The sequence below is a fragment of the Heptranchias perlo genome, chromosome 4 (genome assembly GCF_035084215.1).
Source record: "Heptranchias perlo isolate sHepPer1 chromosome 4, sHepPer1.hap1, whole genome shotgun sequence".
NCBI classification, from domain to species: Eukaryota; Metazoa; Chordata; class Chondrichthyes; order Hexanchiformes; family Hexanchidae; genus Heptranchias; species Heptranchias perlo.
The window spans coordinates 98,397,221-98,685,578 of record NC_090328.1 but is presented as its reverse complement, the minus strand read 5'-3'; the positions used below and the strand labels follow the sequence as shown (position 1 = coordinate 98,685,578).

The 288,358-nt window shown below is 43.8% G+C and overlaps 2 protein-coding genes and 1 long non-coding RNA gene across 5 annotated transcripts; 2 read left to right on the top strand and 1 right to left on the bottom strand.

Annotated features, from left to right (window-relative positions):
* The first annotated feature begins 18,864 nt into the window (after window positions 1-18,864).
* Window positions 18,865-38,591, top strand: dusp4 (dual specificity phosphatase 4). The gene is made up of 4 exons (XM_067983377.1): window positions 18,865-19,350; window positions 26,820-26,956; window positions 29,602-29,821; window positions 34,802-38,591. Exons 1-4 carry the CDS (start codon window positions 18,990-18,992, stop codon window positions 35,185-35,187), a joined length of 1,104 nt encoding a protein of 367 aa, XP_067839478.1. The 5' UTR covers window positions 18,865-18,989; the 3' UTR covers window positions 35,188-38,591.
* A 31,075-nt stretch (window positions 38,592-69,666) lies between these two features.
* On the bottom strand, window positions 69,667-214,017 carry tnksa (tankyrase, TRF1-interacting ankyrin-related ADP-ribose polymerase a). Of its 3 annotated transcripts, none has more exons than XM_067983374.1 (28): window positions 213,690-214,017; window positions 177,654-177,878; window positions 164,280-164,375; window positions 152,411-152,447; window positions 143,751-143,826; window positions 140,887-140,934; window positions 129,532-129,626; window positions 122,999-123,065; window positions 122,272-122,458; window positions 121,039-121,160; window positions 111,560-111,651; window positions 110,971-111,049; window positions 109,228-109,399; window positions 108,079-108,158; window positions 105,376-105,521; window positions 103,303-103,468; window positions 102,526-102,745; window positions 98,881-98,990; window positions 93,112-93,300; window positions 92,704-92,941; window positions 88,810-88,892; window positions 88,588-88,708; window positions 87,336-87,433; window positions 85,635-85,709; window positions 80,026-80,131; window positions 79,155-79,341; window positions 76,996-77,152; window positions 69,667-74,552 (listed from the first exon to the last, which is right to left on the bottom strand). In XM_067983374.1, exons 1-28 carry the CDS (start codon window positions 214,015-214,017, stop codon window positions 74,466-74,468), a joined length of 3,687 nt encoding a protein of 1,228 aa, XP_067839475.1. In that variant the 3' UTR covers window positions 69,667-74,465. The 3 variants fall into 3 exon arrangements, with proteins under 3 accessions (XP_067839475.1, XP_067839477.1, XP_067839476.1); XM_067983376.1 differs by having other exon boundaries at window positions 122,326-122,458; XM_067983375.1 differs by lacking the exon at window positions 140,887-140,934.
* A 17,409-nt stretch (window positions 214,018-231,426) lies between these two features.
* Window positions 231,427-272,491, top strand: LOC137320564 (uncharacterized). Its single transcript, XR_010962585.1, has 3 exons — window positions 231,427-231,590; window positions 237,807-237,931; window positions 272,046-272,491. It is a non-coding gene; the product is annotated as an uncharacterized lncRNA (long non-coding RNA).
* The last annotated feature ends 15,867 nt before the right edge of the window (window positions 272,492-288,358 follow it).

The following is a 288,358-nucleotide window of genomic DNA, read 5'->3' as shown; positions in this document are numbered from 1 at the left end:
CCACCAGCGCAGATACTCACACCTTGGTGGGTCCTAGTAGTCAGTTAGTTGGGTTGGCACCTGGAGAGTCACCACACACAAGTGAGCAGTAGCAGACACTGGTGGTAGGGCCAGCTGTGGAGAGTTCACGTCAGTGGGCGCACTCCTCTCCAGGCTCTGCTCAGCTGGATGCAGATGCTGAACTCCGGAGGCCATCGTTTAAAAGGAGAATGATCGAGGGACAGCAGCACATTTGCGAGGTACTGGAACAGGTGTCATGCACACTCCAGAATAGCGCAGAGGATGGAGGAGTCCAACTCCTGCATTAGTAGAATGGTGGCACAGGGTCATGAGGAAATCTCTGAGATAGTGTTGCAGGGATGTGAGCAACTGTTTGAGATAGTGTCGCACGTAATTGCTGAAATGTCTGAGATAGTGTCGCAGGTAAGTGTGAGAATGTCTGTGATGGAGGGAAGAATAGCCTCCGTTGAGCTTCAAGCACGGCTCACAAATGAGTCCATTTAGGCCCTGACAACAGCCATGCGGACTCAGGGTGAACAACATTCTGCTGCCTTAAACAGGCTGACATACTTTAAAAGTGGCCTTCCAAGGCATCACACATGTCCCCCAAACTGTTGTCCAGCAGGGTGGTAGGAGTGATTTGGGCTTGGCCCAGTGGAGGGATGATGGCGATAGGGGACATGGAAGTGGGGACGCCACTCAAAGCGCTCCCACGTCTCACCCATTGCCCCCCTCTCAACCAGTACCCACAATGCAGCCTCCTCTCCAGGTGGCCGAGTCTGCCCCTGCACAGGTGCAGGTGGAGCAGTCTTTGGAGGGGAGCTCATGGGCTCCAAAACCCAGAGGGCGTAGGCCTAAAGCATCTCAACAGTCCGGGCATGAACATGAGCAACCTGCCACTACCTCTGCTGCAGCTACAGGGGATGCACCACGTAGAAGCGGTCAGAAGAGAAAGGCTAAGGATTTGTGATCACGAAGGGTCTGCACAGGGGGTCTGACAGACTGTCATGTTTCTCATTTATATTTGGTTTTTGTTAAAGTCACGTTAAATGTTATCATTCTCATCACTCCTGCCACGTCTTGCCCATTCTTGACTGGCTTTTGTGATAGAGCCCTTTCATGAGCTTCACCATGAACGGCAACACTTGATGCCACCCAGTGGGTCACTTTACAGTGGGTGTATGTGTAATTGCAGGACTGTTTTGTGCGGGGGGGGGGGCGGTGCTGGTGTGGGCACTGCTCTTTCCAGGTGGTGTGAAGACTGGACTCTTCTCACTTTCTGATCTTATGAGAACCGTTCACATATGAGTGACTCCCTGGCCTCACGAGCAGCCAGGCGAGCCTCTGCTCTGTCCATGGGTTCGTCCTCCTCCTCTTCCTGCTCCTACTCCTGCTCCTCCTCTGTGGATGGTGGATGAGGAGATGGGGCCTCCCCAACCAGTACCCCTCTCTGTTGTGCAGGACACAACACACTACTATAATGCGACCCACTCTCGCTGGTGCGTATTGAAGCGCTCCCCCAGAACGATCGAGGCACCGAAATCGCATCTTCAGCAGCCCTATTGCATGTTCAATTATAGACCTGGTGGCAACGTGGCTGTCGTTGTATCGAGGCTGTTGCCTGCTGATGGGGTTCCTCAGAGGTGTCATGAACCACGTGCGCAGGGGGGTATCCTTGTCCCCGAGGAGCCAGCCCTTAAGGGTGTTCAGTGCGTGGAAGAGGCCCGGGATGTTGGATTCGTTCAGAATGAACGAATTGTGGCAGCTGCCATGGAATCTGGCGTACATGTGAAGGAATCTTTTGCGGTGGTCACAAACAAGCTGAGTGTTGATGGAATGATAACCCTTTCTGTTGATGAACAATCCTAGCTCATGTGGAGTTGCTCGGATTGCTATATACGTGGGAAGCCAGCCATAGAGTGGAATCCCACTACCCTCTCCATCTGGCTGAGGTCGTCCATTGACATATTGCGAGGCTCTGCGAAACAAGCCATCGGTGACCTGCCTTATGCACTTGTGTGCAGATGACTGAGATACCCCGGCGATGTCATTAGTGGCACCCTGGAATGATCCGGAGGCGAAGAAGTTGAGGGCAGTGGTGACTTTAACTGCAACGGGTAATGAGATGCCGCTCGGCCCAGCCGGGAGCAGCTCGGCATGAAGGATGCTGCAGATGTCTGCGACCACCTGGCAACTCACTCTCAACCTCTGTATGTACTGCTCCTCAGAGAGGAGCTTCGGCCTGTAGACTCTCTGACGAGGGTAGTGCCTCCTGCGATGTCGCACCCTCTGTTGTTGCCCTCTCTGCTCTTGTGCAGGTCCCTGTGTCGCAGCACTGTGTTGTGGAGCTCTAAGTGGCGGAAGTGCACGCCGTGCCTGGCGAGGATGGTGATGTTCCTCGTCCTCAGATACAGTGGTGAATGCAGCCATCGCGTCCCCCATCCTGATGGTGTCAGTTTGAGGGGATATGAAAAGTTGGCAAATATGTGTAAACAAGACAATTCTGAATGTAAATCAAGAATTTTCAGTCTAAACACACAGGTCTTCCAGCCAAAAGTTTGTTTAAGAGAACTGAGTGCCCTGCTGCAATAACTGACCTTTTATCCCCATCTGTCAAACAGACATTTAAATGTCCAAATGGCTGCCGGCTGAAACACAACTCCTTCACCATGGCGTGTTTCACACAGCACGGGAAACACGCTGAGGCAGCTTTGAAATCGCTTGCCAGCATAATTAATTACATTCATGTACATTTCAAGTAATTTAAGTACTTGAATTGACAGGACTTCTGAGTTCGGGAACAGCGCACGCACCCAGATGACTGTGGGTCGTGCCCGTTCTTCAGCTGTTGGAGCTGGCATTTCTGCCCACTCCAAAAAAACACAATTTTTTTTCTCCCCATTCCCACACCCACCCCCAATGCACCCGGACTTTCATTTTAAAATTGAGGCCATTGTGTTTGCTCATGTCCAAGATCTTGCATTATAACTGTCACATGAAGAGGCTACAGAGGACAGGGAGAGGACTACTGAGAGTGGGGTCCAATTTATTCAACCCAAACTTACCCAAGAGTAGAGGCAGATTCAGAAGGAACTTAAAAGGAATTTTTCCTTTGTCCTGTGCAGTGCACAGGGTCCTGCTCCCAAAAACAGTGGGCGAAGCCAGCCTCTGGCAAACTTTGCAAAGGATTCTTAGTGATGTTTAATTAAGAAGTTTATTGACAAACAAGATAGTGTAGTCAGTTATAACACCATCCCTTCACTTCTGGCATCTCTGCTCAAGTTACACCAAACTGCTGGACAGAAAGTTTCTGTACATGGTGGTTCCTTGATCAAACTAATTTGTTTCCTCTTGTGGAAATTGGATATAGACAGATGGGTGGAAGGATAAGACAGGCACTTTGGAAGAGAATGTCAACTTCATATGATATCTTAAAAAAGCACTCTTCAATTTAATGAGGTATATTAAATATAACAGCCCTCAATTTAATATAGTTTAATGTGTTATATTAAATATAACCTCAAATTAACGTGGTGCATTAAATATAGCACACCTCAATGTAATAGTTTAATGTGGTATATTAAATATAACTCCCCTCAATTTAATGTTATATTAAATATAGCACACCTCAATTTAATGTGGTATATGAAAGTGCAGTAGATACTGTGTAACAGTAATAAAGCCTCTGTATTAAATCTATACCCAGCACTGCATATAGATTCTGAATCATAAGCTCTTTTTACAGTCCTGTTTTTAAAAGTAATGTTATAAATAAGCATTCAGGATGTTGCTGTTGTTGGTATATGAAGTTGAGTTTATTAATAAACAAGAGTGATTCCCAGTATGTGTCCTTAATATAGTTTCCTTCAGCTGCAGCCTGTTCTTATATACAAGAAAATAAAAATAGCATTCCTTGGAGAGGCGTGTAACCAGGGATGGGACTCATCAAGTATCTGGAGACATGCACAGGAGGGCTGGTCCAGGAATCTCTTTAAAATAGCAGTGGGTGTTGACACTCCTTGCAGGACACCAGTAACTCAAATTCACAGAACTCCACTTGCCTAAACAAGTCTAACCCATGTCATAAGAATGTGTTTCTGTGCCTTTATTTTTCTCTCGCCACAGATTTAAAAAAAAGCAAACATCATTTAAGAAAGAAAAAGCAAGCGGTCAACCCACTCTAGCTTGGTCCTTGGCCTGACTGGAACTTTGGGCCTGTGGAGTATTATGTTCTGGAAGTAAGAAAAGAAATGGACCTAAAATAGTAATGTTTCAGATGGAGGAAATGAGCAGAGGCACAATCATCTGCAAATACACAGGACATTAAAGGTGGCAGCACAAGTAGATAAGGCCATCAGGAAATGGCAAACCTTGGGACAGATCTCTTACACTTGGGCATATATAATCGTCCAATTGTAAACGTAAGGCCCCATGTCCCCAACAGAGAACTACTCTCACAGGGAGCATGGGTTAGAGACAGCATTGTGGCCTTGATTCTCTGATGCACCCTCACCTGGTTGTGGCTCGCCGCTGCGAACATGGGAGGGAGGCAGCAGCCCTTTAATTGTCAGGTTGGATCAATTGGTAGCCCTCTTGCCTGAATCCAGAGGGTTGTTGGTTCAAGTCCCACTCCAGAGACATGAGCACATAATCTAGGCCAACACTCCAGTGCTGCACTGTCAGAGGGGCCGCCTTGCAGTTGAGATGTTAAATTAGGGCCCCGTCAGCCTTTTCCACCAGCAATGCATTATAACCTTTGACCTAATTCACCAGGCTTGATGCTGTTATTCAAAGTGCATGGTTCGAGTACAGAGGGGGTGAAATTGGTCTTGGGCAGCAGTGCAAAACGGGCGATATTGAATCAGCAGCCCGTTTTACACCCCGACTGATTTTCTACTCCACTGACCTGTGCTGCCGCCCAAATCGAATATCACCCCCCACAGTCTCTCCTCTGGAAGATGCACCGTGAAACCATGTTGAATGATGAAGTTGTATAATACACAAAGATTTGGCAAATATTCTCCGGGGCATACTTTGGTGTAATAGCAGATGTTAATACATCTAAAGTATTCACTCAGCAACGTCCTAAAGTGGTGAAAGGTGAACTTCCGCAGGGGATGTTCTCCCACTTGCCCCCTGTGACTTTGGTGGAAGGGCCTTGGAAAAATGGCGTAAATGCCGTTCTTCTGGGGTTTCTACAGCTCTTCTGCTGATGTTATCATCAACAAACAGGAGAACCTCTGTGGAAATTTACCCCAGAGTGGTCTCTTGGACTACTTTTGATCGCTTAAAGGGGTCGGAGAGGAATTTTCCTGTTTTTTCCCCTCTAATTGGCCTGGGTTTTTATCTGTTTTTTCACCTCTCCCAGCAGATGACATGGCTCCAGGTAGCATAGGCCGTGTCTGTATTGTGATGCATGAGATAGGCTGGATGGACCAGTAAGTCTTTTCCTGTCTGTCATTTATCGTATGTTCGTAATTCAACAGGGGAGGAATCAGCCATGTTTTCAGGGCACAGCTACCTTCACTTAGTAGTTAGTCGTAAAGTTCATCATCCTTCAGCCACACCTTGTGATGCCTCATTTCTGACCTGTTGATTTTAACATTTAGTACGTCAGGATACAGTGTAGCTAGGATGTTGTTAATGCCCACTCTGGGGAGTGAACTTCAGCGAAAAATCTTGAGATGGATCCTTGAGGCTTTTAGGAAAGTGTCAAGATGAATGAGTCCTAGAGAACCATTTGAAACATACCCAGGCAGGCAGCATAGGAAGGGGTAGTGGGTACGCAGTGCATTAGAGACTGACCTTTCACCTCTGAGACCTGGGTTTAGACCAATAAAATGAGAGTCTTCTCTTATCTCCTAGTTGTAGTGTTCCTCTGTGAAATGTACTTGACCAATCTCAATCCAGTTCCTCATCTCATAATCATGCATTTCTGAGGTTGAGAGAGTGGCACAACGTTTAATGGGGATCTTTATTCTGCATCTACCTGTACTGTTTCGAACCTAGGAGTGCTTGTTGCTAGCACTATGTGCCTAAACTGGAAAAAAAGAACTTGTATTTCTATCGTGCTTTTCACAACCTTAGGACATTCCAAAACGCTTTACAGCTAATTAAATATTTTTTTTGAAGTGCAGTCACTTTTGTAATGTAGGAAACACGGCAGCCAATTTGCACACAGCGAAGTCCCACAAACAGCAATGAGGTAATGACCAGGTAATCTGTTTTTAATGATGTTGGTTGAGGGTTAAATATTGACCAGGACACCAGAGAGGACTCCCCTGCTCTTCTTCAAAAAGTGCCATGGGATCTTTGACGTCCACCTGAGCGGTTTATTGTCTCAGCTGAAAGATGGCACCTTTAACACTGCATTGAGTGTCAGCCTAGATTACGTGCTCAAGTTTCTGGAGTGAGACTTAAACCCACAGCCCTCTGACTCAGAGGCGAGAGTGCTACCAACTGAGCCACAGCTGACACTTCCTCCATTACCAGGACTCAGTTTGATGAGCACAAAAATGGGAAAATGTAGTGCATGAGGGACTACCAAGGCATAGGCATGTTACACCGACTGAATAAACTGCGCATAATCTCAAGAGATACCCAAAAGAAATCAATAACATAAGAGTTGGCTGTGGCCACTGAAATTGCAGAAAGCATTTCTAACTCACTCAGTAAATCCCGGCAATAGTCATTCAGCAATAATCTGCTGAAGCTAAACTACCTGAGACATTGAGCTTTGGTTAGTCGGGTTGTGGTGTATGCCCTTGAGACTCTATTGGGAGTGTACTGCTGCCTCCCCATTGATTCATCGTGTCCTTCCTGTTTTCTCCAGCTACTGTTGTTGTCGGTTTATAAGTAACGGCTGATGCTTGAGGCATTCATGTAATCAGAGAAGAGGATGTATGTCTGTGAGGACATTACAGTGCTCTATTATTACTGAGACCTGTTTGAACCTGGTCTAAAAACCATCAATTATTACTTGAAATCGTCATATATAATTGCATGGGGCATCTTTTTTCACCATTCAGGCCTATGTTTCTGCCATTGACACCAAATCGAAAATATACCCTGATATCTGAAGAGGTTAAATAGCAGTATTGGACTTGGGGTGGGGAGATGAGAGAGTATAGCAGCAGCTCATAGTCAAAGGGCTATCACTACCTCACATGTCAAAAAATGAATAACCTAGTTCAGCGCTGAAGCAATTTATGCAGTGACACTGCTCCAAGAATACATCTAGATGTGTCCAACAAGATGCAATAAGATAAGGTTGGGTAGGGTGTTCTCTTCTTCCTATGGAACTCCCAAAAGGGATCCTCCCTCTGCCTTGGAGCTTTCAGAAAATCTTGCCTTTTTACGGTGGCTTTCACAGCCTTAGGACATAGGAACATAGGAACAGGAGTCGGCCATTCCGCCCCTCGAGCCTGTTCTATCATTCAATGAGATCATGGCTGATCTGTATCCTAACTCCATCCGCCTGCCTTGTCTCCGTGTCCTTTAATATCCTTGGCTAGCAAAATTCTACCAATCTCAGATTTAAAATTATTAATTGAGGTAACATCTACTGCTTTTTGTGGGAGAGAGTTCCACATTTCTGCCACCCTTTGTGTGAAGAAGTGATTCTTGACTTCTCTCCTGAATGGACTGATTCTGATTTTAAGGTTATGTCCCCTTGTCTTAGACTCCCCCACCAACAGAGAAAGTTTCTCTCTATCTACCCTATCAATTCCTTTCAAAATCCTAAAAACCTCAATCAAATCCACCATCCCAAAGTGCTTCATAGCCAATGGATTACTTATCAAGTGCCATCATTGTTGTAGGAAATCGCAACAGCTAATTTGTGCACAGCAAGTTTCCACAACAGCAAATCAAGTGAATCTGTTTTTGGTCAAAGGAGATCTTTGAATTGTACCAGAACAGTCAGACAGGGTGTCAGCTTAGCATCTCATTCAAAAGGCAGCGGGGTGGGGTGGAATTTTAACCCCATCCCTGCCAAGCAGGAATGAGTTATACGAGCACTAAAAATTGGAAGAGCTAACTTACAGTTCCATTTCCGCTTACTTCTTGCCTGCCACCAGGCTCCCTCAGGCCTACCCGTTCTGGCGCATGGATCGTTTCATGTGCCCAGTTCGTGCCGGCCTGCCAACACGAACCAATTTCTGTTGGATCTTATCTATGAATATTTTTGACCCCATGCTATTCTTCTATGCAGTGATACTAAGACACAGACCAATTAAAATATATGCAGAATATTAACCCATAATTTACAATATTGTTTATTATTAATCTATTTCATGTCCTGTTACACTTATCTCTGCATAGCTCCATAAGATTTTGGAAAAAATTTAAACCAAAACTGCAATTATTTCTTTTGCATTACATATTTCAGTAATACCTATAAGTTTCTTCACTCATTTTAAATTACAGTGTAAACTAGTGAACATGTGTAAGATATGAATATGTAGCCGAGCTTTCAAAACCATCTTAACCTATAAGGAGAACCGAGTTACATTTACATTTACTCTGTAAAGCAGCATAAAACCTCTACTGTCGACACTTGATGCCTCTTGAAGCAAGTAATCTTTCTTTTATTTTCATTCTTGGGATATGGGTGTCACTGGAAAGGCTGGTGTTTATTGAACATTCCCATTTGTTCTTGAGAAAATGATGGTGGGCTGCCTTCTTGAACCATTGCAGTCGATGTGGTGATCTGCTTTACTCCTCACTCTTTCCAGGAGTTTGGGAATGTATATATTGCATCCAATAACAAGATCTATCAAATGGATGACAAGGAGAACTCCTGTGAACGGTAATTTGTTTCACAGGCTGCCAAGTTTCATTTGTATGTTCGCTGTCAGACAGCAAAAGAGTCCATGGCAGTACTTGAAGACGAGCAGGGAGTTCTTGGCCAATGTTCCTTCCTCAATTAACAGCACCAAAAAATGTTAACTGTTTGTGGGACCTTACTGTGTGCTGTGTTTGCCTAGATAATTGTGACTGCGCTTTAAAAGCAGTTCATGTTATAAAGCACTTTGGGATGTTCCAAGGATGTGATAAGTTCTTTCTTCACTGCATGGGAATGGTTTCTTCCTGGTATACATCCTCATACAATCTAGCCTTCCACTATTATTTGAGATAGGGTGCTACCCTTTGCCAACATAGCTGATGGCACTAATGCAAAATCCATGTACACCAAAAGAATGATGGTCATTTCCAAGATGGAAATGTCATCAAATACTCCCTCGCCATATTAATGCAATATTCAATGTCTTGGCTGCTTTGTTGGTGCCTTACAGATTGAATAATTATGAGCATGTTGCACACTGCACAACATTACCATAGCAAGAAGCATTCCAACGCTGGTGAGGCCAAGCTTTAAGAACACTTGGTGAAGCACATAAACAAGTGAAGATGAACAAATGCAGGCAGAACTGGAGGAGCCATAACCTCCTGGCCAGCGGGCCAATGTGGGGGTGCCTTCGACTACCGAGCCCCATGGATCCTCACAAGGCCTTGCCTACAAACACAGTTGAGTGCTCATACAGTCATTTGAGTGTGCCAAGCAGCCTGTGAACTTTAAGAGCTTCAATTGAGGAGTCTACAAATTGCACTTGTGCAGTACTGCCTGACAAGACAGAGCTTGGCTATTCCAAGGCTCCGTGGAGCAGAGATACTCTTGACTGAGGTCCTAAGCTCATTTCATCATGAATGCTTTGACTAGGGCTTTGGAAATTGCAGGTTCCAATTTACAACATCCTGCATTATCTGGATGCTGGGGAATCAAATTGAGACAGCTTCACTGCTGCCCAGGGGTCTGATCCCACACAAATCTCTGGCCAGTCTGAAGGATCAACCTGCAACCCAGAGAATGGAACAAGAGCAGACACCAGAGGTAACATCCAGCCGTCCTGCTCAAGTGACTATAGACATGTCAGATAACATGGAGATCCATTAACACCCATGGTGCCGGTAGCTGCAGGGCCATCTGCTGACCCAGCATGAGGAGGTACTGGTCCGCTTCCAGTCTTCGAGGAAGAGAATGCGATATAACATCCATCCACCTCACGTCCTCTTTCCGCTGGGTACCATTTCAACCAAATTTTATCCACCCTAACACTGGGTGGTGCAAGAGTGTTTCCCCCAGCACTTCTTCTTAGTGAGTGTCCAATGTATATCTTCTATTTCCTAACTATGTGCTCCTTCTAAGTCGGAAGAGGAAGTGAAATGAATAGCAGCTGGATATCAGTGTCTGCCTCTAAGGATGGAGCTGACCCAGTACCTTCTTTTTGCTGAGACAGTAGATGTTATTATTGGATGGCTGCCTGAGCTTGCATGTTATCTGACACACTTCATAGTTATTTGAGTGGGGCTGTTACCTGCCAATTCCCAATACTCTGTTGCTGCTGGTCGCTCCCTCACGATAGCCACAGGGCATTAAGTCAGAGGGGTCAGTAATAAATCCCCCTATCTTTGCTTAGGCACCTTGTTACCGAGATGATGTCTGCTCAGACTATCACCAAATAGTTACAGGCATAATCCTTGTAGGATGGTAGACACATTGGGAAGTCAATTTAATATCGTTAAACATCAATCTGAAGATGTGAAAGATGCTTCATAAATGCAAGTTCTTTCTTTCTGTCCAAAATAACAACAACAACTTACATTTATATAGCGCCTTTAACATAGTAAAATGTCCCAAAGTGCTTCACAGGAGTAATATCAGACTAAATTTGACGCGGAGATATTATGACAGGTGACTAAAAGCTTGGTCAAAGAGGTAGGTTATAAGGAGTGACTTAAAGAAGGAGAAGGGGTTAGAAAGGCAGGGAGGATTAGGGTGGGAATTCCAGAGCTTAGGCAGCTGAAGGTACTTCCACCAATGGTGGAGTGATTAAAATCAACAATGTGCAAGAGGCCAGAATTGGAGGAGCGCAGAGATCTCGGAGGGTTGTCGATCTATCCGTAAAAAAATGCTTCATCTTTTTCCTATCTCACTGATTATAGAATTATTGTTGCTGAGATGATTAATTTTACAATTTATTGTCTATTTATCACACAATGCGATTTAGAACTTGAAACAAATTCAAAAGTCTTGATATTTCACATCTAATCCTTCCTAAGATGTAGAGTAACTAGAGTACTGACTTGTTTAGTAATTGTAAACAATTTTACAACACCAAGTTATAGTCCAGCAATTTTATTTGAAATTCACAAGCTTTCGGAGGCTTCCTCCTTCCTCAGGTGAATGTTCACAAGCTTTCGGAGGCTTCCTCCTTCCTCAGGTGAACCCCAGTCCATCACCGGCATCTCCACGTCTTGTTTAGTAATGGGAAAGGCAAAATTCTTATTCACTCTATCTGAAAAAGAGAAACTAATATGCTGAAACCCAGTGAGGGGAGATTTCCTCCATAATGAGTTCATAAACCCATTCTGTATAAGGTCCTTTTACATTGCTGTCCATGGGCTGTTTATGCCTCTGGTCTCCAAAGCGCAGCCCCAATGTAAACCTGTCAGTCCATTTATTTACCATATCTTTCCGGTGAAAGTGCGGCAGGTTCACACCGGGGATGCTGTCGGCTCTTTGAGACCTTGGGTAACCTTTGGTACAAATGGGGAATGGCCGGGCAAACGGGTTTTCACCACACTTGGTGCACAGAGGAAATCCTCGCCGTGATCTCTTCGCCCAGATGTCGGAGGGGGAACGGGGGAAGGTGCTGGTTATGGTCCTGTCCTTAATTACCAAGCATCACAAAGGTGTTTTTGACAAATATAACAACCGGAAAGGCTTCAATTAAATGGAAACCTGATTAGTGAGAACAGTAATTGTCACCAGGTGTCAACTGGTGTCAAAGTGCCAGATGTGAAGTGAACTTTCAGCAGTGGAAACATCAGACGGTTAGTATCGTTTGTGCGTGATGTGATGTCTGACACCCTCTTGCATGTTTGTACTGCCAATGAATAAAGCTTTCTTGTGTCCCGTGATCTCCTGCTGGGTCCTGGTGAGCAGCAGGAGCAACGCTTACCCCCCTGCAGTTAGATGGGTCCCCCGATGTGAGCAATGCTGACGGACTCCTTCTACTTTCGCCATGGTTATCCTGAGTCGAGTGCTATAATTCCCATCCGCTTGCAGACCTACTCCTGGCAGTTTAGGGAAGCTGTCTCAGTTATGCTGGGCATTCTCGGCAAAAACAGCTCCTCTCTGAAAGCAACAGTAGTGAAAAAAAGAAATAAATGTAAACAACAAAGCAGTCAGTTTTACACCCTGTGGATTATTGCAGACAAAGGGAGAGAGGAACAAAAAAGCAACACAGATTTCAGAATTTTGTTTGAATTCAGCCATGGGGTATTACTGGGGATAATGATATAGGATAGGGGGTATAACTAGAAATAATCAAATAGGACAGGGGGTATAACTGGGGATAATCATATAGGACAGGGGGTATCACTGGGGTTAATGATATAGGATGGGGGTGTAACTGGGGATAATGATATAGGACATGGGGTATTACTGGGGATAATGGTATGAGACTGGGGGTATAACTGGGAATAATGATATTGGACATGGGGTATTACTGGGGATAGTGATATGAGACTGGGGGTATAACTGGGAATAATGATATTGGACATGGGGTATTACTGGGGATAGTGATATGAGACTGGGGGTATAACTGGGAATAATGATATTGGACATGGGGTATTACTGGGGATAGTGATATGAGACTGGGGGTATAACTGGGAATAATGATATTGGACATGGGGTATTACTGGGGATAGTGATATGAGACTGGGGGTATAACTGGGAATAATGATATTGGACATGGGGTATTACTGGGGATAATGATATAGGACATGGGGTATTACTGGGGATAGTGATATGAGACTGGGGGTATTACTGGGGATAATGATATAGGACATGGGGTATTACTGGGGATAATGATATAGGACATGGGGTATTACTGGGGATAATGATATAGGACATGGGGTATTACTGGGGATAATGATATAGGACATGGGGTATTACTGGGGATAATGATATAGGACATGGGGTATTACTGGGGATAATGATATAGGACATGGGGTATTACTGGGGATAATGATATAGGACATGGGGTATTACTGGGGATAATGATATAGGACATGGGGTATTACTGGGGATAATGATATAGGACATGGGGTATTACTGGGGATAATGATATAGGACATGGGGTATTACTGGGGATAATGATATAGGACATGGGGTATTACTGGGGATAATGATATAGGACATGGGGTATTACTGGGGATAATGATATAGGACATGGGGTATTACTGGGGATAATGATATAGGACATGGGGTATTACTGGGGATAATGATATAGGTAATGGGTTATAACTATCTCTTCCATTAGCATTTGTGAGTTTCAGTGACACAGTCATGATCCTGTTGTTTTACTGCTGCAAACTTCTCCCCTTTCTCAGTTAGGGACAGAACAATGTTCTTTTATTTCTTACACTGAGTGCATTAATTACATAGAAAACTGCTTTGGTACATGTATATGCCAAATTGAATGGGGTGTAAGATATCTGGCTGTTAGCATTGTTTGTCCTGTAGCTGTTGGTAGGACATAATGGGGTGTATCATTCTTTGTCTTGTTCCTTCTCGCCATTCTGGCCACCTTCATGGATTTCTGGGCAATAATAAAAAAATAGTAGCGCTTGCATTTATATAGCACCTTTCACATCCTCATGACATCCTGATGTAATTGCTTTTGAAGTGCAATCACTGTTGTTTGGTGGGGAAACCCAACTGATGCACAGCAAGGTCCCACAAACAGACATGAGATGAATGATCAGTTCATTTGTTTTTGGTGGTGTTGTTTGAGGGATAAATTTGAACAATCTTCGAATAGTGGGATCTTTGACATCCACCATTTACTTGTCCAGCACCTCCCCCTCCTGTGACCACTGTTACCGGGAAGGACCAGAGTAATGTTGTGGAAACACCATCATCTTCAAACTCCACTCCCCCCCACCCCCCACCAAGTCACATACCATCCTGACCTGGACATATATGCAGCACTCCCTCAGTACTGCACTGAAGTGTCAGCTTAGATTATATGCTTAAATATTTTGAGTAGTGCTCGAACTCATGATCTTCTGGCTCAAGGACTTTTGCTTCAATGAAGCCTGTGATGACTGGATACGGCGCACAGACTTTGAACTCGCACTGTGCAAACATTAGCATGCAAATCCTGGGCACAGTGGTGTGAAATTCCTTTGTTATTTTAACAGAGTGTTAGTCTGTTTAGGGGCAAATATTGAAATAGCCAATAAAAGGACTTTCACACAAATTCACGCTTGGACACACTAACACAAAGCCTCATCCTCATTTTCAAATGCACCCGATCTCCCTGTCCTAGTTGAGTAATCTTCTCCAGCCATATGTCCCAGGTTGTGGATTCAAGCCCCACTCCAGAGACTTGAGCTCAATCTAGTCCCACACTTCACTGCAGTACTGAGGGAGTGCTGCAATGTCAGAGGTGCCGTCTTTCGGAGGAGACGTTAAACCGAAGCCCCGTCTTCCCTCTCAGGTAGATGTAAAAGATCCCACTGCACTATTTGAAGAAGAGCACGGGAGGTGTCCTGGCCAATATTTATCCCTTAACCAGCATCACTAAAAACAGATTATCTGGTCATTATCACATTTCTGTTTGTGGGACCTTGCTGTGTGCAAATTGACTGCTGAGTTTCCTACATTACAATAGTGATTACACTTCAAAAATACTTCATTGGCTGTGAAGCACTTTGGGGCATCCTGAGGTGATGAAAGGCATGATATAAATGCAAATCTTTCTTTGCTTGGCTCTGATGTAGGTCGTGCCCTGAGGGGGATTTAGGCTTGGGTTACATTAGAGCTGCACTATCCCACACATATTGCAGCAGTGCTGCAGTCCCAGCGTGAATGCAGCCTCAATGTCCAGTATTCATGGCTTACCCCACACAATGTATTGCATCTATTTCGAATGCTTTGTGTGTTTCTTTTAAATCTTAGCTATATTACGCTGCTGTGGACACACACAAAGAGAAGTGGTTAAAAACCATCGAGTCCCACAGGAGTGACTCGCTGCTACCTGGTGCTGGGACTATTTCAGATAATGAAGCCCGAGGGTCGGAGCCAGGCTTTTGAAAGACCAACACTACACCAGAAGGGAAAATGTGTGAATGGAATTCTAGGACAGTTGGGGATGACTTTTTATCAGGATTTGCACAGATATAAGTGGAGGTGGGGGGGGGAAACGTGCAGTTCAGAACAGTTATTTATCCAGTCAGATCCCACAGGAACTGCTAACTGATCCCGCAGAATGTAACAGTACCGGGCTCTCCAGCCCCAGAAAGAAGCACACACCCTACAATAACCGCCAGCATTGATCGGTAGTAAACGATAAAAAAGACCACACCTTGGGAATAACTCATCTTTCTGGCTTCACCAGTTGCATCAGGCTGTGTCTGGGGTGTAAGGTTGCATGGGGTCTGTCCATAAATGAATTTATAACTGTGGCTGTGTACATCGTATAAGTGAATCTATCTCTATGCTTATGCATGAATATCTGTGTTTGTGTATCTCTGCTTCTGCCTATCTGCGAATATGTGAATTTGTATGTATGTGTGTGTATGTATCCCTATATGTTTGTGTATGTACCCTTATATGTGTGTGCATGTATCCCTCTATGTGTGTGTATGTATATGTCTGTATACCTGTGTTTCTGAGTTTTGTGTATCGGTGTGTTTTATATATATAATGTGTGTATGTCTGTGTCGATAACTGTATGTGTTCCTCTCTCTGTGTGTACCTGTGTTTATGTCTCTGTATATGTGTGAATAAAAAGCTGTGTATATCCCTGTGTATAAATCTGTCAGTATATATCTCTGTATGTACGTAGCTGTGTGCATATTTCATTCTGTATATCTGAGTATATATCTCTGAGTGTGTATCTCTATGTATATAGATGGCTCTGGATCGGTTTGGAGACCGGTCACCAGTGGTATACCACGGGGATCGGTGTTGGGACCATTGCTCTTTACTATTTTTATTAATGATCTAGATGTAGGTGTTGGGGGTATGATCTGCAAATTTTCAGATGATACCAGGATCTGTGCGAATGTCAGGACTGTAGACGATGCTCAACTGCTTCAGGCGAATCTTGATGAGTTGGGGGACTGGGCTCGTGACTGGCAAATGATGTTTAATTTGGAGAAGTGCAGTGTTATGCATGTGGGCAGGACAAATGCTCAACATACATACACCCACCAGGGAAAAGCATTAAAGTAGGTGGAGGTAGAAAGCGATCTGGACGTTCTAGTGCATGGGTCTCTAAAGGTTCATGAGCAAAGCCGTGAATTGATAGCTAGAGTGAATAGGGTGTTGGGGTGCATTTATAGGACAATTGACTATAAGACAAGGTATACTATTTTGTCCTTGTACAAGGCCTTGGTCAGGCCTCAGTTAGAATACTGAGTCCAGTTTTGGTCTCCTCCCATGGTGGGTAATATTGAGGCTTTGGAAAAGGGTGCAGAGGAGGGCTAATTCCCAGCTTAAAGCATCTTAATTATCAAGATAGGCTGAAAGAGCTGGGACTCTACACTTTAGAGAAACGTAGACTTGGGGTGATCTGATCGAGGTTTATACGATGATGAAGGGAACAGATTGTGTTCCAGTTGACAGTTTGTTCCAATTAGATACGTTAGGGAGGACCGGGGTCACAAATTTAAATTGTACAGAGCCAGATCTAGATTAGATGTCAGGAGGTGGTTCTTTTCCCAGAGAATAGTGGACCTGTGGAATTGGCTGCTGGCTCATGTGGTGGATGCCGATTTGCTGAATTCTTTCATGCGAGAGCTGGACCTGTTTCTGGCTGGGGCGGAGATCACCTCTTACAAAAGGTGAGTAATGTAATGCATAAATTTCAGGGCCAGAGTGATCTCCTGGACTAGTTTCGATCGCCAAAGGAGTCGGAGAGGAATTTCCTATTTTTTCCCCCAAATTGGCCAGGGTTTTTGTCTGGTTTATTGCCTCTTCCAGGAGATCACATGGCGTGGGGTGGGGAGTATCTCTGAGTGTGTATACCTGTGTGCATATCTTTGAGTGTGTACTTTTCTGTGTGTACCTTTGAGTGTATATATATCTGAGTGTGTATCTTTGTGTGTTTATCTGTGTGTGTATATCTGTATGTATGTAACTCTGTGTATATATATATATCTGAATGTGTATCTGTGTGTGTTTATCTCTGATTGTGTACCTCTCTGTATCACTGTGTATATCGCTATGTGTGTACCTCTGTGTGTGTATATCTGAATGTGTATCTCTCAGTGTGTATTTCTGTGTGTCTATCTCTGAGTGTGTACCTCTCTGTATGTCTCTCTCTTTCTGTGTACCTCTGTGTGTGTACCTCTGTGTGTGAATATCTCTATGTGTATATTTCTGAGTGTATATCTGAGTGTGTATCTGTGTGTGTATATCTTTGTGCATGTACCTCTGTGTGTATATATCTAAGCGTATATCTGTGTGTGTATCTGAGTGTGTATCTCTGTGCGTATATCTGAGTGGGCACTTCAGTGTGTCTATATATCTGAGTGTGTATATATCTGATTACGTATCTCTGTCTGTATATCTCTGTGTGTTTATCTCTGAGTGTGTATCTCTGAGTGTGTATCTGTGTGTTTGTCTGTGTGTATATCACTATGCATGTACCTCTGTGTGTATCTATATATATGTGTATATCTGTGTGTGTGTACCTCAGTGTGGGTATATATCTGAGTCTATATCTCTTGAGTGTATATATCTGTATGTGTATCTCTGAGTATATATCTCTGAGTGTACACCTCCATGAGGACCCTATATCTTCTCCATCACCAAGACTGCCACCACCACTGTAACATCGCCCGTCTCCACCCCGCCTCAGCTCATCTGCTGCTGAAACTCTCATCCATGCATTTGTTACCTCCAAACTCCACTATTCCAATGCTTTCCTGGCCAGCCTCCCACCTTGCACACTCCGTAAACTTGAGCTCATCCAAAATTCTGCTGCCTGTATCTTAATTCGCACTAAGTCCCATTCCCCCATCACCCCTGTGCTCACTGACCTACATTGGCTCCCGGTCGGGCAACACCTCGATTTTAAAATTCTCATCTTTGTTTTCAAATCCCTCCATGGCCTCGGCCCTCCCTATCTCAGTAACCTCCTCCAGCCCTACAACCCTCCGAGATCACCGCGCTCCTCCAATTCTTGCTTCTTGCGCATCCCTGATTTTCTTCACTCTACCATTGGCGGCCGTGCCTTCAGCTGCCAAGACCCTAAGCTCTGGAATTCCCTCCCTAAATCTTTCTGCTTCTCTAGCTCTCTCTCCACCTTTATGGCGCTCCTGAAAACCTACCTCTTTGACCAAGCTTTTGGTCACCTGTCCTAATATCTCTTTATGTGGCTTGGTGTCAAATTTTGTTTGATAACACTCCTGTGAAATACCTTGGGACATTTTACTACGTTAAAGGTGTTATATAAATGTTGTTACATCTGTGTGTATATCTCTGAGTGTATATATCTGTGCATGTACCTCTGTGTATATATATATATGTGTGTGAGTATATCTGCGAGTGTATATCTGTGTACGTATATCTCTGCGTATATCTGTGTGTATCTCAGTGTGTATATCTCTGCGAGTGTATCTGAGTATGTATCTCTGTGTTTCTACATAGTTGTGTATAAGTGAATTAGAGTAACAGTTAACCCTGCCCCCAGTATGAAGCTACCCCGTGATGAACACGTCATTGTCCATACATGGCTATGGAGCTGTGCTCCATTCATAAGATGAGTGCATAAAAGGGGAAGGAGTGGCCAGCGCTATCCTGGGAATTCACAGCAGTGCTGGAGTCAGTGATACGGACACTGGTTGTGTTTTGTTTCTTTGCAAACCAAAGCCAGCAGCTAGATGCGGATCGTGGGGGTCTAGTGAGGATGGAGGTGTCGGATGTTGAGTGCAGCCAGGTGAAGCGGTTCGTGAGGGAGGACGGGCGCAAATGCCTGATCCTGGACTGTAGATCTTTCCTGGCTTACAGCGCCTGTCACATCAGCGGCTCACTCAACGTCCGCTGCAACACCATCGTCAAACGCAGAGCCAAAGGCTCCGTCAGTCTGCAGCACATCATCCCGGCCGAGGAGCCCCGCAGCCGGCTTCAAGCTGGCTTCTACTCCGTCCTCGTCTTGTACGACGAGAGGAGCCAACGATTCGACCTGGTCAGACAGGACAGCACCGTCAACACGGTGCTCAACGCATTGTTGGGAACCTCCTACCCAACTCAGATCTACTTCCTCATGGGTAAGGACACCAACCAGTTCCCCATTCATTCATCTGCAATTGGACAACTTCCACCATTCACCCCGCTTTGTCTTCTATTCATCCCCAGTTTGGTAGAATCCACTACTCGGCTGAGTTTGAATGGAGGAAATTGACCTGAAATTGCTCAATCTTTCGTTAAAGGACAGCACGGATCCAAAGTAATATTTTTTCGAGTTGTGATATTTGACATTAGAATTTTAGAAATTGACATTATAGTACTCGCGACATCCCATCTGGTATTAATGTGGGTTGGTACTCGATCTACATCTGCAATACCAGATGTAATATTAGCGCTTACTCTTGGTATTTATTCATAATAGCTACCCGTAATATTAGTAATTATTGTTAATAATGTGTTTATTGGTAATAGTACTTACAGGGAACTTTGGTGTCTACTGCTAACATCAGAATGTATTGGTAATAGTGATTACAGATAATAATAATTGGTAACATTAATCGATGGTAATAATATTCAATTGTAATAGTATTTATTGGTAACAATATTCAATGATAATAGTAATCAATGGTAATAGTATTCGATAATAGTATTTACTGGTAAAAGTAATCAATAATAATAGTATTCAATGGTAATGTTAGCATTTACTGGTGATATTGTTAGATTTGTGATATTCTATAAAGCTGTTACCTGTTCACATCTATAACTGCTGTATTTTCATTCAACCCTGCTCTTACTTTCCCTTCATATGTTCTCTGGTCACCGATTGTTCTAACTCCATAGTTCTGATTTTATTCTAAAGATTGTGTTAGGGACTCTATAGCGAACAAAGGACAAACAGCGATCCTATACATCTGTAAGGGTGATAATTAATTCCCTTTCCCATATAGTATTACACATAAACCGGAATTCTCTTTTACTCTGTTAGAAAATGAGAGACAAAACGGCAATGGGCAGACAGGGCTCGGCATGTGGTGACTGAGAGCGTTAGCATCCAAAATGTACTGTAGCCTGGACCCTCATTAGCACTTAGTGTCATACTTTTCTACGGAATACAGCTCGTGGAGGACAGAATGTTCACGGGGAGATGTCAGGTGCGGAGCTGAGGACTTTTGTGGGACTTTATATGGGGACGGATGCGTTGCATTGGGACTGCTGCAGTGTTTGGGGAGCTGAGCTGAATGGCAGATGCATAAACAGCGGTCTCACAGTTGAACATTTTAGTCTTTGGGGAGTCTCACATTCTCTTCATTCACAACTATAAGAAATACTCGTTCCCTTCCCCCATCGCCGCCCCATTGCAGTCTCTCTCCTCTGTCAGATGGGATTTTGATCACATCTCAACAACGGGCGGGAAAATGCATGAAACAAAACAGAATTATTATACAAAATAAAAAACACACACACAGGCTGTGAAATAAAACGATTGCTGCGATACATCAAGCCGTCAGGAGACGTGACAGCCTGGGAGGTGGAACTGCGCCGCATTGCATGTTTAAATCATCGCCCGTGCTATTTAATGAATGAAACGAACATACGGCGAAATTGTGTGTTTAATGCTTCAGAGATGCCCCCTCTATCCCTGATTGGTGCTACTGTTACATCTCCCCTTTGTGCACTAAAATTACAACTATTTGCAACCAAATGGTTGGTGGAAAAATGCAGTGACATTATGTTGTTAATTACCTACATGGTGAGAATGTATCTTCTGGTGAGCCCTGTATGTGGCTTTTATTGGACAGTGTAACAGTGGCCCTGTTTATATTAGGCTTGTTCCAAATTCCATTTGATTGCTGACTGTCCCAATGTTTACCATCTAGATCTGTAGCCTTGTTAATGAATCGACACAGAAGTGCGTATGTATGTGTGTGCATGTGTGTGTATGTATGTGAATATATGTGTAAGTATATATGCCCGTATCTATTTGTATATGTATGTGTGTGTGTGTAAATGTATGTATCTATATGTGTGTATATGTGTAGGTGTCTGTGTGCATATATTTATGTATGTGTATACATGTGTATGCATGTGTGTGTATTTGTGTATGTATATATGTGTTGGCACGTGTATGTCTATATATGTGTGTGTATATATGTGTATGCGTATATATGTGTATTGTGTATATATGTGCCTGTGTGTGCACATGTATGTGTATATATGTGTGTATATACAGGTGTATATGTATTATATGTGTATGTCTGTGTATATGTATGTGTATATATGTATTTCTGTATGTGTGTGCACACATGTGTATGTATATATATATATGTGTGTATGTATATGTGCACATGTATGTGTGTGTATGTTTGGATATATGTTGTACATGTGTATATATATATATATGTGTGTATGTATTGTAGGCATGTGTATGTATGTATCTGTGTGTATGTATGTTTATATACATGTGTGTATTTTCAATGTGCCTGTATGTGTGCGTGTGTGTGTATTTATGTGTGTGTGAAGTGACCTAGCAAGCCACTCCAGTTGTATCAAACTGCTAACACTTCAAGAGGACAGTCCACCACCACCTTCTCAGCAATAAATGCCAGTCTTGCCAGAAATGCCCACATCCTGAGAATGGAAAAGAAACCTCCCTATCTAACACCATTGTGGGAGCACCATCACCACAAGGACTGCAGCGGTTGCCTCACGAGCCATTAGGTGCAGAAAAGATGAAAATGATCAACATTTCCAATTAGCAAAAACTAAACTACAACTGCGCTCTTCCTAATACTGTATAGAGTGTCAGTATCACTTTATCAAACATTGGAGCAGGGACAAACATCACTCTCATATTGAGAAATGTAATTCTTCCACTCCTGGGGGGTGGGGTGGGGTGAAATTGGTCTTTGACGGTAGCACTAATTGGGCAATAGCAACTGGCAGCCCAGCTTACACTTTGCCATTGAATTGAATGTAACAGAGAATCAAGCGGCCAATTCGCTAGTGCCCATTTTGCGCTACCATCAAAGACTAGTTTCACTCCTCTGGTTTCTTAAATTTTTTTTACTTGGCCGTTCCATTGCTCAGCTACTTGGAGCCTTTCCTTTCTTTCACATGATTACTTATAGAGTGCCCTGTCCTTTCTCTCCCTTATCAAGTTTAATTTAAGCTGACCCACCCTCTCTTGTGTTCTCGATTGTCCCTTCCCTCACCCACCAGTCAGTTTCTCTCAAGCTGTATCATAGAATCATAGAAAATTTACAGCACAGAAGGAGGCCATTCGGCCCATCGTGTCCGTGCCGGCCAAAAATGAGCCACCTAGCCTAATCCCACTTTCCAGCACTTGGTCTGTAGCCTTGTAGGTTACAGCACTTCAGGTGAACATCCAGGTACTTTTTAAATGAGTTGAGGGTTTCTGCCTCTACCACCCTTTGTGAGTTCCAGATCCCCACCACCCTCTGAGTGAAAAAACTTTTCCTTAGCTCCCCTCTAATCCTTCGACCACTCACTTTAAATCTATGCGCCCTGGTTATTGACCTCTCTGCTAAGGTCCTCCCTATCCACTCTATCTAGGCCCTTCATAGATTTGTACACCTCAATTAAATTACTTTCAGCCTCCTCTGTTCCAAGGAGAACAACCCCAGCCTATCCAATCTTTCCTCATAGCTAAAATTCTCCAGTCCTGGCAACATCCTCGTAAATCTCCATCGTACCCTCTCTATTGCAATCACATCTTTCCTGTAATGTGGTGACCAGAACTGTATGCAGTACTCAAGCTGTGGCCTAACTAGTGTTTTATACAGTTCCAGCATAACCCCCCTAAACTTTTTTCTTTGCCTCAGCTAATAAAGGAAAGTATTCCATGTGCCTTCTTAAGCACCTTATCTACCTTGACAGCACCTCCCAAACCCGCGACCTCTACCACCTAGAAGGACAAGAGCAGCAGGCACACGGGAACAACACCACCTGCACGTTCCCCTCCAAGTCACACACCATCCTGACTTGGAAATATATTGCCGTTCCTTCATTGTCGCTGGGTCAAAATCCTGGAACTCCCTTCCTAACAGCACTGTGGGAGAACCGTCACCACACGGACTGCAGCGGTTCAAGAAGGCGGCTCACCACTACCTTCTCGAGGGCAATTAGGGATGGGCAATAAATGCTGGCCTCGCCAGCGACGCCCACATCCCGTGAACGAATAAAAAAAAACCTTATCTACGTGTCCTGCTACCTTAGGGATCTGTGGACATGCACTCCAAGGTCCCTTACTTCCTCTACACTTTTCAGTATCCTCCCATTTATTGTGTACTCCTTTGACTTGTTTGCCCTCCCCAAATGCATTACCTCACAGTATCAGTGTTCCTCTCCTTCACCTATCTTCTCTTGGTGTGTCGCAGTCTCTCCTTCCCGCATCTGTTTCTTTTTGGCCATTCCATCCTCGCACTCATTCATTCCCTCTTTCGCCCGGTCTCCGCCTCTGCCTAAGCTTATCCACTGCTGAAACCCTCATCCTTGCCTTTGTTACCTCCAGATTCGACTAGTCCAATGCTCTCCTGGCCGGCCTCCCACCTTTCACCCTCCATAAACTTGAGCTCATCCAAAAACTCTGCTGTCCATATCCTATCTCATACCAAGTCCTGTTCACCCATCATTCATGTGCTTGCTAACCTACATTGGTTCCCGGTCTGGCAATGCCTTGATTTTAAAATTCTCATCCTTGTTTTCAAATCTCTCCATGGTCTCGCCCCTCCCTATCCCTGAAACCTCCTCCAGCCCTAAAACACTTTGAGATCTTTGCGTTCCTCCAATTCTGGCCTCTTGCACATCCCCGATTTTAATCGCTCTACCATTGGCGGCTGTCCCTTCAGCTGCCTAGACCCTAAGCTCTGGAATTCCCTCCCTAAACCTCTCTACCTATCTCTCCTCCTTTAAGACGCTCCTTAAAATCTACCTCTTTGACCAAGCTTTTGGTCACCTGTCCTGATGTCTCCTTGTGTAGCTCAGTGTCAAATTTTGTTTGAATACCCTCCTGTGAAGCGCCTTGGAGCATTTTACTACGTTAAAGGCGCTATATAAATGCACATTGTTGTTGTTTCTCTCAAGCTGCCTCTTTTATTAGCCAGTCACTTCTTAGATTGCTCTGTCCTCTCTCTGTCTCACCCAGTTTTACTTAGGGTATCTTAGATTCTCTGGGGTAGAAATTCGTTATGGTCCGTTTTTCAGACGCATAACTGATGGCGCGCTTCCAGCAGCACCTGAACCGGGAGGCCTGAGGCTCATTCGAAATTGAGCCTTGGGCCTTAGTATAATAATAGGCGAGAGCTGCCGGCACCTCCGGAGGCAGCTGACCCAATTGCAGCATCCAATTTGGTTTGCCTGCCTCCCCAGCAATGGTCCACGTGGAAAGGAGAACGGGAGGGGGTGATTGCAAGTTGGCGTTGGCTCTCGGGAATGCTGTGGAGTCGGGATAGGAACTCCTGCTGAGGAAACCTGAGTGGACCAGGCCCGGTGCCTGCTCCACTCAGCACTGTCCAATTAGATGCCTCATTTACATATAGAGGGGGCCTAACGCCTGTTTCAGGCGGGCGTCACGGTTACCTGGGTAGCTGCCAATGACAATATGGTGGTGGCTGTATCTCTGGAGCAGATCAGGGGGCATGACATTGTGCCCGAAATTGTTCCTTTTTGGGCTCATTTTACGTCTTTAAACTAGGCACAACGAGGACCAATTTCTATCCCTCGGCCCCTGAGAGAGTTCTGATCACACTCTCTCCTACTTGCCATGCACCGCTAAGGCTCTCCTAACTTGCACTTACATCCTCCTATTGTAGCTTTCCCACTTTCTGTCTACATTAATTCAAAATAATTAGTCAGCCATAATTAGTAATTTCTCTTCCTGAGAAGTCCTCTTAATGTATTCAAGCAATTTCAAATTGATTGAATCAATTTTTGTAGTTTCTTACTATTCATTTCCTACTCTTCCTGTTACAGATTTCCACCCATATTGACTCTGGAACCTTTCCCTTTGAAGATATATTTGCCCTTTGACTAATCATCAGATCCTCCTGGACTAATAAAGCTACCCCTCCCCCATGCTGTCCTACCCATTCTACATTCTATGCTCTGTCTTGCCATTCTGTATCAATTTAAGTAAAACTCATAGACCTGTTCCCAAATTCCCAATATGCACTCCCAGCATGCAAAGCTCTGCATCAGGTGCACTATTGATGAACTGGTACCCTCATGCGTCAATGAATGTTTTATGTCCGTGTTTTCATTCCGTTCTTAATTTTGAAGCTTATACCACCTCAGTGACAGATATATTTTAGTGTTGATAAATGTAAGGTAACGCACATCGAAGCGGGAAACAGTACAGTTGAGTACAATGAAGGGCATTTATTACCAAAGATGGGATTATTAATCATTGACTGAATGTTTCAGGCAATGCAAAGCTGTTATCAATGATACTAATCAAATACTAGAGTGCACTGTGAGGCATTTGAATTTCAGTTGAAACAAGTTATTCTAATCTTCTATGGATCACCAATTAGGCCACATATAGAACAACGGGTGCAGTTTTGGGAACCCTAGCTGTCAAATGACATTGATGTATTGGATAGGGCTCTGGGCGGAATAACAATGATGATTCTGAGACTCCAAGTTATGAGGAGAGATTCACAGAACTCAACTTGTTTATGCTGGAGTGGAGAAGGCTGAGGGGAGACATGATCTAGATCTTAAAAATGCTGAGAGGCATCAGCTATGTTGATGTAACAAGTCTACTTGACTTGGTCTGTAAGCACAGAACTAAAGAACATTGCCTCAAGTGAGACCAAGGACGAGAAGAACATTATTCCCCATGGGGCAAATGGATATGTGAACCAACTCCCAACAGAAGCAACCAATGTGTCAAAAGGTTGCTGACTAAATATCTGTTGGGAGGTTAAAGAGGAAATAATCCAGGAAAATCAAATGTTTCTCAAGACACAATGAGGGTAAAATTGATCTTCTGCAATAGCGCAAAATGGACGATAACGAATCGACAGCTTGTTTTACATCGCAATTCAATAGAAAAAAATTGGGTGAGATGTACAACGATTCGCTATTGTTTGTTTTACGTTACTGTCAAAGACCAATTTCAACCTCCATGGCGCCTGTGTTGCTGGGACATATTGCCTTGATGTCAGCAGGCCAGGTGGAGATATGGAAATGGAGAGATGGTCTGACGTTTCAAATAAATATTAATAAGCACTTATGCAGAACTTACCCTGAAGCGATGAAGTGGGTGAGGTAGAACTCATGATCAGGTAGAATGTACAAGGCCTGAAGGAGCGAACTTCATGGGTCAAATAACTATTTCTCATTCCCTTGTACAAGCACTTTGGGGTGAAATTGGTCTTGGGTGGGAGGCAAAACAGGTGTTAGCAAATTGGCAGCCTGTTTTACACCACACATGATTTTCTTTCCCATTGAAATCAAAGGAATAGAAAATTGGCTGGGGTATAAATGGGCTGCTGACTAATAAAACTATGCTTCTTTACTGATACAGGAGGGTATGAGAGATTTTCTTCAGAATATCCTGAGTTCTGTGTAAAGACAAAAAGTCCATCTGGAATCTCATCACCATCTAACATTGAGTCACCTGGAACAAGCTCGAGTGTCTGCGGGACTCCACTCCATGACCAGGTAGCATCTTGTCTTTCAGATAGAACGAACGAACAAACATCAGTTTTTTAAATTGACAATTAACTATAATCTCTAACTATATCCTCTCTTGGGGTTCCTTCAAGGTATTTTGATCATTATGTCAGGGGCTCCTCAGCGGTACCAGTACTCGGATGGAGATTTGAAGGGGGAAGGGGGGGGGACCCCTAAATTAGCTGATGAATTTTCCCATCTACTGACTAGCTTGTCCTTGTTTGGAGGCTTGCGACTGGTTGCAAATTTGTTAATAGCAAAGAGCCTCCATCAAATATGTTCTTAGGTGACAAAAGGGTGAAGAATTGGTCTGGGATAAAAAGTTGGCTGTGCCAGCTCTTGGTGCACAAATTGCCGGCCAATGGCACAGTAAGTGTCCTAATTTGTTTTTTCTAATTAAGACAGCAACGATAAACCAATATATTGTAAAGAATGTACAGGCAGTCAGGTGGAAGCCAGAAGATGCTGAGCAGGGCCACGTCTAGGAGGATGGGCATGAGTTATCCGTTAAGGTGATGTAGTATAACAGGACAGGAACTAGGAGTCAATGTGGGCACGTGAGGATGTGGAGGAAGATGGATTTACTAGAGTCAACTGTTCTCTTCCAGTTTATTGCCTTTACTTTTAACAAATCCGTTTTGAAGCGTGGAGAGTCCTGACTGTGGTGTAAAAGCATAAAATGCGTACAGTCCTTGGATAATCCAGGCTCCCTTCTGAGAATGACAATACTCAGCTGTATCTGTCAGTGATTCAGTGAAGATCATGCAGCACTGGTGAGAAGATGATAAATGAATCATCTGAGTTGACCTGAAGCACATAATGAAAAGCAGAGCCAGGCTATGCCCTGGTGATCTCATTAATGATTAATATTAGTTAAAATATTTCTCTAATCACACTTGTTGTGAATTCAATTATGAAATTAGTTGCATTTTTATTTACTTTTCACTGTCAGAAGAACCAAAAATTCTGTGCAATTAAATGACTTTCACCAAACCTTCTGACAAAACTGTACGGTGTCAACTGGGACCCGAGCTCCATAATGTTTCAGAGCCTGATGCTGCCATAATCCCTGATGTGATAGAGTGCTGATGTCACAGAATAATGATGCCATAGAGTACTGATCTCACAGAGTACTGGTGTCATAGAATATTGATGTCATAGAGTACTGATGTCATAGTACTGAAGTCATGGAATACTGATGTCATAGAGTGCCGATTTCATAGAATAATGATGTTGTAGCCTACCAATGTCATAGAATAATAGTGTCATAGAGTACTGATGTCACAGAGTACTGGTGTCATAGAAAATCAATGTCATACTGATGTCATAGAATACTGACATCATAATACTGAAGTCCTGGAATACTGATGTCATAGAGTACCTATTTCATGTAGTACTGCTACACTTCTGCACTCATATGTCTGGCAGCGTAAAGGAGCAGGATGAGGGCAGCTATCACAACCTGAAAACCAGTCCCCTTGTCACCTCCTCCAATTTGCTGTTTGCCTGCAGTATGCAGAGTCCTCCAGAGACTAGGGAGTCCAAATCCACTCTGTGTGTACCCCACAGTGTCCTGATATAGCACATGACTGAGGTTGAATGGTTAGCATTGAAATGTTTCACCAGCCACCCTTATCCACCAACTGATCTCTCGCCAAATATAAAACTCTGAGCAAGGCACGTGTCTGACCAGAAGTGATCAATAATGCAAAAGTTCTCAATTTTAAGAAAAGGTGTTAGTTGAGTGTTCCAGTTTTGCTCTATACTATAGAGAATCTGGGTTCTTTGCTGCAATCTCCCTTCCCTCCCACTGCAAGATCTGATCTCATCAATCTTCTGGAGAAGCAAGTCGCCAAGCAGAGGAAGGGAAGGGATATCAGAGACACGTGTGAGGCAAAGCCATTCTCATTTACGTGGAAGTATGGGCAAAGAAGCTGAACAGGTTTTCTAAGTGTCTACTCGGTCCAGGAGGGAAGAGAACATAGGAACATAGGAACAGGAGTAGGCCATTTAGCCCCTTTAGCTTGTACCTCCACACAATTTACCCGCCTCTGTTCCATATCCCTTGATACCCCTATCCAACAAAAATCTATCAATCTCAGTCTTGAAAGTTTCAATTGACCCAGCGTTCACAGTCTTTTGGGGGAGAGAGTTCCAGATAAGGTTTATAAATGGCCAAAACAAGGGGGAATAATTCCAGTGCTGAAGTTCTGATGGTTGGACCTTACATTGTGTCAGAAGAGTATATGGTGATGAAGCATTACATAGAGAAAACATACTGCTCACCACCTCATTATCCATGCTTGTTTGAGACCCATGGATTATGAAGTCAGGATAAAGCAGATTTTTTCTTTGTTACATACAAAACCACTGCTGCCTATTCTCTGTTGCTCCATGGTGTTATGTTAACGCTATCTGTTGTGATATGATGTGGTAACATCTCAGGGCCAATTTCCTGAGTACCCATTTGTGGTGGGGGCCTTGTTTGTTAGCCGTGCATATCAGGAAATTGAGGCTCACCACTGACAGCATGTGCTCAGAAAGTCAGCCCTGTAGACAATGTGTTAGTCACCACCACTGACTGTCACTGTTGTGGCAACTACTGTTATACTGACTCATGTGTTTGATTATAGGGCGGCCCAGTGGAAATTCTCCCTTTTCTCTACCTTGGCAGTGCATATCACGCATCTAAAAAGGACACACTCGACGCCCTGGGGATTACAGCTCTCCTGAATGTCTCCTCCAACTGTCCTAACCATTTTGAAGATTACTATCAATATAAATGCATTCCAGTGGAGGACAACCAGAAAACAGACATCAGCTTCTGGTTCATGGAAGCAATAGAATACATCAGTAGGACATATATCTCAAACTTCATTTCCCTCACTTTTTATTGCCTGGTTTCTTAGTGTTTTTCCATCTGATTCCATTCAATTGTTAGTGATTTGGTGTTTGGGGATTATTTTTAGATCAGTCGTATGTTCCCCTACAACGTACAGAAAGTGTCATTCTTTAGCATTGCCGATGCGGACCTTTTGCACCCCAGCTGCATTCTGGAAAGTTGATGGAAAATCACACCGATCGCACCAACCTCCGCACCCAAATTCCCAACAGGTGCTCCCGGCACAAGAACCTCTGACCCACAAGCACTAATTTATAAAAAGAACCCCACTGTGGCTCAATTTTTTACGGAATTCCTAGGGGGCGATTTTCCTGTCACTACTGCCCCGTTTGCATTTAAAAACGGGGCTGTAGCGGGACCAAAATCATGAGGGAAACAGAAGTGCTAACTTACCTCCAACCTCGATCCAAGCGGCCAGAACTCATGCGGATTATCGCCAGTTCTTGCTCCCACCCGCCAAACATGGCCAGTACAAGTTGGGTGGTGGCCATTTTAGGCAGTCATTTTAAGTGTCCATTAAAGGGATCCTCAACTACAGTCAGGGAAAGCTGGATGCCAGTTTGACATTTTTTTTATGCCAGCCGCGTGTGGATTTTGAGACTTAAAAGCTTCCACTTTTAATATCCTTCCTGCTGTAGGTGTTGCAAATGTCCCAGATTGTATATCAATCCCACTAATAGGTCACAGTGCATTTATCCATTACTTTCGCTAGGTCTCAGTGTGTTCATTGATCACTCTGATATTACCAGACTGTTTATCAATCCCTCTCATAGATCCCGTGTGTTTATCAATCGCACTGAATGTCCCAGACTGTGCATCAATCCCTCTGATAAGTCCCAGTGTCTTTATCCATTACTCTGATAGGTCCCAGTGTGTTTATCAATCCCTCTGATAGGTCCCAATGTGTTTATCCATTACTCTAATAAGTCCTAGTGTGTTTTTCAAATCCTCTGCTAGGTCCTGCTGTGTATATCATTCCCTCTGACAATTCCCACTGTGTATATCAATCCCCCTGATAGGTCCCTGTGTGTTTATCAATCCCTCTGATAGGTCCCAGTGTGTTTATCAATCCCTCTGATAGGTCCCTGTGTGTTTATCAATCCCTCTGATAGGTCCCAGTGTGTTTATCAATCCCTCTGATAGGTCCCAGTGTGTTTATCAATCCCTCTGATAGGTCCCAGTGTGTTTATCAATCCCTCTGATAGGTCCCAGTGTGTTTATCAATCCCTCTGATAGGTCCCAGTGTGTCTATCAATCTGAGGTAATCCACAGAGTTGAAAGTACGGCATCATTCTGGAGTGATTTGAACTTAAACCCTAACAACTACTGACCAAGCACTTCACTGGCAATGTTGTACAGCAGCTCTTTCTTTTATCCATTTCCTCGGGATTTGTAAGTTGGTCTTTCACATCTGTACTGCATCTTTAGCTTTGTGATATCACACTTGAAAGCCATTCACTTACTTCCTGCTCCTTTTTTAGGAACAATATACTGAACAGTTTTTTTAAATATCGGCCAATCAAAATTTTTGTGTGTGAAATTATTTAACATGAATTTGATAAGCAGAAAAACTGACCATAGAAACAGGAGCAGGCCATTCAGCCCTCGGAGCCTGCTCCGCCATTCAATTAGATCATGGTTGATCTTTACCTCAACTCCATTTACCCACCTTTGCTCCATATCCCTTGGTACCCTTACCTAACAAAAATCAATCGATCTCCAACTGTCCCAGCATCCACAGCTTTTTGGGGGAGAGATTTCCAGATTTCTACTACCCTTTGTGTGAAGAAGTGCTTTCTGATTTCACTCCTAAATGGCCTTGCTCTAATCTTAAGATTGTGCCCCCTTGTTCCGGAATTCCCCCATCAGAGGAATAGTTTCTCCGTGTCTACCCTATCGAATCCTTCTAACATTTTAAACACTGCGATCAGATCACCTCTCAACCCTCTATATTCAACTGTGTGACCAATTACAACACACCTGTAATAATGTCAGTTTCACACTTCACCGATTTCTGCAGGAAGCCAATTCTCAATCCCTTTTGATCATCTGTAATTATTCCACGACCCGTAACCTTCTTTAATAGACTCACATGGGGAACTTTGTCAAACGCCTTCTGAAAATCCAAATAAATGACATCTACTGAATAGCCATCATACAACAGTTACCTTTCCAATGAACATATGAACAAAAAGTGGACAGAAAAAGACCAGCTGGCCCGAGTCTGTCCCATTCAGTTATTTTGCAACTAAGCAACATGCTGCTCACACTCCAGCAACCGATAATCTCTTTGGCAAGGTAAAAAAATAATAAAACTCTAGGTCAATTCAGGGACAAAAAGAATATTGGGACACACTCAGTGTGTCAGCAACTTATTCCAAAGGTCTGTGACCCTCTGTGAAAAGAAAAATCTCCATTACATCTAGCCTTACCTGTATGTTCACGTAACTGAAACACAGAGAATTCCGGTAGTTTTGTTATACATGGCTTAAAACTAATAAAATTAACTACTGCATGCAATACTCGTGGTCTATAGATAATCATTCCCTTAAACATTTTCCCCATTAAACTAACCAATCAGTAATTATCTGGTTGGTCCCTTATTCCCTTTTCGAAGATTGGAATCACGTGCACTGTCCACTTCATTAATCCTTGGATACGACTCCAGTAACCCCGGAGATCCCAAGATATCTACCAGAGCATCACTAATTTCCTTTCTCACTTCCCCGAGAGTCCTAGATGCAACCCATCTGGCCCAGGAAGCTCATCGACATTTAATCTTTCGAGTTTCTGCATGACACATGCCACTAAAGGGAAAGGTCTTGAGAGAGGGACTGAGAGTCCTTGCTGTAAACATTCTGAATGGAATATAAAGATGGGTGTCATTTCATCACCATCCATTGGACAGTGCGAAGCCCAGTGCAAAGGGAGGAATACAGATTAAATAATGTGAAGAAGCCAAGTTTATTAGGATCCTGTCTGCAGATCTGAGCAGCTGTGAAGGATAGGATAATAAGTGACTCCTGTATAAAACTGTGAATAATTGGGAGATATTTTACATTTCACTTACTTTAACAAAAGGGATCATTTCAGGTAAAATCAAATTATTGAAGAGACTGATTGCTTGAGGGTTGTGTGTGTGCGACAGGGGTGGGGAGAGTTTGTGCTGGGGTGGGGGTTACATCCTTGCTAGGAGTGGAAATGGGGGTGGGTTCATTTTAGGGCCGGGGGTGGGTTTGTGCTGGGAGTGCGGGTGGGTTGTGCTGGGGGGGGACTGGGCTTGTACTAGGGCCGGGGATGGGTTTACACTAGGGCAGGGGGTGGGTTTGTGCTGGGAGTGCGGGTGGGTTTGTGCTGGGAGTGCGGGTGGGTTGTGCTGGGGGGGGGACTGGGCTTGTACTAGGGCCGGGGATGGGTTTACACTAGGGCAGGGGGTGGGTTTGTGCTGGGAGTGCATGATTGGTTTATGCTTGATTGCTGGTGAGTTTGTGTTGGGAGTGTGGGAGGGTTTGTGTTGGGATTGCAAGTGAGTTAGTGATGGGAGCGTGGGAGGGTTTGTGCAGGGAGCGTGGGAGGGTTTGTGCAGGGAGCGTGGGAGGGTTTGTGCAGGGAGCGTGGGAGGGGTTGTGCTGGGAGCGTGGGAGGGGTTGTGCTGGGAGCGTGGGAGGGGTTGTGCTGGGAGCGTGGGAGGGGTTGTGCAGGGAGCGTGGGAGGGGTTGTGCAGGGAGCGTGGGAGGGTTTGTGCAGGGAGCGTGGGAGGGTTTGTGCAGGGAGCGTGGGAGGGTTTGTGCAGGGAGCGTGGGAGGGTTTGTGCAGGGAGCGTGGGAGGGTTTGTGCAGGGAGCGTGGGAGGGGTTGTGCAGGGAGCGTGGGAGGGGTTGTGCAGGGAGCGTGGGAGGGTTTGTGCAGGGAGCGTGGGAGGGTTTGTGCAGGGAGCGTGGGAGGGTTTGTGCAGGGAGCGTGGGAGGGTTAGTGCAGGGAGCGTGGGAGGGGTCGTGCTGGGAGCGTGGGTGGGTTCGTGGAGGGAGCGTGGGAGGGTTCGTGCTGGGAGCGTGGGTGGGTTCGTGCTGGGAGCGTGGGAGGGTTCGTGCTGGGAGCGTGGGAGGGTTCGTGCTGGGAGCGTGGGAGGGTTCGTGCTGGGAGCGTGGGAGGGTTCGTGCTGGGAGCGTGGGAGGGTTCGTGCTGGGAGCGTGGGAGGGTTCGTGCTGGGAGCGTGGGAGGGTTCGTGCTGGGAGCGTGGGAGGGTTCGTGCTGGGAGCGTGGGAGGGTTTGTGCTGGGAGCGTGGGAGGGTTCGTGCTGGGAGCGTGGGAGGGTTCGTGGAGGGAGCGTGGGAGGGTTTGCGCTGGGATTGTGGGAGGGTTTGCGCTGGGAGTGTGGGAGTGTGGGTGTGTGTGTGCTGGGATTGCAAGTGCCCCTTGTTTCTCCTTTCCATTGCTACATCCTGGTGCCCATCCCCCTGCCAAATTAGTTTAACCCCCCCCTCCCCCGCTACCCCACAGCACTAGTGAACCTCCGTGTGAGGACATTGGTCCCAGTTCCGTTGAGGTGCAACCCCTCCGACCTGTACAGGTCCCACCTCCCCCAGAACAGGTCCCAATGCCCCAGGAATCTAAAGCCCTCCCTCCTGCACCATCTCTCCAGCCATACATTCATCTGACCTTTCTCCTCCCCCAACCCGTACAGCTGGGCCATCCATGGTGCTGTGGACTTGACAGTTTGTGGTGTGATTGTGAGTGGGTTTGTGTTGGGCTAACTTTTATTTACCGTACTTCTGGGTAGTAAATCAGAATGTGAATTAATTAGGATCCAGGCTCGATTGGTGTGTACATTCCTTTTCTATTTAGATTGTATTCAGACTCTCTCTTGGTACACCAATGCCGGTTTTGAATCCGTTCTTCCTCGCACTCGTCTGCTGCTCTTTTTCTTTTCAGATTCTGTCAAAAATGTTGGTGGCCGAATACTGGTCCACTGCCAAGCTGGCATCTCACGATCCGCCACCATCTGCCTTGCTTATTTAATGATGACTAAACGCCTGCGACTGGAAGAGGCCTTCGAGTTTGTCAAGCAGAAACGGAGCATAATCTCTCCCAATTTTAGCTTCATGGGACAGCTGCTGCAGTTCGAAACTCAGATCCTGGCGTCTTCATGTTCTGTGAAAGCTGCCGGTCCTACAGGGACCCTCAGGGAGCAGAGCAAATCTTCATCGACCCCAACGTCTCAGTTTGTCTTCAGCTTCCCCGTGTCTGTCAGCGTTCATTCGACACCAAGTGGTCTGAGTTACTTACCCAACCCCATTACAACATCACCAACATACTAATGAATGACAGTCAACAAACTCCACAATACGGCTATAAATTATGTCCAATAGAGCATCCAGTCAAGTAGTTTGTTAAACAGTCTGAACCTCTCATTTTAAAGGAGCAGAAGTAGGTTGGCATTCAGTTTGGACAACAATTAACTTAGAAAAGAAACTGGCAAGTTTTACATCTCATTTCTCAAGTGTCAAGACTGGAAACTTTTTTTGCAATAAGTCACAATTCACTTTTGAATAAACATGAAGTTTTCTTTGACTTTCCAATCAAATGCATTTGCCTCAGTATTTATATTACAACTACCGATTAATGGAAGATTCCTTCTCCACGAGCAAGCTACCAGTGCGGGTCCCCATGTTAAATTTCCAGTGGGCACCAAGTTAATATCTCTTCGCCCATGTGTAAATCGTACTGGGATTTTCTTCTGGTGTTTACATCAGTACCAGAATCTAAAATGGACAAAATGAATACGAGGATTGAGTTTCATTTCGTAGATCTCAAAGTGTAAAAGGGAGACCTGCTGCACACCACTCTGTTCATTGGTGCCAGGCCAATCAATGAAGCATTATAACCTCCCTGCCACATGCTTGACTAGATGGACCACTGGATGGGACGTTTAGGGAATCCTCATCTCTCTTCTCTGCATCTTGACTTGGGATTTCTGCTGGTTTACCCAAAGGATGTTTGGGACCTGTTTTTCCTCTTTCTGAACTGAAAGGGGGATTGGAAACGAGCAAGGATAAGTGGGGAAAGAAAACATCGAAATATAAACTACAAACATTTCTGTACTTGATGATTTGTTCCTGGAAAAATGATCCCCAACAATATTGTGATTGGTGTAAAACCAGAAAACCATCTCTTCTAGCGATGAGACGTAACAGCCATATTCACACGAGGAAAACTCAAAGTCCCGCACAAATGTGCTTTCCTAGTTTTGTCAACTGTGTATGAACAGCTTGGATTTCCCACTTACATAGAAAGTAAATCCACATCTGCAAAGCCAGGTTATCCTTGTCGATGGAAGGAGACGGTGTGCTGTAGTCTGCAGGGCCAGACTGGCCATATGGGAGTTTGGGAGATTTCCCGCTTGAATGGTTCCCTAGTGCTGTAGTATCAAGAGTCCCAAAGAATCATGTGCCCTATAGGAGGAGCCAGGCCGCCTCCTGGTAATCTGATTGGATCCTACGTCCAAAACGCTGCAGTCAGAAAACCAGCAGCCAATCGCAACTCAGTTAAAAGGTGATAGCCAATTGCCCACAGCAGAGTGATTCCAGCTCACTTGTAGATCCGAAAGCAAAATACTGCGGGCACTGAAAATCTGAAATAAAGACAGAAAATACTGGAAACACTCAGCAGGCCAGGCAGCTCCTGTGGAGAGAGGAACAGAGTTAACGTTTCAGGTCGATGACCTTTCCCCTGATGACACCCAAATGGTTATGTGGTGTTACAGAGTTCAGCCACAAGTATGGAGAGGGGATCGGGGTCAGGGGTCAGCACAGTATCATGTCAGAGAAATACCTTTTAAAATGCAAAAACAATGTAGAGTTGAAAGCACAATTAAAAAAAAAATAAGGTGTGATTCAAGAGAATGATTGAACCTTATTGCACTGTGCGGCCGCACTGAGGACAGGCTGGACAGTGAATGAGTTTGACCTTCAATCTCCAACACTGTGGTGCGGCCATTACTGCCAGTTCTGTACAGGCCACAGATTTTTTTAAGCTGTAATTTGCTTTGAAATCAAACTCTCTACCAACAGCAATTTACTCTGGACCATTTTGGAAGCTGTTTCTGGTTGGCTGGGTTTGAAGATCAGAAATGAGCCTTCTGCTGACTAGTCTACTTTCATTAAACAATACCCAGCAGATTCTCTGATGCTCAGTGATTTTATTATCTTTTAACCTCTTTTCCAGAGCCATTTGTTATTGTGGTTCCTACCAGTACAGACCGACTGGTACAGGATCCTCTTAAAGGTACAGCTTTGACCGTGTATACATTTTTGACTTCAGTCTTATTTAAATCATCAGAAGGAGTGCTGCAGTTGGGAGGGGCTATTTTTTGACTGTGCAATTCTGGAGCCTTGATGACTGGGCAGGAATATCAAGGAATCGTGGGCACCCCACAATTTCACGGTATGTGTGGCTGGAGGGTGAGGCTTCCCAACTATAGCGCCCACTCAGAAAATCAGGCCGTTAGAGTCTCTGGGGTGCTCATTCAAACTCAGTATCTTTTCTACTTGTCGATATAAAGGTCCAGAATTTGCTGGGAAAAATAACGGCGAGTTCACGCACATTATTAGTGCATAAAGAAACCCAGCGATTTGTGGCGAGGAAGAGATACCCCATGAGTTGTGAATCACCACAGATTGCTGGACGATTTGCACCGCTCCACCTCCCGCCTCACAAAAACGGGATCTCGCCATGAGTGTTAAGAAATTGCTGGATTTGCACCGTAAATACGACTTAAACTCACCGCAGAAAGTTAGGGCTGCTATTTCAGGGCCTAAGGACCCTGTTAATGGGGTGATTTATGGTCCTGAAGTGCCCCTCAACCTTGGAGGCCCAGAAAGGGAACAATTTAAACTCTGGAGTCTCATTCCTGCAGGTAGTAAATTGTTCATAGAGATATTTTAAATTTTTAAACTTTTTTCTTACTTTTCCTTTGTCTCTTTTTTCTCTCTGTCTTAATCCAATCTTTCTTTCCCTCTCTTTGTTTTTCTTGCAGTATCTAATTTGGCTCTAATTCCCCCTACTTCCGTCTCCATCATTTGCTCTGTTTCTTTCTCTCTCCTTAAATTTCATTGGTTAAGGAGATAGATTTTTGGCTATTCACCAAGGTCCCAGCTGCCTCGTTGACCTTGCCGTTATCAATTTGCACTTCCAGCAATTTGTGGTGCAAAAATAATTGGATCTGAAGCATGAGGGAAAAAAATCCAACTCCAGCAAATTCTAGGCCAATATGAATCATTGTTCAATCAGACTTTTATGTGCCATTGATAAGATTGTTTAAAAACATGTGCGCCCTTGTTGAGCACCCAGAATTGGGGCCTCACCGGATTGGAAATCAGGATACAGAATCAACCCTCTCGTGCTATAGAACCTATCTCCGACCTGCACTCTCGCCAAGCAAGGCTCCACACTGGATCAGAGCACCAGAAAATTACCCCTAATGCAATATACACGAGCAAGCATTTTGATATTTGCACATGATTTGTCTTATGTATTTATGAATAAGGAGCAGTAAATGTTATTTGAGAAAATGCTTGAGAAAAATGTACAATAAGCGGTATATGAGTGTGTTGTGGTATTTTATACTTTATATATAAATCATTTCATTTGTCACTCTGAAGGTCAGAACCTCTTTCTGATTTATTTATTGGCCGAGCAGCTGTTTGTAAAATAAGAAATAAAATGAGACCTTTTCAACTTTCATTGGCTGTCATACGTTTGTTGACTCTTCTTTACTGCTTTTGTGAAAATATTGTCAACTTAAAATGGGTCAATGTCAGATGCTGCAGGTCTCCATGGCATTGCTCATTGGTATAAATGGAGCTTCTATTGTTTTCTGCAGCAGATATGTGACAAAGGTTCACCATCATTGTAATAAGGCAAATTTACTGATTCAATATGATTATGACTGACCTGAGATCAAAATATTTGACATCTAACTGGCACCGAAAGGTATGAACCACACAGATCTAATATTTTATTGATTTATTCTCGGGATGCGGACATCCCTAGTTGCTGTGAGAAGATGGTGGGGGCCACTTCAAAGGGCAACCAGATGTTGTGGGATTGGAGTCATGTAGGCCAAACCAGATAAAGATGGCAAGTTCGCTTCTATAAAGTGCATAAGTGAACCAGTTGGGTTTTTTTCAACAAGTCATGGTCATTTTTCTGGTGCCAGCCCACAGATTGGCAGATTTATTGAGGCCAGCTTCATAACTTGATGGGATTTGAACTCCCAAGCTTTGGGTTGCTAATCCAGTACTATGCCACTAGATGGCTGTACTCAAACCTATTTACCAACCACTCTACAAAACCTGCTTAAGATGCGAGTAACTTTGTTCTTCCCTCTTCAAAACCTCTCACTCTCAGTTATTTACATGGTACTTTTTTTGTTGCCCCATCTCCCATGGTGGATTTACAGGGGGTGAATTTCCATAGGGCAGGGTGGGGTGGGATTCTCCAGCTCGCTCACCGTGATTTCGTCGGATTTGCCACGGAGACCCTGGATAAACGGCCTAAACCGCCGAAGTCACAGCGGACGAGTGGGAGACCCCCTGCAGAAACGTCCCTCCACAGTATCCCCATGAGATGCAAGCACTTTGCTGCTTTTTCTTTTTGTTTATTCCTCTTTCCTCAAATCCTTTCCTCTACTTACAGTTCTGATTTATTTACCTGATTTGTAGTCTTTGCTGGAGTTGACATTAATCAGCACTGCACAGGTTGATTTCCCTCACTGTCCAGTTGTTGCGTGACGCCCTCCTTTTAAGAAACAACATACTAGAAATTTGATCACGCCTGAAAATAGGCGCGCAGTGAACGGGGGCGGGGGCCTGCGGTTGCTCACATGGTCCCAGGCAGCACGTGAAATTAGTGCTGGGAACTCATTATCATCAAGTCTCTGGAGTGGGACTTGAACCCACAACCTTCTCACTCAGAGGCGAGCGTGACTGAGCCAAGGCTGGTATCTTAAAAGTGAAAGGCCAGTATCCAGTCCACTGTACAACTCAGACTCACTTTCATTACATTTTGTTAAACAATGCTTGCTTCTAAGACATTTATTAACAGATTGAGGTTAGATGCACCACTGTATTTCCTATAAAAGGATCAGCCTTCCAGCAAACAATACTTTAGCACCCATTCTTGCAAAGCAAGGAACTATACATATAATCACTTAAGTCATTCAGAAACCATAACACGTGAACCTTTCCCTCATTTAACTTCCTGTCCCAGGTCAATTACCTGTGAGAGCAGCACCCTCAACACACAGCACATAGCATTCCCCCCCCAGTATGTCTGAAATAGCAGACTCTGTGCTGTCAGCTCATTGCTGTGTACAGTGTAGATCTCTTAATTCAGTCACTTCATTCAAATTATCTTATCATTCATTTATTTAGCTCTGAATATTGACTTTAGTGCAAAAAATGACTTTGAATTAACAGGAGTTAACTGTGTATAGGAAAATTCTCTGGACATAATTAGAATGCCAGTGAAATGTTATGGGTCCCACAGAGCGCAGTCAATTCAGCAGATTTAAAAGTTGAAGTGCAAAGAATTATGAATTGTCTTCTAATCATTTGGAGTGACCTCTGTCACTCTTGAGACAGTTGACAAGGATATGAGTCAGCCCGCGAGGGCTCTTATTCTTTGGGTATTGAACAGAAATTGTCCCAGATCCCAGACACCAGCCACGTTCATTAAGCATGAAGGAGACATCATATTATTGAAATAATTCAGACGAGGCCATGCTGCAAAAACCTGGGGACAAAAAGTAACAGGTATGGAAACCAGGCACAATGATCCAGGCAATATATGGCTCCAAAACAGTTTGCAGGTCCTGAACATTCCTGTGGGAGAAGAGAAGTTAAGTGAGCTCCAGTATCTTCCAGCTTTTATTCCACAAACAATAGTTTTTACATCACTTAGTATACCAGCAGAGATTGAAATGACACACAGTGACAGGGATCCACACAAGGTCCTCGGAACAAGCATTTTGCAATGAGCATTTTCTCTTCTAAATTGTAAACAATTTTACAACACCAAGTTATAGTCCAACAATTTTATTTTAAAATCCACAAGCTTTCGGAGGCTTCCTCCTTCGGATTTCAGTTCCACATTCACCTGAGGAAGGAGGAAGCCTCTGAAAGCTTGTGGATTTTAAAATAAAATTGTTGGACTATAACTTGGTGTTGTAAAATTGTTTACAATTGTCAACCCCAGTCCATCACCGGCATCTCCACATCATTTTCTCTTCAGTGACAATATACACAGTGTGTCCCAGGAGATATTCACTGATCCATATTACACTTGTCTGTGACTTGTCTCCAGAATGACTGAAAGAAACATTCAGTTTAACAAGGTAACCTGTGGGTGGTCGGCTTAATCACACCGACCCTGACCCTCTGTGGAATGTAATGATGTAAACACTCCCAGCTAACAACAGAACAAACAGAAGGGTCTTTCAGGAAGGAAGTGCCTTGCATTTTACCAAGAAGAGTGGACGTGAGTCACTAAGGCAAGTAGAGGTGAATAAAATGAGTGAGGCAGTGAGGTAAGGCTCTCTGCAGACGAGGGTTGCCAACCCTCCTGCATTGCCCTGGATTTCCCAGGAATTAAAGATTAATCTCCAGGTCACTGCTGCAAGCAACCCGGGAGAAAAATCATAGGGGGCATAAAAAATTGTATGTATTGTTCATTTTTGTTTATTGGCCATAAAAATATTGGAGAAGGAGAAAAAAGGCTGTTTAACTGGGTGGGGTGGTTGGAGGCGGGAGGTCATGTGATGAATCCTCCAGGAAAATGTCCAACCAGAGTTGGTAACCCCAGTTCTGACTCTCGATACTGTTTCATTTGATCATATCAATTACAAAGGACATGTTAGGGTGAGTCAATGTTAGGGTGAGTCAATGATAGGGTGAGTCAAAGATAGGGTGAGTCAATGATAGGGTGAGTCAATGTCAGGGTGAGTCAATGTCAGGGTGAGTCAATCAATGATAGGGTGAGTCAATGTCAGGGTGAGTCAATGTGAGGGTGAGTCAATGATAGGGTGAGTCAATGTCAGGGTGAGTCAATATCAGGGTGAGTCAATGTTAGGGTGAGTCAATGATAGGGTGAGTCAATGTCAGGGTGAGTCAATGTCAGGGTGAGTCAATGATAGGGTGAGTCAATATTAGGGTGAAGTCAATGTCAGGGTGAGTCAATGATAGGGTGAGTCAATGATAGGGTGAGTCAAAGATAGGGTGAGTCAATGTCAGGGTGAGTCAATGTAAGGGTGAGTCAATGATAGGGTGAGTCAATGTTAGGGTGAGTCAATGATAGGGTGAGTCAATGTCAGGGTGAGTCAATATCAGGGTGAGTCAATGTTAGGGTGAGTCAATGATAGGGTGAGTCAATGTCAGGGTGAGTCAATGTCAGGGTGAGTCAATGATAGGGTGAGTCAATATTAGGGTGAGTCAATGTCAGGGTGAGTCAATGATAGGGTGAGTCAATGTTAGGGTGAGTCAATGTCAGGGTGAGTCAATGTTAGGGTGAGTCAATGTTAGGGTGAGTCAATGTTAGGGTGAGTCAATGTAAGGGTGAGTCAATGTCAGGGTGAGTCAATGATAGGGTGAGTCAATGTCAGGGTGAGTCAATGATAGGGTGAGTCAATGTTAGGGTGAGTCAATGATAGGGTGAGTCAGTGATAGGGTGAGTCAATCTTAGGGTGAGACAATGTTAGGGTGAGTCAATGTGACGGTGCGTCAATGTCAGGGTGAGTCAATGTGAGGGTGAGTCAATGTAAGGGTGAGTCAATGTCAGGGTGAGTCAATGATAGGGTGAGTCAATGTTAGGGTGAGTCAATGATAGGGTGAGTCAATGTTAGGGTGAGTCAATGATAGGGTGAGTCAATGATAGGGAGAGTCAATGTTAGGGTGAGTCAATGTTAGGGTGAGTCAATGTCAGGGTGAGTCAATGTCATGGTGAGTCAATGATAGGGTGAGTCAATATTAGGGTGAGTCAATGTCAGGGTGAGTCAATGATAGGGTGAGTCAATGTTAGGGTGAGTCAATGTCAGGGTGAGTCAATGTGAGGGTGAGTCAATGTCAGGGTGAGTCAATGTTAGGGTGAGTCAATGTCAGGGTGAGTCAATGTCAGGGTGAGTCAATGATAGGGTGAGTCAATGTTAGGGTGAGTCGATGAAAGGGTGAGTCAATGTCAGGATGAGTCAATGTGAGGGTGAGTCAATGATAGGGTGAGTCAATGTCAGGGTGAGTCAATGATAGGGTGAGTCAATGATAGGGTGAGTCAATCTTAGGGTGAGACAATGTTAGGGTGAGTCAATGTGACGGTGAGTCAATGTCAGGGTGAGTCAATGTTAGGGTGAGTCAATGTCAGGGTGAGTCAATGTTAGGGTGAGTCAATGTCAGGGTGAGTCAATGTCAGGGTGAGTCAATGTCAGGGTGAGTCAATGTTAGGGTGAGTCAATGATAGGGTGAGTCAAAGATAGGGTGAGTCAATGTCAGGGTGAGTCAATGTTAGGGTGAGTCAATGTCAGGGTGAGTCAATGTCAGGGTGAGTCAATCAATGATAGGGTGAGTCAATGTCAGGGTGAGTCAATGTGAGGGTGAGTCAATGTCAGGGTGAGTCAATGTCAGGGTGAGTCAATGTCAGGGTGAGTCAATGTTAGGGTGAGTCAATGATAGGGTGAGTCAATGTCAGGATGAGTCAATGATAGGGTGAGTCAATGTTAGGGTGAGTCAATGTCAGGGTGAATCAATGTCAGGGTGAGTCAATGTTAGGGTGAGTCAATGATAGGGTGAGTCAATGTTAGGGTGAGTCAAAGATAGGGTGAGTCAATGTTAGGGTGAGTCAATGTCAGGGTGAGTCAATGTTAGGGTGAGTCAATGTCAGGGTGAGTCAATGTTAGGGTGAGTCAATGTGAGGGTGAGTCAATGTGAGGGTGAGTCAATGATAGGGTGAGTCAATGTCAGGGTGAGTCAATGTTAGGGTGAGTCAAAGATAGGGTGAGTCAATGTCAGGGTGAGTCAATGTCAGGGTGAGTCAATGTCAGGGTTAGTCAATGTTAGGGTGAGTCAATGTTCGGGTGAGTCAATGTTCGGGTGAGTCAATGATAGGGTGAGTCAATGATAGGGTGAGTCAATCTTCTGGTGAGTCAATCTTAGGGTGAGTCAATGTTAGGGTGAGTCAATGATAGGGTGAGTCAATGTCAGGTTGAGTCAATGTCAGGGTGAGTCAATGTCAGGGTGAGTCAATGTCAGGGTGAGTCAATGATAGGGTGAGTCAATGTTAGGGTGAGTCAATGTTCGGGAGAGTCAATGTCAGGGTGAGTCAATGTCAGGGTGAGTCAATGTCAGGGTGAGTCAATGTCAGGGTGAGTGAATGATAGGGTGAGTCAATGTTAGGGTGAGTCAATGTCAGGGTGAGTCAATGATAGGGTGAGTCAATGTCAGGGTGAGTCAATGTCAGGGTGAGTCAATGTCAGGGTGAGTCAATGTTAGGGTGAGTCAATGTTAGGGTGTGTCAATGTTAGGGTGTCAATGTTAGGGTGAGTCAATGTCAGGGTGAGTCAATGTTAGGGTGAGTCAATGTCAGGGTGAGTCAATTATACGGTGAGTCAATGTTAGGGTGAGTCAATGTTAGGGTGAGTCAATTATAGGGTGAGTCAATGTTAGGGTGAGTCAATGTTAGGGTGAGTCAATGATAGGGTGAGTCAATTATAGGGTGAGTCAATGTTAGGGTGAGTCAATGTTAGGGTGAGTCAATGATAGGGTGAGTCAATGTCAGGGTGAGTCAATGATAGGGTGAGTCAATGTCAGGGTGAGTCAATGTCAGGGTGAGTCAATGTCAGGGTGAGTCAGTGTTAGGTTGAGTCAATGTTAGGGTGAGTCAATGATAGGGTGAGTCAATGTCAGGGTGAGTCAATGATAGGGTGAGTCAATGTCAGGGTGAGTCAATGTCAGGGTGAGTCAATGTTAGGGTGAGTCAATGTTAGGGTGAGTCAATGTCAGGGTGAGTCAATGTTAGGGTGAGTCAATGTTAGGGTGAGTCAATGTCAGGGTGAGTCAATGTGAGGGTGAGTCAATGTCAGGGTGAGTCAATGTCAGGGTGAGTCAATGATAGGGTGAGTCAATGATAGGGTGAGTCAATGTCAGGGTGAGTCAATGATAGGGTGAGTCAATGTCAGGGTGAGTCAATGTTAGGGTGAGTCAATGATAGGGTGAGTCAATCTTAGGGTGAGTCAATGTTAGGATGAGTCAATGTCAGGGTGAGTCAATGTCAGGGTGAGTCAATGTGAGGGTGAGTCAATGTCAGGGTGAGTCAATGATAGGGTGAGTCAATCTTAGGGTGAGTCAATGTTAGGGTGAGTCAATGTCAGGGTGAGTCAATGTGAGGGTGAGTCAATGTCAGGGTGAGTCAATGTCAGGGTGAGTCAATGTCAGGGTGAGTCAGTGTCCGGGTGAGTCAGTGTTCGGGTAAGTCAATGTTAGGGTGAGTCAATGATAGGGTGAGTCAATGTCAGGGTGAGTCAATGTTAGGGTGAGTCAATGTCAGGGTGAGTCAATATGAGGGTGAGTCAATGTCAGGGTGAGTCAATGTCAGGGTGAGTCAATGTTAGGGTGAGTCAATGTTAGGGTGAGTCAATGTCAGGGTGAGTCAATTATAGGGTGAGTCAATGTTAGGGTGAGTCAATGTCAGGGCGAGTCAATGTCAGGGTGAGTCAATGTCAGGGTGAGTCAATGTCAGGGTGAGTCAGTGTTCGGGTAAGTCAATGTTAGGGTGAGTCAATGATAGGGTGAGTCAATGTCAGGGTGAGTCAATGTTAGGGTGAGTCAATGTTAGGGTGAGTCAATGTTAGGGTGAGTCAATGTCAGGGTGAGTCAATGTGAGGGTGAGTCAATGTCAGGGTGAGTCAATGTCAGGGTGAGTCAATGATAGGGTGAGTCAATGATAGGGTGAGTCAATGTCAGGGTGAGTCAATGATGGGGTGAGTCAATGTCAGAGTGAGTCAATGTTAGGGTGAGTCAATGATAGGGTGAGTCAATCTTAGGGTGAGTCAATGTTTGGATGAGTCAATGTCAGGATGAGTCAATGTCAGGGTGAGTCAATGTGAGGGTGAGTTAATGTCAGGGTGAGTCAATGATAGGGTGAGTCAATCTTAGGGTGAGTCAATGTTAGGGTGAGTCAATGTCAGGGTGAGTCAATGTCAGGGTGAGTCAATGTCAGGGTGAGTCAATGTGAGGGTGAGTCAATGTCAGGGTGAGTCAATGATAGGGTGAGTCAATCTTAGGGTGAGTCAATGTTAGGGTGAGTCAATGTCAGGCTGAGTCAATGTCAGGGTGAGTCAATGTCAGGGTGAGTCAATGTTAGGGAGGGTGAGTCAAGGTATGATTGGCTCAGATGGTTCTGTTGGAGTAACTTTTCAAGACTGCAAGGAGTACAGGTGAACAAGAATCATGTTAGATGGACACAGAGACTAATTACTTTTGTCTATTTTTAACATGGGTTTTTTTCAACGCCCTTTTGTTCCCTCCCTGTCGATCTTCTCGTCTCTCCCTTGTTTCATCAAGTTGTTCAACTCCTTGTTCGGGCACTGTTCCGTGGGCACTAAACATCTACAGTGCCCCACACAAACAGCCGTTATTGATGTGCATCCCTTGATAGTGAGTGTAAACAGGCTATTCGACTGTAAGAAGCATCATAATCAAAGCCAATCCTGTCCTCATCTGACATAATTCCCCCCCCCGCCAAGATGCACACACACAGACACACATACACACACGCTCATTCACACACTCCTTCAAACACATACACACACACGCATATTCACACACTCCTTCAAACACACATACACACACGCACATTCACACACTCCATCAAACACATATACACACACGCATATTCACACACTCCTTCAAACACACATACACAAACACATTCACTCACTCCTTCGAACACACATACACACACACATTCACTCACTCCTTCAAACACATATACACACACACGCATATTCACTCACTCCTTCAAACACACATACACGCTGCATAGTGATCAGGAGTAGGACACTTGGCCAATTGTTTTCTCCATAATATCTTCTGTACCACCCCTATCGTTGCCTCAGCTGAGATCAAATAAGGCAACACAGGTTATGGATCAACTACTCGCTGGATAAACTCATTGAGCCGTTGGAACAACTGAACACGGAGTTTTTAAGTCAGTCTAGACATTAGTGCCATTGATCATTGCCTCTATTGTCCATCCAGACTGGAGAAACCATCTCCTGACAGCAGCATCATCTCAGGCTGTATCCCAAGGGATGTACCAAATCACATTAAAAAGCTTGGAGATGGAATCGGCCAGTCAGCAGTAATCCACTGACCCCCGACCCCAGCGTTAACGCCTTGTAACTGGGCTAGAAAGATTATTGGCATTTTTCTCGGCAGTGTAAATTGGAAGAAATTCAATCTCTGATAGAAGGCACCTGCTGGTCGACTGGTGATTATATGTCTGTTTTTCACAGCTGTCAAGTAGGTATGGTGAGGTCAAACCCCTGGACATCTGGTGAAGGAATGTTCCTCTCAGCTCGCACCCTGCTCTCTGGCAGGATCTTGCCATAATAACGGGGGGAGGGGGCAAAACCAGGGGCACAACTGCAAGTCAGCGAGACCTGCAGCTGTGCCCCGACTGCCAGGTTCAGGGCCTGCAAGCAGCCAGAAGCCTTGAAGGCCGAAAGATCATACTGAGGGGAGCGGGGAAATAATCTTACCTGTTGCCAACGTGGACCTTCAGGGTGCTCCTGGTGCACGGTTCTGGTCTCCATACCACAAACAGGATATTGAAGCACTGGAGAAAATACAGAAAAGATTTACAGGAATGTTACCAGGATTGAGAGGATGCAAATGACAAGAAAGACAGAGCAGGCTGGGGCTCTTTGCTCTGGAAAAGAGAAGAATAAGAGGAGACCTGATGGAGGTCTTTAAAATTATGAAGGGGGTTCAATAGGGTGGATATGGAAAAAATGTTTCTACTTGTGGCTGAATCCAGAACAAAAGGGCATTAATATAGGACAGCCACTAACAGATCAAATAAAGAATTTAGGAAGAACTTCTTTACATATGAGCTGGAGTAGGAGTCAGTTCGAAGTCTTGGTTTCAACACAGTGAAGATGTAGGGAGAAGGACCACCATGTGGGAGTAAGGAGAGAGAAAAGCTCAGAGGAAAACTGACTATGAAAATAATAAGACACAGACAGACAAGAAAGGCTTTCATGGAAAGAGATTGGAGGCTAGAGATGAATGAGTGATTATCTATCAGATGACAGACTCTACAGTGTAGAGCATAGTCTGCATCAGCAGAACAATAAAAGGGATGTACCTGTGTCTATAAATGATCTAGGGAGGCTTGTATACTAATTCCTGAGATCAGATGGTTTGGCTTCAAAAAACCTTAATTTTACAGATTTTGAAGCTGTGGTTAAATTCCCCAGAAGTTGAACTATATTTGACAAACATATTTGGGCCAATGAACATTTTCACTAAAGAACGACTCTGATCATCAATCAGTTTTTTAGATCTCCTCAGAACCGAATCTAAAACCAGGCTGAATATTTGATGGGTCAGTGGAATGTGAAGCAGAAACATTGAAATTCTCCTCCTTCACTGTGCGAGATTCTGTATAATACCAGCAAGTCCAGTGAAGCATTGAAAAGGCCAAGGGTATCAAGTCTCTGTGTTCACACCACAGTTTCTGTTTTTCATAACTCTTGATCTATGCGCTGGTGTCCATTATGCCTTGTTATATTGTGAAATACAACAATACTGGGTTCAACTTGATTTTGACTGTCAAGACCTGCAGAGCAAACTTGTTTCAATCCTGTAAAATCTCTTGCCTGCATTCCTTACAACGAATTCAAAATTATATTCTGGTTAAAATCCCAGCTTTCCAAAAAGAAACAGAATTCTCCTGTTCCTGGTAAAGTTGCTTTGTGTTGCAGAATGTCCTCTTTTACTGATGATCTTACCTTTGGTTGCAAACTCACTGATTAATTGGACTGCATAATACACCATTTGCTTGGTTACCTTCCTGGGTGAAGGAGGTTACATGCAAGGAAGAGTCAACAAGGGAGAAAAAGAGCAATGTGACTGTGACAATGGTGCATTATCCCTCCTCGTCCCTGCTGTGTTCGGTGTGGTTTAACATGTAATCCTCCTCCAATGCCTCTTCTCCATCATCCAGCTTCATGGGACTATCCTTACATGGTTCCGTTCCGAGCACAGAGAGTGTACCTTCTCTAATGGTACCTTTTTACTCCTCCACACTGACACATCCGGGGTCCCACAGTGATCTAACCTTAGGTCCCCCTCCCCCTCGTCCTTATCTACATGCTGCCCCTTGGTGACATCATCCACAGGCTTGGGGTCAGCTTCTACATGTGCATTGTTGATATCCAGCTCTAACTCTCCATCATCTCTCATGACCCTTTGACTGTCTCCATACTGTCAGACTTCTTGCCTGATACCAAGTCTTCAATGAGTAACAACCTCCTCCAGCTCAACATCAGAAAACCGAAGCCATTGCTTTTAGCCCCTCTATAAGTTCTTCTCCCTTGCCTCTGACTCCAACCAATCCTGGGCAATCTCTCAAGCCGAACAAGACCATTCACAGTCTCTGCGTCCTGCTCGACCTTGAGCTGAGCTTTAAACGCCACATCCTACCAAACTCGAAGACTGCTTATTGCTTACTTCAACCTCCGCAACATTGCCCACCCTGCCTCTACCTCAGCTCCCTCAAGCCTCAACTACGCTAATGCTCCCTCCTCCTATCCTCCATCCTCCAAAAACTCCAGCTTGGTTGTACTCTGCCCCACACTAAGTCCTGCTCACCCGTCACCCCCACCCTCCGACAATCCATTAATTTCAAAATCCTTGTCCTTATCTAGAAATCCCTTTTTGGCCTTGCCCCACAACTTTCCCTGCAGTCTCCTCCAGCCCTTTGTCCCCTCCTGAATGCTCCATTCCTCTGATTCTGGCCTTTTGTGCCTTCCTAACTCTCTTTGCCTCACTTCTGCCACCTTGTTCCTACTCTTTAGAACTCTCTCAGGAAACCTCCCTGCAACTCCACCTCTGTCTCCACAATTAAAAACCTCCTCAAAACCCATTTCTTCAACCAAACTTTTGCTCGCCCATCCTCATCTCTCCCTTCCAACACAGCATCTATTTTCCTTACTCCTATTTGAGAAGTACATCGGGATGTTACTTTATGTTTATGGTCTATCCTTGGCCCCTCCTATTTCTCATCTACATACTGCCCCTCGGCACAAAACACGTCGTCAGGTTCCACGTGTACGCTGACGACACGCAGCTCTACCTCCCCACCACCGCCCTCGGCCCCTCCACTTTTTCTGAATTGTCACACTGCTTGTCCGACAACCAGTATTGGATGAGCAAACATTTCCTCCAACTAAATATTGGGAAGACCGAAGTCATTGTCTTCGGTCCCTGCCACAAACTCCGTTCCCTAGCCACCGACTCCATCCCTCTCCCTGGCCACTGTCTGAGGCTGAACCAGACCGTTCGTAACCGTGGCGTCCTATTTGACCCTGAGCTGAGCTTCCGACAACATATCCACTCCATCACCAAGACCACCTACTTCCACCTTTGTAACATTGCCTGTCACCACCCCTGCCTCAGCTCATCTGCTGCTGAAACCCTCATCCATGCCTTTGCTACCTCTAAACTTGACTATTCCAATGCTCTCCAGGCCAGCCGCCCATTTTCCACCCTCTATAAACTTAAGCTCATCCAAAACTCTGCTGCCCATATCCTAACTCCTGTTCACTCATCATCCCTGTGCTCGCTGACCTACATTGGCTCCCGGTCTGGGAATGCCTGGATTTTAAAGTTCTCATCCTTGTTTTCAAATCCCTTCATGGCCTCACCCCTCCTTATCTCTGTAACCTCCTCCAGCCCTACAACCCTCCGAGATCTCTGTGCTCCTCCAGTTCTTGCCTTTTGTGCGTCCCTGATTTTAATCACTCCACCATTGGCGGCCGTGCCTTCAGCTGCCTGGGCCCTAAGCTCTGGAATTCCCTCCATAAAGTACTCTGCCTCTCTACCTCTCTCTTCTCCTTTAAGATGCTCTTTAAAACCTACCTCTTTGACTAAGCTTTCGGTCACCTGTCCTAATAGCTCCTAAGGTGGCTCAGTGTCAAATTTTATTTGATAACACTCCTGTGAATCACCTTAGGATATTTTACTATGTTAAAGTGCAAGTTGTTGTTATCGTTGAATGACATGGGGTAGTTACAGGGTCTGAAAAGACAAATGAAATTGGGTCTTAGAGGGTAAAAAAATTGGGAGGTGACAGTCCATCCTTCACAGGACATATTGACCAGGAAATTCATTGGAGCTGGTCCCAGTCCACTGCAGGCTTCCGCCACACTTATGGCAAAGTTATGGCGGTGGATCAGGACCAGCTCTGAGGAATTTCCCGAACAATGTTGCAGACCTTCTTGTTCCTGTGTCTGTGCGTATTGGAGTGACTGGGTGCAGTGCAAAGAGGAAAATTGGAGCAGAGTCCCTTACTGGCATTCAATCCTTCTATCCCCCAACTATCGTTTTTTTTATTCGTTCATGGGATGTGGGCGTCGCTGGCATGGCCAGCATTTATTGCCCATCCCTAATTGCCCTTGAGAAGGTGGTGGTGAGCCGCCTTCTTGAGCCGCTGCAGTCCGTGTGGTGAAGGTTCTCCCACAGTGCTGCTAGGTAGGGAGTTCCAGGATTTTGACCCAGTGACGATGAAGGAACGGCGATATATTTCCAAGTCAGGATGGTGTGTGATTTGGAGGGGAACGTGCAGGTGGTGTTGTTTCCATGTGCCTGCTACCCTTGTCCTTCTAGGTAGTAGAGGTCGCAGGTTTAGGAGGTGCTGTCAAAGAAGCCTTGGAGAGTTGCTGCAGTGCATCATGTGGATGGTACACACTGCAGCCACAGTGCGCCAGTGGTGAAGGGAGTGAATGTTTAGGGTGGTGGATGGGGTGCCAATCAAGCGGGCTGCTTTGTCCTGGATGGTGTCGAGCTTCTTGAATGTTGTTGGAGCTGCACTCATCCAGGCAAGTGGAGAGTATTCCATCACACTCCTGACTTGTGCCTTGTAGATGGTGGAAAGGCTCTGAGGAGTCAGGACGTGAGTCACTCGCCACAGAATACCCAGCCTCTGACCTGTTGTAGCCACAGTATTTATGTGGCTGGTCCAGTTAAGTTTCTAGTCAATGGTGACCCCCAAAATGTTGATGGTGGAGGATTCGGCAATGGTAATGCCATTGAATGTCAAGGGGAGGTGGTTAGACTCTCTCTTGTTGGAGATGGTCATTGCCTGGCACTTGTCTGGCGTGAATGTTACTTGCCAATTATCAGCCCAAGCCTGGATGTTGTCCAGGTCTTGCTGCAAGTGGGCACAGACTGCTTCATTATCTGAGGGATTGTGAATGGAACTGAACACTGTGCAATCATCAGCAAACATCGCCATTTCTGACCTTATGATGGAGGGAAGGTCATTGATGAAGCAGCTGAAGATGGTGGGGCCTAGGACATAGATTTACCTCGATGCTCTGTGCATAAGTGATCCAATACACCCAGGTGCAAGAACAGGAAAATCTACCCCTTTCATGTTGAGAAGAAACAGCCAGAAGCAATTTCCAGTTTTCACAGTAGGGAACACTGGCCCTTGTTTTATTTGTGCACTTTGATAACCATTGGTGGGAGTATGGCACCACCTTCTCTTACTGGTCACAGACCTCTGCCAGTTGTTCTTTTCTTATGTCTCTAAAAAGGGTCTGTATTGGGAATGGGAGCTTATATTGGGAATGGGAGTTTATATTGGGAATGGGAGCTTATATTGGGAATGGGAGTTAAATTTTGGGAACTGGAGCTCATTTTGGGAACGGGAGCTTATATTGAGATCAGGAGCTCATACTGAGCTCAGAGGATTTCAATGAATGGAAAATTGTGCAGATTGTAAATAGTACATCCTTTCTGTCTTTCTAGTATTCCCCAGCTGCATTCTGGCTGTGCAAAGCTTTGCACTGGGAGTGCTAATTCATAGAATCTATCCCTATACTCTGTAATTCCTTCTTTTTCCAGAAATCTAATTGTCTCTTGAACCATTTATCTCGTTCAATAGCCTTCCCTTAGAATATTCCTCAACTCTAATTGCCCATTGGATGACCTTCCCCCTAATTCCCCCTGGAATTTAAACTCTTCACCACAGTGAACACTTTGCCTGGATCAGCTTTGTCAATTCCCTTCATTATACTAAAAATTTCAATCACTTCACCTCAAAGCCTTCTCTTTTCAAAAGCAAACAACTTCCTTAACCTATCATGAAACCTTCAAATCCTAGAATGCCGTCTGTACCCTCTTGAGGGCAATATCCTTCCTAGGATTAGGTGAGTGTGAGGCAGGAGGGCAGTATTTTACTAAATTAATTGTTCTAACCAGAGGAATATTAAATGTAAAAATGGTAATGAGGGTTTATGATTCAGAGTATTACCCCCTTTCAAATGAAAAGTGTGGTACCATTAAGGAATAAAATTGTCTTATTATGGTTCTATTAACACCTTGTTAATTAATTATCCTGAAAAAAATGGTATCTTCCTGATGGGAGGAGCAGAGTATAAAGAAACCGTGTGTTTTGTCCTGAAATTGGATTTGGAGTTATTGGAGTAAGGTTTGGAAAAATCGGCACAAAGATTCTTTGACTCTACAGATTGGTGGATTATCTCGTGTTTTTGATTTAAATAAATATATGAATAATATTGTCAGCATGGTTGCATTACTCAGAACTAAATCGACAGCAGCAAGTATTCAAATCAATTAATGCGTTGGCTTTCAGAGGTAGGTATTTGTTTTAATAACAAAAGTTATGGTGAGATCAGTCACACTCACTATAATAAAAATGAACAGAAATACGATAAAAGGTCAGAAGTTAGTGAGCTTTATCACATTGCAAAGTCCCTGTGACTGAGTATACTAAGGTTCTATTCTGCTACGAGTGAAATTCTGTTAAATTTCATCTTCACCACTTCCAGTCAGGTGAATGAAACAAGGCCCATTGGGGGTGAAGTTGATCTATGCCCATAGCACAAAATGAGCTCATAGCGAATCGGCAGACGATGTCGATTTTCTTTCCCATTGAAGTCAATGCAGTGGCTGAAGTATTGGAAGTCATCGGAAAAGAAAACTGGGCACAATGTAAAACCGGCCGCCGATTTGCTTTGAGCTCATTTCATGCTGCTGGCAAAGACCAGTTTCACCCCATTAAATGCATTCGATGGTCCCAAATTTCCTTACATTTCTTGGGGCAAAAGTGGTGTAGCTCTGGTGTAGGGTCAGAATTTGGGGCATAAGTCAGATACGCCAGAACTACACCCATTCTAAAATACACACTAAATTCTGGTAGAACCGGCTGCTGGCAGAAGATGTACCCTTCACCCAAAGTGATGCAATTGACAGGGTAATGAGGGCCAAGGCTCTGCCCCAGAAATTCCAACACTCACACCAGATTTGCACCTTGATTTAAGTTAAGCTTGTAGAAAAGAGGGTTAAGTGACCTGCCGCCTTGTCAAACCAGGAGGTGGTTGAGTTCACAGGCTTTGGCTGAAACGATTAAAAATATCTTTTCTCAACCGTGCAACTAAGAAAGGATTCTGCAGGCTGCCTTTCAGCAGTTTCATGCAGGGAAATCTTGTTCTTCCCACCCTTCTGTTGTGGAGCCCTGAACATAAAGGTTCACTATGGATATTCCCAGGTATGTCCTTATAATCGAAGCAGAACAAGAGCAGAGGGAAGAGGAAATGGGAGAGGCATGCAGGATAAGGCTACACCAAAGGAAGAGAAAACCAACTAGGAGGTCCTACCCCACCTCAGGGGGCAGTATGGCAATGTTGGGATTTAGGGCCCTACAGCTTCACTGATACAATGTATTGTTTCTCTCCCACAGTGTTATTCAATAGAAATCGCTGATTAGTCACAGGTGAAGCTACGGCGACACCGTTTTTAGCCACATGCACTAATTTTAGTAGAAAGTGCCTTACACACAATACAGGTAAATGGACTTCATGTGTATTTACTTAACAAACATCTACCACCATTCAGTAACCAAGGAAGTAACACACTCACAATGATCAAAAAACACTCACACTCTGCTTTTCGACTTACCATTTTACCAACAAACACCAAAGAAGGTTAAAGTTCACATGCATACGACATGTGAGTATGAGCATTGAGATCACATGCCCAATGACAGGGTCTATTACTCAATTTTAATTTACTAATCAGAAATGCAATTCACCACATCTGGATTCCTGGTTTGCCACATGTGGCTAGTGGCTAATGTATTGAACAACGCTGTATTAGAGCAAGATTCAGCTCAAACAGTTCACTGTGTAGGGACGGCTCAGGATTCTGCATGAACATGACAAAGAAAAGTGCTAGTAATTTGAAATTCAGCCTAAAGTATTTTCAAGATCCTCTTAATTATTGAAAGAAATACACTCTATGTTTATCACTACAATGTATCATTTTATTTAAGGAGAAGTTAGAATTTTTTTCCACACAGGGAGTTGGTTATTAGAACATGGGACGCTTTACCATTGAGGCAGAGCCTACAACATCATTCAAAAAGGGAATTGGAAAAGGATTTGAAAAGGAAGAATATAAAAGGGTATGGGAAAAGAACAGGGGAATGGGATTAGAGTAGACAGCTGCAGTTGAAGAGCTCGCACTGACAGTCAATAGGAGCGGAATAGCCTCCTTCTGTGCTGTCATTTCTTTGATTCTATCTCAGAGTAAAGGACGTTCAGAACTTCACCTTAATGATAAATTGCACCAATGGCAGAATCTAACAAAGATCAGAAAGATAAGTACAGATAAGGGAGGCTATTCAGCCCATCCTTCCGTAGAAAAATATTTAATATCAATAGAGGACTTTTATAAATATGTTAAGAGACTTGCCAGTATGATTGGTGGTGCTTTTAAACCTTTTAGCACAAAACAAATCCCATTTTGTAGCATTATATAAAATGAAAAGTTGTTTAATGTATATTTGCAATGTAATCTTGTAATGAGAATGCTTTGCCACCTTAAAAAACCCACCTCATCTAACAAATCAATAGTTATTAGTTATATTATCAATAATATATTAGAAGTCTTTCATCTAACACAAACTTCCTATTTGTCACATTTATTTTCTGTGTTACAATTTTGCCATATCAGGATGTCACACATTAGTGTAAGGCCTAGGTAGTATTTTTAACGGTGAAGAATATATCCTTACAATTATACTTGAACTTTCAGCACACCCCATGATAAGTGGTGCTTCTGTTAAAAAAAAAGGAAGAACTTGCATTTACACAGAGCCTTACACAGTCTCAGGACGTCCCAAAGCATTCACAGCCAATTAAGTACTTTTAAAGTGTGGTTACAGTTTTAATGTAGGGAAACATAGCAGCCAATTTGCAAGATCCCACAAATAGCAATGAGATAAGGGCCAGATAATCTATTTTAGGTGCTGGTTGTTGGATAACTATTGGCCCAGACACCAGAAGCACTTCCTTGCTCTTCTTTCAATAGTGCCATGACATTTTATACATTGACCTGAGAGAGCAGATGGGGTCTTGGTTTAACGTCTCATCCAAACCACAGCACACTCTGAGAGTATAGCACTCCTTCAGTACTATACTGGAGTGTCAGCTTGGATTATGTGCTCAAATCTCTGAAGTGAGACTTGAACCTACAACCTCTGACTCAGAGTGCGAGTGTGCTACCACTAAGCTGCAGCTTTACCCCCAATCTGCATCTCCCAGGTCCATTCCTCTATGCTAAGGCAGAGTAAGTTTTATGTTTAACTTCTGTGAGCGCCTGTTCACTTCAGGCAAGCTTATTTTTAATTTGTGTAAGTGTTATTTCTTACCAGTGCTGGCTAAGTTTTATTTAAATATAATTTAATTTAATTTTAAAATGTACTCATCTGCACAGGGATCAGACTGGCTCCTCTTCCTGTCTGCTTCCTCCCCCCCCCCCCCTCATGTCCTGTGGGGGTCCCCAGCTAGACCTCTAGCCGCAGGAACCTCCTCCCCATTGTCAATACTGGTTCTCCTACCCCTTTTCTGCCTCTGGCCACTTGTCCACTCCTGCTCAGGCATTGTGCCTATCACCCCTGCATTTCCCTCATTCCCCCAATGCCCTTCAGGTTTATGCTGCCCGGCCTCACTCATTCACCTGGTCACAGCCCACCCTGTCCTGATCCTGAGCCCGGTTCTGGTCCCAGTTGATGTCTTTTGTCTTCACCAGTTCCCCAGCAGTAAGAAGGGATAACTGGTGATTTGTTTTTAAATTGCTATAGCACTATATTAATAAGGCTATATTCTGTTTACAACACTATATTCTATCTATAGCAAAACCTTTACTCTCTCCCAACCTGGCCATTACCCCTGTATGGCCCCCATCAGCACTTCCTCAAATCCAAGTGGCACAGACTTGAGCACAACTGGTTTAGTCATCCATCACCAGATCTGACTGGATCATAGCAAATGCTATCAGACCGCATTATCTTCTAGCAAAAAAACTATCAACTAGTCCAGAAGCACAGTCTTTCGGTTCAGACGTTAAACCAAGGCCCCATCTGCTCTCTCGGGGACGTAAATGATCCCACGGCACTATTTTGAAGAAGAGCAGGGGAGTTCTCCCCGGTGTCCTGGCCAATATTTATCCCTCAACTAAAATCAGATTATCTGGTCATTATCACATTGCTGTTTGTGGGACCTTGCTGCACTCAAATTGGCTGTTGCGTTTCCTACATTACAACAGTGATTACACTTCAAAAGTACTTAAAAACACTTAATGTTGTAGAGGAAATTAGTTATTGTCTATTGTCAATATAAGTAATGCACAAATTTGGTGAGGTTTAATTTAACATATAAACTTCGGAATGTAGCATTACAACAGTTATTACACTTCAAAAGTACTTCATTGGCTATAAAGGCCTTATATAAATGCATGTCTTTTTCCCTTTGGAGATCAAAAATAACCCCTAGCATCTATTCTCCTCTACCAACCATCCCCTTAAACCTCTCCCCCTTTCCCCCTCCACCCTCACCTCCAACAAATGCAAGGAGCCAATGGGCTTCTTTATCACTAGGATTGAGACCATCCATTCAGCTGCCCCTGCTGCTTCTCCCCCTTCCCTGTGCCCACCAAGCCAAACCTCCCCCCAGGATCCCCCTGCCCTCGACCTAAAGCTGCATTTCTCTAGTATTTCTCCTATCTCCCCATATGCCTTCCGAGTTTATCTTGTCCATGAGACCAACATCCTGCTCCCTTCTCCCCATTCCTTCCAAACTGCTAACCATCCAAATTCCCTTCCTGTCCCCTCCCTGTTATAACTGCTGTCATCACCCTCTCCTAAAAAAACCTACCCTCAACCAGTTTGTCCTTGCAAAGTACCACCCCATCTCCAACTTCCTCTCCAAAATCTTTCAAAGTGTTGTTGCCTCCCAAATCTGTGTCCATTTTCCCTGCAACTCCTCATTTGAATCTCTCCAATTAGATTTCCGTCCCTGCCACAGCACTGAAATGGCTCTAATCAAAGCCACAAATTACATCCTCTGTGACTGTGAACATGATGCATTTTCCCTCATAGAATGCAGAAGAGACTCAAGGGGCTGAATGGCCTATTCGTGTTCCTATTAGATTTTTGTTAGGTAGGGGTATCAAGGGATATGGAGAAAAGGTGGGTGAATGGAGTTAAGGATCAGCCATGATCTAATGGAATGGTGCAACAGGCTCCAAGGGCTGAATGGCCTAATGCTATTCCTATGTACCTCATCTTCTCTGCAGTCTTTCTTACGGTTGACAATAAGATCCTTCTCCCATGCCTCTCCTCCATTGTGCTGCTCAGTGGGATGGGCCTCGCTTGGTTCCACTCTTACCTATCCGATCATTGCCAGAGCATCTCCAGCAATGGCTTCTCTTTGTGTCCTCACACCATTACCTCTGGAGTCCCTCGGGGATCTATCCTTGGCCTTGTCCTCTGCCTCATCGACATGTAGCCTCCTGGCATCGTCATGTGAAGACATGGGGTCAAGTTCCACATGTATGCTGACGACACCCAACTCTACCTCTCTACTTCAGAACATCCTTAGGTTTACTGCCAGTCTTCACCAAGGATCCTAAAAGCTGTAGAATATGTTTTGCTGCAAGTACCAGACGCTAAGATGAGAGTGAGATCTGTGTTAAACAATTCTCCGCTTCCTACTCATGATTCTCACAGATGCTGCACTGTCCCCCGATTCTGCTCTCTTGTTCTTCCACTTATACAGCATCTAATGACATCATCAGGATATCTTATAACGAATTACTGTTGAAATGCAGTCACTGTTGTTCTGCAGGTTATCGCAGCAGTTAATCTGTTCTTTTGGCAGTGTTGGTTGAGCAGGACACCGGGAAAACACTGTTCTTCCTCATATAACGCCACAGGATGGTTAACGCCACCAGGCAGATGGGCCATGGTTTACCGCCTCATCTGAAACACGGCAAATCCAATGTGTTGGGTGTGTGAAACAGGTACTGTGTTGGGTGTGTGAAACAGGTACTGTGTTGTGTGTGTGAAACAGGTACTGTGTTGGGTGTGTGAAACAGGTATTGTGTTGTGTGTGTGAAACAGGTATTGTGTTGTGTGTGTGAAACAGGTATTGTGTTGTGTGTGTGAAACAGGTACTGTGTTGTGTGTGTGAAACAGGTATTGTGTTGTGTGTGTGAAACAGGTATTGTGTTGTGTGTGTGAAACAGGTATTGTGTTGGGTGTGTGAAACAGGTACTGTGTTGTGTGTGTGAGACAGGCACTGCGTTGTGTGTGTGAACAGGCTCTGCATTGTGTGTGTGAAATAGGCACTCGTTGTGTGTGTGAAACAGGCATTGCATTGTGTGTGTGAAACAGGTACTGTGTTGTGTGTGTATAACAGGCAGTGCTGTGTTTGTGAAACAGGTCCTGTTTTGTGTGTGTGAAACAGGTACTGTGCTGTGTGTGTGAAACAGGTACTGTGTATAGTGTGCAATAGCTACTGTGTTGTGTGTTAGAAACAGGCACTGTGTTGTGTGTAGAACAGGTAATGTTCTGTTAGTAAAACAGGTACTGTGTGGTGTGTGTGAAACAGGTACTGTGTGGTGTGTGAGAAACAGGTACTGTGTTGTGTGTGAAACAGGTACTATGTTGTGTGTGTGAAACAGGTGCTGTGTTGTATGTGTGAAACAGGTGCTGTGTTGTGTGTGTGAAACAGGTACTATGTTGTGTGTGTGAAGCAGGTACTGTGTTGTATGTGTGAAACAGGTACTGTGTTGTGTGTGAAACAGGTACTATGTTGTGTGTGTGAAACAGGTGCTGTGTTGTATGTGTGAAACAGGTGCTGTGTTGTGTGTGTGAAACAGGTACTATGTTGTGTGTAAAACAGGTACTGTGTTGTGTGTGTGAAACAGGTACTGTGTTGTGTGTGTGAAACAGGTACTTTGTACAGTGTGCAAAAGGTAATGTATTTTGTGTGTGAAACAGACACTGTTGTGTGTGTAGAACAGGTAATGTTCTGTTAGTAAAACAGGTACTGTGTGGTGTGTGTGAAACAGGTACTGTGTTGTGTGTGTGAAACAGGTACTGTGTTGTGTGTGAAACAGGTACTATGTTGTGTGTGTGAAACAGGTACTGTGTTGTGTGTGAAACAGGTACTATGTTGTGTGTGTGAAACAGGTGCTGTGTTGTATGTGTGAAACAGGTACTGTGTTGGGTGTAAGAAACAGGTACTGTTTTGTGTGTAAAACAGGTACTGTGTTTTGTATGTGAAACAGATACTGTGTTGTGTGTGTAAAATAGGTAGTGCTGTGTTTGTGAAACAGGTCCTGTTTTATGTGTGCAATAGGTACTGTGTTGTGTGTGTGAAACAGGTACTGTGTACAGTTTGCAATAGGTAATGTATTTTGTGTGTGAAACAGACACATTATGTGTGTAAAACAGGTAATGTTCTGTTTGTGAAACAGGTACTGTGTTGTGTGTGTGAAACAGGTACTGTGTTGTATGTGTGAAACAGGTACTGTGTACAGTGTGCAACTATCTTCAGCTGCTTGATCAATAACCTTCCCTCCATCATAAGGTCAGAAATGGGGATGTTCGCTGATGATTGCAGTCTTCAGTTCCATTCGCAACCCCTCAGATAATGAAGCAGTCTGTGCCCACATACAGCAAGACCTGGACAACATCCAGACTTGGGCTGAAAAGTGGCAAGTAACATTTGTGCCAGATAAGTGCCAGGCAATGATCATCTCCAACAAGAGAGAATCTCACCACCTCCCCTTGACATTCAATGGCATTACCATCGCCGAATCCCCCACCATCAACATCCTGGGGGTCACCATTGACCAGAAACTTAACTGGACCAGCCACATAAATACTGTGGCTTCAAGAGCAGGTCAGAGGCTGGGTATTCTGTGGTGAGTGACTCACCTCCTGACTCCCCAAAGCCTTTCCACCATCTACAAGGCACAAGTCAGGAGTGTGAGGGAATACTCTCCACTTGCCTGGATGAGTGCAGCACCAACAACACCCAAGAAGCTCGACACAATCCAGGACAAAGCAGCCCACTTGATTGGCACCCCATCCACCACCCTAAACATTCACTCCCTTCACCACCAGCGCACTGTGGCTGCAGTGTGTACCATCCACAGGATGCACTGCAGCAACTCGCCAAGGCTTCTTCGACAGCACCTCCCAAACCCACGACCTCTACCACCTAGAAGGACAAGAGCAGCAGGCACACGGGAACAACACCACCTGCACGTTCCCCTCCAAGTAACTCACCAGTTTGACGTTGAAATATATCACCGTTCCTTCATCGTCGCTGGGTCTAAATCCTGGAACTCCCTTCCTAACAGCACTGTGGGAGAACCTTCACCACACGGACTGCAGTGGTTCAAGAAGGCGGCTCACCACCACCTTCTCAAGGGCAATTAGGGATGGGCAATAAATGCCGGCCTCACCAGCGACGCCCAAATCCCATGAACGAATAAAAAAATGTGTGAAACAGTCACTGTGTTATGTGTGTGGAACAGGCACTGTGTTGTGTGTAAAACAGGCAGTTTTGTATGTGTGCAAGTGGTACTGTTTTATGTGTCTGAAACAGGTACTGTGTTGTGTGTGTGAAACAGGTACTGTTTTGTATATGTGAAACAGGCCCTGTATTGTATGTATGAAACAGGTACTATGTTGTGTGTGTCAAACAGGTACTGTGTTGTGTGTGAGAAACAGGCACTGTGTTGTGTCTGAAACAGGTACTGTGTTGTGTGTGTGAAACAGGTACTGTGCTGTGTGTGTGAAACAGGTACTGTGTACAGTGTGCAATAGGTATTGTGTGTGAGAAATAGGTACTGTGTTGTGTGTGTGAAACAGGCAGCGTTGTGTGTGTGAAACAGGTACTATGCTGTGTGTGTGTGAAATCGGTACTGTGTTGTGTGTGAAACAGCTATTGTGGTGTGTGTGTGTGAAACAGGCACTGTGGTGGGTGTGAGAAACAGGTACTGTGTACAATGTGCAATAGATACTGTGCTGTGTGTGAGAAACAGGCAATGTTGTGTGTGAAACAGGTACTGTGTTGTGTGTATGAAACAGTACACTGTTGTGTGTAACAAGCTCTGTTGTGTGTGAGAGAACAGGCACTGTGCTGTGTGTATTAAACTTGTACTGTGTTGTCTGTGTAACAAGCACTGTGTTGTGTGTGAAACAGGCGTGTGGTGTGAGAAACAGGTACTGTGTTGTGTGAGAGAAACAGGTACTGTGTTGTGTGAGAGAAACAGGTACTGTGTTGTGTGAGAGAAACAGGTATTGTGTTGTGTGTGAGAAACAGGTACTGTGTTGTGTGAGGGAAACAGGTACTGTGTTGTGTGTGAGAAACAGGTACTGTGTTGTGTGAGGGAAACAGGTACTGTGTTGTGTGAGGGAAACAGGTACTGTGTTGTGTGTGAGAAACAGGTACTGTGTTGTGTGTGTGCAACAGGCAATGTGTTGTGTGTGTGAAACAGGTACATTATTGTGCATGAGAAACAGGTACTGCGTTGTCTGTGTGAAACTGGCACTGTATTGTATGTGCGAAACAGGCACCGTTTGTGTGTGCAACAGGTACTGTGTTGTATGTGTTTATCATGTTGCACCTTGTTCAGGAATGACTTGACTGGACTGCAATGGTCTATTGCTGTCCTGGAGCCTCCAGTACAAAATTTGAAACCATGAATGTTATCAATTGCAATCCTGCCCGTTCCCAACTTCTCCAGTTCAACAACTTACTATAATGATACAAGATGTGCTGGTCACCTCTCATATACTGTATTGTTACTGCACACTCACTACATATAACAATGTCTCTGCTACCAGCAGTGCAGCACTTACAGCAAGTAATGCAAATCCACCTTCTTTTCACATTGAACTGGATGAAATCAGAATGTGTTGGCAGTCAGTGACTAAATTAATTCAGTAATTCATGGCACATCTGATTCAGAGGCCAAATTACATTTTCCAATTTTTTTTGCATCATAAGAAATAAGAACGTAAGAAATAGGAACAGGAGTAGGCCATACAGCCCCTCGAGCCTGCTCCACCAATCAATAAAATCATGGCTGATCTTCAACCTCAATTCTACTTTCTTACTCAATCCCCATATCCCTTAAGAGTCCAAAAATCTATCAACCTCAGTCTTGAAGATACTCAACGACTGAGCATCCACAGCCCACTGGGGTGGAAAATGCCAAATAACCAATCCTCAATCCATGCTAATATATTACCCCCAATCCATGAGCCCTAATCTTGTGTAATAACTCCTTGTGTGGCTAAACATGTAGCCTGTAAATCGCACTGAAATAATGAAGCTGCATTTCTCTAACACCTCATCACGCCCTCAGGACATCCCAAGGCATTTTATAACCAATGAATTAATTTTTTCTTTACCCCCCAACTGCTGTTTACTATTGTTATGTATGTAAATGCTCAACGGTAAAATATCAACGGGATTAGACAAAGTCAACATGGATTTCTGAAAGTGAAATCATGTTTTACAAACCTACTGGAGTTTTTTGAGGATGTAACTGATCGAAGATAAGGGAGAACCAGTGGATGTGGTTCATTTGGATTTTCAGAAGGCCTTTGATAAAGTCCCACATAAGAGGTTGGTGTCCAAAATTAAAGCACATGGGATTGGCGGTAATATACTGGCATGGATTGAAAATTGGTTAACAGACAGGAACCAGAGAGTAGGAATAAATGGGTCTTTTTCAGGGTGGCAGGCAGTGACTAGTGGGGTACCGCAGGGATCAGTGCTTGGGCCCCAGCTATTCACAATATATATCAATGATTTGGATGAGGGGACCAAATGTAATATTTTCAAGTTTGCTGATGACACAAAACTAGGTGGGATCGTGAATTGCGAGGAGGATGCACAGAGGCTTCAAGGCGATTTAGACAAGTTGGGTGAGTGGGCAAATACATGGCAGATGCAGTATAATGTGTATAAATGTGAAGTTATCCACTTCGGAAGGAAAAACAGAAAGGCGGAGTATTTCTTAAATGGTGATAGATTGGGAAATGTTGATGTACAAAGGGACCTGGGTTCTGTGTACACAGTCACTGAAAGTAAACATGCAGGTGCAGCAAGCAGTTAGGAAGGCAAATGGTATATTGGCCTTCATTTCAAGAGGATTTGAGTACAGGAGCAAGGATGTCTTACTGCAGTTATACAGGGCCTTGGTGAGACCACACCTGGAGTATTGTGTACAGTTTTGGTCTCCTTACCTAAGAAAGGATATACTTGCCATAGAGAGAGTGCAACGAAGGTTCACCAGACTGATTCCTGGGATGGCAGGAAAGTCGTATGAGGAGAGATTGGGTCGACTTGGCCTGTATTCACTCGAGTCTAGAAGAATGAGAGGGGATCTCATTGAAACATAAAATTCTGATAGGGTTAGACAGACTGGATGCAGGGAGGATGTTTCCCCTGGCTGAGGGGTCCAGAACAAGGGGTCACAGTCTCAGGATATGGGGTTGGACATTTAGGATTGAGATGAGGAGAAGCTTCTTCACTCAGAGGGTGGTGAACCTGTAGAATTCTCTACCACAGAAGGCTGTGGAGGCCAAGTCACTGAATATATTAAGAAGGAGCAAGATAGATTTCTAGATACAAAAGGCATCAAGGGGTATGGGGAAGAGAGCAGGAATATGGTCTTGAGATAGAGGATCAACCATAATCATATTGAATGGCGGAACAGGCTCGAAGGGCCGAATGGCCTACTCCTGCTCCTATTTTTTTTTCTTCAACCAATTTGTAAGCAGCAAGGCCCCACAAACAGCAAACGAATGAATCACCAGTTAATCTGTTTTGGCGGTGTTAGTTGAGGGAGGAATGGTGGCCAGGACACTGGGGGAAATCCCTGGGATCATTTATGTCCACCTGAACAGATAGATGGGGCCTCGGTTTTACATTGCATCTGAAACATGGCACCTCTGACAGTGTAGCACTCTCTCAGTACTGCACTGAAGTGTGCTCCAATCCTGGAGTGGGGCTTGAACCCACGACCTGCTGATTTAGGGATGAATGGCAACAGCTGAGCCAAGCTGAGGATAAATTATAATGGGGAATAAGGAAATGGCAGAGACGTTAAACAAATTTTTAAAAATCTGTCTTCACAGTAGAGGACTCAAAAAACCTACCATAAATAGTGGGGAACCAAGGGTCTAACAAAAGTGAGGAACTTATGTAATTAATATTAGTAAAGAAAAAGTACTGGAGAAATTAATGGGACTAAAAGCTGACAAATCCCCTGGACCTGATGGCCTACATCCTAGGGTTCTAAAAGAGGTGGCTGCAGAGATAGTGGATGCACTGGTTTTGATCTTCCAAAATTCCTTAGATTCTAGAACAGTCGTGTGGGTTGGAAGATGGCAAATGTAACCCTGCTATTCAAGAAAGGAGGGAGAGAGAAAACAGGGAACTATAGGCCAGTTAGCCTGACATCAGTAGTTGGGAAAATGATGCAATCCATTATTAAGGATGTAGTCCTTAGAAAATTATAATATGATTCGGCAGAGTCAACATGGTTTTATGAAAGGGAAATCGTGATTGACAAATCTACTGGAGTTTTTTGAGGATGTAACTAGCAGGGCAGGTAAAGGGGAACCAGTTAATGTAGTATATTTGGATTTCCAAAAGGCATTCGATAAGTTGCCACATAAAAGGCTGTTACACAAAATAAGGGCTCATGCGGTTGGGGGTAATATATTAGCATGGATAGAGGATTGGATAACGGACAGAAAACAGAGAGTAGGAATAAACAGGTCATTTTCAGGTTGGCAGGCTGTAACTAGTGGGGTCCCGCAAGAATCAGTGCTGGGGCCTCAGCTATTTATAATCTATATTAATGGCTTAGATGAAGGGACCGAGTGTAATGTATCCAAGTTTGCTGACAATACAAAGCTAGCTGGGAAAGTAAGCTGTGAGGAGGACACAGAGTCTGCAAAGGGATATAGACAGGTTAAGTGAGTGGGCAAAAAGGTGGCAGATGAAGTATATTGTGGGGAAATGTGAGGTTATTCACTTTGGATAGGAAGTAGAGAAAAACAGAATATTTTTAAATGGTGAGAAACTATTAAATGTTTTGTTCAGAGACAGATTTAGGTGTCCTCGTACAAGAAACACAAAAAGTTAGCATGCAGGTACAACAAGCAATTAGGAAGGCATTGGTGGCCTTAATTGCAAGGGGGTTGGAGTATAAAAGAGTAAGGAAGTCTTGCTGCAATCGTACAGGGCTTTGGTGAGTCCACAACTGGAGTAGTGTACAGTTTTGGTCTCCTTACCTAAGGAAGAATATACTTGCCTTAGAGGTAGTGCAACAAAAATTTCACTAGATTGATTCCTGGGATGAGAGGGTTGTCTTATGAGAAGTGATTTCATTGAAACATAAGGTTCTGAGAGGGCTTTACAGGGTAGATGCTGAGAGGCTGTTTCCCCTGTTGGAGTCGAGAACTAGGGGGCATAGTCTCAGGATAAGGGTTCAGCCATTTAAGACTGAGATGAGGAGGAATTTCTTCACTCAGAAGGTTGTGAATCTTTTGGAATTCTCTACCCCAGGGGGCTGTGGATGCTCAGTCGTTGAGTATATTCAAGACTGAGATCGATAGATTTTTGGACTCTAAGGGAATCAAGGGATATGAGGATCGGGCGGGAAAGTGGTGTTGAGGTCGAAGATCAGCCGTGATCTTATCGAATGACGGAGCAGGCTCAACGGGCCGTATGGCCTACTCCTGCTCCTATTTCTTATGTTCTGACACTGACAAATGGTATTAAATACCGTCCATTTTGTTACACTAAAACGTTCTCAGACGTGTCTAATACATTTTCCAATAAATACAAATTCTGTGATTTAGACACTCATTGCTTAGAATGCCTAAGATATATTTTGGCTGCACTTACCACTGTATTGTGTGGACAGATTATGTGGGGCTGACCCAGATGATTTGTTGATGCAGCCCCAGTATATTTTAGGCATTCCAAGCATGCTTTTACAACAACCGTAGGTTTATCCAGCACTTCTCACATAACAAAATGCCCCAAGATACCTTACAGTGGGAAGTGGTTGACACCATGCAGTGAGAAACTTGGTCAGACTCCTGATAGCATGGTCTGAAGAGGTCAATTTTGAACTGACCTTTGAAAGAGTTGAGACAATACACAGAAGTTACAACATAGAAACAGGCCATTCGGCCAACCAGTCTGTGTCACTGTTCACCCTCCACGCGAGCAAATAGTTCTAATCACATTCATCTATCCTGTTACCCTATCCCTTCATCCCCTTTTCCTTCATCCACCTACCCAATTTAATCTTGAATGCTGACATAGTTTCTGCCTCAACCACTAACCCTAGAATTCCAGAGCCTCACGAATCTGTCAGAAGTCTCTCCTGCCTTTTGTTCTAAATCTCTTGCATTTAATTGTGTATCTATGGCCCCTCGCTCTTGACCCAACTACTGGAAACTGTCTGTTTCTATCTACCCGTCCCATCCTTTCATAATTTACACCCCAGAATCTGAGTTGTTCTAATGAAAAAAAGACCCAACATTTCAAGTGTCTTTATATTTGTATTGATGTGGTGGAATTTGGGGAAGAGAATGCCAGAGTACAGGGGCATGGTGGCTGAAAGCTAGGAATGAGGGGGATTGTGGGGGGGGGGGGGGGGGGGCAGACAGTAGACTGGAGTTGGAAGATTAGAGTGTGCAACCTGGTACGCAGGGCTAGAAAAGAGTGCAGAGGAGGTTGGAGAAGGCTTGAGTGATTGGAAGGCACGGACATGGATTTTAAAATTGACGTACTTTGGCTTGGAGTTGGTGGAGGTCATCGGGCACAGAAGTGATGGGTGTGCAGGACCTTTGTGGTCTGTGTTCTATCCTACGAGTTGTGGATTAGTTGTAGGTTGTGTAAGGTAGAGTTGAGGGTGCTGGCAATAAAAAACATTGATGAAATTGAGTTATTGAGGTGATGGGAGCCATAGATGAGTGTTCCACCAGCAGATGGAATGAGGTATGGTGGAAGCACGAGTGTCTAGAGATGGAAGTGTTGCTTCTGAGAGACTGAATGTGGAGTTACGGCTCAGCTCAGGGTTAATCAGACAATGAGACTGTGCACTTGAGTTCCTGAGGGAACAGCCAAGGAGTGATAGGTTCGATGCTTGAGGAGTAAGGTTTCTGGCGGAGTTGACCAGGATGGCTTTGATATTGCCAATTCTGAGTTGGTAAATGTTCTGGATTATCCAGAACTTAGTGTCAGACAGGCAGTCAGACAGTAGCGTGAAGTTGGAGGGGTAGAATTGGGCGTCATTGGCATATATGTGGAAGCTATCCTCGTTTATCCTCCCCCAACCAACACCACTGCAAACAAGACAAAAATGAACCAATCGTTTGTCTCCTGGCTATTCGTGGGATCTTACTGGCACAGAATGGCTGATGCATTTGCCCACAAAACAACACCAAGTAGTAATTGTATTACTGGAATGTTGCACTGGTAGTTTGCTCCCTGCTTTCAGCTGCTGGTGCTTTTTTGGAAGTCGCAAACACAATGTGAAAGGACGCACCATTGAAATTGGAGGTCGACATCGAGTAGTTAGCGTCCCAGATGTCGCAGTTGTACTGTGTGGCAACACTGATATTGAACTGTTCCTTCAAAATGAAGGTGTTCAAGATCCTTAGGCCCAGAAAACCTCAATTCTGGGGACAGCAAAGTAGCAGGAATAAAACATCAAAGTTTTCCTAATCTATGGGAACTTTGTGGCCTTAGAACCTTCTGTACTGCTAAAACAAAGTTCCTTGGTATAAGCAGTGGAATGAGAGTCATGCAAACCAAAACAAATTCTACCATCTGTTTACACTCTTTTAGTTGACTGTGGCGTCATCTAGGGCTGGACTGGTCTTTCTAAAGATATGCAAAATAATTCTTCAGATGGATTCTATTCCAAACCACGTATTTATGTAGCCAAGAATAACTCCACTTCAGAAAACTCAGCATCTGAAGTGTACAGAAATCATGTGCAGATGTTCTGTGGAAGGAAGGCGTAGTTTGCAAGTTTCAGAGGACAGAGTATATCAGTACTTGATCTCATCACAAACTGTTGGAAGCCTCAGAAAGCAACAAGTTTCATTAAGTTGGCATCACTGCAGTTTATTAAGTTACTTCAGTACCACACACATCACAACTCAGCACATCTTTACAAGTCAAACCTTCCACACAACTGTACACTCTGAAATCGAGGAATAATCAGAGACTTAAATGAAAGGGAAAAAAAAATCAAGATTCTAATTAAAATAAGAACAGCTATTTATACCAATCAGGTTTACAACTCTCCCATCCTTGTTGGTGTAAACATATTCACACTTCCAACATTATTTTCATTGATATTACTACCAATACATTTACAAACTAAAATACATATGTACAGTCTCCATTGTTTATACGTACAATTTCAAGCCACTGGAAAAGTAAATGGCATCTATATCTATATTAAATTACTCAACACCCATTTCAAGTGTTCTCCTGCAAAAACATTAGCACCCTGTATTGACAAAATGTGCATATTAAAAATACCATAATTACAAAGTAAAATACAAAACAGAAGGTCACTTGATTTATCAAGTACAATACGGAATACATTCCATAACATATACTGCAAATGGTAATCTAGGGCATAATGGTAAGAGAAAATACAGCTCAATGTGAAGGAGGGGGAAGCTTAAATAACTTAAACACAACTATTGCATTGGCTTCTTTAATGAAGAAGGCAGTTAGTATGGAAAATCTCAATTAAGGATTCAAACTGTTTTCTTTTGTTGAATTCTGCTGCATACCATGTTATTTAAGTGACAAATATATCAATTTACCAAAGGGAACTGATATATTAAGGCAAGCTGTCCTTAACTCAATGGTATATGTTTGGGGCGAATCCTGTCTAGATAGCATCCACAGTCTATGCATCGAACTGTCAGCCACACTTTACAGACTGCACAGAAACACAACATCTGTTTAAAGTGTACAAGTACTTCCTATGCCAACAATTTGGGAAGACTGGGTGTGTTTGATAGTAGGACATCATATTCAATAGTGTCAAGGAAAAACTACTGAAAAAGCCTAAATTGTCTGCTCTAAGGCGGATGTGGAAGAAATATTACCGTTTCCTTCAAAATTTTATTTAGCTCAAAACGGGTTGCTGCTGATGTCGCCCTGCTTCTCAACTGGTAGATAAGACGGTACTTCCAATAATGATCTGTGCAACTGTCTTGCATACTACACCATCTGCTGTCCATTCATTGCTAATTCCATAAAGGCAAGCAAAAATGTTGCTAGATTTGCAATCTCAATACCCCAAACCACTGTAAATAAAATCTGCTAAAACAACAATGGAGAAATTATGCTAAAACTTGATTATCTGTGCAAAATATAAAATTAATGGATATGTGAATGCAGCATCAACATGAATAGTTAAATACAACAGTAAAACAAATGTGCAAACAAGGTTATTGTATCAAAACTATACTGCAGTGGTATGTGCTATAAAGCAAACCGTAGGGGCAATTGTCATTCTCTGGGGATCTATGCAGGTTCCGTTTTAAAAATAAAGCTCACAACATACCTTCAGTCATGTTGCAAGCAAGCTTTTCAAAGTGATTACATTATGGCTTAGCAATGAGGTTTTGAAATACAATTAGTGTAGGTTCATTCCCCAAAAAGGCCATTGTCCATTAAGCAGGTTAAAGATAAATGTGGGGCCAAAAGTGAATGCTTACATAATCTGAAAAAATAAAATTGGAGACGACAGCTGGAAAAATTGAAGTACAGAATGAAAGTGTAGCATTTGATTGAAACTTTGCATTTACTTGCAAGCTGTAGGAAAAAATTTTCAAAGTACTTTTAATTTCTAGCTCCAATATGTGAAATGGGAGGTGCAGCTGGTTGCACTGTGTGTTGGGTGTAAAGTCCAGTTTAATGGAAGTTACATTAAAAAAGGTAATGGATTTGAGTAAACTCAGGTTAAGGAGGATACCTATGTGAAGTTTGCCATAAGTAAAAAAAAAATCAAGGCCTCTTCCAGGGTCGCATAGCTTCAACACCAGATTATGTTTGTAGATCAGCATATCTATTTTTGCAACACTTTTAGAGCAATGAAGTTGTAACCCAAAGTCACTTTTTCAGAAAAGAATAATTCCAGAATATCAACATAACCTTGAGGTGTGATGGTACTCTGACATTTGGATTCCTAATTCCTTAGGCCAATGCAGACCAACCATATCAGTTTAGTGTGAAAATTCTCCCAGTAAGAATGTGTTTCCAACTAACATTAGTGATGTGCTAACATGTTAGAACTGGTTAGTGAATGTTACTAGGGTGTTGATTTTCAGAAATAAACTAGCCAACTATTGGTTTTGCGCATCATCACTGTCTTCCAACAGTTCATGTGACTCAAAGATAGATTTGCTACAATTTTGCACTGAACATTAAATATGAAAGATTCTTGAATTTAAAATTTTTCAAATGTATTTCACATCAGGTCAAACCACTCTATCCCTCCCATGCTGGCCACCTACAGAAACTCGAACAGCTTTTACACAAGTAATTCCAATTTTAGAGAGCTGCAGATCACCGATAATATTACTGTTCCCAAGGTGTGGAGTATATGTCACCAGCACCCACAGCTAAACATAAAAGGAGGATGATGCCATTTACAAATACACAGAATTCTCAACATAGTGATTAAGACAGTTATTACTTATTCAAGGTTGTGAATATTAAGGCAACACACTGCAAAAGAAAATCCATTTCATCTGCAATATGCCATTCCAATGTCACATCAGATACAAGTAATTCAAACCGAATAACAGAACACACTAGTTGGAGTAGACGATGAGAGTTTGAACAGCAAAACACACTAGAGGGAGTAAAGGGAGAGAGTCTAAATAGCAAAACATGGTAGCAACTTTCAAACTACCCAAAACAGCAAAGGGCAAGGTTGCTTATACACTACAAACAGCTAACACAGATAGTTAGAGGTGTATGTGGACTCACATCAACACTGGCACATGTGGAATGGCACAGCCTTGGGTGGATATACAAAACTGAACGAGACCACCATTCTTCCCTCCCTCCCCAAAAAAACATCTAATTCATCCGATCATCTCCTTCTCAACAAAACGTTCACCAGGCTCTTGTTTCCCACAATATGCAGTGGGATATCAAATCTAGTTGTGTGCACAGATAAGCAGTCAGTCGGACACAACATCACAGGATCTGCTACATAATGCTCACTTGACACCGGAGATAATCTGCACACTCACAAAAAACACATATCGTATTAATTTTCAGAAAATTATATACCACACTCCCAATTACCTTTTAGTTTGGCTTTAGAATTGCTAAATAAATTTTAATTATGCCTTCTGGAAAATCGCGACATTATTCTGCAGTGATGACTTTATAATAGCCTCAGGTTTGAATGAATTTCAGCTCAGCTTTTAGACATTAGCATGGCTTCATTTTGAGATTAATAGTCTCAAAAATGATAGAATGCAGAATTACAAAGACACAATTTAATCTCACAGCTCCAAAGATATCCATATGTACTCTGGTTTCACACATCTGAATTATGCTCCCAAAGTTACAGTCTTGCTACACACAACCATCCAAAATTCTATTCATAAAGCTAACAGAATCTCAGGTTTGAGAAAGCTTTATAAAGTGAGGTGTGTTTTTTGTCATTTATAGATATCCAACAGTCCTCAATCGGGATGCACTAGAAAACTTCAGGCCAGCTTTTGTTCCACATCACCATTTCAAAGAGGATAATCAACCAGTATGCAATGCATCAGTTTGTATTTGTCTGTAGCTTATTCCATCAACAGTTTTCCATTTTGTCTTCGTTGCACATCAGCCAATGTTACTTTTAGCAGTGGCTGGCTCTTATCTAGTGAAGAATCTTACTTCTTTCCTAACACACATCAGCCATTAACTAGATTTTTTAAGCTACAGGCAAACATTAAGTTTTATTTCTCGTGTGAACTATACACAAATGTCAAAAATTAAACTTGTGTTATACAAAAGTGCAAAACTTCAGTGGATACTCAAAACTGCTATCAGAACAGACAGACCAATCTTCAAAGCTGGACAAACCAAGCTGTTACTTTAGTTGCCATACCCATGCAAATTACCTGCCCCATAACCCCAGCTTATTTTCAACATGTGATTTAGATGTTGATTAACATGCAAATAAAGTGTTATGTCCTGTTGTGAGCTATTGAGTTTTGCACCACTGATCTTGGGTGAAGCTACAGTACCACTGGTTTATATAATTTTTATTCATTGTCCCACATTAAGCAACTTAAGTCTCTTTACAAAACAGACCATCTCTTTGCCTTATGTGTGGCGCGTTATTTTCAAGCACTGCAGTTTTGATTAGATATACTGGCTAGCTAGTGCCTAGAAACAACTCAGTGCCTAAGCTGATTACAACGCAAACCACCTCATCCAGGACTTGAATTAACCATGGAGGTAACCACCACGATCAAGCTTAGAAGCCGTGCAGAGGTATCTTTTTTTTAAAAAAAACATTTCTACAATGCTCCCAACCAACAGAACTTCAAAAGCTCCAGCACATTTGAAAAATTAGGCAAGAGGGAGGGTTAACAAGTAAAAACAGCAAATCCATTGTAGCCCAAGGCTAATAAGCATTCTTTGAAAGGGAAGGACAATTTACAACGCACAGTTATGGGATCTGGTGGCAAAAGCAACATTTCTTTCTTGAGGGGAAGAAAAAAGAATTATAAACTGAAACACCAGTTTTATTTTTAAAGTCTTTCTCAAATAAATATTGTAACAGTCACATGGAAAGGCATTCATCGCACAGAGCCTTAGGTACAAGTTCACTTTGGTGCCAAGATTTGGCTTGGACTATGACTTCTGTTCATTCGTCGTTATCTGCTGTGACGGACTTTCTGGCTTCAAGATCTGGTACGTGATGAGGTATTCTGGATATGCCTGGGTAAATATGTGCAAGTGTTAAAATGACTTAAATGCATAGGACAATGAGACAGGATAGTACACAAACAGCAACTTGAAACCTGATATTTGATTAGTGGAATCTAGGGCTGCATTTCCCAAAGAATGGTTTCAAGTCTGCCAGACATACATAATGATAAATACGAGCCTGAAAAGATAAAGATTTTTTTCTGAGGCTACGTTACTATCGCCAAAAGTCCCATTATCCCTCTGCACCATCCCCCCCGCCCCCCACCCAACTAACTCCTGCAACAAAGAAAGTGGGTGGGTACGATCCTCCTAGGTGAAGGCTTGTGCCTCTCTGGAGCTGACCGATAGATGACACCATTTAGCACACAGCAAAGCCCCACACGCAGCAATAGGATCAATCAGCACTTAGTCTGATTTCTATTAGCTGAGGGAGGATTGCTGGCCAGGACACCAGGAGAACTCCCTGCTTTTCTTTCATTATTGACATGAGGTCTTTAACGGCCATCTAAACATTTAACATCTCATCCAAAGTACGGTACCTCTGACAATGCAGCACTTAAAATGTCAGCCTGCAATATGTACCCAAGTCCTGGAGTAAGCCCACAGCCTTCTGACTCAGAAGTGAGAGCGCTACCAATAGTGCCGAGCTGACATTTGTATTTGCTAATCAGACCCAAAGGTTATTAAACTGTGGTGCCATACACTTGTCTGGTGTTCCACAACAGGCAACTAATTTGAATATTTTTAAAATAATTGTTTATGAATATAAGAAATAGGAGCAGGAGTAGGCCATACGGCCCCTCGAGCCTGATCCGCCATTCAATAAGATAATGGCTGATCTTCAACCTCAACTCCACTTTCCCGCCCTATCCCTTGATTCCCTTAAGTGTCCAAAAATCTATCAATCTCTGTTTTGAATATACTCAATGATTCAGCATCCACAGCCCTCTGGGGTAGAGAATTCCAAAGATCCCTCTGAGTGAAGAAATTTTTCTTCCTCTCAGTCCTAAATGGCCAGTCCCTTATCCTGAGACTGTGACCCCTAGTTCTAAACTCTCCACCCAGTGGAAACAGCCTCTCAGCATCTACCCTGTCAAGCCCTCTAAGAATTTTATATGTTTCAATGAAATCACCTCTCATTCTTCTAAACTTCAGAGAGTATAGGCCCATTCTACTCAATCTTTCCTTATAGGACAACCCTCTAGTGATTGAATATTTGAAGACTTGACCAAGTTGGCTTCTGTACAACACCTAACTGCTAAACAGATAGCAGCCGTAAGTGATTTTTCTCTTCGATTCGAAGGCAGAGTATTCACATGTAAGGTGAGGCTGAAATAATTACACTTTGATCAATTTGTATCTCAATTGAACTGGTCAGAAACTATTTTGTAATGTTCAGTTATATATATTTTACAGAAATATTTTACAGCATCCTCAAAGACACTGAAATTGAAGTTTAATTTCAACTTCAGCGTCACTGTCAACGACATCATGTGATACTTAATGCAGCTTTAATTTCGGAATCAAGCAGTTAAGTTCTGTAAAGTATGAAGGTTTATCAGCGTAGCAAAATCTGGTTGGATCACAGTTAAAGCACAAAAATACTACACTGAAACTCATGCAATGGGCAGAGGTCACATTAAACTACCTCATGAGATGGGTTAAGGTCACATCAAACTACCTCACGAGATGGATTACCTTCATATTAAACCACCTGAAGAGATGGGCTAAAGTCACATTAAACTACCTCACAAGATAGGTTAAAGTCATATTAAACTACCTCACGAGATGGACAGAGGTCACATTAAACTACCTCACGAGATGGGCAGAGGTCACATTAAACTACCTCACGAGATGGGCAGAGGTCACATTAAACTCTCTCACGAGATGGGCAGAGGTCACATTAAACTACCTCACGAGATGGGCAGAGGTCACATTAAACTACCTCACGAGATGGACAGAGGTCACATGACAGAGGTCACATTAAACTACCTCACGAGATGGACAGAGGTCACATTAAACTACCTCACGAGATGGACAGAGGTCACATTAAACTGATCAGTAAAGTGGTTAATACACTCAGAGGGTGCTGAACCTGTGGAATTCTCTTCCACAGAAGGCTGTGGAGGCCAAGTCACTGAATATATTTAAGGAGGAGCTAGATAGATTTCTAGACACAAAAGGCATCAAGGGGCATGGGGAGAGAGCAGGAATATGGTATTGAGATAGAGGATCAGCCATGATCATATTGAATGGCGGAGCAGGCTCGAAGGGCCGAATGGCCTACTCCTGCTTCTATTTTCTATGTTTCTATGTTACAGGGTTTAATACAAGGCGCATTCAGCTTACATGATCTGTGCATTCAAGAATCTCAATTGTGCTGATTAGTAACTTCTAGTAACTCATTCATATCTAGAGTTGACGAGTATACAATCCCCAGATAGTTCGGTACCTGTTCTCCTCTGTAGATGACATATTCTGCGTAAGCAAGTCCATTGACACTAGGCCTCCCAATCACAGAATGATGCCCTGGCGGGGCGTGAGCCATCTTCATTGCACTGAACTGCAAGAATGATTTCCCAAGTGTAACTCTACAGAAGAGCATTTGTCTACAATCAAAATAAACATAGTGCCATGTGAACCAAATATATGAACTCAATTTTATAACATTATCTGTCAAACATGGGAAAATGTGAGGCAGAGCAAGTTTACTACAACACTTGAGCATCCGTGACAGATTCAGACATTATACTGCATTCACTATATTCATAATGCTTAAAAATATACATATCTAGATTTGAGGCAAACAGAAGGTTGGGTGCTTAAAAAAAACTCAAAACTATACTGGATAAGATGCCTCTTTAAAAACTGAAACATGGCAAAGGAGAAGGGCCATTAATATGGTTCATATGGTGGCCCTAAACCAAGAACTTGACAGGAGTACAAGCTTTACTTTTTTCCTTTCACTGAGACTAAGATGTCTTAATTCTACCATTTCACTGCACTAAGTAAAACATTACACGTACCCATGCCCCTTGACATACTGTGGTTTACAAGGTTATAAAGGTGCCAAGACGTAGGGAACGGTGTTTCTTAGCAACAGCCTCAGATTTTTGTTTCCAGTTTCTTACCTCAGCTCCTGAAGATGTCCACATTTTGTTGGAGTAAAGGCCCCAGTCACCTACTGGTACCTTGCCCAAGTGGCCATTATGTATGTGTGAGCTTCGACAGTGTGTAAGTAGACTATTCGATTTTGAGGACCATCGTGGTTAAGCTAGAACTGTCCTTAACATTTACACGGCAAATCTAGCAGGATTGCTGGGTAGCGATCAGGGAATGGGAAGCCTAGGTGATTTGTCTCCTCCCTATTCCAAGGGTGTTGAGGCCAAATGTAGTAGTCCTACTACTATCCAGCTGAGACCACCTCACTTATCACAGACTGAGGATTGAATGTGGCAGCATGCTGGGCTATATGGCTCAGGTACTTGCTAGATAAGCTCACTGAGCCATCAGGGGAGTAGAATGGCAGCTCAAACAAGAACTTAGAATATAGATGGGCATACAACTGTATTCTTCCTCACACCTACCTCAGAGGAAGAAAGATACAACATCAGAAACAGGCACTGTGCCTGTTTAGTTAAAGCTATATTTAGTATTTCACAGAGTGGGTTATAAGTTTTCTTGAACGTTGCTCTACCAATTGATAATTCCTGATTCATTTTGTCTGCTTGAGAGTGTGAGCAACTTATTATTGCTACCAAATGCAATCTGGGGACAACACAAGGACATAACACATGCTTAGAATGCTTTTTCCGATTCAGAATGAGTTTGCAGACATGATACTTAATTTTCCTGTGGATTAAGACCACAAACTCGTACCCCAGTGCATAATAATGGACCCTCACAAAGCATACAACTCCTGTTATTTTAACACAGCAGGAAAGAGTTCACTACTTAAAAGCATGACAGAATAGGTTTAACTTGAGATTCCCAATGTATCCCTGGAGTGTGAAGCTCTCAAGAGTTGAGAAAAGAAAGAAAGACTTGCATTTATATAGCACCTTTCATTACATCAGGATGCCCCAAAGCGCTTTACAGCCAATTAAAAGCAAAATACTGCGGATGCTGGAAATCTGAAATAAAAACAGAAAATGCTGGAAATACTTAGCAAGTGAGGCACCATCTGTGGAAAAAGAAAGAGTTAATGTTTCAGGTCAATGACCTTTCGTCAGAATAACAAAGGGTCTTCGACCTGAAACGTTAACTCTGTTTCTTTTTCCACAGATGCTGCCTGACTTGCTGAGTATTTCCGGCATTTTCTGTTTTTATTACAGCCAATTAAGTACCTTTGAAGTGTAGTTACTGTTGTAATTTGGGGAAACACGGCAGCCAATTTGCACACAGCAAGCTCCCACAAACAGCAATGAGATAATGGCCTGATAATCTGTTTATTGATGTTGGTTGAGGGATAAATATTGGCCAAGACATGAGGTATGAGTTAGAATCTTTTCTTTTCATAAATTGAATGGCGTACTGTATTATCAGTCACACTTATTCCATTTTGGATGTAAACAGCTGGAACATTTTCCACAGAGGAACCATCGCCCTTACCTGTGACATATGTAACATGACCTATCCTTATGGGTTGGGCATCCAGTACCTCCACCTATGCCATAGACATACTGATTACTTTTAGAGGAATTTTCTGCAAAGTAAATCCCTGCACCAAACATCCCACCAATGTATGCATGTCTTTCATCAAAGCCTTTGTAAATTATGGCATTGATGAATGGAGAACCTAGACAGAAAATACACAATTCACATTAGCTTAACATACACACAATTACAATACAATTATCCCACTCCCAAATATTCCCCTACCCATTATAAAAAATAAATCTACAAGAAAAATTAAAATAATGTTTGCCAACATAATTAGTTTGTAGTCCATTCAGCAGCTCCAGCAGTTAAATAATAGAATCTGCACTTGAAAGGCAAATTTGAGTCCTGAATTACCGGTCACTCAAACTTGATGAATTTAAGTGCTTTGTCAGGGTGCTAGATGAAGTGAAATGCATTAGGGACCTTTAGGGAGCAGGACACTTTTCACTGAATGTTTTGTAATAAAGTGAATGTTGAGGGGGAAAAAAGTTAGGTGACATTTTGACTTCATAACTGTTATTCAACCATCACAAACCAAGCAGCAGCCATCTAATTTATTTTTGGGTAGGGGAGGGGGTAAGAGAATTAGGATCCTGCCCTTTTACATTTTGCACAATATGGTCTCCGATTTGTATAAAATCATGCTCTGAAACGCAGCTCAATATGTTTGAAAGGAGAAAGTATAGTGACAGAGTAAGCAAGGGGCAAAAAAAAAACACAAGTGAGTGAGCAACAGATCAGCGAGGGCGCGTAGGACGGAGGCTTTGCTTTATAATGTGCATGCAAGTTATACTTTATTTTGAAGCCTCTGTTGACTCACCATGAAAGAGCATCCTTTCGTTATGATGATTATGATTTTCCTCTGCAACTTCCTTCTGCCGGTGAATGAACCGCTCCCGAAGTTTCTTGTTCACAACTTTCTGAATCTGAAAAGAATTTTAAACGCATTTTGGCCAAAACAAACCTGATGTTAATAAATTGGCTTAAAAACCATAGAAACTCGATCAGGCTCGAGAGACCCACGCTGCTTATTTTAAATATTCGTCAGATTTTGATTTTCTCTAAAAGTAAGCACAAATGAAAAGGGATTCCAACACCTAACTAAACCAGATGACCTTTCCCCATCCCTCAATGTACAAAGTACACCCTCATTCTGAGCTGCACCTTCAGTTCATCCCAGACGTAGCAGCATGTGGCCCGAAACACAGACAGGGTTCATTAGTATAAAGGAAGCTTCCTGCTCCAACATGGTATTTTTTTAAAAATTCACTCTCGGCATGTGGGTGTCTCCAGCAAGGCTGGCACTTGCCCTGAGGTGGCAGTGGGCTTTATTCTTGAACCAAAGCAGACTGATACAACTGAGTGGGGTGCTGGGCAACTTCAGAGAGCAGTTAAGAGACAACCGCGTTGACGTGGGACTAGAGCCACATATAGGCCGGACTGGGTAAGGACGGCAGGTATTCTTCCCTAAAGGACATTAGTTAACCAGTTGGGTTTTTTTACAACATTCTGACAGCTTCATGGTCACTTTTACTGATCACAGCTTTTTATTTCCAGATTAATTTTTTTTAAAAACTGAATTCAAATTCTCAAACTGCTATAGTCTGAAGGAAAGTGATTACTTTGGGAAGAGGCTTTATTTGTGGAGCTTGAACTTTAAATAAGATGATCAAATCAGGTATTTAATCATTCCTCTTTCTTTGATCTCCATACACAGGAGCATACCAAAGTAGTGCAGAATTTTGAGGGCGCGTTTCCTAAAACCTGCATTTTCACTCGGGCTTGGAGTATTACTGAGCCAAAAGTGCTTATGATCTTGGGCTGCCAAGTCAGTGTGGCACCTAGTAAAAGCAAGATGGCTTCCCTTACGAGTAGATTTGAGAAGACTCCTTTGCATGCAGGCATGCAGGAGAAGAATGAGTTCTACCTTTCGCTGGTGTGTACCGACTCACCAAAGAGTAACAGGAGAACAGGCATTTTGCTACCAAGTTTTCGAACTAATGCTTAATAACGGGTTTGGTGAAAGTTTTGTACCCAAACGGTACAAATTGTCTTGATTGCAGAAAATTTTCTATCTGCCCACAAATAAAAATTTGCTGCCCTATGCAGAGAGAACCACAGAGGTTTCCAGCACAGATCCACAAAGTGATAGGACTTCCTGCCACTGGGGCAGGAGCTGATCTGTAGAGCTGGAATCTCAGTTTCTACAAGGAGAACAGCCTGGCTGTAACATCCTTGCAGGCAGTAACGGATCTGAAGGAATACTTTGGGTGTTTCAAGCCCTCACACTGAGCCAGGAACAGGATTGACACCCGAGGGAAGTTTTGTGTTGAGAGAAGGCACAAAAAAGAGAAGTCACAAGAGTCTGCCATCAGGAGATAGCCACAGTAATCAATTTAAAATTTAATGCCAGAAACTGGTATGGACCAACAGCTCTTTTATTTTTTGGAGGGTGCATTCCTATAATTAGCCTTTGGCAGGCTACTCAAAATAGAGCCAGAAAATTGCTGAACTTAGCAGAGAAATTCCTATGAGTTCTACAAGTGCAGATGAAGATTTAAGCTGTTTAGAGAGCAAACTGGTGCCGGCAATTGGTGCGTCAAGATACTGGGCCTGAGGGCATCAGGCAAGAACGCAATGAAGAAAAAAAATAAAATTGCTTTTCTGAGAGCTCTAATGCAACGAAAGTGTGTTTCTGAACAGGAAAATGAAAACCTGACAACCAAAATAAACTTTCTTTGGGTGGAACGCAGAGAATTGGGATAAAAAGGACCGGAGGTGAGACTCAAAGAGGCTGTGTACATAGTGGGAGAGGGAGTCATGAAATTCTAAATGGAGTGCATCTTGGGTTATTTTCCCCATGAGATGCAGGCAATGTTCTCATTGTATGTAATGGCTGAATGAATGCAGGAGAGTGAATGTTGACATTTGACTTCTTTAAGGGATCATTTAAAAAAAAACTGGAAAAAGTCAAGTGAATTCAAAGAAAATAAATTAAATTATACTAGAATTTCAGGGTCGTGGGTCTGAGCTAAAATCAGAGAAAACAGATAGATACTCAGGAGGTATGTGCCTTAATGAGGGATGGACCAACATCCCACTGCCACCAATGTGATGTTTTATTGGGCCTCAGCTTTTCATTGGTAACTGGTCTGATCTTAGTGGTATGTGAAGAATGGAATAGAGCTGTCCTATAACCTAGGTGACTTTGCACTAGTGCATCCAATATTTTCACAGTAATTAGTTTTTTTTCATTCGTTCATGGGATGTGGGTGTCGCTGGCAGGGCCAGCATTTATTGCCCATCCCTAATTGCCCTTGAGAAGGTGGTGGTGAGCCTGCCTTCTTGAACTGCTGCAGTCCATGTGGTGAAGATTCTCTCACAGTGCTGTTAGGAAAGGAGTTCCAGGACTTTGACCCAGCGACGATGAAGGAACGGCGAAATAGTTCCAAGTCGGGATGGTGTGTGACTTGGAGGGCAACGTGCAGGTGGTGTTGTTCCCACGTGCCTGCTGCTCTTGTCTTTCTAGGTGGTAGAGGTCGAGGGTTTGGGAGGTGCTGTCGAAGAAGTCTTGGCGAGTTGCTGCAGTGCATCCTGTGGATGGTACACACTGCAGCCACAGTGCGCCGGTGAAGGGAGTGAATGTTTAGGGTGGTGGATGGGGTGCCTTTCAAATGGGCTTTGTCCTGGATGGTTTCGAGCTTCTTGAGTGTTGTTTGAGCTGCACTCATCCAGCCAAGTGGACAGTATTCCATCACACTCCTGACTTGTGCCTTGTAGATGGTGGAAAGGCTTTGGGGAGTCAGGAGGTGAGTCACTTGCCACAGAATACCCAGCCTCTGACCTGCTCTTGTAGCCACAGTATTTATGTAGCTGGTCCACTTACGTTTCTGGTCAATGGTGACCCCCAGGATGTTGATGGTGGGGGATTCGGCGATGGTAATGCCATTGAATGTCAAGGGGAGGTGGTTAGACTCTCTCTTGTTGGAGATGATCATTGCCTGGCATGAATGTTACTTGCCACTTATCAGCCCAAGCCTGGATGTTGTCCAAGTCTTGCTGCATGTGGGCACGGACTGCTTCATTATTTGAGGGATTGCGAATGGAACTGAACACTGTGCAATCATCAGCGAACATCCCCATTTCTGACCTTATGATGGAGGGAAGGTCATTGATGAAGCAGCTGAAGATGGTTGGGCCTAGGACACTGCCCTGAGGTACTCCTGCAGCAATATCCTGGGGCTGAGATGATTGGCCTCCAACAACCACTACCAATGGTGACCCCCAGGATGTTGATGGTGGGGGATTCGGCTAGGTATGACTCCAGCCACTGGAGAGTTTTGCCCCTGATTCCCATGGACTTCAATTTTACTAGGGCTCCTTGGTGCCACATTCGGTCAAATGCTGCCTTGATGTCAAGGACAGTCACTCTCACCTCACCTCTGGAATTCAGCTCTTTTGTCAATGTTTGGACCAAGGCTGTAATGAGGTCTGGAGCCGAGTGGTCCTGGCGGAACCCAAACTGAGCATCGGTGAGCAGGTTATTGGTGAGTAAGTGCCGCTTGACAGCACTGTGGACGACACCTTCTGTCACTTTGCTGATGATTGAGAGTAGACTGATGGGGCGGTAATTGGCCGGATTGGATTTGTCCTGCTTTTTGTGGACAGGACATACCTGGGCAATTTTCCACATTGTCGGGTAGATGCCAGTGTTGTAGCTGTACTGGAACAGTTTGGCTAGAGGCACGGCTAGCTCTGGAGCACAAGTCTTCAGCACTACAGCCGGGATGTTGTCGGGGGCCCATAGCCTTTGCAGGATCCAGTGCACTGAGCTGTTTCTTGATATCACGTGGAGTGAATCGAATTGGCCGAAGACAGACTATGATGGTGGGGATATCGGGAAGAGGCTGAGATGGATCATCCACTCGGCACTTCTGGCTGAAGATGGTTGCAAATGCTTCAGCCTTGTCTTTTGCACTCACGTGCTGGACTCCGCCATCATTGATGATGCAGATGTTTACAGAGCCTCCTCCTCCTCCCGTTAGTTGTTTAATTGTCCACCACCATTCACGACTGGATGTGGCAGGACTGTAGCGCTTTGAGTTGATCCATTGGTTGTGGAATCACTTAGCTCTATCTGTAGCATATTGCTTCCGCTGTTTAGCATGCATGGAGTCCTGAGTTGTAGCTTCACCAGGTTCGCACCTCATTTTTAGGTACGCCTGGTGCTGCTCCTGGCATGCTCTTCTACACTCCTCATTGAACTAGGGTTGATCCCCTGGCTTGTTGGTAATGGTAGAGTGAGGAATATGCCGGGTCATGAGGTTACAGATTGTGCTGGAATACAATTCTGCTGCTGATGGCCCACAGCACCTCATGGATGCCCAGTTTTGAGCTGCTAGATTTGTTCTGAATCTATCCCATTTAATACGGTGATAGTGCCACACAACACGTTGGATGGTGTCCTCAGTGCGAAGATGGGACTTCGTCTCCACGAGGACTGTGCGGTGGTCACTCCTACCAATACTGTCATGGACAGATGCATCTGCGACACGTAGATTGGTGAGGACGAGGTCAAGTAGGTTTTTCCCTCGTGTTGGTTCACTCACCACCTGCCGCAGGCCCAGTCTGGCAGCTGTGACCTTCAGGACTCGGCCAGCTTGGTCAGTAGTGGTGCTATCGAGCCACTCTTGGTGATGGACATTGAAGTCCCCCACCCAGAGTACATTCTGTGCCCTTGCTACCCTCAGCGCTTCCTCCAAGTGGTGCTCAATATGGAGGAGGAATGATTCATCAGCTGAGGGAGGGTATTAGGTGGTAATCAGCAGCAGGTTTCCTTGTCCATGTTTGACTTGATGCCGTGAGATTTCATGGGGTCCGGAGTCAATGTTGAGGACTCCCAGGGCCACTCCCTCCTGACTGTATATCACTGTACCGCCGCCTCTGGTCGGTCTGTCCTGCCGGTGGGACAGGACATACCCAGGGATGGTGATGGAAGAGTCTGGGACTTTGGCTGAAAGGTATGATTCTGTGAGTATGGCTATGTCAGGCTGTTGCTTGACTAGTCTGTGGGACAGCTCTCCCAATTTTGGCACAAGTCCCCAGATGTTAGTGAGGAGGACTTTGCAGGGTTGACTGGGCTTGGTTTGCCTGTGTCGTGTCCGGTGCCTAGTGGCCCGTCCGGTTTTATTCTTATGACTTTTTTTTTTAAGCGAGATTGTACAACTGAGTGGCTTGCTAAGCCACTTCAGAGGGCAATTAAGAATCAAAAGGTAGCAACTGTCTTTCTGGTGCACAAAAGTCCTGAAATTACTTGCTTCAATTTGAAAGACTCATTTTTTTCAACATTTAAATTCTGTTTAAATAAACTCAAATAACAACCACTGTATAATATTAAACATTAAAATATGCAAATACAATACCTCTTACCTTAATGATGTTGTATCTATTAAAAACTCCACCTGCTGTCCCACCATCTCTGTGTTCACGGATTGTACTCTGCATCTAAATAACAACATCTTTATCAGTGTCCATTCCTCCATAACGGGACTAGACTTCGAAAGCAATGCATTGGTTGCAATGGCTTAGGATGTCCTGAGGATGTGATACGACATGTATACGTTTAAGTTGTTTCTTATAATTGCACTTAACCAAGTATAAGAAAGAAGAAAGGAATGAATCAACGAAAGAAAAGAAAAAAGGAAAACATTTTTGTTTATATAGTGCCTTTCACAACCTCAGGACGTCCCAAAGCGCTTTACAGCAAATTAAGTACTTTTAAGTGCAGTAACTGTTATAATGCTATATTCCTGCAGCTGATGCCCTTCATGTGGCAATTGTCTACAGCCCAAAAAATCTTGCTTAAAATGTATTTTTCTTAATGTTCAGGATGAGAAAATCTGCAAACAAAATACTACAGACATGGCTTACCAAGGACCAATCAATTCTATTAACTCCTCAGCCACCCCCTCCTGACCCCAACCCAGGTTAATTACCTCAGGAATCTACCCCAGGTAGCTACCACCTCAATATGGGGACTGAGGAGCTGCAGGTGACAGACAAGAAGTTTGAATGGTGACCTGCATTGTCAACCACACCCTCATAACCCTCCCACAGTTCAAACAATCTTTCAGAGAGAAGCAAAGTTTTCTCTGTAAATGCTCAATACAAGAAGACTGAATAGAAACATTGGAGCAATCAGTTAGTGTTCAAAGAGTTACAAACTTCAAATTAATTTGAAGATTCCCCCTCCCCACTTCTGGCATAATCCTTGAATCTTTAATAATTGTTCAACCCTTTGACTGTCAGTAGCTCCAGAAATTTCAAGCCATTTTTAAGTTTTGAGCTTGTATATTAGTTAACAAATAGCACTAAACTGCTCAAATAACAGTGGCACACAGATAAATTAAAGTGTTTTCATCCTCCCTTTCCCCTGATCTTTTCACCTTTACTACTTTATTTCTAACTATACTTCTTTTCTGGTGTCCACTGCACCAGGCTTCAATTTTGGAGTTGGGTCCCTTATCAGAAAAATTTGCCTCAGCTTGACCGAAACTGGCTATCAAGGTCGGTTTTCCAGCTTAGTGAAGCCTCGAACTCTGAAAACTGATGTCATCCAGTTTAAGTTTTATGTAATTTTCCAACACCTAATGCAGAAGTGCTACTGTAAATAATCTGGTACATGGCACTCAGTGTTAATTATCTACAAAGTTATTTGAACATTGCAGATGTACAACTGAACAGGAGGTCACAATACACAGAACACTGCACACTAGGTATGAATTTGAATTAACAATGTTCAATTATTGTTTAAAGTGACATATGTAGTGAACTACAGAACTGTAATAAAACAACTTGCATTTATATAACGCTTTTGATATAGAAAAATGGCATAAAGCGCTCAGACATATTCAAAAAATGGACACCCAGCCATAGGAGCAGATATTAGAAGGGGTGATCAAAAGTTTGGTCAAAGAGGTGGGTTTTAAGCAGGGTCTTGAAGGAAGAAAGGGAGGTAGAGAGGTGGAGGAGTTTAGAGGGGGAATTTCACAGCATGAATTAAGGCACTTTGAAGAAAAAGATCACTGCTTCTTTTGGTCTCAAATCCAACAGGTATAAAGTTAACAGTACCTCCTCTTCCACAGACTGGTACTCCTTGTCATCTGGCGCGAGATCAATAAGAATGGTTCCTTGGCTGGCACAATGGAAAGTCAGGTAAGGATTTGTACCTGGGAAGAGGCCAATCAACATTAGCCGATTAAAATTCAACCAGCAATCTTACTGAGCACAAAGTCAGGCATCAGGCATCAGGCACGGGGCGGGTGAAAGGGGCAATATGAACATGAGCGGGCAAATGAAGCAGCACGGGCACGAGGGCAAATGAAGCAGCACGGGCACAAGAGGGCAAATGAAGCAGCATGGGTGCGAGGGGGCAAAGGAGGTGTGGGTGCGAGGGAGCAAAGGAGCAGCGCGGGCGTGAAGGGGAAGAGGAGCAGTGCAGGCCGAGGGGGGCAAAGGAGCTGCACAGTGTCTTTGAGAACAGAGGATGTTACGCCCCAAAATAGGCAATTTTGCCAGTGTAATTAAAAAGATTAACGTCCTCGAGTTGCAGTAAGGAGTCGTTGGCCCACACTGAACTAGCAGGCTTGGAATCAACTAGAAGGGAAATAGAAAAAGAGCAAACAAAAACGTACTTATCTCTCCTAACACACAAACACTAAAAATTGCAGGGGCTGGCCGTGGAAGTTGAATAAGAGCGATGTTGGGAGATCTTTCTGGAAACTGGATGGAAACAGAACTGAGCAATTGTGCAGGCCCTGAGCCTTTAAATGGGGGGGAGGGGGGTAGCGGGCAGATATTTCAAGAGGGTGGTCATAATGATATCAGGACAGAAAAAACATGGGATCCCCCAGGACCAATCAAGACTAGACAAGCTCCTATGTAAGGGGTGCCTGAATGACAAAGAACATTCTGGTATGTGGGGAAGATTTGATGGTCAAAAGGGAAGAAAAGCATTTACTAATGCAATGTTCTACAGACTGGTAGCATTGTGACTTGCTGATCTTATTTTATACGCTTAGTGTTAAAGTATAACCAACTGTTCATAAGAGGCAATCAAAACAAAGAAAAAAGCTGAAAGGAATAGGCTAAACTCATAAGGTTAAATTTCAGAAGACTTCAAATTTCACAACAGGTTTTAAATAATTTTTATCCAATGAGGCATTCCACAATATTACTGGGGAGAAGCCTTTGAGGTCCACAAAGTTCAGTTTCTTGAGCCATAAAGTTTAGGCATGCAGTTTTAAAATGCTGTCCAGGCAGCTGCATGAAAATACCGCAGTTTCCAACCCGGAATAAGCTGACACACAATAGTTCTGTTTACCTTGCTGCCCCCCAAGCAGTCGTTCAACGCCCTTGATTAATTTGTGACGGTGCCCGTAGGCGTTAATTCCAATCTCTTTCAGCTCCTCGTGTCCCATGTCTGCCAGCACATCCAAAGTAATCTGAAAATTGTAGCATACTGTCAAATCCTGGAGCTTAGAAAACAGCTATTCAAATTCTTAAATGTCCTCCCCAAGTTGAAAAAGCTTTGATTTTCACCTACCTGTTCCCTTTCAAAAATATCTCGCAAATGTTCCAAGCCTAGACTTTTAAGGAACTGGTTTATGTTCATGTCAAGTACAGTAACTGGTAAAACAAAACACAACTGTTACTATTTTTCAACATCAAATTAAATATATGAACATTAAATGCATAAGAAAAAAATAATCTGCATTAGTATAGCATCTTATCACAGCTTCAGACGGTGTCAAAGCACTTCACTCCAAATGAAATACTCATTAAATGCAGACAGCCAATTTGCACACAGCAAGGTCCACTCGCAGCAATAAAATAACCAGTTTATTGGTGGCGTTGGTTGAAGAGGAACATTGGCCATGGGATCTTCAACAAACACCTCAACAGATGGATTAATGCTTTAATGAAAGACCACTCCTCCAGCAATGCAACACTTCCTCATGTACTGCATGGTATCAGACTGGATTAGCTACAAGATGCAATTTAGTTGCTCCAACGACAGTTGAATGCCAGCCAAGAGCAGGACAGAGGCTGGGTACTCTGCAGCTCGCCTCCTGATTATTCAATGTCTCCCCACCATCTATGGAACACATAGGAATGTGATGCATACTGACCACTTGCCTGGATGTGTGCAGCTGCAATAGTCAGAAGCTCAACACCATTCAGAGAACAGGAGTTTGCTTCATTGCCACCAGTCACCAATCTCAATAGCCACCCCCTCCATGACTGGTGCACAGTGGCTGCAGCACATACAATCTACAGGATGCACTGCAACAACTCACTAAGGTTACTTCAACAGTGTTGGCCAGCCCTGCGATCGCTCCCACTGGGAACGAGAGCATCAATGTCGTGGGAACATCATCATTTCGAAGTTTCCCATCAAGCCAGACACCATCCTGACTTGGACATATATCTCCACTCCTTCAATGTTACCAGGTCAGTATCTTAGAATTCCCTACTCAAAACCATTGTGGGAGCACCATCAGCACAAGGACTGCAGTGGTTAAGAAAGCTCACCACCATCTTCTCAGGGCAACTAGGGATAAATACAGCTATGCCAACATTGCTAAAATTTCGAGAACAAACTTTAAAAAAAATTTGAAGACGACTTATGTGCAATTTTTTGGCAAGGCCAGCATTTATTGCCATCCCTAATTGCCCTTGAGAAGGTGATGGTGAGCCGCCTTCTTGAACCGCTGCAGTCTGTGTGGTGAAGGATCTCTCAGTGCTGTTACGTCAGCAGTTCCAGGATTTTGTCCGAGCAACCATGAAGGAACGGCGATATATTTCCACGTCGGGATGGTGTGTGACTTGGAGGGGAACATGCAGGTGGTGTTGTTCCCATGTGCCTGCTGCTCTTGTGCTTCGAGGTGGTTTGGGAGGTGCTGTCGAAGAAGCCTGTAGATGGTACACACTGCAGCTATGGTGCGCCAGTGGTGAAGGGAGTGAATGTTTAGGATGGTGGATGGGGTGCCAATCAAGTGGGCTGCTTTGTCCTGGATGGTTTAGAGCTTCTTGAGTGTTGTTGGAGCTGCACTCATCCAGGCAAGAGGAGAGCATTCCATCACACTCCTGACTTGTGCCTTGTAGATGGTGGTAAGGCTTTGGGGAGTCAGGAGGTGAGTCACTCGCTGCAGAATACCCAGCCTCTGACCTGCTCTTGTAGCCACAGTATTTATGTGGCTGGTCCAGTTAAGTTTCTGGTCAATGGTGACCCCCAAGATGTTGCTGGTGGTGGATTCAGCGATGGTAATGCCATTGAATGTCATGGGGAGGTGGTTAGACTCTCTCTTGTTGGAGATAGTCATTGCCTGGCACTTGTCTGGCACGAATGTTGCTTGCCACTTATCAGCCCAAGCCTGGATGTTGTCCAGGTCTTCCTGCATGCGGGCACGGACTGCTTCATTATCGGAGGGGTTGCAAATGGAACTGAACACTGTGCAATCATCAGCGAACATCCCCATTTCTGACCTTATGATGGAGGGAAGGTTATTGATGAAGCAGCTGAAAATGGTTGGGCCTCGGACACTGCCCTGAGGAACTACTGCAGCAATGTCCTGGGGCCTCCAACAACCGATATCAGCTTCCTTTGTGCTAGGTTTGACTTCAGCCACTGGAGAGCTTTCCCCCTGATTCCCATTGACTTCAATTTTGTTAGGGCTCCTTGATGCCACACTCAGTCAAATGCTGCCTTGATGTCAAGGGCAGTCACTCGCACCTCACCTCTGGAATTCAGCTCTTTTGTCCATATTTGGACCAAGGCTGTAATGAGGTCTGGAGCCGAGTGGTCCTGGCGGAACCCAAACTGAGTATCGGTAAGCAGGTTATTGGTGAGTAAGTGCCGCTTGATAGCACTGTGAACGACACCTTCCATCACTTTGCTGATGATTGAGAGTAGACTGATGGGGCGCTAATTGGCCGGATTGGATTTGTCCTGGTTTTTGTGGACAGGACATACCTGGGCAATTTTCCACATTATCGGGTAGAAGCCAGTGTTGTAGCTGTACTGGAACAGTTTGGCTAGAGGCACGGCTAGTTCTGGAGCACAAGTCTTCAGCACTACAGCTGGGATGTTTTCGGGGCCCATAGCCTTTGTTGTATCCAGTGCACTCAGCCGTTTCTTGATATCACGTGGAGCAAATCGAATTGGCTGAAGACTGGCTTCTGTGATGGTGGGGATATCGGGAGGAGGCCAAGGTGGATCATCCACTCGGAACTTCTGGCTGAAGATGGTTACAAACGCTTCAGCCTTCTCTTTTGCACTCACATGCTGGACTCTGCCATCATTGAGAATGGGGATGTTTACAAATCCTCCTCCTCCCGTTAGTTGTTTAATTGTCCACCACCATTCACGACTGGATGTGGCAGGACTGCAGAGCTTTGATCTGATGCGTTGGTTGTGGAATCGCTTAGCTCTGTCTATAGCATGTTGCTTCTGCTGTTTAGCGTGCACGTAGTCCTGAGTTGTAGCTATACCAGGTTGGCACCTCATTTTTAGGTACACCTGGTGCTGCTCCTGGCATGCTGTTCTACACTCCTCATTGAACCAGCTTTGATCCCCTGGCTTGTTGGTAATGGTAGAGTGAGGACTATGCCGGGCCATGAGGTTATAGATTGTGCTGGAATACAATTCTGCTGCTGATGATGGCCCACAGCGCCTCATAGATGCCCAGTTTTGAGCTGCTAGATCTGTTCTGAATCTATCCCATTTAGCACGGCGATAGTGCCACACAACACGTTGGATGGTGTCCTCAGTACGAAGACGGGACTTCGTCTCCACAAGGATTGTGTGGTGGTCACTCCTACCAATACTGTCATGGACAGTTGCATCTGCGACAGGTGGACTGGTGAGGACGAGGTCAAGTAGATATTTCCCCTCGTGTTGGATTGCTCACCACCTGCCGCAGGCCCAGTCTGGCAGCTATGTCCTTTGGGACTCGGCCAGCTCGGTCAGTAGTGGTGCTACCGAGCCACTCTTGGTGATGGACATTGAAGTCCCCCACCCAGAGTACATTCTGTGCCCAAGCAGCAAATCACAATACCAGTCATATTCATTGCACTTTATCTAAATCCTGGTGATAGGTCATGGCTTTCAAGTAAGTCACTGCTTGGGATTGTGGTCCTTGACTGAGTAATTCTAATCCAAGATGACTAAACTAATTGTACCCGGCAACAGCTCAACTTGAGAGAAATTTCAGAAGATATATCATGAGGAACAAAAAATTTCTCCTGGTTTCATCTTTAAAAGAGAAATTTACAGTTGCTAGGTTACCTTAATGTAGGATATACGGTGCGGTGCGGTTGTCAAATAAAGCAATTTGCATAAATTTAAGACTGTTGAGCTCTTTCCCGAAAGCACAGCTATTGAGAGAGAATTTCCTTACAACTGACATCAAAAGAAGATTTGTTTTAGTCAACCTACCTTCTCCTTCTTTCCTCTCGGTGCCAGTAGCTCCATCAGCTGCACCTGAAGCACCACTAACAGCTAGCTCTGCAAGTGGGCCAGTTAGGTTATCTATACTGCTAGCAGCAGACAAGCAAGAAGGAGTTGAGGCTGGAGAGATCACTGCTGCACTTACAACAGTTGCCTGAGGTTTATAACAACTAGGGAGGGCTTCTGGTGGCATAGCATCAATGAGCAAGGCCCTGATGTCGTCAGCCTGAAAAAAAGAGAACATTTATAAGTGTCCAACTTTACAAATTTTAACACACTAAAAGTTCTCAAGTATTAAAAATCAATTTAAGCAGCTCCCAGCATCTGCAATGTGAACACACACCAGCAAAATGCATGTTATCAAATACTTGTTAGTGTTTAGAATTTGGAACATACTGTAGCCAAATCTAAAGGAGTCTGGCCTTCCTGGTTCTTCATGGTAGGATCTGCCCCATGAGCCAGCAGCAGAGCACAAAGTTGTGTCCTTCCTTTCTGTGCTGCTTCATGCAATGGAGTGAAGGCCCACTTATCGGTTGCGTTGACGCAGGTGTTGTATTTGATTAAAAGCGCTGCGATGTCCACATGCTGAAAGGAAAGCAAAATAGGGTCTTAAAATTGTAACTTCATCTATATTCAAATATCCTATTTGAAGAAGAATATGGGGAAAGGGTAGGGATTAGATTATTTCCGCTGAAGAGGTGGCAGCAGCACAGCTGCGATCGGACAAATGGTCTCCTTCTGTGGCGTAATTTGAGATTAAACACCCGCACAAACTCAACTGGCCAAATGGTCTGCTTCTGTGATGTAACATTCTATATTAAGAAATCAATATCAAATTCATGCTTTAGCCCTACTATTGCAGATGAGTGGAACATTTGACCTACTAATTACTGACACTGTTTTCTTCAAAAACAAAAATCAGACACACTAAAAAAAAATCAGGATTGTCTCCTGACAAAAGCTTCCTTAATCTGGTTTCTGATCTGTCAATCTATTCATTGCTCTGTATACATCACATTTACATTTCAGCTCGATTTCCTTGACTTTAGCATTTAATTACACCTAAGTTAGACAAACATGCAAAAAAGAGCACAAGTACAAAGTGTGCAGCTGGTCCATCGAGCTTGTTCCATCCTTGCATGGTCTAACTCCTGTACACCATCACCCCTATCAACCCTCCCTACCCCACGTAGCCATGGAATCGCCTCAGATAGAAAGAGAAATATCCTTAGGCCAATTTAGGAAAAAACTGTAGGAAATTCCTCTTCAATCCCAGAATGTGATCAAGCTCCAGGCGCCATGGTGTCTGAGTAACAACCCCCCGATGTCACACGTGCATTCCATATGTATAGATGTTGGCTACTACGAACATAGAAATTAAGAGCAGGAGTAGGCCATTCGGACCCTCAAACCGGCTCTGCCATTTGCTAAGATCATGGCTTATCTACCATAACCTTTGACTCCCTTGTTAATCAGGAATCTATCTAACTCAGCCTTAGAAATATTCAATGACCCTGCCTCCACCGCTCTCCGGGAAAGGGAGTTCCACAGACTCACGACCCTCAGAGAAAAAACTTCTCCTCATCTCCGTCTTAAATGGGAGACCCCTTATTTTTAATCTGTGGCCTCTAGTTCTAGTCTCCCCCCCAATGGCGAAACATCCTCTCAGCATCTACCCCTTCAAGTCCCCTCAGGATCTTATATGTTCCAATAAGATCACCTCTATTCTTCTAAACTCCAATGTATACAGGCCCAACTTGTCCAACCTTTCCTCATAAGATAATCCCCTCATCCCAGGAATCAATCGAGTGAACCTTCTCTGAACCACCTCTAAAGCAATGTCCTTTCCTAAATAAGGAGACCAAAACTCCACACAGTATTTTAGATGTGGTCTCACCAATGCCCTGTACAACTGTAGCAAAATATCTCTACTTTTATATTCCATTCCCTTTGCAATAAATGACAACATTCCATTTGCCTTCCTAACCACTTGCTGTACCTGCATACTAACTTTTTGTGATTCATGTACTAGGACACCCAGATTCCTCTGTACCTCAGAGTTCTGCAATCTCTCTCCATTTAAATAATATACTGCTTTTCTATTCCTCCTGCCAAAGTGGACAAGTTCACATTTTCCCACATAATACTCCATCTGCCAAATTTTTACCCATTCACTTAACCTATCTATATCCCTTTGCAAATTCCTTATGTCCTCTTCACAACTTACTTTCCTACCTACCTTTGTGTCATCAGCAAATTTAGCAACCATACATTTGGTCCCTTCATCCAAGTCATTGATATAGATTGTAAATAGTTGAGACCCTGTGGCACTCCACTTGTTACATCTTGCCAACCTGAAAATGACCCATTTATGCCTACTTTGTGTTTCCCATTAGTGAACCAATCCTTTATCCATGTTAATATGTTACCCCCTACACCATGAGCTCTTATTTTGTGTAGTAGCCTTGATGTGGCAGCTAGTCAAAAGCGTTCTGGAAATCCAAGTACACCACATCCACAGAATCCCCTTTATCCATGTTGCTTGTTACTTCCTGAAAGAAGTCTAATAAATTAGTCAAACACAATTTCCCTTTCACAAAGCCGTGTTGAACTCTGCCTGATTGCATTGAGATTTTCTAAGTACTCTGCTATAACCTCCTTAATAATAGATTGCAGCATTTTCCCTATGACAGATGTTAAGCTAACTGGCCTGTAGTTTCCTGCTTTCTGTTTCCCTCCTTTCTTAAATAGAGGAGTGACATTTGCTATTTTCCAATCTGATGGGACCCTTCCAGAATCTAGGGAATTTTGGAAAATTAATATCAATGCATCTACTATCTCTGCAGCCACTTCTTTTAAGACCCTAGGATGAAGTCCATCAGGACCTGGGGACTTGTTAGCTTTTAGTTCTAATATTTTTTTCAGAACCCTTTCCCTGGTGATTATAAATGTTTTAAGTTCCTCCCTCCCTTTCACCTCTTAATTCACAATTATCTCTGGCATGTTATTTGTATCCTCCACAGTGAAGACGGACGCAAAATATCTGTTGAATTCATCCACCATTTCCGTATTCTCCATTATTAATTCCCCAGACTTATACTAGAGAGGACCAATGCTCACTATACTTACTCTTTTCTCTTTTTAAATACCTGTGGAAACTCTTACTATCTGATTTTGTATTTCTAGCTAACTTTCTCTCGTACTCTAATTTCTCTCATTATTTTTTTAGTCATTCTTTGCTGTTTTTTATATTCTGTACAATCTTCGAACCTGCCATTAATCTTTGCAGAATTATATGCTTTTTCTTTCAATTTGATACTATCTTTAACTTCCTTAGTTAGCCACGGATAGTACATCCTTCCCCGAGTCTTTCTTTCTCACTGGAATGTATATTTGCTGAGTGTTATGAAAAATCTCATTAAATGTCCGCCACTGCATCGCCACTGACATATCCCTTAACCTAATTTCCCAGTTCACTTTAGCCAGCTCTGTCTTCATGCCCTCATAATTGCCCTTATTTAAGTTTAAAACACTAGTCTTAAACTTACTCTTCTCTCCCTCAAACTGAATGCAAAATTCAATCATATTGTGATCACTGCTACCTAGAGGTTCCTTTACAATGAGGTCATTAATTAATCCTGTCTCATTACACATTACCAGATCTAGAATAGCCTGCTCTCTGGTTGGCTCTAGAACGTGCTGCTCTAAGAAACTGTCCCAAAAGTACTCTATGAACTCATCTTCCAGGCTAACACAGATTCTTCCAATCTATATGTAGATTAAAATCACCCATGATTATCGTTGTTCCTTTCTCACACGCCCCCATTATTTCTTCCTGTATTTTTTTTTTATTCGTTCATGGGATGTGGGTGTCGCTGGCGAGGCCAGCATTTATTGCCCATCCCTAATTGCCCTTGAGAGGTGGTGTGAGCCGCCTTCTTGAACCGCTGCAGTCCGTGTGGTGAAGGTTCTCCCACAGTGCTGTTAGGGAGTTCCAGGATTTTGACCCAGTGACGGTGAAGGAACGGCGATATATTTCCAAGTCGGGATGGTGTGTGACTTGGAGGGGAACGTGCAGGTGGTGGTGTTCCCATGTGCCTGCTGCTCTTGTCCATCTAGGTGGTAGAGGTCGAGGGTTTGGGAGGTGCTGTCGTAGAAGCCTTGGCGAGTTGCTGCAGTGCATCCTGTGGATGGTACACACAGCAGCCACTGTGTGCGGTGGTGAAGGGAGTGAATGTTTAGGGTGGTGGATGGGGTGCCAATCAAGCCGGCTGCTTTGTCCTGGATGGTGTCGAGCTTCTTGAGTGTTGTTGGAGCTGCACTCATCCAGGCAAGTGGAGAGTATTCCATCACACTCTTGACTTGTGCCTTGTAGATGGTGGAAAGGCTTGGAGGAGTCAGGAGGTGAGTCACTCGCCACAGAATACCCAGCCTCTGACCTGCTCTTGTAGCCACAGTATTTATGTGGCTGGTCCAGTTAAGTTTCTGGTCAATGGTGACCCCCAGGATGTTGATGGTGGGGGATTCGGCGATGGTAATGCCGTTGAATGTCAAGGGGAGGTGGTTGGACTCTCTCTTGTTGGAGATGATCATTGCCTGGCACTTGTCTGGCACGAATGTTACTTGCCACTTATCAGTCCAAGCCTGGATGTTGTCCAGGTCTTGCTGCATGCGGGCACGGACTGCTTCATTATTTGAGGGGTTGCGAATGGAACTGAAGACTGCAATCATCAGCGAACATCCCCATTTCTGACCTTATGATGGAGGGAAGGTTATTGATGAAGCAGCTGAAGATGGTTGGGCTTAGGACACTGCCCTGAGGAACTCCTGCAGCAATGTCCTGGGGCTGAGATGATTGGCCTCCAGCAACCACTACCATCTTCCTTTGTGCTAGGTATGATTCCAGCCACTGGAGAGTTTTCCCCCTGATTCCCATTGACTTCAATTTTACTAGGGCTCCTTGGTGCCACACTCGGTCAAATGCTGCCTTGATGTCAAGGGCAGTCACTCTCACCTCACCTCTGGAATTCAGCTCTTTTGCCCATGTTTGGACCAAGGCTATAATGAGGTCTGGAGCCGAGTGGTCCTGGCGGAACCCAAACTGAGCATTGGTGAGCAGGTTATTGGTGAGTAAGTGCCGCTTGATAGCACTGTCGACGACACCTTCCATCACTTTGCTGATGATTGAGAGTAGACTGATGAGGCGGTAATTGGCCGGATTACATTTGTCCTGCCTTTTGTGGACAGGACATACCTGGGCAAATCTCCACATTGTCGGGTAGATACCAGTGTTGTTGCTGTACTGGAACAGTTTGGCTTGAGGCGCAGCTAGTGCTGGAGCACTACAGCCGGGATGGTGTCAGGGCCCATAGTCTTTGCTGTATCCAGTGCACTCAGCCGTTTCTTGATATCACGTGGAGTGAATCGAATTGGCTGAAGACTGGCTTCTGTGATAGTGGGGATATCGGGAGGAGGCCAAGATGGATCATCCACTCGGCACTTCTGGCTGAAGTATACCCTGTCCTACAGTGTGGCTCCTGTTAAGGGGCATATATAAACTACTCCCACAAGTGACTTCTTGCCTTTACTATTTCTTATCTCCACCCAAACTGATTCTACATCTTGGTCTTTAGAACTAAGGTCATTTCTCTCAATTATGCTCATGTATTCCTTAATTAACAGAGCTACCCCTTCACCTTTTCCTAGCTTCCTGTCCTTCCGAAATGTCAAGTACCCTTGAATATTCAGGATCCAGCCGTTGTCATCTTGCAGCCATATCTCTGTAATGGCTATCAGATCGTACATATTTATTTCTATTTGAGCTGTGAATTCATCCATTTTGTTACGAATGCTACGCACATTCAGGTACAAAGCCTTTAGTGCTGTCTTTTTGCAACCTCTAACCTTATCTGCTGGCGCACTCTTAAGTTTGCACGCTCTGTTCCTTCCTGCCACTCTCTGATTATCATTTCCCTTATTGCTATCTTGCTCTCTTGCCTTGTCGTCTTTCTTTAATTTATCACATCCTCCCTTACTTGATCCCTCGCCCCCACTATTTAGTTTAAAGCCTTCTCTACCACCCTAGTTATACTCTCAAGAAGTTGTCCAGCTCCTTTCTGAATGTTATGAGAATTAGTGATAGGTGATAATGTAGTGTTCTCTTACCCCGTAGGATGCTGCATTATGGAGGGGAATAAGGCCCCCTTTGTCTTGTGCATTAACATCTGCGCCATGTTCCAGAAGATAATCAGCCACTTCAAGGTTATTATAGCCAGCTGTCAAACAAAAACAGTTTAATTAAAAATGTTACAGCATACACAGCTATTTTTGGGATCTTCATTACTTGTGCTATTTTTTTTAAAAAAAAATTTTATTACAGGTTTAGCTATTTTGGGAACTTCCTGATCATTTCTTTACAATCAAGCTTCAAATTCCTGGTCAGGGGCTTATCTGTGGTCAAGGTGGTTGATATTCTAATGCGTCAGTATTAACACACTCTGAACAGGCATACTCATGAAATGCCTGTTCTTACATGTTGTTCAAGGACTTTGAAAATGAGAGGTAGTGACAGCAGTTGAATCTTGTTTCAGAACCAGGTGTCCGCCACATTGGCTGTGGAATCAGTACCTTTAACCCACTGAAAGGAGTGGTTCAATTTTTCATTAATCATCTGCTACCGACAGACATTCTATTTTAGAAAGAAAAGGACTTGCATTTATATAGCGCCTTTCACGACCTCAGGACATCCCAAAGGGAAGTACTACTGACACGTAGTCACTGTTGTCGGGAAACACAGCAGTCAATTTTCACACAGCCAAGTCTCACAAACAGCAGTGAGGTAATGACCAGATAATTTGTTTTTTTCAGCGGTGTTGATTGAGGGATAAGTATTGGCCAGGACACCAGGAGAACTCCGCTACTCCTCTTCAAATAGTGCCACAGAATCTTTTACGTCCACCTGAGAGGGCAGATGGAGCCTCGGTTCTAAGTATTATCATAACGCAGCACCTCCAACAGTGCAACATGCCCTCAGTACTTCATTGAAGTGTCAGCCTAGATTATGTGCTCAAGTTTCCATAATGGGACTTGAACACACAACCTTCTGACTCAGAGGCAAGAGTGCTACCACTGAACCAAGGCTGACCCACCTAGACATTTTAAGTATATCTAGGCTTACATTTTATTGAAGACTTCAAATTTTTAGCTAGTTTTGTGGCAATTTGAGACTGTTGCACCTTAAAAGGTTCTCACTAAATCATCTGAAACTGATGATAAAAATTGTAAAACTTTGAATTCAAATCATATACAAACTGAATACAAGTCATAGTGGCTTCCACAAATTGAAACACTTGTGCATCGAGTACCACTTAGTTGTTTAAATAAATCACTGCCTGAACTGCAGCCCCCATTTATCAACCTTTAGAAATAAAAATGAAGTCACAAAATTAACTAAAGCAAGAGAAGACACGGCTGTCAGAGCACTTCATTTCAGGGCTTTACATTTGATTACACACTCCCTGAAAAAAATGTTCTTACACATAACAGGATATTGTCTAATTATTCTTATTTCAGTGGTGAACATAAAGTGAGACAAGTTCTCTGCTGCTTTAGAATCACAGGTGATTTGTAAAAATTACTGAAGGTCAGAAAACAAGTGAGATGGCTTCATACATAGAAATCTAGTAGTGATGTTGCATTCTCAGTACACCATCAGGGAATTAGGGTAATGTGAAGATTCCTTCCCTCTCCTGCCAATAGTGTTATCTTCAGTGTAAGATGCTGAGTCTCTATGACCAGCTATTACTTCATTTTCCATTGCTCTTTCTTCCTGCTGCTGGTTAGGTCACCATCCTAGAGTACACCATAAAAGTGGTCATTCATTCGATGTGAACCTAGTCAGAGTGCGCCGCTGGACTATTCAATTTGGAGAGGGTGCTATCCCAGCCAGGCTTGCTCTTGCGCGTACCACCATCCACACATATATACTGTACACTAAAGGGGGGGGGGGGGAGGGGGGGGGAGGTCATAGGTGGAAATCCTGGCAAAATGTTTTCCTCACTAGCTAGGAGCACTGAACTCAACTGTAGAGCACCCACCACTGCTTGAGATCAGGCCAGGAATCAAAGCTAGGTCCATCCTAATGTAATATAATTTTATCAACTCACAAGTCCCCATGACCAACAAGGCCAGCTTCAGTGAGTTCCTCATTCACATTCCCTTGCTGCGCCAAACTCCATCATTCTCATCATTTGCCCGTGGAATAACTAGCCCACAATTCTCTCACAAGTAGCATTTCCAGTTTCCAACTCCCTGTCCTTTGGCCCAATATGTACTTCACTTTCGATACACTCATATGAAGTCAGGTCTCAGGTAATCTCCCACTCCCACCCTGAGACACCACTATCTTCGTAAACTTAAGTCTGTGAGCCACACACTACAGTGCAAGTGATGATCAGCTGGCCTGGCTTCTACTCTCAGATCTGGTATGACCAATCTCAACAGTATTGCTGCTCATGTACAACCAAATTCTGTCAATACTGATTAAACATCCCAGAAGGCTAGAAGGATCTCAAACTCCTCGCCTCCACCAAATGGGAAGGGGGATGCGGGGGGGGGTGGTGGGATGCGGGGGCAAAGAGAACTGTGTTGACAGAAAAGGTTGTAAATGCAACAGACACTGCTGCTGTACTGAGGAGCTTGTCCTTGTGTTATTTGCGTCCATGCAGGGGGAGGAAGGGCAGAAAGCCCATCCATGTAGAGTGGTGAAAACAGATTCCATCGGCTATTCAGATTACTTACAGACTGCAACATATTCTATTGTAGGAAATTAAGAGTTGGCCAGTCAAAAATGTGTTACTTTTCATTACAAAAGTTATTTCCATGGATATTCAGACACCAGCACACATATTCTAGATCAGACTCAGTGAGAATACTCTGCAAAACCCAGAAATTAGCCTTCCAGCAATAAAAAGGTATGCCGTTTAATCTGACGAGCATGTAAGTGAGCAGGAATGAGAATGGCCAACTCATATTAGACTAGCTCAGTGTATTGCACGATGCATGCTACACTGACTCTTACTGCACTAGAGGCCATGAAACAGCATGAGAGTGAACTTGATCATAATTGGCTGCAAAGTATAAGCAGGTAAAATTTATTTGTAAGTGTGGTATGGAAGATCTGAAGGACAATTTCTGGTGCAATTTTACTGGCTTTTAACCTCTATTATTTATTTTTTTTAAAAGAGGTCTGAATGCCAGTTGCAGAAACCTGCACCATTGCATATTAACATCTGTTGGAGAAAAACCTCAAAACAAGCAGCAAGGGCCAAACATTAATCTTAGGCTTCAGTTAATTGCCAATTAATCTTTGCCACCGTTCCTGTGTCTGCAAATTCACAATGCACAACGGTGTCCTCAATCACTTCATTTACAAAGAGATAAAATAGCTTAAGATGATTGTGAACCATTTCATATTGCAGTCTTCTCTTAGAAATGCATAGCAATAGTTATCCCTGATAAGTAGTGCATGATTGACCAACCTCGAACAGCAGCACGATTGATTTAGTTCTGGGAAATCCAAGTAGGACAAACAACTGGTGTGAGAGTAGGAGAACAATTGGAAAATGGCAAGCACAACATAGTTTCACCATGAAAATAGAATATGGCAACAGAATCAAAAATAAGAGTGCTGGACTAGAAAAGCGCAAAATTCAGTCAGATAAGGAAGAATTTGGCTCAAATTAACTGGGCAGAAAGTTAGCAAAATGAACAACGGATCAGCATTGGGCCAACACTTGGGCAAGATCTTACCTGCAAGATGGAGTGGTGTTGAGTTCCTTCCTTGAGTATCTCTGCAATTTATGTTCTCTGGGGTACACAACTTCTGGACCCTAGCTAGGCAGCCTTTCTTGGCTGCATCCAGCAGAGCAGCATCTCCTCGTAGTAAGTCTTGAATATCTGTATCCCCTTCTTTCACAAGATCCAGAGGCGTGTTCCCATCTCTGTTCTTCTTTGTTGGGTCAGCTCCATGCTAAGAAAAATGAAGGCGATCTCAACAACACTTCGGTCAGCTTTCTTTTATATAAACTGACCCATTCTTAATTATTTTTGATGACGCTTAAGAATAGTTATCATTGCAGTAAACAAGAAACAAAACCCGTTGACAACTAAATCCCAAAATCTGATGCAGTGGGCATTAATTTTGTTGACCCCAAATTTCAATTTCAAACAGACAGTATAAAGTAACCGGCTCTAATCTGAAAACTGTTCTAATTGTATTGAGCGTACATAATCATATGATCTATAGTAACACCTCCATAAAAGCTCCTTTATTTATTTTGACAATTTTGTCCGAAATTCAAAACTTAAATTTTGCAGCGCATAAGACCGCATCAAATTCTAAACATGGATAACTAGACAAATGGTACCCAGCCGATGATCATGATGGGGGAGGGGAGGAGGAGAAGTGTTGTGAGGTGATAGTATTTAACAGACACTCCATCAGACCCCTTCATGAGTATCTTATGAAGAGGTCTGGTAAAAATCACCAAGCCTATATGCAAGTCTGTTAGGCTGAAAACCACATACCTTTAAAAGGAGTTTACATATTTCATATTTGCCTTTGGCTGCTGCTTCATGCAGAGGCGTGAACTTCCATAGGTCAGCCACATTCACTGAGGCACCATGCCTCACCAGCAGTTCTGCTACTTCATAATGTCCATACGAGCAAGCATTGTGCAAGGGCACTAAACCCCTGAAGGATGAAAAGTTAAAATTTAATCACCATTACATTAGTACAAATTAATCTCAATCAAAAATTACAAATGCAAAACTTGGATCAAAGCTTCTTTGAACTCATTAATAATGGGCAGTTTTACACAGAACTAATCACATTTCTAAAACCTTCTTGTGGCTCCTGGTGACTTCTGACAACAAAATAGGGAAACATTTTCTAATTAAATTCAAACTGCTTTGTTGCCAGTTTTCTCCTCTTCTCCAAAGACATGATTCCTTGTTGGCATACAGGTCTGTTGGCATCAGGAGCCTGCTCGTGGGCACTAATCATGTGCAAGACCTGCCAGGCAATGTGACAATGGGAGGCATCACAGGCAGGTCAGATTCTGTCTGCACCTGATGTCTACACAGACATACTTCCTGCAGGGAAGCAATCAAGACAAGGAACCCTGGCCGATTTTCCCATCCCAATCCATGGGCACTCAGGTCAACTGCATCACATATGCCAACACCCCAGCTGGGATGAATTAACTCAGTCCAGAGAGGGGAAGGAACTTCAGGTCTGACTGGTCTGTATGGCTCAGCTACTCATCTGATAAGCCTATTGAGGCTTTGGGGGAAGCTGGATTCAGGTTCTGTTTTCTAGTTTAGTTCACAAATTTTATCTGATGTGTGTGCGAATGGCAAATGGTTCAATACTGTGCGACTCAATACTTGTGTCAATTTATTAAATCAAGTCTTCAACAAATGTGCAGCTTAAAATGTCTAGCCCTTTGATCCTATTTCAGCACTGCATATGCACATATTCCACCAATTTAAAAGATTACTCCCAGCTGTTCGTGAAAATTATTTTAAAACATGGAACTCTAAATTGAGTCAACTTCCATTTCCCCATAATACATTGTTCTACTGAAGTTATATTGTTTTATAGATTCATCTTGTTTAGACCAAGCCGAGAATTATGATTTTCATGCGGTCTGCCTCTGCGTAGTGATTGTCCTCTGAGATGGCAACAAACCTTTAATTTCGTCCCAAGAGCTGAGAAGGCCAATTTAAGTTCCAACACACAAACAACAATCCTCAGTGTAATTAAATTAAGTAATCGCTGTAGACTTGATCTACACAACACTGACTTACCAGATAATTTAATTGCAGCCATAAGAATAAGGGAATTTGGACTCAATTTACATAAGCAGAATAGTAGGGCTTTGCTAGATCTTAAAAATTGTGCTTTTCCAATTGAAGCTTGAAAAACCACAAGCAAAAAATCTCCAACCATAAAACTAAATGCAATTTCCAAGAAACTATTGTTGCAATTGGAAAAATAATACTGAAAGAAGCCTTCACCAAAACACCACAGCCTATTTCAAACTCCAATTAATGCTGCTCCTGTTAGTTTGGCAATCTAAGTTGCATTCCCACTCCACAAGTTTAACATAAGTACAAAGCTGAAACTGCTTTGCATTGACATTAAACTGGCAGTGTAAATCAGATGTGAAGCCTAAATTGAGTTTGAAGCCAAGTGGAGAAAGATTCCCTCATTTAGGCACTCTCACCGAACTTCACTGGGCGCTAATGCCAGATTAAGGATGCATTGACATTACATTTGTAGTCTGAATAGAGGCCCTACTGGCCCCCATAGAATTTTTAAACACTTTAGCTATAGCAGCATTTTCAAAGGGGCTCCCTCTCCAAGAGTACGTAAGTCACATTGTGTTTCTACTTTTGATGGTGTGACAAAGAGGGCCGAGGGCCAGCGCGAGGGGTGGAGGGGCGACGGCCGGCGGCGGGGGAGGGGGAAGGAGGGCTCCCTTCTATAGCTTTCTGTATTGCAACCCGTAAAACAGCAACATACCATACTGAACTTCCCTTTCTCTTTATAAAGTATGGAGTAAACAGACCAAATCTCAATGTATACATACGTACCCCTTATCTTTGGCATGCACATCAGCTCCGTGATGAAGCAGGTACTCTACTACAGCCACCCGATTGTAACCTGCAGCAAAATGCAGTGGTGTGGAGTGCCGTCCTTCCAGGTCTCTGCAGTTCACATTCTGAGTTGTGCACAATTGCTTTAAAATAAAATTACAGCCTTATTAGCAAAAGCTATTGGATTTTTGCTTTGAAATTTTTTTTAAGAAGCTAATTATGAAAAATTAGTTTGACTTGAAAGATTAAACAAAGTAAAAGCAAAGCTGCTCAATAAATTCCAATGATTACAAACCAGCCAATTACTTGGAGCACCATATTTTTTTTTATTTGCTGTCCCACCTACTCCAGTTACATACCCCAACAAAAAAAAATGAATACATCCTGAAGAGGAGAATCTGCTTCATATATTCATATTCCATGCTTCAATTTGAGTGAGAAGAGAAAGGTTTGTGAGTCGACTGAGCAAGTTTCCTGGGCTTTGCTGCAAAGGAAACATCACTTTAACCAATCTGAACTTCAGGTCCTCAAGCCACTGGCCTTCAATTTCATTCTCCTCTCACCCAGATTTGTGAGATGCAAAGCCTTAATCCACAGAGCTTTCTGGCCACCAATTTGGTTATGTTTTTAAACTACATTGTTATCTACAAATTTTCACAATATTAGAATTTCATGCCTGAGTTTTATAACTCACTTTGGTAAAGGTTCATGCCTATAGCCTCAGAACCAGCAAACCTCTCACCCAAAAACAATTTGAACATTGAATGCCTATTGGTGTCAAATTACCAAGGATGTACTCAAGAACAACAACTTGCATTTATATAGCGCCTTTAACAGAGCAAAATGTCCCAAGGCACTTCACAGGAACATTATCAAACAAAATTTGACACCGAGCCACATGAGATTAGGACAAGTAACCAAAAGCTTGGTAGAAGAGGTAGTTTTAAGAGGAGAGAAGTGGAGAAGCAGCGAAATTTAGGGAGGGACTTCTAGAGCTTAGGGCCTAGACAGCTGAAGGCACAGCCGGCAATGGTGGGGTGAAGGAATTCAGGGATGCACAAGAGGTCAGAATTGGAGGCAAGCAGAGTGCTCCGAGATCCTATTCATTCATGTCCTATCTGATCATGAAATGTTGTCAGGATTGGGATTCAGCACGGTTTCTGCTTTATTTCTTGCTGAGAGGAAGCAAAGGAATGCTATTAAGAGGTAGGGCTATCCCAGCATTCAAAGAGCAAGTGAGAAGGCTCTATTACAAACAAGGATCCTATGGTTCGAATAGAGCTGCTAGTTCACTCTTCCCTCTTCTGTGGCAGTGCCTAGGTTCTACTTGGCAACTACCCAGAGCAGCACAGAAACCAAGGACTCAAAATGTGGGGAATTGTCAGTGCAGCTCCCATATGGCATCACTCAGAGAATTATGTAGAAGCAGGCCCAAAATTGGTCCTTGACAAAAAAACAGTTAATGACAAACACTGATTTAGAACATCTTATTTCCTGATTCTCCTGCATTATTTCTACCCAACTTATACCTTTTGTTCCTAATATTTTGTACATGATTAAAAGATTTCTTTGGACCCTTTTGCTACTATTCAGTCTGCTTTTCTGTTGCCCTCTTAATACTCATTTAAGTTATTCTCAATTGACTATATCTTCCATTTCTCGCTAGGTTGAGATTTTTTTCATGTAATAATTTCTTAGCCTTATTGATTTTCACAAACCACTGTTGCCTTGGGCTTGAAAATGTTCCTTTTCACACATATGTATTCTCTCTCTGTTCTAAAGCAATCCCAAAAATTTCCATTTTCCTGTAACTTCTAGTCTCTAATTTCCACTTAACCCATCATACAATTCTTCCTTCGGCCATAAAGTTTGCTGTTTTGAAATTTTGCAAATCTGCTACCTTTGGCATTAATTTTCATTACAGTATCAAAAATGTTATGCTCATTGAAATCCACATGCTCACTTCACTATTAGCTTATGATTTCTGGTGATTATTAAACTCAACATTGTTGTTGTGAGCCTGCTTCACACTTTATGCCAAGAAACAATCACTTAAATTCACATCCAATCTGTCCAATTAACCTCGAGGAGTTTTTCGTATCCCAGAGGTTATCACAGTAGCTAACAAATCTCCATTATGTCTGTAACTACCCAGTTTTTGGCAGATACCATCATGATGGCATACAAGTAATTTAAACTAAATGTAGGACACTGCAATTTCATAAAGGTAAAATATCTTATGCACTGGCCAGAGAACATTAAAAATCTAAAGACACAACTGTACAGACATATGTTTGGAGTGGGATTCAATTATACTAAAAAGGGTAAATCACTCTGCTGAATGGTCACGTAATCCTAAATGCTACAAAAGTCAGATATCTGGAGGCATCTTGGAAAAAAATATTTAAAACTTTCCTTGTACGGTTACGAAGTTCCAACAACCTCATGAATGAGGAGTGCTGCTGGTAATCTATTGCCTCCATTCATGCTGTGACTGGAGTTAGCTACACGCTGTTCTACCCAGCAGCAAATCAGAACCATTTGGCAGTGCAGCTAGAGGTGATTGCACCACTACTGAGTGTGCAGATATTTCCCTTTAACAGATTGTATTTATCTTTTAATTCCAGCAGACTAAAGAAAAACACACGCAGAAGCTCTAGTTAATTTTTTTCTATTAAAATTTTCATAAATATTAAATACCTTCACAGTTTCTAGGTCTCCAGCCTTTGCTGCCTCCAGAAGTCGATAGTCAACATCTGAATTGTGTAATGGAACATTCTCTAAATGAAAACATTCGAAAGAAGAGTTAGTATCCTTGTGATCACCATCACATGTAAAGCGTATGCCCAAAAAAAACATTGCTGTGAGCAGCTTTTTTGTTTCTCCCCTTTCTATTGTGCCTTTCATTTTGCTCGTTCTCAATTTGGAAAGATATTTTCTAATATGTTTCACACAAACTTGTATTTAGACAGTGCTGTATCACATCCTCGACGTATTAAAGCGCTTCACAACCAATTAATTACTTTTGAAGTGCGATTGCTTGTTTTGAAGGCAAATACAGTGGCCAACTTGCGCACAGCAAGATCCCACAAACAGAAACAGAAGATGAATGACCACTTAATCTGTATTTTGTGGTGTTGGTTGAGTGAAGAATGTTGGTTAGGACATCACTCTGCTTTTCTTCGAATAGAGTCAGATGATGTTTTTTTCCGTGCACCAGAGTATCCCATCCTCCAACAAAGTTCTAACACCCACTACATTCAACAATTTTTTCAGGTGCAAACTGGCTGTCAATTTGACCATTTGTGCTTCAAAACATATCGTCCACTACTTATGGAGTTAAATAAATCTTTCAGGCTATTTCCCTATCTGAACCTTTTCCAACAGTAATCTGTAGAGTCACAGTGTGTGCATTATCAGTGAGCACTGAAGAGATAATCCCAGAACCAGAAAGAGACCTGTAATGTTAAATTCTCATCATTTATACATTTCTCAACATTTTAAATATTAAATTGGTTTCTTCCTTCCCACATGGATTGCTGAAAGGCATAACACCTGCTCCTGAAACAGAGGTGCAAAATTCAGTCAGGTTTCTGAATTACACATCTGATCCAGTATATCTCTTGCACTAAATTAAAATCCAACCAAGTTGCTGAGTGTTATTTGGCACAACAGTCACATACAATTTACAAGCTGCCAAGGACCTTCAGTGTGTACAGGGTTAACAACCATTCATGCCTGTATGCAAATTTACTATCAGCCAGTAAAACCTTTTCCCATTCACTAAAACAATGAATAAAATCATAGAAATGTAACTTAATGAGATGTGTGCACCTGCATTATACTCACCGTTAAGTATCTGCTGCACAGATTCATTCCCCATTTGTGCTGCCGTAAACCCTTGAAGGGACAAAATGGTAGGGTCGCTGCCGTAACTTAACAAGAGGCGACATGTCTGTAGGTGACCACCATGTGCTGCTCTGTGTAAAGCCGCTTGACCAAGAGTGTCCAAAGCATTCATCTGTGGAAAAGAGGACACTGGTTATGGGGGAAGATTCCTTGTTCAACGCACACATCTTGAATGCATGTCTGAAATTTCAGCGCTTCGCATGACAACACAAGAACCCGCTCCTTGTTAAAAAATATAGCTGTCTATAAATTTACAATGCAATGTAACTGAACAAGTACTAAAATTATTACAGCATCAGACTGGACAAAACCGTCTGATTAATTGGGCTCAGTGCCTATGCGTTAGGAAGGGGTAAGCAAAAAAAAAATAACCAGCTGGGATTCTCAATCCTGAAACTGCAAAAGAAGATATGGCCATGGCTATGATGTTCCATTCAATCAAATCACCTGCCAACAATCACTGCCCAGCTAACATGTAAAGAATGACCATTTGGGGGAGATACCAGATGATTGCTGTTTCTTGTACAGTCATGCCTCAGCATGAGAAACATAAGAACATAAGAAATAGGAGCAGGAGTAGGCCAATCGGCTCCTTGAGCCTGCTCCGCCATTCAATAAGATCATGGCTGATCTGATCCTAACCTCAAATCTAAATTCATGTCCAATTTCATGCCCGCTCCCCGTAATCCCTAATTCCCTTTACTTCTAGGAAACTGTCTATTTCTGTTTTAAATTTATTTAATGATCTAGCTTCCACAGCTTCCTGGGGCAGCAAATTCCACAGACCTACTACCCTCTGAGTGAAGAAGTTTCTCCTCATCTCAGTTTTGAAAGAGCAGCCCCTTATTCTAAGATTATGCCCCCTAGTTCTAGTTTCACCCATCCTTGGGAACATCCTTACCGCATCCACCCGATCAAGCCCCTTCACAATCTTATATGTTTCAATAAGATCGCCTCTCATTCTTCTGAACTCCAATGAGTAGAGTCCCAATCAACTCAACCTCTCCTCATATGTCCGCCCCCTCATCCCCGGGATTAACCGAGTGAACCTTCTTTGTACTGCCTCGAGAGCAAGTATGTCTTTTCTTAATACAAATTGTAATACAAATTGTATTAAAATAATTATAGGATGAGGTTAGACAAGTAAAATAAGTGCAAATTTTTCCTAACAAAGCTGTCAGAATTAGAAGTTTTTACAAAGGGTACTTCCTAAAGTTTCAAAAAAGAACACACTGCTTCAATTCCTATTCTGTGTTGAGTCAGCAGAACTTAGTTGAAGAAATCAGCTTGTGGTCCCAGTCCAGACCTGCTAGCAAGTACGTGCTTGCATGTTGACCGAAGACAGGATTGGGATTGGCTGCGATGTCATCGTTGAATAGCCCACCGATACCGGTTGCTCAAAAGAATTGGCACTTGAGTAAGATACCAGTGAATGTCACCTGTGAACTATACGCCAACATCAGTGGCTGCTTTCAGAACATGGGAGAGAGCTGTCATGATGACCACAAGTGGCAGTATATGATCTGCATTCAAAACTAATAAATTCTCCCTATATTAGTTGGCTATTTGGCAGAGGCACTAAGTGCAAACATGGTAATTCCCTTCTTTGTGTTAGTGCAAAGGATGGAGAGGCAATAGAGATTCACCACTAAATTTGGGTGGATTGTTTTAAGAAAAACACACCTTAGCTCCGTGCTTGTGAAGGACCTCTACCACATCGTTGTGTGCTCTTTCCGCAGCCACATGTAGGGGTGTAAGAAAACTGCAAGAAATTTAAGACATTACGAAGCTTCAAAATTAATGCATTTGTCACCACTCAGTAGATGCCTACTGCATAAGCTACCCGTTACAGGCAAGGGAAGCATAACAATATTTAACATTCATTTTTGAAGCTTATTAGGGCTATCAATATGAATTTTAATATTCCGTAAGAAAGAGATAACTAAGTTACCGTGGCATTTGGTCCTGCAACACTTAACTACATAAAAGGTAATAGGTTACGGTATAGGCCATTTTTAAAATGGAAATTCACAAAGTTAATCCTCTTATGACACAATGAATGTATCTGGTTAGGACAAACTACTGATTATCTCAGAGGCTTATAACCAGTTATTTTACACGGTCACCCCCAATGAATTTTCCCTTCCCTTTCAACAATGTAAAAGCTCTCAATCATTTTCAAGCTATGAAATTTGACATGGTCACAGGCATCTATAAATGTTTAACAGTGTAACTTGAAAATAACAATCTCTGAATAATAAAAAACACTTACTCCTTATTTTTTTCATTGACATTTGCTCCTTTTCTCAAAAGCAGTTCTGTTACCTGCTTGCGCTTAGGGTGTTGAGAAGCCACAGCACAATGCTGAAAAAGGAATTCAGACATTAAGTTCCAGGTATTAATGGAGATCAACTAAATGCAGACGTGAACTGCTTTCATCAGCATATATCAATGTAGGGTGTGCTTGTGTGGGCAACCAACTAGCGAAGGCTAAGCACCTCCTCACAGGAAAGGAGAGGTCATTGATAATGAAAACAGGGTGAAAAATTACAGGATAATCAACCTTGATTCAAAGGAGTGGGAGGCCTTAACTAAATGGGTAAAACTTCAGTGACTTAATACACATTTATTCGCTTAGCAATATATTTTTAAAAAATGTAATTGAACTAATTTTAAACACATTCAGCTCCTGATCAGTAAATTTGTTAGGGTTTCCTTTTTTTCATTTCAGTGGCTAAGGTTAAGATTCTTGTTTCCCCCACTGAAACACCTGGAACAATAGATTATTTACTGCTCATGTTGTATTCTTGGAAGTTGAACATCTCTCCAAGATGAATACTATTTTCATCCTATTGGGATGGGGTGAGGAAAGAGAATCATGTTCAGACACCATAACCTAACAGCTTTGCACCATGTGCACCCACCTTGACTATGAAACCTTTTTCCATTCGGCTATAATTTTGTTTTGGATTGTGCCCCTAATGAGGCAACACTGAGTGCTCCAAACCTTCAGCCACAGTATAAAATGGAGAACAGTAAGCAGTTCCAAACAGCAACAGGTAGATCAAAACGAGAAATGAGGGGTAGTCCTGATGGGTGCTTCGTATATAGAGGTTGAAATTCTTTTAAAGACTGAGGGAGACCATATCTACCGCAGACAGGGTTTGTCTTGATCTGCCAGGTCAAGACAATAATGCTTGGAGTTACCATGCAAAACTGTTCTAGGTAGTTGACTTACAGAAAGCCTCGAGAAGAACCTTCCATGTGTTGGTCCAGGAACAGGACAATGCTCAATTAGAGTGAGCTCTAACAATCCCCGGTAGGTCCTACCCTGCCGGTGAGTGACATCAAGTTACATCGAAACTACAGCACAGAAACAGGCCATTCGGCTCAATTGGTCTATGCTGACGTTTATGGTCCACACGGGCCTCCTCCCTCCCTACGTCATCTAACCCTATCAGGATACCCTTCTATTCCTTTCTCCCCCACGTGCTTATCGAGCTTCCCCTTAGGTGCATCTATGCTATTTGCTTCAACTACCCCTTGAGGTAGCGCGTTCCAAATTCTTATCACTCATTGGGTAAAGAAGTTTCTCCTGAATTCCCTATTGGATTTATTAGCAACTATTTTATATTTATGACCTCTAGTTTTGGACTCCCTCACAAGTGGAAACATTTTTTCTACATCTACTCTATCAAATCCTATTATCTTAAAGACCTCTATCAGGTCACCCCTCAGCCTTCTCTTTTCTAGAGAAAAGAGCCCCAGTGTTCAGCTTTCCCTGATAAGGATATCCTCTCAGTTCTGGTATCATCTTTGTACCCTCTCCAATGCCTCTACATCTTTTCTATAATATGGAGACCAGAACTGTGTACAATATGGTCCAACCAAAGTTCTATACAAGTTTAACATAACTTCTCTGCTTTTCAATTCTATCCCTCAAGAAATTAACTCCAGTGCTTGATTTGCTTTTTTTTTTTAAATGGCCTTATTAACCTGTCACTACTTTTAGTGATTTGTGCATCTGTATCCCTAGATCCCTTTGCTCCTCTGTCCCATTTAGACTCTTAATATCCAAGCAGTATGTGGCCTGCTTATTCTTCCTTTCAAAATGCATCACCTCACACCTATCTTGAAATTCATTTGCCAATTACACACTCAATCTGCAAGTTTATTAATGTCCTCTTGCATTTTGACGCATTCTTCCTTTGTATTAACTACACCTCCCAACTTGGTGTCATCTGCAAATTTTGAGATTTTACTTCCGGTTCCAGTATCCAAATCATTAATGTAAATTGTGAACAGTGGTCCCAGCACCGATCCCTGAGGAACACCACTTCCCACCTTTTGCCAATCTCAGTAGCTACCCTTAACCCCTACTCTGTTTTCTGTTTTGTAGCCAGCTGCTATCCATTCTGCTACCTGTCCCGACTCCACATGCTCTGAGCTTAGTCATGAGTTTAGAATGCGGTTCCTTATCGAAGACCTTTTGGAAATCCAAATATATTACATCGATTGCATTATCCTGGTCTACTCTTTGTTACTTCTTCAAAGAATTCAGTGAGGTTGGTCAAGCATGACTTTCCCTTCTGAAATCCGTGCTGACTATTCTTGTTTATATTTTCATTCTCTAGATCTTCTATTACATCTTTGAGTAAAGATTCCACTATCTTTCCTACCACTGACGTTAAACTAACTGGTCTATAGTTCCCTGGACTTGTTCTATCTCCCTTTTTAAATATAGGAAGAACATTAACTGTCTGCTAGTCCTCTGGCACTTTTCCGTATACTGGTGAATTTTTATATGTATGTAATAGTGCCTCTGCTATCTCCCCCCTAACAACTTTTAATATTTGTGGATGCAATCCATCCGGACCAGGGGTTTTATCCTCCCTTAGTTTAATTATCAATTATCTCCCCCCTTTCCATCTTAAATGTTTTAATATCTTTCTCGACCACTTCTTCTAATGTCCTGCCCACCTTGTTAGTCTCCGTAATAAATACGGAGGCAAAGTAACTATTCAATATTTCTGCCATTTCACTGTCATTACCTGAGAGTTTATCTTGTGCATCCCTCAGTGACCCTAACCCTATTCTGATTTTTATTTTGTTATTTGTGTGCCTGTAGAATACTTTACTATTTCTTTTTATAGTCCTTGATAATTTAATCTCATTGTTCCTCTATGCTTTCCTAATTTTTTTTTACTTCTTTCCTATCCTCTTCATATTCTCTTTTGTTATCCTCTCCTTTGTTGTCCATGTACTTCATGTATGCCTTTTTCTTTAGTTTCAATTTTGCCTGTATTTCTTTATTTATCCATGGTACATCATTACTGGCTAGTTTTAGTGAGATATATTTCTCCTGAACTCTACTGATTACCATTTTGAATATTATCCACTGCTGCTCTATTTCTTTGTCTGTCAAAATTTTTTCCCAGTTTACCTGCCCTAGTTCCATTCTCATCCCCTCAAAATTAGCTTTTTCCAATCTATTACTTTGGTCTTTGTCTTACTTATGTCTTTCTCAATCATTATGTTAAACCGTATTATGTTATGATCGCTATTGCCAAGCGCAAGGAGATGTACTTCACTACCCAATTTGCTAGTTACTATTTAGAATCCAATTTACACACATTCTTGTTTATTTGCAAATAATTCCTTAGACTGGCAAAATCTTTTGTCCTATCTACATAAGCTAATACTTTGTATATGTCGACCAAAATCTCAGCATTGCAATTCCACAAGATAAATGAAACCAACACAAACATTGGTAAAGATTGGGATACAGCCTAAAAACTGCCGTGTCCTCGTTTGGCATGTTAAACAGTGTGTCTGCCAGAACAGCATACAAACAAGGGTTACTGTATCAATTTCATCAACTTTGCTTCCAATTTCCACCTTCCCTCGCCTTCACATGGTCTATCTCTGACTCTTCCCTTCCTTGACTTCTCTATCTCCATTTCTGGGGATAGGCTGTCAACCAATATCTATTATAAGCCCACCGACTCTCAGCCACCTTGATTACACTTCCTCCCACCCTGCTTCTTGTAAAGACACTGTTCCCTTCTCCCAGTTTCTCCGTCTCATCTGTTCTGACATCAGTTCTGCACTTTCCACACTAGTGCTTCCAATATGTCTTCCTTTTTCTTCAACCGAGGATTCCCCTCCACTGTAGTTGACAGGGCCCTTAACCGTGTCCATCCTATTTCCTGCACTTCTGTCCTCACCCCTTCCTTTCCCTCCCAGAACCATGATAGGGCCCCCCTTGTCCTCACCTTCCACCCCACCAACATCCACATTCAACATATCATTCTCTGCCATTTCTGCCACCTCCAGCGCAATCCCACCACCAAACACATCTCCCCTCTCCTCCCCTTTCAGCATTCTGAAGGGACCGCTCCCTCCCTGACAACCTGGTCCACTCTTCAATCATCCCCAACACCTATGCTCTTCCCCACGGCAACTTCTCGTGAGAGCGCAGGAGATGCAACACCTCCTCTTTCACCTCCTTCCTTCCCACCGTCCAGGGCCCCAAACATTCCTTCCAGGTGAAAGAGCGATTTACTTGGACTTCTTTCAATTTAGTATACTGTATTCGCTAACAATGCGGTCTCCTCTACACTGGGGATACCAAACGCAGACTGGGTGATCGCTTTGCTGAACACCTCCCCTCTGTCCGCAAACGTGACCCTGACCTGCTGGTCGCTTCCATTTTAATTCCCCGTCCCACTCCCACTCTGACCTCTCTGTCCTCGGCCTCTTACACTGTTCCAATGAAGCTCAACGGAAGCTCGAGAAACAGCGCCTCATCTTTCGTTTAGGCACTTTACAACCGTCCGGACTCAACACTGATTTCAATAACTTCAGATCATAACCACTGCTCTCATTTTTTCGGACAGCAAGTGCTGGTAATGGTTCTGCTGTGGCCATTTACAGCTGATCCTGACCTATCTTTTGTTTCTTAACCTGTCCCATTACCACCTTCCTTGCCTTGCACCATCATCCCTTTTGTTATTTAATCTCTCTTGCCCTGTACCCTATCATAGGCCTTCCCTTTTGTTCTTTCCTCCCCTCCCCCTCCTTTCCCTGACTCTGTACTTGCTTAAAAACTTTAACTTTAACATCTTCCAGTTCTGATGCAAGGTCTTCGACCTGAAACGTTAACTCTCTCTCTCCACAGATGCTGGCTGACTTGCTGAGCTTCTCCAGCATTTTCGTTTATTTCAGATTTCCAGCATTCGCAGTCTTTTGCTTTTGATTTACTGTATCAGATATGGTTGAGCTCGAACATTCTCCCTTTATCTGCTCTTGAGGAGCCAGTTGATATTGAAGGTTAGGAACTCCAATAGCTAAGTGTTCCTGAGCCAGTAAAGAGTGCTGCAGATGACTGTCACGGTCATAGAGTCATAGAGTTATACAGCACGGATAGAGGCCCTTCGGCCCATCGTGTCCGCGCCGGCCATCAAGCCCAGTCTAATCTAATCCCATATTCCAGCATTTGGTCCGTAGCCTTGTATGCTATGGCATTTCAAGTGCTCATCCAAATGCTTCTTGAATGTTGTGAGGGTTCCTGCCTCCACAACCCTCTCAGGCAGTGAGTTCCAGACTCCAACCACCCTCTGGGTGAAAAAGTTCTTTCTCAAATCCCCTCTAAACCTCCCGCCTTTTACCTTGAATCTATGCCCCCTTGTTATAGAACCCTCAACGAAGGGAAAAAGCTCCTTAGTATCCATCCGATCTATGCCCCTCATAATTTTGTACACCTCAATCATGTCCCCCCTCAGCCTCCTCTGCTCCAAGGAAAACAAACCCAATCTTCCCAGTCTCTCTTCATAGCTGAAGCGCTCCAGCCCTGGTAACATCCTGGTGAATCTCCTCTGCACCCTCTCCAAAGCGATCACATCCTTTCTGTAGTGCGGCGACCAGAACTGCACACAGTACTCCAGCTGTGGCCTAATCAGTGTTTTATACAGCTCCATCATAACCTCCTTGCTCTTATATTCTATGCCTCGGCTAATAAAGGCTCTGACCGAATCTCATAAATAATTCATCTGATGTGAAATGGGGTCCGGGGTGTGGGGGGGGGGGGGGGGAACAAACAGGACATTCCCTTGCCAAGAGATCTAACAGGCCACTTACAACCACTACTCTGCTGTCCCAGACCTGCACAGTAATTTCAGTAGCCTCTCATTCTAGGAAGTAACGTTATACTTTTCCAAACAGTGCATTACTAAAGTGAGATTGAGTAACCTCCAACTGGAGAATCCACTTTCACAGGTGAAGTTTCACTGCTCTACTGAGGGCATCTGCTATGAAGTTGTGTATCCTCTGCAAGATGTCAATCGCAAAATGTCTAAACAGCCTTATATGCTATCCTTTCCCACCAGCAGCAGCTAACGCAGATAAGGGGTTTGATACGGTGCTGACTGGGAGGCATGTTGGTAAAATTAAAGGAATGTGGCAGCAGGGACAGAAGCTGATGAAAGGGCAGAAAAGTATTAGTTAAAGGCTTCAGACTAGAGGGATGCAGGGGCCAGTGTCGACACCATTAATAGAGTCAATCATAGACACGAAAAGATCTGGACTTGACTCTAATTTCGCCCGTCTCTGCCCCTGCTGCTGAAAACCTCATTCATGCTTTTGTTACCTCCAGACTTGACTATTGCAATGCTCGCCTGGCTGGCTTCCCATCTTCCACCATTCATAAACTTGAGCTCATCCAAAAGTCTGCTGCCTGTATATCCTAACTTGCACCAAATCACGTTCACCCATTACCCCTGTGCTCACTGACCTACATTGACTCCTGGTTTTAATATTCTCATCCTTGTGTTTAAATCTCTCCATGGCCTCACCCCTCATTATCTCTGTAACCTCCTCCAGCCCTACAACCCTCCGACAACTCTGCATTCCTCCAACTCTGGCCTTTTGTGCATCCCTTACTTCCATTACCCCACCATTGGTAGCCGTGCCTTGAGCTGTCTAGATCCTAATCTCGAATTTCCTCCACAAACCTCTTCACTTCTCCATCTCTCTCTCTCCTCCTTTAAGACTCAGCTTAAAACCTACCTCTTTGACGAAGCATTTTCTTACCTGTCTTAATGTCTCCATCTTTGGCACAATGTCAATTTGTGCCTGATTGTGATTGTGTCCTGTGAAACGCCTTGGGACTTTTTACTACATTAAAGGCTATATAAATACAAGTTGTTGTTGGGTTTGGGGTGTATCATCAAAATTTACAGAAGGCACAGAATGGTGAAAAAAACTGTAAGCAACTTCAGGATGATATAGGCACATTAGTAGATTGGGCAGATAGATGTCAAATGAAATTCCATGCAGAGAAATGAGGTGACATCTTCCGGAAGAAAAAAAGAGAACATGTACACTAAATGGTAAAACTTTAAAAGGGAGTCGAGGAGCAGGGACTTGGGGATTTAGATGCACAAAACTTTAAAAATGGGAGGACAGGTTGATATCGCCGTAACAAAGCATATAGGATCCTGGGTTTTTATAAATCAGGGCATAGAGTACAAAAGCAAATAGGTGATACTAAACCTGTATGAATCAGTGGTTAGGCCACAGAATACTGTGTCCAGTTTTGGGTGTCCTACTTTAAGAAGGATGTCAAGGCCATCTAGAGGGTGCAGAAGATTCCTAGCATGATACCAGGCTGACAGGCTTTGATAATGAGGAGAGGCTGGAGAAACTGGATCTATTCATTAGAACAGGGTAGGTACAGAGAAGATTTGAAATGAGTTCAAAATTATGAAAAGTTTTGATAAGAGAAATAGGGAGTTAATAACTGGAGGGCAGAGTTAAGATCAAAAGAACAGATGGAGAACTTTTTTTTTTAAAAACACAAGGGGCCAGGAATTTATTGTCTAAATAACAGCGAGGCAATAGCACTCACCGTTATTTCTGTGCAAATCAGACAGCAATTTCAGGCAAGGGCAGATTCACAGTTAAACACTAAAATCCGGACGTTGCTGTCCGAGATGCGCCGTTCCCCCGTGAGCTTCGCAAAAACGCCATTTCGCTGTCTGACTCACCATTCAAATACAGTGAACAGCGTGAAGTTCCTGTATTTGCATAGTAGATACAAACTAAACTCGCCACAGAAAGTTAGGGCTTGTCCTTTTCAGTCTAAGCACCTTTTTAAACAATGTGATAAGTCTTAATTACTGCCAGACAACCTCTGTGGCACTGAAAATTAACTTTTACAAGTGTCGAGGTCTCATTCTTTCATGTTTTAATTGTTTTTGGAGATTTAAAAAAATTAATGAATTTAATACATTTTTAAAAACTTTTTCTTTGTCTCTTTTTTCTCTTCCTCTCTTAACCCAATCTTTCTTGTCCTCTCTTTATTTTGCTTTCTGTACCTGATTTCAAATTGAACGTAATATTCTAACTTACACTTTCTGGTTCAGACTCTGCACTGTTCATTAACAATTCTTCAATCCAATTGGTTAAGGAGATAGTTATTTGCCCTGTTCACACAGGTACCAGATCCCCTGTAGAGGACGCCGTGCTGTTTGGATCTTTAACACGATAACTTCCAGCATAATTTTTGCCCACAATATCTTGGAGGAAAGTCCATGTCCTAACAAAATTCTTGGGCCAGAATTTATTGTAAGCGGTGAACGAATGGTGGGTCCATAAAGATAGGTCGTGTGGTTGATAGTGAGGAGGAAAGCTGTAGACTGCAGGAAGATATCAATGGACTAGTCAGATGGGCAGAAAAGTGGCAAATGGAGTTCAATCCAGAGAAGTGTGAGGTAATGCATTTGGGGAGAGCAAACAAGGCAAGGGAATACACAATAAATGGGAGGATTCTGAAAGCTGTAGAAGTGAGGGACCTTGGAGTGCATGTTCACAGATCCCTGAAGGTAGCAGGACATGTAAAGATCGTTAAGGCGGCATATGGAATGCTTTCCTTTAATAGCCGAGGCATAGAATATAAAAGCAGGGATGTTATGTGAGATCTGTATAAAACACTAGTTAGGCCACAGCTTGAGTACTGCGCACAGTTCTGGTCACATTATAGGAAGGATGTAATTGCACTAGAGAGGGTGCAGAGGAGATTTACGAGGATGTTGCCAGGACTGGAGAATTTTAGCTATGAGGAAAGATTGGATAGGCTGGGGTTATTTTCCTTGGAACAGAGGAGGCTGAGGGAAGATTTAATTGAGGTGTACAAAATTATGAGGGGCCTAGATAGAGTGGATCGGAAGGACCTATTTCCCTTAGCGGAGGGGTCAATAACCAGGGGGCATAGATTTAAAGTGATTGGTAGAAGGATTTGAGTGGAAATGAGAAAAAAAATTGTCACCCGGTGGGTGGAGGAGATCTGGAACTCACTGCCTGAGAGGGAGTTGAGGCAGAAACCCTCAACTCATTAAAAAAATACCTGGATTGTGCACCTGAAGAGCCATGACCTACAGAGCTACGGACCAAATGCGGGAAAGTGGGATTAGGCTGGGTGGCTCGTTTCTCAGCCAGCGCGGAGACGATGGGCCGAATGGCCTCCTTCTGTGCGGTAAATTTTCTATGATTCTATGATGGTGAAAGAGCAGGGGAATGGGACTAAGTGGATAGCTCTATGAAAGCATAGCACAATGGCTGACTGGGCTCTCTCTGAACTATAAAATTCTACAATTGTGTGTGTGAACATGCATTTTATTTCTGAAGCTACATAAAAATAAATACTAAAATAGCTTTTCCGCAATAATTAAGCATAGGAGTTCAGATCATTACCAGTGGCGTTTCATGCGTCTGCGGATGCTTGAAATTTATTATCTCTAAAGCAAGACTTTTTTTCACTTTTGTCAAATCTGCTTCCTTGGCAGCTTGCAGTAATGAATGTCCTTTAAATTCATCTGTTTAAAAGAAAAAACACTTTTCAGTATCAATTTTCCACATTTAAAAAAAAAATCCAGATTCAAGCTGAAAGCCCTTTCTTTACTACTGGGCTATTTTTTAAAAATTACTTTTAAGAACGTACGGTGCATGTACAGGGTGGAGAATAACCAATTTCTATAGGGCTCGAAGACTGTGTAAAATTTCTGATACTACAGGTTGGAGTTCCTATCATATGATGGGTATGAACTGTACATACTTAACCCCTTCCCCCAAAATAAAAGATAACAATGAGCCATTTAAAGTGTCAATACAGGTTTAGGAGCTGTAGTACAAATGTAACAGGAATAGAAAACACAAGATCGTCCTTATAACTAGAAAACGTAAATGAAAACTGAAAATCTTTCAAGTTCTAAAGCATTTGAAAATAGGAGTAACAAAAACGCCTTTAGATTGTTGATATATCAAGTACATAGCTGCTAAGATACTCTCAAGAAGGACAATAAACATCATTCAGCAAGTTTTAAGTGACTTTGCAGCTTTGATTACAACATCTAAGTCAACTATTTTATTTTAATTTCTTGGATGAATGTGATTGATCTTTGTGAATAGTTTAAATTATAATAATCAGCATGATCAGATTATCAAATGTCGTGGTTGTGATCTCTGGAGTGGGGGTTAGGGTGGAAAAAAATTAAAACAATTAGCTTAACTGCTCATTGAGGCAAGTTTTAAAATGCTTACAGAAACTTTAAGATTCCCTGAAACCGGCTTTGCGCAGAGATTTAGGACATCCTGCGCTACACGTCATTCTCAAATGTAAGGTGCGTAACTTGCTCACAATCCACTACTGATGCTGCTTTGTAGTCTGAGTGTGAATACACAGCTGGGATCGGTGCTCTCCTGAATTTTCCATTCCTCCCTTGGTGGGATAATGCACTTGGTATTTCTTTTTCCCTCCTTCATCTCACTCCCTCCCAACCCACTGCACACAAAATCACAAATACAAATGCACATCCAATCATGATCTGCTTGTGCCCAGGTCCATTTACTAGAATTTTAAATGCTGTAACTAGTTTAATATGCAAGAATGCTCACTGAGTAAGATCTCTGTGCAGTCCTGATACTTACACGCAAGCCTCTCTTTTAATTCTGGAGTGGGAGCCATATCCATGGCACTCTTACCATGGCAGTTAACTAGAGTGGGGTCCGCACCGTGGCTTAATAGAAGTGAACAGACTTCCACTCTGTTCTTAGATGCAGCTTCATGTAGTGGTGTGAACTGCCAGAGATCCATGGCATTTACACAGGCTCCGTGCTAAAGAAAGAAACACAAAATTCTAACAGCATCCAGATCCCTTCACTATTGTAATTAATACAACACCCTTGTTTAATGTCTTATCAGAACCTAAAACAATAACGTTACAGTACTGCTTAATAAGTTCCCATTATTTACAAAACTCAGTAATGTGACACCAGCTGCCTCTGATTCAGTTTACTCTGCAACTTTTGAAGTGTCCAACAATGTGAACTGTTGCAATCAGCTTTCCCAGCAAAACAAGTACAATTTCAGCTGTATTTCTTTATATTCAAATAGATAACGCACAGGTACGATGGGCCGAATGGCATCCTTCAGTGCTGTAACCATTTTACGATAAAGTTTAAGTAGAGAACAGAAAATACATCCACTTTTCTTTAGCGAGCCGATCCCAGAACTGTATACACATGGGATGAAAAAATGACCTATCTGGCTGCTTAGTAAGTTAAACAAAAGCACAATACGATGTTTTAAATATCAGTGCACAAGTAATTTTATATTTATGATTTGAAGTCCATAAGTGGATGTAGCTGGTCTTACCTTAAGCAGCAATTCAGTGACCTCATAATGGCCATATGAACAAGCATTATGAAGAGGTACAAGGCCACTAAGGAGAGAAAGCAGACTTCAGTGAAAGAATTTTACATATTAAAAAATATAAACTAAAGTGTATTAACTAAAAGACCATTTTTATTCTTGAAAAAAAACCTTACTGATTTGCTTATTTGCCCAAGGAAATTTAATTGTAGTACCTTCACTGAACCCTGTACCCAATTTTCTCCTTATCCCTCCTTCACCAAGGAAGAAGCCTTCAGGTATCTCAACCAAAAGGCCACACTTCATGTGAACCTGGACAGTCAGAAGTGGTAGGCTAGTCAACCATTTGGGTGGGGGGGGGGGGGGGGGGTGGACCCATCAAGGTGTGGCCAAATTTTCTCATTACTTAACAGTCCCCCACACACCTATACACACTTCAAACAGAGGCCACTGCAGAGAAATCAAGAACCAAGGCCCTTTGTCTGGTCCAGGATATTAAGGCAAACTGTACCATGCACGTTGCTACGTTAAGATGTTTTCAGGCAAGCAATCACAAAGATGGGCACATTGGTGAATGTCAGTTTAAAAGAATCTATGTAGAATTTATGGCAAACAAGATGAGTGTTAAAAAAAATTATAAATTGTGAAATTGCATAAATATATTGCACAATCCAAGGCTTCCAACAATTTCACTAAGACACATTTGAGGGAATGTTATTGAGACATTTTATTAATATGGAAGGCAGTGGCACGAACAGAGATGCAGAGGGTTTAGGGAGGGAATTCCAGAGTGGGGCCTTGACAGCTGAAGGCATGGCCAATGGAGCGGCATGGCTTATGGACTTGTTACAGAATTAGGGATGGTTAAAATGTGACTAGCTTTAAACACAAGGATGAGAATTTTAAATTTTAAATTGAGGAATTGGGAGCCAATGTAGGTCAGTGAGGACAGGGGTGAATGGGACTTGATGCAAGATAGGGTATGGTTAACGGAGTTTTGGATGAGTTGGAAATTTACAAAGGATGGAGGATGGAAGGCTGGCCAGGATAGCATTGGATTAGCTCAGGGTCAAATAAGACGTCTGGTTCATTGTGAAACAGTGACCAGGAAGCACGGATGGAATCGGTGGCAAGGGAATGGAGTTTGTGGCAAGGGCTAAAGATGATGGCTTCGGTCTAACCGACTTCTAGCTGGAGGAAGTTGTGGCGCATCCTAGACTGGATGTCGGAAAAACAATCTTACAGCAGAGGTAGTGGAGAGGTTCATGTCGAGGTGGTGGAGAGGTAGAGTTGGGTGCCAACAGCAAGATGTAAAAGTTGACCCCATGATTGCAGATAATGTTGCTGAGGGGCAGCATTTAGATGAGGAAGGGGGGCAGCTCCAGAGGTAATGATGCGAGGGCTGGAGGGGAAGCCATTGCTGGAGATGCTCTGGCAATGATCAGATAGGTAAATGTGGAACCAGGCAAGGGCAGTCCTGGACAACGGCGAGGCGTAGGAGGAGGATGCCATGGTTGACCGTGTTCAAGGACGCAGTAAGGTCAAGGAGGGATTATGCACCATTGTCACAGAGAATGTCGTTTGTCACTTTGGTTAGGACCATTTCGGTGCTCTAGGAAGGGCAGAAACCCCCAAGTGGAGATATTCAAACAGGGAGTTACAGGAGAGATGGGCATGGATTTTGGAGGCGACAACACATTCAAGAACTTTAGAGAGGACAGGGAAGTTGGAGATAGGGTGGTAGTTTGCAAGGACAGAGGGGTCGAGGATGGTTCTTTTTGAGGAGGGAACTAAGGATTGTGGTTTGAAAAGGAGGGGCAGTCCCTGACGAGAGGAAACCAGCTAACATGAGGGCCAAGAAGGGAAGACGACAAAAGGCGGCTAATTCAACCTTAGCACACAGGATCCTTCAGTAAATGGATCCCTAATACTGTTGGAATTTCAAAAGTTCCACCATTTACAAGCAATTGCCACCAACACCAGGGGAGCTGTACATCTGCTGCTGACTGCCTGGAGTTAAAATCACTTATAGGCTATATGTTGAGAGTTTGACCACTATTTAAATGGACTCAGTGCTGTGCAAATTTAGCAAAATTTGACAGTCAAAAATTCTAAGTTTACATTATATTATAAATCGCAGGTCAATCAAGTAAATACAAGCCCACTGTGAACATTCTACAATTGTCTTATCTTTAAAAACATTATGGTCAGGCGTAGGACCACTGGCTTACAGAGACTAAATAAGTCAGAGAAATGCTGGAAGTGTTTTGGGGATTGTATCCTGTGATTCCGTTCATTTTTCCATGAAAACTGAAAACCAGCAAGCTATACAGGATTAATTCTCCGACTGCCCTAGTCTGTATGGCTCAGTACCATGCTAAGTGGTGCATTTACCCATTACACCAGGTGCACTTACCACGAGGGAAACATATTAAGATACTTCACTTACAAATTCAAAAGCATTCCAAACACAAATTCAGTTCCTTGATTTCAATTCTTTAAATATTTCTAAAAGCGACTAGAGGCAAAAAGCATAAAGACAAATTGTTTCCATGAGTATGGAATGCATTACTACAAGTGGCCAGCTGCTTTTATGTTGATTTTGTGCAGCCGACAGCACCTGAAAGATAAACAGGATGCACAGCTTTAAGATCAACTGGTCAGAAGACCCATTTTTAACATGGCCATCCCGACTCCCTCCAATCTTTCTGGGACCAATAAACACCAATATCAAGTTTACCGTTAATGATGGCATGACACCAACACTTGTGTGTGCTGATTCCCATTTGTAGCATCACAACTTCATACGTACTACTCCCAAATTGTCACGGCCAGTCTGTGCACTCTTGAAGTAGCAAGACCCCAAATGTCACAAGAAAGCCCCCTCTACCATCCCAAACTAAATGAGGGAGAGAAGTGGTCTTCAGCTGTTCTCTCAATGTAAAAGCAGCAGCTATTGAAGCCAATCACAACATTTAAGAGGGAATTCAAGAAGAAAAATATACGGGTCGGTAGTAAGAGAAGGAAAATGGGTTTAGAATCTACAGCTGATGTGTGCAACATTGGAATGGGCCGAATGTCCCCTGTGCTAAAATTTTAATGATTCTAAGAGGTTGATAAAAATATTTAAGGAACATTGGAACAGGAGTAGGCCATTCAGCCTCTCAAGCCTGTTCCGCCAATCCATTAGATCATGGCTGATCTGTACATCAACTCCAGTTACCCATCTTTGTTCCATATCCCTTCATAGCCATATCCAAAAAAAACTATCGATCTCAGTTTTCAAAATTTCAATTGTCCTAGCATCCAGTGATAGAAGAGTCTGCGACTGTCACCAATATTGAATTTGTGCATTTTTAAATGAAGGATTTGGGCAGAACATAACATTCACGAAAATGTTAACCAGGAGACAAATATGTTATCATACATGCTTCAGTAAGTCCCACATTTAAATTGCAAATGAGCCACTTCAAACAGGCCCTTTTGCTCTGCATGCGATAATCGTTTTTCCTGAATAAGCCACATACCCGTCAATACAGTTGGCTGGAAACATGGTAAAAGAAAGGCAGGCTTGCATATAGTGCCTTTCACGACCTCAGGGTTTCCCAAATGCTTTACGGCTAATGAAGTACTTTTTGAAGTGTAGTCACTGTTGTAATTTAGGAAACGTGGCAGCCAATTTGCGCACAGCAAGGTCCCACAAACAGCAATGAGATAAATGACCAGTGAATCTACTTTAATGACTTTGGTTGAGGGATTAATGTTGGTCAGGACACCGAAGAGTACTCCCCTGTTCTTCGAATAGAGTCAAGGAATCTTTTACGTCCACCTGAGGGGGCAGACGGGGCCTGTTTAACATCTCATCTGAAAGACGGCACCCCTGACAGTGCAGCACTCCCTCAGTACTGGAATGGGACTTGAACCCACAACTTCTGACTCAAGAAGCGAGTGTGGTACTACTGAGCCACTGCTGACACAGGGAGAAAGGAATACAATCAATTCTCATTATTACAAAGAACTTCTTAATCTGACTACCCATCTGCTTTCATCACTGGTACAAATTACATCATTGTTTAATCAATGTAGTTTCATTGTGGTACGTGTTAAAATTGGCTACCGCGTGCAAAAGCAGGTGAAATACTCTGAATCATCCTGTCATCAGACTGTAGTTATGAGTAAAATATCGTCCGTTAACCCACTTCTAAGCAAATTAAGTGGATAAAAACAGGGATTTGAAATACATGTTCTTTGCTGAAACTCAAAGTTGATCAGTCAAAAGTGTAAGTGAAGTGTAGAATGAAAGACCCTACCCCTGGGGGTTACTGGCTTGAGGCATTGATTTGATACCAGAAATAGCACGAGAAGACTAATCTATTTCCTTATGCAACCCTGGACTGTTCAGTCTGAAGTGCTTTGTGAGGCTGATTAATGCTTTGATGGACTGTCCTTACACGTCAACATAGTTACTTTGTGCTCTGTGAAATTAATCTAATTTTCTGTGTTTCATATTGTACTAGAGGAACGTTTAAACTTTTGGTCTGTGGGCCACATGGGTGTGTACTAGGAGCCTTGCAGGCCACATACTAAGTTCAAATCCATTTTCCCATTAAACATCACATCGCTCTCATTGATGATACTGACAGATCTTAGTGTCTTGTTTTAGAATTCATCTGTGAGGCAACAGCAATAAGAACAGCCATCCCCAAACCTTTAGTACCAAGAAATTCACACAGGACAAACCAATTAGTAAGTGTAAACATAACTCAATTGCATGAGCTTCATGGGTAGCTACCAGGGCTCTCAAGCTGCATTCATCTCCCGGGCTGCAGATTGAATCCTCCTGCTCTACCTAAATAAATATATTTTATTAGTTACTTGGGCCTGGACAAATCCAAATCCAATCACCAATTCAAAGTGAGTCACTGATATTACAGCACAGTAGGCAGGCTTTCAAGCCCTCAAGCCTGTGCCACATCTTCAACAGCAACTAGCTACTCTTATCCCAGTTCCTTATTCTTTCCCTGCATCCTTTTATATTCTTCCTTTTCAAATATATACATGACTCCCTTTTAAACTTTGTTACAGTTGTGCATTAATAGCCACTTGTGAATTATTCCATGTTCTAATAACTTCTATGAAAAAATTCCAAACTTTCCCTTTTGTTCTTAGAGTGATAATACTGAATTCATACTCCTGTTACCAATTCACCAACCAGTAGAGACAATCTTTTCACTATTTACACTCAAAAACCCTTCATAATTTTCAAAAATCTCTACAAATGTACTCCAATTTATCTTTCACATCTCTCATGATCACTCTTGGTGGAAGCTTTTGGGGCCTCCTCATGCTAAATTTAACCAGTCTGAACAGAACTGCCTTTAAAGTAAGAAAAAACTTGCATTTATATAACGCCTTTCATGACCCAAGGACACCATAAAGCACTTTACAGTCAACAAAATACTTTTTGAAGTGTAATCACTGTTGTAATGTAGGGAAACACAGCAGCCAATTTGCCAAACATCTGAGCACTCAACAGAGATCCTCAAGACAGCATCTAAGTCTCCTTAGATCAAATAACTGAAATGGACCATAACGTCATTGCCTTTTATTTGTCTTGCATAAAATCTCTATGGTCCAGAGTGGGCAATAAGCAAGAGATTAAAGCTTTACTGCAATAAGACATCTAAGCACTTGTGTATTTTCTTTTGTAGAAATAAAAGTGCCCTAACTAGTTTAAATAGTACTTCAATTTTGCACCCGATAGAAAACCCTTTACTGTTGGATATTTTACATGCAGATTAAACTTTAAAAATATGTCCCAATTTCTCTGTCAATGCAGCAGGTCAGACAGACATCAGTGCTTGCCTATGGCAAAATGTTAACTTTTGGACCACTGGAACAGCATTGATTTTCTCTGGAGCGCCAAATATTTCACTGCCTCACCCCATAAAACTGTACGAGGAAGGCAGCTTCAGTAAGGAGGGGAACCATTGTGTGGCGAGTCTTACATTTCAAAATAAAATTTAAAATAAGTTGTGGTAAACAGAGGAACATGGCTCATTTGTATGTTGGGTTTGTGGAAAGATGGTAGGGGTAAGGCCATCTGTGACAAGTCACCGGACGACGTGTTTACACTCTAGGCTGCACTGCAGTATTTTTACATTTAACACACTGCTGCTATAGTCTGCAGAAACATGTGAGCAAGTAAAACTGAGCTTGAGAGCAAACATCTTCTACAGGACGAAGATTAATCTACGGTCATGTGTTATCAATGTACTTGACCGTAGATTAATAGTTACCATCCCCAGCAATCCTGGCTGTATTTTAATAACAAAAAAATTGCAATTTGTTTTGTAAACAGTCCCACTTACCGTGCTCCTGCACTTCAGCAACTAGCAAAATAGTAACATTCTGCTAGGTTAACATCTTTTATTAAGTTATTAACTGATGGCCTTTGATAGCTCTGAAATACATTCAGTGCCAAGGAGATGTACTATAATATTAACACGCCATGTTAAATTCAACCCTTAACTCACCCTTTGTCCTTGGCGTGTACATCGGCTCCATGCTGGAGAAGGAGTTGAACAATTCGGACACGGTTGTAACCGGCTGCCAGGTGAAGAGGGGTAGACTGGAAGCAACAACCAACAATTTTGAAAATAATTAGCATAAGCCAAAACAATTTTTGACCAAAGGCAACACTATTAACCTAAATAGGCTAAATCCACCCTTACTTCCAGAAATAGTTCCCAATAGGCATTAATAGTTTGCATTCACAAAACCATTGTGTATAATCCTGTGGGCCAAGCAGTCTTCAATACTTGGAGGTTCAGTTCAGATGTTCCCTTCCAGTGCAGCTTTAGTCAACAAGCATCAATACCGGTTATTTACAACACTACAAAAACGGGAAATCCTATGCTGATAATACATACAAGATTCATAAGGGGAGATTTTCATCTTCGGCGTCTGGCTGGTAATCTGGTGGGGTGAACCATTCGCCCGTTATTGAACCTGCCCGATTTACATACCATTGAAAATCAGGCGGGTGCTACAATGGATGGGTGATCCACCCCACCAGATCAGCGTCAGGCGCTGATGGTGAAAATCTACCCCAGAGATTAACATATGCGCCTGCCATGTTGTTAATAGAGTTTAAGGTTAGAGTATTAGGATTGAAAAAGAGAAAAAGAAATTTATAAAAAGATTATAAATAGCCTGAGTTGTTAAGTAATTTTGAATTTTAAACTTGTGTGTTGAATAACTACTTTTATATTTACACTATCTGTAGTTGGTTCCACTGAAGTGGAGGAAATCATGAAATTGGAAAAGTGGCAATTGACAAATTTTCTGCCTTGTAATTAAAACAGCAGCATTAGCCATAATTACATTCTCTAAAGAGAAATGTATTCCACAATGTTTCATTCCCTGGAATCATGTTTTAATCAGAAAAGTTTTATTCCATTAACACAAAGTCCTTTTTCAAACCAAGCATGGCCATTTACACATGGAAACAGAGCTTGAAATCAATACTAGTCACCTAGGTCAAGATCAGTACGATAATAATGGTTGTACAGCTAGTTTAACTAGGTTAACAGATCGGCAACTGCAGAGCAACAACTTTTGCCTGTTCCTGATCTGCAATCTCAACCTTGGAGAAAGAGACAATCACACCTTGGAAAGAAACTGCTGACAACTCTCATCTGATTAATCTGTGTCAAAGTGGTCGCCATCCACCTTGTACAATCTAGATTTAAAATGGCAAAGTAAATTGATCAACCTCCCCTTGATTGAAATACTCTATCCTTAATGTCTATTTTTGATTAGAATGGTAATATAGCTCAAACACTTCAACATATTTCAAGGGGAAAAATGAACCCATTAGAAAATAAGGGGCAAACATTATCTCAGCCTCGATCAGGTAGATTTTCTTTTAGAAAAAAGTGTTTGGTGTCTTGCAGATACAAAACTTCAAGATTTCTGCAGAACCAATCTTAAAAACGATCACTTTTCATTCCTTTCATCATAACCTCCTTTCTTGCTGTAAGAATCAACAATACTTTAGAAAAAAAATTAATCAACTAGTGATTTAAACCTCTGACAAATGTCAAGCTTACATTTTCAGCCAAGGAAATCATCTTGTAAACTTATGTTTCCGATAAAAGATTGGATTTGATCCAAAAATTAGATGGAGCGGTGATTTGGTTATGAAGTGTGCTGAAAACCAAGGCTAGCACATTTTTATATTCCAATGGAGACAGTCAATAAGTAGCCAATCAACAGCACATTTGCAACTGTCTAGCATGGACTACCACTTACATGAACTGACAGGCTTGGCTCATGGGATTAGAGACAAAGCTTTTGTCAATATAAAGGTTCAATGTCTCTTGGGTAAATTTCATACTCTGACAGAATAAAAAAGCTACATTTATTTTATTTCTAGTATTAGATGTTGTTGGTATACAATTTTTCAGAGGAAATTGAGAACTCCAATGCACATTAGTTATTGATCGTCCCAAGAAGATGGAAATCTCAGCAGATTGAATGAAATTACAAAGCATAGAATATCTTTAAAATGAAATTTAGATAGCCGAGTTTTTTTATTGTGGCAAGAATTCTTTAGCAGTAAGTTTTCAAATGTCATGCATCATTGCTTCTCTATTACTGCCAACCAACACCACCTCCCTTCGCAAGGAAGTGACAGGCTGGGTTGTAGACGGCTCCACATTTAGCAGCATTGTGGTTTCATGATCAGTTTAATGGAGACTTCTGCAGGGTCCAGCTGCAACCCAGTCGGGAACTGGTAGAGCTTACCCAGTGCAGAGTATAAGAATCTATACCACAACAAACCCTTATCAAAAGAAAACTGAACCAAATTCAAATGGACCTTTAAGGTCGGTATCTATATAACTCAATGAAAGGGAAAAATTTGGGATCTAGGAACGATCAAAGATTTGAAATAAGCTGGGAATTTGGGGCATCAATTTTCTAGATAATGCAAGACAATTGAGCAAACGTCACAGAAATCCCCTCATTAATACTTAATACGGCATGAACAAATTATTTTAGTGTGGAGTAGTGCTACACATTGACAATTTATTCAATTGCTAAAACAGCATGCTCATACTACACAATATATCCATAATATATCCATAATATACCCATAGTAAATAACAAACAAATCCATCTGGCACCATGTCAAAATTGCTACTGCAGGACACTAAAATCCAAAATTAAAAAAAGCAATTTGAAATGTGTCAAACACATACAAACATGCAAATGTCTGAACTGAAAAATCTATTTGTGCAAAAATTTAGATCTTTGCAGAAGTGCGTTTGGGGAATCCATGATATTAAATAGAACCAGAGTGATGCAAGAACTGGTTTACTGCCTTATGAATTTTGATCACGTTGCTGATAACAGGAAGTGGACATGATTTACTAATGTGCAAGTAAGAAAGTCAAAGCTTCACACCGAAGAAGCCTTCAGAAATCATCTTCAAAAAACAATTTTATCCCAAGTGGCTTTCCATTACTTTTGCACACAAAATTTCCAGTACACTATATTCAAACAAACATTTCAACAGGAAATCACTAGCCACATTTGGTAAAAATCCTATAAATGTTGAAGTTTTATGGATCCATATCCAGTTTCCAGGAAGTTTAATCTTCAACAGTAATCCAAAAACTCGAAGTCTCATGAATTTGGAGAAAATTGAATGAAGCATTAAATTATTGTGGATAAATGACCAAAGGCTAGAATAGTTGGGCATGTATTTGAAGGCACGACACCTTTATTTGCTTGTTTCTAAGATGATTGTTTATACGGTTTAAGAGATTCAAGAAAGACACCCATTTTGAATAGGATCTTTGAATACAAGCATTTGTCATACACCAACAGAATTAGGCCATGGTTGTCAACAAAACAATGAGGGCAAAGTCCATTTTACATATTTGACACCATGTCAAAACCATCCAATAATTCTGCTTTCCTACGTTATAGATAGCCCTCACCCCCACAAACAAATTTTGTTATCTTCTCAGAAGAAACTGGCAGAGTATAAAAATACAACTATATAAGAGAACTTCTAAAACAGTAACAGAAGCCCCGCTAAATAGAAGCATCTTCCACAAAGAGTAAGTGCTGTAGAAGGTAGGTAACAGTACTACCTTTCAAGAGATGACTTTTTGGATATGTAACAGCACCCATTTAATGCAGAAGAACCAAACTGAAAACCAGAGATGGTCAAAGTGTCAGCTTTGAAGACACCAAACTTGATCTTTAAGATCAGCCCAAGCAGGCTGTGTAATGACATGACTCATGGATTTCTTCCTACCAATGATAATTCAGAATACCTTAGTGTAACTCAACTGTCTGTCTAGAAACAGGAGGCTCAAGACTGTGTGTCCCATGAGGCACAAAGCTGCTTTAATAAAAAGATGGAGATATACAACAAACCAAAATACTGCATTTTGCTTCTCAAGTGTGAGGCACAAGATAAAAAGCACGGCAATCTTAAAGATAGACACATTCAGAAACTATTTATAGAAGAAACTTAGCCTTCCTGCTCCTCATCCTTTCTGAGAGGATTGCAACCGTAATACAAATATCCTTCACTACCAGCTGAAAATACAATTGGTAATGATCAGACTCCAGAAGGGAAGCCAACTCAGTATCGCTCCTGACCTCAATGTTTGTGCATTCTTTATGTCCCGGAGATATACATGGTGACTTCAACTGCCCAATCAATCCAAGTACTTAGAACACTGGTGGTTTTTTCATCAGAATAATGCAGTTTATGCAGCAATATGATAGAAATGTTTAAAATTATGAAAGGACAGGCCACGGTAAAAAGCAGATGTAGTTGAGGGGTGTAGGACAAAGAGCCATAGATACAAGATTATATACAAGAGATTTAGCACAGAGAGCAAGAGAAACTTCTTTAAAGAGTTGTGAGGCTGTGAAATTAATTTCCAGGGTTAGTGGTTGAGTCAGAAACAATGTCAACATTCAAGATTAGATTGGATCGGTGGATGAAGGAAAAGGAGATAAAGGAATATGGAAACAGGGAGGATAAACGTGATTCGGACTATTGCTTGCGTGGAGGTTAAAAACAGACAGACTGGTTGAGCCAAGTGCCCTGTTCTGTGTTGTAACTTCTATGTATTTCTATTTAAGTAAGGATGGTATTCATTCAGCAGTGGTTCACCTCTGTCTCAGCTAACCAAAACCTTGTGCCACAAATCTACAGGTAGTAGACATCTGGCAAAACTGAAATTTAAACTGCACAGATTTCAATTTATATTTGAAACTTCCCTTCTCCCCCCTCCCCCAGATCCCACTAAAGCACTACATTTGGATTTTCCTTACCCAGATGAAGTTTGCTGCAGTCCAAAGTGCAGGATTGGCTCAGATATATTCCACTCAATAAGGCAGCCAGCACTAATTTAGACACCTTTAATTCACCTAAACGGTCCAGCAATTAGCACCACATGTGCACTTCAGTTGCGAGGTCCTAACAAATTTTTCCAGAACTGCCTGTCCTTTGAAGTAGTTCTATGGTACATTAAGGTTATAATGTGTGACCGGACAGATTTCCTACCATTTAGCTATTTCCAAACCATTTACTTTGAGCAGACTTTCATTCCTTAACAATTATCCATGAACATTTGAGATATTTCTTTATTCCATGTTTGCTTTATAAATACCCCATTTCTTTATAAATACTCCATTATTGTATCTTTAAATCTTCCTTTAACTACCAACTGTCACATTAATATCACAGGAGGCATTAACATTTTTATTGTTTGCACAAGGCTATAAGAGTTGGGCCCGTTTGTAAAAGTTCAACAGCTGCAGTAATATCATACCAACCTTCAGAACAGGTTTCCGCACCCATTCGAGCAGACTAATAATGGTGTGTTAACAAGGACACTATTGGAACATTGCAATGTTCTTTACTGCAAGCTATTTATACGCATCCTCTTAAATGCACAGGACTGTCTTACGAAAAGTGATATGGGCACGTTGAAGATTTTTACGTTCTGAAAAAATGAGCTCCCTTGTAGGGTGATCTTCGTTCATCAAATGATATGCCTCCTCCATACACCCATAGGAATAAAACCTAGCTTGGTACCGTGCAAATCAAAATTAGGCAAGCAGAGAATGCAACCATTTAATGACATGGCAAAATGGTGCAAGTCCTGGGGCTTTCTTTCAGATATGATACAGAAGATCATGTGCAACACCAACATGACATTTTTATGTCCGTACTCAGTGCATGTTTTCCCCAAAACTAATCAAGCGAGGCTCTACTCCCATGGTGTGTGGGAGATACTTATATGAAAAAATGCTGCTGCACAACTTACTGAAACATCCCTTGATTTGGAGAGGCTAATGTACCATAACGTAAAGCAAATTGCAAAAACATAGTTCACTACAACTTATTTGAAAATGGTCTTGAATGAATCCCAGCTCCCTTAAGAGATACAAAGATGGGTTCAGTGAAGAAATGAAACTTACTCTTCTGTGCATTGAAACAGTCTATAAAAACAGTTGAACTTTCTTGTCAGAGGTGACCACAGCACTGTCTTCATTCTTTTAATGTTTATCCGACATATACTTTCAGACAGACCCATGATCAGCCCATGGACGAAATCACTATAGAGGCATTTATCAAAAGTTTCTTACTTGGAACCTGCAAGACTTTCCCCAATCCTACAATTCCATAGAAGACCACAGATAGTCCTCAGATCTTTTCTAAGGCAGCTTGTACCATAGAACGATAAGCTGAAATTAAATAACTAAGTCTAAACACTCCAATTTCACGTTTAAAGAAGTTGGGAAGAGCAGGAACAAAAAGTCAAAAATACTGGTTATCCCGCTTTGTTCTTCATTTATCTCCCACACATCTCTTGGACTATACCACAGAAGTGCCAATAATGCATGACAATTTGATGCTAACCCTGCCCAACGATCAATGAGTCTGTTTTTGAAAGACAAGCCCAGAAAACAGCATTTAGTGGAAGTGTGAAAATTGTTCCACGTGATCACCTTAGAATAACAATTCACATGCATATGTTGCCTTTAACTTTGGAAAAACATTCCAAGGCACTTCACAAAGGCATAATCAGGGAAAAATGGATGCCAAGTCAGAGAAGGAAATATTAAGAGGGGTGATCAAAAGCTTAGTCAAAGAAGTGGGTTTTAAGGAGGGTATTAAAGGAGGAAGTTGAAGAGTTTAGGGGGAGAATTCCAGAATGTGGTGCTTGGGCAGCTGAATGCATGGCTGTCAATGGTGGGGCAAGGGGAGGGGGAATGCACAAGAGGCCAAAGTTGATGGAATGGAGAGTTCTGGGACTGAGGGCTGAAGGGGGTTACAGAGATAGGGAGGGGAAAGGCCAGAAGGGACTTAAATCACAAGTATGAGAATTTTAAATTTAAGGCCTTGGGGGACCAGGACCAATGTAAGTTGGCATGTACGGAAGTAATGAGTGGGCAGGACATAATGTAGGGTAGGCTATAAGTTTTGGATGAGTTGAACTTTACAGAGCATGGAGGATAGGAGGCCGGTCAGTAAAGCAATAGAATAGTCAAGTCTGGGAGTAACAAAATGGTGGATGAGAATTTCAGCAGGCGATGGGCTGAGGCAGGGTGGAAATGGGCGATGGTGTGAAGGTGGAAGTAGGCAGACTTTGTGACAGAGAGGGTATGGGTTCAGAAGCTCAGTTCGGGGTGGAATGTTATTGTCATGTTTATGTTATTGAGGGCATTAACATTTTTATGGTAGTACAAGACCATAAGAGCTAACTGGGCCCTTTTGTAAAAGCACAACTACTACAGTAATTTCCTACAAACCTTCAGAACAGGTTTCCACACCCATTTGAACAAACTAATAATGGTGTGTCAACTGAGTCACTATTGGAACATTGCAAATGGAAATTCAATAAAGCTATTCTCTTACATAGACACGATAATCTTACAAAAAGCTACATGGGCACAGAAGATTTTTATCTTCTGAAAAGATGAGCTCCCTTGTAGGGTGATCTTTGTCCTTCAAATGACATGCATCCTCCATACACCCATAGTAGTAAAAACTAGCTTGGTAGTATGCAAATAAAAATTAGGCCAGCAGAGATTAATTAAATGGCACCAGAGTACAAACAGTCAGGTTCAATCGGAGACAGAGGAAGGGAAGTGGATGGAATTGGTGGCAAGAGTATGGAGTTTGTGGCGGGGGCCGAAGACAATGGGTTTAGGTCTTTCCAATGTTTAACTAGAGGAAATTACGTCCCATCCAGGACTGGATGTTGGACAAGTATCTGACAGCACAGAGACAGCGAAGAGGTCGAGAGAGGTGGTGGAGAGGTAGAGTGTCTGTCATCAGCATACATGTGAAACTTGACTCCGTGTCTTCGGATGATGTCGCCAAGGAGCTGTATGTAGATAAGAGATGGTGCAAGCATAGATCAATGGGGACCCTAAAGGTAACAGAGAGATGGCAGGAAGAGAAACCATTGCTGGAGATGCTCTGGCTATGATCAGATAGTTAAGAGTGAAACCAAGCAAGGGCAGTCCCACTGAGCTGGAGAACAGGCGAGGCGTTGGAGGAGGATGGTGTGGTCGACCATGTCAAAGGCTGCAGAGAAGTCAAGGAGGATGAGGAGGGAAAATATACCAGTCACAATCATAGAGGATATTATTTTTAAATGTGATTAGGGCCATTTCAGTGCTGTGGCAGGGTCGGAAAACTGATTGGAGAGATTCAAACATGGAGTTGCAAGAAAGATGGATACGGATTTGGAAGGTGACAACTCGTTCAAGGGCTTGAAAGGGAGAGGAAAGGCAGACTGGAGATGGGGCGGTAGTTTGCAAGGACTGAGGGATCAAGGGTGGATGTTTTGAGGAGGGAGGTTTTGAAAGGGAGGTGAACAGCACCTGAGGATAGGGAACCATTTACAATGTCAGCTGACAAAGGGGCCAGTAAGTGAACTTGGATGGTCAGCAGGAGGAGGGTCTCAGGCAAGATGAGATTCTAGAATTTCAGTTGTCTAATAATGGAATAACTGATCAACGAAGTGGAATAGCTACAGTGAGTGAATGTTCATTTCATTTAATGTCTATCAGCTTGAGATTCGTAACTAAGAAATACTAAGACATCTAATGCAGTAGTTGCTGATGGGGTTACCTTATTTCATTGGTAAATTGAATTAAATTGTACAGACTTGCACAAATTTTTTATCCTATTTGTACAGTATGCCAAAATGAAATATACTGATGCAGCAAAATTTTTACTAATCTTGAGAGAGGTACAATGGCAAAACAATCTCTATAGATGGAATTGCAGGACAATTTCAGACTAAAGGCTTCCAAATGTATCCAATGGCTCAGTAGGTTTACCCAGAGAGCAGCTAAGTCATAACAGGGTTGGAGCGAGGAAATCAGCCTGGGATTCTGCTCCTGATCGTGAGCTAGAAGTCGACTTCAGATGACGTCAGGATCCAATTCATCTATGATGGCCCCTGTTCAAACAGCACACCGACACTCAGTGTCAAAAGGCTCACATGTAGATAATGGCCACTGGGGAAAGATACCAGAGGGTAATGGTGCCCCTGGAACTATACACCAAGCAATTGTGACAGTGGAACAATAAACACCTTCAAGAGAGGAGGCAAAGGGAAGGAGAGCACTGGTCAGATAAATGGAGAGAAAACAAACTTCCTACAGCAGTTTGACTCAATGGTTAAAATATGATGGATTTATGAAACTAAGGACAGGATTATAAATGTTCAGCTGAAGAAATTTAAGGCTACAAGATGTAGGCTATAAAACAGCATCTGGTGTATTTCTGGAATACATGATTGAGATTCTCATTAGACAAAAAGCATGACCATGTAGTGACAATGTGAACTTCAGTGATGGCGAGTGCTCTCCTAAGGACCTTCCATCCTTAAGGGACAAAAGCTGTAGAACCTGATGTGAACAGACCTGCCAACCAAGTGTAAGGATACATTATTCAGTTAAGGGCCTGGTTCTGGAAAGAACTGAATCCATATTTGCCATCTCAGTTTAGCAAGGAGTTGAATATAACACTTTATTCACAGGGGGAGAAAGAGATGAAGAAAGGGGAAAGGGGCTGATGTGGAAAGAGAAGAACAGAACAAGAGATTTACAGAAACCCACTATATGACCATACAAAGATGACAGGCAAAAAAGATTTAAAAATCAGAATAAATTTACTCCAATAAGGCCACAGAAGAAAATGGACAAATGCTCAATCATGTGCATATGCAAGAAACAATCAACAGTCAAAATAGCAAGTAGTAAAAACTTTGACCTCCATAAAGTTTCCACCTTGAATCTGAATGCTCAGATCTGAAGCATATATTCTCTCAGCTGAATGAGGTGTGTATGTGGGTTACTAACTTGTTGAGTATCTACAGTTGGTACACAAATTCCTACACCCACTTTTGAAAGAAGTTGACGAGGAAACAAAATCCAAGTGAGTATTTTTTACATAAAAGGAAAAGACATCCATATTTACAATTTGTGGCATGATATTCTGCATGTGTATTTTCATTAAAGTTTTTTCAAGATGCTGTATCTGTACAAAATAACCCTCAACGATATCCCCTTGGTAGGGCCAGACATTCAATCTTGATCTCTGTGCTGGAATCTCTTCCTCTCCAATTGATAAAAATAAAAGCCTGTTCGAGTGTAAGGTTAGACATTTTCAAATATCATTCCACTGCTGCAGCCAACTTGAAAAAGTCATCAGTTTGAAGCTACAGTATTTGAGTTCTCGAGATTTGTGTTGTTTCTATTGTACAGCTTTTTGTGAAATTCTGCGCAATGCACAAAAAACAGCCGCAGCAATGAACTATCAACATGTGGTCATGTCGGCCAACAAAGCATGCATCAGTCATGCTTGGGATTTCAAGCCAAGACATCTGAATGGCATTCCAACATTATATCAATTGACCATAGGTAATAAGTGCATCTATCTTAAAGCTTCTTTGTGACGAGGAGATTTATAGCCTGAAAATAAGGCGCATTATGCAACCCCTCTGGGATTCGAGTATTTTATATCGTTTTTCAATAGCATTCATTGAAGAATTGCTATCTAAGTTCTCAATTACACGGGTTTCCTTAGCTCTGTCTAACAAGCAAGGTTTCCTCTAGGTTATAGAAAAACCTACAGTGAAATTTGGCCAAATGTCTATTGAGCATTTTCACCAGTTTGAATTTGTCTTGTGCATGTACATATGAAAACAAATTTTCCCAGTCCTCACCCGCAGTGAGGTACCTGGCCTGCCGTGAGCACAGATCGGAAAACTGCTGGCGCACTCTGCCTGCCATTTGCTGTCAATTGAAATCAATGGATTGAAAATCATGGGCAGCATAGTCATGATTTTATGATCCACGCTCGCAGAGGTCCAGGGCTAAGAAAAACTCTAAACTTTTATTAAAATCATAGCTATCTCAGCTTTGGTCACAAGCATCTTGAAAGTTAATATTTTGAACATTACAGGCTACATGTATTTTAGCCAGCAAATCATGCTACTTCAGCAAGATATCAGCAACATAATCGCAAATAAAGTAGCAACCTGATCCAGACATAAGTTGGTATTCGTTTCCAAAATGCACTGTAAGTCAAGCATTTTTGTCAGAAACCATGGAGGTGAAATTAGGACAGAGGGAGGGGAAACAAAAGGGTAGGAATACATGGACTGGCAACACTGTGAGCTGCAATATTTAAACTGTACATATAATCAGCCATTTACTTATATATCCCACATCCATTAAATTATGGATATAAAATTTTTGAACAAGTCACAGACCGTTGATTTGACACTGCAGTACCAGTAAATAACCATAGTGCATAAGAAGTGTACCATATTTCCATTTCTACATCGTAGACTGATGGGGTGAGGTTCTGCAGTCTGCAATGTCAAAAATGAAAAAAAAAATGCTTATTTAGTAAAAGTAATCACTATATACCAGTTTGAGCTTGGGTTTTGCCCAAAAACATTAGTGATAATAAACTATGTATAACATTCTTAACACTCAAGTAGTTCATTAAGAAAACATTGTTATTTGAGTCATTGTGGCCATTTAACCTAAGGCATGCAAATACCTGGTGACTACACAGAGGTGCAAAACTTAACAGAATATCTTAACTTTACACCATGTTTGATCCAGAGAAAACTGGGTACTATCCATCGAAACAAAAAGCAATAGTGCAAAATATGTCTGATTTGCCTTTCTACTGTTTATTGTGTTAACTTTCAATGTATAATTTATGAACTATTTCTCCAATCTTGGCAGGAAATTTGGACAGTGCAATTTCTGCTGTGTCCATGACATACAGGTGAAAAATACTGTACCCTAAGTATTGTACAGTAAATGCAGCAGGCACTTAACACGTGAAACGAGTAAGTCAGACAAGCTAGCCAGCTGACCAATAGCTGTATGAGAACATAGGAAAAAATTCTGATTTGATATAACGGTCAATCTACTATAATTAGCAAATTTCGATTTTGTAACAGAATTAACGTAGAATATTCAAGTACTTTAAATATCAGTGAAAGATAAACCGGTAATGAAGGTTTATGCCAAAAAATACTTCATATGTATCATGTGCAAAAATAGTTCAGGTTTTGTTAAAGCAGAGATTTTAGAGTTAGTTTCTGAAATGCTTATATTAAAATAATGTGTTACTTGCATCTAGTCAGGTTGGCAACATAAACATAACTTACTAAATTTAGTGCATGCCACCATCTCTATTTGAGGGGAGCCATTAAATTTTCATAAAGGATCCACAACTGCGTTTATGATAATTTTATCTTATATGCCTTCCTACTCCATAATTGACCTCCTCAGGTAAAACCACTGGGCCATGGATTTCACAGCTAATGTCAATGCCACTTTTTGGAAAACAGGGCACAGAGAGATGGGATAAGTTGCCCGGTTGATTGTTCTTCCTCATCTCATTCTGCCACAGGCGGAAACCACTTCTACTGAAATGCACTCCATCTAACCAGGCTTTCCACCTTGTGACAGATATGCCAATATACTAAACAAATGAAGAACATTCAAATCTACCCAAGCTCAGCAATAACAAGGTCAAGAACAGACCATGTGCGTTACTGGAGCAATCCACTTTCCAGAAATAAGTGGCTTATGAATTATACCAAGTTTAATACTGGTCTAATACAGGGTTGCCAAATGTACGGCTTGCAGAACAGTTTCATCCGGCCTACGGTGCGCTGCACTTAGGGTTGCTGAATCTCCTGGGCATGGCTTCTCACAGCCCAGGAGTACTGCATGTTTTAAACTGCGCCCCGCCCACCCCCTGGTGACATCATCCCCTGCTGGCACAGAGAGCCTGCATCTGCTCAAGGGTGACCAGGAAGACAGGATTGGGATTGGGGAGGGGTGCCCAGCATTTTCTGCAGAGCTGGGAGCACACGCAGCACAGAGAGGAACAGCCAGTAAAGGGGTGAGTGAAATCTGAGGACCTTACTGTGGGCAAATAGCAAGACTGTTTCCACTGGTGGGCGAATGGGGATCAAGGTGATGGAGACTGAAGATTTTGACTGCACCCAGGGAGCTACAGCCCTGATTTTACATGGAGGAGTGAGATGCAGGAGGGTGGAGTATGGGATGCCAGAAGCCGACTCCTGCTCCTCCACGTTCCACAGAAGGGGAAGTAAAAAAAACTTTCCCTACTATTTCTTCAGAGGCCTCCAGTGGGGCCTTTAAGGACTGCTGTTTAGGCCGCTGTAGAATTTGAAAAACCAGTCGGATCTTGCACGGCGCACATGCCACCTGGTTTTTCATGCATTTTGCAGGTGTCCTGAAACAGGCGCAGGACCCTTCTTTGCATATTTAAACTGTCCCAACGCTGATTTCATGCGGCCGCCAGGGATACCTAAAAAGTGAGGACCAACATGGTGCAACCATGTAGCTGGCACAGATTAAGTGCAGGACCGTGCGTCCAGGAATTGGCATACATTGCGCCCGTTTTTGGGGTGTAAAATGGGCGCAATGTATACCAATTTCTACCTCACTGTGCCCAAATAGCTTATGCTGAACGTGGCCCATGCCAACTGCCAGGATGTCAGATCAGGCCCACCATCTAAATTGATTTTGACACCCCTGCTAATACAAGATTTAAATGTATTACTGGCAGACGAACAAAAATATCACTATTGGTGTTGTCACTAGGCTCATTTAATACATTTGATACTGATACACTATAGGAAAAATCATCAAATTTAAGCTAATACATTTTAACACTGCGCAATACATGTCTTGAGATACTCTTGATTCATCACCTCAAATTGCGCCCACCACTGCCACTATCGGCGACAGGCCTACAAGCACCAGTATTTCACTTGTGTTTATACACCACAACATGCAAACTGCAGCTTGTTTTCCCACAGTTCAAGTGAACATAATACTTGCATGCTTTAGTGAAATCCTAGTGACAACACAAACTTTCATTTAAATATCCCACTTTCCTGTGTGTGTGTGTGTGTGTGTGTGAGTGAGAGAGAGAGAGTGAGAGAGAGCGCGACACTAAACATCTTAAGTAATCTGACAATTTACTGGTACATGCTGTTACAGGTCTGAACACTAAAATGAAATAGACCCAACATCTTTCCAGTCAACCAAGGTTTGGCTCTTCAAGGTTTTGTTCATGTACACCTCTGCCTTAGGTAATTAAGGTAGAAAACCCTATACATATTCATACCTTTCTTCCATCACTGGCATGACAGTTTACATTTAACGGAGTAAGCAATGCCATGAGCTTCTCTTCATTACCGCTCCTGGAGAGGAAAACATTTACATTTAGTGAAGAAAAAAACTATTAGAATGCATCAGAGATTTAGCGACTAAAGAAATTATGTTTTGAACAATGAAGGATCTTACAATTAAAGGCAGTGAAAAAGGAATTAAATTTAGAAGCTTATCTCTGAACCTGGCCCTAGTAGCTGCAGTGATACATTATAGAAAAAAGAGCAGTTGTTATTCATTATGTTTGGTCTTTGTGAATCCATTTTAAAACACTGTACATGAAGTTACACAACACATTCAAATGTAAGTGGACTGTGAAAAACATCTGAAACAGTGACCAACGTGTGCCTTGATGTGTACACCTGTTCTCCAACCTGGCTTCACAATTGCCTCCATGTTAATTATTGCTGCTCGCTCCTGCTTTTTCAGCAATAGTATTACAATGCCTCTGGAAGATAGGGCTAATCTCACCAGCAATTTGAATCGAGTCTATTTTCCCTGTCACAAATGTAGAACACAACAAGGATTCAGCAGCATGGAAGGGGAGGACACATCGAAAGCGAATATGGGAAGGGGGACTAGGAGTCAGGGAAAAGAGAGAATGTTACTCATCCAGTAACCAGATGCCCAAGATACAAAAATGACCTGCATAAGAACAAACACACAGCTCCCGTAACATGAGGCCACATTTGAGTCCTGGGTTTTAATTAGGAACATTTAAAAATAAACTTTGGTGTCCACTCATTTAATGAGTGTTTTTTTTGTATTTATTAAGCAATGGGGTGTCAGTGCTGGGATATGAAACATTTTTCTACATTTGACACTGTCAGAATCTAGCACTCCCAGGTCAGGAACAGGATAAGCTGGATACATAGTAAAGCCCCTTCTACCCCACTCCAACAAAGTGCCTCAACTCCCAACTTCAAAGCAACAATCTCTCCGACACCAGTGTGAATATTTTATTGCAACATACTAACCATCTTTGTGGCTTTGAGTAAGGTGGTTAATTTAGTGCCAAGTTATATAGTATGTCATTTTTGGACTCCCACCCACTAAAACTGCAATGATATTCCCCAAACTTAATTCACACAGGGCCCTCGCAGAGAGGAGAATTCTTCGTCTGGGCTCAAGTCCATGTTCCCAGACGGAAAGGGCAATGTGTGAACCCAATCCCAAGATTTCCTCGATACTCCAGGAAGATTAGAACCCATAGAAAAATTAAGACTTATCTATGATCTATTAATTAAAATGCATGGCCCACAGCAAAGTTACCACTTGTCACAATGACCCTTAGGGGAAGAATGAGTACCAGAGCTTCAAAAATCACAATTCAAGTTTCCTTTTCCGTGTGTGTTAAAACCTGAAACCAAAATGCAAGCAGCGTTCTCCAGGCTCAAGATTTCTGATACTCTGCTTTCAGATTTGCTGAATAAAATTAATTTTCATTTTATTAGCATTTATTTTTGTAGCTTAAAAATTAATAATTAAAATTAATTATAAATTAACTATTTACAGCAATAAAACTTTTCACATTCAAATAGCTTTAGTATCAGCGCCCAAGCTAAAATTTTTTAAAAAAAATATTCGTTCATGGGACGTGGGCGTCGCTGGCAAGGCCAGCATTTATTGCCCAGCCCCAACTGCCCTCGAAAAGGTGGTGGTGAGCCGCCTTCTTGAACCACTGCAGTCCGTGTGGTGAAGGTTCTCCCACAGTGCTGTTAGGAAGGGAGTTCCAGGATTTTGACCCAGTGACGATGAAGGAACCGCGATATATTTCCAAGTCGGGATGGTGTGTGACTTGGAGGGCAACGTGCAGGTGGTGTTGTTCCCATGTACCGGCTGCTCTTGTCCTTCTAGGTGGTAGAGGTCGCGGGTTTGGGAGGTGCTGTCGAAGAAGCCTTGGCGAGTTGCTGCAGTGCATCTTATGGATGGTACACACTGCAGCCACTGTGCACCGGTGGTGAAGGGAGTGAATGTTTAGGGTGGTGGATGGGGTGCCAATCAAGCCGGCTGCTTTGTCCTGGATGGTGTCGAGCTTCTTGAGTGTTGTTGGAGCTGCACTCACCGAGGCAAGTGGAGAGTATTCCATCACACTCCTGACTTGTGCATTGTAGATGGTGGAAAGGCTTTGAGGAGTCAGGAGGTGAGTCACTCGCCGCAGAATACCCAGCCTCTGGCCTGCTGCTGTAGCCACAGTATTTATATGGCTGGTCCAGTTAGGTTTCTGGTCAATGGTGACCCCCAGGATGTTGATGGTGGGGGATTCAGCGATGGTAATGCCGTTGAATGTCAAGGGGAGGTGGTTAGACTCTCTCTTGTTGGAGATGGTCATTGCTTGGCACTTGTCTGGTGCGAATGTTACTTCCCACTTATCAGCCCAAGCCTGGATGTTGTCCAGGTCTTGCTGCATGCGGGCTCGGACTGCTTCATTATTTGAGGGGTTGCGAATGGAACTGAACACTGCAATCATCAGCGAACATCCCCATTTCTGACCTTATGATGGAGGGAAGGTCATTGATGAAGCAGCTGAAGATGGTTGGGCCTAAGACACTGCGTTGAGGAACTCCTGCAGCAATGTCCTGGGGCTGAGATGATTGGCCATCAACAACCACTACCGTCTTCCTTTGTGCTAGGTATGACTCCAACCACTGAAGAGTTTTCCCCGATTCCCATTGACTTCAATTTTACTAGGGCTCCTTGGTGCCACACTCGGTCAAATGCTGTCTTGATGTCAAGGGCAGTCACTCACCCCTCACCTCTGGAATTCAGCTCTTTTGTCCATGTTTGGACCAAGGCTGTAATGAGGTCTGGAGCCGAGTGGTCCTGGGGGAACCCAAACTGAGCATCGGTGATCAGGTTATTGGTGAGTAAGTGTCGCTTGATAGCACTGTCGACGACACCTTCCATCACTTTGCTGATGATCGAGAGTAGACTGCTGGGGCGGTAATTGGTGATGGAAGAGTCTGGGACATTGGCTGAAAGGTATGATTCTGTGAGTATGGCTGTGTCAGGCTGTTACTTGACTAGTCTGTGGGACAGCTCTCCCAATTTTGGCACAAGTCCCCAGATGTTAGTGAGGAGGACTTTGCAGGGTCAGCTGGGCTTGGTTTGCCTTTGTCATGTCCGGTGCCTAGTGGTCCGATGCCGGGTGGTCCGTCCGGTTTTATTCTTATTGTGACTTTTTTCAAGCGAGATTTTACAACTGAGTGGCTTGCTGGGCCATTTCAGAGGGCAATTAAGAATCAACCACATTGCTGTGGGCCTGGAGTCACATATCGGCCAGACCGGGTAAGGACGGCAGGTTTCCTTCCCTAAAGGACATTAGGGAAATTGAAGCCAACTGACCCAGGAAGATGGCTGCCAGCAGTCCACAGATTAAATGAAATTATAAATGGAACATGTATAGGAATTGGGATTATTTGGATGCCGTTGCCGTCTGAAATATTAATTGTGGACAGCAAGAAGCAAGATCAGTTGATGCAATGAGTTCTCACTTGTGGCCTGTTTGAACCCAAACAGAAGGCAGCTTTTAATTATACTGGATTTACCACCACCTCAGTCGACCCCGTCACTGCCTCTGATTTGTCACGCTTCTTGTCTAGCATTCAGTATTGGGTGAGCAGAAATTTCCTCCAATTAAATATTGGGAAGGCCGAAGCTATTGTCTGCGGTCCCCGCCACAAACTCTGTTCTCCAGCCACCGACTCCATTCCCCTCCCTCACTGCTGTTTGAAGTTGAACCAGACTGTTCGCAACCTCGACGTCCTATTTGACACAAAGAGCTTCCGACCCCATATCATCTCCATCACCAAGACCGCCTACTTCCACCTCCGTAATATTGCCCGTCTCCGCCCCGCCTCAACTCATCTTCTGCTGAAGCCCTCATTCATGCCTGTTACCTCCAGACTCGACAATTCCAATGCTCTCCTGGCCGGCCTCCCACTTTCCATCCTCTCTAATCTTAAGCTCACCCAAAACTCTGCTGCCTGTATCCTAACTCACACCAGGTCCCGTTCACCCATCACTCATGTGCTCACTGACCTACACTGGCTCCCGGTCCGGCAACGCCTCGATTTTAAAATTCTCATCCTTATGTTCAAATCCCTCCGTGGCCTCGGCCCTCCCTATCTCTGTGACCTCCTCCAGCCCTACAACCCTCTGATCTCTGCGCTCCTCCAATTCTGGCCTCTTGCACAGCCCCGATTTCCATCACTCCACCATTGGCGGCCGTGCCTTCAGCTGCCTAAGCCCTAAGCTCTGGGCCAGATATTTTCCTATTCCTCACCTTCAGAGTGAGAAGACAAATGTATTAGCTCCTACTCCCAAACTAAAATATTGCTATGACCTGTAAAAAGGCCTTTTTTTGAAGGTCAGAAACCCTCCACCATGTTTAACAGTCTCGAACCAAAGCAACTGAGCAATATATATATCCACCTGTAGGGTTTCTGTTTTCCCAATATGGAGGGAACACACTCTCCCCATAGCGATAAATCCCACTTGTCTAAGTCGAGTGAACTTATGTACAGCTTGGCAAAGCCACGGCTGAGCAGCCCCCAACTGTGTGCGCGCGCTGCTGGAATTTAACTGGATAAAACAGTGCAGCTTACGCGAGAAGATCAATGATAAGCTTCCTGCTGCTTTTCCAGCTGGGACCAATAAGTGGCATTTACCACAAAATAATCGTCAATTTCTAACAAGTGCCCCTTTTTACAAAGAGTGCACTATTAAAACATTGGGCGCAACAACTAAAAATGCATGCAAGTTTAGAATAGTCTATTCTGACAGACTGAACTGCTCAAACATTAGCAGCTTTTATCACGTGCAATGAAGAGCTACCTTCCACAGTTCTGACCCCCTTCAGTTGATGCAATGTTGATGTCCGTACTGAACTACTCAAATCATCTTCTCATCCAAAGAGAGGATCAGAAATAGGATAATCATATCCAGGTGACGAATTATATAGACTATAAGAGATAGGAGCAGGAGTAGGCCATTCGGCCCCTCAAGCCTGCTCCGCCATTTAATGAGATCATGGCTGATCTGATTTTTATCTCAACTCCACTTTCCCGCCCTTTCCCCATATCCTTTGACTCCCTTGCTGATCAAAAATTTGTCTAACTCAGTCTTGAATGTATTCAATGACTCAGCCTCCACAGCTTTTTGGGGTAAAGAATTCCAAAGATTCACGACCCTCTGGGAGAAGAAATTCCTCCTCATTTCCGTCTTAAATGGGCGACCCCTTATTGTGAGACTACGCCCCCTAGTTTTAGATTCCCCCATGAGGGGTAACATCCTCTCAGCATCTACCCTATCGAGTCCCCTCAGAATCTTGTATGTTTCAATAAGATCTCCTCTCATTCTTCTAAATTCCAATGAGTATAGACCCAATCAGTTCAATCTTTCCTCATAAGACAATATTTGGAGAAAGCTTGCTATGGGGCTCCAAGCCTGATACAGTTCCAGTTATAGCAGCTTCATTTATTTCATACTGAAACCCAATTGTAATACAAGTGGGACACATTTTAATAAATATTTGTTGATCTGGATTAATAGTAAACAGTAGCTACGGGTTGTTATGCATAAATACTACCAGTTACAGACTGTTCTCTGAAGGCCTAGAATCATCGGATGCTATGGAACACAAACAGCCCATCAAGTCTACAATGATGCTCTTCTCCACGAGCCAGGTAGTCTAAACCCACTCTCCTCACTCTGCATACCCTTTAATTTTGGTGTTTCTTATCAGAAACACTGCTTTTGTGTGTCAGTATGTTAATACCCCAGCATTCAGCAGCCAAAATTTTAAATGTCATATTTCCCTCCTTCTAACTTTCAGCAATCAGTATCAAGTTCAAGCATTAAAGAGTCAAGTGTCAATAGCCTGGGCCAGATGCAGAGAAGAGCTACCTTCACTCTACCCCAACAATATACTCTAAGATGTATGTCTCTTCTGGAGAGAAGGAATGCCATTTTGCATGTCTGCATTTCTCACATCAGACTGATATGGCTTGAGTGAATTAATCAAGTTAATGATCAACTAGAGGCAGTTTTGCTATGGATGCAGATCCAGAGTGAACTAAGGCCTGGTAACCCAAACTCAATCCACATAGGACCTTCACAGCTAGTGCAGACACATTGGGCCTGATTTTAGCAGGTCTGCGGGTTTCCGGCGGGTTGGGTTTCGGGTGTGTGGCCTCCGCGCCCGGTGAAATTAGTGGGTTTTCTCTACGTCTACCCTATGAAATCCTTTCATTACCTTAAAGACCTCTATCAGGTCACCCTTCTAGAGAAAAAGAACATAAGAACATAACATAAGAAATAGGAGCAGGAGTAGGCCAATCGACCCTTCGAGCCTGCTCCGCCATTTAATAAGATCATGGCTGATCTGATCCTAACCTCAAATCTAAATTCATGTCCACTTTCCTGCCCGCTCCCCGTAACCCCCAATTCCCTTCAGAGTCCCAGCTTGTTTAATCTTTCCTGATAAGTATGTCCTCTCAGTTCTGGTATCATCCTTGTGGATGTGTTTTGCATCTTCTCCAATGCCTCTATATCCTTTTTATAATACGGAAACCAGAACTGTGCACAGTACTCCAAGTGTGGTCTAACCAAGGTTCTATACAAGTTTAACATAACTTCTCTGCTTTTCAATTCTATCCCTCTAGAAATGAACCCCAGTGCTTGATTTGCCTTTTTTATGGCCTTATTAACTTGCGTCGCTACTTTTAGTAATTTGTGTATCTGTACCCCGAGATCCTTTTGCTCCTCTACCCCATTTAGATTCTTCTTATCCAAGCAGTATGTGGCATCCTTATTCTTTCTACCAAAATGTACCACTCCACACTTATCTATATTGAAATTCATTTGCCAATTACATGCCCATTTTGCAAGTTTGTTAATGTCTTCTTGCATTTTAACGCATTCTTCCATTGTATTGTATTAACTACACCCCTCCAATATTGACTACATCCCTAACATATTTATACAAGGTACTTATCCTAACATTCTGGGTTGGATTCTAACTTGTATCCCAGTGATGAACATGCCAATCCACAACCACAATCCCCATATCCTTAATGCCTTTGCCTTGTTACAGCCAAAATATATTCTGCAATAACTGTAATGAGGGAGTTTTAACCTCGGTAGTCCACGGGAAGAGAGAACATTTTGTACCAAAAGTATTTGAATTCCTAGGAAAAGTAAATAGAATGAAAATACCAAAACCCATTATAACAAATTATAACTTGCAAATTCCAAACTTAAAAGCAGAGGTTGAAACAGTGGCAGCACAATGCATTACAATTCCAACCTACCATGCCATGCAGTGAGTGAGATATAGGTTCATGTCCATAATTCTTAATATGGTGAGCTTTGATCTCAACCCTACTATCGTGGGGCAAGAGGGCAGGTGCCTCTCCACGGGGCAGGGGAAAAAGAACCAGAGTCAGTTGTCCTGGGCTACAACACTGAACAGTTGGCTAAAGGTAGCAGTATTGGCAGAGTCTCAAATGGACACAGGGTTACTCTGGAAAGTTACAGTCGGATACCATTACAGTTTGTTTGTACCTCTATAGTTTTTTTTCGATTTTGCTTGATTTTCTTTACATAAAATAACACAAACCAAGAATTCCCTCAGCACCTGGCACTTGAAATGTATATTATTTGAACAGCTTGACAGTGTTAACATTATAATTAGGCCGGTGAGCACCAACAGTTGCTGTCAGTCACTACAGTTACAGATCTAAATACTAATCATAAACACAGGCATAAATTCTTTTAAAAGGTATGTCTAAGAAAACCTTTGACAGTAGATGAACCCCACACACTAATGACTAAACTCAGCCTTCAACCGCAATATATTGACAACACTTCCTAGAGTCTGTTCTAATGGCTTAGCAAATTTATTCGGTGAGTAACTGAACCATGCAAACTAGGATGATCCCAGATACAATTTCTAGGCAATGCTGAGTTAAATGGTCTCAGACAATCAGCAGTTGGAGGGGGAGGGGTGTGTGAAATTGGCTCAGTACCACCATGTTTGCAAAGGAAATAAAATCAGCCAGGGTTCCCACATCTAATGACTATCCAATTGCAACACATGTGGAAATTGGGTGAGGATTGACTGTGATGCCTCGCCGCACCCCCCCCCCCCCACCCCCCACATATCCACAGTTGAATAGCCTGCTAATACTCACAGGACTTACATATACAGGAGAGTTGTTAACAGGGAATTAGTACCTGTGGAATTGTACAGTAGCAAAAAGCCAACCCCTTCAGGAGGAGGAGAGAACTGGCAGAAAAAAATATTCATAAAGATGCATCTCAAAGGAAATGGCTCTAAATTAGGCCTCAGCTGGTCTATTAAAACACCACGAGATGTGAATTAATGAACAGAAAGGGGTGTAAACAGCTCACTTGATGTGATCCCTCACAAAAAACATGCAGCTTATGTAAACATTATATTTTTTGTTTAGATGCTTAAAAACTGGGGGAAGGGAAAACACTTCCTCCAGTAGTCTGAAAAACATCACATTCTATTCATTATATTTTACTAGTCAAGCAAAGTAAAGCACATTTTCAGAATCTTTAATGGCATTTTGTGCAGATACCACTTACCTCGCTGCTTCAAGGAGTTCGTCCTTCTTGTATTCACCTGCGTGATTGCAAAAAATCATAATATTAGTGCTATAAACACAAAAAATATACTGAAAGTCCACACCCTTCTGGGTAGTGAAGCAATGACGCTAAGAGCTGAAGAGAGAAGCATCACTGCTGCCTTGGAGACTAGTTACAAATCATACAGAGCCCTTCAAACAACCAATCGCTGCACACTTACTGCCTTCAAACACAGTTACTCTGATGACAGCATTAAGTGCCAGGCTTCCCCATTTCATTGCCACCACCTGCTTTTGACTGCAAACGTTTGTGATTGCAGACACGTTAACACTGACAATTATTTTCACCATTTACTGCACAAATTGTACATGGCATGTTCCTGCTCTCATGTAAATTCCTATGATATACACCTTAGATTTATTCCAACATGCTAAAGCTACCTACTCAAAAACACAGCTGTTAAATTATATTGCAGTTGAGGAAACAATGTCTAAATTTATTATGTCATTAAAACTCGAAGATTGAGTTTGCAAACACAATGGAAAAAAGGCAGCATATAAAATATACGCCAAAGACCAGCAAAACCTACACAGTAATTTTTGTGGCTTATGCTATGTGCTAAAAATACAGATCAAAGTGGTGTCTAAAGCCTCCTGGGATAAACAGGCAGTTTTTCCTAAGATTGTTTCTCCCACAGTCACCAGCAGTAGATTAACCAAGTGTAACACTGGATAATTACAGAGACAATAGCAGTTCCGGCTGAAATAAAGACTAATGTTTCTATGGCAATAGAGGTACTTGGCACAATAATTCCTCTAAAACTTGCCGAGTTTATTTTAGGAAACAGGTATTCCCGGTTAGAACAGCAATGGAAGGCAAGATACAGCACAATAGGGAAAGGGAGCAAGTTTACATCCTCAATTAAAGCGACATCACTTCAAGCTTGTGCTCATGCAATAAAAGGCTCATGAAATGGGGATTGATATCTATCACTGCTTAGCATGTGCTCTCACACGTTTACATACACTCACGCAGAGGCTGATATCCTAGCAGAAGTGGTGGTACTTTCTATACACAGAATACTAGAATTAAGATGGTAACCGTGGTGACACTGGCTTTATTGCTTGAGGTTTGGCTTTGTCAAAAACTGTCATGGTAATTGCCTTAGGTGTAAAAGAAATATATTGAAGATAGATTTTTTTAAATTTAGTGAGTCAGTTTAAGAAATTAAAAACTAGGAAGATATGCTTTTAAATAGAACTTACGCAGTGCTACTGTATCAAAACGCAGTTGATTCTTTGCAGTGGAAGAAATTAACTTCATATGGAAAATCATAAAAAGCATGTTAATTAAAATTTTTTAAAATTGTTTTATAAAAATATACCACATCTCTTATTTTGGTGTTATCCTTTTGAAATTCAATCAGTTCTCTTACCCTATAGTAAGAACTCCATAGATTTTGCATTTAATGTCATTCAAACTCTAAACTCAACAATGTCGAATGATCTAGATTTTAATATTTGAATTCATGCCAAAACAACTCAGTGTACAAAAAACGACATTCTTAAAACAAGCAAATAATTTCTCATCTACGGCTTCTCACATTTTAAGAGCTTCCTAAAATAACCCCATGTAAGATATGGCAATATGACTCTACTGAGATTAGAGCTCTTTCCTCGACTTAAACCAGTTAGTCAACCCGACAGCAGCCTGTCACCCTCACACAGATCAGAAGTGCAAAAGTAAATACATTGCTGTGGTCCAATTTCAAAAACATGCACTAAAATAGTAAAAATCAAACAGCAGCATGAACACTGCGGCTTTTTTGTGCCTGCTTACCTCACATGCACACAAACACTAACTGAATGCAATTAACTTTTCTGTCAACTGCCTGAATAATTTGACATATGAACATGGAAAAAGAGCAAGAAAAGACCATCAGGCCCATCAAGGCCCCCTCATCCAGTAAGTGTATCCCAACTCTTACACCACTTCCTATCCATTGACTCTCCTTGCAGAGGCAAAAAAGCAGGGTGATCATCTCTTTTAGAAATCCATTCATAAATCCGAGGTTAACCAAACATCATACCCATCCACCAACTATGTCATGGACCACAAAATTGCACTAGAGAAATCTTTCTTTTCCTTCAGTTTGATAGGGTGAATAAGAGTGAAGTCTTCAGCAGGCTAGTGAAAGCATAAAAAGCAGATGAAAAACATCTAGGGTAGAGGGATATCTGGAATATTATCGAAGAAAATAACCTTGCTTACTTCAACCTTTACAACAATGCTGGTCTCTGTCCCTACCTCAGCCCCCCAGCACTGAAACCCTTATACATGCCTCAGCCACCTCCGGATCAAATACGCTAATTCTCTCCTGGTTGGTGTGCCAGCTATCCTCCACAAACTCCAATTTGTCCAAAACTCTGTTGCACATATTTTATGCTGCAGTAACTCCCAATCATCCATCACCCTGGCTTTCACTAACCTACAGTGGCTCCCTGTCCCCAGCATGTTCAATTTTAAATCTTTGTCCTTGTCTACAAATCCCTCCATGGTCTTATCCTACCTTATCACTGCAATCTTTGGGAAAGGAGCGGAGTAGCATTGTTGATAAAAGACACAATTACCACAGTAGAAAGAAGGGACTTCAGCAACAGTGATCGGGCAGTGGAAACACTCTTATGTAGAGTTAAGGATGCAAGACTCTGGTAGGAGTTGTCCATAGCCCTCCTGACAGTAGTGATGTAGTGGGGTGGGATGTATAAATATAGAGATCAGGGAAACATGTAGCAAAAACAAAGCGATTATACTGGGAGATTTTAATTTTCACATAGACTGGAACAACCAGAACAGCTCAAGTAGTAATGGCACTGAATTTCAAGAATGTATTTGGGATAGTTTTCCAGATTATATGTGTTAGAACCAACAAGGGAACAGACCATACTGGATTTAATGATGAGTAACAAAGCAAAATTAGTTAACAATCTGATAGTACAGGAGCATCTTGCAAATAGTGACAATAATATGATTGAATGTAATACAAGATTTAAGAGGGAGAAGTAAGGCAAACTTCACATGGACGGGAAATAAATTGGCCACAGCAAACTGGGCTGAACTGTTAATGGGTGACCCTACAAATAGCGGGAAGTATTCAAAGAAACATTTGCTACGATACAAAACCAGTACATTACCCACTTATGTAGTTAAGCAATCACAGATAACGAATGAGGTAAGAATCAAGCTAAAAGATAAGGCCTACACAAAAGCAAGCAGGCGGGTTTGAGAGATGCTGCTGATGAAGCCTTGCTGAGTTGTTGGTGCATCTGTAGATAGCACACTGCAGCCACGGAACGCTGGCGATGGAGTTGGTGGCTGTTTAGACTAGTGGATGAGGTGCTGATCAAACCGACACAGTTTGTTGATGAACTAATCAAATCACTGAATGCTTTCTCAAAAAATTGTGTCTACCATTTTTTTCTCAGTAAAAGTTTCCAAAAAAGGTTTTAAATAAATAAAAAATTACATATTTCATAAGCATGACTGAGTTTATCAACTGAATTATTTTTATGTTCTTTAACACCTTTATTCCAGTTTTTACTTGAAGGTCTCAGCATCTCCCAAAAGCTTGGATTTGATATTTTTGTCCACCGTTAGCTGAAAGCAAGTCCTGCAGTCTTCGCATGTGCAGTGTTCACAATTTCCCAGGATTCATCATCAGCATTTAAACTAGCCAAATGATAGAATGCTTCTCTGTCTCCAACAAAATCCATTTAATTATTTCTCAAAATTATTTGAAGGAAAGCAAATTTCAACATCTTCATTCAGGTGTGTGTGTATGGATGCATGAGTGAGAAAAGAGAAAACACATGACAGACTTTGTTGATTACACTTCTGTGGTAGCTTTAGTTGGCATCTGAGAGCGTAGTAAGCTGACAGTTAAACAGCATCTTCCTCTTAATTTATGTTCTCTTTTAAAAAGAAAATCAATTGAATTTTGAAAGCAAATCACCTCCAATTATCACCTGTGCTTTAAGTTACAAATGCTAAATATTTTAATTAAAGTCATCTGCAAGATAGATAAAAAGACAGACAGAGGGAGAGACACAGAGGTACACTTCCAAGAACCAAAAGAACCAACCAATCACAAATACCAAATGTAAGCTTTCAGAGATCTGTTAGAAAGTTACATACCAGTGCTGCCAAGCAAGGGACATCTCTTCCCAGTGTTATCACACCCATGCGCTCACTGCTGACAGATACCAGGAATCCACTATTGGGCCAAACCCCAAATTCAGTCTTTTTCGCCAAGCCACAACTCTGGCAAACCCCAGGTTCCCTCTACACAGTGATGCACATTACTCCCTCTATGCTGGCAAACACCTGCAGCCCCATCGTAGTGCGCTCAAACTCCACCCCAACCCCAGTTCTGCCAACACCTAGGACCATTCCCTAATGGTACCCAAAGCTCAGGACTGTCCCCAGCACAGGTAAAACCCCCACTCCCCCTAACTAGTCCTTCTAAATATCAGACATCTAATTCTAACTGGTACATTCTGCATACCATCTTGTTGTATAGTCTCAGCTTTAAAACTAGTAAGGGATAAAAAATATTCTAATTAAAGTCACCTGCAAGATAGGTATGTGGCTTTCATAGAATGACGGGCAGAGTTGTGGAATTCAATCCAAAGCATCACTAAAAATCCTAGAATACCATCTAATAAAAATCAGTACCTTATTAACCGAGTTAGGGGCCCTGATGTTATCTCCTACATGACCCAAACACCCTTGTTGTTATAAAAGTGCATCCTCTGGGTCACAACAAGCAATGCCACGGGAGATCCACCAGCAATACATTAAAAGCCCCATGCATAGTGAGCACTTCCTGTAAGCGCCACACATACTTCTAGCCATATTTCATCCTCCTATTCATCATGAGCAACTCCATGAGAGGCCTGCGTGTATATTTTATAAAACATTTCCAAATACAGTTCTATTAATGGTTTGTGTGATGAAAGAAAGCAAGCTGTCTTGCAGTGATGTCATTTGAGGGGGGAAACAGAGAAAATTTACTTAGAGACACACATTTCTACTTTTATTTAAAAAAGGAGCTACTCTTCACTGCTAGATACAGGTCATTCTTCAAAATCAGGTAATTCCCCATCTCGGAAAGCCAGTTCTGCAACCAGGAAATTAAGATAGATGTTTTGTCCCTTTAAGCAACTTTTCAACTGGTACATGTGATGTTCCTAAATGTCATGTCGTAAGCAAGATCACAAGTTCTTTTAACCAAAGTGGCACCAACATAACAGCCAGTCTTGTTTCCCTTCACTAATGAAAGGCTAGGGGATTAACTTACATAAAGCCTTTATTAAAATAATTCTGCAGGAGTACCCTCAGTTTGCACACGACACAGAACTATTCATATAATGTTCTGCATGCAGTTATGAACTGAGCCCAGTTGCTCATATTGGTGTGTTTAATTCGAGGGTATTCGACAATTAAACACACCAATATGAACATCTTGGTCAAACAAGGAGGGGGGTGGGGGGAACTCACAGAACCATTGTTCTTGCATGATGGTGGCTAGTGGTTTGAAGGAAGTCATCGCAGTTGGTGGTCCATCAGGAAAGATACCCAGGCAGCCCTATTGATGTTCACATTGGCAAATATCAATAAACGCTTAGTCCACAGTTATGGCAAGGACCAAGAGCTAGGGATGCACCTTCTCACCAACAGGAAAAACTGCACAGGGTCCTGCGTCCTCCAATAACAGAATGAGTGGGTACAGGGTCGGAATAAATGGGCTGCAGGGTCTGTTATAGTCGTAATAGCTTCTCGGCTTACAGAAAAGGACAGAACGAGAATGCGTGCTCAAGCTCAGAAACTAGTATCTTTTATAAAAATAACACCCACTCTGTTTAGCAACAGAAAGCTACTGCTTAGCCTATAATTATATTACAGCATGTGTTATTTTAAGAAACCACATGAACAAATTTGATTTTCACATGTTAGATAGACCAAGACCAGCACGGCTATTGAGTAGTCAATACAATGGATCGGTGACTAATATCAACCAATACATGCTTCACAGCACAATGAACCTCACCTCCTCATATTCTGTACCCTAAATTGTGCTGCCTGTCTGCTGTTTGGAAATGCTCTTTTTTTTGGAGGCTGAGTTGGCTTCCAGAAGTGGTTCAGATGCCAACAATGGCATTAGGCCTGTACAAGGGTTGTCAGAAGAATAGTCTCAAGAACAGTCTACAAACCCACAAATCACCAGTATAAGGTGCTTCACTAGTTATGAAATAACTTTACCAGGTTTCTCAAGATTTTGAGCAATCGAGGCAGGCAAGATCTGACAAGCCTAACAAACAGCTGCTGACCAGCTTCAGAGATGCAGGTTTTTATTATGCTCGAGGATGCATTGAGGTTAATCTCGAAGAGATCAGTGTTACGTGTGACACATCAGAAATCTGTCCTATTTAATGTCATAGAAATATTTCTAATATGTTTCTACTATTATTAAGGCTTGTGAGAGTATCACTTTAAATTGATTACTGTAGAGTTCATACGTCTGTGTTGAAATGGATTCATATGCCAGGCTGATGTTTAAAGGCAGCTTTACGCATCTTAATCACTTGATGCAAGATCTGGCTTGTCCCAACTATTAAAAACAAACAGCTCTGAAAGCTCAGGGGTTAAAATATGCAAGTACCGTTCACTCAGGAAACTGGGAAGTTGTTTATAGAGGCTACAAGACTAGCCAAAGATAACTGCCAGAGTTGTTGCAGCAGACAAATCACCTAGGTTCTTCTGATGGTGTTGTCTGACAGCTCCAAGCACGAAATACATTAGGCAGCTTTTTTGCCAGTTCACTGGGCATTCCTATTCTGCTGTACTGCAACCTGTGTGGAGGTGAGCATGCAAAGGTTCTGTGAGGGGTCCGACTTCAAATATCAATTTTGTACACAGCTCCTGATCCAAATTCTGTGTTATTAGCGAAATTGTCACTGACTATTTTTGTGCCCTGAGGGGTTCTAAGTTAAATGTAATTCCATGGAAACTGCTGCATTGAATATTTTCTACCATTTAATTTTATTTTCAATAAACCTATTTCATAGATCACAGGCAAAGCCACACAATCTGACAGCGTTTATTCTTCCAATATCCAAAGAATCAGAGGGCACGAGAGCGCTCATGTCATTTCGAGTAAGCAAATTACAGTAGTGGTGTATTGGTCAACCCTGGAAAATGCTAATTTATCAGACAGTACGAGTATAACATCAGTAAGTTGTGAGGGCTCAGTTGCGGGAGTGAGCTTTGATGCTGAGCTTTAAGAGAAATATTCACCACGGCATGAAAATTCCAAACAAAAGGGACGTACTGATTACACAAGCTCCAAAGGGTCAGTGCTCCCATCTCTGGTGATGGGACAGTCGACCCAATATCAGCAAATTGCTCAATATACTGTCACAAGTCAAGCAGTGAGGTGTGGATGAAAGCTACAGCATCAAGTGTGATGTGTAGCGCATGCTGGAGCAATCCACAGTGGCCCCCTCAGCAATTAGTTTGCAGAGTTTTGAGTTTTCTTCAAGGCACTAAGTTTTCAAAGTATGTTTATTCACTGAAAATATGGAAGCAGCAGCTGATTGCTAAGAAAAGTCTTTCTGGTTAGATCTCAGCGGTTAATTGTGGAAGAGGAACATAAGATCAGTTCAGACTTACCCTGGTTAGACTTCTGCTTTTTTCCATGCAGAAAGATTCTGCAACATTAGACATACCAGAGAGATGAATTATTTTGTATGAATTCCCTTGAAAAATTCAGACAAATTGCAGTCCTCAAAGTCACCTTTTAGCAGGAAGAAAAGGAGTACCACGCATAACTTTTAGGAAAAAGTATGAAAAGTAGTATCTCTCCAACACTGATCCCCACTTGCGAATGCACCAGGACATCCAGTTTCCCACCTCAGAGAGCCAAATTACAAGTATTTTTGTTCTTCTGGAGACACATCCAGAAAGAACTGGGTTGAAACTGAAAGCTACGGTTACTTGGAACCCTTGCAGCTTTTTAAAAAATTTGTTCATGGGATGTGGGCGTCGCTGGCAAGGCCAGCATTTATTGCCCATCCCTAATAGCCCTTGAGAAGGTGGTGGCGAGCCGCCTTCTTGAACCGCTGCAGTCTGTGTGGTGAAGGTACTCCCATAGTGCTGTTGGGTAGGGAGTTCCAGGATTTTGACCCAGCGACGATGAAGGAACAGCGATATATTTCCATGTCGGGATGGTGTGTGACTTGGAGGGGAACGTGCAGGTGGTGTTGCTCCAATGTGCCTGCTACCCTTGTCTTTCTAGGTGGCAGAGGTCGCAGGTCTGGGAGGTGCTGTCAAAGCAGCCTTGGCGAGTTGCTGCAGTGCATCCTGTGGATGGTACACACTGCAGCCACGGTGTGCGGTGGTGAAGGGAGTGAATGTTTAGGGTGGTGGATGGGGTGCCAATCTAGCGGGCTGCTTTATCCTGGATGGCGTCAAGCTTCTTGAGTGTTGTTGCAGCTACAACAGTTTCAGGTTAATGGCGATCCCTAGGATGTTGATGGCAGGGGATTCGGTGATGGTAATGCCATTGAATGTCACGGGGAGGTGGTCAGACTTTCTCTTGTTGGAGATGGTCATTGCCTGGCACTTGTGTGGCACAAATGTTACTTGCCTCTTATCAGCCCAAGCCTGGATGCTGTCCAGGTCTTGCTGCATACGGGTATGAACTGCTTCATTATCTGAGGAATTGCAAATGGAACTAAACACTTCAATCATCAGTGAACATTTTAGGTTATTAAGCATCACTTCATAGTCAAAAGTGGCACAATAAGAACTTATGAACAGGAGTAAGCCATTTAGCCCCTCAAGCCTGTTCTGCCATTCAATGAGATCATGGCTGATCTGTGACCTAACTCTGTATGCCCATATCCCTTAATACCTTTAGTTAACAAAAATCTATCAATCTCAGATTTAAAATTAACAATTGAGCTAGCGTCTACTGTCGTTTGCAGAAGAGAGCTCCAAACTTCAATCACTCTTTGCGTGTAGAAGTGTTTCCTAACTTCACTCCTGAAAGTCCAGGCTCTATTTTTTAGGCTACGTCCCCGAGTCTTAGACTCCCCAACCAGCAGAAATAGTTTCTCCCTTTCTACCCTACTGGTTCCCCTTAATAGCTTGAAAACTTTGATCAAACCACCCCTTAATCTTCTAAATTCCAGGGAATACAACCCTAGTTTGTGTAAACCCTCCTTGTAATTTAACCCTTAGAGTCCAGGTATCATTCTAGTAAATCTACGCTGCACTCCCTCCAAGGCCAATATATCCTTCCTTAGGTGCGGTGCCCAGAACCGAACACAGTACTCCAGGTGTGAGCTAACCAGGGCTTTGTATAGATGTAGCATAACTTCGAACCCCCTTGAATTCTCGTCCCCTAGATATAAAGGCCAGCATTCCAGTAGCTGGAATAAGTAAGGGTGCCACAAGAGCAGTAAATTGCAAGTATTAGAACACTGCCAAAGATGAACTGTTAAACAGGAAGAAAGTTAAGCTATAAAAATGTATTGCATGCTATAGCCTGAAAACACCAAGACTAAATAGGGATTTTAACACAATGGTCGATGAAAGATTTATCCAAGCTTAACTCTCCTAATAAACATGGTAGTTAGCAACCTTTTTTTCCCACTATAGTGAAAGTTGTAAGTAGATTAGAGGATCGCTGGCTAATCCAACTACATCACTCAGCTAATTCTCAAGAATCATAGCAAAACAGCAAGTCATTCAGCAGTACAAGAACAGCAGGGGGCGCAGGGCGCTCAAAGCTGAGACAGGTACCTGCTGATGTGGCAGGATGTTTCTATTCCAGTAATGCCTGAACACACACAGGCACCGGAATTTATCAGTTTTGAAAAATATATAATGAACCACTGCCTCCAGGCATTTCTTTGGGGGGGGGGGGGGGGGGGGGGGGAGAAGGGAAACAAGCAGGAAAAGAGCAGGGGCGAGAGAGGAGAGGAGAGGAGAGGGAGAAAAAGAGAGGGGAGCGAGAAAGGAATGGGAAAAGAGGGGAGAACGAGAAAAGAGAGAAGCAAGATTACAGAAGAGAAAGAAAAGAACAGCTAGCATGGAAAAAAGTCCTATAGCCGTTCAACTCTACCTATCTGTCTGACCAGGACAGTCCAAGCCAAAGAATTTTTTGGAGGATATTTAAATATCAATGCAGTATTACAAATACAAAAATAACACCAATTTAATTTTAATTCCTTCTGATTGATACGAGTCAATGATAAGTTTATTAATGCAGAAAACCAACCAGGCAAGAATCTCAGATTTATCATAGTTAAATTTTGGGCAGTTTTGGGCACTGAACCCTAGAAAAGATATATTGGCCTTGGAGGGTGGCACGGCGTGGAATCGCCAGAATACCAGGACTTAAAAGGGATAAATTATGAGGATAGGTTGCGTAACCTTCATAGAATCATGCAGCACAGGTGGAGGCCACTCGGCCCACTGAGCCTATGCCTGCTCTTTGAAAGAGGGTGCATAGATTTAAGGTGAGAGGGGAGAGATACAAAAGGGTCCAGAGGGGCAATTTTTTCACTCAAAGGGTGGTGAGTGTCTGGAACGAGCTGCCAGAGGCAGTAGTAGAGACGGGTACAATTTTGTCTTTTAAAAAGCATTTGGACAGTTACATGGGTAAGATGGGTATAGAGGGATATGGGCCAAATGCAGGCAACTGGGACTAGCGTAGTGGTATAAACTGGGCGACATGGACATGTTGGGCCGAAGGGCCTGTTTCCATGTTGTAAACTTCTATGATTCTAATTAGTCCCATTCCCCTGCCCTTTGTTAATTATATCTTTTTTTAAAAAAAAGATACAATTAACACCCTTTCCCCATGGCCCTGCAAATTTTCCCCCTTCAAGTATTTATCCAATTCCCTTTTGAAAGTTATTATTGAATTTGGTTCCATCACCCTTTCAGGCAGTGCATTCCAGGTCATCATAACTTGTTGCGTAAAAAAAATTCTCATCTCGCCTCTTTTTTTGCCAATTACCTTAAATAAACTTGGCTGGTATTCCCTTGAGTTTCAGACGGTTGAGGGGTGATCTAATCAAGGTGTTTAAAACGATGAAGACATTTGATACGTTAGATACAGAGAAACTATTTCCTCAGGTGGGAGTATCTAGAACAAGGGGGCATAATCTTAAAATTGGAACCAGGCCATTTAAGAGTGAAATCAGGAAGGACCTTTTCACACAAAAGGTAGTGAAAAAATGGAACCCTCTCCACCAAAAGGCTAAAGATGGTGGGTCAATTGAAATTTTCAAGACTGAGATTGACAAATTTTTATTAGGTAAGAATATCAAGGGATAGGGATCAAAAGTAGGTAAATGGAGTTGAGGTACAGATCAGCCATGATTGAATAAAATGGTGGAACATGCTTGAGGGGCTGAATGGCCTAGCCGTGTTTCTATATTGCTAATTAGCTCTACACTAATAGAAAAAACACATCACTAGCTCAAAAGGGAAGGTCTTAAGACAATCAGCTGCAAAAAATAAGATATATTCTGCCTTATGAAAATAAAATGCATTGAATAATGAATGACATTTCCCACTAATGCTATAATTTTCTAACAAGAAGCAATCCATAGCAATTACAGCACAGTAATTCATGTTTGCTATTGATTGTATGTGTTACTAAGAATAGGATAACAGCTTAAAATTTACATTAATATAATGAAAGCAGGAAGATCTCTCTTTTTGGGGGGATGGGAGAAAAAACGAGGGAAAATAACTCAGCAAAGGCACGTTGGCAAGATCAAACTCGTCTTACCTGTCAGTACAGCTTTTGCAGAAGGATCCGCCAAGTCTTGAGCAGTCTTTCCATCAGTGTTCCGAATGTTGGGATCAGCTCCGTGCTGCAGGAGAACTGTACATGGAAAACAGAAGCAGTATCTCATCTCAGGGACACAAACACTGCTAACTGGTACGGCTCTTCTAGGCATTGTGAATGAATAATAATACATTGCACAAAATTTGCACTGCAGCAAAAAGCTTACTGTAGTCAGAGAAACAAATCAAAGAACGATCATATGGGATATGACCTTGATGATATAAAACATCCATGGACATACTGCATTGTCCGAGTTTTGAGAAGCAGTGTTCTAGCAGCAAATGCACCTGCCAGCACTCGTGAAACATTTTCAGTTTTACCATGTTCTGCCTTTAACTCAGCGACCCAACATAGAACTGCTGTCCTACGTTTATGCGACAATACGGACAGGCTGAAATCCTTCCACGGCTTACTACTTACATAAAACAAACCTCGCAACGCATTGGCAGCATTCCAACAAAATTTAATGGATGGGCTAATATCCTTATAGCCTGCAGTCATCTAGTTAAATGGTAACTGGCATAAACAATAGTCAGTATTACAATAATGCAGTGAATGGGCACCTAAAGACTTAAATCCCTGTTCAAAAACATTCAATTTAGGATTCAGTCTCATTCACAGATGTTAGATGCATAGATGTTGTTTTTGGGATGCAGTTTTGTTTTGAAGATCAAAAATGTTCATTTTTTAAATTAAATTCTGGAAACCCTAACATTACAAACTCCTTTAAGTTGTTGGATTTGTTTTAGTGTTCCATACATTCATTACTATCCACCCCACATAAGTACCTAAGTTTGACTTTTCCCAACTTACATTCTACATCATAAAAATTACAAAGTTGAACAAATTATTGCAGTTAACCAGTTATTCTATTGCCAGATGACTAGATGTCATAGAAGACACCATTATTACTAATCCAGTGTCAAAATGCTTTACAATTTTGAAATTTCCACTGAGATCAGACAGGATTTCTCTTGTCCAAAGAGGACAAACTCAATTTCTTTCGGCTTTCATCATTTGTGCCTTTCAAGGGAAATATCCTTCCAAGTATTAATACATAGTACCCCAACTGGAATCTGAACTACACCTTATACAGCAACAATACAAACTCTTGATTTGCACTTTACCCCTCTGTTAATGCAATCCACTATCTTAACTGACTTTTTAAAAAAAAACTACAGCTAAACACTAACAGACAGAAATACAAAATATACGTCAGCCTACACAGGAATTTTTCTTTGCAGACAGGCTAAATAAGTTCAACAGAAGTGATAGATGGATTTCCAAACTGATGAGCACTTTTTAAAACTCACATTGTTGTTGAGGTAGTACTAATGTTGCATTTATATTGTAGAACCACTTCGAATGCCAATCTCAAGTTTTCTACACTATAGAAATATTTAATTTTCGTTATAGGTCAATGTCTAAAAAGCATTGGATCAAAATTTAAACAATTCATGCACAACTTTCATTTACCAGGTTGCTTTATGCCCCCCTTATATCATGGAACCCAGCTGCTTTAATGCTGAATTTGTTGTTTAGGTTTTGTTTTATTACACTGTAGAGTAGGCAACAGACAGAACTGTCCACAAAGTGGTTTTCAAAAGCCACATTGACAATAATCATTCATGGTGGAACCTTCCCCAATGTTGGGAGGTGGGGGGGGGGGGGGGGGGAAAGAGAAGAGAGGGGGGATAAATGTGCACAGGCCAGGAACTGCAAAATCAAAATGTTTTCTTGTACGGCTGGGTTGAGAAAGCACCTTGTCATGGTCAGCATCAGCCCCAATGGAAGTGCCACCAGAAGCAGACATCAACCTTTGCTGCACTTTGCCATGGGAGCCACCGAGTGAAAGTTCCTCCGATGACAATGAATCATTTATACTATAGGGCTCTCTCCAATGGTAAAAGTGTCTTTGGAAGCAATGGTAAGGGGGGCATTAAAATCACTGTTCCTGGATGAATTACAACTTCCTTCAGCTGAACGTCGGGAAGACCAAAACCATGATTTTTAATGCTTGCCACAAATTCGACTCCATCCCCCTTCTAGCCTCTTGCTGCAGTTCAATAAGACCGTGCATGACCATGGTGTGCTGTTCAACCCCAGGATGAGTTTCAAATCCCATATTCTCTTCATTACCCAGACCACTTATTTTCACCCCTGCAATATTGTCAATCTCTGCCCCTACCTTAGCTCCTCAGCTGCTGAAAGATGTCTCCATGCTTCTTTCACCTGCAGACTCCAATTACTCCAATGCCTTCCATGCTGGCCTTTTTTGCTCACAATCCATAAACTCCAACTTGTCCATCACGAAGTCCCATTCATCCATCATTCCCATCCTTTGGACCTACACTCGCTCCTTGTCCCCAATGCATTAAATCTAATATCTTCATCCCAGTCCTCAAATCTCTCCATGGCCTTGCTCCATCCTACCTCTAACTTACTTGGCCTCCCGCACCCATTGGTCTTCTGTCTATGGTCTCCAGTGGATCCCATCCTCCCTCTGTGCCACCACTGGTAACAGAGCATTCAGCCTCCTAGGAACTGCTCTCCCTCCCGAGGCCATCTCTCCTTTATTAAAACAAATTGTTTTTTTTAAAGACACTACACAAATATTGTTTGTAACTGTGTTCTTTTATTAAAAAAAAATTGTTCTTGAGATGTGGGTAACACCGGCAAGACAGTGTTTATTGCCCATCCCTAGGTACCCTGAGGGTACTAAAGTCAACTACATATTGTGGGACTAGGGTCACGTGTATGCCAGACCGGGTAGGGGTGGCAGGTTCCCTACCCTTAAGGGCATTAGTGAACCAGTTGGGTTTTTACAATGATCAGGTAGGTTTCATGGTCATCATTCTAGTGCTAGCCCATAAATTAGCAGATTTACTGAATTCACCACCTCAGCATTGCTAGTCCAGTATAACCACTGGGCTACCATACCCTTGTCTACTATGTTAAAGGCACTAGCAGCCATTTTTGCCAAGGCCATTTTCTTGCTCAGTGGCTGGGAATGGTCGAGGATAGAACAGAGAATGAAATGTTGCCTTCCAAATTCTACCAGGCAGCTGTGAAGAGCCAACTGTTCACCCTGCCACAGCCAAAACTGTGGTCCACTGGCAAACATTTATCTTGCTGTCAGAGATGCAGGCTAACTATCTTCTCTGATGCTATGCACTGCCTCCAATGTTAAATCGTGCCACCTTGTTTATTTCCATCAGCAAACAAAGTGGTTAACTAAATAGGGTACGAGGCAACTTACTAGAATAAATCCATTCACTAAATACAACCATAACTTTGTCTACTAGTCTAAACTGCACTTGCACTTATTTGTAGACAGCTGTCTCTATAATTAATGGATATGCATTTCCACCAACTGTAGCAGTGATAAACCAGCATCTGCAGTGAAACATAAAATCCTTTAGAAATGCAAAGGAGGTGGTCACATAATACTACAAACTAGTCATCTCTCCCATCGAGAGTCATAACCAGTATTGAATCAAGTCTTCTATGCATAAACTCCAGAAGTTTTGAAACTTTGTTCTTTAAGATATAAGTATAAAAAGTTAAAAAGAAAAGCACTCGCTGGAACTATTACCGTCCCTCACCATATAAACTCATTTATGCAGGTGACTGTGTAGGATTCTGAGACACCAACACATGCAAACTGGCTCCTGACGCTTACACAACTAAACATGAGCCCCTTGCCCCAATGGCACAATTGTAAACCCAGTTTTCTGCAAGTCTACGAAGCTGGATTTAGTATAAATGTGGGAAACCAATGCATCTACACCAGTCTTCTGTAATTCAATCTCAACAAACACCAGTATAAAAGCAGCTTTAAATTATATAACCTAAAGGTTCTTTATAACCTAGCGGTTTTCTTTTTTTTCATATGTTGGCATTTCTCACTTCAATTGCTACTTATCTACTACCCCTTTCACTTTCATATTTCTTTTTACCAGAACCTTGTTCTTTAGTGTGGGATTTACACTGCTAGAGTAGGACCGATATGGACAGAATTAGAACCTAGTCAAAAAAAAAGTAAAAAGGGGCAAGGAAATTTAAAATTGAATAACAAAAATAATGTAAGGATAGCTCAGCAGGACAGGCGCCCAAGCTTACAGGAAGTTAATATTGGGTCCAGTAAATGGACAATGAAGAGTATGACACATTTGCAGGAACTCATCAAAGCTGATTTGGGGGGGTGGGGGCGGTGATTGTAAATACTGCGTGGAACGACTGAAGAGCAATACTGCACGTAATCTGGAACATGAAGATTTGTGTGGGGATTCATTAAAAATGAGTAGATAGTAATCAGGGTTGATTGAAATAGGATTTGTCAATCAGATGAAATCACCTGAGGTTGGTATGATCCAAAGAGAACATTCTGAAGCTGGAAGCTAGAAGCTAGACCGCACCATTTCGAGAGAATATCAAGTACCAAAACAGCACTGGAAAAGCCCTGCACTTAGCCCAACCACCGCCATTCAGCCAGAAAGGAACATGTGGGGCGACAAGGAGGAAACATGCTTTTTACTTTGATCTCTGCCATTAGTGTGAATGTCCAGGTTTCATTGTATAAAAGCGCTAAACTTCAACCAGATAATAATCATAAGGTATTTCCCCTCATCTAGACCAGGGACAGCGAGACCAATTAATCTTCTGCCTTCTTCGCTAGCAGTCTTGTGGACACCACTCAGAGCTCGTCTTGCTGAACTGCAACGTAAACATTTAAGCAGCCTTAGGGAAGAAACTGATCTTAAAGCAGCTAAGTAGTTCAAATAGGCACTATATTATTTTCAAACGGCTGGAAATCAAGCCCATCAAACTAGCTGCTACCTTTGTCTACATAAGCAACCAACCTGCTATCAGCTGAGGGAACCCAGGTGAAGCACTGATTATTTACATATCAGTATGATCCAACAGCCGCCTCCTTCCCTGTTACCTTGCCACCCAAGTTACAATTAACTTTAAAGAAACACTGTACTGGCTGGGCTGTTGTGCAGTGCTTTGGAAGTAGTAAAATCTAGGAATTGTGCTCAGTGCTTAGCCTCCTACTCAATTGAATTGCTGATCTCGGCCACGCTACTTAGGAGAGCTACCAAGGAGATGAGTTGCTTCCACAGAGGGAAGGAGGGAAAACTCTTGCAAGTCATCAGTGGACATCTCTCATACACCTCCAAGCCATCAGCCCAAATGTCACATCGGTAAAACAGCTTTCTTACTGGCCTTCTCACTCACACTTGACGCATATGGTTTGGAAGACCTGAATAGGAGGAAGAGAACTAGGAAAAGCAAAGGAGGCACACGTACCCTGATCATTGAGTGAAGGCAGATGAACATCATTTTCATTCTCAAAAGTGTGTGACATTACATTATAGTGTTTGGTAAACTTTTTCTTTCTTGTAAAGCAAATATTAGGGAAAACATCACTCCCATTGAGTAGAATTTCTTTTAAAATTTGCCCAAACTAAATCTTAGTTCCCACAATTTGCCTGAATCTCAAAGAGGAATAAAGCACATCCTTTAGTAAAGTTGAGAACAGGTCAATGTGATATGGAAGAGCTGCAGCAATACAGAGGATCAAATGCAAGTACTCAGTAAATTAATGGGACTCAAGGCGGATAAATCCCCTGGACCTGATGGCTTACATCCCAGGGTCTTGAGGGAAGTGGCAGTAGGGATTTGTGGATGCTTTGGTAATAATTTTCCAAAATTCTCTGGACTCGGCAAAGGTCCCGGCAGATTGGAAAACTGCTAATGTAACACCCTTATTTAAAAAGGGTAGTAGGCAGAAGGCTGGAAATTATAGACCAGTTAGCCTAACATCTGTGGTGGGTAAAATTTTGGAGTCTATTATTAAGGAGACAGTAGCGGAACATTTGGATAAACATAATTTAATAGGACCAAGTTAGCATGGCTTTACGAAGGGGAAGTCATGTCTGACAAATTTGCTTGAGTTCTTTGAGGACATAACGTACAGGGTGGATAAAGGGGAACCGGTGGACGTAGTGTATTTAGACTTCCAGAAGGCATTCGACAAGGTGCCACATAAAAGATTATTGCTCAAGATAAAGAATCACGAGATTGGGGGTAATATTCTGGCATGGGTGGAGGATTGGTTATCTAACAGGAAGCAGAGAGTTGGGATAAATGGTTCATTCTCGGACTGGCAACCAGTAACCAGTGGTGTTCCGCAGGGGTCGGTGCTGGGTCCCCAACTCTTTACAATCTATATTAACGATTTGGAGGAGGGGACCGAGTGTAACATATCAAAGTTTGCAGATGATACAAAGATGGGAGGGAAAGTAGAGAGTGAGGAGGACATAAAAAACCTACAAGGGGATATAGACAGGCTGGGTGAGTGGGCGGAGATTTGGCAGATGCAATACAATATTGGAAAATGTGAGGTTATGCACTTTGGCAGGAAAAATCAGAGAGCAAGTTATTTTCTTAATGGCGAGAGACTGGAAAGTACTGCAGTACAAAGGGATCTGGGGGTCCTAGTGCAAGAAAATCAAAAGGTTAGTATGCAGGTGATCAAGAAGGCCAACGGAATGTTGGCTTTTATTGCTAGGGATATAGAATATAAAAACAGGGAGGTATTGCTGCAGTTAAACAAGGTATTGGTGAGACCGCACCTGGAATACTGCATACAGTTTTGGTCTCCATACTTAAGACATACTTGCTCTCGAGGCAGTACAAAGAAGGTTCACTCGGTTAATCCCGAGGATGAGGGGGCGGACATATGAGGAGAGGTTGAGTAGATTGGGACTCTACTCATTGGAGTTCAGAAGAATGAGAGGCGATCTTATTGAAACATATAAGATTGTGAAGGGGCTTGATCGGGTGGATGCGATAAGGATGTTCCCAAGGATGGGTGAAACTAGAACTAGGGGGCATAATCTTAGAATAAGGGGCTGCTCTTTCAAAACTGAGATGAGGAGAAACTTCTTCACTCAGAGGGTAGTAGGTCTGTGGAATTTGCTGCCCCAGGAAGCTGTGGAAGCTACATCATTAAATAAATTTAAAACAGAAATAGACAGTTTCCTAGAAGTAAAGGGAATTAGGGGTTACGGGGAGCGGGCAGGAAATTGGACATGAATTTAGATTTGAGGTTAGGATCAGATCAGCCATGATCTTATTGAATGGCGGAGCAGGCTCGAGGGGCCGATTGGCCTACTCCTGCTCCTATTTCTTATGTTCTTATGTAAAGCAGAAAAAGAGCAAGACTGGTGATGGAGGACTAAGCACTAAAAATGTATTTTTACCTTCTCTCATTCATGGCATCATTGGGCTCTGGTTGACCACTGTAGACATAACCTCTACCAGTTCAACTGCACAAATGTACTGTATGGGTGCTGCAATATAGCTGCGCTACTTTTTCCCTCGAAACTTGATGCATCACTAAGCTGCTTCCATTAGCTTTTCAGTAAATTCAGCATATATGTTGAATCAAACACTGTTGCTCCTCATCACTTTAACATAGGATTGAGGAAGGAAAAACTTTTTGTAACATTATGAAAGAAGTATTTCACTAATGGGGCATTTGATAGGGCCATTACATTCTAAGAACATGACATGCTTTGATATTTTTCAAATCTAAAATGCACAACCTTAATCTAACAGGATACAGACGCTTCAATTCTGTGGGACAGCAAGTTAAGGTTTATTTTACAGAATTAATATTATTCACTTTCAACACAAACTGAGTGGCAGATCAGACATCGACTGGCCTTTTCATCCACACAGGATTCTCCTTCATGAGCAGTAAATCAAACATCTCCGTATTGCTAGCTTTTCAGAAACAGTGCTGGATATTTCTTTTAAGGTGAGCACTCAGCCCTTTTGAGGACCTTGAAGCAAAGAAAATGACAAAATTATTTAACGTCTCAACGATATGTTACCCATTTCCTTCAGACATTAACATTTGTCATTCTCCATGGTTCACAACAGAGATTTTCTTCAAAAAAACAAATCCAGATTTGAAATTATTAAAAATTGCAGTCAGATAACCTGCAGCAGCTTTAGTCGTCTTCATTCTTTAAGGGTAATTCAACCCCCACATACAAATATGCAGCCCTCCAAACTAATGGGAGAACAGAGTGGCAGGAACTACCTGGACTGTTCTATAAGAGTTTGGTGCTGCACATCTTCAAGGTCTAGAACCAGTAATCGATATTCTGGATGTACCACCTATATTATATGCAGTATGCATTGTGGTCATATCACACAGGAATTCAAATGTATTGTGGACTGTACAATCTGACAAGCCTGTCAGGAACTAATAGAAATTAACCCACGTCCTCCCCAATATTAAAGACAGTCAACAGGGGTGTTGGCAAAGCAGAACTCAGAAAATGGTGGCCACAGCTAGATCCAGGACAAAACATCGAGCTACAAGTGTTTTATAACCATACAACATTATGGATCAGAAATGGGCCTACTGGCCCAAGAATTCCACGCCGATATTTTTCTTCACAAGCCACCTGGTCTAATCCCACTCTCCTGTTCACATCCCAAAACCTTTAAAATCCCTCTTTTCAAGCATCCATCTGTGTCCCTTTGAAAAGAATTTATGGACTCTGCTTCAACGTATTTTGGTAGTACAAAATTCATCAAACCACCCACTGCATGAAGAATGCATTTCTAAGTTCACCTTGAATATTATGTGCCTTATCATTAACATTTCAATCCATGGAAACAATTAGCAATATCTGTGTCATCATCTTTATAATCTTGAAGACCTCTATCAAGTCACCCATAACCTTCTCAGCTCTAATGTAAGGAATCTTACAACACCAGGTTATAGTCCAACAATTTTATTTTAAAATCACAAGCTTTCGGAGATTATCTCCTTCGTCAGGTGAGTAGTGAATGAGAGGTTCTCAAATCGCTATTCTCAGCTCCAGTGAGAAAAACCCCAAGTTTTCCTTGACATTCTCCGAGGGGGTTGGTCAACACCTGTCAAGTCATAATATCCCCTTGCATCAAATGGCTTGTATTGAGCAGTAGATGTTTTGATGGCCTACGATCGGGGGTAACAGCAGCGGAGGCCAGTACCGGTGCTGCCATACATAACACAGTAAACCCTCACAATCAAACGCAAGGCAAAATTGGATGCGCCTGTTTTTCTATATGGGTAAATGCAGGTGGCACATTAGTTAAGGTGTCGCTGAAGCACTCAAGTTCTTCTTTTGAAGTGTTGTATCTCAACGCATCCTGATGTTGAGATATGATATACAAAGCACCAATGTTTGAGGGTTCAAATGAGATCCACTTGTCCTGCAAACAGGTACTGAAGATTCAACAGACACTGCAATAATTACTGTGGCACTGATACAGCCAATAATGATGCAAATGATGAGGTACCAATCAAGGCTCCCATACAGGAAGACTGGTTCAGTGCAGCAACCCTAGGTGTTTGCACCATTATGGTGCAGTGCTTCACTGCTGCAAGTCTCAGTTTTAGAATGAGAGGTGGAGGCTGTGCAAGTTCTCGAAGATCCAAATACCTTTCCTCTATGAATGGACCAATCCTATAGTGCCCTCCTGTGACTTGACAGGAACTGCTGGATTGATCTATTCCTAGAGATGAAGAATTCCATGACACATATAGAAAATTGCATAATTTCTCTGACCTAAGCAGATGTCATGATGCTCTTCAAATAATACACAAACACTGAGCTATCCATCTCTCCAACTCAGTCTTGTAACACAAAAGACCACAGTTGGAAGTGAGATGGTGTTCACATGGAGAAGCAGCACCAGTAGTAGGAGCCTATAAATTCAACTGTTTTGATTCTGTAGCCAAGGGAACCAGGTTCTTCTCTCAGAAGTAACAATTTAAATTTCAGTTATATCTGCAAAACAAATCTGGTAAAGTTAACCTGCTGATTGTCTCTTGGGCTGGTCCAGGCTTGTAAATGCAGTCCACCTGGTTACAAAGCAGACCCTAAAGATTTTTATTCTGAAGACTAAAGAAAGACGACTTATAATGTTCCAGGTCAAGCCAGAGGGTTGAACGCTTCTCGAAAACCTACTTTTAAAATATTTATTGTCAAGACGTAGGAGTTGCTAGCAAGGCCAGCATTTATTGCCATCCCAAAATGTTCTGAGGTGGTGATGGTGGTAGCGATTCAATACAACTGAGTGGCTTGCTAGATCACTTCAGAGGGGAATTAACAGTCAACCACAATGGTGTGGGACTGGAATCACATATTGAGTATGGAAGGCAGATTTTTCTCCCCACAGGACATTAGCGAACCAGTTGGGTTTTTAGGACAATGCAACAGCTTCATGGTCAGTTTTACCGATACCGGCTCTTTATTTCCAGATTTTTTGGACTGAATTAAAATTTTCAAACTGCCACTGGCAGGACAGCAGTGGGAGTGCTACAAATGGCCTTGGTGTCCCTACTTCTCATCACTATCTTGTAAGCCTTGCTAGAAAGTGTATTGTTAACATTAAATGAGCACGGTTCAGGCTCAACTGCACCGCTTCCTACAGTTGAAAAGCTTACCATCCCTGGAAAGCAAGTTACCAAAGTTTCACTAGGTGCAACAAATAGAAGTCTCTGTGGGAGCAAAAATGAAGAACGACAATGTCTCCTACAAAGTGGGAATTTAAAAACTTCATACAGATGGGAGCACATATATAGCAACCACCTGCATTTTATGAGGAATTTCAGCCTTTTGGCCCTGGGTCCATATTATCAGGTTAAAATCAGTGTGGATTTAAACTTCCTGTGCTATTTGCAAGTTGCCTCATGAGATAGTGCAGCTCAACAGGAATGCACATGCTCTCTACCGGCTCCTGCGCAAGCAGGGTTGGAATCGGCAGGTAGAACTAATGGAGTATGACAATATTCAGTACAGTGCAAACTCAGTCCATCACACTGGCCAGTATGAATTCACAATAACAACTTTCTTCCAGCTTAAGAGTGAGCACTTTTACAGACAGTGGAAAACATAAATTGAAATGCTCATTAGAGCGACAATGTGCTTAGATTAGGGCTCACACTTTTATAAATGTTATACAGTCTCGTGTGTACTAAAGTTTAACACAAAAATATGGATCCTGAAATTATGCTGTAGGGCTACCAGCGTAGGAGTGCTTAGCGCGTTCACCTGAAACCCCGTTCTCTGACATTAACTCATACTTTAAACCCGTTAGCACTTTGCTTTTGTACATTGGCATCCCACAGCATAATTGTAGCTCCTTAGAATTCTAATGGGATTCTAAAATGACAAAAGACATGTAATTACGAAGCACTTCGTCACATCTCTCAGAAATCACCCAAAACATTTCACATAGAATGGATTACTTATGAAATGGGGTGACTGTTGTGCAGACAAATGCAGCAGCCAATTTGACTTGGCAAAATCACACAAACAATTGGATTAAAGACTAGTTAATCTGTTTTTGGCAGTGTTGGTTGAAGGAGGATTGTTGTCCAGGAGAACTCCCTGCTCTTCTTGAAATAATGCCATGGGATCTTTAACATCCAAAGAAAAGAACCTCTGACAATGCAACACTTCCCCAGTACTGCCCTGGGGTGCTAGAGCACAGGCCCAAATCCGGGAGTTGCACTTGAACCCACAGCCTTCTAACTCAGGTGACAGCGGTACCATCTGAGCCAAACAGACAGAACACAAATGACAATTCCTACCAGGCAACTATTGATTTTAAAATCTTATGTTTTTGGCCCCAATTAAACAAAATTATGTAATCACAGGTACATTGACACCAACAGGAAGGGAGGTACCATACTGATGAAGAAACTAACTTATTCAATAGGAATAGGATGAATACAAATTATGAACTGGAAACCTTACAAATGCTTCAGGTGCAGATTATAGTGCCTATTCACTGTATCTTGTAATGCCTTCACTTTTGAACACCCAGGCTCCACATTATTTACATTATGTTCTGTATTATTACATAAGCAGTGAAAAGAGAGTTATAATCATTGACCCCAACCACACGCGGTTAACCCTATAAACCAAGTGTCTACATTTGCCAATAGAAATCAGTGCAAAGTCCACATTCTGTGCTGCAAAAGTTGCCCATGAGCCACCAAAGCTCACTTCTTTTGCATAGACAAGGTCTTTGGTGGGACAGATTACTAGTTACTGGTGGACAGGAAGAGAGCTGGGTGGGAGATTCGAATGGACTCTGACCGCTCTGAACCAGAAGCTTCTGTGAAGCAAAGTAGTTCACTGCAGTGTAATTGAATTGGTAGTTACAATGTGGTTAAAATCAATAATTCACTGGCATGATTAATATGTTAATTACAATAAACGAGAGCTATAGTGTGAATATTAATTCTGATGGGATAAAATCAATCGTGGAGTGCAATAAAAGCAAAGCAGTAACTCAGATGAAAGTTGGCCTCACGGCAGCTTCTGGCTCAGTCAGAGACCAGCTTAATCTCTTACCTGGCTAGCTACACAAGGACCTGTAACCTGTTCCACCAAGCACAAGTCATGTGATTCAACAGTGCACGGGCAGAAAAGCCTAGGCACAGTGGCTCACTGGCAACAATGGAGCAGTGTGAGAAGTTTAAATTAATGCTGATTTTTGCTGGCAAACATGTAAAAGCAAGTGGGTCTGAAATGTTAACTGTCGGCTTGCAACATAAACAATTGCCACGCAAGGGTCAAATTCCTAATAAAAGGAACCAGATGCTGTGAAGTTGTACTAGGGTCTGCAAATATTTTCACATTCAAAATATTTGGATTCCTTCCAAGATAATTATTTCTGACTTTAAAGGCAAACTTACAGTGGACTCCAAAATGATGCATCAAAAAATGGTAAAAATCTAAATTTCCTGGCAAGCATATCTCCCTCCCCAAGCGCCTTAGAAAATAAATCTGTCTTCGGTGCTTATATCCTCCTTCAGAAATTTTTCAATCAGACACTGCAAAAAAAACATGCTTTCAATTTTTTTCTTCTGCAATACAAGTTAAGAATGTCATGCGTGATTTTATGCCAAGCAAGTGTCTCACTGCACTTTCACCATAACTACCTGTTTTTACATGTCATATGGCTATAACTAGCATTGGTTTTGAGTTATCAGTTTTTTTTTTGAAGTTTTTCATCAGCTTTTGTTCAATTGATTGTGTATTTTGTGCTGAAAGTATTCCGCCAATGGGGTTTTCTTTTCCTTTCCAAATCTATCTGTGGAATGTCAATAAAATGGTTTGCACCTTCCTGCCATTCTATCACTTTCAAACCATCTTAACAGGAACATTTTCTGTCTCAATTCATTGTTGATTATTGCTAATTTTCCAAACATTGTAAATTACTTACCAATACAGACATCAATCTTTCCTTTGATTGCTGCCTCATGCAAGGGAGTATAATTCCAGTTGTCTCGAGCATTTGAATCTGCTCCGTGACATAGCAACAAACTGACCACTTCTGCATGCCCAAACGAACAGGCGTTGTGTAATGGGATCAGACCACCATCATCACGTGCATGAACATTTGCACCATTTTGTAAAAGATGTTCCACCACATCCTTCCTGCCAAATCCTGCAACAAGAAGTAAAATTCAGTAGCTGAATCACCCACAAACTGTAATCGTAGAACCACCAAATATTTCAGGAATATCGAGTCTTAAAGAATTCAGTTATCAACTCAAGTGTTTAACCCTTGGGAATACTGAGTTTGCACTGGAAACAAATCAGCAATATTCTTTTCAATGCAAGAACTTTCAGCGAATATGTACAGATTATAAAAAATGTAATTCAAGATATGTATAAAAACAAAATGTTTACATTATAACAAACCTGGATTCCAATCCTGACCTGTTTGGAAACTCGTAGAAAAAATACTGCATTTCCCCCATCAGAATGGAAGTCAACTTTCAAGTCTGAGGGCTGATATGAAGTTTGAGGAAAGAGTATATTTTGCACTACATTTTCTTGACACTTCAAACAAATGTTTGTAGGGTATTACAGAACAAAACTGGACAGAAATGTGACCCTATATATAATGCAGTGTATTTGAACTAAAAGTAAGCCAACATCACAAAAATTCCTGTACAAATAGGTTATTAAGGCAATCAAAAAAGCAGTTCAAATATAATGCAGCAGATAAAAGGCAGTAGAGATCATAAGTTATTTTCTTCTCTTCCCCCTCCCCAAAGTTACCACACATTCGAGACATAAATCTATTTTATATCAAAAGCAAATATATATTCTTCTATTTAAAGCACTGATCACAAACTAAGACAAACACAATACAAACAGCCCCACACATTTCGTATGGGGCACAACCACTGCAAATTGTAAAACGGAGCAACAAAAAACCTAAGTCTCAAATCTGGGGTAAAGACTCAAATCTACACAGGTTTACTGTCATTGGATAAAAAAAAAATTCTCAAAGGAGGAAATCTGATTTAGAATGAACTCAGGAAATGCGCATTTGTGGAACACATATGGGGAAGGAAACTGCAAACAGGCTGCTTCTTTAGGGTGGTAAAGAAAATAAATTTATGGTGGGAATAATTTCCTTCTGACAAGAAGTACTACTTTCTTGTGCACACTCTGGTTTTTAAGCAATTTCCCTCTTTAGATTCTCATCTTATACTGCTGTTAGGCCTCAGTTTGCTTGTTAACCTCTCTCAACTTTCTCTTTCACAAATGGCTGCAAGTAAACTACAGTAATGATTTCAACTTCTGCCTTTAGGTCATGTTGCAGCAGTGCCTATGACAGAAAACGTACTCATTATGCTAATCAGGAGCGTTCCAAATAAACAACTGCTACTGATCAAGATTCAAATATACCCAGCTTCAAACAACAAACTCAACAGGTTTGTTTCTTAAATTTTGCACTTTGGGTCAATTTACCCATATACCAACTGTGCGAATATTCTTGTTTTGAAGAGGTCAGCCTCTCAAAGCTTTGATATAGATTCAACACTATTTGACTGCTGTGCAAACAAACAATGACTACGTTATTTAATGGGAAAAAAGTGTGAAGACTTGTTCTACATTGCGTATAAAGTTGGTTCTGATCTCAGTTAGCATCAATATTTTTGGGACGTTTTACAAAAGCATGTTCTTTTTAAAGCAGGGCCATCATTTACTCAACAATGAAGATGTGAATTCAGTATAGATTTTATACTAATATCCATTAGACACTAGAATTTTAAAGGCATGTTAGCTGTAGAACTAATTTTAAACCAACAGCCTGAAATCAAATCAACATTGACATTACACTTGTAACAAAGGTAATGCAATAATCGTGGGGGACTTTCCTCTTCATATAGAATCGGTAAATCAAACTGGCAAAAGTAGCTTGGAGGGCAAGTTCATGGAATGCATTCGAGACAGTTTCCGAGAACAATATGTCGTGGAACCAACCAGGGAACAGGCTATTTTAGATCTTGTCTTGTGTAATGAGACAGGGTTAATTAGTCATCTCGTAGTAAGGGATCCTCCGGGGAAGAGTGATCATAATATGACAGAATTTCACGTTGAGTTCGAGAGTGACGTACTTAAGTCCAAAACTAGAGCCTTAAACTTAAACAAAGCCAATTATATAGGTATGCGGGACAAGTTGGCTAAGGTAGATTGGGAAATTAGATTAGCATCAATATTTTTGGGACATTCTACAAAAGCATGTTCTTGTTAAAGAAGGGCCATCATTTACTAAACAATGTAAATTGGGAAATTAGGTTAAAAGATATGATGGTAGATAAGCAATGGCGAACATTTGAAGAAATATTTCACAATTATCAACGAATATACATTCTATTGAGAAATAAAAACTCCAGGGGAAAAGTGATCCCTCCGGGCTAACTAAAGAAGTTAAGGATAGTATTAGATGAAAAGATTTTACAACACCAAGTTATAGTCCAACGATTTTATTTGAAATTTACAAGCTTTCGGAGGCTTCCTCCTTCCTCAGGTAAATGTCAGGAACTCCTCGAAGCCTACGCATTTATAAATCACAGAACAATACATGGTGATTACAGATAGTCTTTGCAACTGCCCGTTCCCAAGGCAATCACCGTGTTCAGACAGAGAGGTGTTACCTACAGAGCCCCCGAATATACAGTCAACAAAAAAAAACAAACAGGAAAAAGAGAGAGGCAGAAACATCCGGAAGGCAGAGAAAGCCAGCAAATGACCCGTTATATTAAAAACAGATAGCTTTTGTTCGCTGGTGGGCTTACGTGTAGCGTGACATGAACCCAAGATCCCGGTTGAGGCCGTCCTCATGGGTGCAGAACTTGGCTATCAATTTCTGCTCGACGATTTTGCGTTGTCGTGTGTCTCGAAGGCCGCCTTGGAGTACGCTTACCCGAAGGTCGGTGGCTGAATGTCCCTGACTGCTGAAGTGTTCCCCGACTGGGAGGGAACCCTCCTGTCTGGCAATTGTTGCGCGGTGTCTGTTCATCCGTTGTCGCAGCGTCTGCATGGTCTCGCCAATGTACCATGCTCTGGGGCATCCTTTCCTGCAACGTATGAGGTAGACAACGTTGGCCGAGTCACAGGAGTATGAACCATGCACCTGGTGGGTGGTGTCCTCTCGTGTGATGGTGGTATCTGTGTCGATGATCTGGCATGTCTTGCAGAGGTTACCGAGGCAGGGTTGTGTGGTGTCAACAGAGTACCCTTCGTCGTCCTGAAAGCCGGGTAATTTGCTGCGAACGATAGTCTGTTTGAGGTTGGGTGGTTGTTTAAAGGCGAGTAATGGAGGTGTGGGGATGGCCATAGCGAGGCGTTCGTCGTCATTGATGACATGTTGAAGGCTGCGGAGAACATGGCGTAGTTTCTCCGCTCCGGGGAAGTACTGGACGACGAAGGGTACTCTGTTGGTTGCGTCCCGTGTTAGTCTTCTGAGGAGGTCTATGCGATTTTTCGCTGTGGCCCGTCGGAACTGTCGATCGATGAGTCGAGCGTCATATCCCGTTCTTACGAGGGCGTCTTTCAGCGTCTGTAAGTGTCCATCGCGTTCCTCCTCGTCTGAGCAGACCCTGTGTATTCGCAGGGCCTGTCCATAGGGGATGGCCTCTTTGACGTGGTTAGGGTGGAAGCTGGAAAAGTGGAGCATCGTGAGGTTGCCCGTGGGCTTGCGGTAGAGTGAGGTGCTGAAGTGCCCATCTTTGATGGAGATTCGTGTGTCCAAGAAAGAAACTGATTCTGAGGAGTAGTCCATGGTGAGCTTGATGGTGGGATGGAACTTGTTGATGTTATCGTGTAGTCTCTTCAGTGATTCTTCGCCGTGGGTTCATAGAAAGAAAATGTCGTCGATGTATCTGGTGTATAGCGTTGGTTGGAGGTCCTGTGCAGTGAAGTCGTGCTCGAACTTGTGCATGAAAATGTTGGCGTATTGGGGTGCAAATTTGGTTCCCATGGCTGTTCCGTGTGTTTGGGTAAAGAACTGGTTATCGAAGGTGAAGACATTGTGATCCAGGATGAAGCGGATGAGTTGTAGGATGGCGTCTGGAGATTGGCTGTTGTTGGTGTTGAGTGTTGATGCTGTCGCAGCGATGCCGTCATCGTGGGGGATACTGGTGTATAGTGCCGAGACGTTCATTGTGGTGAGAAGTGTTCCTGGTTCAACTGGTCCGTGGGTACTGAGTTTTTGTAGGAAGACTGTAGTGTCGCGACAGAAGCTGGGGGTTCCCTGTACGATGGGTTTCAGGATGCCCTCGACGTATCCAGAGGGGTTCTCACACAGGGTTCCGTTGCCTGATACGATAGGACGTCCGGGTGTGTTGGCTTTGTGTATCTTTGGGAGGCAGTAGAAGTCTCCCACGCGGGGAGTACGTGGGATGAGAGTGCGTAGGATGCTTTGAAGATCTGGATCGAAGGTCTTGATCAGTTTGTTGAGTGTGTTCTTTGGTCGGTTCTGCGGGTAACCGTCTGTAGTGTTCCTGGTTGTCCAGTTGTCGGTATGCTTCTTTGCAATAGTCCGTTCTGTTCTGTAAGCCATGGGGACCAAATTTGCACCCCAATACGCCAACATTTTCATGCACAAGTTCGAGCACAACTTCTTCACTGCACAGGACCTCCAACCAACGCTTTTCACCAGATACATAGACGACATTTTCTTTCTATGGACCCACGGCGAAGAATCACTGAAGAGACTACACGATAACATCAACAAGTTCCATCCCACCATCAAGCTCACCATGGACTACTCCTCAGAATCAGTTTCTTTCTTGGACACACGAATCTCCATCAAAGACGGGCACCTCAGCAACTCACTCTACCGCAAGCCCACGGACAACCTCACGATGCTCCACTTTTCCAGCTTCCACCCTAACCACGTCAAAGAGGCCATCCCCTATGGACAGGCCCTGCGAATACACAGGGTCTGCTCAGACGAGGAGGAACGTGATGGACACTTACAGACGCTGAAAAACACCCTAGTAAGAACGGGATATGACGCTCGACTCATTGATCGACAGTTCCGACGGGCCACAGCGAAAAATCGCATAGACCTCCTCAGAAGACTAACACGGGACGCAACCAACAGAGTACCCTTCGTCGTCCAGTACTTGCCCGGAGCGGAGAAACTACGCCATGTTCTCCGCAGCCTTCAACATGTCATCAATGACGAACACCTCGCTATGGCCATCCCCACACCTCCATTACTCGCCTTCAAACAGCCACCCAACCTCAAACAGACTATCGTTCGCAGCAAATTACCCAGCTTTCAGGAGAACATCGTCCACGACACCACACAACCCTGCCTCGGTAACCTCTGCAAGACATGCTAGATCATCGACACAGATATCACCATCACACGAGAGGACACCACCCACCAGGTGCATGGTTCATACTCCTGTGACTCGGCCAACGTTGTCTACCTCATACGTTGCAGGAAAGGATGCCCCAGAGCATGGTACATTGGCGAGACCATGCAGACGCTGCGACAACGGATGAACGGACACCGCGCAACAATTGCCAGACAGGAGGGTTCCTCCCAGTCGGGGAACACTTCAGCAGTCAGGGACATTCAGCCATCGACCGTCGGGTAAGCGTACTCCAAGGCGGCCTTCGAGACACGACAACGCAAAATCGTCGAGCAGAAATTGATAGCCAAGGTCCGCACCCATGAGGACGGCCTCAACCGGGATCTTGGGTTCATGTCACGCTACACGTAAGCCCACCAGCGAACAAAAGCTATCTGTTTTTAATATAACGGGTCATTTGCTGGCTTTCTCTGCCTTCCGGATGTTTCTGCCTCTCTCTTTTTTTTTCCTGTTTGTTTTTTTTTGTTGACTGCATATTCGGGGGCTCTGTAGGTAACACCTCTTTGTCTGAACACTGTGATTGCCTTGGGAACGGGCAGTTGCAAAGACTATCTGTAATCACCATGTATTGTTCTGTGACTTATAAATGCGTAGGCTTCGAGGAGTTCCTGACATTTACCTGAGGAAGGAGGAAGCCTCCGAAAGCTTGTAAATTTCAAATAAAATCATTGGACTATAACTTGGTGTTGTAAAATTGTTTACAATTGTAAACCCCAGTCCATCACCGGCATCTCCACATCATTAGATTAAAAGAGGCATATAATGTTGCCAAGAGCAGTGAGCCTGAGGATTGGGAGAGTTTTAGAAACCAGCAAAAGATGACTAAAAAAATTGATAGAGGGAGAAAATGGAATGAGAGTAAACTAGCAGGAAATATAAGAGCTTCTACAAATATGTAAAAAGGAAGACAGTATCGAAAGTAAACATGGGTCCCTTAGAATCTGAGACAGGAGAAATTATAATGGGGAGTAAGAAAATGGCAGTGATGTTAAACAAATATTTTGCATCTGTCTTCACAGTAGAAGACACAAAAAACATACCAGAAATAGTGGGGAACCAAGGGTCTAATGAGAGTGAGCCAAGGGTCTAATGAGAGTGAGTAATTAATATTAGTAAAGAAAATGTACTGGAGAAATTAACAGGACTAAAAGCTGACAAATCCCCTGGACCTGATGGCCTACATCCTAGGGTTCTAAAAGAGGTGGCTGCAGAGATAGTGGATGCATTAGTTGTGATCTTCCAAAATTCCCTAGAATCTAGAACAAACCCAGTTGATTGGAAGGTAGCAAATATAACACAGCTATTCAAGAAAGATGGGAGAGAGAAATCAGGGAACTACAGGCCAGTTGACCTGACATCAGTCATCGGGAAAATGCTGGAATCCATATTAAGGACGTGGTAACAGGGCACTTAGAACATCATAATATGATTAGGCAGAGTCAACATGGTTTTATGATCGGGAAATCCAGTTTGACAAATTTATTGGAGTTTTTTTGAGGATGTAACCAGCAGGGCAGATAAAGGGGAACCAGTGGATGTAGTATATTTGGATTTTCAAAAGGCATTCGATAAGGTGCCACACAAGATAAAGGCTCATGGAGTTGGGGGCTATATATTAGCATAGAGAATTGGTTAATGGACAGAAAACAGAGAGCAGGATTAAATGGGTCATTTTCAAGTTGGCAGGCTGTTACTAGTAGGGTGCTGCAAGGATCAGTGCTGGGGCCTCAGCTATTTACAATCTATATTAATGACTTAGATGAAGGGACCAAGTATAATGTATACAAGTTTGCTGACAATATAAAGCTAGGTGGGAAAGTAAGCTGTGAGGAGGACACAGAGTCCGCAAAGGGATAGGTTAGGTGAGTGGGCAAAGAAGGTGGCAGATGGAGTATAATGTGGGGAAATGTGAGGTTTGGTAGGAAGAATAGAAGAACAGAATTTTTTTTTTAAATGGTGAGAAACTATTAAATGTTGGTGTTCAGAGGGATTTGGGTGTCCTTGTACGTGAAACACAGAAAGTTAACATGCAGGTACAGCAAGCAATTAGGGGGGCAAATGGTATGTTGGCCTTTATTGCAAGATAATTGGAGTACAAGAGTAAGGAAGTCTTGCTGCAATTGTACAGGACTTTGGTGAGACCACACCTGTGTACAGTTTTGGTCTCCTTGCATAAGGAAGGATATATTTACCTTAGAGGTGGTGCAACAAAGGTTCACTAAATTGATTCCTGGGATGAGGGGGTTGTCCTATGAGGAGATATTGAGTAGAATGGGCCTATACTCTCTGGAGTTCAGAAGAATGAGAAGTGATCTCATTGAAACATAAGATTCTGAGAGGGCTTGACAGGTAAATGCTGAGAGGCTGTTTCCCATGGCTGGAGTGTCTAGAACTAGAGGGCATTGTCTCAGGATAAGGGGTCGGCCATTTAGGACTGAGAAGAGGAGAAATTTCTTCACTCAAAGGGATGTGAATCTTAGGAATTCTTTATCAGAAGGCTGTGGATGCTCAGTCATTGAGTATAATCAGACAGAGATCGATAGATTTTTGGACACTAAGTGAATCAAGCGATATGGGAATCAGGCAGGAAAGTGAAGTTGAGGTTGAAGATCAGCCATGGTCTTATTGAATGGCGGAGCAGGCTCGAGGAACCACACAGCATACTCCTGCTCCTATTTCTTATGTTTCTTACAAAACACAGGTGGGCTATTTACAAACTGGTGATTTTTTGAAAAATGTATGCAACTTGTCAAAACAGTGCTATTCAATTAGCTTTAGGCAGCAGCTGCTAGTTGTGTTTTATTAAAATAATCATGCTTAAGTATAATGCCTAAAAGGCATGGAAGCTCCTAATGCAGTATCAGTGACATAAAAATTCCCACCAATCTAAGGCACGTCATATGATCATGGTTTTGCTTGGTTGCTGCTCACTTCCTGTACTATAAAACATTTTATTGTGCTCGGTACTGCAATTTTTCTCAGCATTGTAAAAGAAGTTGGAGTATCCAACATGCAGAATGTACTTTATCTTACACTGGAAGCATCCTTGACACACTCACAGGAGTGAGCCCAGGATGGCAATAAAGAGGGGGGGAAATTGTTCTTTTAAGATGGTAAGACTGTCCTTGCCATATAAAGACATCTCTCCCCTTTGCTAACAGTTCCTTGACAGGAGGGAGGGCTAACATGGTATAATATGAAGCTGAACAATTCATGTTATTTCTCTGAGAAGCTGATCTGTGAGGCATTGATAATTGGAAGAAGATTCCATTGGGAGAATGAGGACCATCTTCCACCTGGGCCAAGATCCAAAGAGTGGGCTTCTCAGTCTAGCTCGCACATCTACAGATGAATGGACCTGAAAATTGCAGCTTGTACTGAGATGACCAATCCAAGCAAGCTTACAAAATATACCTTGCCTGGTGTGCCAGGTAACAGTGGTACAGATGGCATCAAAAGTGACAGCTAGGGATAGTCCTTGAAGTGATTGTAAATTTAATGGCATGGTCTTTAGCCTTACAACGGTTTACCTAGTTTCTTTCACGTGTACCACATCTCCCCACGATTGCAACTCATTCTTTAATTCACTGTTTATTTTGGGCATCAGTCTCCGCAGTGCCTCATTCACACAGAATTCAGCACAATGTGTGGACACATTCTTTTTCACTTCCAGTGACTGGCAGATCCACCGTATTTCACTTGCGTTTTTTCTTTTAATTTTATCTGTTGCATCTGCAGCTTGCTTTTTACTCAATTTTCCCTTTATCTCATTTGTGTACAGAGACCTCTTGTGTCTTTTCACCCCCTTCTCCATTATTTGCACATTCTTTTGTCCTCTCTATGTATCTGCATAATCTCATTGTTCTTTTACATTGGCTGTTTTCAACTAAACATTAAAACATGAACTCTGAGACTGGTCTATCAGCTCATTCTCTCCTGCCCTTTCTCTCTTTTTATAACCTTGTTAAAATGCCTGCTTCTCTCTGTCTTCAGTTCTGATGAAGGATACACACCCAAAATATAACCTACCTTTTTATTTTGTAGATACTGACTGACCTGCTGTGTATTTCCAGCATTTGCAGTTTTTCCTTTTTATTTTATCAGTACTTGACAAGGTTTCTACAGCATAGCCCTCAAGCATGCATTTGTTCTTACAGCATCAAGTAACTTCCACTTTCTCTTGCAGGTATTCCAATCTTTTTAAATTTTCTTTTTAAATTAAGCACCAATTTTAAGCTTTTTCATCATATGCTTACATTGGATACACTGCAAACAAAGAGAGAGATTACCCTCCGGTTAGTCTTCAATAGGTTTCCCTGCTTAGGATGCCATGCTGGTCCCTGTTTCTATTGCCAAACAGCTAAATAATACAAGTGTAGCAACCATTTCACAGTCCATGGAGTTTCCTGTTCTCACCTAACATTCTAAAACATGGTGCTCATTTTATCCATCTCAGAAAGATGACAAGCTAGGTAAATCCTGCCGGGATTCGAACCCAACAACTTCTCGCCGCATGGTTCAACCAACTAAGTTATCTGACTTTACACGATCTTACATAATGAATCCATTTTCACTGAGCTGATTTTTTTTTTCTATTTTGAATTGCTTAATTCCAAGTATTCACCACAGAAGAAATCAGCCCACTGTAAACAGCCAAAGAGAAGCCCTCCAAGTTCAGATAACGTATGTGATGTAATAATTGGAACAAGTCCCTGCTGCGTGATAGTAAGTTCACACGGTCAGCATTTAGCACCAACATGAATAAAAAGTACAATGAGGGAAGTCAGGGCTAACAAAATGATGGTTACGTTCTCGTCCACTGGTTTACAGTGATTGAATAAGTTAAATTCCATATTTTTAATACGTGGGTTCACAGGATACTTACTGAGGTTGAGGATCGTAATCCAGAATTCTGTCAGTTTTGCCAATCAAACAAATTGTCTACAACTGAGACCACCAGTTTAAGGTTACTGAATGAGTCAAACTCTTTTATTGCATGGGTTTCTGGGATTTGCACAAGTGTTTTTGGGATCTCATTCCACAATTTTCTTTTCCCATGAAAGCTAAAAACCTAGTGGCCTCGGTTATGTTCTCTACCCTCTGCAATACTTTGGGAATCAGAGGAAATAAAGGGAAAACAGAAACATTTGCTCCCATGGGAACAAACCATTCAGTTTCCACACATTCTTGAGCAACAGCAGCTAGTTGTTTGCTCCAGAAAGATTTATTTTTAGTAACTCAATAACATTTGAGTCACTGGCAAGTGAATCATCCACTCCTGTGGGTGTACCAGTGCCAGAGTCGGCTATTGCATTGCCCAAGCTTTAAGTTGGGAAGATGATTCTGCAGAGGTGGTCAAGGAGTAAAACTCTGCTTACTGATAAAATCAGATCACAACAGTAGTAGTTCAAAAAAAAGTCAAACCAACTGGACATGCAAGCTTTGGACGAAGGCCAAAAATAATAGCTGCGCTTTTCAAAATTTAAGCCTGCTGATAGGCCATTTGTATCTTGACGAAGATGAGATGCTTTGGGTTCACTACTGTCATGAGTCTCTAATATGATAATATAATAGGGCAGAAACTGCTCCTGAAATAACGGTGGAGCTCAACAGCGCTCTTCGTTTTCTATGGTGAATTGAAGGAGCAAGTTCCCGCGTTTGTACACGCACAATTGTGAACTTGCTCCTATTGGTTCGCCGGCGATTTGACAGCTGTGAATTGAAGGGCCACATCGCACACTACAATCAATTAAATCACTGAAAATCGCAAACTTGCTCATCCTCCCAGCTGGAAAGTAAATAATTACGTCACTTAAAAATTACATACGCTTAAAAATACCAGGTCTAAACTAAGTTTTAAAAGCACGATAACTCTTTATGACTGCCAAACAACTAAAAATTAAATTTTAAAAATGTGGAGTCTCATTACTCCTTATTTTAATAGTTTTTGGTCATTAAAAAAAAATTAAATTACATTTTTTTTTACTTTTCCTTTCTGCCTCTAATTTCTTTGGATTTTTATTTTAAAAAATGTTTGATTACGACTTCCAGAATACTAACTTTAAATGAATGAAGTCTGCTTGCCTGCTTGTGGGCGTGACTTCTCTTCCTGACAGATTTTGTGGACGTGTCTTCTATTCTCACAGAATGTTCCATGCATATCGACTTATCCTGCTCAGAGGCTGAGTTGATTGCGCACAATTTTTCAAAACTTCAAAATCAAGCAAGTCGACGTCACAGACCCCACAGTAAGTGCATTCGTTAATTTAATTAGCAGGAGCTGCAGCGATCGTTGCTACACCGTTCTGCGCAAGTTCTGGCCCATTAGTGGCCACAAACATCGGAGTGAGAACATATAAAGAGTGCCAGTTGATATGTGCAAATCATCTTGTTGACGGGACATCACACACTCTCACACCTCCTTCTTCAAGGAAAGAATTCCCAAAGTTGTTGCAACAAGGCACTGAACAGCCAATCACAGAAACTTAAGCATATGAGTGCTGCAAACTCCAGGTTTTGTGTGAACATCCTGGAGGCAGCTGCAAAGTCAAATAGGAGGATCTGATATTGGTGATTATCCCCAACGATGGGAAGCATCAGGAACTGATGTTGCAAATAAATTGCCAGATGGAAGTGATTGCCCTTGACCGTGACCAATCTCTGAATAGACTACCTGAACGATTAGGAGATGGGAATGACCATGTAGAGCTTTGACTTCTGAGAAATGTATGCAACAGGCTCAGATCCTGGATAGATCAGAACCCTAAATTATTTTGTAGAACCAAAAACAATCAAGTAAAATCCCTTCATTTCCTGGCCTGCCAGAACTTCCTCTAATTCCCAAACATTTGGGGATCCCAACTCAAAATGTGATGGTTTAGCCCCACTCCAGAGTAGCTTCCCTCGGCACTTACAACTATGTTACTTTCCCAACCTCAGTGAGGTTCAAACAGCAACATCATTGGTCAGCAATCAGAAGAGGACCAATAACTGGTTTGGGCTTTTGACCACAATATGACACTTTGTGGACCTGACCCAGCCTCAGTCTGCATTACAAAGAATGTACAGCACAAAAACAAACCATTCGGCCCAATAGGTCCATACCGGTGTTAATGCTCCATGTGAGGCTCCTCCTACCCTTCTTCTTCTAACCCAATCAACATATCCTTCTAATCCCTTCTCCTTTATGTGTTTATCTCACTTCCCCTTAAATGCTAGCCACCTCAACTACTCCTTGTGGTAGCGAGTGCCACATTCTTACCACTCTCTGGGTGAAGAAGTTTCTCCTGAATTCCCTATTGGATTTGTTAGTGACTGTCATATTTATGACCCCTAGTTTTGGTCTCCCCCGCAAATGGAAACATTTTCTCTACGTCTGCGCTAACAAATCTTTTCATAATCTTAAAGACCTCTATCAGGTCATCCCTCAGTCTTCTCTTTTCTAGAGAAAAGACCCCAGCCTATTCAATCTTTTCTGTTGGTTATAATCTCTCATTTCCTGTATCATCCTAGAAAATCTTTTTTGCATCTTCTCCAGTGCCTCTATATCCTTTTAATAGTATGGAGACCAGAAATGTTCACAGTACTCCAAATGTGGCCTAACCAAGGTTCTGTACAAGTTTAGCATAATTTCTTTGCTTTTCAATTCTATCCATCTAGAAATGAGCCCCAGTGCTTTGGTTTGCTAGGTTTCTTTTTTAAAAAAAGTATAATCCTACGTCACCACTTTTAATGATTTTTGTATCTGTACCCCTAAATCCCTCTGCTCCTCTACTCCTTTTATTTTCCAAGGAATCTGGAGCAATCTGTTCCACTGGGTCACATGGCCCCTCAATATAACTGAATCGCTTGAGGTACAATTATAGCCCTCCAACAGAACCTCAAGCTGAAAAGGTGCATTCCAACAATCCTGCATCTCCAAAAGATTAACTGTAACTGAAAAAAGAGAACCAAGCATGTTGGCAAATGAGAATGCTCTGGGTCCTCACTCATTCATCCAGGGCATCCAGTGTGACTTGGTAACCCTACCTGTGGAACATCTTTGATCAAAAAGGGACAATCCCTAATAACCACCTGCATCACCTCACTGGATCAAAAACCTTGCACCACAAATATGGTGCAAAACTATCTTCACCTGGATCCCTTCGCATCACAAGTCGACTCATTGGACTCCCTAGTCTCATGCTGGGCAGCAATTTAATTTTCAGGTTAATCTGAAGCACAACAAAATCAGCTAAAAAAAGGATGACAATTTTTAATTGGCACAGTGAACCCACCAAGACAACGGTAAGCTAGCCATCAGGAGTGGTTATCGTCTTGTACATTATACTGAACAAGGTAGCAGAGAATTGCCAGTGCCCATGGAGTCAACATTTACAGAGGAAGAGGAGAAATGGGGCAAGAGAAAGTGCAATACCCAATTTTAAGCAGCAATTAGAGTTTATACGAAGCTTATACAGGGGGGGGGGGGGGGGGAAATCTATTTTACCATCAATATTTGTGTTTCCGTTCATGTTGGATCAAACGGATCTTACGCTCACAGGGCGATGACAAAGCACCCATTACTGGTTGTTGGAGGCCAATCATCTCAGCCCCAGGACATTGCTGCAGGAGTTCTTCAGGGCAGTGTCCTAGGCCCAACCATCTTCTGCTGCTTCATCATTGCACAGTGTTCAGTTCCATTCGCAACCCCTCAGATAATGAAGCAGTCCGTGCCCGCATGCAGCAAGACCTGAACAACATCCAGGCTTGGGCTCATAAGTGGCAAGTAACATTCGCGCCAGACAAGTGCCAGGCAATGACCATCTCCAACAAGAGAGAGTCTAACCACCTCCCCTTGACATTCAATGGCATTACCATCGCCGAATCTCCCACCATCAACATCCTGGGGGTCACCATTGACCAGAAACTTAACTGGACCAGCCACATAAATACTGTGGCTACAAGAGCAGGTCAGAGGCTGGGTATTCTGCCACAAGTGACTCACCTCCTGACTCCCCAAAGCCTTTCCACCATCTACAAGGCACAAGTCAGGAGTGTGATGGAATACTCCCCACTTGCCTGGATGAGTGCAGCTTCAACAACACTCAAGATCCACTACACCATTCAGGACAAAGCAGCCGACTTGATTGGCACCCCATCCACCACCCTAAACATTCACTCCCTTCACCACTGGCGCATCGTGGCTGCAGTGTGTACCATCCCACAGGATGCTCTGCAGCAACTCACCAAGCCTTCTTTGGCATATGTCCTCATATCAATGTCCTTGTTCTAGAGGAGGAGGAGAAGCAGCAGGAAAGGTATTTATGAATATAAGAACATAAGAAATAGGAGCAGTAGGACATACGGCCCCTCGAGGCTGCTCCGCCATTCAATAAGATCATGGCTGATTTTCGACCTCAACTCCACTATCCCGCCCTATCCCCATATCCCTTGATTCCTTTTGAGTCCAAAAATCTATCGATCTCAGCCCTGAATATACACAATGACTGAGCATCCACAGCCCTTTGGGGTGAAGAATTCCAAAAATTCACATCCTTCTGAGTGAAGAAATTTCTCATCTCAGCCCTAAATGACTGTCCTCTTATCCTGAGACTATGCCCCCTACTTCTAGACTCTTCGGCCAGGGGAAACAGCCTCTCAGCATTTACCCTGTCAAGCCTCCTCAGAATCTTATATGTTTCAATGAGACCAACTCTCATTCTTTTAAACTCCAGAGGCCCATTCTATTCAATCTCTCCTCATAGGACAACCCTCTCATCCCAGGAATCAATCTAGTGAACCTTCATTGCACTGCCTCTAAGGCAAGTATATCCTTCCTTAGGTGAGAAAACCAAAACTGTACACAGTACTCCAGGTGTGGTCTCACCAAAGCCCTGTACAATTGCAGCAAGACTTCCTTACTCTTGTACGCCAACCCCCTTGCAATAAAGGCCACCATACCATTTGCCTTCCTAATTGCTTGCTGTACCTGCATTTAACTTTGTGTTTCGTGTACAAGCACACCCAAATCCCTCCAAACACCAACATTTAATAGTTTCTCACCATTTAAAAAATATTTTGTTTTTCTATTCTTCCTACTGAAGTGAATAACCTCACATTTCCCCACATTATATTCCATTTGCCACCTTCTTGCCCACTCACTAACCTGTTTCTATCCCTTTGCAGACTCTGTGTCCTCCTCACAGCGTATGTTCCCACCTAGCTTTGTATCGTCAGCAAACTTGGACACATTACTCTCGGTCCCTTCATCTAAATCATTAATATTGATTGTAAATAGCTGAGGCCCAAGCACTGATCCTTGCAGCACCCCACTAGTTACAGCCTGCCAATCTGAAAATGACCCGTTTATTACCACTCTGTTTTCTGTCCGTTACTCAATCCTCTATTGATGCGAATATATTACCCACTTATCTTATGTAACAGCCTTTTGTGTGGCACTTTATCAAATGCCTTTTGAAAATCCAAATATACTACATTCACTGGTTCTCCTTTATCTACTCCGCTAGTTATATCCTCAAAAAACTCTAATTGATTTGTCAAACACGATTTCCCTTTCATAAAACCACATTGCCTCTGCCTAATCATGTTATGATTTTCTAAGTGCCCCATTATGACATCCTTAATAATGGATTCCAGCATTTTCCAGACTACTGATGTCAGACTAACTGATCTGTAGTTCCCTGTTTTCTCTCACCCTCCTTTCTTGAATAGCAGTGTTACATTTGCTACCTTCCAATCAACTGGGACTATTCTAGAATCTAGGGAATTTTGGAAGATCAAAACCAATGCATCCACTATCTCTGCAGCCACCTCTTTTAGAACCCTAGGATGTAGGCCATCAGGTCCAGGGGATTTGTCAGCTTTTAGTCCCATTAATTTCTCCAGTACTTTTTCCTTACTAATATTAATGACTAAGTTCTTCACTCTCATTGGACCATTGGTTCTCCATTATTTCTGGTATGATTTTTGTGTTTAATGTCTCTGCCATTTCATTATTCCCCATTATAATTTCTCCTGTCTCAACCTCTAAGGGACCCATGTCTACTTTCGCTACTCTCTTCCTTTTTACATACTTGTAGAAGCTCTTACAATCCATTTTTATATTTCTGCTAGTTTATTCTCATATTCTATTTTCTCTATCAATTTTTTGGTCATCCTTTCCTGGTTTCTAAAACTCTCCCAAATCCTCAAGCCTACTCTTCTTGGCAACATTATAAGTATCTTCTTTTAATCTAATACCATCCTTAACTTCTTTAGTTAGTCACGGATGGCTCACTTTTCACGTGAGTTTTTATTGCTCAATGGAATGTATATTCGTTGAGAATTATGAAATATTTCTTTAAATGTTCGCCATTGCTTACCTACCTTCATACCTTTTAATCTAATTTCCCAATCAACCATAGCCAACTTGCCACTCATACCTATGTAATTGGCTTTAAGTTTAAGACCCTAGTTTTGGACTTAAGTACGTTACACTCAAACTCATCATATTATGATCACTCTGCCCAAGAGGATCCTTTACTATGAGATTACTAATTAACCCTGTCTCATTACACAAGACAAGATCTAAAATAACCTGTTCCCTGGGAGGTTCCACAACTTATTGTTCTAGGAAACTGTCTCATATCATTCTATGAACCCATCTTCCAAACTACTTTTGCCAATTTGATTTGCCCAGTCTATATGAAGATTGAAGTCCCCCGCAATCATTGCATTACCTTTGTTACAAGCTCCTCTTATTTCTTGATTAATGCTCTGTCCAACAGTATATCTACTCTTAGGGGGCCTATAAACTACTCCCACCAGTGTTTTCTGCCCCTTGTTATTTCTTATCTCCAGCCATACTGATTCCACTTCCTGATCTTCCGAGCCAAGATCCTTTCTCACTACTGTCTTTATCTCATCCTTCAATATCAGGACTACCCCCTCCTTTTCCACTTTGTCTGTCTTTTCGAAACTTCAAGTGCCCTGGAATATTTAGTTCCCAACCTTGGTCACCTTACAACCATGTCTCAGTAATGGCTACTAGATCAAATGTATTTATCTCTATTTGTGCCATTAATTCATCTATCTTGATATGAATGCTTCATGCATTCAGGTAAAGCACCTTTAATTTTAACTTTTTACTATTTTTCTCTGATTAGACCTTATTTACTGATGCACTATTACTGTTAAACTCTCTGTCCCTTCCTGACATTTCTTCCTGGTCGATTATGAGGAGGAAGAGGATGATCGAGGAACCTGAGCATGATCCTGCCCTATCTTCCTCTGCCCCAATCCCCTCTAACTCAGCCCCTGTGGCACTTACTTCCTCACTCCCAAGCACCAGCTCTGATACTTTCATCTGGGGGGAATTAAACAGTGTGCGTGAGGGTGTGGCAATCAGTGATTCACAGAGCACGAGGGAACCAGAAGCATGGAGGGTGGACGAGGATCTGCCACTTTCCCAGTGGAGGTTGAGAAGAAGGTTGCCAATAACTTTGGAGTTGTGGATCCCAGAACACATGGGTATGTGCCTGAAAAGAAGAATGTTTGAAGACCTACGTGCAGGTTCTGAGGTCATTTATGTGGATTTTTGGCAACTGACAGGTGTGGTTCTCGAGTCTACAGCTGTCCTTTGCAGCAATATCACAGAAACTTTCTCTTGTTGCAGGCACCAATAGTGGCAGCTTCATTGGAATCTGCGCCAGTTCCCCAGCTAAGAAGTGGCCACGGACTAGTCAGTGTCTCCACCTCCATGGAAGCATGGTCTGCAGCTTTGGTGGCAATACAGGGGAGAATAGACAGCAGCCTGCATAGCGGCTATCAGACCATGGAGATCGCAGTGTCGCAGGGTATTCAAGATCTGATAACTGCCATCAGATCAGCATCCTGCTGATCATTGGGACCACAGATCCAGGGCCCAGTGGAATGGCGATGGCTGGAGTCTACCTGGCTGATACTGCCATCTCTCAGGCCAGACCTCCGTCCTTCCCTGTCTGAGCACCAAGCCAGTGGATTGTGAAAGGTGACACCAGGCTGCCCAGGAGCAAGCTCCAGAGATGCAGCCAGCAGCAGCTCCGTGCTAGGAACAAGCTGCCAAGATACGAGGGCCACCTCAGTCTCATGGGCCTTTTGTAGAGCAGGAGGAGCCAACCATCAACTGCAATGCTAGCCATCAGGTAGCACTTAAAAGAAGCATGAGAATAGATTTTAAAAAAGGCACATAAAGGCACCCAGGGAAGCATGGTGTAACCAAGTAGAATGTGAACTCATGTGGTGTTTTGTTACTGATGGAGGTTAGAGTCATACAGGAAAAAGTACACTGCTTTGATCCTGATATCTTCACTCAGGCGATAATGATTGACACGGCCCCGTAGGGGCAACGAGGGCTGATGTGTTGTCATGTTTTAGGATGGGTAATGGATTGAGGGAATGTTCCTTTATTTGAAAGTGGGGGAGAAAGAGATAAGGCTCTAGTGTCAAAGGTAGACTGTGTTGCACAGAGGAGAATTATTCAGTGATGACACTTGCTGTGATGTCCTCCTCTAGATAATGGCATACAAAGGTGTGCCTGTAGGGAATGCCATACCTGTTATTGACGAGCCCTCACTGCAGGTGGGGTGGGAAAGAGGGCGGCAAAAATTTGCCGGTGGTCTGTCTCTATAAGCAGCAGAAGCAAGTCCCGCTGCCTGTGGGCGGAATGGCAAAAAAATACTTCAGAAAGTATTTCCCAAATTCAGATAACTGTATTTGAAATCTCCAAACTCTTCTGTGTCAGGAATTCCTCACTTACGCCTTGACCATTTGTTCCTGGCAGCTGCTGCACCTTATAAGGCTGAGTCTATCGAGTACTTTAGGAAATTGGGAGCTGCAGTGCCACTGGTACTTACTATGATGTATTCAAATGAGGTCAGCCCAGACTCGGCATGCGAATCACAGGAAGACCCACAAAGTTCAAGGGAACTCGGGAGAAGCATTTCAATGGCAGATATCAGGTAGATTCCTGGCTAAAAAATATTGCGGTGCAGGATATAAAGTGTTAATGTGTTGAAATTCACCCCCATGGTCTTGATGAATGGGAAGAAGAAACGTCCAATTTTCCCATTACAGTTATTTTGAATGATGCAAAGAGTCAGTCACATAGAATGACCACTGATATCATTGAGCCCATCCTGTAAACAGACTGGATCCTATCACAACAACAAAAAAGGTAATGACGAGATTTGCATAGCTGCTCTGGAAAAGCTTCCATCAAGAAGAGGGAATTGAGAGTTATAGAGATATTAACACACTGCTGGGTCTTATTTTTCCTGGGCAGGTGAGGAAAGGAATTTCACTCCTGAAATTAGTAAATACCAGCCTACCAAAGTTTAATGAATTGGTCTGGAATTCTATTTCATTCTCTGCTATTTTAGCAGAGGCATCAGCCGATTTGTTTTAAAAATGTATTTGCAAATTAATGGAAGGGTTGGTCTAAATTTTATATGGTATGCTCTTAAGGCCCAGGAATAGTAAAAGCTTGGACATTCCAGCTATCGAATTATTGGGGGTGATTTTTGTGTGATGCGCATATTGAGCAGGCATTGGCAGGGTGTGCTCTGCACCCACCTGAAAGAATCAATAAATCCTGTTGTCCTGGCTGGAAGAGAATCTGTTGGATATATATGGCCTGTATGTGCAAAAGAAGAGAGGCCCTGAAATACTTCTGTATATCTACATTGAAGGTGATTGCATTCTGCCCCATTGACCAACATTTTGCAGAAAGCATAGAACAAAGACTTAAATCCTCAAAGCATTAGTCAGTGGATTTGTTTTATCCATGCGAAGTAATACATTTTGGTAGGAAGAACGAGGAGAGGCAATATAAACTGAAGGGTACAATTCTAAAGGGGATGCAGGAACAGAGACACTTGGGGGTATATGTGCACAGGTTGTTGAAGGCAGCAGGGCAGGTTGAGAAAGCAGTTAAAAAAGCATACGGGATCCTGGGCTTTATAAATAGCGGCATAGAGTACAAATGCAAGGATGATGAACCTTTACAGCAGTGAGGAGGGATGATATGGTAGAAGGATCATCAAATGAGGCAATATGGGTTGAGCTAAGAAACAAAAAAGGGTCAGTCACATTACTGGGAGCGTACTATTGGCCCCCAAATAGTCAGAGGGAGATAGAAGAGCGAATATGTAAGCAAATTTCTGAGAAGCGCAAAAAGAGTAGGGCAGTAATAGCAGGGGATTTCAACTACCCTAATATTAACTGGGATACAAACAGTGTGAAGGATACGCAGGGTGCAAAATTCTTAAATTACATTCAGGGAACTTTCTTAGCAAGCCCAACAAGAGTGGGGGCAGTTCTGGATTTAGTTTTAGGAAATAAGGCTGAGCAGGTAGAAGGGGTATCAGTGGGAGAGCATTTTGGTGGTAGTGATCATAATTCAGTTTTAGCATAGTTATGGAAAAGGACAAAGATAGAACAGGAGTTAAAGTTCTCAATTGGAGAAAGGCCAATTTTACTAAGCTAAGAAGTGATTCAGCAAAAGTGGACTGGAAACAGCTACTTGAAGGTACATCTGTGTCAGAGCAGTGGGAGGCATTCAAGGGAGAGATTGTAAGGGTGCAGAACAAACGTAACCCCACAAAAAGGGATCGGGCTGCCAAATCTAGAGCCCCCTGGATATCAAGGAGCATACAGGATAAGATAAGGCAGAAAAGGAAAGCTTAAGTCAGACACCGAGAACTCAATACTACAGAAATATAAAGAGTATAAAAAGTGCGGGGGTGAAATTAAAAAGGAAATTAGGAAAGGAAAGAGAGGGCATGAAAAAATACTGACAAGTAAAATCAAGGAAAATCCAAAGAAGTTTTATAAATATGTTAAGAGCAAGAGGATAACTAAGGAAAGAGTAGGGCCTGCCTATTAGAGGCCAAAAAGGCAACCTATGTGTGGAGGCAGAAGATGTGGTTCTTAATGAAAACTTTGTGTCTGAGTTCACAAAAGAGAGGGGCGATGCAGACATTGTAGTTAAGGAGGAGTATGAAATGTTGGATGGGATAAACTTATTGAGAGAAGTATTAAGGGGATTAGCATATTTGAAAGTAGATAAATCACCAGGGCTGAATGAAATGTATCCCAGGCTGTTAAGAGAAGCAAGGGAGAAATAGCGGAGGCTCTGACCATCATTTTCCAATCCTCACTGGATACAGGCGTGGTGCCCGAGGATTGGAGGACTGCTAACATTGTACCATTGTTTAAAAAGGGAGCGAGGGATTGAGTAATTACAGGCCAGTCAGTCTAACGTTGGTGGGTGGGCAAATTATTGGAATCAATTCTGAGGGACAGGATAAGCCGTCACTTAGAAAGGCACGGAGTAATCAAGGACAGTCAGCATGGATTTGTTAAGGGAAGGTCGTATCTCACTAACTGGAGTGAATTTTTTGAGGAGGTAACAAGGAGGGTCGATGAGGGTAGTGCATTTGATGTAGTCTACATGAATTTTAGCAAGGCTTTTGACAAGGTCCCACATGGCAGACTGGTCAAAAAAGTACAAGCCCATGGGATCCAAGGGAGAGTGGCAAGTTGGATCCAAAATTGGCTCAGTGGCAGGAAGCAAAGGGTAATAGTCGACGGGTGCTTTTGTGACTGGAAGGCTGTTTCCAGCGGAGTTCCACAGGGTTCAGTACTAGGTTCCTTGCTTTTGTGATACATATAAATGATTTGGACTTAAACGTAGGAGGCATGATTAAGAAGTTTGCAGATGATACAAAAATTGGCTGTGTGGTTGATAGTGAGGAGGAAAGCTGTAGACTGCAGGATGACATCAATGGACTGGTCAGGTGGGCAGAAAAGTGGCAAATAGAATTCAATCCGGAGAAGTATTAGGTAACGCATTTGGGGAGGGCAAACAAGGGAAGGGAGTACACAATAAATGTGAGGATACTGAAAGGTGTAGAGGAAGTGAGGGACCATGGAGTGCATGTCCACAGATCCCTGAAGGTAGCAGGACAGGTAGATAAGGTGGTCAAGAAGGCATATGGAATACTTTCCTTTATTAGCCGAGGCACAGAATATAAGAACAGGAAGGTTATGCAGGAACTGTATAAAACACTGGTTAGGTCACGGCTCGAGTACTGCGTACAGTTCTGGTGACCACATCATAGTAAGTATGTAATTGCACTAGAGAGTACAGAGGAGTTTTACGAGGATGTTGCAAGGACTAGAGAATTTTAGCTACAAGGAAAGTTTGGATAGGCTGGGGTTGTTCTCTTTGGAACAGAGGAGGCTGAGAGATGATTTAATTGAAGTGTATAAAATTATCGGGGCCTAGATTGAATGGATAGGAAGGACCTATTTCCCTTAGCAGAGAAGTCAATAACCAGGGGGCATAGATTTAAAGTGATTGGTAGAAGGATTAGAATGGAGCAGAGGAGAAATTTTTTCACCCAGAGGGGGTCTGGAACTCACTGCCAGAAAGGATGGTAGAGGCAGAAACCCTTAACTCATTTAAAAAGTACCTGGATGTGCACCTGAAGTGCCGTGACCTACAAGGCTATGGACCAAGTGCTAGAAAGTGGGATTAGGTTGGGTGGCTCATTTTCGGCCGGCGCGGACACAAAGTGCTGAATGGCCTCCTTCTGTGCTGTAAATTTACTGATTCCATGAACACTGGTTCGGTTATAACTGGAGTATTGTGTCCAATTCTGGGCACCGCACTTTGGGAAGGATGTGAAAGCCTTAGAGAGGGTGCAGAAAAGATTTACTCAAATGATTCCAGGGATGAGGGACTTCAGTTACGTGGATAGAATGGAGAAGCTGGGGTTGTTCTCCTTAGAGCAGAGAAGGTTGACAGGAGATTTGATAGAGGCATTTAAAAACATGAAGGGTCTGGACAGAGTAGATAGAGAGAAACTGTTCCCGTTGGCAGAAGGGTCGAGGCCTAGAGGAGACAGATATATGGTGATTGGCAAAAGAACCAAAGGCAACATGCGGAAAAACTTTTTCACACAGTGAGTGGTTAGGATCTGGAATGCGCTGCCCGAGGGGGTGGTGGAAGCAGATTCAATCATGACTTTCAAAAGGGAACTGGATAAGTACTTGAAAGGAAAAAATTTGCAGGGCTACAGGGTAAGAGTGGGGGAAGTGGGAATAGCTTGATTGCTCTTGGAGAGCCAGCACGGACTCGATGGGCCAAATGGCCTCCTTCTGTGCTGTAACCCTTCTGTGAATTGGCATATGGCCTGTATCAGGCTTAAATTTGTTGAGCTGCCAGCCCGAAATGCAACCCCTATAGGCAGCTTGCTGATTGGAAGGTTGGGACATCCAGCAGGTGGCTGCTGCTTAAAGGCATCCAGTAGCACCTTAAAGGGGAGGTGCTTTTATAGTGGTGGACAGCGACTAGTGACACTGTGCATCAGCAGGCAAAGTGACTTTGAACAGGGCCCCCAAGTTCCCTGATGCAGCAGTGGAGGTGTTGATTGAACACATGACAAAGCAGCCCGCTTGACTGGCACCCCATCCACCACCGGCGCTGCAGTGTGTACCATCCACAGGATGCACTGCAGCAACTCGCCAAGGCTTCTTCGACAGTACCTCCCAAACCCGCGACCTCTACCACCTAGAAGGACAAGGGCAGTAGGCACATGAGAACAACACCACCTGCACATTCCCCTCCAAGTCACACACCATCCTGACTTGGAAATATATCGCCGTTCCTTCATCATCGCTGGATCAAAATCCTGGAACTCCCTACCCAACAGCACTGTGGGAGAAGCTTCACCGCACGGATTCTGGCGGTTCGAGAAGGCCGCTCACCATCACCTTCTCAAGGGCAATTAGGGATGGGCAATAAATGCTGGCCTTGCCAACGACGCCCACATCCCATGAACGAATAAAAAAAACTTAAAGCCACAATGCTAATATACCAAAATTCTATATTTCAGATTTAGTCACAATGTTGGATTGCTATTCTCTGAGTTTCAATCTCTCTCACGTGAAAGATAACGGCGCATACACCAAACCCAATCGTGCATTCTGACAACACAAAAGGTGACGCTACTCACTTAAAAATGAATAAATACAGCATCGCAATCATTTTGGCCAATTTTCCTTATGAGCAGCAACCTGAATTGTTTCATCATCCTCTCTCGATGATCTTTTCATCCAGCTAGCACTTTGGAGGCTAATCTTGCCAGTCCCCTTTCCACCCCACTCACCCCACCCACTACTGCCCCCTTGGACTTTGCCAGCAGAAGACACCTTCCCTTTCCTGATTTCCCCGCAGCATATCCATTCACTCACAAACAAGGCTCAAGCCGTCCATTTTCTTATTGTGTATGAGTGGACTGACATCCTGGTTTTGACTGAAACACAGGTGACAACACCATGCTCCTTACTGAAGCCTCCTTGCCTGGCTATACTTTTCACCACCTACCCCGCCCAAACTGCTGCAGTGGCAATGTGGCCCTCATCACCAAATCACACCTTGATCTGAATCCCTACTTCGCTGGCATTTTCTCCTCCTCTGAGCACCACCCTCACCTCTCCTTTAAAATCCTCTTTGTCTACCCACCCCCCCAAGATTTTCACCGGGATATCCTCCCTCAGCAACTTCTCATCCTCTGTGATTTCAATCTTCATCTCAACTCCAATTGCCCTCTCATATCCATGTCTTTGTCACCTCCAGACTCTACTATTCCAATGCTCTCCTGGCCGGCTTCCCAGTTCTCCACATTCCGCAAACTTCAGCTCATCCAAAACTCTGCTGCCCATGTCCTATCCACTCACCCAAGTCCTTGCTGACCAACATTGTCTCCCAGACTCCGAACGTTTCAAATTTAAAATTTTCATCCTCGTATTGAAATCCCTTCACGACTTTGTCCTTCCCTATATCTGTAACCTCCTCCAGCCCGACAGCCACCTCCAAACTCTCCATTTCTCTGACTCTGGCCCCTTGTGCATCCCCTCACTTCACCCCATCATTCGCAGCCGTGCCTTCAGTTATCTCGGCCACACACTCTGGAATTCCTTCCCTAAACCCCTTTGGCGCGACACCTCCCTCTCCTCCTTTAAGGTCCTCCTTAAAACCCAACTCTGAGCAAGCTTTTGGTCATTCCTCATATTATCTCTTCCTTTTTCGGTGTCCATTTTTGTCTGATTACACCTCTGTGAAGCATCTTGGGGTGTTTTGCAACGTTAAAGGCACTATATAAATGCAAGTAGTGTTAACTGTATGAGTTATATCAATTAGTGTTAATTGTATTCAGGTGGTGGGTATCAATTGGGGACTCTCTTGTATCCTTTTTATAGAAGAGCTTATCTAGGGTGTGGTGTGTGTGTAAGGGGAAGATCTGTGAATAAAAGCTTGGAAGCAACTAAAGACCAGGCTCTAGTATTCTATCCTTCACCACATGGCCATCCAATTTTAACAAGTAGTTGTAGTTTTTAATACACTAAAGCTTCATACCATTCCCTTCTCAGTCATATACTGAAACAGATAAAAAAATTCTTTCCATAATGCAATTGTAATGCTAATGGCAGATTGCAATCATCTGTTTCAGCCATCCTCACTCTTAAAAAGCAACCTGTTAATTCAAAAGGAAGGTCACCACCATCCAACAACATTCTTGCAATCAACCAAAAAGTAACCCCATACTGTTTTCGAATCAATTGCAATTTCCCAATAAATGTGCATTAAATGCTCATACTGCTGTATGAACACTGCACAGGCATGGAGCAAAAAACTGCTGCTAGAGTAGAAAGTGAATAAAACCACCTATAAAATCAACAGAAATCCCAAATCTAAGTATTCAAGATGTCTGCTTAGCCTCAGAGTTCAGATGGCTATTATAATCAGAGCAGAGTTCAAACATTTTCACATCACAAGTGTCCCTCGAATCTATCTGTGATCACTACCGGTTATCCTTACTCACTAATGTCCTTGTCCCATTAGGAGTGCAAGCACATTAAGCAATGTCAACTCACGTAAGCAGGATCATACTGGCCAACAATTAGTACTTCCAGCAATGGGTATTCAGGTCTCCTTGAAACTGACAACAGCCCTATCCCATCAACAGGTACAAAACCATGACAGCACATACACTTCGATAAAGTCAGAGGAAATCAGAGGACTGTTCTATACAAATGCCCTCGGGACCACATGAGCCATGACTACATTGTGGCCCGCACAGACCTTGCTCTACACATGCTTTGCCTGATGATAACCTACAGTAAACAAATTCACGCAATTCTCATTACTCATAGTATACCCACTATAATGCAACACGACCCCCCATCACCACAAACTGGAACTTCTGGATGAAAGAATGAATATTAAGATTAGGCAATGATAAAACAGTCAAGACAGATAAACTGTCACAACCAACCTTAGCTACAGGCTCAAATATGGAACTAGACCTCTCTATGTTTCTACCTAGTTCTGTTTATTAAACAAAGATAATGGACACTACATGGAAACTGCTCTATAGAGTGAGAAATCACAGCCACATAACAAGTCTTATAAAAATCACAAGGTAAGACAGCATTGAAAGTAATACCACAGGGGATCTATGTTTTTCTTAAAAATAAAAGTCTGACGGAAAATAAAATGGTTCAAATACAAAGGCTGGAAGCAGTCATGTAAAGAGATTAAAAAGCATGACTTAAATTAACAAATACAGCTCTGTTAAGCAAAAGATCAAAACACACAAGATGCAGCACGTACAAGTTACCACATGCCTCTTGCTACATCTTTGTAGCCTTTCTTCGTACTTAATTTACCCCACCTAGATTCATATACAATTCCAGGTCTCCAGCAAACTGACAAGAGGGGGTGAAATGTCTACACATTGAGATTAGAAATACTTCTCCTGTCTGGATATTTTAATGGAATACAAACAAGACAGAAAAAAGGAAAGTATTCTCATGTAAGATAATTTATTACAGAGAGGGTAAGCAAATCAGAACACAACTGTCCAAAGGACTGTAATTAAGTTCAAGGAAATTGAATAAAAGGATTTTAAAAAATCAGTACAAAGCATTATTTCAAACACATTTCAGCACACCTCTAGTGCCAAATTCCATTTATGTCAATTTCAGATTTTTTGTTTAAACCAGGGATGACAAACCCGATAGCTGTGAGTAAATGTACCAGTGTGTTACTGAGCCATATGCACCAGAAAGGCCCAGGTTTGCTGCTAGACCAGTGCTCAATTTGCTGATTTCAGCATGGGCAGCAACAGGGGCAGTACAATTTGCTTTGAATCGCTGGGCGAATGAGGGGGAAACGAATACATAAAAGCTAGAGCAAAGAGTTGTGAGTTTTCTATCTCCAGATACTGGAGAGATAATTGAATACTATGGACCACTGCATTTACAGCACAAACTGTGGGCAATGTATGGTATTGAAGGCAGTGCCAAATTACAATTTCCTCATGGATTTTCAGGATAACCCATCAAGTCGGACATTTCTACCTGCCAAATGCTAGAGAAATATGTCACTATATTCTACTGTTTACCAAGTCTCAAAATAATGTATTGAGTAGAATAGTAATTTGCTCCAAAGAGACCAGACTGCAGTATAATTTATAGCTGACATGCTGGAGTGTAGAAATAATTGTCATTTTTATTGTGCATTATGTTACATTATTAATGATTATAATAACTTTTGCCACTTGTTGAAAAAGCAATCCATGGCAACATTAATCTTAAAATAGAAGTGACATACCAAGAGGGTAGCACCTCTGAGCAGTGAGTGACTGTACCCTTCAGGATGGTTCATTGGTGAATGTCCCACACATCACCCACAGTTCTCACTGTGGTTGTAAGTAGCTGCTTACACCCAGCAGTGGCCATACCTCAGCAAACTGTCTTTGGTGATATGCTAAACCGAGAAAATATCTGATGACAGCTGCTACCAACAAAAAGCACATCTCACCCTATGTTTTGTGCATGAAGACTTATCTGGAAGATCCTGGGGAGGAGGCTGGCTCAGCTAGCTCAATGCCATAGCTGTTGTATACCAAGAGCAGCACTCAAGAAGTTTTGAATTTTTGGCTCTCCATATGGATAGATGCAACTGATGGAAAGCTTCAGAGTACTCAGTTGATAATCAGAGGCTGCATCCCAAACCCTGACAGCTATCTTTTGTGAACACTGGACCAAGTACTAAAGGACGATAGAATGGAACAGCAGCAGCTTAAGTCTCTTACGTTTAAATTCACTCCTGCAAAGTTGGATGATCGGAGTAGGTGGACAGCACAAGTCCTGCTGCAATGGGTAGGTGTTGAAGAGATAGGTATAGTGACACTGAATGACAAGCCCCAACTCACATGTAGGTGCCAAAGGATACTGGCAGTACGATAGAGGCTGAAAGTAAATGCCTGCAGCATTTTGCGTATTTCAGCTGCCTTCCTCAGGAATCAGACAACGAGGGGTTCAGAAAAGGTGACCAAAAGTAAACTGCCTACTTTCACTACTGATCCCCATAACAAATAGTTGATAATCACAGCAACCAGGTATTAGGTGTCAGGAACATCAGAACCCTGCATGGCTGTACATCGAAGTTACAACATGGAAACGGGTCATTTGCCCAACTTGTCCATGTCGGTTTACCTTCCACGCGAAGGTACCCTGCAGCTTCCTTTGGTCTTCTAAAGAATTAACAATACCTCCTATTTTGGTACCATCTTCAAATTTCGACCCTCTCGACCTATACACAAATCATTCCTGTACACAGGTAATAGAAATGGTCCCAGAACAGAACCCTGTGGGACACGACAACCACTCTAAAACTGCTCTTAATTCCTACGCTGTTTTCTACATTCTAATCAATTTTTAATCCAGTTTGGTATCCTCCCCCTAATTCAATATCCCGTAATCTTCTCTAGTAACCTCCCACGTGGTACCTTGTCAAAAGTTTTCCTGAACTGCGTGCACTGCATTTCCCCCATCTATTCACGTCTGTTACCTCCTCAAAGAATTCTATGATGTTTGTCAAACACGATTGTCCCTTTCCCACTAAACATGCATTTTGCAAATCACTGCTGCTCATGTACCAACTGCAACAAATTACAATGTAGTAAAAGAGGAGTTCTACAGCAATCGTGGCTATATCAGCCAACAATCTCATAGTAATGGTCAACTTCAATGCTTATGTTACATACAATACTGCAACCTGGAATAAACAGCATTGGAACACCAATGGCTTTTTGCTACTTTCCAACTGTATGGAGTGCCAGTTGGTAATAATCAACACTATTTTTTGCCAGTCAGCTAAGCATAAAACCATGAATTCACCTTCACCGGACTACAGTATTATCCAACATCAGGACGTCAAGATCACCAGTCAATTCTTGACATCAACTATTCGATCACCACCCAATCTGCTTAAAGCTATCAATCAGCATTCAGCCAGAAGAATGCATACAACGCCTTGATATTAAATTGTAAACAATTTTACAACACCAAGTTATAGTCCAACGATTTTTATTTGAAATCTACAAGCTTTCGGAGGCTTCCTCCTTCCTCAGGTAAATGTCAAGAGCTCCTTGAAGCCTACGCATTTATACATATAGAACAATACATGGTGTTTACAGACTGCCCCTGCAACTGCCCGTTGCCAAGGCAATCACCGTGTTCAGACAGAGAGGTGTCACCTACAGATCCTGCTCGACGATTTTGCGTTGTCGTGTGTCTCGAAGGCCGCCTTGGAGAACGCTTACCCGAAGATCGGTGGCTGAATGTCCCTGACTGCTGAAGTGTTCCCCGACTGGGAGGGAACTTCGGGTAAGCGTTCTCCAAGGCGGCCTTTGAGACACACGACAACGCAAAATCGTCGAGCAGAAATTGATAGGCAAGTTCCGCACCCATGAGGACGGCCTCAACCGGGATCTTGGGTTCATGTCACGCTACACGTTACCCCACCAGCGAACAAAAGCTATCTGTTTTTAATATAATGGGTCATTTGCTGGCTTTCTCTACCTTCCGGATGTTTCTGCCTCTCTCTTTGTTTGTTTTCCTGTTTGTTTTTTTGTTGAATGTGTATTCGGGGGTATTAAATGGTTGAAAGACCCCAATGTCAGCACCCATGCATCTTTGAAGGGCAAGACCAAACTTCAATGCCAGAAAACACCAACTTTTAGTAGAAGATTCTTAAAAAAGCTTCTTACATTAGCATAACTAAGACCATTCATTGATGCCAGCAAGCAACAGCACCAGGTATGATTTAATGTGCATCACCTGGAAATCAAAGTGCTGTATGCTGAAAAACCGCAAGCCTTTAACGACGAATTGGCTGACACACAAAAGAAAACTCGTTATTATGCCTAGTATCACATGGTGCAAATAAACTTGAGGCAAATGCAGAACAAATGGGATAAATTCTGACCGTTACAGGAGTTAGGCAAAACATTTTGTATGATCATATACAATGAAAAACAACCAAATACACACGTCAAACAGACAGTAGCAGACCCAAATTGTGTTCCAATGTATGGATGTGCTGCCACTTAATTCTATGAGCTTACATCACGCTACAAGTTGACTTCCCCTAAAACCATTACATGGGGTGGGGTAACAAATATTTTTAAATCTTTCATGGGAACTTCTTCAAAACTGGTATGTTGATTTGGTCTATATATCTTTTCAAACATTAAACAGATCTGGCCTATTCTCCCTACAAGTATTAACAAGTTAAATGTGGAGGCACCGCCACCTATACAGTTGACAACACAATAAATCCAATACATGGCACCAATCAAGTTTTGTGACTTGGGCTTGGGCTATAGTGAAAACGTTTACTGGAAACTAAAATCGGGTGGGGTGTAAAACGGGCTGCCGTTCCATTCCCGTCAGTTTCCCACCAGGAGGGTTAGATTAACATTATCCCCATCGACCATCCGCTGTAGATAGCTGCTGTTATAGCCAATGGATACCTAATTACAGCTGTGATAGAATACTGCCAGACTGCCACTGGTAGTCTTTAGCTAAGTGGCAAAAAAAAGTTTAATAATCTCATTTAAAAATAGCGAATTCTGGCAACAGCTTTGCTCTAATAGGTGCCAGCAAGATGTTTTGTCACATGGGGCTCAACTGCTGTGTCGCAACAATGCAAAACATGGGTTGGCATTTGCAAATCAGCATATAATACGTTAGTGGTCCTTCACCTGCCACAGGGGAACTGGGCAGAAGCTAGATGATTCCTTGCTGGAGGGAGACATTTTTTTAGATGCAAGTCTCCCTGGCCCAATTTCCCACAATTCCATTAGAACAACATTGACAAAAATTTCAGACAACTGAACACTACTCAGGATAGAGACAAAAAAAAATTCTATTAATTCCTAAGCAGTTTGCACACTTTGTCCTTAATCTGCTGGATGAACATTTCATTATTCAACCAACATCTTTCAGAATCAGAGACAAATAAAAATATTCCTCAAGAAAGCAATCATCCTCAACGAGACCGCTCGGCAATGAATGATGCAGTGACTCCCATTGTGCAAATTTAGACTGGGCATACTGATTCTGAAAGGAGCATCTATTCTCAAAACATCAATATACGTACTATGATTTTCACATTCACACTGCAGTTAGTTTCTTGCTATGGTTTTAGCAAAGCACTAATAGCGGACATGTGAAATGTTTGCACTACGTCCACCTGAACCATGAAAAACAACTTGCTGTATACGTATAGACTTTATGTATCTAGAGAGAGAGCATATTCAGCTGTACAACATTAGGAAGTATTGTCAATGGCACCAGTGAAAGCAATTTGAGGTGAATTAAAGAGTACCATACAAACAACATCTTGGCTTAATTGTGTATTTTACCCTAGCCTATATAATAGTATTAATTACCAAATAGCCTATTAACAATACCGAAAGCATGGTCTCCTACTGTTACACACCACATCCCAAATAATCTATTCCAAGATCAGCCAGTACTAACTTATTGGAAAATATATCTCCCAACCATATCCTTTAGCTGGACTCAAAAGGGAAATTTTGACCAAATAGGCCATTGGTATCAAACTTCAATTAACAGTAGTCTATTTTCAAAACAATCCAAAAGTAACTTGCAGAGTTTCAGAAGTCTGTAGGACACTGAACATTCTAGCATTCGCACTTTAGAAAAAGAAACAAATTGAGCCATATGGATATCTCCAAGGTGCGAACAGCTCTTCTCGCAGAACAAGATGAGGCCAGGAGCTTGTGTCTAGATGTTAGGAAGTGTTTGAGAATAGTTGCCAATATTTCCCTCCCTGCTGCGAGGGAGCATTCAATCGCCAATCATATCTTACCTCTCAATTTTCTATTTAAAAGTCATTATCCATTTAAAAATCATTCCAGACCCGCTACAAATGGTGCTGTACAATTCTCCCAGCAACACGAAGCTAATGCTGGCTTTGAAGTAAAAAGACTTTCAACACAATTTCTCATTTTCTGTCCCAAAATAAATCTCGAGATTCATATCAGAAATACATTTTAGCCGTTACAATTACATAGGAACAGGAGTAAGCCATTCAGCCCCTCAAGCCTATTCTGCCATTCTATTAGATCATGGCTGATCTGTACCTTAAGAAACAATCCGTTGTAAACACGTCTAAAACTGCCAAAATTAATTTTACTCCAGTTGATCTGGCATTAACATATTCCTTGTTAATTAAATATTTTACATGGTGGCATCAAATCTGTTAAGAGACCTGTGCAGACTGACAAATAAGGGCTCATCTTCTCAAAGGTACAACTGCTTTATAGACTATAAAGGGGCAAGGGAACTTTGCAATTGAATTCTCCTAATCAGGACATCTATTTAATATGTCAATGCAATAGTTGTCAAGCTTAGACTTCCTAGCCTCCTAGCAAACTTGTGAATTCTTCAAGCCACATTCCCACTGATTCTAAACAAACTTAAAGAGCTGGCAGCAAGTGTACAATTGCAAATTTGTATTTGCATGGTAAGAATGGACAGAGGTAAAGAAATTTGTAGTGAAAGTGCAACCATCAAGCATCCATCTTCTCCAAGTAAAAACTGCCAAACAAGTTTTTTAAAAATTCAAGTCTCAATTCTCTTAAGTATTTCAGTGAGTCATTGCCAGATCTCAAAATAACCTCTCTCATTCAAACAAATCACAAGTCAGGTTCAATTTAAAAATGGTAAAACTACTGCAACACAAGAATACAAGAAGCATAAAGTTTTGTTTCAATTATATACAAAACTAAGTTTGAAGTCGAAAATTAGTGACTTGCAATGCAGCCTGCAGATACTCAAAATATATGGTTTAATTCTCATCCATTGCATAAAAACATATTTAATAACATCTCATGACCACACTGGTAATTAAATGTAAGATTGCTTTAAACAAAAAGATAGCAATGTAATATAACGGTTTAAATTACTGCTACTTTCTGGCTGGAGGCAAATTTTAAGTTAAAAATGTCATGGGAATTGGCTTGGATGTACAGTGTAAGTAAAATTTGAAAATTCCAGTATCAAGTTTGTTTGTTTCTTACATGGTATCAAAAACTGAACAGCATTTTAATAAAGCCGCCTTTGCTGGGCATGTTTGAAGTTGAGGAGCTTCACAGCACTTTTTAAAGCTCCATTTGAATCTTTTATTTTTAACTCAAGCTATTTATCAGCCTTCCAGAGAGGTATCCTACGTTAACCGAACTGCTCACAATAATCCAGAACAATATAGAGACTTACAGTGTAAAACTACAAAGAACCTGGGAACAGACAGCATGGAACAAGTAAAAGCCAGTTATCAATCAACTCTCTTTCTTCAACACTACCGTGGATATTACTCCATCTTCTACTTACTTTACTTTGTGAATAAATACTCCTTAATTCCTTCCGCCCCCCAACCCCGAAAAAAATCAAACAAAACTGCAGAATATTTATCCATCCCCGCATCTACCCTTTTAACCCATGGCCAGCTATCCTATACATTCTCTGCCCATCCAGTCAAAGAATCCTAGAAATTTTGGTACAGTATGCAACCGTTTGGTCCATCATGCCTTTGCGCATGTTTCATGAAACACTTGATCATCTCACCAAATCCTTTCCCAACTAGGTATTCATGCATTCTATTTTTGAATTTAACATCAATTGGTACTGCTGAAAGTCCAATCCATATATTCACTATAATGGAGGAAAATATAACTTACAATTTAGCCACTCATTGTTATTTATTTTTACTTAGATTTTGCTCACAGCCTACATGACCTGTTCAAAAACTGGTTTCCTCACACTTAAATCCATCCCAAAATCAACTTTAAATGAGAACTTTTGATCTGCAGGAAAATAACAAAGTATCAATGTTTTTCAAAACCCTGAATTCTCTGCTTTTTTATACATGAACGTGTATTTTTTTACAGTTGTACAAAGTCCAAGTTGATTGTTGATGTGCTTTATTGGGTGATATGATCAATAATGTTAGCTATGCCATATCCAAGTTTCTTAGTTCACTAAGTGGTGGGGACTGATCGACTTTACCCAATTTTGTAATCACCATGAAATTTATTTCTAGAACTTGACAACACTTGAGAAACCTAAGGGAAGGGCCACGGCTCAAAGCGGCATGGTTGAAAAGAGTAGGAGTGAAAACAAGTTGGATCAAGTAGAGATTAGTTGTCGGCAAGCTCAGGCTTTAAAAGGCCTATGTAGACTAGGAAGGCAGTTCCAACAATTTTGGGGGTATCTTGAGAAAAGAAAAACTGCAGCAGCAACTGCAGTGGGCAAATGAGTCATCACACAAAAAAAGTATTTGGTTCTTGACTGGGGCAGAGATCGCAGCATATAGAAGCTAAGTAGTTTTACAGCTAGCACGTGACCCATGTGATCTTCTAGACTGGTTTCAATCGCCTGAGGGGTTCGGAGAGGAATTTTCCACAATAATCTTTTCCTTATTGACCCCAGGTATTTTTGCCTGTCCTCGGAGGCTAGATGGCTGCAGGGAATTTGGGGGGGGGGGGGGAAGGAGAGGAGAAAAAGGCTAGTCATGACTGTGGGGCAGGCTAGTCTTTTCCTGCCCATCATTTTTGTATGTTCGTATGTTGACAGTTTTCACTTGGGTAAGGGGAGTGGTGTGCATCACACTTTCAGCACAACCACCTCCCATTTTACAAGTGACCCAATAATGAACCTGTATTGTTTACATCATAACAGAAAAAGGTTTATCCACCATTTCCCCTTCCCAACACTTTCTCCACCTCCCCTATGAAAATAATGCCCATTTAAACAGCATGAATTCATGCTACAAGATACATGGTAATCCGGGTAAAGGCTACATTGGGCTGTCAGTGTTTAATACTTTAATATTCCTGGCCCCTGATTCTAGTGATTCCCATTATTATTGCTGTCCTCCTGGCTCACGGCAGCACCTTCATGCTCCCACCCCCACAGCAGCTGCGTTGTTTTGACGGCGGCGAGTCCCAGAGGCCCGAGGCTGAGGCCTTGCGCGGGGGAGGGCTCGACCTCACTCAGGCGGTCCTCGGCCCCGGGCTTCCGTCACCATCACCTCACACCAGTCCCCCCCCCCCGCGAAGGCGCTGCTCCAATCCCCCGACCTCCCGTAAAAAGGGGTTGCCCACCTGCGGCGAAGTGCAGCGGCGTGGATTTCCTGCCCGCCATGTCCTTGGCGTTCACATTGCCTGAGTCCACCAGTCGCTTCACCCGCAAAACGTCACCGTTCCTGCAGGCCTCGAACAGCTCGCGGCCCGAGTCACTCACCGCCCCGCCGCCGCCACCACCCCCCGCCGCGCCGCCTCCGGCTGCCGCTGCCGTCGCCCCCAGAACCGGGGAGGTGGTGTTACCGCCGGTGAATCCGGGTGAGTCGGGCCTGTCGGAAGCCGGAGCCGTGGTCGAAGTCGGGCCCGGGTCCGAGGCGCTGGGAGAGAGCTGACTCCGCCGCGCCGCCATCTTCCACCGTCACTGCAGCAACGCCAGCTGACGTCACTGAGTGGACGCCACTGCGCACGTACCGAACGCCAGGCCCCGGGCGGGAGTGCGCACGTACCGAACGCCAGGCCAGGGGCGGGAGTGCGCACGTACCGAACGCCAGGCCCCGGGCGGGAGTGCGCACGTACCGAACGCCAGGCCAGGGGCGGGAGTGCGCACGTACGGAATGGGTGGGGATCTCTCAGGGTTGTGATTGGCGTGAGGCCAAATTTCCAATCAGTGCTGGGGCACGGCGGCACTGAGCACCGATTGCTCATGCGTACCAGTCCTGGCATGTTCTAGTGTTGTATTTAGGATGCCAGTTGCATTAATGGGAGGGTAGGGGGTGAGGTGCTTCTGGATGGATGAACTATTATGGGCTCAGTGGTCTTTTTTCTCCAATTGGAATTGCTTGACGAAGAAAGACCACAGTCCATCTAGTTCGCCTTCCACCATCCTGGTAGTTGCATGAAAGAACTCGTTTTTCAAATATAGGAATCACATTAGCTATTCTCCAGTGTCCTGGCAGTATTCCCTTTTCTAATCAATTTCTATATATATATAAAATAGTGCCTCTGCTTTCTCTTCCCTAACTTCCTTTAATATGTGCGGATACAATCCATCCAGACCAGGGGTCTTATCCCCTCTTAAGTTTGATTATGATGTGGAGATGCCGGTGATGGACTGGGGTGGACAAATGTAAGGAATCTTACAACACCAGGATATAGTCCAACAATTTTATTTGAAATCACAAGCTTTCGGAGGCTTCCTCCTTCGTCACCTGATGAAGGAGGAAGCCTCCGAAAGCTTGTGATTTCAAATAAAGCTGTTGGACTATAACCTGGTGTTGTAAGATTCCTTACATAAGTTTGATTAGATTATCAATTATCACTCTCCCTTTCTTAAATGTCTTTATATCTTTTTTGATTTCTTCTAATGTCATGCCCACCATGTTAGTCTCCCTGATAAAAACTGAGACAAAGTAATTATTTAATATTTCCGCCATTTCACTGTCATTACCTGTGAGTTTATCGTCTGCATCCCTTATTGGCCCTATCCCATCCTGATTTTTCTTTTGTTATTTATATGTCTGTAGAATATTTTGCTATTTTTATATTCCTTGATAATATAATTTCATAGTTTCTTTTTGCCTTCCTAGTTGTTTTTTATTACCTCTTTCCTAACCTTTTTGTATTCCCTTTTGTCATCCTCCTTTGTTGTCTATGCACTTAGTGTATGCCTTTTTCTTTAGTTTCAATTTTGCCCTTATGTCTCTATTCATCCATGGTGTGTCATTACTGACTAGTTTGCCCTTGCTATTTTGGGATATATTTCTCCTGGGCTCTATTGATCACTGTTTTAAATGTTTCCCACTGCTGTTCTCTTTCTTTATCAGTATATTCTTCCCATTTATTTTCCTTAGTTCCATTTTCATCCCCTTGAAAATCAGCTTTTTTCCAATGTATTACTTTGGTCTTTATCCTACTTATGTCCTTCTCAATCTTTATCTTAAACTTATTATGTTGTTATCGCTATTGCCTAGATGTTCCCCTAGGCTTACTTCTCTTATCTGTCCTGGTTCATTTCCCATTACTAGATCCAGCAGTGCTTTCTCTCTTGTTGGGCTTTTTACATACTGGGTAAGAAAGGAGTCCTGCACACATTGTAAAACTCTATTCTCTGTAGCCCTTCACCTACCTCTTGCCAGTTTATTTGGGGATAGTTAAAATCTCCCATGATTATTATTCTATGTCCTTTACTCATTTCACATATTTGCTTACATATTTCTTCCTCCACCTCCTTTCCACTATTAGGTGGTCTGTAGAATACCCCTATTAGTGTGATCGATCCCTTATCTTTTATTTCAATCCATATGGATTCTGTTTCTATCCTTCTGTTAGTTATGTCCCTTTTTTCTATTGCCATTATGTTATCCCTAATTAGTACAGCTACTTCACTCCCTCTTCTTCCTTCCCTATTCTTTCCGATTATGTTATAACCTACAATATTTAGTTGCCAGTCCTGTTCTTTATGTAGCCATTTTTCAGTTATTCCTACTACATCTGGTTCCTCACTATGTCTTATTGCCTCCAGTTCCCCCGATTTATTTTGGACGCTGTGTACATTGTTGTAGACAGTTTAATTCATCTTTACTGGTTGTTCCTTTTACTTTATTTTTAACAGTCCTTTTATACGTCTGTTTTACAGCTAAGTATGTTCCTTGACTGTTTATGTTAGCTTTATTCCTCACCCTAGTTTGACCTTTACACTCATCTCCTGTATTTTTTATATTTAAATTTTTGTTATTGATATCAGGTCCTTCCCCCCATCTTTCTAGTTTAAAGTCTTATCCACCGCCCTATTTATCCTTTCCGCTAGGACTCTGGTCCCATTTTGGTTCAGGTGGAGCCCATCCCAGCGGTAGAGCTCCTTCCTGTCCCAGTGCTGGTGCCAGTGTCCCATGAAATGGAACCCCTCCTTGCCACGTCGGGCTTTCAGCCACGTATTCACCTTTCTGATCTGCCTATCCCTATGCCAATTACCACCCATGAGGTCCTGCTTTTTAATTTAGTTCCTAGCTTCTCATATTCCCTTAGCAGGACCTTCTCCTTTTTCTTCCTTACATCATTGGTGCTGACATGGACTACGACAACTGGATCCTCCCCCTCCCTTTCCAAGTTCCACTCCCGTTGCTCCGAGATGTCCTTTACTAAGTAGGCAACACACTCTCCTGAACTCTTCGTCATGACTGCAGAGGACGCTGTCTATCCCCCTGATTATAGAATCCCCTTTCTATTCTGATCCTCCCCCCTTGGACTGCCTCATGCTCCACGGTGCCATTGTTAGCATTCTGGCCATCCTCCCTGCAACCTTCATCCTTATCCTCAGAGGTATCAAGTACCCCGTACTTGTTGGATAGAACCAGTGTCTGCGGGACCTCCTTCTCTACTTCCCTTTCCATAATGTGTAACTCAAAAATAAAATGCTACTCTGTATCTTTAGATGGCTTTTGAATCTCTCTCACTTGCCGTTATCAATGTTACATCTCTCCATTGCTGACAGATACCTGGACTAATAATTCAGAGAACGTGAGTTCAAATCCCACCATGGCAGTTTGAGAATTTAAATTCAGTTTGAAAAATCTGGAAATAAAAAGCTGGTATCAGTAAAAGTGACCATGAAACTGTCGGATTGTCGGAAAAACCCAACTGGTTCACTAATGACCTTTAGGGAAAGAAACCTGCTGCCCTTACCTGGTCTGGCCTATATATAACTCCAGTCCCACACCAACGTAGTTGATTCTTAACTGCAGTGGCCTTGCAAGCCACTCAGTTGTATCAAGCAGTTACCAGCGCTTCATGAAGAAGGCCTACCACCACCTTTTCAGGGCAACTAGGGATAGACAATAAATGCCAGTCCTGCCTGCGATGCCCACATCCAGAGAATGAATTTTTAAAAACTCTGGACCTGTCCTTGCATTTTCCAAACTGTAGGCTGGAGCTAAAGAAACAGGTCTGTTTAAAAAAATAGCCTTTATAGCAACAACAACTACTTTTATAGCGCCTTTAAGATACAAAAAAAATCCCAAGGCACTTCACAGAATAAACAAATGAAAAATGGACTCGAGCCAGCAAAAGAGAGATTAAGAGAGATGATCAAAAGCTTAGTCAAGAATTGTCCCTCGAGCCTATTCTGCCATTCAATTAGATCATGGCTGATCTGCACCTCAACTTCATTTACCTGTCTTTGATCCATATCCCTCGATGTCCTTACCAAACAAATATCTATCTCAAATAACTCAGCATTCAGCCTTTTGGGGGAGAAAATTCCAGATTTCCACTACCCTTTGTGCTTCCTGAATTCAGTCCTAGGTTTAGAAGAGATTTTTAAAGAGGAGAGACTGGTGGACAGGTTTAGGCAGGGAATTGCAGAGGGAATTGCATTCAGCTTTGAGCACCGCACCTCTGGAAGGATATATTGGCCTTGAAGGGGCTACAGTGCAGATTCAACTGAGTGTTACCAGGGCTTAAAGAGTTAAATTACGATAACAGGTTGCATAAACCCGGCTCGTGTTCCCTTGAGTTTAGAAACTTGAGGGGTGATCTAATTGAGGTGTTTAAAATGATAAAAGGATTTGATAGAGTAAATGCAGAGAAGTTATTTCCTCCAGTGGGGGATTCCAGAACAAAGGGACACGATCACAAAATGAGCACTAGGGCGTTTAGGACTGAATTCAGAAAGCAAATTTTCACACAAAGGGTAGCGGAAATCTGGAATTCTCTCCCCCAAAAGGCTGAATGCTGGGTCATTTGAGATAGATATTTGTTTGGTAAGAATGTGGATCAAAGACAGGTAAATGAAATTGAGGTGTAGATCAGCCATGATCTAATTGAATGGCAGAATAGGCTCGAGGGGCTGAATGGCCTACTGCTGTTCCTATGTTCCTAGTAAGACCCAGGCAGCTGAAAACCCTGCCATTAGTGGTGAAGTGAACCAACATATTCCAATGTTTCCATTGGGCAAAGCAAGGAACCAAATTTCTGGTAACCAGAAAGTAGAACTTTTATTGTGGATGGAAAACAGGACATGATGGAAGCAAAACAGACTGTGCTCAGGCTAGAGATGGTGCTTTTATATTGTAGGTTCTCCCTCCATCTATTATACTCCTAATTGTAAAGGAGACAAAAGTCAAGGAGCCAATGACAACATTGACCCATGAAAATGTATTTCCATTAATGTGCCATCGGGTTAAGGGTGCCAGTTTCAGTGAAGTAAATGCAGGGAGCCGGTGGCATGCCTTTGCACTCGCTGCTTTACACAGCAGAGCCCAGTATCCTACAGAAACTGCCTCCCAGTGAGTGAGAAAGATGCTGCATAATCCTGGCAGCCAAAACTGAAGCACACAGGTAAAAGCTCCTAGACCTGTACTTCGACAGCACCTCCTCCCCTGTGATCTCAACCACCAAAAAGGACAATGGCAATGTCATGGGAACAACATTTCCCCTCCCCCCATTCCACAAGTCACAGACCTTCCTGATCTGGAAATATACCGCCGTTTCTACATCGCCGCTGGGTCAATATGATGGAATGCCCTATCTAACATCATTGTGGGAACACCATCACCACAAGGACTGCAGCAGTTCAAGGAGAAGGCCCATTACCACCTTCTCAGGGCAACTAAGGATGGGCAACAAATGCAGCCTTATCAGTGTCATCCACATCCCGAGAACAAAACTGTGGGAAATGGAGTTCAATGTGGGCAAGTGAGAGGTCTTTCACTTTGGACCTAAGAAAGTGGAGTATTTTCTAAATATTGAGAAACTAAGAACTGTAGAGGAGCAAAGAGATTCGGGAGTCCATGTACACAAATCATTAAAAGCTAGTAGACAGGTACAAAAAGCAATCAAACGGGCTAATGGAACGTTGGCCTTTATCGCAAGGAGGCTGGAATAAAAAGGGGAGGAAGTTATGCTTCAGCTGTACAAAGCCTTGGTCAGACCCCATCTGGAGTACTGAGTTCAGTTTTTGGCACTGTGCCTCAGGAAGGATAGATTGACCTTGGAGGGGGGTGCAGCGCAGATTCACCAGAATTATAGCGGGGCTTAGAGGGTTAAATTATGAGGACAGGTTGCATAAACTTGGCTTGTGTTCCCTTGAGTATAGAAGATTGAGGGGTGATCTGATCAAGGCGTTTAAAATGTTAAAAGTATTTGATAGGATAGATAAAGAGAAACTATTTCCTCTGGTCGAAGAATCAAGAACATGGGGACATAATCTTAAAATTAGAGCTCGGCCATTCAGGAGCGAAACCAGGAAGCACTTTTACACAATAAGGGTAGTAGAAATCTGGAACCCTCTCCCCAAAAGGCTAGGACAATTAGAGTTTTCAAGGCTGAAATAGATAGATTTTTGTTAGGTAAGGTTATCAAGGGATATGGAGAAAAGGTGGGAAAATGGAGTTGAGGTGTAGATCAGTCATTGTCTAATTGAATGGCAGAGCAGGCTCGAGGGGATGAATGGCCTACTCCTGTTCCTAATGTTCCTAACAAAATTCAGAATTATCTTCAAAATCATGAGACGGATGTTCATTTTAAGCAGGGATAAAAATCAATAGCTTTGCATTCATGAGCTCTGCTTTGATTTGTAGGAAGTCAGAAACAAAGGGTAAATTGGATAAATATTTGAAGCAGAGGAATATACAGTGCAATGGGGAGAGAGCTGAACAGTGAAATTAGTTCGGTGTTGCAAAGAGCCAAAACATATGTTGCGCTGAATGGCCTCCTTCTGTGCTGTAAACGTCCATGATTCCAGAAGATTGAGCTCCTTTTTACATTCTTTATCAATTAATATTAGGTTTCAAAATTTAAAAAAGAAATAGAAAACTTATTATATATCCAGAACATAGCAAATTACAGAGTTAAGGTTTTAAGGCACATTGCAGAAGTATGTAAACTTAGAAATTACCATCAGCGCTACAAAGAACCTGGTAGAAATAAAACAGAGTGCACTCAGGCCATAGAAGGTGCATTCACCCTGTAGGCTCTCCGTTCTGCCTGTGCTATTTGTGGGTTACAGGTAATTAATATTGGGAGTGTGAAATAGTGCATGGTTCCCTCTTGTTTCTCGCTGTTTGGAGAAAGGGGCTGAGGGCACTAAGTGCATTATGCTAGTTAAACTAGTTGTTGTTGGCATTATAGGTATATAAGTCCAAAGATCAGCATAAGCCAAGATATCATATGTGTTTACATTGCTGGCCTTCATAAGAAACTGGCAGGAGTTGTACTTCACCTGGTGCAAAGTCCAGTTGATGTGAAATTACCTCCTGGAGGTGGTCTCTTTTTTTTGGTTTCCATGCATTTGGGAATCAGATAGTCTACGCAACTCCCAAGTTCTACTGCCACTTTCACATTAGTGTATATCCAAAACATATTCACATAAATGCACACACAAAAAAAAAATCAGAAGACATTAGTGTACATCCAAAATCAATTCACATCCATACACAGTCAAAACCAATTCATATCAAAACACACCCAAAACCAATTTACATGAATATACACTGAAAACCAATTCACAAAAATACACAGTCAAAACCAATTCACATAAATACAGTCAAAACCAATTCACATAGATACACAGTCAAAACCAATTTACATAGATACACAGTCAAAACCAATTCACATAAATACACAGTCAAAACCAATTCACATAAATACACAGTCAAAACCAATTCACATAAATACACAGTCAAAACCAATTCACATAAATACACAGTCAAAACCAATTCACATAAATAGTCAAAACCAATTCACATAGATACACACCCAAAACCAATTCACATAAATACACAGTCAAAACCAATTCACATAAATACACACCCAAAGCCAATTCACATAAATACACACCCAAAGCCAATTCACATACATACGGTCAAAACCAATTCACATAAGTACAGTCAAAACCAATTCACATAAATAGAAAGTCAAAACCAATTCACATAGATACACACCCAATACCAATTCACATACATAGTCAAAACCAATTCACATAAATACACAGTCAAAACCAAGTCACATAAATACACACCCAAAGCCAATTCACAAAAAAACACAGTCAAAACCAAGTCACATAAATACACAGAGAAAACCAATTCACATAAATACACAGTCAAAACCAATTCACATAAATACAGTCAAAACCAATTCACATAAATACACAGTCAAAACCAATTCACATAAATACAGTCAAAACCAGTTCACATAAATGGAAAGTCAAAACCAATTCATATAAATACACACCCAAAGCCAATTCACATAAATACACACCCAAAACCAATTCGCATACATACAGTCAAAACCAATTCACATAAATACACACCCAAAGCCAATTCACATAAATACACACCCAAAGCCAATTCACATAAAAACAGTCAAAACCAAGTCACATAAATACACAGTCAAAACCAATTCACATAAATACAGTCAAAACCAATTCACATAAATGGAAAGCCAAAACCAATTCACATAAATACACACCCAAAGCCAATTCACATAAATACACAGTCAAAACCAATTCACATAAATACAGTCAAAACCAATTCACATAAATACACACCCAAAGCCAATTCACATAAATACACACCCAAAGCCAATTCACATAAATACACACCCAAAGCCAATTCACATAAATACACATCCAAAGCCAATTCACATACATACAGTCAAAACCAATTCACATAAATACACAGTCAAAACCAATTCACATAAATACAGTCAAAACCAATTCACATAAATACACAGTCAAAACCAATTCACATAAATACAGTCAAAACCAGTTCACATAAATGGAAAGTCAAAACCAATTCATATAAATACACACCCAAAGCCAATTCACATAAATACACACCCAAAACCAATTCGCATACATACAGTCAAAACCAATTCACATAAATACACACCCAAAGCCAATTCACATAAATACACACCCAAAGCCAATTCACATAAAAACAGTCAAAACCAAGTCACATAAATACACAGTCAAAACCAATTCACATAAATACAGTCAAAACCAATTCACATAAATGGAAAGCCAAAACCAATTCACATAAATACACACCCAAAGCCAATTCACATAAATACACAGTCAAAACCAATTCACATAAATACAGTCAAAACCAATTCACATAAATACACACCCAAAGCCAATTCACATAAATACACACCCAAAGCCAATTCACATAAATACACACCCAAAGCCAATTCACATAAATACACACCCAAAACCAATTCACATAAATACACACCCAAAGCCAATTCACATAAATACACATCCAAAGCCAATTCACATACATACAGTCAAAACCAATTCACATAAATACACAGTCAAAACCAATTCACATAAATACAGTCAAAACCAATTCACATAAATACACACCCAAAGCCAATTCACATAAATACACACCCAAAGCCAATTCACATAAATACACACCCAAAACCAATTCACATAAATACACACCCAAAGCCAATTCACATAAATACACATCCAAAGCCAATTCACATACATACAGTCAAAACCAATTCACATAAATACACAGTCAAAACCAATTCACATAAATGGAAAGTCAAAACCAATTCACATAAATACACACCCAAAGCCAATTCGCATACATACAGTCAAAACCAATTCACATAAATACACAGTCAAAACCAATTCACATAAATGGAAAGTCAAAACCAATTCACATAAATACACACCCAAAGCCAATTCGCATACATACAGTCAAAACCAATTCACATAAATACACACCCAAAGCCAATTTACATAAATACACACCCAAAGCCAATTCACATACATACAGTCAAAACCAATTCACATAAATACACAGTCAAAACCAATTCACATAAATACACACCCAAAGCCAATTCACATACATACAGTCAAAACCAATTCACATAAGTACAGTCAAAACCAATTCACATAAATACAGTCAAAACCAATTCACATAAATAGAAAGTCAAAACCAATTCACATAAATAGTCAAAACCAATTTACATAAATACAGTCAAAACAAATTCACATGAATATACCTAAAAAAACAAATTTGCACCAGCGCATTCTCAAAACTAGTTCACACCAATATACACCCAAGAACAATTCATCCCAGTACACATTCAAAACTAATTCACATCAGTACATACCCAAATCTAGTTCACACTAATATACACCCAAAACCAATTCACATGAATACAAAACCCTAAAAATAATTTATATCAATACACACCTGAAATGAATTCACAGCACGACAAATTCAAATCCAATTCACATCTGAAAATTATCCACAGCAATACACATCTGAATCCAATTCACATCAAGCCAAAAGCGGCAGTGTTACTGTTCCCGAGGAATTCTAACAAATTCAGTAATTGAAGAGATAAGTGCTTCCTGACTCCTAGTTACCAAGAGAGGAATTTGACTTTGTAGGTATCTCTTTAGCCATTACTTTATCTGAACAAGGCAAACATTGGCCCCGATATTGATGGAGAGGTGGGGACGGAGCAGGGAATGCGGTTGCGGGGGTGGAGTCCCGGAACTCCCAGGAATGCGGAGATCCTGCTGAATTTAACGGCAGGACCTCATTATCATTTTTTTTACTCTGTTTCCCGCCCGGCAGCCGGACAGATTGACACACTGGCCAGCTGCCAGGTGGAAAAGCCAATGGTAGAAGACCGCAGTTGGGGATTGTTGGGGATGGTCCCCGGCAACCTGAATAATCAGGGCTTGGTGGGGGGTCGGATTGGCAATTAGGAAGGAGGGGGGATTGGGAGAGATCGCAGGGTTGGTGGGAGTGGGGTCAGACCGGTAATTGGGAGGGAGGGGTATTGGGAAAAATCGCAAGAATGGCGGGGGGGTCGGACCGGTGATCGGGAGGGAGGGGGATTGGGAGAGATCGCGGATTTGGAGGGGGAGGCCAGCCGATCGCGTAGAAGATTTGCTTGAGAGGCCGGGGGAAGCACTCCTGTTCTCCTGGCCCACAAGCAGTGCTATAGAAAGCACTTACCTACCGGATCCGGTTGCTCCCGCCTCCCTTTAGCTGCCAGGTTTCCTGAACCTCGGGAAACCCTTGCAGGAGGCATTAATTTCAAACTGCTGTCAAAATATCAGGAACGGAGCCTCATTTAAATATTATAATTACAGACCCGCCTCTCCAGAGCAGGTTACTCGGACACCTCGCTATCCACTGTGGTTAAAACGGAAACAGGCGCATTTGCATTGGGTTGGGGTCTGGCTTCGCGAGTTTGACGATTTAACCCCCCCAACCCCGACCCTCTCCCGCCCGTCATGGGGGGTGTTAAAGTTCTCCTCATTGTCTCTAACTGTCAATGAAGTATTTGTCCAGTTTACTTTCATAGACCGCACAGCTTCAAACAAGCTAATTTATCTAACAGATAAGAGTTTCCTAATGCCTAACATCCAAAGATCTTCAGTCTTCCTTCAGTATCTCTTACTTTAGTAATTAAATAATACTCCATTTTACTATAATCACCTATTAAGGCAATCAGCATTGTAATTGTAGTATCTCCTACAGACTCCAAAAAAAAGGCATTTCTTATATCTGAGAGGCAAAATCTCTGCTAACCCCAGTGTAAATAAAGTCAAACTGAAAAACCTTGGATGTTTTGCTATGTTAGTAGTGCTACATAAAAATGTAAGTTGCTGCTGAGACTCACAACTGAAGAGGACTGTTTGTGTGACGCTTGTAGTGAGTCTGTCTTCAGCCAGCTTTCATCATGTTGAACAGGGATTGGAAATCTTCTGATCTCAGATGTTGATCTCAACCTTCCACCTCAATTCAGTACTGGCTGTAGATTACTACTGTACTCAAGATATTAGTTGCATTGTAGGTCTTGGATTAATATCCAAAGCGAGGAAGCATGCTGATCCTTGCTCAACATAATGAGCGTGCCTGAATAAACCCTACTCCACCCCTTATATAAACTGAGTTCCAACTAGAATACTCAACATAGAATTACATAGAACATACAGCACAGAAACAGGCCAGTCGGCCCAATGGGTCTATGCCAGCGTTTATACTCCATATGAGCCTCCTCCCACTCTAATTACCTCTTCCAATCCTGGCCTCCATGTCCCTTTATTCCTTTCTCCCTCATGTAAGCATCAAGCTCCCCTTAAACTGTCAATGCTATTGGCCCCCTTCTATTTCTCATCTACATGCTGCCCTCGGTGACATCATCCGAAAACACAATGTCAGGTTCCACAGGTATGTTGACGACACCCAGCTCTACCTCCTCACCACCTCTCTCGACCCCTCCACTGTCTCTGATCTGTTACGCTGCTTATCCGACATCCAGTATTGGATGAGCAGAAATTTCCTCCAACTAAATATTGGGAAAACCGAAGCCATTGTCTTCAGTCCCTGCCACAAACTCTGTTCCCAGCCATTGACTCCATCCCTCTCCCTGGCCACTGTCTGAGGTTGAACCAGTCCGTTCGCAACCTTGGCGTCCTATGTGATGATGAGTTGAGCTTCCAACTACATATCCGCTCCATCAGCAAGACCGTCTACTTCTAGTAAGATTGCCCATCTCAGCCCCTGCCTCAACTCATCTGCTGCTGAAACCTTCATCGATGCCTTTGTCACCTCTAGACATTCCAATGCTCTCCTGGCCAGCCTCCCACCTTCCACCCTCTGTAAATTTGAGCTCATTTAAAACTCTTACCCCTGTGCTTGCTGACCTACATTGGCTCCCAGTCCAGCAATGCCTCGATTTTAAAATTCTCATCCTTGTTTTCAAATCCCTCCATGGCCTCATCCTATTTCTGTAACCTCCTCCAGCCCTACAACCGTCCGAGATCTCTGCACTCCTTCAATTCTGGCCTCTTGCGCATCCCCGATTTTAATCACTCCACCATTGGCGGCTGTGCCTTCAGCTGCCTGGGCCCTAAGCTCTGTGATTCCCTCCTTAAACCTCTCCACCTCTCTAATTGTTTCAACCACTCCATGTGGCTGCGATTTCCACATTCTCACCATTCTCTGCATCAACAAATTCCTCCAACATTTTTTATTTGACCCTGGAGGGCTTCCAATAGGCTGCTTTCTTACTGAGAACAATTGAGTTTCTCCTCTGAGGGGGAAGAAATGACACACCATTTTTTTATAGGGCTTATAAGTGGTCTGTAGGTGCTTCCCCAGATCATTGTTCACTCTGGACAGAATAGTAAGATCTAGCAAGCAGTGGGGTAGCAAGGCCTAACTCACTAGGGCTAATTACCCATTGGGTGCTCCCAATGGGGAGCAGTTGCAGAGAGCTCTGGTCAGGAAACCGTCCCATAGCCACTGACCAGCACTTCCTGCAAGTGGCGTTCTTCCCCAGGAGTACCTGATGTTTTTTTTATTTGTTCTTGGAATATGGTGGACAACACTGGCTAAGCAGTATTTATTGCCCAACCCTACATGCCATGAGAGCATTAATAGTCGACCAGAGTGTGCAACTGGAGTCATATGTAGGCCAGACCAGGTAAGGGTAGCAGGTTCCCATCCCTGGAGGGCATTAGTGAACCAGTTGGGTTTTTCCAACAACCTGGCAGATTTCATGATGAGTTTTCTGGTGTCAGCCCACAGATTACCACAATTATTCAATCCAATTTCACAACTTGCTATGGTGGGATTTGAACTCACAACCTCAGGGCTGCTAGTCCATTCTTTGTGAATCCAAATTCTACAATGGCAAGCTGTGATCCAGGAATTAGCTGTAAAGAGTGCTGTTACAAATAATGTTCTGAGCAAGAGGTTTGAGGCCTAACTGGCATCTCAAGTGGAATTAACTTGCAGTACCAACACCAAGTTTATTACATATTCATGCTACCAACTATGGAATTTTGTTGAAGTGTGTTCTGCTGTATGTTAAAACAGTAACTTACTTGAATATCTCCCAGAGTTGTCCAAGTTTCATTGTAAAACCATCGAGAAGAGTTGGTGAATCAAAACTCCCACTGGTGTTGATCCTATTTTCTAGCACTAAAACAGCAATGAAATATTCAAATATTTAAAACAGATGTTTAGTATTACATTTCAGGTTTTCCCTAACACTTGAGTGGTCATGGCTAGACTACAGTTTCAATAAGCAGACAAAGTCCCTTATGAACTGAAATCTAAGGCTTTACTAGGGGTTACGGGTAGCTACTCATACTGGCAAAAGGTGGGAAGTGGGTTGCACGAGGATCAGTGGTGGGACCACTGTCGCTCACAATTTACATAAACGATTTGGACTCGGGAATCGGAAATAAAATTTCAAAATTTGCGGATGACACCAAATTGGAGGGTATAGTTAATACTGAGGAAGACTGCAACACAATACAAGAAGACATTAATAAACTTGCAGAATGGGCATGTAATTGGCAAATGAATTTCAATATAGACAAGTGTGAGGTGTTACATTTAGGTAGGAAGAATAAGAAGGCCACATCCTGCAGGGGTACAAATACACAAATCACTAAAAGTAGCGACGCAGGTTATTAAGGCCATTAAAAAAAAAGCAAACCAAGCACTGGGGTTCATTTCTAGAGGGATAGAATTGAAAAGCAGAGAAGTTAAGTTAAACTTGTATCGAACCTTGGTTAGACCACATATAGAGTACTGTGCATACTTCTGGTCTCCATATTGTAAAAAGGACATAGAGCCACTGGAGAAGTTGCAAAAAAGATTCACAAGGATTATACCAGAACTGAGAAGATATACTTATCAGGGAAGATTGAACATGCTGGGACTCTTTTCTCTAGACAAGAGAAGGCTGAGGGGTGACCTGATAAAGGTCTTTAAGGTAATGGAAGGGTTTGATAGGGTAGATGTGGAGAAGATGTTTCCACTTATGGGGGAGACCAGAACTAGGGGCCACAAATATAAGATAGTCACCAATAAATGGAATAAGAAATTCAGGACAAACTTCTTTACCCAAAGAGTGGTAAGAATGTGGAATTTGCTACCACAAGGAGTAGTGGTGACTAGTATAGATCCATTTAAGGGGAAGCTGGATAAGCACATGAGGGAGAAAGGAATAGACGGATATGCTAATAGAGTTAGATAAAGAGGGGAGGGAGGAGGTTCATTTGGAGCATAAACGCCGACATAGACCAGTTGGGCTGAATGGCCGGTTTCTGCACTGTACACTCTATGTAATTCTATGTAATTCTATGTATTCACTGCTATGTGCCGGTTAGTGTAGCCAGTGTTTAAACAATTAACACCGAATATATAAAAAGAAAGAAAGAATTTCATTTATATGGCGCCTTTCACGACCTCAGGACATCTCAAAGCGCTTTGAAGTATTTTTGAAGTGTAGTCACTGTTGTAATGCAGGAAACGCGACAGACAATTTGCACTCAGCAAGGGCCCACAAACACAAATGAGGTTATGACCGGATAATCTGTTTTTTAATGGTATTGATTGAGGGATAAATATGGCCAGGACACCAGGAGAGCTCTCCTGTTCTTCTTCGAACATGAACATACAAAAAGGATGGGAAAAAATTATCTGGTTCATCAAGCCATCCTATCCAGACATGGTGCTGGCACATAAACCATAAACCCAATCTCTGGTCACACAATCTGCAAGGCAAGAAGCAGAGAGAGAAAAAAAATGGAAGCCAATTTAGAAAAAAACCTTTGGGAATTCCTTTACAACTCCAAAGGCAATCAAGTAAGCTCCAGAAAATCATTATAATGCATGAGTATCATTAATCCCAGCTATCCTGCAATCTCCTTTATAACTTAAAATGTCCTCCTCTCTCAGGAACTTGTCTAGCTGCCTTTAGAAGGTCTACAGAGAATCCATACTCACCACTTGTTCCAGTAATCCATTCCTGAGAAACAAAATACTTCCTAGAATCTAACCTGACTCTTTGTTAATGCATATTATACTTATGCCCCCACTGTTTCCCATCCCTATGTAGCTCAAATAACATATCCAACTGGAAGAAATTTAATTCCTTCATTATTTTAAAAACCTCAATCATATCTCCTCCCAAGAAAAAAGCCCCAATTCATTGAGCCTATCCAGACAGCTAAGGGCTTAAGATTGGGTATAATTTTGGTGGCCCTCCTCTGGACCTTCTCCAGGGTCTCTATGTCCCCTGACACATGTAAACAGCTTATGGGGATAATACACGGGATGCTCAACATTTCTCCCATCATCTTAGGAGGCAAAAAGTAACATTGTCAGACTAAGGCATACAGGCTTAACTCCATGGTCTGATTTATTTTCAGAAGGAAATAAAAACAAATAGGATGTTGTGATGCATAAAACAATGGAGGCTATGTCCAAAGAGGCTATATTGAGGCTTTATAATACACTGGTCAGAATATTGTGTGCAGTTCTAGTCACCATAGGATGAGCACAAAATAGTAAGTATTCTAAATGACAATTCATGAGGAAACATGCCCTCTCCAAACAAAGATATCCCGAGTAAAATCAATGACTTTCTTATAAATGAGATGGAAGTCCTAGACATGCTTAATAGGCTCAAAACAAATCAATGCCCTGGGATTGATGTTAATTATCCAGAGCTCTGAAAGAGACTCGGGAGGAGATTTGTGAGGTACTGACAATCATAATGAGGGAGTCACTGAACATGGGGGGAGGTACTAATAGATTGGAAACAGGCTAATATGGTGTCCATATTCAAAAAGGGTGGCAAAACAGACCCATTAGTCTTACTTTAATTCCATGTAAAATAATATTGATTATCAGGAGTAAATTTGAGGAAAATCTACACAGTAATGACCTGGTTAAGACCAATCATCAAGGATTAAGAAGGGGCAGATTCTGCCCAACCTACAAGGGAGTGTCTGAGAGGTGATCTTATAGAGGTGTATAAGATTGTTCAGGGGATAGAATTATTGGGGGTAAAATTAGTCTTGGGCGGTAGAGCAAAACAGGCAATAGTGAAACAATAGGAAATCCCCCAGCTTCTAACCCTGCTTTACCATCCCACTTTAATCCTGCCAGGGTCGAACCTTCATCTACCATTCCTCTCTGTGTCTAATTCCACTACCTTCCTCCTCCCCGCTCTACTTTTCCCCTCTGGTCTTCATCACTGCTGTCACCTCTTACCCTTGGTTCTATTACCCTCTACCTTTCAATCCCTGAAGACTGTACTTGTGCAATACCATGGAAGAGTGCCTAATAATATATCTGAAATACTACGTCCGTTATAAATTCCTTATCTCCACTCCTTACGTAAACTTGTCACACTGTAATTACACCCTTCTACCAGGGGTCGCCCATCAGTTTTTTAAAAATTTGTTCTCGGGATGTGGACGTCGCTGGCAAGGCTGCCATTTATTGCCCATCCCTAGTTACCCTGAGAAGGTGATGATTGGCATCTCCCAGTTCCTCAGCTGGTATTGCAGAAAATCCCCTATGCTCCAACCAAATCTACTTCTCTGCTTCCCAAATTGCAGTAATTTTCTTCTCTGTTGGTTTCTCCCACCTGGAATTCTTTTGGACAGGGAGGTTTGGAAAGATCTGCTCTCAGCAATGCCAGCTCGTTGGTCGGTGAATTCTAAATCGGAACACCAAGATCTGTTCGTATCAGTAATTTGAGATATCTGCAAGTTAATGTGAACACTGATTCAAACTTTATATTGTGGTCCACGGGACTCTATCGAACTCACCTAGGTGCACCTATGAAAGAAAAGCTTTGTTCACCTCTACACATTGTGCCTGTAGTCATTAGGTAACAAATTCTGGTTCTAAATGTATCTGCCAATTATCTAACTAGCTGTTAATCTTTAAGCCACTCATGGGAACCTTTTACAGTCACTCGTGCCATCTACTAACAGTAATTACTTTTCAAGTACAGACAGGAATACATTTTGAGGCGGCTAAACCACAAACTGTAGACAGAATTCTGCATGCTGAAAACACTTCAATACTGGCCCCTCTGCCAGACATCCCAGATAAAATCACAGTTAATGTTTTACCTCCTGAAAGGATCAAGAAAGTCTGAGGAACAAACAGCTGCAGCAACACAACATTGGTGAGTGGAGAGGGAAGGGCAGGACTTCAGAGCGAGAGGGGAGAGACGCAGCACACCGGGGGGATTGGGGGAGGGCGTGGGAGGGGGGAGTCGGGTGGAACTTGTTTTTATTTTGGTCACGCGGGTATCTTACACACTGCTGTGGTCCCTCCGACCAATGAAACCAGCCGGGTTCCCAGCAGAGGCCCCAATAGCTAAGTACAAAACTTTTCTTTGTGGGACTAGGAGGAGCAGGAATCTGGGCCTCTGACGTCCCCTTCGCACCTGCAGAACTTTGCTGAACCCCCCCCACGCAACTTACCGGAGTCCCGACGGGCAGCCAGCAAGCCACCCGATCTTCACCTGCCGGCAGCCAGCTGCCTGCGTCTTTATGCCCGTTCCCGGCGGGCAGCTGGCTGGCAAAATGTTAATAAGACCCAACCGTTAAAATCAGCCAGGCCTCCCATGGAGACTGAGTGGGAAGCTCGGCAGCTCCATCCAGCTTTCCACCTGGGAGTTAAAATCCACGCAATAGAATAAGGTAATGGATAATACCTTAATTAGGCCACTGTTGGAGTATTGTGTAAAATTCAGGGCATCGTCTTGGAAGGCTATGAAAGCAATGGAATAGGTGCGGAGTAGATACACTGAGATGTTACCAGGGGTGAGGAGTTACAGTTATGAAGAGAGACTTGTGAAGTTAGGGCCTTTTTCACTTGAGCAGAGGGGTGGTTTGATAGAGGTCTTCAAGATCATTAAATTATTTTCATGAGGTAAATCGTGGGAGATTGGAGGGAATTTTAACCCCCACCCCCCCATGATGGGCGAGTGAGGGTCGGGGGAAGGGTTTAAATTAAAAATCACGTAACGCAACCCCAACCCACCCCGCATTTTTTTACGGCATCGTGTTGCGTGGCGTATCTGTGTCTCGCTCTCGAGAGGCGGGACACCACATTATAATATTTAAATCAGGCTCCCACAGTTCAGTTGGGAGCCTAATGTAAATTTAAAACTGGCCGGCCAGCTTTCCCAGGGCTCGGGAAATCCAGCAGCTAAATTAAGAAGGGCGTAGCCCGATCAAGCAGATAAGTGCTTTTTATAGCACTGCTTATGAGCCAGGAGGAGCAGGAGTACTCCCACCAGCACTTCAAACAAATCTTCTGCCACGATCAGCCAACACCCCCCTCCAAACCCGTGATCCTATGCCTTATACCCAGCGATCTTTGCCGACCCCCTTATCCCTTATGACCCACAATCTTTGGCGACCTCCCTTATATCCTGTGATCTTTGCCGACATCCCTTATGCCCCATGATCTTTGCTGAACCCCATTATACCCAACGATCTTTGCTGACCACCCCCCCCATGCCCCGCGATCTTTGCTGACCACCCCCATGGCCTGTGATCTTTCCCAACCCCCTTTATGCCCCGCCTTCTTTGCTGAGCCCCTTTATGCCCCGTGATCTTTGCTGACCCCCCCCACCATGCCCCACAGTCTTTGCCGAACCCCCTTACCCCCCTAACTTTGCCGATTCCTGGGGGCCATCCCCAATGGTCCCCGGCTATGGGCTTCTACTGGAGGCTTTCCTGCCGGCAGCCGGCCAGCCTGTTAATCTGGCCGCGCGGAAAACGGAATAAAAAAATGATAATTTCCTGAGTTCAATTCTGCTGGACCTCCGTGTGTCCGGCATTTCCGAGTTTTCCTCCCACTCCCTCCCCACCTCCCCGTAAATATCGGGGCCATTGTTTCCACTGCTCCCTGAGACAGTAATGAGAAGGGACAAATTTAAGTTAATCACAAAAAAATTAAAGGGGATGTTAGAAAACATTTCTTTAAGCAAAGGGTGGTTAGAATGTGGAATTCTTTGCTACAAGTCAACATTGAAGCCAAGTCCATTAATTTTTTAAAATATGGAATTAGATAGTTGCTTGAAAGAAGAGTAATATTAAAGGGTATGGGGAGCAATAATTGGATTAGACTAGGTGACTCCTGTGGAGATAAACACCAGTGCAGACTCAGTGGGCTGGATAGCTTATTTCCGTGCTGGAACATTCTATAATTCGGCAAAAGTAGATAAAAGAAAGTCACAGGCAAAACCAAACACGTGAGTGACACAGCTGAGGTGTTCATAAGCATCTTCAGGCAGAAGTGCCAAGTGGATAATTCGACTGTCACGATTCAGGATCTTTTGACCATTTTTCCACAGAAAGGATTTATAAAAAAAGACTGAGTTTTAAATTTGGATTTTAGAAAGCATAATGGATTCAGACAGGTAGTTAGGATACTAATGAAGTCATGTTGATTATGTCTTCCCATAGAATGTAAATAATAAACAATCCGTGAGACTGTCTCAGCAATTGAAAAACACAACACACCCACTGAGTTTGAAAGTCTTTGAACCTATTGGCTATGAACAGAGAGAGATAGGGTGGAGACAAAAACAGGGATACTGGCAGCATGTTTTTTGAAACAGAATGCTGTGCAGGCCACATTTTTAAATAAAACTGTACCTCCCAACTCCAAATTCAGGTGAGAATTTTTTTTAAAACTTACCTTTTTGGTGGTGGCCTGCAGTGGTCCCTTTAAGGACCGCTGGTTAGGTCGCATGTAGACATGGTTAGGGCAGCCCAATTTCAGGCCAAGACATGAAGGTTAAGCATGGAGAAGAAGGCCAACCAAACAAGGCCTAGAGACAAACACCATGAACAGAAGGAGCCAGCTGTAGAGGAACCCTTAAACGCTGCTAAAGCCATACCCCAGGCTCTCATAGACAGAATCTTCCTATCAGTAGCCCATCCACATATAGCAACATCAACATCTACATCATAACCACACTGTGCTCAACTACACCCTCACTTACACTGCCTTTAGCTGCAAGTAAAGTACTAAGGATGGCATTCCTGTCACCTGCTGGTGCATTATCCAACATTATTTAAGGGGAGGCTTGATGCATACATGAGGGAAAAGGGAATAGCGGGATACGGGGACAGGGTGGGAAGAGGTAATTAGAGTGGGAAGAGGCTCATGTGGAGTATAAACACCGGCGTAGACCAGTTGGGCCGAATGGCCCGTCTCTGTGCTGTAGATGCTATGCAATGTAATGTGGTGTAAAAATCATACCAAGAATACTCAATGCAATCAAATTTAATTCTCTAAAAGACTCCAGCTCCAGAGCAGAATTAACCCTGAAACGTGCCATACAGTCTATATTGAGCACAATGGAGAGCGGGCCAAATTTCCTACACCCTTTCCCCAGAGAGAGAAAAGAAAAATCAGATACTAACTCAATGAAACAATCAAAATCACTTGCTAATGGCTTTGGCTTAGTGGTAGCATTCCTGCTCCTGAGTCAAAAGGTGCAAGGTTCCAACCCCACTACAGACAGTCCCGGTGAGTGGAGACCGGAGCTCTGGCTCTGAATCCTGGGTTGACATCCATTTATGGGTGTGGGTGGCCCCCTCTCATATGAAGCCCATAAAACCCTCCCGCCATATAGGACTAACTATCGGCTAGTATAAAGATGGTTATGGCCATGGAAGAACCTGTCAGACTGTTAATCAGCCTGCAAATCCTTCCATTGTTTTACAATATTCTCCACAGTGAAGATACAAAAACAACAACTTCCTAATGATCAAGTGTAGGATAGCGCCTTTCCTACCAAGGAACATTATCCCACCTTGTGCAGGATTATAAAAAGTTTGTGGGTGATCATGGGTGAAATTCAATTCAACATTTAAATTGACTCATTAGCAACATTCTGTGCATGAAGAGCAGCATTCGGCCTGTGAGCTCAGGTGCCATTCAAGGCAGTGAATTATAATTATACCCCAGTGGTTCAGTAGCATTTCACAGTTGGCGTCTTCCTTTCCAAACCATTAATTTGTGCTTGTATAGAGCCAGACTTTTTTCTAAATAGCTAATTTACTTAATACCATGAAAATGCTAATTTTATGCAAATGAGGTGTTTGTATCACTCATATTAACATTATCCTACTTAAATATGTATGCAGCCTACCTTTGAAAACATGCACATCACCTATATTTGAATAAATGTAAAAATTGCAGCTAGATTGGAAGTAGGAAATGTGTGTTGTCCTCCATTATAATGCAACATGAGCATCATTAGCCCCAGTAATGCAGCCTGGTTTGCTGATGTTTTTTTTTAATGAAAATGTATTCAGAGGAAGCTTATGAATTTGTAACACGGTGAAACCCTTCTCCAAGCTTTTGTCTCCTCCAGATTCAACTGCTCTAACAGGATTCTGGCCGGCCTCCCATCAGGGCCAAACTAACACATGGACCTATGGGGCCTGTGTCCAGGGGCTCCAGCCAAATATAGGGTCCCCGTGCAATTATAGGGCTTCATGTGAAACTCATCATATCACAGAAAAACTACAATGTATTCTAGCATTTAAAATTGTCAGAAGGGGTCTGAGGCAGAGTCGGCAGATTGAGGGGGTTGTGGAAAAGCCCTTGATGTTCTTGGGGCCCAAGGCCCTAAGAATTCTTAATCCGGCTCTGCCTCTCATCCTTTATAAACTCCAACTTGTTCAAAATTCAGCTGCCCTGCCCTCAGTCCCGCTCAACCATCACTCCCCATCTTCACTGACCTACACTGGCTTCCTGTCCCGCAAAGTGATACATTTAAAATACTGGTACTCATCTTTAAATCCCTCCAAGGACTCACCTCACCCTACCTCAAGAATCTCCTCCAGCCCTATGTTTCCTCCAGAACTCTCCGTTCCTCTAACTCCAGCATCCCACGATCTTCCGCATTTCGGGCCATTATTCTCCCTACCACCGCCCCCCCCCCCCCCCGATTCAGATCCCACCTCTGTTAATATGTTAATACCATGATCTGGTCATTATCTCATTGCTGTTTGTGGGACTTTGCTGTGCGCAAATTGGCTGCCACATTTCCTACATTCAAAAGTACTTGATTAGCTGTAAAGTGTTTTGGGATGTCCTGTGACTGTGAAAGGCACTATAGGCTTAAAGAGCTGGGTCTATTTACACTTGAGCAGCGTAGACTTAGAGGTGACCCGATAGAGGTTTATAAAATAATGAAAGGGCTGCACTGCATGGCTATTGATAGATTATCCCAGTTGACAGATTGCGAAGGACCGGGGACATGCATTTAATCTACGAGAAAGTAGGATTAGACTAGATGTTGGACAGTTCTTCTTTTCCCAGAGTAGTGAGCCTCTGGAATGTGTTGCCAGCTGATGCAGTGGGTGCTGACTCTCTGCATTGCTTTCAAGAGGGACCTAGACTGGTTCCTGACTGGGGCAGAGATTGCATCATATCGAAGATAAGTAGATTAACAGATAACGAACACATGGTCCATGTGAGCTCCTGGTCTGGTTTTGATCGTTTGAGGGAGTCAGAATTTTTTTTCCCTTATTGGCACTGGGTTTTTCTCTGGTTTATGCCTCTCCCAGGAGATTACATGGCTGCCGGGGGGCCAGGAGGGCAGGCAGCAGGAAGTGTCTAGTCATGATGCTCCAGTCATCATGTGTGTGGGGCAGGTTTAATGGACCAGATGGTGTTTTCCTGTCCCTCATTTTCCTACATTTCTTATCTTTCTTTCTTTTTTTTCATTGTCACATTCCTCCCATCCCTGAACAGCTTAAGTAAATATTGCCTTCCTGATGGAGCTGACGAGTGGGTAGCACTGGCAATGGAAGATTACACCTGGTACTCTGGCAAACAAGATGAAATCTATGATCAGAAAGTAGGTGTTGCCATGGAGAATTAGATGGCAGAGGCAATGACCAAGTTCTTACCGAGAGGTTTGTCTTACTTCAGGCAAAATTCTGGCACTCTTGCAGTCTACAAACAAACTGAATTGACTGAGGCAGCAGAAAAGGAGTAGCTTTCTTGTAAATTGGAAAGAAAAATGTCATTATTGTTGACATGTGCCCTGCATGACTGAAGATTGTTTTTCTTTCTTGGAACATGATGCAATGGGACCCAGCTGAGAAAAGCTTTGAGGAAAGCAAAAGCTGAGATAGTGAGCATGTGTATGAAAAGATTGGAGTGTAAGAGTGACAGCAGACAGACGAGTGTGGGAAGCTTTTAGGGGAGGGGGGAGTGTGGCTGCAAGGTTGATGATGGCAACTGACTGACTAAGAGTTTGAACTTTTTGATATCAATCAGTCATTTTAGAAAGAGAAACCCATTCTCAGAAATTAAAATCTGTCAAATCTGTAACTGTCTTGTCTTCTAATTCCCCCAGTCAACCTCCCTGCTGTTGGGAGTGGCTTCACGAGACAAGGAAGGAATCATTGGAAAACAGAGGGTAACGGGAAATCAGGTGGGCTGCAATTCAGGTGCAACACCCTGCAGGCCCAAATTCCCAATGTAAGTTTCTGCCTGCAACAGGAGAGTAAATTCATGAAACATGTGGTAATTTTGAGGCATATGGAAAAATATAATGGACCTTTTTCCTAATCTGTCAAGTAAATAGTTCGTTTCAAAACTTTTCATTTCTTTCTTCTTCAAATACCTCTGCCTGCTCTTGACCGGAGTGAGCTGCCCCGTGGTATACACCACTTCAGCTCCCTCCCCGCCTTCAGTACAAACTTCAGAGTTTATTAGCAGTCCTCTTCCTCTCTTTGGTACCAACCTTCATACCAAACGCTGTTTTTTCAGTAATCCTAACCAATAGACATTTATGGAAAGCAACCAATCCAAATTGGTGGAACATAGGAACAGGAGTAGCCCATTCAGCCTCTTGGACCTGCTCCGCCATTCAATTAGATCATGGCTGATCTGTATCTCAACTCCATTTTCCTGCCTTTACTCCATATCCCTTGATACCCTTACCTAACAAAAATCTAATTCAGTCTTGAAAATTCCAATTGGCCCAGCATCCACAGCCTTTTGGGGGAAAAAGTTCTAAACTTCTACTACCCTTTGTGTGAAAAAGTGCTTCCTGATTCTGTTCCTGAATGGCTTAGCTCTAATTTTAAGATGATGTCACCTTGTTCTTGTTCTACATCAGTGGAGTAGTTTCTCGGTATCTACCCTGTAAAATCCTTCTAACATTTTAAACGCCTCATTCAGATCAACACTCTATCTCCTAAACTCAAGGCAATACACGCCAAGTTTATGCAACCTGTCCTCATAATTTAACCTTCTAAGCCCCGGTATCATTCTGGTGAATCTGCACTGTATCCCCTCCTAGGCCACTATATCCTTCTTGAGGTGCGGTGCCCAAAACTGAATGCTGTACTCCACATGGGGTCTAACCAGAGCTCTGTGCAACTGAAGTGTAGTTTCCTCCCCTTTGTGTTCCAGCCCCCTTGAGATAAAGACCAACGTTCCATTAACCTTTTTGATTATTGTTTGTACCTGTCTACTGGCTTTAAATGACTTGTTTACCTGGACACCCAAATCTCTTTGCTCCTCTAGAGTCCCTAGTTTCTCACCATTTAGAAAATACTCTGATTTATCTTTCTTGAGTTCGAAGTGGATGACCTCACACTTGCCCAAATTGGAAATGCAACATGTAATTCCACTGCTCAAAACAAAAGTCACTCCTGGGATCAAACTGTAATGTAAGCCCTTATCAAGGTGAGGGATGTTAGTGTTGTGGAATGGGCCTCTTCCCATTTCAGGCACCCCAGCATCAGCTTCAAGCACTCCCAGGTCAGGTATAGTATGGCCAGATACAGAGTGAAGCTCCCTTTGGTCTGACCCAATAAAACGCATCAATCTGACATCAGAAAATTGCAGAACCTTTGTGGAATTCTTCCTACTTCCAACACCAGCCATCCTTAGGCCTGTCTGTGCGATTTTGCCAATTGGTGTCAAATTATGGGCAATTTTGTACAGTAGGTTCAGGCCCACTCGGAACTGAATTCTGACTCCCCAAATTGGTATCACAGAAGAGATTTTCAGGATGGGCTGGATTTGAACCTAGGCCCCAGATGAAAGACCAGTGTCTAACCCACTATTATTAAATAATTCTGTAACTAGTGGTATATAAGTTGTTTTGCTGTCCATAAATAAGAGGTTTTTATGTTGGAGAACTAGCAGCTATTTGCAAGTGACGCGCAGTGAAGTAGAAGAAGGAGAACGACAGAGGGACCTGGTACACAGAAGAAATAGGAGATTCACAACTCATGGCGGGTACTAGAGGGGGGTCTTCCAAAATAGGATAATTTAACCTGGGCATGGTGGAAGAACAGTTCTGCAATGATTCAACAGCTGCTCATCTCTTGAATAGGGAGCTACCTACTCTGTATGGCAAGGGTCTCCAAACTGCAACCCATGAGATACATGTAGCACCCAAGCGCTGGCAATCTGGCCTTCAAAGCCCAGGCACCTCAATCCTATCTGGGTTTATATTGCTGGTTTGTCCTGTTTGTATTCTGTGTGCCTGGAGGCTTGGAATGGGCTGTTCTTGGCGCTGTTGGTGGATAAATCCTCAATTAGAACACCCAGATCTGTTAGTGTCAACAAGTTGGGATATTTGGGAATTAATGGGAATAGGAATTTAAACTTTGTAAATGGCCCCTGAGACTCCATGGTACAAATCAATGGGCCCTCAAAGACATAAAGCTTGGAGACACCAGATGTTATCAGCAAATAGGTCACTTTCACCAGGTCATTGACGAAGCAGGTTGATGGTGACGATCCGGATTCTTTCCCCTCAGTCTGGTTCAGTAAAAACTGAAGTCGAATACATTTTAAAGTTCATCACAACTTTAATAGCAGGGTTCTTAGTCTGCAGCATTGATTTGGACTCCTGATAGAGTCCCTCTATGCTGGCAGAGCAAGAACAAAAACATACAGAAATCCACACGTTTTTATACAAATCAATAGGGTTGGAACATACTTAACGAGGGTCAACACCAATCATAAGCCGGGCATAGGTTGCCATGCGAGGTTACATTATTTCCGGCCAATCATAAATCGTCCATGTGCTGATCATGTTGCTGTTAGACATCAAAGGGGATACTTCCTCACCTTCCAACTTGGAATGTTCTTCCCTGTCCCTTCTGTTCCTTATCTCCCAACCTGGAATGTCTTTCAACTTTGGCTAAGCTCGTTACCTATATTGATCTGCCATAAACATGGAGACATTCAGACCAGTCCTTGAATCACATCAAAGACTCTACATTGCTAAGACCATGCAAACCTGCTGACTACGCAAACATATGGCCCAGCAGGAGGCCAGGCCACCTGTACCAATCTCAGTTACTAACTAATTAACCCTTTCTAACCATTTTGCATTCTGCTTCTTTGCCACGTAGACATTTTAATATTTTACTGAAAACTGACCACGTAGGGATTCTCAATGGCGAAGGTGTTTCCCCGCGGGAGGTCTGCATGGACTCTGTGGTAATGACCAGTGTTAAACTGGTACTGCCAAGTAGAAGGTCAAGTTACCAATAGTGGTAATACAGTGACTACCAGCGGGGAGGGGAATTTCACTCAATTGCAGCAGCCAGGTCTTAACAGGAGAGCACTGAGAATTCTGATACAAAGAAAAGTAAAGAATCACAAATTCTGGAAGTACAGGGCAGGCCAGTCAATGTCTGTAAAGAGTAAGGACCATTTAACGTTGAGAGTGTAATCCTTCATCAGACTAAGAATTCTGAGTCGGAGAAACATCATCGCAGCTATAAGAAGTAGCAGAAAAAATAGTTCTGTTTCTCAGTCATGCCAACATGTAAACCAGGTATGGCCCCTGTGCCCCACCTTGTCTGACTTGGTAACACTCTCACCTCTAGGTCAGAGGTTGTGGGTTCAAGCACCATTCCAGGACATGAGCAAATAAGGTACAATTTTAACCCAGCCTGCCGCGGGGGGGGGGGGGGGGCGGAGCAAGAGGGGGGCTCAAATCGGGTTTGGGAACTTTCTGAACTGTTTACGTGCAAGCCATTTTAACTGGCTATTTTCTTCTGGTTTCGGGACAATTACAGAGGCAAAGATTTGGTCCAATGACCTCATTCCAATGTGCAGGCGATTTTAACTCCGGGTTGACTAAGATCCGCAGTCACAGACCTCCCCCCCCCCCCCACCCTCAGCGAAAGCTGGCAGTAGGCAGGATTGTGGTCAGAAGAGGCCCAGGTAAGTTTCGGCCGGGAGTCAGTGAGGGGAAATTGAAATGAGGCCCAGGAGTTAAAATTGCCCGGGTTTCACGCTCCGGAGAACCGGACAGATCACCGCACTCCTGATTCCCACTCCAGGTTAAAATTAGTGCTCAAGGCTGACACTCCAGTGCAGTACTGAGGGAATGCTGCACTGTTGGAGGTGCAGTCTTTCAGATGAGACGTTAAAACGAGTCTGCCCTCTTAGGTGGATGTAAAAGATCCCATAGCACTATTCAAAGAAGAGCAGGAGAGTTCTCCCAGGTGTCTGGCCAACATTCTCCCTCAACCAGCATCACTAAAACAGATTATCTCATTGCTCTTTGTGGGACCTTGATGTGCACAAGTTGGCTGCTGTTTGCCTACAAAACAACAGTGACTACACTTAAAAAGGTACTTCATTGGCTGTGAAGTGCTTTGGGATATCCTGAGGATGTGAAAGGAGCTATAAAAATGCAAGTCTTCCCCTGAGTGAGACAGACTTCCATTAATCATTTCTCCAAATACTGTTGTTTGCGGTTTCTAAAGTCACAAAGTTCCTCACAACGAGAAGTCAGGCATAATGGTTATTGTGCACGCATTGGTCTCACTCACCATCTGAATTTATAGGAAGTTGTGCTTTCAAATATAAAATAAAGGTATCGGCACACAGATCTACATCAAGCCTACACCCACTATTTTCATTGTGTTACATGCTTCATAAGGAAAAGTCAGAGTCGCTGTTAAATTTCCAGATTACATCATTTCAAAGCACACTAAAGACTCCACTTCTTTTAAACAAATGTGTTTACTCACAGAATGATGCTGTTCCATCGACCAGCACCAATCTTCTCTCCAGCAACTCATCCAAATGGGCATTCTTCACCTGTAAGCCTGGGCGGTGTGTATCAGCTGGCTATTTGACCACAGGGGCATCGCAGCCAAGCCTGGACATAACGATCACGTAAGCAAGTGTTCCAGCGGGAGTCACTGCATTGTGGTCGAGAAAAGAAAGGACTTGCATTTCCATAGAGCCTTTCCTCAGGATGTCCCCAAAGCTCTTTACAGCCAATGAAGTACTTTTGAAGTGTATTCACTGTTGCGATGTAGGAAACACAGCAGCCAATTTGCAGGGTCACACAAATAACAACGAGATAAATGATCAGCTGATCTGTTTTAGTGATGTTGGTTGAGGGGAAAATGTTGGCCAGGACACCGGAGAGAATTCCCCTGCTCTTCTTCAATTCGTGCTGTGGGATCTTTTACATCCACCTGAGAGGGCAGACGGGGCCTCGGTTTAACGTTTCATCCGAAATTATACAGGACAATAATGGTAGATGATTCAATTCTGTTTCTGGTGACAAACCATGAAATGTTGATGTCCAGTCCAGAGAGATTTGGGTGTCCTGGTACAAGAAACACAAAAAGTTAGCATGCAGGTACTGCAAGCAATTAGGAAGGCAAATGGCATGTTGGCCTTCATTGCAAGAGGGTTGGAGTACAAGAGTAAGGAAGTCTTACTACAATTGTACAGGGCTTTGGTGAGACATCATCTGGAGTACTGTGTACAGTTTTGGTCTCCTTATCTAAGGAAGGATATACTTGCTTTAGAGGCTGTGTAATGAAGGTTCACTAGATTAATTCCTGGGATGAGAGGTTGAGTAGAATGGGCCTATACTCTCTGGAGTTTAGAAGAATGAGAGGTGATCTCATTGAAACATGTAAGATTCTGAGGGGGTTTCACAGGGTAGAGGCTGAGAGGTTGTTTCCCCTGGCTGAAGAGTCTAGAACTAGGGGGCATAGTCTCAGGATAAGGGGTCGGCCATTTAAGACTGAGAGGAGGAGGAATTTTTTTCACTCATAGGGTTGTGAATCTTTAGAATTCTCTACCCCAGATGGCTGTGGATGCTCAGTTGTTGAGTATGTTCAAGGTTGAGATCAATAGATTTTTGGACTCTGGGGGAATCAAGGGATATGGGGATCAGGCGGGAAAGTGGAGTTGAGGTCGAAGATCATCCATGATCTTATTGAACGGCGGAGCAGGCTCGAGGGGCCGTATGGCCTACTCCTGCTCCTATTTCTTATGTTTTAATGTTCTTATGTAAAACATGCAACCTCACATTTATATATGCAACAGAATCCTGTATCTATGGTGCTTTTAATCAGATATTTTTGAAAAAGTTGCACATTGTCGATGAATGTAGCATTCTCTGACTACATTCCCCTGCCAACAGACGGCTTGACCCCGTTTTATCTCTTGTTTTGTTAAACCTGCACTGAGAGTTTTTTTATAGTCTTTTTTCATGTTTCTTGCCTAAGTGTGAATAGATAAAGAAAGGAGTTGGTGATATGTTTTCCCTTAGTAGGGTTTACTGGGGAGATTGTATTCATCAGCCAGGTTATATGGTTTCACTTTTGGTTGCATGCTGACTAATTGTGAACAGATTGGATCGGAAGTACCTTTTTGAAGTAGCTGGTCCTGTGAAGTGGATGCTTTGATCATCAAGAGTGTGAAACCTATCTGTGTCCTTCTTGGAGAAAGGCTTCAGATGGTCAAACTCAGTCGGAGATTGTTAACTAAAAAAAGATATAAAAATGGAAGAACTTCCATAGAACTTCCATTTCCAGTGGTGTATGAGGTCTCTGTCTCTGTCTCAGTCTCCAGTTGTATTCCAGTTCACTCTACATCTGTCTCAGTCTCCAGCTGTATTCCAGTTCACTCTACATCTGTCTCAGTCTCCAGTTGTACTCCAGTTCACTCTACATCTGTCTCAGTCTCCAGTTGTATTCCAGTTCACTCTACATCTGTCTCAGTCTCCAGTTGTATTCCAGTTCACTCTACATCTGTCTCAGTCTCCAGTTGTATTCCAGTTCACTCTGTCTCTGTCTCAGTCTCCAGTTGTACTCCAGTTCACTCTACATCTGTCTCAGTCTCCAGTTGTATTCCAGTTCACTCTACATCTGTCTCAGTCTCCAGTTGTATTCCAGTTCACTCTACATCTGTCTCAGTCTCCAGTTGTATTCCAGTTCACTCTGTCTCTGTCTCAGTCTCCAGTTGTATTCCAGTTCACTCTGTCTCTGTCTCAGTCTCCAGTTGTATTCCAGTTCACTCTACATCTGTCTCAGTCTCCAGTTGTATTCCAGTTCACTCTACATCTGTCTCAGTCTCCAGTTGTATTCCAGTTCACTCTGCATTTGTCTCAGTCTCCAGTTGTATTCCAGTTCACTCTGCATTTGTCTCAGTCTCCAGTTGTATTCCAGTTCACTCTGTCTCTGTCTCAGTCTCCAGTTGTACTCCAGTTCACTCTACATCTGTCTCAGTCTCCAGTTGTATTCCAGTTCACTCTGCATTTGTCTCAGTCTCCAGTTGTACTCCAGTTCACTCTACATCTGTCTCAGTCTCCAGTTGTACTCCAGTTCACTCTGTCTCTGTCTCAGTCTCCAGTTGTACTCCAGTTCACTCTACATCTGTCTCAGTCTCCAGTTGTATTCCAGTTCACTCTGTCTCTGTCTCAGTCTCCAGTTGTATTCCAGTTCACTCTACATCTGTCTCAGTCTCCAGTTGTATTCCAGTTCACTCTGCATTTGTCTCAGTCTCCAGTTGTATTCCAGTTCACTCTGTCTCTGTCTCAGTCTCCAGTTGTACTCCAGTTCACTCTACATCTGTCTCAGTCTCCAGTTGTATTCCAGTTCACTCTGCATTTGTCTCAGTCTCCAGTTGTATTCCAGTTCACTCTGTCTCTGTCTCAGTCTCCAGTTGTATTCCAGTTCACTCTACATCTGTCTCAGTCTCCAGTTGTATTCCAGTTCACTCTACATCTGTCTCAGTCTCCAGTTGTATTCCAGTTCACTCTGCATTTGTCTCAGTCTCCAGTTGTATTCCAGTTCACTCTGTCTCTGTCTCAGTCTCCAGTTGTATTCCAGTTCACTCTGTCTCTGTCTCAGTCTCCAGTTGTACTCCAGTTCACTCTACATCTGTCTCAGTCTCCAGTTGTATTCCAGTTCACTCTGTCTCTGTCTCAGTCTCCAGTTGTACTCCAGTTCACTCTACATCTGTCTCAGTCTCCAGTTGTACTCCAGTTCACTCTACATCTGTCTCAGTCTCCAGTTGAGCTAAAAATAAAATAAATCGGATTCCCGACCCTAACCCGCCTCCACTCCCAGTTTTAACGGAGACGGGCGACTAATCTGCTCTCCGGAGGCGGGTCCATCCTTAAAATATTTTAAAGAGGCTGCTTGCCTCGAATTTACCCTGCATTACCCAGTTAACTCCCGGGGACTGGGTTTTCTGGGCTTCGGGAAACCTAGCAGCCGAAGGAGGCGAGAACAGCTGAATGGAACAGTTAAGAGCCTTTCCAACACTGCTTGTGGGCCAGGAGAAGCAAGTGTGCTTCCCCCAACCCACCAAGCTTACCTGCTTCCATCCCCGCGATCGGACTCCTGATGTCCGACCCTCCCCATGCTCGAAGTCCAACTCCCACCCCCACAACCTCCTCCCAACATCAGACACCCATCGATCTCCTCCCGAGATCAGACCCACCCTCCTGATCTCCTTCCAACATCAGACACCCACCACCCGACCCCGATCTCAAATGACATCAGACCCCACCCCCGATCTCCACACCCCGGCCAGTGATCTTCTCCCCAACCCTCCCCCGCTGATATCTTCCTCGACTCCCATCCCGATGACCTCCCTGACCCCACACCCGATGTCCTCCCTGGCCCCCACCCCAACGTCCTCCCTGTCTCCCCTCCTCCGATGTCCTCCCTGGCCCACCCCCCACTGATGTCGTCCCTGCCCATCCCCCACCCATGTCCTCCCTGGCCCCTCCCGCCACTGCCCTCCCCAGCCCCCCCCCCACCCCCGACGTCCTCTACTACCCACAAACCCACCCTCCCTCCGATCCCTGGCTGCGGCCTGCTGCCAAAGGCCTTCCTGACCGATGGCCAGCCAGCTTCTCAATCTGGCTGGCTGTGGGCAGGACATCAATTTGAGGTCAGGATGTCCGGGAAATTGTCAGGACATCCGACAAGCAGCCCGCTTGATTGGCACCCCATCCACTACACTAAACATTCACTCCCTTCGCCACTGGCACACCGGGGCTGCAGTGTGTACCATCCACAGGATGCACTGCAGCAACTCGCCAAGGCTTCTTCGACAGCACCTCCCAAACACACGACCTCTAACACCTAGAAGGACAAAGGCAGCAGGCACATGGGAACACCACCACCTGCACGTTCCCCTCCAAGTCACACACCATCCCGACTTGGTAATATATCACCGTTCCTTCATTGTCGCTGGGTCAAAATCCTGGAACTCCCTTCCTAACAGCACTGTGGGAGAACCTTCACCACACAGACTGCAGTGGTTCAAGAAGGCGGCTCACCACCACCTTCTCGAGGGCAATTAGGGATGGGCAATAAATGCTGGCCTTGTAAGCGATGCCCACATCCCATGAACGAATAAAAATAAAGAAATCCATACTTCAGGGTTTTCCATTCACAAAACCTCTCCCCCACTCTCTTTCCACCTCAGAGTTATTCTCAGGGCCACTGTCTCTATCTCAGTCTTTGTCTCTGTCTCTAGTTGGGCTATAGTTTGTATTGCCATTGCCAGCAGTGTCTGATGTCTCAGTCTTAGTCTCCAGTTCACTCCACCTCTACCTCTGTTTCACTTTCCAATTGGACTCCAGTCTCTGTCTCAGTCTCTAACTGGAGGGGCACCAGGATGAAGCATTAGAGAGGAGATATGAGGTGCACAGAGGACTGGGAGAGACAAACAGCATTAGAATAAATAGTAGTTCAGAGATAGGTGGGATCAGGCAGGGGGAAAATGCTTTGCAGACTAAGATGAGTTCGGAGTGCATTTGCATAAATGCTCGGAGCATGGTAAATAAGGTTGGTGAGCTGCAGGCACAAGTAGCCACATGGGATTATGATACTGTGGCAATAATGGAGACTTAGCTCAAACAAGGGGAGGAAATAGAAAGTTCAGAGTGAAAAAGGAAATAAGAGGGGCAAAGAGGGAGTATGAGAATAGACTGGCAGCTAACATAAAAGGGAATCCAAAAGTCTTCTATAGGCATGTAAACAGTAAACGGGTAGTAAGAGGAGGGGTGGGGCTGTTTAGGGACCAAAAAGGAAATCTACTCATGGAGGCAAAACAGAGAGGGTCGATGAGGGCAATGTAGTTGATGTGGTGTATATGGACTTCCAAAAAGTGCCGCATAATAGGCTTGTCATCAAGATTGAAGTCCATGGAATAAAAGGGGCAGTAGCAGCATGGATACAGAATTGGCTAAGTAACAGGAAACAGAGAGTAGTGGTGAACGATTGTTTCTCGGACTGGAGGAAGGTGTACAGTGGTGTTCCCCAGGGGTCGGTGCTGGGACCACTGCTTTTCTTGATATATATTAATGACTCGGACTTGGATGTACAGGGCACAATTTACAAATTTGCATATGACACAAACCTTGGGAGTGTAATGAACCGTGAGGAGGATAGTGATAGACTTCAAGAGGATATAGACAGGCTGGTGGCCAGGGCGGACGTGTGGCAGATGAAATTTAACCCAGAAAAATGCGAGGTGATAAATTTCGGTAGGCAGAATGAGGAGAGGTAATATAAACTAAAGGACATAATTCTAAAAGGGGTAAAGGAACAGAGAGATCTTGGGGTCTATGTACATAAATCGCTGGAGGTGGCGGGGCAAATTGAGAAAGCGGTTAAAAAAGCCTACAGGATCCTGGGCTTTATAAGTAGAGGCTTGGAGTACAAAAGCAAGGAAGTCATGATAGAATCATAGAATCATAGAATCATAGAAGTTACAACATGGAAACAGGCCCTTCGGCCCAACATGTCCATGTCGCCCAGTTTATACCACTAAGCTAGTCCCAATTGCCTGCACTTGGCCCATATCCCTCGATACCCATCTTCCCCATGTAACTGTCCAAATGCTTTTTAAAAGACAAAATTGTACCCGCCTCTACTACTGCCTCTGGCAGCTCGTTCCAGACACTCACCACCCTTTGAGTGAAAAAATTGCCCCTCTGGATCCTTTTGTATCTCTCCCCTCTCACCTTAAATCTGTGCCCCCTCGTTATAGACTCCCCTACCTTTGGGAAAAGATTTTGACTATCGACCTTATCTATGCCCCTCATTATTTTATAGACTTCTATAAGATCACCCCTTAACCTCCTACTCTCCAGGGAATAAAGTCCCAGTCTGTCTAACCTCTCCCTGTAAGTCAAACCATCAAGTCCCGGTAGCATCCTAGTAAATCTTTTCTGCACTCTTTCTAGTTTAATAATATCCTTTCTATAATAGGGTGACCAGAACTGTACACAGTACTCCAAGTGTGGCCTCACCAATGCCCTGTACAACTTCAACAAGACATCCCAACTCCTGCATTCAATGTTCTGACCAATGAAACCAAGCATGCTGAATGCCTTCTTCACCACCCTATCCACCTGTGACTCCACTTTCAAGGAGCTATGAATCTGTACTCCTAGATCTCTTTGTTCTATAACTCTCCCCAATGCCCTACCATTAACGGAGTAGGTCCTGGCCCGATTCGATCTACCAAAATGCATCACCTCACATTTATCTAAATTAAACTCCATCTGCCATTCATCGGCCCACTGGCCCAATTTATCAAGATCCCGTTGCAATCCTAGATAACCTTCTTCACTGTCCACAATGCCACCAATCTTGGTGTCATCTGCAAACTTACTAACCATGCCTCCTAAATTCTCATCCAAATCATTAATATAAATAACAAATAACAGCAGACCCAGCACCGATCCCTGAGGCACACCGCTGGACACAGGCATCCAGTTTGAAAAACAACCCTCGACAACCACCCTCTGTCTTCTGTCGTCAAGCCAATTTTGTATCCAATTGGCTACCTCACCTTGGATCCCATGAGATTTAACCTTATGTAACAACCTACCATGCGGTACCTTGTCAAATGCTTTGCTGAAGTCCATGTAGACCACGTCTACTGCACAGCCCTCATCTATCTTCTTGGTTACCCCTTCAAAAAACTCAATCAAATTCGTGAGACATGATTTTCCTCTCACAAAACCATGCTGACTGTTCCTAATTAGTCCCTGCCTCTCCAAATGCCTGTAGATCCTGTCCCTCAGAATACCCTCTAACAACTTACCCACTACAGATGTCAGGCTCACTGGTCTGTAGTTCCCAGGCTTTTCCCTGCCGCCCTTCTTAAACAAGGGCACAACATTTGCTACCCTCCAATCTTCAGGCACCTCACCTGTAGCGGTGGATGATTCAAATATCTCTGCTAGGGGACCCGCAATTTCCTCCCTAACCTCCCATAACGTCCTGGGATACATTTCATCAGGTCCCGGAGATTTATCTACCTTGATGCGCGTTAAGACTTCCAGCACCTCCCTCTCTGTAATATGTACACTCCTCAAGACATCACTATTTATTTCCCCAAGTTCCCTAACATCCATGATGAACCTTTATAAAACACTGGTTCGACCACAGCTGGAGTATTGTGTCTAGTTCTGGGCACCACACTTTAGGAAAGATGTGAAGTCCTTAGAAAGGGTGCAGAAGAGATTTACTAGAATGATTCCAAGGATGAGGGACTTTAATTACGTGGATAGACTGGAGAAGCTGGGGTTGTTCTCCTTGGAACAGAGAAGGTTGAGAGGAGATTTGATAGAGGTATTCAAAATCATGAAGGGTCTAGACAGAGTAGATAGAGAGAAACTGTTCCCATTGGCAGAAGGGTCAAGAGCCAGAGGAAATAGATTTAAGGTGATTGGTGAAAGAACCAAAGGTGAAGTGAGGAAAAGCTTTTTTACACAGCAAGTGGTTATGATCTGGAATGCACTGCCCGAGGGGGTGGTGGAGGCAGATTCAATCATGGCCTTCAAAGGGGAACTGGATAAGTACTTGAAAGGAAAAAATTTGCAGGACTACGGGAATAGGGCGGGGGAGTGGGACTAGCTGGATTACTCTTGCATAGAGCCGGCTACAATGTATTCAGCAAACATAGGGAACGAAACAAAGTAGGAGGGTGGCAGTATTGATCAAAGATACTGTTACAGCACTAAAAAGGAGTGATGTACTTGAGCATTCAAAGACAGAATCTATCTGGTTGGAATTAAGGAATAATGAAGGAATTATTACGCTGCTGGGTGTATATTATAGGCCACCACCAGGTGGGAGGAAATAGAGGAGCAAATTTTCAGGCAAATTCAAGAAAGATGCAAGAACTTTAGAGTACTGATAATGGGGAACTTCAATTATCCTAATTTTTGACAGGGAAAATAATAGTGTAAAGGGCAAAGAGGGGGAGGAATTCCTGAAATACATACAAGTTTCTTGGTCAGTATGTTTCCAGCCTAACGAGAAAGGAAGGAGTGCTGGATCTAGTTCTAGGGAATGAAGTGGAGCAAGTGGAGCATATTTCAGTGGGGGAGCATTTGGGAAACAGTGATCACAATATCATTAGGTTTAGAGTAATTATGGAAAAGGACAAGGAAAAATCAAATGTGAAAATACTCAAGTAGAAGAGAGCTAATTTCAGTGAGTTAAAAAGGGATCTGCCCCAGGTGGATTGGAATCAAAGATTAGCAGGTAAAACAGTAAATGAGCAATGGGAGGCCTTCAAAGAGGAGATAGTTCGGGTACAGACTAGGCACATTCCCACAAGAGGGAAAAGAATGGCTGGAGCTCCCTGGATGACTAAAGATACAGAGATTAACAGGAAACAGAAAAAGGAGGCTTATGATAAATGACGTGTTCATATTCAGTAGAGAACCAAGCTGAATACAAAAAGTACAGAGGAGAACTGAAAAAGGAAATAAGAGGGGAAAAATGAGTGAATGGGAATAGAGTGGGTAACATAAAAGGGAACCAAAACATCTTCTATAAACATATAAATAGTAAAAGGGTTGTCAAAGGAAGGGTGGGGCCAATTAGGGACCAAAAAAGAGATCTTCTTGTGGAGGCAGAGGGCATGGCTGAGGTACTGAATGAATACTTCGCATCTATCTTCACGAAAGAGGAGATTGCTGCCAATGTAGCAGTAAAGGAGGAGGTAGAAATTGGATAGAATAAAAATAGATAAAGAGGAGGTACTTAAAAGGCTGGCAGCTCAAAGTTGAAAAGTCATCTGGTCCAGATGGGATGCATCCTCAGTCACTGAGGGAAGTTAGGGTGGAAATTGCGGAGGCTCTGGCCACAATCGTCCAATCCTCCTGAGATGCTGGAATGGTGCCAGAGGATTGCAAATGTTACACCCCTGTTCAAAACATGAGAGAGGGATAAACCTGGCAATTACAGGCCAGTCAGCCTAATGTTGGTGGTGGAGAAACTTTTAGAGACCATAATCCTGGACAAAATTAATTGGCACTTGGAAAAATATGGGTTAATAAAGTAAAGCCAGCACGGATTTATTAAAGGCAAATCGTGTTTGATTAACTTGATTGAGTTCTTTGATGAAGTAACAGAGAGGGTTGATGAGGGTCGTGCGGTTGATGTTGTGTATCTGGACTTTCAAAAGGCGTTTGATAAAGTACCACATAATAGACTTGTTAGCAAAATTGAAGCCCATGGGATTAAAGGGGCAATGGCTGCGTGGATATAAAATTGGCCAAGGGATAGAAAGCAGAGAATAGTGGTGAGCGGTTGTTTTTCAGACTGGACAGAAGTATACAGTGGTGTCCCAAGGCTTTGGTATTGGGACCTCTGCTCTTTTTGATATATATTAATGATATGGAATTGAGTATAAAGGGCACAATTTCAAAGTTTGCAGATGACAAGAAACTCAGAAATGTAATAAACAGTGAGGGGGATAGTAAAAGACTTCAGGAGGACATAGACAGACTGGTGAAATGGGCAGACACATGGCAGATGAAATTTAATGCAGAGAACTGTGAAGTGATTCATTTTGGTAGGAAGAATGAGGAGAGGCAATATAAACTAAATGGTACAATTTTAAAGAAGGTGCGGGAACAGAGAGACCTCGGGGTGCACATACACAAATCTTTGAAGGTGGCAAGCAAGTTGAGAAGGCTGTTAAAAAAATATACAGGATCCTTGGCTTTATAAATAGAGGCATAGAGTACAAAAGCAAGGAAATTATGCTCAACCTTTATAAAACATAGGAGTATTGTGTTCAATTCTGGGCACCACACTTAAGGAAGGATGTCAAGGCCTTAGAGACGGCACAGAGGAGATTTACTAGAATGGTACCAGGGATGTGGGACTTATGTGGAGAGGCTCGAGAAGCTGGGATTGTTCTCCTTAGAGCAGAGAAGGTTAAGAGGAGGTTTGATAGAGGTGTTCAAAATCATGAAGGGATTTGATAGAGTAAATAAAGAGAAGCTGTTTCCAGTGGCAGAAGGGACAAAGATTTAAGGTAATTGGCAAAAGAACCGGAGGCAACATGAGGAAAACATTTTTTACCCAGCAAGTTATTATGATCTGGAATGCACTGCCTGAAAACATGGTGGAAACAGATTCAATAATAACTTTCAAAAGTAAACAATTTTACAACACCAAGTTATAGTCCAGCAATTTTATTTTAAATTCACAAGCTTTCGGAGATTTTCTCCTTCCTCAGGCAAATGAAGGAGAAAATCTCCGAAAGCTTGTGAATTTAAAATAAAATTGCTGGACTATAACTTGGTGTTGTAAAATTGTTTACAATTGTCAACCCCAGTCCATCACCGGCATCTCCACATCATAACTTTCAAAAGGGAATTGGATAAATAGTTGAAGGGGAAAAATTTGTAGAACTATGGGGAAAGAGCAGGGAGTGAGACTAATTGGATAGCTCTTTCAAAGAGCCGGCACAGGCACGATGGGCCGAATGGCCTGCTTCAGTGCTGTGTGTTGTGTGGCACTACCACCGTGCTAAATGGGATAGATTCAGAACAGATCTAGCAGCTCAAAACTGGGCATCCATGAGGCGCTGTGGGCCATCAGCAGCAGCAGAATTGTATTCCAGCACAATCTGTAACCTCATGGCCCGGCATATTCCTCACTCTACCATTACCAACAAGCCAGGGGATCAACCCTGGTTTGATGAGGAGAGTAGAAGAGCATGCTAGGAGTGTACCTAAAAATGAGGTGCCAACCTGGTGAAGCTACAACACAGGGCGACATGCATGCTAAACAGCGGAAGCGACATGCTATTGATAGAGCTAAGCGATTCCACAACCAGCGGATCAGATCAAAGCTCTGCAGTCCTGCCACGATTCCAGTCGTGAATGGTGGTGGACAATTAAACAACTAACGGGAGGAGGAGGCTCTGTGAACATCCCCATCCTCAATGATGGCAGAGTCCAGCACATGAGTGCAAAAGACAAGGCTGAAATGTTTGCAACCATCTTCAGCCAGAAGTGCCGAGTGGATGATCCATCTCGGCCTCCTTCCGATATCACGGAAGCCAGTCTTCAGCCAATTCGATTCACTCCATGTGATATCAAGAAACAGCTGAGTGCCTTGAATACAACAAAGGCTATGGGCCCCGACAACATCCCGACTGTAGTGCTGAAGACTTGTGCTCCAGAACTAGCTGCGCCTCTAGCCAAACTGTTCCAGTACAGCTACAATATTGCCATTTGCCTGACAATGTGGAATATTGTTCAGGTATGTCCTGTCCACAAAAAGCAGGACAAATTCAATCCGGCCAATTACCGCTCCATCAGTCCACTCTCAATCATCAGCAAAGTGATGCAAAGGTGTCGTCGACAGTGCTATCAAGCGGCACTTACTCACCAATAACCTGCTCACTGATGCTCAGTTTGGATTCTGCCAGAACCACTCAGCTCCAGACCTCATTACAGAGTTGGTCCAAACATGGACAAAGGAGCTGAATGCCAGAGGTAAGGTGAGAGTGACTGCCCTTGACATCAAGGCAGCATTTGACCGAGTGTGGCACCAAGGAGCCCTAGTAAAATTGAAGTCAATGGGAATCAGGGGAAAAACTCTCCAGTGCCTGGAGTCCTTCCTAGCACAAAGGAAGATGGTAGTGGTTGTTGGAGGCCAATCATCTCAGCCCCAGGACATTGCTGCAGGAGTTCCTCAGGGCAGTGTCCTAGGCTCAACCATCTTCAGCTGTTTCATCAATGACTTTCCCTCCATCATAAGGTCAGAAATGGGGATGTTTGCTGATGATTGCTCAGTGATCAGTTCCATTCACAACCCCTAAAATAATGAAGCAGTCCGTGCCCACATGCAGCAAGACCTGGACAACATCCAGGCTTGGGCTGATAAGTGGCAAGTAACATTCACGCCAGACAAGTGCCAGGCAATGATCATCTCCAACAAGAGAGAGTCTAACCACCTCCCCTTGACATTCAACGGCATTACCATCGCCGAATCCCCCACCATCAACATCCTGGGGGTCACCATTGACCAGAAACTTAACTGGACCAGCCACATAAATACAGTGGCTACAAGAGCAGGTCAGAGACTGGGTATTCGGCAGCGAGTGACTCACCTCCTGACTTCCTAAAGCCTTTCCACCATCTACAAGTCAGGAGTGTGATGGAATACTCTCCACTTGCCTGGATGAGTGCAGCTCCAACAACACTCAAGAAGCTCGACACCATCCAGGACAAAGCAGCCTGCTTGATTGGTACCCCATCCACCACCCTAAACATTCATTCCCTTCACCACCGGCGCACCATGGCTGCAGTGTGTACCATCCACAGGATGCACTGCAGCAACTCACCAAGGCTTCTTCGACAGCACCTCCCAAACCCGCAACCTCTACCACCTAGAAGGACAAGGGCAGCAGGCACACGGGAACAACACCACCTGCACGTTCCCCTCCAAGTCACACACCATCCCGTCTTGGAAATATATCGCCGTTCCTTCATCGTCGCTGGGTCAAAATCCTGGAACTCCCTTCCTAACAGCACTGTGGGAGAACCTTCACCACATGGACTGCAGCGGTTCAAGAAGGCGGCTCACCACCACCTTCTCAAGGGCAATTAGGGATAGGTGATAAATGCTGGCCTTGCCAGCGACGTCCACATCCCATGAACGAACAAAAAAAAAATCATTCTATGATTCTATTATCTCTGTCTCAGTCTTTGTCCCTGTCCCTGCTCTGTCTCTGTCTCTGTCTCAGTCTCAGTCTCTAGTCAAGCTCCTGTTTGTATCGCTATTGCCAGCTGCATCTGATGTCACGGTCAGTAATGTACAGACAGCTGCTTACTGAGGCAGTACATCCGAATAATGGCAATTCACCTCTGGTTGGTTATTAAGTTTTAAGTAGGTAGAAATCATAAATCTCTGCTGATTTTCTGTCAGTGCCCATTTACTGCCGTTAGAGGAAATGGCTTCACATGGAGGATTATTAGAACGTGGAATGCTTTACCACAAGGTGTAGAAACAATAACATCATTTAAAAGGGGAATTGGATAAGTGATTGATAAGGAAAAATATAAAAGGATATGGGGAAAGGGCAGGGAAATGGGATTAGAGTGGAGAGCTCCAGTTGAAGAGCTAGCGCCAGCACAGGCATGATGGGCCGAATGGCCCCTTTCTGTGCTTGTACGTTCTATGATTCTATGAAACACTTTGGTTGTTCACACCTTTTAAGTTAACACGCTTCTCTCTACATGTCAGCTGTGCCTTGTTCGCAATCCTGAATTCGCAACATGTTGCTGAGATGGTTATGTTACTGATGTAGTCTGTCAGGTTGCAGCAAACTATCAGCGGTTGCCATACAAAACATGCCATTTATAAAATCTTCCGATAAAGTTGAAAGTTATTATAATTTGTGGAACAGAAAGTTCTTCCAGGTGAATAGAAGTGAATAGAATTTGCGACCAACTAGGAAACAGGAGAAGGAGGTTTGCAGTGATTTATATCACTGGGACTTTTGCCTGCATCGGAGTGGACCAGATATGGATTTATTGCACTCAATGAGCTTGGTCAACAGAGGGCGCCAGTTGCTGTAAAGGATGGAACCCAAGTTTGCTTAAACCCTGCGGGGTTGAATTTCCGATGTAACTTTGGCGGAAAATCAGCCGAGATTTGCATGGAACATCCGCTGAAGTCACGGCAGACAACTGGGAGAAGCCCCAGCAAAGTTCAATCTCTGTGTAACTACAGCAAAACAGGCTACTGAAGGTTGTTTTGAAAGTTCAATTCCTCAACAAAAGGTGAGAGCTGCAAAAGCATTCTTCCCCATCACAGTGTCAGCCTCGGCTCAGCTGGTAGCTCTCTCACCTCTGAGTCATAACGGTTGTGGGTTTAGGCCCCACTCCGGGACTCCAAGGCATAGGCCGGGAATCTCCCCGGATCTGCTCCCGCTCTGCGACAGGAAGTGCAGCGAAGCGTAAAGGGGATTTCTGCCAGAAGTTACGGTGACGGAATGGGAGCAACTGCGAGGAAATTCCTGGCCATAATCTAAGGCGGTGTTGTCCAATATGTTGGCCACTAGCCAGATGTGGTGAATTGGGAAACCAAATGTGGCAAATTGCAATTCTGATTAGTAAATAAAAACTTAGTAACAGACACTGTCGTTGGCATGTGATCTCACTACTCTTAGTTACATGGCGTATGCATGTGAACTTTAACCTTTTTGTGTGTTTGTTGGTGAGATGACAAGCTGATTCTGCGAATGTTCTTTGAATGTTGTGAGTGCTTTACTTCCTTGGTTACTGAACGGCAGGTTTCATTTCATAAAGGACATTGGTGAACCAGTTGAGTTTTTACGGCAACCTGTAATATTGCCCGTCTCCGCCATTGCCTCAGCTCACCTGCTGCTGAAATCCTCATCCATGCCTTTGTTACCTCTAGACTTGACTATTCCAATGCTCTCCTGACCATCCTCCCATCTTCCACTCTCCATGAACTTTAGCTCATCCAAAACTCTGCTGCCCGAATCCTACCTCGCACCAAGTCCCGTTCACCCATCACCCCTATGCTTGCTGACCTACACTGGCTCCCGGTCCGGCAAAGCCTCGATTTTAAAATTTGCATCCTTGTGTTCAAATCACTCCATAGCCTTGTCCCTCCCTATCTCTGTATCCTCCTCCTAACCCTACAACCCTCCAAGATCTCTGCGCTCCTCCAATTCTGGCCTCTTGCGCATCCTCGATTTTCTTCGCTCCACCATTGGCGGCCGTGTCCTCAGCTGCTTTGGCCCTAAGCTCTGGAATTCCCTCCCTAAACCTCTCCGCCTCTCCGCCTTGCTCTCATCCTTTAAGATGCTCCTTGAAACCTACCTCATTGACCAAGCTTTTCGTCACCTGTCCTTGTATCTCCATATGTGGTTCGGTGTCAGATTTTGTTTGATAATCATTCCTGTGATGCGCATTGAGGCATTTTACTAAGTTAAAGTCATTATATAAATGCAAGTAGTAATAGTAGCAGTAATAGTAGCAGTAGTAGTAGTAGTAGTAGTAGTTGTTGTTGTTGTCGTCTAACCTGTGCTATGCCTGACCTGGGAGTGCGCGATGCTGATACTTGATACTTGTATTCCCTTGAGTTTAGAAGGTTGAGTGGTGATCTAATCGAGGTGTTTAAAATGATAAAGGGATTCGATAGGTTAGATGCAGAGAAACTATTTGCTCTGGTGGGGGAATCCAGAACAATTGGGCACAATCTTAAAATTAGAGCTAGGCCATTCAGGAGTAAAATCAGAAAGTACTTTTCACACAAAGGTTAGTGGAAATCTCGTGGGATGCTGGGTCAATTTGAGTTTTCAAGACTGAGATCGCTAGATGTCTGTTGGGTAAGGGTATCAAGGGATATGGAGCAATGGTGGGTAAATGGAGTTGAGGTACAGATCAGCCATGATCTAACTGAATGGCGGAATAGGCTCGAGGGGCTGAATGGCCTACTCCTGTTCCTATGTTCCTACACTGAGTGATTAAAAAAAGGGTTGTGTTTGGCATTTTCCGTCCTCCAAAATGACAAGAATGCTCCTGTGGCAATTTGGTTAATTTATTGGCATGAGTACAAGTCCTGTTCCAGATCATTGAGCACATTATCTAGGCTGAGGGAGTGCTGCACTGTCAGAGGCGTCGTCTTTCAGATGAGGCCTCAGGCATAAAAGATCCTATCATCAGGGTGCTAATTGAGGGAGAGCTGGGAGTTCTGCTGTTGTCCAGGTCAACCAAAAACTTAGATTAGCTGCTGTTTGTGGGATCTGTCAATGCGCAAACTGGCTGCGGTGTTGGCCTACATTTCAGAGATTGCACTAGGCGATTGGTTGGGATGTCCTGAGGATGAGATAAAAGGAGTTAGGGCTGTATTAGACCCAACTGCCCAAGTTCCCAATATAAAGCCCTGCGTATGCAGCTCTGCACCATGAGTGCTAACTTACAATAGCTGCTGGCCCACTCTCTGCAATTCACCCCATGGATACCAATCAGTCCTCCGTGTGCCACTGTAAATTTGCATTGATATCTTCTTTCCTAGTGAGGTAAATAGTGAATCAACACTTTACAACCTCAAATGTTCCAGTAGAATTACAGCTTCAGTCCATGGAATCTACCAAAAGGGACAACGGGTCAAAAAAGGATTCTCACCAGAAGGGAAAGTGTATCTCCACCTCGTCCCACTATTTGCGACTGAGCCTTCAATTGCCTGGGCCCCAGGCTCTGCAATTCCCTCCCTAAACCCTTCCACCTCTTCTCCTTTAAGACCTTCCTTAAAACCCAACTCTTTGACCAAGCTTTTGATTGCCCCTCCTAGTATCTCCTTCTTTGGCTCGAGATCCATTGTTTTCCTTTTTGCCTCTGTGAAGTGTCTTGGGACGTTTTTACTACGTTAAAGGCGATATATAAATGAAGGCCGTTGTTGTTGATGTTGCCCTAAGGAGCAAACTTTAGGCCAGTTTCTACCAAATAACTTAGATTCATTTAGTCTTTTCCTTCCCATGGTTCAGTGGGTATGCTGCGTCCCGTTTCTGGGTCACATTGGGCTGGGAATGTCCTCGGAGCTGTTCCCACACCGTCGCCACAACTTCACCGGAAACGTGACACGGGTTTCAGATCGATCAGGAAGCTGGTTTCCACCTGGGAGGTGAAGAGTTAACAGTTTGCAACTTGCTTCTTTGACCCAGAGGTCAGATGAGACGGCCAGAGGAACAATCTGGAGCCCCAGTAACAGACTAAAAATAACCTTCATTAGTAGTGTCTTGAAAACAGGCTGTCGGTTGGAGAACTGGTCATGCACAGCCTGCTAACTAAAGATACATTCCACAACAGGCGTTCCCAGCTCAAAAGGAACGCAGGATGGTGATAGTGTTACAATGTTGTGGCCCTGATCCTCAGACTCATTCTCCTGTTGGGCATGCAGCATCACTATTTTTTTGCAGTGGTTTGAGCTTTACACTGACACTAAATTTGTGGAGTGTCAATCCAGTGTTAAGGCCCAACCCAATCCCAGAGAGACCTAGGGGGAAAAACTGGACAGGGCCTATTATTGGGCAGGGGGAGTGCAATCCACTATTACCCCGCGCCCAATAGCCCCTGTGCGGGCAGGGCAAGAATTCCGTGAGGCCTGAGGACTTACCTTCAAGCAGCGTTCCGAATCAGTGTTGACACAAGGTTTCAATGCAATTTGCACTTTCTGCCAGCAGGGGGAGCCCCGATCTCTTAAAGGCAGGCTGTCTCTTAAAAATCTCTTAAAGGTGGCTGGTATCAGTTATTTGCTGAAAATAACAGTCTGCTGTCTGCACGGAGTCGGAACGGAGATCAGACATTGCAGATGCAAAACACAGATGCAGGTCCTGTCCCTATGTTTACAAACTGATGAGTTATGTTAAAACTTTGAATAAAGGTTGCGCACTACTAAATCCCACATCCTCTAATCTGCATGCCAGACCTCACCAACTGCCGATTTGAGTTTGTACCAGGTTTGCGAGAGTGCATGCTTCAATGTTCTCTGCTGATGCACTAAAGGCCTTGGTGCAAGAGGTGGACAGAAGGAGGGACATCCTATACCTGCAGAGTGAGGGTGGAGGGGGGGGGGGGGAGGGGGGGGCAAGAGGCCCTCCAGACATATATCCAAAAGGCAGTAGGAGGCAGTAGGGGACGATGTCAATGCCAGGTGCACAGCATCATGAACATGGATGCAGTGCAGGAAGAAGTTCAATGCTTTGACATGAGTGGTCAAGGTGAGTGAGGTCAACTGTCAAGTGGCGTCTCCAACAAACTGCTCCATGCACTACACCCCCATCACCCCCATACCAACAAACTCTTTCAATCAGTACTCAACTCTTCCAATCAGATGCTTCCTCTCACCCTTACACATTACCACTGTTTCAAGCCGCCCACCCACAACTCACAGGCTACACACACTGGCAGCTATTCATCCATGCCAGGTGCATCACCCAGACACACGTCCTACTTTCTTGCAGGAGAAGATGGTGCATAACAAGAGGCAGCAAGTAGCCGTGGCCTGTTCCGCCATTCAATGAGATCATGGTGGACCTGTGACCTGACTCCATATACCTGCCTTAGCCCCATATCCCTTAATACCCTTGGTTCACAGAAATCTATCAATCTCAGATTTAGAATTCACAATTGAGCAAGCATCAACTGCCGTTTGCAGAAGAGCGTTCCAAACTTCTCCCACACTTTGCGTGTAGAAGCATTTCCTAACTTCACTCCTGCACGTCCTGGCTCTAAATGTTAGGCTATGTCCCCGCGTCCTCGTATTCAAGTATAGGAGACCTCCAAAAACAGTTACAAAGTTCTCGGCAGCCAGAAGCAATAATCCAGCAACTAACCTATAAATCCTGCATGATCCCTTTAAATAGCATTGGTGGGGGTCCTCCAGGCACTCTAAGACACATTCCGATAGTCGTGGTTAAGACTGTGCGTTGAGTTGAGGGTTAAGTCCCAAAATGGTGTCTATCGCTTTAAATCAGCGTTGCTCACTGATTGTATCCATTTTCTCTTTACTTTATATGCTTCCGGTGTTCGGTATTTGCACGTGCGCTAACTCCTATACCAAGATGGCGTCTGGTGTATATCATGCTGGAAACGTGCGTGCGCAGCCAGGACGCCATCTTGAATGTTGGAGAGGCCGTGTAGCGCTGAAACAACAGGGCACCAAGGGCTAAACGCTGACCTTTCATCTCTGGGACTTGGAGGTCAAATCCAGCCCAGACCGATGGTATGAAAGTTTCCTTTGCTTGCTGGCAGTAAAGGTCCAATGTGAATGAGTTGGTCAGTCTCAACCCTCAGATCCTAGTGGGCTTAGGTTGATTTGGTATTAATGGGCAATCAAATAGGGTTCAGGATAGTTGGCATGGGAAATTCAAAATTGGGATATTGGCGCAATAAGGTTCTTTGGAGGTTGGAGCTGAGGCTGAGACATCCAGATGGGGCAGAGTTAAAGAACATCTGGCTGTGCTATACCTGATGCTGAGAAAAGGGTGTCATAAACGGAAATATTTCATTCCTGAGCTTCCCCATAAACTGCCTTAATGAGCACAACATTTAAAATAAAGAAACCGTCGCCCAACGATCTGTCAGGTCAGAGCCTAAGGCTGTGGATTCAGCCTGAAGCCAGTGTGTACGGGGATAATGGGAAAACTAAAGGCCAAACTAGAAGAAGGGGAGCAGGTCAACATAATCCAAGGCTCAATCTTCAAATGAGAGCAGGATAGGATGGGGTATGAGGGGAGTGTGGGACTGAATGTGGGACTGAGGTGGTGGGAGTGTGGGACTGAGGTGGTGGGAGTGTGGGACTGAGGTGGTGGGAGTGAGCTGGTGGGAGTGAGGTGGTGGGAGTGAGGTGGTGGGAGTGTGGGACTGAGTGTGGGACTGAGGTGGTGGGACTGAGGTGGTGGGAGTGAGCTGGTGGGACTGAGGTGGTGGGAGTGAGCTGGTGGGAGTGAGCTGGTGGGAGTGAGGTGGTGGGAGTGTGGGACTGAGTGTGGGACTGAGTGTGAGTGAGGATGGGGTGATGGGAGTGTGAGACTAAGTGTGAGACTGAGTGTTTGTGACAGTGAGTTGCTGGGTGTGTGGGACTGAGTGTGTGTGTTGATAAGTTGATCTGAGTGTGGGACTGAGTGTGGGTGAGGATGAGGTGATGGGAGTGTGGGACTGAGTGTGGGTGAGGATGAGGTGATGGGAGTGTGGGACTGAGTGTGAGTGAGGATGAGGTGATGGGAGTGTGGGGCTGAGTGTGGGTGAGGATGAGGTGATGGGAGTGTGGGACTGAGTGTGGGTGAGGATGAGGTGATGGGAGTGTGGGACTGAGTGTGGGTGAGGATGAGGTGATGGGAGTGTGGGACTGAGTGTGGGTGAGGATGAGGTGATGGGAGTGTGGGACTGAGTGTGAGTGAGGATGAGGTGATGGGAGTGTGGGGCTGAGTGTGGGTGAGGATGAGGTGATGGGAGTGTGGGACTGAGTGTGAGTGAGGATGAGGTGATGGGAGTGTGGGACTGAGTGTGAGTGAGGATGAGGTGATGGGAGTGTGGGACTGAGTGTGGGTGAGGATGAGGTGATGGGAGTGTGGGACTGAGTGTGAGTGAGGATGAGGTGATGGGAGTGTGGGGCTGAGTGTGGGTGAGGATGAGGTGATGGGAGTGTGGGACTGAGTGTGAGTGAGGATGAGGTGATGGGAGTGTGGGACTGAGTGTGAGTGAGGATGAGGTGATGGGAGTGTGGGACTGAGTGTGAGTGAGGATGAGGTGATGGGAGTGTGGGGCTGAGTGTGGGTGAGGATGAGGTGATGGGAGTGTGGGACTGAGTGTGAGTGAGGATGAGGTGATGGGAGTGTGGGGCTGAGTGTGGGTGAGGATGAGGTGATGGGAGTGTGGGACTGAGTGTGAGTGAGGATGAGGTGATGGGAGTGTGGGACTGAGTGTGGGTGAGGATGAGGTGATGGGAGTGTGGGACTGAGTGTGAGTGAGGATGAGGTGATGGGAGTGTGGGACTGAGTGTGAGTGAGGATGAGGTGATGGGAGTGTGGGACTGAGTGTGAGGATGAGGTAATGGGAGTGTGGGACTGAGTGTGGGTGAGGATGAGGTGATGGGAGTGTGGGACTGAGTGTGAGGATGAGGTGATGGGAGTGTGGGACTGAGTGTGGGTGAGGATGAGTTGATGGGAGTTTGGGGCTGAGTGTGAGTGAGGATGAGGTGATGGGAGTGTGGGACTGAGTGTGAGTGAGGATGAGGTGATGGGAGTTTGAGATTGAGTGTGAGTGAGGTGATGGGAGTGTGGGACTGAGTGTGGGGCTGAGTGTGAGTGAGGATGAGGTGATGGGAGTGTGGGACTGAGTGTGAGTGAGGATGAGGTGATGGGAGTGTGGGGCTGAGTGTGAGTGAGGATGAGGTGATGGGAGTGTGGGACTGAGTGTGAGTGAGGATGAGGTGATGGGAGTTTCAGATTGAGTGTGAGTGAGGTGATGGGAGTGTGGGACTGAGTGTGGGGCTGAGTGTGAGTGAGGATGAGGTGATGGGAGTGTGGGACTGAGTGTGAGTGAGGATGAGGTGATGGGAGTGTGGGACTGAGTGTGGGGCTGAGTGTGAGTGAGGATGAGGTGGTGTGAGTTTGAGATTGAGTGTGAGTGAGGTGATGGGAGTGTGGGACTGAGTGTGAGTGAGGATGAGGTGATGGGAGTGTGGGACTGAGTGTGAGTGAGGATGAGGTGATGGGAGTGTGGGGCTGAGTGTGGGTGAGGATGAGGTGATGGGAGTGTGGGACTGAGTGTGAGTGAGGATGAGGTGATGGGAGTGTGGGACTGAGTGTGAGTGAGGATGAGGTGATGGGAGTGTGGGGCTGAGTGTGGGTGAGGATGAGGTGATGGGAGTGTGGGACTGAGTGTGAGTGAGGATGAGGTGATGGGAGTGTGGGGCTGAGTGTGGGTGAGGATGAGGTGATGGGAGTGTGGGACTGAGTGTGAGTGAGGATGAGGTGATGGGAGTGCGGGGCTGAGTGTGGGTGAGGATGAGGTGATGGGAGTGTGGGACTGAGTGTGAGTGAGGATGAGGTGATGGGAGTGTGGGACTGAGTGTGAGTGAGGATGAGGTGATGGGAGTGTGGGACTGAGTGTGAGGATGAGGTAATGGGAGTGTGGGACTGAGTGTGGGTGAGGATGAGGTGATGGGAGTGTGGGACTGAGTGTGAGGATGAGGTGATGGGAGTGTGGGACTGAGTGTGGGTGAGGATGAGTTGATGGGAGTTTGGGGCTGAGTGTGAGTGAGGATGAGGTGATGGGAGTGTGGGACTGAGTGTGAGTGAGGATGAGGTGATGGGAGTTTGAGATTGAGTGTGAGTGAGGTGATGGGAGTGTGGGACTGAGTGTGGGGCTGAGTGTGAGTGAGGATGAGGTGATGGGAGTGTGGGACTGAGTGTGAGTGAGGATGAGGTGATGGGAGTGTGGGACTGAGTGTGGGGCTGAGTGTGAGTGAGGATGAGGTGGTGTGAGTTTGAGATTGAGTGTGAGTGAGGTGATGGGAGTGTGGGACTGAGTGTGAGTGAGGATGAGGTGATGGGAGTGTGGGACTGAGTGTGAGTGAGGATGAGGTGATGGGAGTGTGGGGCTGAGTGTGGGTGAGGATGAGGTGATGGGAGTGTGGGACTGAGTGTGAGTGAGGATGAGGTGATGGGAGTGTGGGACTGAGTGTGAGTGAGGATGAGGTGATGGGAGTGTGGGACTGAGTGTGAGTGAGGATGAGGTGATGGGAGTGTGGGGCTGAGTGTGGGTGAGGATGAGGTGATGGGAGTGTGGGACTGAGTGTGAGTGAGGATGAGGTGATGGGAGTGTGGGGCTGAGTGTGGGTGAGGATGAGGTGATGGGAGTGTGGGACTGAGTGTGAGGATGAGGTGATGGGAGTGTGGGACTGAGTGTGGGTGAGGATGAGGTGATGGGAGTGTGGGACTGAGTGTGAGGATGAGGTAATGGGAGTGTGGGACTGAGTGTGGGTGAGGATGAGGTGATGGGAGTGTGGGACTGAGTGTGAGGATGAGGTGATGGGAGTGTGGGACTGAGTGTGGGTGAGGATGAGGTGATGGGAGTGTGGGACTGAGTGTGAGGATGAGGTGATGGGAGTGTGGGACTGAGTGTGGGTGAGGATGAGGTGATGGGAGTGTGGGACTGAGTGTGAGTGAGGATGAGGTGATGGGAGTGTGGGACTGAGTGTGAGTGAGGATGAGTTGATGGGAGTTTGGGGCTGAGTGTGAGTGAGGATGAGGTGATGGGAGTGTGGGACTGAGTGTGAGTGAGGATGAGGTGATGGGAGTTTGAGATTGAGTGTGAGTGAGGTGATGGGAGTGTGGGACTGAGTGTGGGGCTGAGTGTGAGTGAGGATGAGGTGATGGGAGTGTGGGACTGAGTGTGAGTGAGGATGAGGTGATGGGAGTGTGGGACTGAGTGTGGGTGAGGATGAGGTGATGGGAGTGTGGGACTGAGTGTGAGTGAGGATGAGGTGATGGGAGTGTGGGACTGAGTGTGGGTGAGGATGAGGTGATGGGAGTGTGGGACTGAGTGTGGGTGAGGATGAGGTGATGGGAGTGTGGGACTGAGTGTGAGTGAGGATGAGGTGATGGGAGTGTGGGACTGAGTGTGGGTGAGGATGAGGTGATGGGAGTGTGGGACTGAGTGTGAGGATGAGGTGATGGGAGTGTGGGACTGAGTGTGGGTGAGGATGAGGTAATGGGAGTGTGGGACTGAGTGTGGGTGAGGATGAGGTGATGGGAGTGTGGGACTGAGTGTGGGTGAGGATGAGGTGATGGGAGTGTGGGACTGAGTGTGGGTGAGGATGAGGTGATGGGAGTGTTGGACTGAGTGTGGGTGAGGATGAGGTGATGGGAGTGTGGGACTGAGTGTGAGTGAGGATGAGGTGATGGGAGTGTGGGACTGAGTGTGGGTGAGGATGAGGTGATGGGAGTGTGGGACTGAGTGTGGGTGAGGATGAGGTGATGGGAGTGTGGGACTGAGTGTGAGTGAGGATGAGGTGATGGGAGTGTGGGACTGAGTGTGGGTGAGGATGAGGTGATGGGAGTGTGGGGCTGAGTGTGGGTGAGGATGAGGTGATGGGAGTGTGGGACTGAGTGTGAGTGAGGATGAGGTGATGGGAGTGTGGGACTGAGTGTGAGTGAGGATGAGGTGATGGGAGTGTGGGGCTGAGTGTGGGTGAGGATGAGGTGATGGGAGTGTGGGACTGAGTGTGAGTGAGGATGAGGTGATGGGAGTGTGGGGCTGAGTGTGGGTGAGGATGAGGTGATGGGAGTGTGGGACTGAGTGTGAGTGAGGATGAGGTGATGGGAGTGCGGGGCTGAGTGTGGGTGAGGATGAGGTGATGGGAGTGTGGGACTGAGTGTGAGTGAGGATGAGGTGATGGGAGTGTGGGACTGAGTGTGAGTGAGGATGAGGTGATGGGAGTGTGGGACTGAGTGTGAGGATGAGGTAATGGGAGTGTGGGACTGAGTGTGGGTGAGGATGAGGTGATGGGAGTGTGGGACTGAGTGTGAGGATGAGGTGATGGGAGTGTGGGACTGAGTGTGGGTGAGGATGAGTTGATGGGAGTTTGGGGCTGAGTGTGAGTGAGGATGAGGTGATGGGAGTGTGGGACTGAGTGTGAGTGAGGATGAGGTGATGGGAGTTTGAGATTGAGTGTGAGTGAGGTGATGGGAGTGTGGGACTGAGTGTGGGGCTGAGTGTGAGTGAGGATGAGGTGATGGGAGTGTGGGACTGAGTGTGAGTGAGGATGAGGTGATGGGAGTGTGGGACTGAGTGTGGGGCTGAGTGTGAGTGAGGATGAGGTGGTGTGAGTTTGAGATTGAGTGTGAGTGAGGTGATGGGAGTGTGGGACTGAGTGTGAGTGAGGATGAGGTGATGGGAGTGTGGGACTGAGTGTGAGTGAGGATGAGGTGATGGGAGTGTGGGGCTGAGTGTGGGTGAGGATGAGGTGATGGGAGTGTGGGACTGAGTGTGAGTGAGGATGAGGTGATGGGAGTGTGGGACTGAGTGTGAGTGAGGATGAGGTGATGGGAGTGTGGGACTGAGTGTGAGTGAGGATGAGGTGATGGGAGTGTGGGGCTGAGTGTGGGTGAGGATGAGGTGATGGGAGTGTGGGACTGAGTGTGAGTGAGGATGAGGTGATGGGAGTGTGGGGCTGAGTGTGGGTGAGGATGAGGTGATGGGAGTGTGGGACTGAGTGTGAGGATGAGGTGATGGGAGTGTGGGACTGAGTGTGGGTGAGGATGAGGTGATGGGAGTGTGGGACTGAGTGTGAGGATGAGGTAATGGGAGTGTGGGACTGAGTGTGGGTGAGGATGAGGTGATGGGAGTGTGGGACTGAGTGTGAGGATGAGGTGATGGGAGTGTGGGACTGAGTGTGGGTGAGGATGAGGTGATGGGAGTGTGGGACTGAGTGTGAGGATGAGGTGATGGGAGTGTGGGACTGAGTGTGGGTGAGGATGAGGTGATGGGAGTGTGGGACTGAGTGTGAGTGAGGATGAGGTGATGGGAGTGTGGGACTGAGTGTGAGTGAGGATGAGTTGATGGGAGTTTGGGGCTGAGTGTGAGTGAGGATGAGGTGATGGGAGTGTGGGACTGAGTGTGAGTGAGGATGAGGTGATGGGAGTTTGAGATTGAGTGTGAGTGAGGTGATGGGAGTGTGGGACTGAGTGTGGGGCTGAGTGTGAGTGAGGATGAGGTGATGGGAGTGTGGGACTGAGTGTGAGTGAGGATGAGGTGATGGGAGTGTGGGACTGAGTGTGGGTGAGGATGAGGTGATGGGAGTGTGGGACTGAGTGTGAGTGAGGATGAGGTGATGGGAGTGTGGGACTGAGTGTGGGTGAGGATGAGGTGATGGGAGTGTGGGACTGAGTGTGGGTGAGGATGAGGTGATGGGAGTGTGGGACTGAGTGTGAGTGAGGATGAGGTGATGGGAGTGTGGGACTGAGTGTGGGTGAGGATGAGGTGATGGGAGTGTGGGACTGAGTGTGAGGATGAGGTGATGGGAGTGTGGGACTGAGTGTGGGTGAGGATGAGGTAATGGGAGTGTGGGACTGAGTGTGGGTGAGGATGAGGTGATGGGAGTGTGGGACTGAGTGTGGGTGAGGATGAGGTGATGGGAGTGTGGGACTGAGTGTGGGTGAGGATGAGGTGATGGGAGTGTTGGACTGAGTGTGGGTGAGGATGAGGTGATGGGAGTGTGGGACTGAGTGTGAGTGAGGATGAGGTGATGGGAGTGTGGGACTGAGTGTGGGTGAGGATGAGGTGATGGGAGTGTGGGACTGAGTGTGGGTGAGGATGAGGTGATGGGAGTGTGGGACTGAGTGTGAGTGAGGATGAGGTGATGGGAGTGTGGGACTGAGTGTGGGTGAGGATGAGGTGATGGGAGTGTGGGACTGAGTGTGGGTGAGGATGAGGTGATGGGAGTGTGGGACTGAGTGTGGGTGAGGATGAGGTGATGGGAGTGTGGGACTGAGTGTGGGTGAGGATGAGGTGATGGGAGTGTGGGACTGAGTGTGGGTGAGGATGAGGTGATGGGAGTGTGGGACTGAGTGTGGGTGAGGATGAGGTGATGGGAGTGTGGGACTGAGTGTGGGTGAGGATGAGGTGATGGGAGTGTGGGACTGAGTGTGGGTGAGGATGAGGTGATGGGAGTGTGGGACTGAGTGTGGGTGAGGATGAGGTGATGGGAGTGTGGGACTGAGTGTGGGTGAGGATGAGGTGATGGGAGTGTGGGACTGAGTGTGAGTGAGGATGAGGTGATGGGAGTGTGGGACTGAGTGTGGGTGAGGATGAGGTGATGGGAGTGTGGGACTGAGTGTGGGTGAGGATGAGGTGATGGGAGTGTGGGACTGAGTGTGGGTGAGGATGAGGTGATGGGAGTGTGGGACTGAGTGTGGGTGAGGATGAGGTGATGGGAGTGTGGGACTGAGTGTGGGTGAGGATGAGGTGATGGGAGTGTGGGACTGAGTGTGGGTGAGGATGAGGTGATGGGAGTGTGAGGTCTTCCCCCTCCGTGCTGTCCTGCACTCAGTCGCACACTCCCGACATCCCTTGCCTCCCATCCCTATCTGCGCCCTCCACTGTTCTGGGATTCTTGCCCCTCGCTCCCTCCACACTTCCTTTTGTAGCTGTCGCTCCTTGGAATTCTCCCTCTAACCTGTCCACTTCTCTCCTGCTTTCAAAACCCTCCTCTTTGAACCTGCCTTATGCCCCAACGTCCCTCTTTCCCTCCTCCTTTCTCCAGGCTCAGTTTCCACCTAATCACTGTCCTCCTTATTGTAAAGTGCTTTGAGTTGACCTCTTGCACATGTGCTGTATCAATGGAGTAAATTCCAGTAAATACACAGCAGGTCAGTCAGCATCAGGAATGGAAAATGGAGGTTAATGGGCCAGAAATCGCGCAGAGTGGTGTGGCGATGCTCTCCGCAGCTCCTGCGAATTTAATTAACAAAAATACTTACTGCGAGCTCTGTGGCGTTGAATTGCTTGAATTTGAACTTGAAACAAAATGTGTGCTATCAACCTAGCCTCTGAGCAGCCTGAGTTGCCGCGCATGGAACAGTCTGAGAAGAAGACACGCCCACAAAACCTGTCAGGAAGAGAAGTCATGCCCAAAGATTCAGGCCGCATTGCTCAAGCAGGCAAGCAGACTTCATTCATTTAAAGTTAGTATTCTGGATGTCATTGTAAATAAAAATTTTAATTTTTTTTATAAAAGCCAAAAAAAAATTGAATTAAGACAGAAGGGAAAAGTAAAAAAAAAATGTTAATTTTTTAATTTACTTTTTTTTTTAAGACTGAAAGCTATCAAAATAAGAAGTAATATGAGATTCCACATTGTTAAAAGTTGATTTTTAGTTGTTTGGCAGTCATTAAGAATTACCGCACTGTTAAAACTTAGTTTAGACCTGGTATTTTTAAGCGTATCTGTTTGGTGCTGTAAATAGTTACTTTCCAGCTGGGCAAATGAGCAAGTTGGCGCTTTTTCAATGATTTCTCTAATTGCAGTGTGCGATGGCCCTTTAATTCAAAGCTGTCAAATCACCGGTGAACCACTCGGAGCAAGTTCACGATATCCGCATTTCACTGCGTATGTGCAAACACAGGAACTTGCTCCTTCAATTCACCACTAAAAACTGAGAGCGCTGTTGAGCTCCTCCGTTATTTCAGGAGTGATTTCTTGCTCAATGTTTCGGTGTGAGACTGGAATGGTTTTTAGTTCTCATGGTGGGTGCACATCCCAAACTTTGACCTATGTTTCTTCTCTTCACTGAGGCACACTGGCCTGCTGTGTGCTTTCAGCATTTTCTCTGTTCTTTCTTGTTCTCTAAGAAAGAGAAGCACTTACATTTCTATATCACTCTTCAAACCAATGGAGTACTCCCATCACCTCACCCTCACCCATACTCAGTCCCACACAGAATGAGACAGGGGCTAAAAGGACTAAAGCATTCCATTGCGTATAGAGATTAAGGGGTGATTTAATTGAGACGTTTAAGATGATTAAAGGATTTGACAGGGTAGATAGGGAGAAACTATTTCCTCCGGTGGGGGAAGTCTAGAACAAGGCATAACCTTTAAATTAGAGCCAGGCCATTCAAGGATGATGTCAGGAAGCACTTCTTCACACAAAGGGTAGTGGAAATCTGGAACTCTCTCCCCAAAAACTGTTGAATCCAGGTCAACTGAAAATTTCAAAACTAAGATTGATAGATTTTTGTTAGGCAAGGGTATTAAGGGTTATGGAACCAAGGAGGATAGGAGGAGTTAAGATACAGATCAGCCATGATCTAATTGAATGGGGAAACAGGACCAAGGGGCTGAATGGCCTACTCCTATTATAGGGTCATGCAGCAGCCAATTTGTGCACAGTAAGATCCCACAAACAGAAATGAGATAATGACCAGATAATCTGTTTTTAGTGATGACGTTTGAGGGAGAAATATTGGCCAGGACACTGGGGAGAACTCTTCTGCTCTTTGAATAGTGTCATGGGATCTTTTATATCTACCTGAGAGGGCAGATGGGGCCTTAGTTTAACATCTCATCTGAAAGACGGCACTTCCAACAGTGCAGCCATCAGTATTCCCTCAGGACTGCACTGAAATGTCAGCCTGGATCACGGGCTCAAGTCTCTGGAGTGGGACTTGAACCCATGACTTTCTGACTCAGAGATTAGAGTGCTACTACTGAGCCAAGGCTGACTTTATATAAATGCAAGTTGTAGTTATTGATAATAAAAATGGAGAATAATTGGCATAAAAAATTACTGTTCTCAGTTAAATGGGTCCTTTTGTAATCGTGCCGTAAATGACAAAACTTGTGATTGCTCTGATGGCCCCGAGCTTGAGCTTTCTGTACTGTGTGTGCAGAGGAGTTAACTGGGCGGACAGTGACGGAGCTCCCTCTGGTGGCCGTTTCACTTTCTAACACTTAATTCAGTGTCTCTCCTTTTAGGGGAACACTTCAGCAGTCATGGACATTCAGCCACCGACCTTCGGGTAAGCATACTCCAAGGCGGCTTTCGAGACACACGACAACGCAAAATCATCGAGCAGAAATTGATAGCCAAGTTCCGCACCCATGAGGACGGCCTCAACCGGGATCTTGGGTTCATGTCACACTACACGTAACCCCACCAGCGAACAAATGTTATCTGTTTTTAATATAACGGGTCATTGACTGTCTTCCTTCTCTCTCACTTTTTTTTGGGGGGTTTGTATATTCGGTGGCCTTTTTAGGTGACACCTTTCTGTCTGCTCACTGTGATTGCCTTGGCAACGGGCAGTAATCACCAGGCATTGTTCTGTGATTTTAAAATGCGAAGGATTCAAAATGTCATTTCCATACCGTTCACCTGACGAAGGAGGAAGCCTCCGAAAGCTTGTGGAATTAAAAATAAATTTGTTGGACTATAACTTGGTGTTGTAAAATTGTTTACAATTCTCCTTTTAGTGATTGACATCACAACAGCTTGGACTTTGTGAAAAGAGCACAATTCTAGAATGAACTGCTTGTTCCACCAGCATCATTGCCACTGACTCAATCTCCATCTCAGAGCAAGAGAGAGAGAGAGAGAGAGAAAGAGAGTGCAACTCAGAGAGTGTGATCAAGGGTTCAAGAGATAGAAAGACCAAGAGAGAGAGAGAGTGAGGCAGAAAGCAAGTGAGAGAGATAAAGAAAGAGAGAGCGAGAGCAAGTGAGACGGAGATAGAGAGAGATCAAGAGAGAGTAAGACACAGTGAGAGAGACAGAGCACACGAGAGAGTACCGGTCGATTTTAACGCCTGGCAGGAAGCCGATGGGAGCAGACGGCAATCGTGCGTGGGAAGCTGTCAGAGACCTGAAGAGGACAAAGCTGGGATTTTAAAGGGTATGTGGAGTGAGCAGGAGTGTGGGATTAGACTGGGGGGGATATTAAAGGGTACGGAGAGTGAGCAGGAGAGTCGGATCAGACTAGATAGGTCATTAAAGTGCATGGGGAGTGAGCAGGAGAGTGGGATTAGGGTAGGTGGGATTTTAAAAGGTACGGGGAGTGAGCAGGACAGTGGGAATAGAATTGGTGGTATTTTAAAGGGTACGGGGAGTGAGTGGGCAAGTGGGATTAGACTAGGTGGTATATTAAGGGGTATGGGGAGTGAGCAGGAGAGTGGGATTAGACTAGGTGGTATATTAAGGGGTATGGGGAGTGAGCAGGAGAATGGGATTAGATTTGGTGGTATTTTAAGGGGTATGGGGAGTGAGCAGGAGAGTGGGATTAGACTAGGTAGGATATTAAGGGGTATGGGGAGTGAGCAGGAGAGTGGGATTAGATTTGGTGGTATTTTAAGGGGTATGGGGAGTGAGCAGGAGAGTGGGATGAGACTAGGTAGGATATTAAGGGGTATGGGGAGTGAGCAGGAGAATGGGATTAGACTAGTGAGATATTAAAGGTTATAGGGAGTGATTGTGAGGGTGAGATCAGACTAGGTGGGATATTAAAGGTGTGGGGAGTGAGCAGGAGTGTGGGATAAGATTTAGTGGGATTTTAAAGAGAATGGGGCAAGAGCGGGAGAGTGAGATTAGATGAGTAGGGTCATGTGGATATAAACAGGGAAGCAGACTTGATGAACTGGATGGCCTGTTTTTCTGCTGGAACATTCTGCGATTCTACTAGTGCGGACTTGCTGATGAAGCAGTGTAAACTCACGCTTGTCAGGAAAGTACAGACTGTCCATTAAAGGCCAGTTACTCTCTTGAAGTGGAGAGAGAAACTTTAAATGCGTATTGACAGGAGCAGTGGGAGGTATGTAATCACTTAGCGTTCCAAGAGCAGAGCCACACTGGACGGGAGTGTATGTCAGGAATTCAGGTGCAAATATCAGTGCCCCAATTCACGATTTTTCATCTATTAAAATTAATAACGAATAAATGGTTTCTATGTGGCAGAAGTACAGTGGCTATCTGAGGGCAGAAAGCTTTAACTCCTGGCCACAGCACAGAATAAACCACAATAAGAGTCTCTCCACCTTCGAACCGCTGGGTGTACAATAGATGTTGGCTCTGATAGCCGTAATGTTTACTTGAGTCCCCCAGTGCTTGACGCAGTACCTCAAAGAAAATCTCATGACACGCCCATCGCCTGACTCACTCTGTCTGACTTTACACGTTGAGAGGTGATTTTATCAATGATCAAACTCAGCTCTGAGAGTGTCCCAAATGGGAGCGGACTCTGCCCAAACTCTCCGCCCTGGGATGTGTTTCCTCTGTGGACAAACTCGTTTCCTACTCCCTAGCTGGGGTGAGCTGCAAGTATTGTGTAATGTACTTAAGCAATTAAATATATGGTGATGATTTGTTATGTCTTTATTGGTTTACTGTGTGACATTCTCTGCCTCTAGTTATGGGAGGATTTCATACCTCTGGCGTGATCCTCCGTACATCCATCTCTGAATAAGACCATTTAACCACAGGAATTTACCATGAAAACAAGGGGATACGTCAGACCCAGAGACAGGGCTGATCATTCAATATTCCTCATCCACCTAAATCATGCTGAAGGAGAGCATTGGCCTGTATCATCAGCCCTTTCAATCTGAAAGGTGCAGTCTGGAAACACCTGCTTATCAAACTCAGCTCTGAGAGTGTCCCAAATGGGAGCGGACTCTGCCCAAACTCTCCGCCCTGGGATGTGTTTCCTCTCTGTGGACAAACTCGTTTCCTACTCCTTAGCTGGGGTGAGCTGCAAGTATTGTGTCATGTACTGAAGCAATTAAAAGCCACAGACAAACATTAAACACATTGTTAAGATTTGTGTGTTTTCCAGATACTTTTTCTTGTGTCCACTGCAACGAATCAATTCCAAATTCACGACCTTGCTTCCTTTGAACCGAAACATCACCATATACCTTAGCTGTGAGCTGTGGCTCATTGATAGTACTCTCACTTCTGAATCAGAAGGTTGTGGTTTCAAATTCCACTCCAGAGACTTGAGCACATAATCGAGGCTGACATTTCAGTGCAGCACTGAGGGAGTGCTGCACTATTGGAGGTGCCGTCTTTTGGAATAAGATATTAAACCGAGGCCCCGTCTGCGCTCTTTGGTGGATGTAAAAGATGCCAGAGCACTATTCAAAGAAAACTGGGAGAGTTCTCCTGATGGCCAGGCCAACATTTATCCCTTAACCACCATCACTAAAACAGGTTATCTGGTCATTTATATCATTGCTGTTTGTGGGTCCTTGCTGGGCATAAATTGGCTGCTGCATATCCCTATATTACAACAGTAACTGCACTTCCAAAATATTTAATTGATTGTAAAGTGCTTTGCGACATCCTGAGGTCATGAAAGGCTCTATAGCAAAGTAAGTCCTTTCTATTTATACGTTAAGTAATCTGGGAGAGTGTGCCCCAGGTGAACACTGAACCTCTTCGCTATTAATATGTACACTGGAAACTGTAACTCTCTGACTGACAGACAGATAACACACTGGCAAACCATATTTTATTAAGAAATAAAATTAACAGAAGCAAAAGACCAGATGGTACAATGTCAATCGTGGGCAGATTTTAACTTGAGGTCTGGGCCTCTTTTAAATAAAACCCTCGAACTGTGGGCACTAAATCAGGCGGCCCAATGCAACTTGTCAGTTTGAGGCCTGAGGAACTGCGCCCGGTTCCGACACCAAGCAGTCCCGCTGGTAGGTGCTGGGAGGGGGCAGGGGAGGTAAAGGGGTAGTTGGAGGTCCCGACCCAGCGGTGGCCGGCAGTACTCCTGCTCTTTCTGATTCCACAAAAAATATAACTTTGAAAACGATTTGGTGCCCTTTTTTGAGGACCGCTGCTTAGGCCACTTAATGCCAGGACATGTGGGTGGAGCGTGTTTGGCATACCTTCTGCCAATGTGTCCCTTAAAGTTACAATTGGGGTTCTATTTCCAACATAGGGCCCCGATTTGCCTATTAATAGGCCTACTGCCTGAAACAGGCGGACGCTCTGGACGCCCACGAGAAGGCCCCTTTAAAAATGGCAGCGACAGGAGCATCGTTGTTAACAGGGCGGTGAGTCTACCGACTCCATTTTGAGACTGTTAACGGCCCATTAACACCAGCAGGTTAAAAGTGGCCCCTTAAAATCCATTATTCTAGACAAAATTAGTAAGCGTTTGGAAAGGTATGGGTTAATCAAAGGCCGATAGCACGGATTTGCTAAATGCAAGTCGTGCTTGACAAATTTAATAGAGTCTTTTGAAGAAATCGATAATGGGAATGCAGTAGATGTGCAGCGGGAGTTTCTATAGGGAGTTTCTGGGTGGAAGATTGGCAGATGGTCCGGAGAATTGGCCATTTGTCCAGGGTTTCCATCATCCTTCTAATGAAATCACACTGGGAGAACAGGAGGACTCTGCGGAGATTCCTCCCCATAGTGTACGTGGCTTTTCAGAAGATGTCCGATAAGGAATCTCACAAGAGCCTTGTTAGAAAATTCAGTCCTACAGTATAATAGGAAATACAGCAGCATGGACAGAAAGTTGGTTGATGGACAGGAAACAAAGAGTTAGGGTAGATGGGTTTTGCTGGGATTAGAGAAGCTTTGGAAGTGATGTCCCCAGGGGTACAGTGCTGGGCCCACCTTTGTTCTGGTGTATATAGATGATTTGAACTTGGGTTTAGGGAGCACAATCTCGAAATTTGCTGATGACACAAAAGTAGGAGGTTTGGAAAACAGCGAGGAGGACTGTGAAAGACTTCAGGAAGATACTGACAGGTTAGCCAATAGACAGATAGGAGGCAAATACAATTTAATGTGGATAAGTGAGAGGTAATACACTTTGGCAGGGAAAACAAGGAATGGGAGTATACACTCAATGGATAGACACTGAAGGGTGTGAATGAACAGAGACCTAGGGGTTCGAATACATAATTCCCTGGAAGTATAAGTACATGTAGATAAAGTCATAAAAAGAGGCCAACAGTATTTTGGGTTTTATAAATAAGGGCACAGAGTACAAGATTAACACTGAAGCACTGGGTAAACAATGTCAAGAGTGACTTGTCACAGAAAGGGATACAGATGACCAAAACAACCAGGATAGTTCAGAACTGACAACAGTGGAGTGTATTCATTTAGCCTAGGCTGAGCTGACGGGAATTTAGTAGTAGTACTATAGAAAGGACATTAAGGCCATTGAGAGCGTACAGTGTAGATTCACCAGGGTGATGCCAGAGATGAGAAACTGGGACTATTTCCAAAGGAGCAGAGAAGGCAAAGAGGAGATTTAATAGAGGATTTTAAAATTGGGAAGGGTTTTATTTGAATGAATAGGAAAAGACTATTTCCTTTGGTTGGGATACAGTGATGAGCTGTCCGGTAACATAGTGGTTATGTTACTGGACTAGTAATCCAGCAGGTCTTGGACTAATAATCCGAAGTCATGAGTTTAAATCCCACCACTGGCAGCTGGGAAATTTAAATTCAGTTAATTAAATAAAATCTGGAATAAAAAGCTAGTATCAGTAATGGTGACCATGAAACTACCAGATTGTTGTAAAAACCCATCTGGTTCACTTTAGGGAAGGAAACCTGCTGTCCTTACCCGGTCTGGCCTATATGTGACTCTAGACCCACAGCAATGAGGTTGATTCTTTACTGCCCTTCTGCCTTGAACTGCAGTTCAAGAAGGCGGCTCACCACCACATACTCAAGGGCAATTAGGGATGAGCAATAAATGCTGGCCTTGCCAGTGATGCCCACATCCCATGAATACATTTTTAAAAATTAAAATTGTCATTGAGAATGAGGAGAGAGTTTAGGAGGAATTTCTTTACTCAGAGGGTTGTTGGAGCATGGAATGCTTTGCCACAGGGAGTGGTTGAGGCAGAGACCATTGCAACGTTTAAAGGAAATTTGGATAAATATTTGAAGTAAAGGAAGGCTGTGGGAAGAGAGTGGGACAGTGGGATCAGATTCGAATTGCTCTAGCAAAGAGCTGGCACAGACACGATGGGCCAAATGGCCTCGTTCTGTGCTGTAAACTTATATAATTCTATGGTTGTAACGGCAGATAGATAAATCACTTAAAAAATCGGTTACAAAATAATAACAAGTTTTGAAGCTCTCATTGATCTTGGAAGGAATATATTTAGTTTGGATCAACATCCATTAGGTAAAGTATTTCACTTAAATTGTTCATTTATAAATGTTCCACTAACCCCAGCTCATAACTGTCTGGCAAAGCAGATATTCACTAAGGAAACCTTGAGATGGGGCAACAGTTATACCCCCTTGTTTCTTTGAAGTCTGAACTGCGACCAAGTAAAAGCAGAAGGGTAGCTTTCACAATTAAATACAGCTGTCAATCAAATTAGATTTCGCCGATATCAGAGAAACTGTCTCAGGCCCTTCATCCATCTTTAGAACAAAGCAATGTTGGCCTTTGGTAAGCAGGACTCCCTCTGATGGGATGATCACAGTTAAAGACTCCGACTCTTTCCTGCAGCCTTAATAATGACTATTAACTGTTTCTAACTAGATGAACTGTGTGCCTTAACACTCGGTACACAGCCTATCAAGACAGAGATTGCCTGATCTGCACTTTGAAATGGCTTTGGCACACGAGACCGATGATGTGTATTCTGTGTCGACATAGATAGGCAAATAAAACACCAATAAAATTAAAGTGGTCAAGCTGACCAAGCAGCAAAATCCATTAAAAAATAATAAAACACAAGGACTGAGTTGTCCAAGCCTCAGGGGTCAGACTGCCAGGTGTCAGGGGCTCTGCGGCCCACAATTTGGACAACCCCAGGCTACAACAGCTATACAGCTTGGGAAAAAGGAAATTAAAACTAATTCCTACAACTAGAATGTTCGCACTAACCCCATCACCATGGGACATGAAAATATTTCATCGGAAATCCTTAGCCGGGTTTCCACCTGATGAAGAAAGGTATAAGATTGCAGCCAGTGCTTAATCTGCAATAAAACAGCAGAGAGATAAGGTGCATAATTCTCCCTTGCGATAGTCTGTTTAAAGGAGCGATCCCATCAAGATGGACAGACAGAGGGCTTGTACAAAGATAGACAATAGGTTCATTATCAGATTTGTCCTTGTACCTGATCCTAGTTGAGGTTATTTTTAGGGTGCATTAATATTTTACTACGTCGATTATTTTAACAAAGCATTGGCCCATTAGATGCTGAATGTGGCAGGTAAGGGCTTGAAGGCAATAGAAAAATTATTGTGTCACCTACAGCAGGTGATAGAATTAATTTGGGGAGAAGGCAGGATAGTGGGGTGTGGGGGGGGGGAATGTTATATCAGCCCCTGAGAGGGACCACAAAACAGCTCAGGCAAGAAGGGCAGAATGGCCTAAAAGTTCGACCTTCAGGGCAGCTCCTTTAAATTGAAACTGGCAAAGAGATATTTCGGTACATAGTTTACGGATGGTAAACCCAATGGCCCCAAAAATCCAAGAGCTGCAATCCCGGAAATCATGCCAGAATCGTGCCCCTCCCCCCGGTGCCCTCCTGCGCTTACCCTGCCAGAGTTTTTGGGTTCAGTTGGAAGGGCGCATCATGCTCATGGGGCCAGTGGGAGTTTGTGCCATTGCGGACACATCTCATCGTCTGCTTGCATCAATCCGCTGGAAACTCTAGCGCGTGGTGACCTTTGGGGGTGGGCTTGCCCCCTCCAGACCCCACTCAATGCTCCCGCAGACTCTGGGAAAGGCGGCTGATCATAATTTTTAAAGGGAGAGATCGGATCGTGGGGAGAGATCTGATCACGGGGAGAGATCAGATCGCGGGGAGAGATCGGATCACGGGGAGAGATCAGATCACGGGGAGAGATCGGATCACGGGGAGAGAGATCGGATCGCAGGGAGAGATCAGATCACGGGGAGAGATCAGATCACAGGGAGAGAGATCGGATCGCAGGGAGAGAGATCAGATCACAGGGAGAGAGATCAGATCACAGGGAGAGAGATCGGATTGCAGGGAGAGATCAGATCACAGGGAGAGAGATCAGATCACAGGGAGAGAGATCGGATCGCAGGGAGAGAGATCGGATCGCAGGGAGAGAGATCAGATCACAGGGAGAGAGATCAGATCACAGGGAGAGAGATCGGATTGCAGGGAGAGATCAGATCACGGGGAGAGATCAGATCACAGGGAGAGAGATTGGATCGCAGGGAGAGAGATCGGATCGCAGGGAGAGAGATCAGATCACAGGGAGAGAGATCAGATCACAGGGAGAGAGATCGGATTGCAGGGAGAGATCAGATCACGGGGAGAGATCAGATCACAGGGAGAGAGATTGGATCGCAGGGAGAGAGATCGGATCGCAGGGAGAGAGATCAGATCACAGGGAGAGAGATCAGATCACAGGGAGAGAGATCGGATTGCAGGGAGAGATCAGATCACGGGGAGAGATCAGATCACAGGGAGAGAGATTGGATCGCAGGGAGAGAGATCGGATCGCAGGGAGAGAGATCAGATCACAGGGAGAGAGATCGGATTGCAGGGAGAGATCAGATCACGGGGAGAGATCAGATCACAGGGAGAGAGATTGGATCGCAGGGAGAGAGATCGGATCGCAGGGAGAGAGATCGGATCACAGGGAGAGAGATCGGATTGCAGGGAGAGAGATCGGATCACAGGGAGAGAGATCAGATCACAGGGAGAGAAATCAGGTCACAGGGAGAGAGATCGGATCGCAGGGAGAGAGATCAGATTGCGGGGAGGGAGATCGGATTGCAGGGAGGGAGAGATCGGATCGCAGTGGGAAGAGATCAGATCATGGGATACAGGGAAATGTGGCGAATTAGATCCAAAATTGTCTCAGTAACAGGAAACAAAGAGTAAAAGTCGATGGATGTCTTTGCGAATGGAAATCCGTTTCCAGTGGTGTGCCACAGGGCTCAGTGTTGGGTCCCTTGCTGTTTGTGGTATATATTAATGATTTGGACTTGAATGTAGGGGGCATGATTGGCAAATTTGCAGACGACACCAAAATTGGCCGTGTAGTTGATAGTGAAGAGGATAGCTGTAGACTCCCAAGAAGATATCAATGGGTTGATGGAGTGGGCGGAAAAGTGGCAAATGGAGTTCAACCTGGAGAAGTGTGAGGTAATGCACTTAGGGAGGGCAAACAGTAAAAGGGAATACGCAGTAAACGGGAATATATTGAGAGGGGTAGAGGAAGTGAGAGACCTTGGAGTGCATGTGCACAGGTCCCTGAAGGTGGTAGTACAGGTAGATAAAGTTGTGAAGAAGGCATACAGAATGCTCTCCGTTATTAGCCGAGGTATAGAATACAAAAGCAGGGATGTAATGATGGAACTGTATAAAACGCTGGTAAGGTCACAGCTGGAGTATTGTGCGCAGTTCTGGTCACCACATTACAGGAAGGACGTAATTGCTCTGGAGAGAGTGCAGAGAAGATTTACAAGAATGTTGCCAGGGCTTGAAAATTGCAGCTACGAGGAGAGATTGGATAGGCTGGGGTTGTTTGCCTTGGAGCAGAGGAGGCTGAGGGGTGACTTGATTGAGGTGTACAAAATTATTAGGGGCCTAGATAGAGTAGACAGGAAGTACCTGTTTCCCCAAGCAGAGAGGTAAAGAACTAGAGGACATAGATTTAAGCTGATTGGCGGAAGGATTAGAGGGGACATGAGGGAAAACTTTTTTACCCAGAGGGTGGTGGGTGTATGGAATTCGCTGCCCGAATTGGTGGTAGAGGCAGGGACCCTCAACTCTTTTAAAAAGTACCTGGACCTGCACCTAAAGTGCTGTAAGCGGCAGGGCTACAGACCGGGTGCTGGAAGGTGGGATTGGAATGGGCACCTGGTTGTTCTTCGAGCCAGCGCGGGCAAGATGGGCTGAATGGCCCCCTTCTGTGCTGTATCTTTTCTATGGTTCTATGGTTCTATAGGGAGGGAGAGATCGGATCACAGTGGGGAGAGATCGGATCATGGGAAGGGAGAGATCAGATTGAGGGGATGGCGGGAACGGATCACAGGAAGGGAGAGATCAGATTGCTGCAGGAGCGTTCGGATCACGGGGGAACGATCGGATCGGGGGGAGCGATCGGATCGTGGGGGGAGAGATTGGATCAGGGAGGAGAGATCGGATCGCGGGGAAGAGATCGGATCACGGGGGAACGATCGGATTGGGGAGGAGAGATCGGAACGTGGGGAGGGAGAGATTGGATCGCAGGGGAGAGATCGGATCGCGGGGGAACGATCAGATCGTGGAGGGAGAGATCGGATCATGGGGGGAGAGATCGGATCGCGGGGAGGGAGAGATAGGATCGTGTGGAGGGAGAGATCGGATCGTGTGGAGGGAGAGATCGGATCGCGGGGAGGGAGAGATCGGATCGCGGGGAGGGAGAGATCGGAACGTGGGGAGGGAGAGATTGGATCGCAGGGGAGAGATCGGATCGCGGGGGAACGATCAGATCGTGGAGGGAGAGATCGGATCGCGGGGAGGGAGAGATCGGATCGCGGGGAGGGAGAGATCGGATCGTGGGGGGAGAGATCGGATCGCGGGGATGGAGAGATTGGATCGTGTGGAGGGAGAGATCGGATCGTGTGGAGGGAGAGATCGGATCGCGGGGAGGGAGAGATCGGATCGCGGGGAGGGAGAGATCGGATCGCGGGGAGGGAGAGATCGGATCGGGGGGAGGGAGAGATCGGATCGTGTGGAGGGAGTGATCGGATCGTGGGGGGAGAGATCGGATCGCGGGGAGGGAGAGATCGGATCGCGGGGAGGGAGAGATCGGATCGCGGGGAGGGAGAGATCGGATCGCGGGGAGGGAGAGATCGGATCGCGGGGAGGGAGAGATCGGATCGCGGGGAGGGAGAGATCGGATCGGGGGGAGGGAGAGATCGGATCGGGGGGAGTGATCGGATCGTGGGGGGAGAGATCGGATCGCGGGGAGGGAGAGATCGGATCGTGGGGGAGAGATCGGATCGTGGGGGAGAGATCGGATCGGGGGGAGTGATCGGATCGCGGGGAGGGAGAGATCGGATCGTGGGGGGAGAGATCGGATCGCGGGGAGGGAGAGATTGGATCGGGGGGAGAGATCGGATCGCGGGGAGGGAGAGATCGGATCGCGGGGAGTGATCGGATCGCGGGGAGGGAGAGATTGGATCGCGTGGAGGGAGAGATCGGATCGCGGGGAGTGATCGGATCGCGTGGAGGGAGAGATCGGATCGTGGGGGGGAGATCGGATCGCGGGGAGGGAGAGATCGGATCGCGTGGAGGGAGAGATTGGATCGCGTGGAGGGAGAGATTGGATCGCGGGGAGGGAGAGATTGGATCGCGGGGAGGGAGAGATCGGATCGGGGGGAGTGATCGGATCGGGGGGGGAGAGAGTTCGGATCGCGGGGGAGAGATCGGATTGCGGGGAGGGAGAGATCGGGTTGTGTGGAGGGAGAGATCGGATCGCTAGGGGAGAGATCGGATCGTGGGGAGGGAGAGATCGGATTGCAGGGGGAGAGATCGGATCGTGGGGGGAGAGATCGGATCGTGGGGGGAGATGGGATCGTGGGGGGAGAGATCGGATTGTGGGGGGGAGATGGGATCGTGGGGGGGAGATGGGATCGTGGGGGGAGATGGGATCGTGGGGGGAGATGGGTTCGTGGGGGGAGAGATCGGATCGTGGGGGGAGAGATCGGATCGTGGGGGGGGAGATCGGATCGTGGGGGGAGAGATCGGGTTGTGGGGGGGAGATCGGATCGTGGGGGGAGATGGGATCGTGGGGGGAGAGATCGGATCGCGGTGGGAGAGATCGGATCGTGGGGGGAGAGATCGGATCGTGGGGGGGAGATCGGATCGTGGGGGGGAGATCGGATCGTGGGGGGAGAGATCGGATCGTGGGGGGAGAGATCGGATCGTGGGGGGAGAGATCGGATCGTGGGGGGGAGATCGGATCGTGGGGGGGAGATCGGATCGTGGGGGGAGAGATCGGATCGTGGGGGGAGAGATCAGATCGTGGGGGGGAGATCGGATCGTGGGGGGAGAGATCGGATCGTGGGGGGAGAGATCGGATCGTGGGGGGAGAGATCGGATCGTGGGGGGGAGATCGGATCGTGGGGGGGAGATCGGATCGTGGGGGAGAGATCGGATCGCGGTGGGAGAGATCGGATCGCGGTGGGAGAGATCGGATCGTGGGGGGGAGATCGGATCGTGGGGGGAGAGATCGGATCGTGGGGGGAGAGATCGGATCGTGGGGGGGAGATCGGATCGTGGGGGGGAGATCGGATCGTGGGGGGGAGATCGGATCGTGGGGGGAGAGATCGGATCGTGGGGGGGAGATCGGATCGTGGGGGAGAGATCGGATCGCGGTGGGAGAGATCGGATCGTGGGGGGGAGATCGGATCGTGGGGGGAGAGATCGGATCGTGGGGGGGAGATCGGATCGTGGGGGGAGAGATCGGATCGTGGGGGGGAGATCGGATCGTGGGGGGAGAGATCGGATCGTGGGGGGGAGATCGGATCGTGGGGGAGAGATCGGATCGCGGTGGGAGAGATCGGATCGTGGGGGGAGAGATCGGATCGCGGTGGGAGAGATCGGATCGTGGGGAGGGAGAGATCGGATCGTGGGGGGGGAGATCGGATCGCGGGGAGGGAGAGATCGGATCGTGGGGGAGAGATGGGATCGCGGTGGGAGAGATTGGATCGCGGTGGGAGAGATTGGATCGCGGTGGGAGAGATTGGATCGCGGGGAGGGGGAGAGAGTTCGGATCGTGGGGGGAGAGATCGGATCGTGGGGGGAGAGATCGGATCGTGGGGGGAGAGATCGGATCGTGGGGGGAGAGATCGGATTGCAGGGGGAGAGATGGGATCGTGGGGGGAGAGATCGGATCGTGGGGGGGAGATGGGATCGTGGGGGGAGATGGGATCGTGGGGGGGAGATGGGATCGTGGGGGGAGATGGGATCGTGGGGGGAGATGGGTTCGTGGGGGGAGAGATCGGATCGTGGGGGGGAGATCGGATCGTGGGGGGAGAGATCGGATCGTGGGGGGAGATGGGATCGTGGGGGGGAGATGGGATCATGGGGGGGAGATGGGATCGTGGGGGGGAGATCGGATCGTGGAGGGAGAGATCGGATCGTGGGGGGGAGATCGGATCGTGGGGGGAGAGATCGGATCGTGGGGGGAGAGATCGGATCGTGGGGGGGAGATCAGATCGTGGGGGGAGAGATCGGATCGTGGGGGGAGATGGGATCGTGGGGGGGAGATGGGATCGTGGGGGGAGAGATCGGATCGTGGGGGGAGAGATCGGATCGTGGGGGGAGATGGGATCGTGGGGGGGAGATGGGATCATGGGGGGGAGATGGGATCGTGGGGGGGGAGATCGGATCGTGGGGGGGAGATCGGATCGTGGGGGGAGAGATCGGATCGCGGTGGGAGAGATCGGATCGCGGTGGGAGAGATCGGATCGCGGTGGGAGAGATCGGATCGTGGGGGAGAGATCGGATCGTGGGGGGAGAGATCGGATCGTGGGGGGGAGATGGGATCGTGGGGGGAGAGATCGGATCGTGGGGGGGAGATCGGATCGTGGGGGGAGATCGGATCGTGGGGGGGAGATCGGATCGTGGGGAGGGAGAGATCGGATCGTGGGGGGGAGAGATCGGATCGTGGGGGGGAGATGGGATCGTGGGGGGGAGATGGGATCATGGGGGGGAGATGGGATCGTGGGGGGAGAGATCGGATCGTGGGGGGGAGATCGGATCGTGGGGGGAGAGATCGGATCGTGGGGGGGAGATCGGATCGTGGGGGGGAGATCGGATCGTGGGGGGGAGATCGGATCGTGGGGGGAGAGATCGGATCGTGGGGGGAGAGATCGGATCGTGGGGAGAGATCGGATCGTGGGGGGAGCGATCGGATCGTGGGGGGGAGATCGGATCGTGGGGGGGAGATCGGATCGTGGGGGGGAGATCGGATCGTGGGGGGGAGATGGGATCATGGGGGGGAGATGGGATCGTGGGGGGAGAGATCGGATCGTGGGGGGAGAGATCGGATCGTGGGGGGGGAGATCGGATCGTGGGGGGAGAGATCGGATCGTGGGGGGGAGATCGGATCGCGGTGGGAGAGATCGGATCGTGGGGGGAGAGATCGGATCGTGGGGGGAGATGGGATCGTGGGGGGAGATGGGATCGTGGGGGGGAGATCGGATCGCGGTGGGGAGATCGGATCGTGGGGGGAGAGATCGGATCGCGGTGGGAGAGATCGGATCGCGGGGGGGAGATGGGATCGCGGTGGGAGAGATCGGATTGCGGTGGGAGAGATCGGATCGCGGTGGGAGAGATCGGATCGCGGGGGGAGAGATCGGATCGTGGGGGGAGATCGGATCGCGGGGGGAGAGATCGGATCGCGGTGGGAGAGATCGGATCGCGGGGGGAGAGATCGGATCGCGGTGGGAGAGATCGGATCGCGGTGGGAGAGATCGGATCGTGGGGGAGAGATCGGATCGTGGGGGGAGAGATCGGATCGCGGTGGGAGAGATCGGATCGTGGGGGGAGAGATCGGATCGTGGGGGGGAGATCGGATCGCGGTGGGAGAGATCGGATCGCGGTGGGAGAGATCGGATCGTGGGGGAGAGATTGGATCGTGGGGGGAGAGATCGGATCGCGGTGGGAGAGATCGGATCGCGGTGGGAGAGATCGGATCGCGGGGGGAGAGATCGGATCGCAGTGGGAGAGATCGGATCGTGGGGGGGAGATCGGATCGTGGGGGGAGAGATCGGATCGCTGGGGGAGAGATCGGATCGCTGGGGGAGAGATCGGATCGTGGGGGGAGAGATCGGATCGCGGTGGGAGAGATCGGATCGTGGGGGGAGAGATCGGATCGCTGGGGGAGAGATCGGATCGCTGGGGGAGAGATCGGATCGCTGGGGGAGAGATCGGATCGTGGGGGGAGAGATCGGATCGCGGTGGGAGAGTTCGGATCGCGGTGGGAGAGATCGGATCGTGGGGGGAGAGATCGGATCGCTGGGGGAGAGATCGGATCGCGGTGGGAGAGTTCGGATCGCGGTGGGAGAGATCGGATCGTGGGGGGAGAGATCGGATCGCTGGGGGAGAGATCGGATCGCTGGGGGAGAGATCGGATCGTGGGGGGAGAGATCGGATCGCGGGGGGAGAGATCGGATCGCGGGGGGAGAGATCGGATCGTGGGGGGAGAGATCGGATCGCTGGGGGAGAGATCGGATCGCTGGGGGAGAGATCGGATCGTGGGGGGAGAGATCGGATCGTGGGGGGAGAGATCGGATCGTGGGGGGAGAGATCGGATCGTGGGGGGGGAGATCGGATCGCTGGGGGAGAGATCGGATTGTGGGGGAGAGATCGGATCGCTGGGGGAGAGATCGGATCGTGGGGGGAGAGATCGGATCGTGGGGGGAGAGATCGGATCGCGGGGAGGGAGAGATCGGATCGCGGGGAGGGAGAGATCGGATCGGGGGGAGTGATCGGATCGCGGGGGGGGGGAGAGAGTTCGGATCGCGGGGGAGAGATCGGATTGCGGGGAGGGAGAGATCGGGTTGTGTGGAGGGAGAGATCGGATCGCTAGGGGAGAGATCGGATCGGGGGGGGGAGATCGGATCGTGGGGGGGAGATCGGATCGTGGGGGGGAGATCGGATCGTGGGGGGGAGATCGGATCGTGGGGGGAGAGATCGGATCGTGGGGGGAGAGATCGGATCGTGGGGGGAGAGATCGGATCGTGGGGGGAGATGGGATCGTGGGGGGGAGATGGGATCATGGGGGGGAGATCGGATCGCGGTGGGAGAGATCGGATCGTGGGGGGAGAGATCGGATCGTGGGGGGGAGATCAGATCGTGGGGGGAGAGATCGGATCGTGGGGGGAGAGATCGGATCGTGGGGGGGAGATCAGATCGTGGGGGGAGAGATCGGATTGTGGGGGGAGATTGGATCGTGGGGGGAGATCAGATCGTGGGGGGAGAGATCGGATCGTGGGGGGAGATGGGATCGTGGGGGGGAGATGGGATCATGGGGGGGAGATGGGATCGTGGGGGGAGATGGGATCGTGGGGGGAGAGATCGGATCGTGGGGGGAGAGATCGGATTGTGGGGGGAGATTGGATCGTGGGGGGAGATCAGATCGTGGGGGGAGAGATCGGATCGTGGGGGGGAGATCGGATCGTGGGGGGAGAGATCGGATCGTGGGGGGAGAGATCGGATCGTGGGGGGGAGATGGGATCGTGGGGGGGAGATGGGATCATGGGGGGGAGATGGGATCGTGGGGGGGAGATCGGATCGCGGTGGGAGAGATC

Excerpts from the sequence above, each read along its gene's own strand:
- dusp4 (XM_067983377.1), top strand. The coding sequence starts at position 18,990 with ATGGAGGTGTCGGATGTTGAGTGCAGCCAGGTGAAGCGGTTCGTGAGG. Across the intron at positions 19,351-26,819 it reads TCAGATCTACTTCCTCATGG|GAGGGTATGAGAGATTTTCT; the intron begins GTAAGGACACCA and ends TTACTGATACAG. Across the intron at positions 29,822-34,801 it reads GGAAGCAATAGAATACATCA|ATTCTGTCAAAAATGTTGGT; the intron begins GTAGGACATATA and ends TTTTCTTTTCAG.
- tnksa (XM_067983374.1), bottom strand. The coding sequence starts at position 214,017 with ATGGCGGCGCGGCGGAGTCAGCTCTCTCCCAGCGCCTCGGACCCGGGC. Across the intron at positions 111,050-111,559 it reads GTCAATGAAAAAAATAAGGA|TTTTCTTACACCCCTACATG; the intron begins GTAAGTGTTTTT and ends AATTTCTTGCAG. Across the intron at positions 87,434-88,587 it reads ACTGCTTGGGGGGCAGCAAG|GTACAAATCCTTACCTGACT; the intron begins GTAAACAGAACT and ends GCCTCTTCCCAG.